At 40.7% G+C, this 259731-nt stretch overlaps 13 protein-coding genes and 4 long non-coding RNA genes across 26 annotated transcripts; 12 read left to right on the top strand and 5 right to left on the bottom strand.

Annotated features, from left to right (window-relative positions):
* Nucleotides 1-13608: 13608 nt before the first annotated feature.
* On the bottom strand, nt 13609-32074 carry LOC134225396 (transmembrane GTPase Marf). Of its 5 annotated transcripts, none has more exons than XM_062705434.1 (10): nt 31932-32074; nt 29976-30724; nt 29121-29410; nt 28823-29053; nt 28653-28760; nt 28527-28541; nt 16201-17124; nt 15995-16141; nt 14716-14912; nt 13609-14653 (listed from the first exon to the last, which is right to left on the bottom strand). In XM_062705434.1, the coding sequence occupies exons 2-10, from the start codon at nt 30235-30237 to the stop codon at nt 14452-14454; spliced, it is 2376 nt and encodes a 791-aa protein (XP_062561418.1). In that variant the 5' UTR covers nt 30238-30724; nt 31932-32074; the 3' UTR covers nt 13609-14451. The 5 variants fall into 5 exon arrangements, with proteins under 5 accessions (XP_062561418.1, XP_062561417.1, XP_062561419.1 ...); XM_062705433.1 differs by having other exon boundaries at nt 31773-32027; XM_062705435.1 differs by having other exon boundaries at nt 29976-30485; nt 31773-32027.
* A 7698-nt stretch (nt 32075-39772) lies between these two features.
* Nucleotides 39773-40630, bottom strand: LOC134225006 (uncharacterized). Its single transcript, XR_009983131.1, has 3 exons — nt 40491-40630; nt 40298-40432; nt 39773-40237 (listed from the first exon to the last, which is right to left on the bottom strand). It is a non-coding gene; the product is annotated as an uncharacterized LOC134225006 (long non-coding RNA).
* A 13922-nt stretch (nt 40631-54552) lies between these two features.
* On the top strand, nt 54553-57371 carry LOC134225348 (DNA-binding protein Ets97D). Of its 2 annotated transcripts, none has more exons than XM_062705342.1 (5): nt 54553-54685; nt 54817-55050; nt 55606-56621; nt 56695-56805; nt 56869-57371. In XM_062705342.1, the coding sequence occupies exons 1-5, from the start codon at nt 54630-54632 to the stop codon at nt 57150-57152; spliced, it is 1701 nt and encodes a 566-aa protein (XP_062561326.1). In that variant the 5' UTR covers nt 54553-54629; the 3' UTR covers nt 57153-57371. The 2 variants fall into 2 exon arrangements, with proteins under 2 accessions (XP_062561326.1, XP_062561327.1); XM_062705343.1 differs by having other exon boundaries at nt 54568-54685; nt 54813-55050.
* Nucleotides 57372-59677: 2306 nt separating this feature from the next.
* Nucleotides 59678-61921, top strand: LOC134221871 (uncharacterized). Its single transcript, XM_062701040.1, has 4 exons — nt 59678-59851; nt 59920-60369; nt 60620-61704; nt 61864-61921. The coding sequence occupies exons 1-4, from the start codon at nt 59849-59851 to the stop codon at nt 61919-61921; spliced, it is 1596 nt and encodes a 531-aa protein (XP_062557024.1). The 5' UTR covers nt 59678-59848.
* A 5403-nt stretch (nt 61922-67324) lies between these two features.
* Nucleotides 67325-68591, top strand: LOC134224465 (uncharacterized). The gene is made up of 3 exons (XR_009982948.1): nt 67325-67464; nt 67523-67657; nt 67718-68591. It is a non-coding gene; the product is annotated as an uncharacterized LOC134224465 (long non-coding RNA).
* Nucleotides 68592-68800: 209 nt separating this feature from the next.
* On the top strand, nt 68801-69416 carry LOC134219216 (uncharacterized). Its single transcript, XR_009981519.1, has 3 exons — nt 68801-69098; nt 69178-69250; nt 69315-69416. It is a non-coding gene; the product is annotated as an uncharacterized LOC134219216 (long non-coding RNA).
* Nucleotides 69417-75636: 6220 nt separating this feature from the next.
* On the bottom strand, nt 75637-78107 carry LOC134219558 (uncharacterized). The gene is made up of 6 exons (XR_009981606.1): nt 77223-78107; nt 76746-77123; nt 76470-76673; nt 76344-76409; nt 76143-76265; nt 75637-76086 (listed from the first exon to the last, which is right to left on the bottom strand). It is a non-coding gene; the product is annotated as an uncharacterized LOC134219558 (long non-coding RNA).
* Nucleotides 78108-86341: 8234 nt separating this feature from the next.
* LOC134219557 (probable ATP-dependent RNA helicase DDX28) lies at nt 86342-88231 on the bottom strand. The gene is made up of 2 exons (XM_062698301.1): nt 86582-88231; nt 86342-86503 (listed from the first exon to the last, which is right to left on the bottom strand). The coding sequence occupies exon 1, from the start codon at nt 88125-88127 to the stop codon at nt 86601-86603; it is 1527 nt and encodes a 508-aa protein (XP_062554285.1). The 5' UTR covers nt 88128-88231; the 3' UTR covers nt 86342-86503; nt 86582-86600.
* Nucleotides 88232-95944: 7713 nt separating this feature from the next.
* LOC134219627 (protein NipSnap) lies at nt 95945-115874 on the top strand. The gene is made up of 5 exons (XM_062698417.1): nt 95945-96229; nt 96316-96501; nt 114861-115026; nt 115087-115354; nt 115415-115874. The coding sequence occupies exons 1-5, from the start codon at nt 96177-96179 to the stop codon at nt 115561-115563; spliced, it is 822 nt and encodes a 273-aa protein (XP_062554401.1). The 5' UTR covers nt 95945-96176; the 3' UTR covers nt 115564-115874.
* LOC134219168 (uncharacterized) lies at nt 99673-107499 on the top strand. Of its 2 annotated transcripts, none has more exons than XM_062697872.1 (2): nt 99673-101205; nt 107060-107499. In XM_062697872.1, exons 1-2 carry the CDS (start codon nt 100020-100022, stop codon nt 107113-107115), a joined length of 1242 nt encoding a protein of 413 aa, XP_062553856.1. In that variant the 5' UTR covers nt 99673-100019; the 3' UTR covers nt 107116-107499. The 2 variants fall into 2 exon arrangements, with proteins under 2 accessions (XP_062553856.1, XP_062553857.1); XM_062697873.1 differs by having other exon boundaries at nt 99673-101096; nt 107060-107498.
* A 1410-nt stretch (nt 115875-117284) lies between the features above and the next one.
* On the top strand, nt 117285-161416 carry LOC134221175 (serine/threonine-protein kinase Tao). Of its 3 annotated transcripts, XM_062700368.1 has the most exons (15): nt 117285-117654; nt 117738-118316; nt 128980-130027; nt 141542-141830; nt 141906-142054; nt 142115-142697; nt 142768-142944; nt 143011-143222; nt 143290-143440; nt 143500-143622; nt 143983-144099; nt 144167-144340; nt 144404-144625; nt 158166-158284; nt 158355-161416. In XM_062700368.1, exons 3-15 carry the CDS (start codon nt 129582-129584, stop codon nt 158476-158478), a joined length of 2886 nt encoding a protein of 961 aa, XP_062556352.1. In that variant the 5' UTR covers nt 117285-117654; nt 117738-118316; nt 128980-129581; the 3' UTR covers nt 158479-161416. The 3 variants fall into 3 exon arrangements, with proteins under 3 accessions (XP_062556352.1, XP_062556351.1, XP_062556353.1); XM_062700367.1 differs by having other exon boundaries at nt 117285-118316; XM_062700369.1 differs by having other exon boundaries at nt 117286-118316; nt 142771-142944.
* A 3583-nt stretch (nt 161417-164999) lies between these two features.
* On the bottom strand, nt 165000-167226 carry LOC134225172 (vacuolar protein sorting-associated protein 33A). The gene is made up of 4 exons (XM_062705029.1): nt 166996-167226; nt 166700-166913; nt 166464-166635; nt 165000-166372 (listed from the first exon to the last, which is right to left on the bottom strand). Exons 1-4 carry the CDS (start codon nt 167095-167097, stop codon nt 165061-165063), a joined length of 1800 nt encoding a protein of 599 aa, XP_062561013.1. The 5' UTR covers nt 167098-167226; the 3' UTR covers nt 165000-165060.
* A 148-nt stretch (nt 167227-167374) lies between these two features.
* LOC134225173 (mitochondrial import inner membrane translocase subunit Tim22) lies at nt 167375-168453 on the top strand. The gene is made up of 4 exons (XM_062705030.1): nt 167375-167643; nt 167759-168077; nt 168142-168214; nt 168279-168453. The coding sequence occupies exons 1-4, from the start codon at nt 167507-167509 to the stop codon at nt 168359-168361; spliced, it is 612 nt and encodes a 203-aa protein (XP_062561014.1). The 5' UTR covers nt 167375-167506; the 3' UTR covers nt 168362-168453.
* An 11339-nt stretch (nt 168454-179792) lies between these two features.
* LOC134219855 (small G protein signaling modulator 2-like) lies at nt 179793-242405 on the top strand. Of its 2 annotated transcripts, none has more exons than XM_062698742.1 (14): nt 179793-180472; nt 217576-217773; nt 218341-218513; nt 218576-218795; nt 218863-219084; nt 219140-219449; nt 228445-228630; nt 228697-228836; nt 228899-229058; nt 229117-230057; nt 230139-230263; nt 240131-240310; nt 240384-240661; nt 240722-242405. In XM_062698742.1, exons 2-14 carry the CDS (start codon nt 217612-217614, stop codon nt 240808-240810), a joined length of 3186 nt encoding a protein of 1061 aa, XP_062554726.1. In that variant the 5' UTR covers nt 179793-180472; nt 217576-217611; the 3' UTR covers nt 240811-242405. The 2 variants fall into 2 exon arrangements, with proteins under 2 accessions (XP_062554726.1, XP_062554725.1); XM_062698741.1 differs by having other exon boundaries at nt 217553-217773.
* Nucleotides 195136-197063, top strand: LOC134227980 (uncharacterized). Its single transcript, XM_062709706.1, has 2 exons — nt 195136-195674; nt 195959-197063. The coding sequence occupies exons 1-2, from the start codon at nt 195136-195138 to the stop codon at nt 197061-197063; spliced, it is 1644 nt and encodes a 547-aa protein (XP_062565690.1).
* Nucleotides 231430-232000, top strand: LOC134220216 (cytochrome c-2). Its single transcript, XM_062699210.1, has one exon. The coding sequence runs from the start codon at nt 231572-231574 to the stop codon at nt 231893-231895; it is 324 nt and encodes a 107-aa protein (XP_062555194.1). The 5' UTR covers nt 231430-231571; the 3' UTR covers nt 231896-232000.
* Nucleotides 242406-248561: 6156 nt separating the features above from the next.
* Nucleotides 248562-249717, top strand: LOC134219992 (elongation of very long chain fatty acids protein AAEL008004-like). Its single transcript, XM_062698913.1, has 4 exons — nt 248562-248742; nt 248804-248994; nt 249064-249201; nt 249264-249717. The coding sequence occupies exons 1-4, from the start codon at nt 248682-248684 to the stop codon at nt 249681-249683; spliced, it is 810 nt and encodes a 269-aa protein (XP_062554897.1). The 5' UTR covers nt 248562-248681; the 3' UTR covers nt 249684-249717.
* Nucleotides 249718-259731: the final 10014 nt, after the last annotated feature.

Below are 259731 nucleotides of genomic sequence, written 5' to 3'. Positions count from 1 at the left end.
GTTTTCTTACAAACATCATCGCAAGACCATAATTAAAATCATTTTCTCTTGATGAGTTGGATGTGGCCATTGGCCATTGTGGTAATTATTAGAAACTATAGTTTCAAATACAATGTACCTTTTGGCATAATGACCATAAGGTGCCCGCCAGAGTAAGGTTCCTGTCAGAGTAGAAGCGCCTACGCGACGTCGCGCGAAAATTGCACGCAAAGAAATAACAATCAATAATAAGGAGCTGTCAAATCGTACGGACGCTTCGTTTCGCATTGCATTTCGCGTCTACTCTGTCTGCACCCTAATGTTCGATGTTCGATGCGACGCGACGCGAATTACGCAAAGAAATAACAATTATTATCAATGAACTGTCAAACTGCAATGTCGCGTCACGTCGCATAGCATGGTCAGGTCTATTCTGGCTTAGCATAGCATATGGTCATGTCTATTCTGACTTCAACCCAAAACAGAAAAAAAAATCTTTTTATTTTGAAGCATGCCTTGATTGAGGAATCAAATAGGACCCACGCATGCGCCCGGAATAAGGCAATTAAGCCAATGATTCCTTCTTTTAAAACGCGCATTTGCTCGGAAAAGGGCAAATGAGTGATACATTCTTATGACTCACACATTTGCCTGAAATACGCCTTCTTTCAAATCACGCGTTTGCACGGAGTGTAGCAAACAAGTGGATGATGCCTTCTTTTGAAATATGAATTTATCTGCACTAATAAAAATTTACAGTTTCATTGAACAAAATTAAAAAAAAAACAAATATTGCTGTTACACGCATAACTGTCCCATGTACATATGAATGCCCGCTTACTATAAACATTTGCCGGAAATAAGGTGAATCATAATTGAACGCTTCTAGAAAAGCACACATTTGAATTTAATAAGGTCATTTTTTTTCAATGACTGATTTAGGCTCACAATAATAATGCTTTCACCGAAATATTACTTTATGTGAATGAATCCTTACAACATGCCGTCGAAACAGGAAGTATTGCGGCGCGCATTGTACACTTTATCAAGTGAACCAAGACCATGGGAAAAGTACGACAAAAGTCGAACATTTTAAGCGTGAAAATGTTGCGAAAACTGTCATAGCATTTTCTGGTCAACTAAGCTCTATTGTATGCAAAGGTAATTGTAACCAGTGCTGCAAAGTGTCACCGTACAAGTCACGTAAAGCGTGACAATAACAAAATCCAGGTCATGTGTCAAGTACTCAATTGTGATGCTCAATGTGGATCTCACATGCTTGGTGTAACGACCACCATGAAAGTGACATTTTAGCAACTAGCGCTTGGTCACTCACCATTTCTTCACTCCTTCTGCCTGTGATCACCAGCATGAATGATAGGAAAACTTTCCTGATGTTGTGGTTGTCATATCCATGTCATCTTGACTATCGTGATGATCACTTGACCTATGCGGTGTTTGGTTCGAAATCAACGCTCGACAGCAATGGAATAATCCACTTAGCGGAATTAATGGATTTTTGCTGTGATAAAAATGCATGAAGCCAAAATAGAATTTTTGGGAACATTTAAGTGTTCTTATTGTTTATATTGACTTAAATTGCAATATTTTAAGAGGCGCTGTTAAAAGAAAAGTACATACATAGTTTGTCCAAATTTGCTGCAGACTATCTTTTGAAAAAGGCCAAATTTTTTTATTGATTTTTCAAATAGATACAATTAAAAAACGACGCATCCTACAAAAAAATGTTGTATGGGTGACTATCGCAAAATCAGTCAAAGTTTCTAATAAAGATATCGGAAACAATTCAAATTGAGCCCTACACTGAAAAAAAATCAGTTTCAACAGTTTCAAAAATTAAAACTCGATTTGCGAAAAAACGCTTTTTTTGATTTGTATGAAATTGTGTCTCAAGATAGGTGATTATGTTCCCTACCAACCGCCCATACATCGCAAGCTTGACACTTTTAAGGGAAAAAAGTTTTTCTAACAAAAAATTTTTCTTGTCGGAATTGATTTTTTTTCTCAGTGTCAAGGAGTGCCAGTGGATTTAACATATATATTTAAATATTCCTGTACAGTCAAGCAGAGTACAATATTTAGGTCGTAACTAATCGCAACGGATAAAAATACACTGAAAATAATTTCGACAAGAAAAAGTTTTTGTTAGAAAAACTTTTTTTCCTTCAAAGTGCCCAGCTTGCGATGTATGGACGGTTGGTAGGAAACATAATCACCTATCTTGAGACACAATTTCATACAAATCAAAAAAAGCGTTTTTTCGCAAATCGAGTTTTAATTTTTGAAACTGTTGAAACTGATTTTTTTCAGTGTAGGGCTCAATTTGAATTGTTTCCGATATCTTTATTAGAAACTTTGACTGATTTTGCGATAGTCACCCATATAATATTTTTTTGTATGATGCGTCGTTTTTTGATTGCATCCATTTGAAAAAATCAATAAAAAAAATTTGGCCTTTTTCAAAAGATAGTCTGGATCAAATTGGTAAAAACTTAGTTAGAGCCATTCACAAATACGGCCCATACAAATTTCAGAACCCTCCCATACAAAATACGTTACGAGATGGTGGGTGGGGCTTTCAGCCCCAGGTCCATTTTAGCGTTATGTAATTTGTGAATGAACCCTTAATTTAACTATTGATTTATCCAATTTATCAATTAAAAACGACGTCAGTCCAATCAAACGACAACAAAATCAATCAATAACGGTGCTCACCTGCACTTTTGACAGCTGACCGACCTGATGCTCTTTATGGCTCTCAGCTTGTGGTTGTCAATCTGGGTGTCACGCTTACCGAAGGTACTCACGTGTCAGCTTCTACATGTCACGATGCGCTTGCAGTGATTGTCAGTAAAGAACATCGTTTAAAAGCGTGGTGGTTTTTGTTTTCATATCTGATCATCTGGTGATGGTCACGACATTTTACAAGACTGATTGTAAGGCCAAAATCACGAAGCAACTCATAAGCAGGATCAGAAGCAGTATTTCGAAATTCGATGTGGCAGAGCCTTCCAGCGGTCATGTCATACCAGCAAAACTAAGCTTTCCCGAGCCATTCTTTTTATTCTAGTTTTTTAGTTGCCAAAATCTTTTTTCTTCATTGCAGGAATCTTTTTAAAGGTATGAAAAAATCTGGGATATGGTGCATTCTGGGGAATGGTTTTCGGGGAAATGTTTCATTCTGGGAAATGGTTTTCTGGGGAATGGTACATTCTGGGGAGTGGTTTTCTGGGGAACGGTTTTCTGGAGAATGGTTTTCTGGGGAATGTTATAGAATCGTATGTACCACTCGTGTCAATCCCTGCTCTTCGTATTACTCCCTCCAAAGCGATGTTGAATAGCAGGCACGAAAGACCATCACCTTGCCGTAACCTCTGCGCGTTTCGAAGGGACTCGATAATGCCCCTGAAACTCGAATTACGAATTACATCACCCGATCCATCGTCGCCTTGATCAGTTCATATCCGGAAATCCGTGTTCGAGCATTAGTTGCCATAGCTGTTCCCGATCGATTGTCTCATATGCGGCTTTGAAGTCGATAAAAAGATGATGTGTGGGCACGTTGTATTCGCGGAATTTCAGCAATACCTGACGCACGGTGAACACCTGGTCCATGGAAGATTGTTAAGTTACAGTGGGGTAAGTGGGTAAATGGGGTAAGTTAAAAAACGCAAATATTTCACTAATGAAGCACAGAATTATTCAATTTCATTTCATAATCATACAAGGCCATTCAAATCATTGTGTTGAATAAGTGAAACATGAAATAATGAACCATTTCAACATGCGAGAGTAAAAGTTTATGAGACTGTCATGTTTTTCTTTCGCACAAGTTGTTTTGCGTGTCAATAAATACGAATATTTTTTATGTTTCATGACACATTGAAAATTAGTGCATTGATAAGTTGGTTTTCTCTTTAGTTTTGAATTCCAGCCACAAAAATTTTGATATGAGCATCAAACATTTTGAAAAAAATATTTTAAGACTTTGCCTGTTTTTACCACGGGTGGGGCAAGTGAAAATTTTCCGACATTGAACGCATTTCTTTTTTTTTTTCAAACAAATAATTTCTATTAAGCGTATATAAACAAATGATACCTACCTATTTGTATTACCGTCCTATTTGTAGATGGGACACACGACACCTTCAATCCACTCCTGCGGCAGAACATCATCTTCCCAAACTTTGATAATTACCCAGTGCAGCGATCTAGCCAATGCCTCGTGTTTACACAGCTGTCCTGGTAGTAGGTTAACCCCAGGGGCTTTGTTGTTTTCCAGCCGGCCGATGTCCTCCTGGATTTCGTGGATATCCGGAGCCCAGTGGCGTAGCCAGAAAATTGGCTCGGTGGCTGGGGGGGGGGGTGGTTTGTTCTGAACATATTTTTTACAAAAAAAAATCTTCTAAAAATTTATGTCCAAAACCACCCTTGTGGCTACGCCACTGCCGGAACCAGAAGACGTATGTTTAATTTTTCGTAGTACTTTCGTGCGTTATTTCGGATTCGGAAGTTTATTCAATGTTTTTTTTTGTGAAAACTCAAATATCAATTTTGTTGCTACCTAGATTCGAACTCCTGGTCTCCTGATTCAATGGCCGCTGCTCTGTCATCACCGTCACTTTGACATATGTAAATAACAAAGAAAATTATGGATGTGCTTCTTCGCATACCCTATAGGTTGTTTTACTAACGCTATTTTCAGCTTCATGCTGTATAAACGTTAGAAAGAGGCCTACATGCTGCTTTCAGCACATAAGCTTAAAAAATATGGTTTCAGCATTATTTCAACCATTATTCAAACATTTATCAGCATGTTCTGTTGGCTAACTTTTATCCATTATCAATCGCTGAAATTGTTTTTGGGCAACATTTTCTCGATCTGTATAGATGCTACTTTGCTGCTAATCGTTTAACAGTAGCCGTCAACAGAAATACCGCTTCTAAATGGCTTGTTTTCTTCCGCTATCTGCTAGCATTAATGACAGCGCTTTGTCAGTTGCTATAAGAGCAGGTGAATACCTTTGTAGCTGCATTACAGAAATCAATAGCTCATACACAGCTCCGGTAACAAAAATCAATTGTAAACATTGCGGTTTTGACGTTCCTGCTGATATGCTATTAAAAGAAGCAGTATAAGGTTTACTTAAACGTTGTGTAATCTTCAAAGATACAGAAGCTGCCTAAAAGCTTCGTTAGTTCATTTATAGCGCCATTACGCTATATTGTTAGTGCTATAACAACAGCAAAAACGTTTTCATTGTGAATGCTACTCACCGTAATACGGGAAGTTGCTAACAAGCAACTCAGTTACATACATGAGCTATTAACCGATAAGCTTGGTTGCTAATTCAGACAGAGCTGTTTTATGACTATATGAAAGCTGCATAAACGATAAAAGATTAAATATATTCGGCACACTGACTAACTGATAGATATTTGGGTAATAGTCGAGTTGAAGTTTAAGGGATTATTTGCAGAGGCTTTTCTTTTATTCAGCATTGGCTGCTTTTATTCAAATATTATACAGCCAAAGGCTAGAAGTTGAAGCTTTTAGCACCAAAATTGTTAGTTGGGTCGATCTCAATCTTCCTGCTGGCGCTTTTTCCGCCGCAAAATAGTGCTTCGTTCGCCCTCATGCGGTTTTGCAGCAATTTCGCCCATGCTGAATTCCTCGCTCCCACTAACTACTTACATTCGCAGTCATACCAGTCGTTTTTCTTTGATCGGGGGCACCGTTGCTTTAGGAACGGTGCCTCCAATGGTGGATCGAATATCTCTCCAGCCATCTTCAAGTGAAGCTGCGCCTAGCTCCTCATCCGTTGGGAATGCCATTTACAGCGGCTGCGCGTAGTCTTGGGCTAGTCTACCGTCTTGTAGCCGCCCAATGTTTAACAGTGGCGAACGACTTCGACGCGTGTAGTACACCGTCGAGAATTTTAAGCATAGGTATACAGCAACGAGGTAGTGGTCGGATTCAATATTCGCATTGCGGTAAGTGCAGATGTTCGTGAAGTCGGAGAAGAATTTAGTGTCGATTAGAACGTGATCGATTTGGTTTTCACAGGCCGCGGGAGGCTGCAAAATTTATGCATCGTTGGCCGTTGTCGATCGATACGGTATGCAGACTATCCGGTCCGATGACCGGTTTATACATTTCCTACCTGCATACCTGAGCGTTTGTCCATGTCGTGCATCCAATGGTCGTTGCATTGTTCGATTGCCATTTATCCGGGTACGTTGGAGAAATACCTCCGAGAAGAACAAGTTGTCAGTCGTCATCAGGCAGCCGTGACGATATGGCGCGTCTTCCAATACGCTACCGCGTGGGCTGTGCATCCGGCGACTGACGAGGGTTTGTTGGAGAGGCTGGGAATCGAACCCATGATCATTCGCTTGTAAGGCGAACGTGTAGCCAACTAAGCTACGGGCCTTCCTAGAAGAAAGTTGTTGTTGCGAAGCGATCTTTTGAAGGCAAAGTCATCATTACTGTATTTACACCGCTCTTGTAAACCACGCGACTCGATGTCATAATAAACTCTACGATCATTTTGCTCTGCCTCGTTCCCTACTCATACTTCTACTGCGGGTATAGTATTGGTTGCCTTTGCCCTACCATTATCTTTGTATATATTTCCATGCTCTTCTCTACTTCCCAATCTGTATTTCACTGAGTTCACACTCTCCTTAGTATGTCATCTCTTTCTTTGCATTACCTTGCACGGAATTTTGACAGTTCAGTACGTACTACTAGCTCCTCAACTGCCTCAAGGGTCATGTTATCCTTCATAGACAATTTATGTTTTAATTCTTCATCGCGCTATACCAAACACTATCCTGTCTTTTATTGCCTCATCCTTATGTGCACCAAAACCACATTGACTAGCCAATAGTTTTGAAGCCAATACGTAGTTTTCAGCAGGCTCATCAACACCTTGAAGGCGCGCGTTAAACTTATGCCTACACAACATATTCGGTTTAACCTAGTCCAATCGTTCTTTCAGCTTCTGAATCAGTTTATCGTAATCAATAGATGCAATTGGCGCTCCCGGGAATATAAGTTAAATTTCATCAAATATAAACGTGATGAACAAATTTTTCTTTTTTTTTTTTGCTAAGTATCTTGGCTGTGCATATGCACAGCATATGTTTCGAAATGGACAAATTGATATGAAATTTGCGAAAAGAATTCACGTGTTTTGGAGGGACTCTTCAACCTCCTACTTTCTAACATCTAGATAGGCGTGATAACTCCTAAACAACAAGATCACTTAAAAGTCACGTTTGGGGAAAAGCCATCAGAATCCGAGTACCAACCTCCACCGCGGTTAGCTCTCTTTTTTGCAAATTGAATATCTTTCTAATTAAACGAGAGGATCGCACTCCATGCCTCCCAACAACAGGCTGGGCGGGCTGGTATAGAATGCGAATCAATCGCACTCTGCTGTGCCAAAGGCTTGCTTGGCTAAAGCATTTGATGAGTTTGATTGCCTTACGTAAGCGGTCGTAAGCGGTTTTTCTTGTTATCATCCGGAATGTTATTTAGGGTCTGTCTCAATTGGATAATTAAACTGAAATTAAACTTAAAAGTGACATTTCAATAATTATCAAATAACCCTGCTCGCAGAGCAAGATTACTTTTGACAGATATCGAATCATTTTCCATCGATGTCCTGTTGGAATTGCTGGGTAGCACCAGCCATTCTTATAACGGGGTGATTTCCTAATTTTCGAACTGTCACTTTTAAGTTTAATTCTCCAAATGAGACAGACCCTTAAAGAGCAGGCTTCTGAGCCTCATGACAGGAAGATTCCGAACCTATTGACAGAAGGATTCTATGTTTTTGGGAAAACCCTGCATGATTCTGAAATTGAGGCTTCCAAACCCTTAGATTCTAAGTTTAAGTCACTCGATGTTTTACCCTTTCAAAATTTTATCCCGCAGTCCTAAACACACTGTGCTAGTTGTAGTGTGCAGGATTCACTGGGCTTTGATCTATTGATTTCCATTCATATTATGTACAACACAAAGTTTTGTTAATAAAATGTATGATGCTTGATTTCAAAACTTTGTATTGTATATAATATGCATATTGATAAATGCAGTTTTAATTGGAATTGTAATCCATCCGCCATTACGCATTTTTGTCTAAGGTACCCTCTGGGTTACTCGAAGGTCACCCCAGGTGTCACCCTTACCCTTACTGCACCTTTATACACTTTTACGAATCCCGACTGCTCTACGCACACCAACTCACCCAACTGGTCAATTTCTTTAACGCTTTTCACAAACTTATAGATACTTTCCGTCTTTTCCTCATTTTCCTCACAAAGAGGCTCACCGTAAACCTACTGCAAACAAAAGAAAGCTATTATTCACCAATTGAAACCCGTCGATTTTCTCAAAATGTTCACTTCCCGCTCACAAAATGGGGTATTGAAATCCACCAAATAGAAGAATAACTAAAATGGATATTGCAATACACCAATTTTTTTTCCAATTTGCGTTTCTCGTAATTTTTTCTCTGCTTTATTCCTTTTTTTACAATCCACGCTACAGTTGCTTCACAAAAAAGTTCACTGTGCGCTGCTAAAAACTGAAAATTTCAGCTTGCACATCCTTGCGTTGATTGGCTCGATGCCCGCCTTTCCAAACTTCCTGTCCTTTTCCTTTCCAGCAGATTTCCTGCAGCGCAACGACGTCAAAGTTGCGGGGACTTGCAGTTCCATGTTCCAAGCTTCCAATCGTGTTCCTTTAATTTATTCGTTGCCTAGTTCTAGAGGTGGGCGTTCGAGCTGTTCGAAAAATTCGATTCCTTACATTGAGCTGATGAACCGTGGATCTTTTTTAAAGAACCCCAGCTCATCTAAAATTGATGACATCATTGTCATAAAGTAAAACATACACCTAAAGAAGTACCGCGCGCGTGCTGAACGTTTATCATTTGTACCTCAAGCCAAGCGACAAGCAAATTTCGAAATCGAATTTTTATTTTTGATGCCAAATGTCTTAGAAATGCATGAAACGTTGAGGATCGGTGTTATCTCGAAAACAAAAAATACTATTTGATTATACAATCAGTCCCGTGGTGAATTTTAAATTCGCCTCATGTTTTTCCACTCCCATCTTCTATAGGTAAAATACGACATAAATACTTTTCGTACAGTGCTAAAGTCGATTGTATAGCATAAGTTAAGCAATTGATTCTACGATTGTATCACCACTAATGAGTCTTATGGTTCTTTTAATCCGTGCTCTTGAAAATCGACTGTAAAAAGCACGTGGTTTCCAAGATGGCTGATTTGTGTCTTTGTTGTATAACCACCTTAAAAGGTATTTTTTCTTTGCTATCTCTTTCCCTCTGCTTTACCCATTTTGGGAGAACAAGTGGATCTATTCATTTAAATAAGTAAATCCACTCGTTAATAAGTAAACGACTTTTAACGGGTAGGGACTTTCTTCGAGGAGATGAAACTTTTGAGCACTACTCGTTTTTGAAATTCAAAAAGTCGATTTTCATTAGCACCCTAATGATCATCGAAAGCACGACTGCACAAAGCAGAATAAAGTATTTCGGATGTTCGCGTGATTGTTATGCGTGCTTCTCTAGAAAACACGATTAAACGTGCACTCTGGCATTGTTCGATAGTATTAGTGAGAAACAAACCGGAGTAACTGACACGGAGCAAAAATACAGACAAAAAAACTGAAAAAGAAAATATATAAGTATTAGATTTTGAGGTCAGACGAGTATAAAAGGCCACAATGCGATTCCCTAAAATACCTCTTACTTCTCTGTAAGGTTATTTACTTCGGGTCACAAGGTTAATCATCATTTGATCTTTGGAGGCATAATTTTCCGTGCAATACCAAATTACGTGATCGATGTAATCACAATCCGCTCCGCACCCACATATATTGCTATCGACCAGATCGATTCTGTTTAGATGTACAATAAGTGAATAATGATTGAACATCACGCGAATGAAGCCTCGATTGAAATCTTTACCTCTAAACCACGCTCGCGCCGAATCTTTAGCCACTATGGAAAATAACCACCGCTCAAGTTCATTGTATGACCAACTCATTTGCGAATTTGAAATAGTACTCTGACTATGATTATTATGCGTTGAATACATATACCGTCAAGTCGCCATTTACCGTGCATTTTAGGCAATTTAGCAAATCTTAGAGCTCTCCAAATAATTTAAATTGAAAATTATTGGCATGACTTTGGCAGGTTTTGTTCTATTATTGGCAGGGGGTTTTTGTCGACCAAATTTTATGAAATTTGGCCACAATATTCTTTGATATGCAAAGAATGTTTAGGCCAAATTTGAGCCTAGTCAACGGGTTTCAATGAACCCCCTGCTAATAATAGAACAAAACCTGCCAAAGCCGTCATTCCCCCTAATTGTTTTAATTCGAATGAAAATCAGAAACTATCTGTTTTTGGCAAGATAGATGGATGTAGATAATTTTTCAGTGATATATTAGGGTATCCATTCGCCGTGTTAGGGCACCATTCACCGTGTGGGTAGGTATTAACAGGGTGACCACTTAACTTCCATTTTTAAATTCCCGCATATTTCCCGATATTTTTTGAAAAATTCCCGATATGATTTTGAAAATTTGAAATAAAAATTTCTATTCCAATCTAAAAAAAATCGTGGATGATTAAATTTATTCTATAAGAGATTGTAATTCACGTTTCCTATCATAAATGTATTTAGTTGGTTGTATGCCATTGCCCAGAATACCAATCCCCAGAATCAGTTCCCCAGAATGGTATTTCCCAGAATTACATTTCCCAGAACGACCAATTCTCCAGAATGATATTTCCCAGAATGCACCATTTCCCGGAAAAGAAATCCCCAGAATGACCCATTCCCCAGAAAAAAAAACCCGAATGACCCATTCCCCAGAAACCAAAAACCCAGAATGACCCGTTCCCCAGAAAAAGGTATCAGTCTAAGAAACTATGTTTTTCGCTGTCATTTCTATAAATTAAAAATACTAGATACTATATTTCTTTGCAAAAATACTTATATTGAAGTACGCATTTGCCCGGAATAAGGCAAAACGACATATGCTGCCTATAGATAGTAGAATCTATAGATGAGCGAAAGCATGACTGAGTCGTTTTTTTTTACCCGTGCACTCGCGCGTATGACGTCACAGCCCTTAACGTTTCCATTGAAATCGTGACGTCATGCTCGTTTGGAGACACGTTTGACAGTTCGTTTGGAGACAGAGGATTTATCTTCGCTCGTCTATATATTCCACTATCTATAATGCTGCCTTATTTTAAAGCACGTATTTGACCGGAATAGAGCCCATTTGATATGTTCGTTAGGGCTTACATATAATACGAAGGAGCATATAATCCATTATACTCGTTATTCATATTGGGGGAAGCCTATATGGCATAATGCCGTCTGGCATAATGACCATTTGGCATAATCGTTGAAAAGAGTATGAAATGCAATGGGTCGTAAGAATATATGATTTCCATTTTTAGAAGTATGTATTTACCTGGAATAAGACAAAAGAGTAGATGACTCCTTATTTAAAAGTATGCGTTTGCCCGGAAAAAGGCAAACGAGTAGATAACTACCCGAGCAAAGCCTGACATCATAATGAGACCAAAAAGAAAACATATTTTGATATCGACATCAAATTGAAATCATAAACATAAACATCATATCATAAACATAAACAACACATCATAAACATAAACTTTGATATTCATGATTGATAACTTATTTAGGTATCAATTTGATGTTGATTTCTGAATAATATGAACTGATATTAAACTGATTACATATTTCGTTATCCAAAACCAATATCAAAATCAGTTTTCGATTTGCTCGCATCGACAGCAGAAATAATTTTCAATTTGATGTCACAGTAAGATTTTTCTGCTATACATTTTGTTATTTTAACCGTTAAAACGACCAAAAGGATATCATGCTGAGTTATCAAAATTAATCGATTTCACAACAACAAAATTAGTTATCGATTTACTCTCCATCTTTGCTCGGGTACTTCTTCAAAAGTATGCATTTGCCCGGAAAAGATAAAAGAGTAAATCACTCATTTTTTTAAAGTACGCATTTGCCCGGGATAATGCAAAAGAGTAGATGACTCCTTCTTTAAAAGTACGCATTTGCCCGGGATAATGGAAAAGAGCAGATGACTTCTTATTTAAAAGTATGCGTTTGCCCGGAAAAAGGCAAACGAGTAGATAACTACTTCTTCAAAAGTACGCATTTGCCAGGAAAAAGGCAGAAGAGTAAATGACTCCTTCTTTAAAAGTACGCATTTGCCCGGGATGAAGCAAAAGAGTAGATGACTCCTTCTTTAAAAGTATGCATTTGCCCGGAATAAGGCAAAAGAGTAGATGACTCCTTCTTTAAAAGTACGCATTTGCCCGGGATGAAGCAATTACGAAGTATTTAGTCTAAGCTAGGAAATGGTGCATTCTGGGGTATGGTATTCTGGGGATAAGGACATTCTGGGGAATGTCTTTCGGGGGATGGAGGCATTCTGGGAAATGTCGTTCGGGGGATAGAAGCATTCTGGGGAATGTCTTTCTGGGGATTGTGGTATTCTGGGGAATGGTTTTCTAGGGAGTAGTGCATTCAGGGGAATTATTTTCTGGGGAATCACTTTCTGGGCAATGGGTTTCTGGGGTATGACATACAATCATTTAGTTCCATTGTCTCAGTCGTTTCTTTACCTAATTTAGGGTCAATTTTTAAAACCTCTATTTTAAAAATCGATACAGCAACCGTTCGCTAACTGGGCTAAAACACCAGCCCAGTTACCGAACGCCGCTTTTTAACTGGGCTGACGAGGGAATTCGCGATGCATTGTTGTGATCGTGTTTTACATGAAGCTTAAAGAATATACCATTCAGAATCCCCTCGTCACCGAGTCTTTGTTGTTTTTTGACGGATAACTGCTTTTTAACTGGGCTTTGGCCCAGTTAGCGAACGCCCAGTTAAAAAACAGTCCAGTTAAAAGGCGCCCAGTTAGCGAACTGTTGCTGTAGTTCTATGTTCTAGACCAACATTTGAAAAAGATGTAACAGCCAAAGTTTATTCTTTCCAGATCTTTGTCTAGACGAGGAACCGGGGAGAATAAATGTTGGCTGTTACGCCCTTTCCAAGTGTTGGTCTAGAGTTAACTTTAAATATATTGAAGAATCCGTTGAGATAAAAATCATTTTTGCGTCTGCCAATATGTTGGCATTTATCTTCTCCAATACCTTCAAACTTCAGAGATGAACCAGCCTAGGGCTGCAAATCCTTTTTGTTTCTTGTACAACAAAGTTGTACCAAAAGGCTATCATTTCACTAAGAAAACGAACTTTTTATAGAACTCTCGGAGACCCATAGTGTTATATACCAATCGACGTTATATACTCGACTGTTATATACCAATCAAACCAAACCCCAAGGTTTTTGCACATGGACCTTCTTAAAAGATCAGTGATCGAGAATGTAGCGTGATGATATACTGAACTTCGCGTCCGACTCGTGAAACAGCTCGACTTGGTCTGGAAATGATGAGAAAGTAATTATCACAACTAAGTGAGTTGGTTTTCAATTTTTTAATTAGCTTTGATCATTTTTTTACACCAATTCTATAGGTTTTTGAAAATATTTTATTCGTGTTGAATCGTGAAACTAAAATTCTGTTATTAATGCCCAACACAGCTTGATCGAAATTAAAAAAAAAAAACATGTTTATGCTGTGTAGTCTAACAGTTAAAAAAAACCATGGATGCGTTCTATTTCTAACATATGTTTCGCGGCCAGCCTAATCTATGTTTTGTCTATAATCCGATTTCAATTTTTTCTGATAGACTACATTTATTTTTACAACTGCTATTAACTACTTTCAACAAAAAACTGCCTCTTATTTCATCTGTAACGGCGGGAGACAGCAAAGACTTTTTTTTACAGAAAATGGTTCACTCCTCCTAGTACAGTCTTAAGATATATTATACACAGTTAGGTTGAAATATATTATGTTAATTGTTCACTAGCGCATTCTCTTAGTAAGTTTCACTCACTTTTTTCAATAATGTTTGCGTTATTACATATTCGGTTGTAGTGTAGATTCTTGCTTTGGGTGACGATAACTATCTATTTAACCAAACTTGTTGGTACACAGCAACTAAAGAAAATAATGGAACTAAAGCAAGTTACATTTAAAAAATATAAATCTAGCAATGACTTAATGTATCGAATCAGGTAAAATGAGTGACAAAGAAACAATAATAGTTCTAAGTAACAAAACTTTTCGTCACATCAATCTACATTGCAAAATTTGTTTGGTTTTGATACCGGTTCGAGTGACAATAAATTGCTTCTACCGACCTGAAAAATACAACAAATCTACGCTTTTCTTTGACCTTCTGCATACAAGTAGGTCCATTATTAATTCTCTTTGATGTAGTTGCTATCGAAGATTTCCAATTCACGCTGGATAAAGTTAGCCTTATTGCTGAGCACCTTGATTTGCTTTTGGTTGGCCTCGATCACGGCCAGGGAGGTTTCGATGTCCTTCAGTTCGGTGTTCATGTCCGTGCTAGCAGTATCGACCACGCGGCACAATCGGGCGAAAGTGCTGGACAGTTCCCTGTGCGAAAAATGGATAACATTGTGTGAATGGATGAGGCTCGGAAAGCGTTGTGTACTCACTGTTGCACCTGGTGGCTGCAGTTGGCCGAGGTTAGGTCAACTATCAGTTTTAGTTTCCGTGTTGCATGCTGCACGTACTGGTTCTTGAAGTTCTTCTCCTTGGCGGCGTTGGTCCAGGATAGACGCTCGTACAAATATACGCTACCATAGAGGATTCCGGCGCCCACAATCACTCGCCAGCCAATTGTTTTAAGCAGCTGCAAGCGAGAATAATTACGTGATTTCTCTCAGAATATACCTCCAAGCGCTGTCCCAAGTCCCCCACAAATTTGATTATCAAGTGCAAATGGCAGATTTTCCTTCTAAGATTAAAATTATGGTATACTTATTCTGTTATTCTGTACATTGTGGCATATTGTTACTAAAAAAAGCCAAGATGAACATCCGAAGAAAAAGCTTAATGACTTCCAAACACGCATGAGAAAACATGTAGGCAAAGAAAATATGGGTCAATATGCGCCCCCTAAGCAAATCTCTTAATTTAATTCGAAAACATGTTTTTTGAAGTGTTTACCAATAATCTAACATATCAGTAATTATGGTCAATGAAATTTCGTGAAAAACCAACAATATTGCCAGAAAACGTCTAAAATGAACGATGGTGGGCAATATGCGCACCCATAAAATGGTAAGGGATCGTTCAACAATGATGTCACAGGTTTTAGGGGGGAGGGGGTCTAAGATTTTGTGACACTACATATATTAGGTATATAGAAAAGCGTGACAAAGGGGGGAAGGGGGTTCTAGAAATCTTAAAAAGTAGTAGACGTCATATTTGAATCGCCCCTAATTGAAATATTCCAATATTTTTCAAACGCTTCTGCACAAGATTAGTGTGTCAGCCCTATCCTTTAAATTAGTCAATACCTCAGACTGATGTAATAAAAAGAAAATATTTTTTGTAACTAAAGAAAAAGCATTGAGGACATAAACGCCGATTACGTCGATTACGCCGATACTTAATATGTACAGAGTTTTTTTTTGCACTATATTTTTTCGTTTGACGGCAAACAAATGTTTTTAGCTTCAGCCGCTGACGATTTTAGACAATATTTAGGTTATAAACCAAGAAAAAGTTATGGCGCATTTTACTCAACCAATTTTTTACATTTATTTCCCCTAGTCCTTTTCTTTTATCTCTCATTTCTGGCCCAAGTAGTGTGAAACGCAGAGCGTAGAGAAACAGGTACTAATATGTACGAGCGTAATACTGCTCATACTAAGATTGCAGGATCGTTAAAAACTTTGCCCATATCTAAAAACATAGATGAATATTTACCACTCCAGCAACTAGCAGTCCGAGTGTACCCTGCGATCCGATCGAAGCTATTGCCACTTTTGATATCACCGACAACTGTTCTTCTGTGATCAATTCGTTTTCGGGCACAAGACACATTGGTGAAGTAGGAGACATAATTTGCGACACCTAAAATATATTTATTAGTTTTTATTGCATTTTTTTCGAGCAGGAAAATACGTTCTTACATTCATATTGCTACTTTGCCTATTGTGTGTGATGGCTTTTTTGTTATTCGCACGCATTTTTCCATTGAACCTTGCAATGAACGCAGTAACTCCCCAGGAAAAACGGAACTCCAAATCTTCTTGAAAATCGGCACACAGGTTCTGACAGTTCAGCGTGTACAACATTTCGAATGGTTGGTTCCGCGCAACGACGTGGTGCGTGTGGGTTATGACCTTGTCCGTTGGTACAAGTGCCGTCATGCGGTCGGTCATTTCCCGTTGTGCCGTTTCAACGTTCATGGCTAAGGCTGTGCTGAGTCGCGCCCTCAGGTTTGAACCCAGGCCACTTTCTACATGGGCATTGATTTCCTTCTTGTAAACATTCAAAACCAATGCATCTGTGTGGAACGGCAGATTGAATTCATCCACCAGCACATTCAGCCGCCAAATTTCTTCGTTCAGTGCTTTTGCTACCTTCTGTTCGACTTCCTCCACCATGTTGTGAATTTTCATTTTCATCTCACGTGTCACTTGCATCAACTGGGTTTCGGTATTGGCAATCCGGTCGGTTAGCTTTTTCTTTTGCTCAAGCTTTTGATTGCGCAAGACGTTCGCCCTGTCATAAATATTGTCCAACATAGTTCGCATCTCAGTGGAAATGCTCTTACCGCGAGAGCTGTGCTGTTCGAATTTGGTTCGAACAGCGCTCTTGGAGATGCATTCCTCAAACTTCCGTTCAAAGTCCTGGAACTCGAAGAACCGGTTTTGGAAACCCTCGGCCAAGGCACCGGCTATTGCTGGTAGTCCTTCGGCTTCCTTCAGACGGGCCTGCAAGGTTTCACGAGCAGATACGAAAAATACACGTTCTTCAGCCTCCTTGGCGGACGCAACCTTCAACTCCTTAACGAGAAAATCCACGCATCGTTCTTGGTGTTGTGCTTTGACCTAGAAGTAAATTAACAAGATAGAGATTTTGGCTTGTATACGTATATATTCTTTCTTTGTGATTTTTGAAGCTAAGGGGTGCCTCCACAGTGAAACATAACACACTTTAGTTCTAAATTATTGTCTAACATACAAACGTACTTTAAATATCTGTAAACATACTATCTCCGGTATTACAAAGTAAGTTTTTGGGTGTCATACTTTCAAAGTAAGTAAAAAGTAAACATTGTTAAATAATTTCATTCTTTTATTTATGATATTCAGAAAAAAATAAAAAAAACATGCGAAATACTGACTTGACTGACTGGTATTTTCGCTTCAAAATTTTCAAAACATAATTTGTTATGAACAATTTTGATTTGGTTTAGGAAGATACAGATTCAGTACATTCAAAGTTAATTGGCTATATGCCGGGTATTAAGCCACCCGGAGTGGAAATTAATTACTATGTCTGAAACTTGATTAAGCATATGTACAACATCGGGCTGCAAAATGATGGGTTGACAACAAGGAAGGAGCGCCCAACAGAGCTCTGGTCCCCACAAGTCCCTATCTCACGCTTCCACGGTTCGTCCGATGACAAAAGACCGCCAGCTAAGGGTTGTGTAATTAGCTGGTAGTGCAGCCTGGGCACTGTTGTCCTTCTGACATCAGCTAGAGTGAGAAAGTACGCCTCTAGCGTCTGTTCACCAGGAGGTGCGGCTCAAACAGCGTCTACCTGGTACCCAGCGGCTGATTAACGAAATGCTGTATCGCGTCAGCTATACCTAAGGTGGCAGCCCCATCATCGCGATGTAGGTAACACGACCCCGGTAAGGTAGCTTACTGAATCCTCTCAAATACCACGAAAAATGGCGATAGAAGAAAAAGAGAACGTTATTTTTGGCAACCGACCCGGCAACGAAATAAGGACTATGATTGAAAACTCGGTACCTGGAATATCAGGACCCTAAATAAACCTGGACGAGTGAGCCTTCTGGCTCGCGAACTGCAGAAGGTTGGAGTGAACGTGGCCGCTATTCAAGAAGTCCGATGGCCCAGATCCGGAGAACGTGAATTCCGAGCCGTGGACCCCACGACCAACACTGCATTCAAGTATAACATCTATCACAGCGGCGGTGAAAAAGCAGAGCATGGAGTTGGTTTCGGAGTGATGGGCAAGCAGATGAAGCGAGTGATGCGGTGGAAACCCATAACCGAACGAATCTGTGTGTTGAGGATACGGGACAAATTCTTCAATTACAGCCTAATCAACGTTTACGCACCGACAAATGATAAATCCGACGACGTGAAGGACACGCTACCAATGACAACGGCCTTCTTCTTCTTCTTTTTGGCATTACATCCCCACACTGGGACAGAGCAACCTCGCAGCTTAGTGTTCATTAAGCACTCCACAGTTATTAACTGCGAGGTTTCTAAGCCAAGTTACCATTTTTGCATTCGTATATCATGAGGGCTAATACGATGATACTTTTATGCCCAGGGAAGTAGAGACAATTTTCAATCCGAAAATTGCCTAGACCGGAACCGGGAATCGAACCCAGCCGCCCTCAGCATGGTCTTGCTTTGTAGCTGCGCGTCTTATCGCACGGCTAAGGAGGGCCCCGGCCTACGGCTAGTAAATTTTGCCTTTGACGGCAGACGTAGATTGCTTGCGAAGACCTCAACCGACGTGCTGCCGTCATACGCATATTTGTCCCATGTTTGCTGGGATTTCCTATGTACATGGGACTGTTATGCGTATAAAGGCAGCGTGGTGCATGTGTGGTGTGCATGGCTTGTACGGGTGGTGCAGTAGGCGATTAATATCGGTTCGATTGTGGTTCGGTCGAAACGCGAGACAATTGTAGTGCGACGGAAAGTGTGCAACGTATCACAACACAGCAACGACTGTGGAAGTGTCGTATGCCGCGGCAGGCACTCAGCTCGTTCAAGATATCCGGGGCCAGAGTGTATGTAATTAAGAGTGGCTCACTCTTCAAAATTGGCAAATGAATTGATCACACAATGAACTTGGACGGTGGCTATTTTCCATAGTTCCAAAAGCTTCTGCGCGAGCGTGGTGCAGAGGTGAGGACTTAAATCGAGGCTTTATTCTCGTGATGTCGCGGCTTATTCACTAAACGCACATCTCTACAGAAAAAACCTTGTCGATAGCAACTTATGTAGGTGTGCAGCCGTTTACGATGACATCGATCACGTTGTTTGGTTCTACTCGGAAAATGACACCTCCAGAGAGCAATTGTTGGATTCCCTTGTGGCCCGAGTCAAAGTCTAATACCCGTGTTTTTCTCTTTCTCAGTTTTTTTCTCTTGTTCGATTCTTTTCCGTGTACCACAAAGCCCTGGCCATCCGGAAGATGCTTGTTTAAGCAGCTGAAATAACCTAAACCCAAATCCCTACCCCGTCCGTCCTGAATTAAGTAATTTATAACCTTGGGTCACCACCAGTATTATGGTCTAAAAATATCTCGGCCGATTATTATTGTATTAGGAGGGCATTTTGGAGTGCCAATCAAATATCGATCACGTACCTACGTTTAGACTGGTGATATTTAACAAGCACTCTACTCAATTCACTGCTGCCCTGTGATTTTGATGTCATCGTATTCACAGAAACATGGCTCTATTCCGATTTCAGCGTGGGGGAGGTGTCCTAATCGCAGTGAGAGCCCAGCTGAATTCGAAAGCCGTATTTCTTGAAGGCAGCGATGATCTTGAGCAAGTTATTGTGAAAGTTATGCTACCACATGAGTCCATCTGTCTGTGTTGCATCTATATTAGACCGCACAGTCCCGCCGATATTTACGCTAAGCATGGTGAATCCCTTATGCGTCTGCTCGAGTTAGCTGACCCTCGTGATACCATGATAGTCATGGGCGATTACAACCTTCCTAATTTGGCCTGGGAATTCGATGATGAAGTACATGGGTTTCTGCCTCTCAACGCCTCGTCGGAACAAGAACTTGCAGTAGTTGAGTCTTTACTAGCCACACCCAAGTAACCACCAAGCATTAATTAATGCATGTAATCAATCACAAATCAGCATATTAAATGCTAATTGCATTAGATCAGTTTTACCGATGTAAAGATGCATTTATTCATCGCCTGTCAAGCAACGATACACTAGTTCAGCGTTACGAATGCAGCGATGCATTACTTATGTTTTATTTCAACATGTCAAAGTAGTGAAGCATTATTTCGGTCGTAAAAGGGCCTTTTTCCACTTTAAGTCAACTTTAATGACTGTATTATTTGCAAGCATATATAGCTCCATGGTTACTTGGGCAGGATTGCAACAAATCAATGATTTGGTTAATGCGAATCCCAACTAACATTTAATGTCAATGTAAATGTTATTTCAACTCGTCTATACGGCTTCAAGCTGAATATGTGTGCTATACATATGATCAATAACTTCTATTCAATGCTTTTACCAGCAAATCTGGCGAATCTATTCAGCTGTTTTTGACGTGCCTGCACAACTACTTTACAGCATGTTACACAATTTTTTCTCAATCCTTATTAAACCATTTAGTAATATAATTCGCTTCAATGGCGCTTATTCAGATTTTTTAAATCTGTTAAATAAGTTTTATACAGCCACTGAATTCATTTTGATTAAATATTATTTGAGAGGAGAGTAAATTTTGGAGTTTATTTAATGTTTTTTTTTTGTGAAAACTCAAATATCAATTTTGTTGTTACCTAGATTCGAACTCCTGATCTCCTGATTCAATGGCCGCTGCTCTGTCATCACCGTCACTTTGACATATGTAAATAACAAAGAAAATTATGGATGTGCTTCTTCGCATACCCTATAGGTTGTTTTACTAACGCAATTTTCAGATTCATGCTGTATAAACGTTAGAAAGAGGCCTACATGCTGCTTTCAGTACATAAGCTATAAAATTATGCTTTCAGCATTATTTCAACCATTATTCAAACATCTGTCAGCATGTTCTGTGGGCTAACTTTTATGCATAATCAATCGCTGAAATTGTTTTTAGGCAACATTTTCTCGATCTGTATAGATGCTACTCTGCTGCTAATCGTTTAACAGTAGCCGTCAACAGCAATATCGCTTCTAAATGGCTTGTTTTATTACACTATCTGCTAGCATTAATGACAGCGCTTTGTCAGTTGCTATAAGAGCAGGTGAATACCTTTGTAGCTGCATTACAGAAATCAATAGCTCATACACAGCTCCGGCAACAAAAATCAAATGTAAACATTGCGGTTTTGACGTTCCATACTGATAAGCTATTAAAAGAAGCAGTATAAGGTTTACTTAAACGTTGTGTAATCTTCAAAGATATCAAAGTTGCCTAAAAGCTTCGTTAGTTCATTTATAGCGCCATTACGCTCTATTGTTAGTGCTATAACAACAGCGAAAACATTTTCATTGTGAATGCTACTCACCGTAATATAGGAAGTTGCTAACAATGAGCTCTTAACCGATAAGCTTTGTTGCTAATTCAGACAGAGCTGTTTTATGACTATATGAAAGCTGCATAAACGATAAAAGATGAAATATATTCGGCACAAACTGACTAGCTGATAGATATTTGGGTAATAGTCGAGTTGAAGTTTAAGGGATTATTTGCGAAGGCTTTTCTTTTATTCAGCATTGGCTGCTTTTATTCAAATATAATACAGCCAAAGGCTAGAAGTTGAAGCTTTTAGCACCAAAATTGTTAGTTGGGATGGTAGGCTTCTTGATTTAGTTTTCGTCAGTGATTCTGATCGAATTGAACTGTTTGAATCACCTGCTGCCATTTTGAAAGTCGATCCTTACCACAAGCCATTTGTTTTGACGCTCGACTTGCAACTCCCGCAGTCGAATTCAGCTGCACGGAACGAATATAACTTCGCACGATGTGACTGTGATGTAATCAACGCTAGATTAACTGCATTGGACTGGACGTGTTTATCAAACCTCGAAACGGTGGATGATGCTGTGACTGTTTTTTATGACAATGTTTACCAAGTAATTCGTGACAATGTCCCGCTGAAAACCCGAAGAATGTTTACATAATGCCAATAACCATGGTGGAACCCGCTGCTGCGCAAACTACGGAACCGTCTACGCAAGGCCCGTAAACGTTATTTTCGTTCCAGGACAACTGAGAATAAGTATGCTGTTCAACTTGCGGAAGCTGAGTATAACAGCGTGCATGTAGTTCGTTTCCGTGAGTACATTGAACAAATGCAACGGAACCTAAAAAAGAACCCTTCATCGTTCTGGTCTTTTGTGAATACTCGCAAAAGGTCAGCTGGCATTCCGAATAACGTCTTCTATGGTAATCATGGTTCTTCCGCCGACAACACTTCTGCAAATCTCTTTGCTGAGTTCTTTCACAGTGTGTTTGAGTCAGATTACCATTCACCGCCACAACAATATTTAGATAAGTTACGAAGCTTCAATATCCATCTACCGCAGCTAAACCTCAGTTTTGACACGGTTTTCAACGCTCTTAATGCAGTTGACGTTTCGAAGGGACCTGATCCAGATCAGATTCCACCGTCGTTCATAAAAAAAATCATAAGGGTTGTGTACAAGACACGACCGCCCGACGTAAACTACGTAAAACCGTTTGGTGAAATGAAGAACCTAGCAAGACCCATAGAGTAGAGTGGGGCAAGAGTACGCACTTAGCTGTCCCAGCCCTGACAATTTTCAACCGATCACTCGCGGATGGCGTGTTCCCTGATGCCTGGAAGCGCGCATCAATTACACCGATCTTCAAATCCGGCAACATACATAGCGTGGAAAATTATCGACCCATTTCGATCCTGAACTGTTTGGCCAAAGTACTCGAAAGACTGTTGCATGACAAGCTTTATCCAGCAGTTAAATCCGTTATATCAGAATTCCAGCATGGATTCATGCAAAAACGTTCGACGATCTCTAATTTGATGAGCTTCAGCAATAGTGTTATTGGATGCATCGAGAAGCGGCAACAAGTAGATGCTGTGTATATTGACTTTTCGAAAGCATTTGATAAAGTTCCGCATGATCTTGCTATTTTGAAACTGAACCGTCTTGGTCTACCGTCGTGGATCGTCAACTGGATTCATTCGTACTTGACTTCAAGAAAAGCCTTCGTCAAGGTTCGTGACGCCACTTCCACAAGGGAGTCTCCTAGGACCTTTAATTTTTGCGCTATTTATCAACGACGTTTGCGATCAGCTACACTCGTGCAAGCTGCTTTTTGCGGATGACCTGAAAATTCACCGAGTCGTGAAGTCAGCTTTAGATTGCTGTGCACTTCAAGCCGACATTGTGCGCTTATCATCGTGGTGTCAGATAAACGGAATGCAAGCGAACGCCACCAAATGCAGAATCATTACTTTTTCCCGTGTTCACTCACCAATCAGATTTGACTATTCGATGGACCAGTTACCGCCTATGAGAGTTAACTCCTTAAAGGATCTTAGGCTTACATTGGACAGTAAGCTTCGGTTCACGTTCAACGAGCACATTGTAACAAATGAGCACATTGTAACAGTGTTGTGAAACGACCTCTGTCGGGAACTGAATGGACATCGGTCGGCCGGCTAAGCAACAATGAACGCCACAAAATTGATTACGTGTACAAGCATGTTTTATTTTCGAATCGCAACATACCTGGGTACTATTTTGCTCCCTACTCTCATATTCTTCATCATCTGCATGCATTCTTCTTTTTTCTTTCCGCTGCTACTCTTCTAATTCTTCTTCGTGGCCTTCGGCCCATGCACAGGGTACTCACGTCCAGCGTACGCTGACCAGAAGATAGCCATCGGTTTCCAGCTGCGCTCGAGCCTACCTGCCTCGAGACGATATTCGAGCGATGCAATCAGCACCCTTGGATGTTGTGTCGACAGCCGTACCCGTTACTCGTCTGATCCACTGTCAGCAGCCCCCAGCGGGTATCAATGCACGCACCTCTTGTAGTCTGCGAAGCACTCCCTTGGGACAGTCCCGATGTTGTCGTCCCAGTCGCGTATCGGGATCGTGGTAGGGATACCGCTCCCCTCGATTGCACCGGGATCTGGAAATCAAAATCAAGTAGAAAAAAAAGCCTTCTTTCCGAAGGCTTTTCTTCTCGGTGCTACCTGTGGTGTAGTGCCAAAGCTGCCTGTTGGTGTGGTGCCAGACGTGAGCTGATCAACCTATCAACGTTTTACGGAATCACGCTAGCGACTAGTGAACCACCGGAGAATCGTCCGTACACCTCTGAACGCTCAACCTCTATGTTGTGGCGAGACAACGCGTGTGGTCACGGAATGATTAGCGAGCAATCTTCGGCGCAGAACCAAGTGGATGAGCGTGCTGGCCGCTGCGGTTCCAAATTCTCGCCAATGAAAGCTCTCCCGGAATCCGTGTTTCGGCGTTCAAGCAAATGTTTGCACGTGTCGTCCCGTTATCCGCACGACGATAAATTTCCCTGCGCCGTTTCTCGTGCAGGTGAAATCTTCAACTGTTTTCCACTGCGAAATTCCAGGTGATTTCCACTTCGGTCACTTCGGAGTGTGGCTAGACCGAACAACTTTTGCCTGTCGACTCACTGTTTGCGGATAAGGTGTGTGTGTTCACCGGATGCAATGTTTCCACTTTTCGCTGAGCTTCCGATGACAGCTGTTTTTCGCTATGTTGTTTTCGATGTGCCCATGCGGTGTTTTTGTTTTGTTTTTTACTTGTTGTACACCAGGTATCTGGCAACCCCAATCCTACCCACTACGTTTGACAATCGCCAACATCTTTGAGTTTCCCATTGTTCTATTGAAATTGGGTTTCCCACTGACAATTCTATTTTGTAAACAAACCACTATTCCGAAGTGATTGTTTCCAAATAGACGTAATTATTTTTCATCATTTTTCAAGAACTTGGGCGAAAGTATGAATGCGAGGTGCTATTTCAACAAGAATATTGATGCCTTTAATAAATTTTCATATTTCAATCGGCACCAAGCGCTCTTCTTCTTCTTCTAATTGGCATTACATCCCCTCACTGGGACAGAGCCGCCTCGCAGCTTAGTGTTCATTAAGCACTTCCACAGTTATTAACTGCGAGGTTTCTAAGCCAAGTTACCATTTTTGCATACGTATATCATGAGGCTAACACGATGATACTTTTATGCCCAGGGAAGTCGAGATAATTTCCAATTCGAAAATTGCCTAGACCGGCACCGGGAATCGAACCCAGTCACCCTCAGCATGGTCTTGCTTTGTAGCCGCGCGTCTTACCGCACGGCCAAGGAGGGCCCCAAGCGCTCTACTTCGCCAAAATATCACGATATTCAAAATACATTTTCAATGGCAGGTTTCAAAGATTATGATTACGCCTTCGTATTAAATTATTCGATGATTTGGATGCTGGCATCAAAAACATGGCCGCTTCGCAGACCCCTGTTGTACACGCTCAAAATTCTTTTTGGGTTTTAGATGATAAGCTTGTACACGTTACTATTCATATGAATTACTGACAAAATTTACTAACGTAACACAACCATACCACAGGCGCAAAGTTTTTTGTGAGCGCTGACAGGCAGCTCACAAAAAACTCTTAGACTCACTTCATCAAGAAGTCGCAGAGAGACAGAGCAGATCAAACGTCTTCGACTTAAGCAGACCTTAAGTCTTAGACAACTACAACATACTAACATACGCAAGCATCTTTGCTTGCCAGATCCAAAAGCTCAAACCTAATCAAAATAAACATAACGGCAGCGAGTCCTGCCAGAGGTGATCTGAACGCTCACTAATGAGCAAAAGTCTCTGCGCTTTTCTTGTCCCATCATCTGTGCTATGCCGGTCCTGTGGCAAAGCACTCAAAACTGATCTACACTAGTTTTAGAAGCTACAATAAAACTAGAGATCTTACATGTAACGAAAATGTACACTAAAGTTGGCTAATAAGAAGAACGAGATCAGTGGATGAATGCTACGTTTGAGAAAAGGAAACATTTCCGAATCCTAAATCACTACGAGCCCAATAGGAGGTTTTACCGCGCCCCCCGGTCGCGTTGCTTCGGTACAGTTTTTCGTAATGACCCCCATGTAGCAGACTACCACTGTGTTCGAGACCCACGCCTGTATCAGTCAATGTCGCTCAGACGGATTTGCACCTTTACCGCTAACATGCCTTCTCGGAAGATTGTTGTTGTGTAGGCAATGCTGCTTGTACGCCGGCTCCAGTCGGCTGAACGCTGATCGATGTTTTTTCGGATGATGTGGTAGTGACCGTGTTTGCAGCTGTATCTGATGTGGTGGTCGACTTGATGGCAAGGACGGCGAGGTTTCGTTTCTTGTCGTTGGTCCTCTAACCTTTTCCGTAGAACGTGTTTTAGTGGCGGTTTCGCTCTTCGTTGACAGCTCCTTGCTTCTGCTGCTGCTTGCATAACTTGCTTGATTGTCAATGGCATTTGAAGCCTCCTTACTAGCTTTCAGGGTCCCAACCTTCCGCGCCGCCTGTCGGCTGTAGCGACTCTGCTTTTTAGGTCGCGCCGACGCTGTTTTTGGTACTTGGGGCCTCCCTATTAACTTTCAGGGTTCCAATCTCCCGCGCCTGCTTTAGGCTTCCTACGAAGCCTTCAATTCTCCCAGTACTGCCAGCTGATATCCCGTTGCGCCTGATAGTGGCCGTAAGCATCAATTCCGCGCTGAACCGATTTTTGGTCGTCAACTCCGGGTCTCCACTCCTCCTATCCAAGACACTAACTGGTGCACTGCAGAGATCCCTAAGTCCTGTTTCCAGAATCGAAGGGTACGATTTCTCCCGTATCGTGAACGGCAAACGGTCCATACCCTTGCGCGATGGGAATGGGCTGTGGACCGCAATTTGCTTTGTTCCTAAATGGCATCTGGAGCCTCTTACTCCAAACTTCAGAGTTCCAGTCTCCCTTGCCTGTGGTAGGCCGATTAGCCTTGGTGTTGTTTGATGTAATGACCGCATAGCGTATGTTGTTTTCCGATGAAGGTTGTGGTTGGCAGCGATTGCTGCGTACATAGCCAGTGTAACAAATTTATGTTATACAAACATAAAGATACTCACTCTACATGTAACAAATAACAAATTAAAATAATGCACGTTCTCTCCTGGTGCCCTGAGAGAGACGGCTAGGTGGTGCCCACACTACGGGAAATGACGAGGTTTCATATGAGATTTTGGTCCATCAGCCAAATCCCGCATGTATATTTTTATTGCGTATTGCGCTTTTTGTCTACAGCAATTGGTTTGCTGTATTCATAGCTGAGCCTTTGTACAGGATTCTTATCCTATTTGGGCACCTCGAATCAATCAATGCCATTTGGCATCAACGATTCGATGTCTGTGTCTGGAACAAACTTGGGACAAATCACAACTAAATATTTTATTGCCTACTTTCAGGCTTTCCTCTTCAGTCCAGACACAGAAACAACAAATAAAACATACACAAAATAGCACAAATGAGACAGACTCGATCGAATATTTACAACTATTCGAACAACATAAAACCAACCGTAACAACATCTCAAAGACAATCTCCAAAGCCAACACTATGCTTGGCTTCCTGCGCCGCAACTCTGCACAATTCGATGATGTTTATGCTTTGAAAACACTATACTGCTCATTGGTCCGTAGCATTCTTAAGTACGGAGTTCAAATATGAGCTCCTTACTATGCGATTCATGCTTCACGCATAGAAAGCATCCAGAAACGTTTCGTCAGATTCGCATTACGACAGCTGCCATGGACCAATCCAGATAACCTGCCACCGCATGAGCACAGATGCGGGCCCATTGGCTTGCAAACACTCTCCAAACGCCGAACGTATTTACAACGACTTTTTATTTTTGACATGATCCGTGATAACATTGACTGCAGTAGCGTGCTCCGGGAAATCAACTTCCACGCACCTAGCCGCCGATTACGCAATACCCAATTGCTTTGGACCCCGGCGCACCGCACTGCTTACGGCTACAACAAACCACTTGACAGATGTTGTAGATTGTTTAACGATGTATTTGATATGTTTGATTATAATGTTAGTAAGCTTGTCTTCAAAAATAGGATTAAGATACTGTAGTCTGTGTGGTTTTGAACCAAAGATGAAATAAATAAATAAAATAAAATAAAACCGATAGCTACTTGATATAGGGGATCTTGACATGAGATGTCTTATGCATTATTTGCAGTGAAAATAAGATATAGTGATATAGCCCGTAGTCTGGAAGGCACATTAATACTGTAAGATTGGAAATAGCACAGTTCTGTTATATTCCCATTTTTATACGAAAACTGCAAATACCGGAGAAAGCATCTTTCCACACTGAAGATTAACAACACACGAAAAAGGTAGAAGCAGTCATTGTCAGATAGGGCAGACATTGGCAGCGGAAGCGAAAGTTATTGATCAAACTTGCTTCTTTACCTTATCCAGGTCCCTCTGGTAAATGATAAAATGAGGTTACGATTAGGAAGAGAAAGAAACAAATCGAAAAAAGATGATATGGCAATCATTTCACTGGGTGGGTAGCTGTTCTTAGATCTCACTTACCGATTCTTGAAACTCCGGCTCCGAAGCAGACGCGTCCCATCGGTTATTCAGCACAAAAATGTTTGGTTTTGACAGCCGAGTTGATACTTCGTGGAAGAAGTGTTTTTCCTAATGAAAGAGTATAGTTTAAGTGTAATAATATTCTAATTTATAAGTTTTAATGCACGTACCGCCAAGGTCATAGTTGATTCTGCGTTCAGCACCAGTACAAAAACGTCGGCATTCAAGCAAAAGTTATCGATCCAATCGTTCAGATTTGGTGAAACATCAACACCGGGAGAATCGACAAACACCACGTCATCTCGGAGGAGGTTGCATCGCTTTCGAGGCCAGAATATCCTAATCATTGAGCTCTCCGAAAGTTTTTCCTGGCATAATGCGTTGGCGAGTTGTTTGATCGACTAAAAATCAGTAATTGAAAACGAATTCGGACCATATTATCAAACAGATGTTGTAGCCATAACATACCGTAACGTTCAGCTTCTCATCGCAACCTTCCTTGACCAGATAAGCCTCATCGCCATCAATGCCCTCAACTTGGCAGAAACAGTGGGTTGTATGACCGATGCCACTCGGTAGAATTTTGTCCCGCAACATAGCGTTGATCACTGAGCTTTTGCCATTGGAGGTGCGCCCAAAGAACGCAACCTTCATGTGATCGCGAGCGAGGACTTCTCGAATGCCGGACACCTTGAACACATAACTCTTGAACTGTTCCGATTCGGCCTTATCGACAATTTCCACCATCGTCGGGAGTGCTAAAAAAACAAAAATTAAAATATTTATGTTGCTATTGGTAGCTTAAAATGGAGTCACAGCTTCAAGTTTCTGCTTTTTCTTATGTTTCGAGAGGGTATTATTCATCTCACAAAATTAAACTGGCAGACTGACATTTAATTTTGGATGATATGTGCAGAATATAACTGTCCCTTGTTACTTTTGATAAAAAAAAACTCAATTTGTCCCATTAATTTTAGAATTGATTGAATCTGAAAATTTTTCCAACATTTTTTGAATGCAACAAACGACAACTTCATTTTTTCAATGGGACAAATTGATTCAACTTCACTCGACGATTGACTTCAATCAAAAGTAAAGCAGCTTCTCAGTGGTATTTTATCACCCGCTTTTTCATCCGCTAGTCCTTGCCTATGCCACTTTGCACTAAATGCCTTGACTTATGACAATAGAAGACCAACACTCGATATCATACTTAAATTATTATTGCGTTTTATTCTGCGATTCAGCCTTATATACAATCATAATAACTATTCGGCTAAAAAACAGAAGCTATTCTCCCGGCCAATAATTTGAAGTACTCACCTTCAATGAATCCGGTTGTTTCCGCCACATAGTCTTCGATTTCGCCAAAAATGTCGTTGATCTTCTTCTTGGCTCGGACGAAAATCTGCAGCGGCGAGACATCGTTGTGTCCGGCACCACCCCCAATGGCCGCCGAGTGCAAACCCCGCGGCGACGACGTGTTCGCATCGATCAGCGCGGCCGTGTCGTAGCCCGACGACGAAGCCGGCCCATTCGTGGAGCCCGTCACCATCGAAAGGGTACGGTTCAGATAGGCGGCCATTCGCAAATGTTTTCAATTTTCACGGATATTTGTATTCGATTGCAGTTTTTGGTTTGTTTGTTTCACCGTTCGAACAAGAAGTTTTTGAAATGTGCGAAACAACGCGACACAATTCGACCGATTTCAAAATATTCAAGTTGCCAAGTTTGTTAAATTTGATCGGCGATGATGACGAGAGGCATAATAGTAGCAAAAAGAAGCTGATTAGAAATAAACTCGTTTGTTTCGGCTTGGTTTCGAATATTTTCCTACAACAACGTACACATATCAGAGAAAAAGAAAAGAAATTGTTGGCTCAAAAACGTTTCTGCTGATTGGGTGCGTCGGATAAATAAAAAACCTATGGTGGGGAAATAAGCTTTTTCTACTAATAATGTTTCAGATCACTAGAAACCAATAGTCAAAATCAGCAGGTGCTAGTAATGCTTCTTCAGTTGAATTATGCCACTTGATCCGATAACTATATTTTGATAACTTAAAGAAACAACTGAAAATAAACAAAAGAGTTATAAAACAAACATTAATCAACCAACATATAGCTATTGTAAAATCATATAAGGAAAACTGTGTGTATGTGCGTTTGAATGATTTGGGTAAGGAAGCATAAAGTTCCAGCATAAAATCAACGATTTGATGTGAACTATTCTGTCTGCATATTTACTGGAAATAAACTACTGGCCTTCCTTAGCCGTGCGGTAAGATGCGCGGCCACAAAGCAAGACCATGCTGAAGGTGGCTGGGTTTGATTCGTCTAAAAAAATTTCATGCTGGAAATTTTCTCGACTTCCCCACACATAAATGTATTATCTTGGCTCAGAAACCCCGTAGGTCATTACCGTAAAAGTGCTGAATGAAAGCAGCGAGAGGGCAATGTCCCAATGAAGGATGTAATCCTAATGTGCAGAAGAAATTATTGTAGATTATTATTTATCTGTTTGAGTTCGAGTCTCCAGTAGTCTTGCAAGCAAAAGCGTAGGATTGCCATTCCGGAGCTCGCCATATCCGATTCTCGGTCCGGTCTAGGATATTTTCGGGTTGGAAACTTTCTCGACATCCTGGGCATAGTGTATCAATTGTACTTGCCACACAACATACAATTATTCATGCAATGGCGGGCATAGAAAAGCTTTCAATTAATAACTGAGGAAATTCTAAATGAACACTAGAAGTTGAAAAGCAGGCCAAGTATTAGTTGGAATGTAGAGCCATTGAAGAATAAGAGTTAAACGTTATTCAAAAACAATAAAATCGACATTATTTTGGTGAAGTTTCGTCGTAGCCTTTACGCTCTCTCGAGAATTTAGGATGCATGTTGGAACAATGAAGCAGCTCTATTAGCTCTGTGAAAATGATTTTTTTAGTTCACACCAAATTCCTTTACCCTGATTTACCAAAAAGGAAAGCGTAAATTATTTTTCGATTCCAAAGATGCTAACAAGCTAGAGGATCTATGTTTGGAAGCTAGGTAGATATTTTTGATGGTAACACAAGCGAGCCAGAAGCAGAGGATTTCCCGGTTCCCAATCAACACAAACCTGCTTCGATTCGGACATAATCGACGGAAGAAATAGCGTAGGTGCAAATTGGTCTTTGTTTAAGTTTCCCCGTGGACTACTTCATTTCGATATATGCACTCAAATGTACGGCAACACCACTAGAACACTTGGTTTACTAAATGGAGTAGAATTTCTTACTTTTTCAAACGCAAATCAAAATCTAAATTGATGCGAAATTTCCACGACGATGCACTTTTTCTCTGACAACATGCGTGATGTAACTTTTCTTCTCACTGACAATCAATGAGCAGTGATGAGTTTGACGAAACGATGACGAATCACCGCCCTCACGGGATAAATGAGAAGTTGATGACAACTTCGAAGCTGATGACGAAAATAGGGATCCTATATAAGCCATTTTATGAGACAGATTCGAACAGCTGATCGAAATTTTGAGTGGACGGCTCGGTCTTTGTTTTGATAAAAGATATTTTAGTTATAGATAAAGATTGTCGCTGTCGTCGCTGTCCGGAACATCTTTTGCTGGCGAGGATAGGCGAGCTAAATGTCAAAGAAGGAAAATCCATACGATTCGACAGATATGTTCATGTACCACACATGTTTCGGACAGCACAACAAAGGGAACCGAAGCGACAATCTTTATCTAGTAACTAAGGCTGTGAACCATTCCACCGATTCGTTTAACTTTTAGTTAAAATTTGACACTACGATGGTTATTTTCCCATCGTTGTTAAAATTTTACTCCGAAGCCGACCCATTTGAGTTCTGACAGATTGATAGTTATTCGGAACGAAATGGATTTGGCGCCAATTTTCTCGCGAACAAAGTTTAACTATCGAACTGTCAAATCTAACCATGCTCCGGAGCAGGGTTATTTTTAACCACGGCCAAATAACCATCGAACTGTCAAATTTTAACTAAAAGTTAAACGAATCGGTGGAATGGTTCACAGCCTAAAATATCTTTTGTTTTGATAAATTTGAATGTAAACCATCATCATTTCGTCATCATCATCATCATTTCATTTCATTTTCGCAAATGTTCCTTGTAAAATGTAAATATTAGTATTTGGTCTCCTGTCATTTGAGCTTTCTATAAAATGGCTATAAAACTCCTTACACTGCTAAAAAAGTTTACACACAAAAGACTTGAAAGTATGCACTTTTGACTATCACGGATAACTTCGTAAACTCATTTATGAGTAAAAATATAACCATTTTTGGATCTTCTATTGAGCTGTCAGAAAATGGGGAAATTTTGACAACTTGAAATGGGGGAAAAAATACCCATTTTGAGAAAGTTGACCAACTTCAAAAACGTTTAATTTGAAACCCATAAATGGGTGAAAAAAGTGTTGTGAGATTTTGTTTGGAAATTTAGTTGCCCAGTTGCGTGCTCCGGCGTTGCTGAAATTTATTGCATTATTGTAATCTGTTTTACGCGGGAATAATAGAAAAACTTAAACGTAAGTATCTGAAATCAATTCAAATTGAATGAAAATAACTTACAGTTAACTTCAATATTAAATAGGATCGGAACCACCGATGGAAGCGCCTCTTCAACAAGACCACGATGAGGGTTTATTTGGATTGTAAAAATATCATTATTCAAGGACTTGTTAAATGTAATGTTGAATGCGTTAAAATGTATTTCAAAAAATAAATAAACGAGCATGAGAATTTTATTTGTTGTACTCTTCTTTAAAGCTGCAATAAATCTCATTTTTATTATTTCCCAATCCAGCTCCATTCTCAAAAATGAGAGTTTTTTACCCATTTTCAACAAAAATCAATTTTTAAGAATGGGTAAAAATGCCACATTTTTTGACACATATTGCGTTTACTCATTTATGAGTAAAATATAGTTTACTCATTTAATGAGTAGATCCACTTATTCTTCAAAGTGATTGTAAATTTACCAAGGGGTGTCTCACACAGAATAAATTGAATTTATTTGCTGGAAATGAACCAAGCAACCGAAGTGACTTTATTTCGATGTAAATCGAATTTATTCCTAGACCTATAGCTGATTTTAGCAACGCGACGAATATACCAAAATATACCACCTGTCAAATCGAACAGTGACAGTGATTGCCGAAGTACCGTATAGAATGAGGAAACGCCTGCAATTGCTATACTTTTTGAAGCTGGAACCGAGAGAAGGCATAGAGCTATCCAAGCAAGGTCATGTTTTTCGTAACGAAATACGTGGATTTTGGCTCTCAACCGTAAAATGGACAGTACCAACCGAGGTACCAACGCTTCCAAATATCTTGGTTTGCTTCCTGCAATTAGTTGTATGGAACTGATTCATGATTTTCTTTAGTATCTTTTTTAAAGCTGATTCTACAAGAAAATTCCTGGAAGCCTACATCTTTTCATATCGGAGTGGTCGTTACTCAATGGAATGATAGAGAGTTGAGAAATCATTTTATTTGGGCTGAAATTGTCTCAATGCCATCTCTCCCCGTGAACTATGAGAAATGTTTGAGTCAATTGTATTATCAACTGACATCCAGAGTCCCAAATTGATGCTTTAAGCTCGGCTTTAAGTGAGTGTTTAAGCGCCAGTGGGTGCTGTAGTCATCTTGAGCAACTTTGTCTCTGAATCCTACATTACTCTCAGACCAAACTGAACTGCTGTCGAAATACCCACGATCGTGGTAATCCGAAAATAAAAAATATATCTTTGTGCAGCGATTTAAAATATGGAAGATAACACCCAAATGTTTCCACAATGGAACAATGTAAGAACATATTTATTCGGAATTTAGAAATTGTATACATATGATTGAGAATCTGATGAAAAAAAATATCATATTTACAGCCGCCGGCAGCTTAACATGTATGCAATATTACACTCAACTAAACTATCTAAGGAACATCATAAGCCTCTTCTTATGAAGCGCGGAAAATTTACCGAATTTCATTTTCATTGAGCCTCTTATGATAATTACTGGCCTGTTAAGAAATTCATTTTTATATCTTATGAAGTTCATCAAGGTTATTTATAGAAAAATTAAAACATAATAATTGTCTTATGATTTTCATCACTACTCTTGATGTGAAAAACTCATAAGACAAATCTTATGAAATGGAAAGTCAACATGGTGGAATATGTTGGACGCAGTTCTCACCGCAGATTTATTTCTACAAGTCGATCACAAACGTATAAGTAAATGTTTTCTATTGTTAATGGTTTCTCTCTGCTATTATATAAAAAAATCATATAATTTATGTTTTACAGAACCTTGAACAATGCAGGAGGACACCACCAGGACAGATGCTTTCAACTTCATCTATGCAATTGGATCAGTGACTTGGTGCGGAGACAAATTGAGGGGTAGAAATCGTTGATCGAAATGGTTCGCGGTGGCGACGCTCGTCAACCGAAGAAAATCGACCGTCAGATTGTGCAGGATACTATGTGGCGCCAATGGAAGCTGGATCGTAACTATATACCAGCAAACATTTCCCACCAGCAGGAGAGGACCGACCGATTAAGCATGCGACTTTCGAGTCTCCCAAATCGAATACATAATCCCAAAGTTATTGATACGAGTAAATGTTTGAGATAAAAATAGTATAGTACATATAACTTTAGGCTAGTTACGGCTACTTAGAAATCTCACAATATAAAAGAACACACGAGAAAAATACAATATTATATTGTATACAATAATTTGTATTATTTTAAATTTTCTTCTTTTTGCCTTTCTCGTACAACAAAGTTGTACCGAAAAGGCTATCATTTCACTCCGAAAACGACCTTTTTATCGAGGACTCGTAGACCCTAGTGTTATATACCAATCGACTCAGCTCGACGAACTGAGCAAATGTCTGTCTGTCCGTGTGTGTGTCCGTGTGTGTGTGTGTGCGTATGTGTGTGCACACTAAAACATTAGCCAAATTTTCTAGTACTAAACCTTAATCGATTTTACCGCAGCAAGTTGCATTCGATGGAGAATGTTTTCTTTTTGTTCACTATTGAATTTCAAAACGGTTGAACTTCGCAAAAAATAGTAAATATTCAAATAGTTATCACATATGATTATTTCGGTATGAAATGCTCTCGGATGACAAGGTTATGTTCTCCCAAGACACAATTCGAAACTGACAGCATTCAGTTTTATAACAAGTTCAGTCTCAGCATCATGATGTCACATGAAAAGGCCTTTTCCATCGTACACCGGAACACTGTTAGATGACTTTACCCATTAATGGGTACTATGTTATTGTTGATATTCCCACCGTGAAAAATTCACCCATTTTCTTTAAAAAGCGCCACTACTCATTAAAATGGGTAGTGGCACTTTTTCAAGAAAATGGGTGAATTTTTCACGGTGGGAATAATATCAACAATAACATAGTACCCATTAATGGGTTAAGTCATCTAACCGTGAAGAAAATGTAGCTACACAGAAAAACATAAACCCATAGACTAACGCAAAATGAACTCCCCCAAGAAATTATGACGTTTGAGCGGGTCGCATAATGAACGCAAAATGAACTTTTGTTCGAGAAGACGACCCGCTCAAATGTCAAAATCCATCGGGTGAGTGAATTCGATGAACCCCTGCATAAGTCTATAATGGGATAAAAAAATACCCATTTTAAGGTTTTATGCACGGTAAAATTGGAATACTAATTTTCGGAGTACTTTTAAATCAATATAAATAATATTGGGGTCTGTTCAAATATTACGTAACGCAATAGGGAGTGGGGGGTTGTTCGATTTTTGTTACGCTTTGTTACGCAAAATATAGTAGTGGGGGTCCTTCGAAATATTGTTACGCGGAAGAAGTTATTGTACGTGGATTTCCCTATTGGACCCGACCGTTCGAAATAGTCGCTCCTTGAACGGTCGTTGAAATCGCCGTTTTCACTTTCACACCCGTCTTCATATATGAAGATTTACTATAGTAAAATCTGTCAAAACTGACAAGTCTGCCACGTGCTTTTTATATTTCCCTCGGACTTCTCTTTCCTCATCCGATGTTTTGACATCTGTTTTGATAGAGAAGGAGCAAAAAACAAGGTAATCTACCAAACATTTATTGAGTTTGACAAATCTTGATGGAAAAGGGAACGTTTGAAATATGCAAGTGAACCGACCTTCGAATCCATTGGTTCACTGACAAAAATCCAATCATATCCATTATGTGTGGGACACATAAATTTTGACTATAGCATTTCCCACATAAGGGCTATGTGAATTCGCATAGCATATATGTGGAAACACACATAACCGTTATTAACTAATAACCTTTATGTGGATTCTCCTATAACGGATAATTGTGTATAAACGCACACATAAAATTTATTTGGAAATTTCTTTAGATTTTTGCCAATAAAAATGTGTGGATTTTATTAGTGTTGAGTAAATCCACAATATTTGCACAGAGAAAAAAAATTTTATTCCAAAAATATTCATTATCTTTAAAAAAGCATGAATCATACAATAGATAATAATTTATTGCATCGTCGACGGAACCTTAACTAACTTGATACAAGATATTTTAGTTACTAAATAAAGATTGTCGCTGTCGTCGCTGTCCAGAACATCTTTTGCTGTCGAAGAAAGGGGATCTAAATGTCAATGAAGAAAAAATACATACGATTTGACAGTTTAGTACCACACATGTTTCGGACAGCAGAACAAAGGGAACCGAAGCGACAATCTTTATCTAGTAACTAAAATAACTTTTAACTTCCCGCATAATTCTAAACCATATTTGAATCATATCTCAGATTGTTTGTGATGATAAATAACATTGACATTACCATTCGAATTATCATATGTAAAAACAATAAACATACCTCAACATAAACGGTATGAACAACATGATATATTGTATTCGTCAAATGTACTATTTGGGTAATGGGCGGTTAAGTATAATTACCATTCAAAAATGGCTATTTCCCGGTACATATTTTTCGGCATACAGCATATGTTATGGTAGTGATACAATCCGTTCTCTCAGATTCTAACAATTAGCAATATAATTAAGATACAGTATGACCATATAGAGAAAAACGCCGTACCATATCCTCTGATGTTTGAAATATTTCATATTTTTGGAATAGTCATGGAAAAATAAAATGAATTTTGGAACAAGAGTAAAGCCCCAAACGCAATACAACGGAACGGCGACGGAAACGGCAAATTTGACAGAAAATATATGGGCTAACTGTCAAATTTTCCGTTTCCGTCGCCGTTCCGTTGTATTGCGTTTGGGGCTTAAATATCATTGCAACTCATATTTTTATTGGCACATTCGATTTGTTAGGTAATCCATCGCCATCGCATGAAAAAAAGTAATTCTATCATTCGCTGTTGCTGGGCGACAATTGCCGCGATCCTATCACTAGATCGCTGCATGTGAGGTTTTTTTAACACGTCCATACCAACGAGACTGCCGCGTCGCATTTGTTTGGAGCGCCCTTAATGCGAGGCAGGACAGCAATCTTGGAGAATCCGGAAGCCGACTGCGATATTTCCCCGATGTTGGTTTTTGTTTTCTGCAATGGATGCATAAGGCCAATACAATTGTAAATATTCATAAAACGCTTAAGATAAACATACCTTGTCGCCAACGATAGAATAAAAGCATGGATTAATCTGATGAAATCTCCGGCCGAGAGAACCTGAAAATTTTCATTCATCAAAGTAAGAATTGTATTAGCCATTTAGACCAGCTATTTCATACTGTTTCGATTTACTTACTTTTTTTTCTTTTGATCCAATATAGTTTAAAATTTCCATTCGAACAGATATTCATAGTATACTGACACGAAAAAACTAAACATAATTAAAGCTATAACTCCAAAATCCTGGCATGGCAGCTGGCTCAGGCAGGTGGTGAAATTGCACATATGACACACACTTAATGCAGAAGTTCAATTCAAATCGTAGTTTTACCTTTCGAAGATACAATTTTTTGATGTATTTGTGGCAGAGCGATGATTTTTTGTTGCGCTGTTCTGCTATCACGCATTACCATACCATAAATAATTCTGTTATGCTCTAGTGAGGTTTAATTATTAGTTTTGTTCTTATTTGGAGTACAAGAAATTATAGAGGGACGTCATGCTATGTGTTAACCGCCTGTAGTATCGGTAATTTACAATCGAGTATAATATTAATTCTCAAGTAATATAATGTCGCAACATAAATGGACAATGACATTAATTGTAACAACATGGGCTATTTCATTTGAATAATATCTACCAATCTGCAGATGGTATTTAGTTATGCGGGTTGATGCTTCGAGTTTGACATTTCACTTCAGCGCCTTCTGGTGACAATGTCATACGAATCATTGTTTCGTGTAACATTCTTGCAAGATGGTGGTAGAGGAGTTGAACGATGGATTTTTCGTCTGTTTGTCTTGTGGCATCATTATCGGTCGCGAGCATTTTAATCACTCGCGCAGCGCTGTCATTTTAGCTTCGTCACTCGTTTCTGTATAGGTCACTATTTTCGGCTATCAATTGGGTTGCTGTATTCCGTATACCGGTGACGTTTGACAGTACATCAAATAGCAGTACCTAAACTCAAATCTAGGTAATCGAACAAGCGAAAAAATCTGGGTAACCCGTACTCAGTGGGGCCGTTCAAAAATTACGTCCAAGGTTTAAGGGGGGGAGGGGGGTCAGAGTTTTGTGACAGTTTGTGACAGGGGGAGGGAGGGGGGTTCGTCTTATGTGACGTCCATCCACAAGAAAAAATACTGAAAGCATTTAAGGAACAACTTGCATTTTAAAAACATATTCAAACTGTTAGTAAGGGACATAACTCATTATGTTATTGTAAAAATAGTGTACGAAAAAGAAAAACCAAAATAATCGCCAAAATAAAAATGACACATGTACGTACAGGGGGAGGGGGGAGTCAATGATTTGTGACAGTTTGTGACAGGAGGGGGGGAGGGGGGTTGAAAATGCCGAAAAACGATGGACGTAATTTTTGAACGATCCCAGTATAGATAGTAGAATCTATACACTGTGCCAGCAAAGTACTCTTTAATGAGTAAAAAAGTACCCAGTATGAAGTTAAATAGTTCAACTTATTAAAAGAGTAAACAGCGTTTACTCATTAATGAGTAAGAAGCCTATACGTCAAATTCAGGGGTACTTTTTACTCATTACCAAGAGAAATATTTTCGCGAAACACATCATGTTATTTTTACTGATTATATAAAGGGAAATAACTGCAACTTGTATTTTCCTCGCCTCTCTGCTTTACCGGATCATATTCCATGGTATTAAGTAACCCGCCGAACGAATGACGGGAAGTAAGTGGACAAAGCAGGGACACAACAGACACAGCAGCTGTTCCTGAAACCGCTCCCGGAATCGACGGCTTTCTAAGTTGATGCCAACCGTCTCTGACTGAGTTTCCGATCGTCAGGAACAGGGACAGGAACACTTATCGAGTACATTCTTCGTAAATACGATATCCTTCCTGGAATGTTTTGGGGCCTGCGGCAAAATAGGTTATTTAGTGGAGGTGGGTTAGATTTTGGAGAGCATCGTAATTACCTTTGCAAAGTCCGACTTCTCTGTGCCTTCGGATGAGTCCAAATGGCTGAAGTGTAGCAGCATACCCTCGCATCCCTTCGTGATGAACTGCATCAATTATTCACCGCAGTCCGAGGCTTCTGATGGCTTTATGTTCTTGAATGGAAGGTGAGACTTTAATGGAAACATTCTGCGTATTTATCATGAATCTTACCATTTTCATGAAGGCTCCTCCAACTCCTGAATCACCCTTACCATTCACGACGGGGAACTGCACGTGTGGAAGTATATTTTGCTTTTCACTCATTAAAGAGACAATATTCATTATGTAAAATAAATAAACATCCATTATTTTGACAGTTCCATACATCGTCAAAAAAGGGGTGATTTTTACTCTTTAAATAGTATTGTCGAGTTTACAGTGTACATTATAGATAGTGGAATATATAGATGAGCGAAGATAAATCCTCTGTCTCCAAACGAACTGTCTAACGTGTCTCCAAACGAGCATGACGTCACGATTTCAATGGAAACGTTAAGGGCTGTGACGTCATATGCGTGTGTGCACGGGCAAAAAAATCGACTCAGCCATGCTTTCGCTCATCTATAGATTCTACTATCTATAGTGGAATATATAGATGAGCGTTTGGCGCTCGCACACTGATGTGCTATTCGGCATGTGTAAATACATGTTTGTTTTCCTTATGCTCATAACCTCAAAAAATATATGGAAATATACTCATTTTAACCCAAGCTTTGCTGAGTTGCACCATCTAAGAGTGTTTGTTTTCCTTTTATCGGCACTCACACATTCGGACGTGAGAATCTCAATAGCTGAGTCGATTTTTTTAGAGCGTGCACGCACGCATATGACGTCGCAGCCCTTAACATTTACATTGGAATCGTGTCGTCATGCTCGTTTGGAGACAAGTTTGACAGTTCGTTTAGAGACAGAGGATTTATCTCCGCTCGTCTATATATTCCACTATCTATTGCGCTTTTGCACTTTATAGGAGTTTTGCGAGATTTTTTTCTCACAGTCATCTTTTCTCACACTCAAAACACTCAAAAAGTTTGATTTCCGGTGAATAATATTTCAAGCTCTATCTGGAATAAGGGCGAATGTCGCAAGAGAGGATTCTCTTCATCGACTTCCCCTCTTTTTAATAAAAGTGACAAGCAGCGGATTTCTTTGTGGTTTATCACCTCAGCACGATGGAAAACAATGCGAACTTGCATTCTGAGGTGATAAACTGCAAAGAAATCCGCTGCTTGTCACTATTTAAATGAGGGAAGTCGACGAAGAGAATTCTGTCTTGCGACATTCGCCCTTTTACCAGATAGAGCTTGATTTGTGCATGAGTGCTCAATCTGAAAACAAATAGACGTCAAATCATGGCGGGAATCGATTTAGTGTACACGCTTGCATGTGACTAACGAGTAATGGGTTATAATTGGGTAAATTTCAGTAACAAAAATCGATCAACCTGAAATGAGAGTGAGTGTGAGAAAAAGAAGCGGGCAAATCACAATCTACACATAAATCTTCAAATTGGTGAAATAGGCAATAAATATATATTATTTATTCTTTAATATTATATTTTGATATTATTAGCGCATAGACCGCTTATTTGATTCACATTGTACTGAAATTTAAATAATGAGACTATATTGCGAATTATTTTGATTTTGCTGTTGCTGCCCTTTTAGCAAACCATTTTAGACATTACTGAAAATACAGCTATGCACCTGTCATTTCAATGATCTATACATGTTTGCTGGAAGAACAGCAAAATGAAATTTCGCTGGATGGATTGCTGGTTTTACAGCTCGGAAAAATCCAGCAAAATTTCGCTGGTTTTTAGCGAAAAAAAATTGGTCCAAGAAAGCTGTTGCTCCATAGTGGGTAAAAATCACTCGTTAATTTGACGTACAAACGGTTTACTCATTTAATGAGTAAACGACGTTTACTCTTTTAATGAGTTGAACTATTTAACTTCATAATGGGTACTTTTTTACCCATTAAAGAGTACTTTGGTGGCACAGTGCAAGACACAAATTCAAAACTGACAGCATAAACAAGTTCAGTCTCAGCATCATGATGTCACATGAAAAGGCCTTTCCCATCGTATAAGAGTTGCTGACGTTTGATCATCATTCGCGAAGTCGAAGCAAATTCTGCTCTTCCCTCCTATGGGAAATCCCATTGCTATCTGTCAGAGTTTGAGTGAAACATGGCCGCCATCTCCTCCTCTCTGTTGCTCTACTGTAAAAACCCATATAGAGCTGTCATTGTTTGTGTGAAGAATAATTGTGTGAAGAATAAATGTGTGAAGAATATTTTGCTTCGACTTCGCGAATTCTCTTTCAAGCGCATATATTAAAAATTAAATTAAATTAAAAAAAAATAAATTAAAATTAAGCGTGTGATTAAGTTGATGCTGCAGTTTGGTTCCAAGGTTGCAAACACATTTTACTCCGAACCTGCTCCGAACGAAAAGAAAGAAATCAGACGGGAAGCTATTTAGCTTCTGAACATTTTACCTCCCCGGAAAGTAAAGTGCCCCGCTTTGTGTTTATCGGTAAGTATCAATTTTCTGCCCAAAAATGACAAAAAAATGTACGACTGACTTTGCTTCTGTTGTTTACAGCTAGATCTGATGTGGTTTTCCGTATCTGATCATAAATAGTGCTGGAAAATCCAATGCCAAACAGGAAATCGGTGCTTATGCTTAGCACCATGAGCTACCCCACATCATCCGCCGTCGAATTATCTTCCACCATCAAGCACAATTATACGACCTGGAAAGATTGTCGCCCAGTGGGCAGTCCTAAAAAGCCCGTCCAGATTGGTCCTGACTTGGTGGCTGGTGGCTTCTACAGACCGTAAAACCTTCACTACAGACATGCTACTTGTTGAGAAGAAAATCTTTAAAATGATGAAAAAGATTTTTTGTGATAAACAGCAACAGGTGGGTATCCCGCAGCCTTCCACCAATTTTCCGACACAAAGTTAACGTAGGAATCGCCCATGAAAAATCATCCAGATCACATAGTACCCAACTGTACCCGCGAATTAATGGCCGTGATAGCAAGTGCAGCATCGTTTTTCTCGCCGGAAGCTGTGAGACCGTACGTCGGTGGAACAATCTGCACATCTTTGGCTTGTCGATGTCAGTTCAGTAGTTCAGTGATCCGTTTCCACGAGAGGTCATTACAGTTTTCAAAGGTGAGTGATCTAGTGCACCTGCCTCTTCCAAAAAATGTAACGTACCTTGATTTGACTGGTTCTACGTAAAACCAAATTTTTAAAAATCTTTTTATTTTTTTGTTGTTGCCTGTTTTCTCGCTTGGCGGGCAGTGGCAACTATATTGCCACCAATTTTTCAATGTTTCTGAACTGTTTATTTGGGGCCCTCCTTAGCCGTGCGGTAAGACGCGCGGCTACAAAGCAAGACCATGCTGAGGGTGGCTGGGTTCGATTCCCGGTGCCGGTCTAGGCAATTTTCGGATTGGAAATTGTCTCGACTTCCCTGGGCATAAAAGTATCATCATGTTAGCCTCATGATATTACGAATGCAAAAACGGTAACCTGGCTAAGAAACCTCGCAGTTAATAACTGTGGAAGTGCTTAATGAACACTAAGCTGCGAGGCGGCTCTGTCCCAGTGTGGGGATGTATTGCAAATAAGAAGAAGAAGAAGAACTGTTTATTGTATAACAAACATACATTTGAGTTTAATACCATGTCAACATTGTGTCCTATTGTTGTTTTTGTTAATTTATTGTTTAGATTCGTCTGCCTTATAAAGGGCTATATGACAGTCAAAAATCATTAATTGCTTTATATTTGTGCAATGTTTAATCCTCTAAAGTACTTTTCTCGATACATTTTATAATGAGCGAGAAAGGCATCATCACCGCTAGGTGGATTAATCTGGGTTTTTGATCTTGTGAAAGAACACAACATATATGATAATCGTGTTGAAAATATTACGTCCCTCATATGTAAGAATTATTGATGTTCATAAGATACCCTTATGAAATTCTTTATGAAGTCTGAACAAACTTAATATTTTCATAAGACAAGCTTATGAAAATCATTCTCGGTCATATAACACGCTGTTTATAAGAAAATCGTATAAAGTTTATAGGATATTCTTATAGCAAATAAACATAAGATATTCGCATGATTATCACTAGTTTTCTTGGCTGAGTGTATATTCAACACTATTCTTGAAGAATACTTTTGTAACAAAAGGCTGAAATAAAGAAACAGTTAATTAATAATTAGTGCAAAAAATAATGGATGAATCAGGAATCATGCCCACTGATTTATTGATGGAAAAATAAACAACGCATTTGATGTCATTGGTAACGTGCAAAATTCATGGTTGCTTAGACAAAAATTACAGTTCAGTGTCGTAGAAGGTGTGTTGCAGTATTGATCAAATAGTACCTTCTGATAAAAATCGACTTTATTTCGATTGAAATTCGCTGCCATCGATGTCTGTGAGACACCCCTTGAAATTTACCCTTTAATGAGTTTTCGAGGTTCTCCGTGAAAGTACATTGAGATGAAATCACCATTATATCACAGTAAAAAGAATTGTAAAATGCTTCGATGTAACGAAAAAACTATGTAAACATTGAAAAAAGATGTAATATAGCGTTTATTTCCATGTATTATTACATCGCTTATAAATTACACAAACGAAAAATCGCCAGTCGAATTTACGTTGCATTTGTGTAATAATTACATATTTCGGAAGAGCATATTAAATAGAAACAGATGCAACCAAGCAATCCTACAAAGATTGTGTATTATTACACAAGTTTGATGTGAAATCACAATCGAAGTTAACGCAATTTTGTATCTAGCAACACTGACTCGGACTTTGTTTTGTTTGGTCATTTCGGTCGTTTCGGTGTCATTTTTTCTTTATCCAGCTTTCCACGCTAGCCATAATGGCGGATGCTATAAATTTTTTGACATTAACTGCTTCCCGACACTGAACTGGAATTTCCATCTTAGCAAACACTGTATGGTTTCCGTAACCAACAACTAATGTGTTGTTTGTTTATCATCAACAAGAAAATTGATGATGAAATTTATTTGGGAACTTCTTTGCAAAATACTTCGTTATTATAGATACTAATGCTTGTTTTATTTCAGATATTAAGATACCCTAATAACGATTTATGATGCCAACCCATTCATGGAGTGGAAATCAGGATGTAATAGCAGACAATTCGAATGAACCTAGGAATGAACATACATGCATATATGGACATACTATGGCAAGATGGACCAATCGTGGTCTTAGCCAGTCAAAAAGACAAATCCAAAGGAAAAAAATGGACATACTATTCCGTGAAATTTGAATGAAGATAATACTTTTTACATGACAAAGCTTATAGTTAGCTATTAAAAAAAGAACAACGACCGATCGCTAGACTCGTCGCACACAATTACACAACTTTCAATAATTTATAATTTTACACTCAAAAGTTTAACAAACATTTTCATTCCCTATTTTTGCACCATCTCTCTATTTTCGCACCAGATCCTCGATACACATCATCATACAAAAGACTATGATGATTTCAAAATTACATTCAAGTTATCATGTAGATCAATCGTGCAGAAAGGAACATTCTTGATTGGCAGGATTGGTTTTGCCCAAGGGAAATGACACAAGTTTTCCTTCCCAAAAAAGACGGCACAACTCGCACAAAATATGCCGTCTTGGCATACAGTCTTTATGGGAACTTTTAAAAACTTATGTCGTTCCCATTGGCTCACCCGAAAGTTTTGGACATGGAAAATCCTTGGCGTGTTTTTTGCGAATTCAACCAAACAAGTATATTTAAAAAATGACAAACGTTTGCAATTGTTAGGTTTCCAATTTCTAAATATATTATTCCTCTTATCCATAGCTTTCCAAAGTAGGTCGGTTGGGAGCTCTTTTCATAAGATTTACGCAAACCAGGAGGTCCTAGGAATCTATGCCTGGTCTATCGGGAAGTGAATAGTGGAATTGCCGACTTGATATTAGCAAGATTTCTGTTAATTGAGTAGAAGACACCGCCTTATGTCCCCCGAAAATCCTTAACAGTATTTAAAATCGCAATTTGAAATATTTGTATCGTCCTTTACTTTAGAGATCAGTATGTAGATGCCATCATTTGAGGCAAGTTTCAATTGAACATCAGAAATTTGCATTAATCAGAATATCCACATAATATCTGAAATAACAAAAAATAAAAGATTAATTAAAATTTATTGAAAATAGGAAGAATGATAAACATGAATATCGTATAGGTTTTTCGTGTTGACAAAAAATAACAAATTTGTGGCTGTCATTGGTGACGATGTGCATAAATGCTTGCTTAGATGAAAATTTCAGTTCAGTGTCGGGAAGCAGTTAATGTCATTTTTTTATAGCATCCGCCATTATGGCGAGCGTGGAAAGCTGGATAGAAGCAGCAGCAGGAGCTCTCATGACCGATAATTATAAAAAATATCAGCGGTTTATGCGAAATACTCAGGTATGGCAAATGATTTATATGCCTAAATACTTTACGCAAAATAACGGAAAACTTTTTCTTTCACAGGAACTGGTTCACATCAAAGGAGATACTTTCGGGATCGCGATGAGAATACTTTTGGGACCAACGGGAAAATTTCCAAAAACGCGACGGAAATCCTTTTGGAATCGACATAGGAATCCTTCCGGGAGCTACTGAAGCGTGACGGGAATCTCTTCTGGATCTAGATGCGACGGCAATCCTTCGAAATCGCGACGGGAATTCTTTCTGCATGGAGCGCCTCGTGGAGTGTAACAAAAATTCTTTCGGGATCTCGGAGCGGGCTGGAATCCAACAAGCATCCGGGATCGCGAGAAGCATCCTTCCGGGAAAGCAACAAATATATTTTATGCGCGTTAATCATATAAAAACCCAAATTAATCCACCTAGCGGTGACGATGCCTTTCTCGATGAAATCAAGATACCGTGGACCCCCGATAATTTGAACGGTATCTCATTCAAATTAACGGGGTTCATTTTTAATATGAACTTCTGGTTACTCTACTTGCATCAGAAAAGCTGATTTCTGGCTGCTCTCTTTGCTGGTTTGTTTTGATTCTGCGCTCCGTTTCACGCTGTTCCATTTTTCTTTTCTCGATTCCACGTGCTAAATGACGTTTGAACCACTTTTAATTTGAACGATGTTCAAACGAACGGGGTTCAAATTAAAAAGTGTTCAGATTAAAAACGGTCATATTACCGGGGGTCCACGGTATACTGAAGGTGGTAACTTCGTTTTTTCCAATTCCTGTCTACCAAAAATGTTGGTAATTTTGTTTTTCTGTAAAATAAGCATAATACATTATGTTATAATCAAGTTATGACGATCGTGAAATTTTCTTTCATCCATTTTTGACAGAGAAAGTATTTCAAGTATTGTTATTTGTAACACATATTGATATAATTGTTATGACTAACTGGTCGGGTTGGTATATAACATCATGGGTCTCCAAGACTTCTATAAATAGTTCGATTTCGGAGTGAAATGTACACGAACAGAGCATTGATGATTAATCATAGATTTAATCATGATTAATGAATAATGGGTTATTTAATCATTATTCATTAATCATAATCATCCAAAAAATATGATTTAATCATTAGTCACTAATCGTCAATCATATAATTTTACATTCAATCATTAATCACTAATCATATTCATAATTGTTTTGAGTTTATTCATTAATCATCAATTTTAATCATTGTATACATTGCTTTTATTCATTAATCTTTTTAGCATTAGCATTAGCATTGTTACGGTGTAATTCGTAGATTGGACACTAGTGATACTCATGTTTTACTTTTGAGATCCTTATCTAGAATGCTATCAGAAATCAAGAAGGGGAGTGGTCCTTGATTCCAGTCTTAAACAAAAATAACAAAAGCATGAGGATCACTACTCCTGGCCACGCCCATCTTCACCGTAACTAGGGAGAGGAAGGAAGTGTTGATGTAGTACTTACTTAACGAGAGGCCACCGACTTAGCGACACCCTCATAAGTACCACGGAGTTGGATAATGAGGAAGGTATTCGTTGGGTCAGGATTTGCCTGTAGCTGACAATGTAACCGTGGTAGATCTTACCCCGTAACACACCACGTAAAGGTGTCTACCCAGCATTACGGGTAATTGCTTTAATTCATTAATCTTTAATCATAATCATATAATTTCATACCTTTCAATAACCCAATTTGAAAGAAAGGTTTCTTGACTATTGATCACTATGCAAATCATTCAATTTGATTATTCATTATCACTATTCATTAATCATATCGATCGTTAATCCTTAATCATACACATATTCTGTCAACATTTGATCACGATCGGTAATCGTTAATCATACTTCAAACGTTTTATTCATTAATCATAATCTTGATTCATTGTCAAAAATGCATAAATCATCAATTATAATCTTTAACAAGGGGTGGGACGCTGAGCACAATGTTCCAAGCACACATTTGAAAGATTTCACTCATACGTGTGGCACCGCGTGGCACACACTGTGGCACACTTTTGACATTTGAATGATCAGAATAAAAAATACTGGCAACATTGCAAAATTTTTGTTTTGACTTATGAAACAAATGTAGCGTGACGTCATCTGACGTGATATGAGGACAATATTTACATTCTTTCAACCGCGTTTAATACGAGTGAATTCACACGGGGGCAATGTTTACATTTCTTTATATGGAGCATGAGAACAAAATAATCAAAGAAAAGGAAGTAAAAAGATAGTGTAGAAATTGTTTTTTTTTTGTGTCTTTATTAAAGAGAATTTCAGCCCGAGGCTGGCTCATCTCCAGTGTAGAAATTGTGTTTCAATGCTCGAGGAGACTGATACTGCAGATAAATATTTGCCTTTGTGTTTCAATGCTTGAGGGCACTGTTCGAAAATCACTAATTTTCTTGAAAGAAAATCGTTTTGTCAAAAGTACTGTGCTTTTTGCTCAACAAAAAATAGACAACATAAAATTGGCGTATTGGTGAAGCTTGAAATGATACCCCCAATTGGGGAACAACGTAACGCTAAAAATGGCAGTTTTCAACCCCCTCCCCCTGTCCCATTTTTTGCATGAATCATCTGAAAATGTTGTATGGATCGTCACACTTCAGGCAAACCCCCTGCCCCTCCTGTCTCCAAGCGTATCGTAATTTATGAATGTTCCTGTGTCATTTTGAGCCTATATTTTTGCCACTGCCAAATCATTGGGATATAGATATTTATTGCTAAAGATGCTAATTCACGAGTTTTGGTAATTTCTTTGGTTGTGTAGCAGCGGTACACCATATTTTCTGTCAAATTTCCGTTACCGTTGCGTTCTATTGCGTGCGAAGCTTAAGGGCCGATGCCCACGTAGCGTTTTTTCAACGCTGCGGGCACGTGGCGTTGAAAAAACGCAGGTGTGCATCGATGCGGCGACGCTGCGTTACCGCTTTTTCCCGATGCACTCATGCGTCCTTTTAACGGTGTCCGTGCCCGGCGTAAAAAGGACGCATGTGTGCATCGGGAAAAAGCGGTAACGCAGCTTCGCCGCATCGATGCACACCCGCGTTTTTTCAACGCCACGTGCACGCAGCGTTGAAAAAACGCGGGTGTGCATCGGCCCTAAGGAAACACCACTTAAATATTCGCTGTTTCCGTTCCAATTCGGCATCTGATATCTGTTGGTTGGGACACTTCAAAATCCCATCGTTAAGCCCACTGCGACCACTACTATTTCAATAATTTTGATTTTTCCCCGGCAATCAGTTCACCAAAAACAATGTTGGGAAGAGTTGTATCGCAGATGACAAACGTTTCATCCTCTTGATATTTACAGTCGCTAGTGTTGCCAGATATTTCTGACTGTCAATATGACAATGTGCCATACTTAAGGTGAGGCACAATTTATGGCACACTGTGGCACCAAGAATTACAAGAAGTGTGATGAACACAAATTAAATTGTGCTCAGCGTCCCACCCCTTGATCTTTAATCATAGAGTTAAATGATTTAATCATTACCAATATAATCATTCATTGGAAGCTTTATTCATTAACGCTCTTGCAGAGATTGTATGATGTAAATCAAAAAATGTATGCAGTTCATTTCGAAAGTTGGTCTGAATAGGTTTGAATGAATGGAACTAAGTATTCATACTTGAGCGTGTGTGCAAAGAGTGAGTACGAATCAAGTCAGTTTTGAAACGGTTGCGTTGACAGACAGACGTGAGATCACGACAGCTCTGACACGAACATTTTGAAAATTAAGCCATTAATTCTCAAGGTCGACTAGAATATGACGTCAAATACATTTAAGATTATTCAACCAACGACACCCCCACCCCACCTCGCCAAGGCCCCGATGTCATTTTTGAACGATTCCTAAATATAAATAGAAGACTAACAAAACCGCATACATAACATAATATGGAAATAAGGAGATGTATAAAACGAAAACTATATTCAAGTTTGCCATTGAAATCACCCAAACTTCTTCATAACCACAGCACCCAAACCAAACAGCATGTTGAAGCATCAATGAAACCCCTCTTTTTCCCCTTCCAATGTTTGACACAAAACAAACGCAAACACCACCATGGCCACGAACGTACGAACCAGCAGTTAATCGTGTCGTTATCGAGTGCAATTTTTGTTGCCAGCGATGAAACTTACAACTGTGTTGGTGCGAATGCTCCGATGAAGTATAATGGCAATAAACATCATCAAGTCGGCTCTAAACTTAAAAGCGCGTACTTTGTTCGTCGATTAGTTTTCGTGTTCAACACGTTCCATTTTGCAAGCTTTGCTCGTTGCGTTAGCGTTATCGATATTGCCGTAGCGAGGATTCTAACCCATCGAGTGAACGTAATTTATATTATAGCATGGTGGCTGCTCAATGCTCGGTTCAATGCTCGTAGTCTCGATTATGTGGGAAAAAAATGGAAAACTGCCTAAACCATTTTCCTTGTCAGCTGCGAACGCATTAATCAATCTTGATGAAATTAAATAGCATGTAATTAGAAGAGTGGCTCTGCGAAATGCAACTTGTTGCGATAAAATCAGTTAAGTCTAAGTACATGAAAATCGTGTGAGTTTTTGAGGTTGAAAAAGTGACCATACAGACACACAAACATACACACACACATACATACACACACACACACACAGACATCACCTCGGTTCATCAAACTGAATCGAATGGTATAAGAAACTTTACTATCAGATGTTCCTGTAAAAAGTTCGTTTTAAGAGTGAAATGATAGCCTTTCGGTACAACTTTGTTGTACGAGAAAGGCAAAAAGATCCGATTGGAATTACCACGACTTTATGTGCTGCATTTGAAATCCATTTATCAACAAGGATATTTAATAACCAACTAAATGCAATATATAGTTGATCTATTTATATGCCACTGGAACTGCCAATGAATTTTATGTGCAATGATCGATAGTTGATAACTATCAATGCCTGCACATAAAACTTAATAGCAAAATATGATAGATATTTTTCTGGTGGAATGTTGATGGCTGGATAAAATTTTCCTCTGGCTACAAATTGTAGGCGAACTCAGTTTAATATCTTCAATATTTACTGATAAGTTTTAATTTTTCAGTGACATTTCGACTTTTGCCGTGCGCGCACCGTGGATTTACACTTTTACCTGCATCAGAGGCGCTATCGCGTTCGGTATCACCTGGGTATCACGAGAAAAATGACGTCCGGAATACGCCTTCTACCCTGGAGAGATCGACTTCGAGGCGGAACGCCGCATCAAAAAGAGAATTCTCGTTGCATCATGCAAACCGGGACATCTAAGGATTCTGGCAATGACAATGACCACCGTAGTTTGTTTGTCCGACTGCTTGGTGTAACTTGTTTTTGCTCACTAAGGTGGAGGAGACTCCGAAGAAGTGCAAGGATATCATAAAGGCTGCACGATCTTTCTGACAGATCAGAAGTATACGCATCCTTTGGAGATGATATCAAGGAAGAAGTTATGACCTTGGAGCGGATACTTTCCCTGCAGTGGCATCCAGGAATTATCATCGTGTCATCAATCTACCTAGCTAGTGAGCTCCGCAGATTCACGGTTTCTGATTGAATCAGGAAGCAGCCTGATTGAAGTGGTGTTCGTGAAGACGAGATAATGACAATTCTGGAGGACGCTGTACGCTGAACCATTTCCAGGCAATCGCCACCTAGGGAATCATCGCCACCGTCAACATTTCATTGGTATCGAGAAAAGACCCGTCCAATGTCAATAATCATCACGGATAATTTCTCTCACGGTGCAACCACCATCCTACAACTTTACGGAACTCCCTCCTTCGAGGCCGATTCGGCCGATCCCTCCCCCTTTGAGCCCAGCAGCGCTGCCCACATTCGCACTCGAACAGTTGGATACTATCCACCGTCCGGACCTACAAGATGCTTTGCTGTATCAAGTTTTTATTTTTCATTTTTTTGTTGGTGGTGGTATCGTTTTTATTTTTCATTTTTTTGTTGGTGGTGCCAATTTATCAGTTTCCATAAATGATTTATTCTTACAGCATAAAATAAAAAAAATGTACATTGTGTTTTTTTGTATTTTTTTTATAATCAAGAATCAACTAAACATTAATGCATTTGGTTTATGAAGCATGACACATGAAAAATATTTACAGCTGCACTTATAATATATTAGAAAAGTTCATTAAATTATATTAGATGTGCACTCATTTTATGTATGCGTTGCACATAAAATCTAAGAGCCACCAATTCAAGTTTTATGTGCACGATTCATAAAAATTATTTGCAAAGCTTGATTGCAAAAATATATGTGCGCTGCACATAAAATTAAGATGGTAATTAAGCTCAGTGTATTTAATCAATTATGACTTCAGAGTACGCTCTTTCGTGGGAGAATGGGACTAATTCGCTTTGACGCAGCCGCGCTGTTGCCATCTAGTGGTGACGGACGTGTACGTGAAATCACTGTTTTTTTTAACATGGTGAAGTATAGGAAGTATATTTTAAAATGTTATTAACAGTGATATGTTGAAAACTTTTAAATGCATAGAGTTAGAATTTTGAAAAACTACATGTTAGGCTCCTTATCTAGACATGTTTTTTTATTCAAAATAATTATTCAACTTTTATGTTACCAATATGAAAGTAAATTAAATTTCTAACTCAAAGAATTGAACTATTTTCGGCTAAGACTGTGAACCATTCCACCGATTCATTTAACTTTTAGTTAAAATTTTACACTTCGATGGTTATTTTCCCATTGTGGTTAAAATTTTACTCCGAAGCCGACCCATTTGAGTTTTGACAGATTGATAGTTATTCGGAACGAAATGGATTTGGTGCCAATTTTCTCACGAAAAGTTTAACTATTGAACTGTCAAATCTAACCATGCTCCGGAGCAGGGTTATTTTTAACCACGGCGAAATAAACATCGAACTGTCAAATTTTAACTAAAAGTTAAACGAATCGGTGGAATGGTTCACAGCTTAAAATACGTTTTAACGCTTTAATAAGCATTTTAAAATTGACGTCCTATGTCCCTTGCCGGGTGACATAAAAAAGCATCACCCGTCCCCCATTTTGTTTTCTCGCTTTCGTCAGGGCCAATTACAGTAGCCGTTCGATAACTGCAAAATGTTTACTTTTCAGTTAACGAATGCCGTTCGATAACTGCAACGCATTCTAGACGTCAAACGGTTGTCAATCGACGTCAGATGCAATAAAAGTGCATCTAAATGTGCAGCGCAATGCAACTGTCATTGCGTTTGACATCAGTTTGAAGTTTAGCGGTCCGATAACTGCAAAACCGTTGCAACTATCGAGTTGCAGTTAAAAAGCATTGCAGTTAAATGATTTGCAGTTATCGAACGTCTACTGTATAGTCAAAAGAGCATACTTAAAAGTCTTTTGTGTGTACACTGTTAGATGACTTTACCCATTAATGGGTACCATGTTATTGTTGATATTATTCCCACCGTGAAAAATTCACCCATTTTCTTTAAAAAGCGCCACTACTCATTAAAATGGGTAGTGGCACTTTTTCAAGAAAATGGGTGAATTTTTCACGGTGGGAATAATATCAACAATAACATAGTACCCATTAATGGGTAAAGTCATCTAACCGTGTAAACTTTTTTAGCAGTGTAGCGTTGCGTATTTTATGATGACCCCGCATTTTTTAATTTTTTCGAGGTGGCACTGATTTAAATGACATCCCTATCGTAAACGTCAAAGAGACACGATTTTCGCGATTTTCATGATTTTCATTCATGATTGCATTGCATGCAAAAAGTGCATTATTTTTCGGATCTTTCGGGTTTACGAAGTGAGTGCGTGGATTTTTATTTATAAACATTTTTAAAAGTTATTTCTTTTGAAAAGAGTTATTTTAGTTGAAAACAATCAATTAGCATAGTGCTGACTAACAACACCTTAATTAATATACTTCATAGCCAGAATTTCAAGCTCAGAAACAATGGACTCGTTGAATATCAAAATGGAGGTACCGGATCTGCCACTTCCGGATCACATCTCGCAACTGGGTGAGGACGGGCTAGGCATGATTGCAAACTCGGAATTCCTAGCCAACAGCAATGGATTGTTTCTGGGCGAAACGGACGATGCGGATGACGATGACGACGATACGATTGTGGTGCATATGGACTTGCGGGAAAATCTTTCAACGCTGAGGTGAGTTCATTTTCATTCGAAGGAAAGGTCAGTGACAGGAAGAATCGGCTTTCTCTTTTGATGCGTTATGCCGTGTTAAAAAAAACTAAGCATTTCTGTTATTTAAAGCCTTAATCGTCGATAGATATATGGCAGGTATTTCCGTGATATGTGTTCCCATAAAAAATTCTTTGATCACATCGTATCAGACGTCGGCTCATAGGTCATGTTCAGATACGGTAGAATTGTTACTTTTTCACAAGTCGACGGGAATCAGATTCCATTAATAATTCAAATTTAGATTTATACCTACGCTTAATAATAATAATTGTACTTACATAACGGAAACGGCAAAAGCCTATTTCCTATCAGCATTGAAAAATACGGGAAATGTAGGTTCTGTTTAAGATGTAGCAAATCACTATTGCTTTATAGTATCGTAAGTATAAAACAGATGTTTGAATGATTTATCTTCAGTAACGCTAAGATATTTAACGTTAAAATTTAGCTATAAATAATTCATACAGTAACTACAATTTAAAACATGAATGTAATGACAGACTTATTCATTTTCAGGGGTCTTGTCGAACAACGAACCGGAGTATCATTGAAGCATTATGAATTTTGGCTACAGGATACTCAAATGTTGGAATCGCACAAGAATTTGGTCGATCAGTGCGTCCAAGGAGAAGGACTGGTTCAGATAAACGTTCAAGTGCAGACGGCCAAACGGAGAATCAATATTGCTGACGTGTTGAAACCAACCGATGAGGTTCTGGAGAGCTACCAACAAGAGCTGGCACTAGCTGCAGCACAGGCGGTCGCGGAAGCCCAAGCAGCTGTTGCAGCCGCCGCAGCTGCTTCCATTTCCAACGCGGAAAATAACTCGTCTCCAGCGCAGCAGCCCACTCCTGCAGTACCATCCCCGGGTACGGCCTCGCCTGCTACTAACAATGCTGCTTCTTTACCCAAAACTCCAATACAGACTGCTAAAGAAGAAATGGAAACAGCTTCGGCCGTTGCTGCTATCATAAATTCTGCTAATGCAGAAGCAAACGCTGAGAAAATAGCAGCACAGGTCGCTACGACGGTGGCCTCGGCACCGGCTGTACCCACAACAGCCGTCGTCACTAATGGCACGTCATCGGTGAAGTTTTCTCCGCCCACGATGGAATCTCCCACAATGATCGATGACGACGACGACGATGACGAAATGGTCGACGGGGGCCAATCGGCGTTGCGTTGGGTTTGCGATACGAACTTCAAGCGTGACCAGCAGCGTTTGAATATCCCGGACGATCCCCTCGAGTGGACCGTGGCTCAGGTCAAACACTGGATCCAATGGGCGGTAAAAATCTTCCAACTGACCAGTATCAAGCTACAGGATTGGAGCATCAGTGGTAAGGAGCTTTGCGATATGGATCACGCCGAATTCAAGCAGAAGGTTCCAAGTGATCCGGGTGATCTATTCTGGACTCATCTGGAGCTGCTCCGGAAATGCAAGTTTGTAGCCGTTGTTCAGAAGCACGGTGACGGGGAGAACTATGACGAAATGGCCATATTGAGGAAGGTTCCCAGGAATAGTTTGGCAAGTAAGTGGTTTGTTCAATTATAATTTCGATTTCAATGTGTATCCATTTTCTGATTTCGGACTTCTATTTACAGATGAAAGTTACTGCGGCAATCGAAGTGGTAACAATGGTCAAATACAATTGTGGCAGTTCCTTCTGGAAATACTCACCGATAAAGAGCACCAAGGGGTCATTCAATGGATTGGTGAGAATTACGGACAATCAGAAAAACAATTTTGTGTTCTTAATTCGAAATTTTATTCCGCAGGCAGGGAAGGCGAATTCAAGCTATGCAATCCGGAACTGGTGGCTCAACTATGGGGCGAACGGAAAAACAAACCGACCATGAACTATGAGAAACTGTCGCGAGCCCTTCGCTACTACTACGACGGGGATATGATCTCCAAGGTGCACGGTAAACGATTCGTGTACAAATTTGTTTGCGATCTGCGTGAGCTGATCGGTTACGATGCATCGGAATTAGCCAGTCTGGTGCAGGAGGGATCGACTTATGTCCACACAAACTCATACGATGGTTACGATCGGGATTAGGTTACGGTTATTGAATTTCATATTTTCCTTAGCACATCCCGCTTCTGAGTATTTCTAAAAATAAAAGGGGATAATGATCCATAATCTTAAGGAAGCTATATTTTGAAGTATATTATTGATGATGTTTACTATAACGTTGAATTGGATTTATTGAAGAGGATTAAGATTAAATTTTTATTATATTGATATTGACATAATAATAAACGATCGTTCAGAGCAGTTTTCTGATACTTTTTTTATGTTTTTGATCTAATTTAGATTTATTTTATTTACCGAAATCAAATTGCAAGTATTTCTCCGCATAATAGTAGCTCTAAATTTAATATCCAACGTCCTTCGATTTCCCAGTGGCTCCAATTATCTAAATGATGCTTTGAATTTTATATTAGGAAAAATCATTACATTTTTCTCTCCGATGGGCTGACAAAAATTCCGAAGGTATTTTTGCGCAGCCCTTCATAGATAATAGTCCTGTCCAATGAGCAGTTCGAAGTTGTTCCCGTCTTTTTTTTATATTTATTATCAGACTAAGGCCGGAGTGGCCTGTGCTGCACATAAAAGTCTTCTCCATTCAGCTCGGTCCATGGCTGCACTTCGCCAACCACGCAGTCTGCGGAGGGTCCGCAAATCGTCCTCCACCTGATCGATCCACCTTGCCCGCTGTGCACCTCGCCTTCTTGTTCCCGTCGGATCGTTGTCGAGAACCATTTTCACCGGATTACTGTCCGACATTCTGGCTACGTGCCCGGCCCACCGCAGTCTTCCGATTTTCGCGGTGTGAACGATGGATGGTTCTCCCAGCAGCTGATGCAACTCGTGGTTCATTCGCCTCCTCCACGTACCGTCCGCCATCTGCACCCCACCATAGATGGTACGCAGCACTTTCCTTTCGAAAACTCCGAGTGCGCGTTGGTCCTCCACGAGCATCGTCCAGGTCTCGTGTCCGTAGAGGACTACCGGTCTATAGAGCGTTTTGTAGATTGTCAGTTTGGTACGGCGGCGAACTATATTCGATCGGAGCGTCTTGCGGAGTCCAAAGTATGCACGATTTCCAGCCACTATACGTCTCCGAATTTCTCTGCTGGTATCGTTATCGGCGGTCACCAGTGAGCCCAAGTACACGAATTCTTCAACCACCTCGATTTCGTCACCACCGATAGAAACTCGTGGTGGGTGGCTTACATTGACTTGTTCCCGTCCTGCTTGTTCTTTTTTGTCAACAAATGGACATGATAGAGATGGGAATAACTTTGAGCTGCTCATTAGACAGCATTAATATGTACATAATGGTAAAAATGGCACCGACGTACATTAAGTAGGGAGAGCATATTATGAGGATCGTATAGCGTCTTTATAACGCTGTGATTTTAAAAAGTACGTGACACTTTTTTTCAATCGTTTATTTATAAGGCTCATTTGTTTAATTAAAAACTCCACGGAGCCGCAAGTCTTAAAATATTATTACATACAATATTCCATTGAAATCAGAAATGTAATTTTCGACGAATTTTCTTCCTAGGACGGGAACTTGAATTGCCCCCAGAAGACGCAAACAGGGCTCTTCGTTGATTAACTTGTGGGTTCCTCATCGTTTGAAAGTCGGCATCTGTCACATTTTCACAATTTTCCGAATCCGGCAGGTAACCGGCTGACGGAACCCGCTTTGTCTCAGTATCTTCTCTTTCTTCCTCTTCACTTCCTTCATCTTCCACATTGCTTTCGTTCTCAAGATCTTCTCTTCTGATCGACTCCAAATATTCTGTAGCTGCGTTATCTATTGGTTCCACAAAGTTATCTTCCTCCAATTGTTCAATGATCTTATCCGCGCATTCGGAGTCACGATCAACTAGAACAACTCCGGACACAACTCAGCATATGAACTCGGATGGGATTGATTTTTAGGCTGATCTTTCCTATGATTTCCGGAGCTTCGTTGTGGGCAAGAATCCTTTTGATGACCCACAGCCCGGCAAAGAAAACACACATCCTGAAGACCGTCGTAATATATTCGTCCTTTACGGCTACCGAAATTAAGCGATGGCGGTATTTCTTCTTTCAGGTCGATATATACACCACGCACACCAGTAAACATATGCCCCAAGCCAGAACCCGCGGGATTTTTTTCTCTTGTTAAACATTCCACTTTACCATATCGTCCGAATGCCAGATTGTATCACTTGTCTCTGGCGGTAAATCGAAGACACGAATGTATCTCATATTCCTACATGCGGTTGACATCCGTACCTCCACCGAATTTCCGCTGGAATAACGAAATTTGTTTGGTTCCATATTCTTTTTAAGCGATTCCTTCATTGCTTCCAGAGAGATGAACTTGATGAAAATCGAACGTTTATGTGACATTCTGTAGGCCGGTTCCATAACCGTCAAATCGGTGTCCAATTGCTTTTAAAAAAATCCAATCTCCGTCCATGTTGGAAGTGGACTACCCGCTGGGAATTGGAACCGAACAGTGTTTACAACGTTTTCGTATTTGCCTTTTCTATTGAAAATGCACAAATCGGCACAATAAAGCATAGAGGTTGCTAGACCCCGTGCTAAAACTATCAAAATCCATTTGATTTTTACTGGGGTTGTTCGAAATGTCAAATTTGTACGATGAAAACAAAGTGTCTGTCAGTCAGTCAGCTCTCAAATCAGCTGTTCTTATTTCCTGATCGTGAATAAATTCAATTGACATGGTAAAGTTGTACAAACAGTTTATCTTCTTAAACCCGTTTATTATTAGTTTAAACATCTCTGTATTTAGTATTCGACTGATGCGAAGCAGCGGTATGCGGATAAAATACAACTATGTGGCTCGATTGATCCCTACAGTCTTACCGTATCCCCCACGGAGGTGCCGATAAATGTCAGCTACGCAGATATTTACCACTTCATGGTGGTCGAGACAAACCCGTTCACCGGTTACCCAAAAGATTGCCGGAAAGGTATGGAAGCAAACTTATGGTTCCAACAAGGTTGGGTCAAGTACGTCGGAGGAAAACAAGTGCATAATGTGTTTGTGGTCCACGGAAGAGTTTTGCACTCATTCAATTTAAGGAAAACACCTCTCAAACCTTGGATAATTGTCGATCGAAGTGGAAAAATACTATCAGCGCACTGCAACTGTACAATTGGTTTGCTGGAAACTTGTTCGCATGTTGGCGCAACGTTATTTGCGCTCGAAGATATTCGTCGAAAAATAGCTGAAAAAAAGGTAAATCAAAATATGTATTTCCTTTTGCTGTTCACTGTAAAGATGATTTGTAAAACGAGATTAAACCAGCCACAAATATTATTCCTAACACCTTCCATTTCCCGTTATGCGCAACTTCTATTTTGGTGTTTCGTTGATGATTTTATTAACATGTAATTCACTCCGTAGTTTAAATGAAGCATAATGTAATTAGTGTATGGCACCTCAACCAATAAGTTTAGTAACTGAAACCATTATTTTTTAATTCTAGATCTCGGTAACAGATCTTCCTGCATATTGGAACAAGCCACCACGAGTCCCCGAACAAAATCTGTACAAAAAGATAAAAGACATATCATTTGGAAGAAAAGTTAGGCGATTCTGGGGAGATGTACCACCCACAAATGATGCCAAATACACTGATTTTTTCAACTCCATTCAAAATGAAGGACTACAGGTATCAGCTATGACTTCGTTCTGTGGCTCGTCGAACTTTCAATGTATGACATGCAAAGAAAACCTTCAAATTGAGGTAGATTTTGAAGAGTATTTTCTTGACAAACTGTTCGATGCATCCCACCGGTCCTTAAAGATAGAAGAAAAAATGAGCCTTGCTGATTTAACATCGATCTCAATGAAGTGTGAACCAGAAAAACTAAACCGTATTGAACAGATTACCGTTTCTCAAAATGATTGTTCAAGCTGGAAAAAATTTCGAATTGGTCGTATCACAGCTTCTGTCTTGAAGGATGTATTACGCACAAATGTCAATAAACCATCAATTTCTTTAATCAAGCGAATTTGCTACGACTATTACAATAACTTTCAAACTGTTTCAACACGATATGGAATACTTAACGAAGCAAAGGCATACGATAAATTATTTCAAAGTGTAGCTCACCTCCATATCAATGCTAGGAAGGTACAGAGTGGTTTCATCATTTCATCTGAAAACCCTTGCCTCGGAGCCTCACCGGACGGCATCATCTATTGCGATTGTCATGGAAAGATTGCAGTAGAAATCAAGTGCCCTTATGTTGTTAGAAATGAAACAGCGGATAATGTTGTTGAAACTTTGTTGAAAATGCGCGATGCATTTTTGCTGCGAAACGATAGGAATGAAATTTTACTCAACATAAATCATAAATACTACTACCAAGCATTAATGCAAGTGCACATTGCGAACGCCAACTTCGGATATTTTTATATTTGGTCTCAATCAAACCATATTATTTTCGAGATAAAACGACACGATGCTTTGTGGGAATCGTGTCGTCAGAAAGCAGTTATGTTCTTCAACCAAGTTATTCTTTTTGAATTATTGTATAAGACTTATTACGGAACCATTGTAATTTGGTGAGTGTAAATAAAAATAAAAGTAATTATTTATCAGTAATTTATTATTTGATTTTATTTTGTAACAACCGAAAAACCTGTTTCTTGTTTATTGCGGAACGATGCTTGGGCAAAGGTTAACAATAGCTGCTCCAATTTTAACTATTTGATCAATTGCAGGCATTCCATTATTCCAACGTTGCAGAGTGGTAATCGGGATCTGATCGGACAACATTAGCACCTTTTGGCGGAGTGACCCAATAAGACGCTCTACGTGAATTCTTAATGCCGATAGGTCCTTAGACGTGCAAGCATCCACTGGCTGCAGTTGTGGATTTGCCTTTTTAAATGCTGGCACACTCATGACATCATTTTTTTCGGGCCAACAAGTCCCCAATTAAAAAACCTCTATCAACCATCACAAAGTCTCCTTCCTTAATATAATCTAGAATTCCAGACATTTCTGTTATTTGTTTGTCAGAAATTCTTCCTCCAAACGCTTCTGATATAAAAGCATAACTACCAGACGGAGTAATACCAGCCAGTATTTTCACTGTTTTATGGTGTTTATAAAAACTATATACGTTAGCGTTCGCCATCATTTCCTCGCTTTTAGGGGACTCAAGGGGTATCTCGAAACAGTCTAGAATAATTGTAACGCGGTCACCATACTTGATTCGGAAGGCTGAAGGCATATGCTTTTTTTAAATTTCACGGGAAGGCCATTTCACTAAACCCGACATAAATGGGTAAATGCAGTGGATCGTGTTGAAAATTTTGTCAGCTACTGTGCTGTGATGCAAATTATAAGTAAGTCCAAGCGTATAGAATGGCTCATTGAGTCGTATTTTTCTCAAAGCGAGTACAAACACCCGTTCTTTTGTGTCGCTTGTATTACTGTCTGGCAAGTCAGCTTTAACTGCCTCATACAGCAAACGCAGTACACGACCTGATGAAATTCCAGTTATGTATTTGCATTTCTTGTTATCAGTCTCGAGATGCATGACTGAGTATCTTGTTGAATCTTCAGCTGCTGACAATTTCCTTCGAAGGTCCTCCACTGAATTTGCGAGCTGACGATTTTCGTTGAGCAGTTTACCATATCTAGTCTCATGCTTAATGGAATCACGTAGCCAGCTGGTCGTCGTTTGCGTACTCACATCTTCCTTGAACGTTTCGCCACAAGTGATATCATCAGCACTAGTATTAATGATGTGACCTTCCACTATTCCACTAAAATGAGCTCTAAAATTATATATTCAGATCTATCATTACTCAAATAGTACCTGTCGTCGTTGAGTATGATTTCCGTTTCCCAGCAATCAGCCAGTCTAAATGCACTGCAAACAGCATTCAAATCTGGTTGAACAGACTGATCGAATTCCTCTGCTGATAAATCGGCTGAGGCCAACGGTATATTTTCATATCCTTCACCATTGGAAGAGACAACTGCATCACAAATTTGATCGAATCCTGGTACCTGCGGTGGCAGCGATATACATTCCACAACGTTGGGATTAATATTCTCTGAGTTGGAAAACGACACTCTCCGTGGTAGATCTCGTGGAAGGCACAGAGTTGGTATCCAATCAATATCACCTGTTTTATCCCAATCCGCCGGGTGGCCTTTTACAAAATGATGTCCACAGATACGATTATTCGCCCTTGGTGGGCATCCACACGCTTTCAACCATTTTGCAGAACGTTTCAAAATAAGCGCTCTGCTTTTTTCCGTAGAGTTTGCTCTTGGTTTGGGGAAGTTAAAAAAACGTTCTTCACTTTTTAAATTGTTGCACTTACAAGATACAACACAGCACACTACCGGTATAATGAACGATTTTTTTTGGTTTAATCCACTTTTATTTCACATTAGTTTAAAGATTCATCCTCTCGTTCGGAAATCATAAACAACTTGTTTATTCGGTTTATTTTGGTTCATCTAATTTAGGTTAGGGTTTTCCCGATGAAAACAAAACAAAAACCCAGATTAATCCACCTAGCGGTGATGATGCCTTTCTCGCTCATTATAAAATGTATCGAGAAAAGTACTTTAGAGGATTAAACATTGCACAAATATAAAGCAATTAATGATTTTTGACTGTCATATAGCCCTTTATAAGGCAGACGAATCTAAACAATAAATTAACAAAAACAACAATAGGACACAATGTTGACATGGTATTAAACTCAAATGTATGTTTGTTATACAATAAACAGTTCTTCTTCTTCTTCTTATTTGCAATACATCCCCACACTGGGACAGAGCCGCCTCGCAGCTTAGTGTTCATTAAGCACTTCCACAGTTATTAACTGCGAGGTTTCTTAGCCAGGTTACCGTTTTTGCATTCGTAATATCATGAGGCTAACATGATGATACTTTTATGCCCAGGGAAGTCGAGACAATTTCCAATCCGAAAATTGCCTAGACCGGCACCGGGAATCGAACCCAGCCACCCTCAGCATGGTCTTGCTTTGTAGCCGCGCGTCTTACCGCACAGCTAAGGAGGGCCCCAAATAAACAGTTCAGAAACATTGAAAAATTGGTGGCAATATAGTTGCCACTGCCCGGCAAGCGAGAAAACAGGCAACAACAAAAATATAAAAAGATTTTTAAAAATTTGGTTTTACGTAGAACCAGTCAAATCAAGGTACGTTACATTTTTTGGTGAAGAGGCAGGTGCACTAGATCACTCACCTTTGAAAACTGTAATGACCTGTCGTGGAAACGGATCACTGAACTGACATCGACAAGCCAAAGATGTGCAGATTGTTCCACCGACGTACGGTCTCACAGCTTCCGGCGAGAAAAACGATGCTGCACTTGCTATCACGGCCATTAATTCGCGGGTACAGTTGAGTACTGTGATCCGGATGATTTTTCATGGGTGATTTCCACGTAAACTTTGTGTCGGGAAATTGCTAACTAGCGCTATACTTGTAGCGCCGGAGGAGGAGGTTGCGGGATACCCATCTGTTGCTGTTGATCACAAAAAATCTTTTTCATCATTTTAAAGATTTACTTCTCAACAACTATCATGTCTGTAGTGAAGGTTTTACGGTCTGTAGAAGCCACCAGCCACCAAGTCAGGACCAATCTGGACGGGCTTTTTACGACTGCCCACTGGGCGACAATCTTTCCAGGTCGTATAATTGTGCTTGATGTTGGAAGATAATTCGACGGCGGATGATGTGGGGTAGCTCATGGTGCTAAGCATAAGCACCGATTTCCTGTTTGGCATTGGATTTTTCAGCACTATTTATGATCATGATACGGAAAACCATATCAGATCTAGCTGTAAACAAAAGAAGCAAAGTCAGGCTAAGTACATTTTTTTTGTCATTTTTGGGCAGTAAATTGATACTTACCGATAAACACAAAGTGTCCCGTTAACTTTCGGGGGATGTAAAATGTTCAAAAGCTAAATAGCTTCCCGTCCGGTTTCTTTCTTTTCGTTTGGAGCTAGGAGGTTTGGAGTGAAATGTGTTTGCAACTTTGGAACCAAACTGCAGCCTCAACTTAATCACACACTTAATTTTAATTAATTTTTTTTTAATTTAATTTAATTTTTAATATATGCGCTTGAAAGAGAATTCGCGAAGTCGAAGCAAAATATTCTTCACACATTTATTCTTCACACAATTATTCTTCACACAAACAATGACAGCTCTATATGGGTTTTTACAGTAGAGCAACAGAGAGGAGGAGATGGCGGCCATGTTTCACTCAAACTCTGACAGATAGCAATGGGATTTCCCATAGGAGGGAAGAGCAGAATTTGCTTCGACTTCGCGAATGATGATCAAACGTCAGCAACTCTTATACGATGGGAAAGGCCTTTTCATGTGACATCATGATGCTGAGACTGAACTTGTTTATGCTGTCAGTTTTGAATTTGTGTCTTGCACTGTGCCACCAAAGTACTCTTTAATGGGTAAAAAAGTACCCATTATGAAGTTAAATAGTTCAACTCATTAAAAGAGTAAACGTCGTTTACTCATTAAATGAAGTAAACCGTTTGTACGTCAAATTAACGGGTGATTTTTACCAACTATGGAGCAACAGCTTTCTTGGACCAATTTTTTTCGCTAAAACCAGCGAAATTTTGCTGGATTTTCCGAGCTGTAAAACCAGCAATCCATCCAGCGAAATTTCATTTTGCTGTTCTTCCAGCAAACATGTATAGATCATTGAAATGACAGGTGCATAGCTGTATTTTCAGTAATGTCTAAAATGGTTTGCTAAAAGGGCAGCAACAGCAAAATCAAAATAATTCGCAATATAGTCTCATTATTTAAATTTCAGTACAATGTGAATCAAATAAGCGGTCTATGCGCTAATAATATCAAAATATAATATTAAAGAATAAATAATATATATTTATTGCCTATTTCACCAATTTGAAGATTTATGTGTAGATTGTGATTTGCCCGCTTCTTTTTCTCACACTCACTCTCATTTCAGGTTGATCGATTTTTGTTACTGAAATTTACCCAATTATAACCCATTACTCGTTAGTCACATGCAAGCGTGTACACTAAATCGATTCCCGCCATGATTTGACGTCTATTTGTTTTCAGATTGAGCACTCATGCACAAATCAAGCTCTATCTGGTAAAAGGGCGAATGTCGCAAGACAGAATTCTCTTCGTCGACTTCCCCTCATTTAAATAAAAGTGACAAGCAGCGGATTTCTTTGCAGTTTATCACCTCAGAATGCAAGTTCGCATTGTTTTCCATCGTGCTGAGGTGATAAACCACAAAGAAATCCGCTGCTTGTCACTTTTATTAAAAAGAGGGGAAGTCGATGAAGAGAATCCTCTCTTGTGACATTCGCCCTTATTCCAGATAGAGCTTGAAATATTATTCACCGGAAATCAAACTTTTTTGAGTGTTTTGAGTGTGAGAAAAAGATGACTGTGAGAAAAAAAATCTCGCAAAACTCCTATAAAGTGCAAAAAGCGCAATAGATAGTGGAATATATAGATGAGCGGAGATAAATCCTCTGTCTCTAAACGAACTGTCAAACTTGTCTCCAAACGAGCATGACGACACGATTCCAATGTAAATGTTAAGGGCTGTGACGTCATATGCGTGCGTGCACGCTCAAAAAAAATCGACTCAGCTATTGAGATTCTCACGTCCGAATGTGTGAGTGGCGATAAAAGGAAAACAAACACTCTTAGATGGTGCAACTCAGCAAAGCTTGGGTTAAAATGAGTATATTTCCATATATTTTTTGACTCCTTTGCAATCATTGTGATGACCCGATCAATTTTGAGGTTATGAGCATAAGGAAAACAAACATGTATTTACACATGCCGAATAGCACATCAGTGTGCGAGCGCCAAACGCTCATCTATATATTCCACTATAGATAGTAGAATCTATAGATGAGCGAAAGCATGGCTGAGTCGATTTTTTTGCCCGTGCACACACGCATATGACGTCACAGCCCTTAACGTTTCCATTGAAATCGTGACGTCATGCTCGTTTGGAGACACGTTTGACAGTTCGTTTGGAGACAGAGGATTTATCTTCGCTCATCTATATATTCCACTATCTATAATGTACACTGTAAACTCGACAATACTATTTAAAGAGTAAAAATCACCCCTTTTTTGACGATGTATGGAACTGTCAAAATAATGGATGTTTATTTATTTTACATAATGAATATTGTCTCTTTAATGAGTGAAAAGCAAAATATACTTCCACACGTGCAGTTCCCCGTCGTGAATGGTAAGGGTGATTCAGGAGTTGGAGGAGCCTTCATGAAAATGGTAAGATTCATGATAAATACGCAGAATGTTTCCATTAAAGTCTCACCTTCCATTCAAGAACATAAAGCCATCAGAAGCCTCGGACTGCGGTGAATAATTGATGCAGTTCATCACGAAGGGATGCGAGGGTATGCTGCTACACTTCAGCCATTTGGACTCATCCGAAGGCACAGAGAAGTCGGACTTTGCAAAGGTAATTACGATGCTCTCCAAAATCTAACCCTCCTCCACTAAATAACCTATTTTGCCGCAGGCCCCAAAACATTCCAGGAAGGATATCGTATTTACGAAGAATGTACTCGATAAGTGTTCCTGTCCCTGTTCCTGACGATCGGAAACTCAGTCAGAGACGGTTGGCATCAACTTAGAAAGCCGTCGATTCCGGGAGCGGTTTCAGGAACAGCTGCTGTGTCTGTTGTGTCCCTGCTTTGTCCACTTACTTCCCTTCATTCGTTCGGCGGGTTACTTAATACCATGGGATGTGATCCGGTAAAGCAGAGAGGCGAGGAAAATACAAGTTGCAGTTATTTCCCTTTATATAATCAGTAAAAATAACATGATGTGTTTCGCGAAAATATTTCTCTTGGTAATGAGTAAAAAGTACCCCTGAATTTGACGTATAGGCTTCTTACTCATTAATGAGTAAACGCTGTTTACTCTTTTAATGAGTTGAACTATTTAACTTCATACTGGGTACTTTTTTACTCATTAAAGAGTACTTTGCTGGCACAGTGTATAGATTCTACTATCTATACTGAGTACGGGTTACCCAGATTTTTTCGCTTGTTCGATTACCTAGATTTGAGTTTAGGTACTGCTATTTGATGTACTGTCAAACGTCACCGGTACGGAATACAGCAACCCAATTGATAGCCGAAAATAGTGACCTATACAGAAACGAGTGACGAAGCTAAAATGACAGCGCTGCGCGAGTGATTAAAATGCTCGCGACCGATAATGATGCCACAAGACAAACAGACGAAAAATCCATCGTTCAACTCCTCTACCACCATCTTGCAAGAATGTTACACGAAACAATGATTCGTATGACATTGTCACCAGAAGGCGCTGAAGTGAAATGTCAAACTCGAAGCATCAACCCGCATAACTAAATACCATCTGCAGATTGGTAGATATTATTCAAATGAAATAGCCCATGTTGTTACAATTAATGTCATTGTCCATTTATGTTTGCGACATTATATTACTTGAGAATTAATATTATACTCGATTGTAAATTACCGATACTACAGGCGGTTAACACATAGCATGACGTCCCTCTATAATTTCTTGTACTCCAAATAAGAACAAAACTAATAATTAAACCTCACTAGAACATAACAGAATTATTTATGGTATGGTAATGCGTGATAGCAGAACAGCGCAACAAAAAATCATCGCTCTGCCACAAATACATCAAAAAATTGTATCTTCAAAAGGTAAAACTACGATTTGAATTGAACTTCTGCATTAAGTGTGTGTCATATGTGCAATTTCACCACCTGCCTGAGCCAGCTGCCATGCCAGGATTTTGGAGTTATAGCTTTAATTATGTTTAGTTTTTTCGTGTCAGTATACTATGAATATCTGTTCGAATGGAAATTTTAAACTATATTGGATCAAAAGAAAAAAAAGTAAGTAAATCGAAACAGTATGAAATAGCTGGTCTAAATGGCTAATACAATTCTTACTTTGATGAATGAAAATTTTCAGGTTCTCTCGGCCGGAGATTTCATCAGATTAACCTCGGAATAATCCATGTTTTTATTCTATCGTTGGCGACAAGGTATGTTTATCTTAAGCGTTTTATGAATATTTACAATTGTATTGACCTTATGCATCCATTGCAGAAAACAAAAACCAACATCGGGGAAATATCGCAGTCGGCTTCCGGATTCTCCAAGATTGCTGTCCTGCCTCGCATTAAGGGCGCTCCAAACAAATGCGACGCGGCAGTCTCGTTGGTATGGACGTGTTAACGACACCTCACATGCAGCGAGCTCGCGATAGGGTCGCGGCCATTGTCGCCCAGCCATAGCGTATGATAGAATTACTTTTTTCATGCGATGGCGATGGATTACCTAACAAATCGAATGTGCCAATAAAAATATGAGTTGCAATGATATTTAAGCCCCAAACGCAATACCACGGAACGGCGACGGAAACGGAAAATTTGACAGTTAGCCCATATATTTTCTGTCAAATTTGCCGTTTCTGTCGCCGTTCCGTTGTATTGCGTTTGAAACTTTACTCTGTTCCAAAATTCATTTTATTTTTCCATGACTATTCCAAAAATATGAAATATTTCAAACATCAGAGGATATGGTACGGCGTTTTTCTCTATATGGTCATACTGTATCTTAATTATATTGCTAATTGTTAGAATCTGAGAGAACGGATTGTATCACTACCATAACATATGCTGTATGCCGAAAAATATGTACCGGGAAATAGCCATTTTTGAATGGTAATTATACTTAACCGCCCATTACCCAAATAGTACATTTGACGAATACAATATATCATGTTGTTCATACCGTTTATGTTGAGGTATGTTTATTGTTTTTACATATGATAATTCGAATGGTAATGTCAATGTTATTTATCATCACAAACAATCTGAGATATGATTCAAATATGGTTTAGAATTATGCGGGAAGTTAAAAGTTATTTTAGTTACTAGATAAAGATTGTCGCTTCGGTTCCCTTTGTTCTGCTGTCCGAAACATGTGGTACTAAACTGTCAAATCGTATGTATTTTTTCTTCATTGACATTTAGATCCCCTTTCTTCGACAGCAAAAGATGTTCTGGACAGCGACGACAGCGACAATCTTTATTTAGTAACTAAAATATCTTGTATCAAGTTAGTTAAGGTTCCGTCGACGATGCAATAAATTATTATCTATTGTATGATTCATGCTTTTTTAAAGATAATGAATATTTTTGGAATAAATTTTTTTTTCTCTGTGCAAATATTGTGGATTTACTCAACACTAATAAAAATCCACACATTTTTATTGGCAAAAATCTAAAGAAATTTCCAAATAAATTTTATGTGTGCGTTAATAACCACCCGCTATAGGAGAATCCACATAAAGGTTATTAGTTAATAACGGTTATGTGTGTTTCCACATATATGCTATGCGAATTCACATAGCCCTTATGTGGGAAATGCTATAGTCAAAATTTATGTGTCCCACACATAATGGATATGATTGGATTTTTGTCAGTGAACCAATGGATTCGAAGGTCGGTTCACTTGCATATTTCAAACGTTCCCTTTTCCATCAAGATTTGTCAAACTCAATAAATGTTTGGTAGATTACCTTGTTTTTTGCTCCTTCTCTATCAAAACAGATGTCAAAACATCGGATGAGGAAAGAGAAGTCCGAGGGAAATATAAAAAAGCACGTGGCAGACTTGTCAGTTTTGACAGATTTTACTATAGTAAATCTTCATATATGAAGACGGGTGTGAAAGTGAAAACGGCGATTTCAACGACCGTTCAAGGAGCGACTATTTCGAACGGTCGGGTCCAATATGGAAATCCACGTACAATAACTTCTTCCGCGTAACAATATTTCGAAGGACCCCCACTACTATATTTTGCGTAACAAAGCGTAACAAAAATCGAACAACCCCCCACTCCCTATTGCGTTACGTAATATTTGAACAGACCCCAATATTATTTATATATTGATTTAAAAGTACTCCGAAAATTAGTATTCCAATTTTACCGTGCATAAAACCTTAAAATGGGTATTTTTTTATCCCATTAAAGACTTATGCAGGGGTTCATCGAATTCACTCACCCGATGGATTTTGACATTTGAGCGGGTCGTCTTCTCGAACAAAAGTTCATTTTGCGTTCATTATGCGACCCGCTCAAACGTCATAATTTCTTGGGGGAGTTCATTTTGCGTTAGTCTATGGGTTTATGTTTTTCTGTGTAGCTACATTTTCTTCACGGTTAGATGACTTAACCCATTAATGGGTACTATGTTATTGTTGATATTATTCCCACCGTGAAAAATTCACCCATTTTCTTGAAAAAGTGCCACTACCCATTTTAATGAGTAGTGGCGCTTTTTAAAGAAAATGGGTGAATTTTTCACGGTGGGAATATCAACAATAACATAGTACCCATTAATGGGTAAAGTCATCTAACAGTGTTCCGGTGTACGATGGAAAAGGCCTTTTCATGTGACATCATGATGCTGAGACTGAACTTCCCAGCAAACAAGGTTACTCTAACTTGACCCTAACATGAGTGTAACCTGTTAGAAAGTTACTCTAATTTTCTCACTAACGTTAGGGTAAAATGAGACTAAAATTAGACAGATCTGCAACACTTTTGTTAGATATGTTTATGTAAGTTGCATAATTTAATCTAACCTGTTAGCCTCACTTTAGTATAACGTTAGCAATGTTTTGCAGTGAGCGGTTAGGGAGTTGTGAGGTTGTTTTGAAAGGGCTTTCATGCTGATTTATTTACATTCAGCTGTCATCCGAGGCAGAATGTATATATATGCCTAGTGAAAATACATAATATACATAACTGCCTCGAGTAACAGATGAATGTAAATAAATTATCAATAAAAATCGTCTTAGAAATTTTCTATATTTACCAAAGTAATTGTTATACATTTAGATTAACAACATTTAGCTGAATTAAGGTAATATATTATGAAATTATAATTTTATCTTTATCCTAACCCGTGTTTTATAATGTATAGACTATAGGAAGGAAGCAGTTTTGCAATTTACACAGCAATTTACAGCCGCCGCCTATTCCGAAGCGGTCTTCTATATTCGAACCGGAACCTGGTCCACCACGAAACTTGCAGCGTAGTAGACGCGAAGCGGTCGCAGCGTAGATGATGTCTTTGAGTACGATGCGGTCCTATTCCGATACGGCCTTTTAATCGGCCGGGAACCGTACTCTCGTCATCTAGACAACTACGAGACGCGGACAAGTTCTCTCGCAGGACAGAAACCAGGACATCCGGATGATCATGAAGATGGTTCTGGATCAAATAGTTGATTTAAGTGGTAGGTAGAATGAATCCGAATCTTCGTAATTGTGTAGTCGTCCAAGGACCGCAAATTATCAGTGAATGAACCACATTAATTATATTACACACTTGTATGAACATCAATATTTAAAGCCCAAAATAAACTTCCGATAGTTGAGCTCAAGAGTACCAATTGTAGTAGCAATCCGAAACCGAAAACGAAGAAACAGAATTATAAATAAATGACATAGTAAATAACTTTATATATTATCAAAGTAATTGTCTTCCTTCGAAAATTCCTCCACAAGTTCTTTCGTAGATTCTACCGCATTTATTTGGAAATTCCTTCAAGAGTACCGGAATACCTCCAGAAGTTGTTTCGGAGATTCCTCCAGAAGTTCCGTTGGAGATTCTAGGAATTCTTACTGAGATGCTCTCAGAAATTATTTCGTAGATTCCTCCAGCAGTTCTTTTAATATTCATTCAGGAGTTCCTGTAAAATTCCTTTCAGGTTCCTTTGAAAAATTCCTCTAGGTATTCTTTCACAAATGTATTCAGCAATTTCTTCATAAATTCCTTCAAGAATGCTTTGGAAGTTCCTTTAGAGATAAATTCAGGGTTTCATTCGTAGATTCCTTCAGAGATCTTTTAAATATTGTTCCAGGAATCCTTTTAACATTCCTCCAGGAATTCTTTTGGGATTGCTCCAAGAATTTCTTCGAAGTATCCTCCAGAAGTTCCTTATGAGATTCCTCCATGAGTTTCTTCGGAGTTTCCTGCAGCAGTTCTTTCAGAGATTCCTCCAGGAATTTTTTCGGAGATTCCTCCTGGAATTTCTTCGGTGATTCCTCAAGACGTTCATTTGGAGATTCCTTCAGGAATTCCTCCAGACATTCCTACTGAGACTCCTGCAGAAGTGCCTTCGAAGCTTCCTGCATGAGTTTCTTCGGAAATTCCTCCGCAAGTTCTTTTGGAGCTTCCTTCAGAAGTATCTTCGAAAAATTCTCCAGAAGTTCCTTTAGAGTTTCCTCTAAGAATACCTTCAGAGTTTCTTTTAGAAATTCCTACTGAGACTACTCCAGGAGTTCCTTTGAAGATTCCTGTAAGTATTATTTCATAAGTTCCTCCACAAGTTCTTTCGCAGAAACTTTTAGGAGAATTCTGCAAGAGTTTCTTCATATATTTCTTGGAAAATAATGCAGAAGTTGTTTCGGAGATCCTCCAGAAGCAGTTCAAGAGTTCTTTCGGAGATTCCTCAAGGAAATCTTTCGTATATTCCTGTAGAGGTTCCTTTGGAAATTCCTCCACATTTGGGGATTCTTCCAAGAGTTTCATCGGAGATTCCTCCAGGAATGCCATGGGACAGATGCATTATTTAATTTTCGAGATGCATTAAATTAAAATTAAATTAAAATTAAATTAAAATTAAATTAAAATTAAATTAAAATTAAATTAAAATTAAATTAAAATTAAATTAAAATTAAATTAAAATTAAATTAAAATTAAATTAAATTAAAATTAAATTAAAATTAAATTAAAATTAAATTAAAATTAAATTAAAATTAAATTAAAATTAAATTAAAATTAAATTAAAATTAAATTAAAATTAAATTAAAATTAAATTAAAATTAAATTAAAATTAAATTAAAATTAAATTAAAATTAAATTAAAATTAAATTAAAATTAAATTAAAATTAAATTAAAATTAAAATTAAATTAAAATTAAATTAAAATTAAATTAAAATTAAATTAAAATTAAATTAAAATTAAATTAAAATTAAATTAAAATTAAATTAAAATTAAATTAAAATTAAATTAAAATTAAAATTAAATTAAAATTAAATTAAAATTAAATTAAAATTAAATTAAAATTAAATTAAAATTAAATTAAAATTAAATTAAAATTAAATTAAAATTAAATTAAAATTAAATTAAAATTAAATTAAAATTAAATTAAAATTAAATTAAAATTAAATTAAAATTAAATTAAAATTAAATTAAAATTAAATTAAAATTAAATTAAAATTAAATTAAAATTAAATTAAAATTAAATTAAAATTAAATTAAAATTAAATTAAAATTAAATTAAAATTAAATTAAAATTAAATTAAAATTAAATTAAAATTAAATTAAAATTAAATTAAAATTAAATTAAAATTAAATTAAAATTAAATTAAAATTAAATTAAAATTAAATTAAAATTAAATTAAAATTAAATTAAAATTAAATTAAAATTAAATTAAAATTAAATTAAAATTAAATTAAAATTAAATTAAAATTAAATTAAAATTAAATTAAAATTAAATTAAAATTAAATTAAAATTAAATTAAAATTAAATTAAAATTAAATTAAAATTAAATTAAAATTAAATTAAAATTAAATTAAAATTAAATTAAAATTAAATTATTAAAAATTAAATTAAAATTAAATTAAAATTAAATTAAAATTAAATTAAAATTAAATTAAAATTAAATTAAAATTAAATTAAAATTAAATTAAAATTAAATTAAAATTAAATTAAAATTAAATTAAAAATTAAATTAAAATTAAATTAAAATTAAATTAAAATTAAATTAAAATTAAATTAAAATTAAATTAAAATTAAAATTAAATTAAAATTAAATTAAAATTAAATTAAAATTAAATTAAAATTAAATTAAAATTAAATTAAAATTAAATTAAAATTAAATTAAAATTAAATTAAAATTAAATTAAAATTAAATTAAAATTAAATTAAAATTAAATTAAAATTAAATTAAAATTAAATTAAAATTAAATTAAAATTAAATTAAAATTAAATTAAAATTAAATTAAAATTAAATTAAAATTAAATTAAAATTAAATTAAAATTAAATTAAAATTAAATTAAAATTAAATTAAAATTAAATTAAAATTAAATTAAAATTAAATTAAAAATTAAATTAAAATTAAATTAAAATTAAATTAAAATTAAATTAAAATTAAATTAAAATTAAATTAAAATTAAATTAAAATTAAATTAAAATTAAATTAAAATTAAAATTAAAAAATATTTGGTAGGCGTAGTAGCGGATACCTTCCTACACAACCAGTACCAAATAGTTTTTTCATGAAAAGTTCCTAATTGTGAGAAAACCCACGTTAGATGTCTTTCGCCATACAAATTTCTGGCGGTTAATTCATGCTAACTATTTGCGCATATACGATAATGCCTGGATGTGGCAGCGACGGGTAGAAAATCAGCCACTGCCAATGATTCATTGACATTGATTATGGGGTGCAAATCCTGAAGACAAAATTAATCCTGATATTCCTTACAGCCGGATGCTATACCGAATTGCTGACAGCTTCTTTTCATCTATTCCGTTGTAGGCGATAGAAACGACATCATGCTTCCGGTGGCTAATACACATATGCGTTTTCTTACAAGGAATTCGCTTCGATACGTTATTCGTCGCTTATTGTTGTTCTGTTACCGGTGTTAAAACGCCGAACAGCCAAACGCTCGAATTTCGACTTCGGTGGTATTATTTTCATTTGATTGTCGTCGATTAGATCATTTAGTCTGCTGGGCACCAGCGTTCTCTTCCGGAATACCGACTAGCAGTGCTTACATGGTGCAAATCCTGGAGACAAAATTCAATATCAACATAATGAATTTACATTTGCAGAGAAAACTTACATGATTAATCCTTAAATATTCCGAATAGCCGGATGCGATATGGTACCAGAATCCTGCCTGGCAATGAAAATAATATTTTGTTTCCGGTGGCTCTGCAGGTGTTATACGCCGATTATTGTTGTTCTGTCCCCGGTGTTGAAACGCAGAAGAGTCAAACATTAGAATTTCAGCTTCGATGGTATTTTTGTTTGATCATTTTACCTACGCTGCAGGGTACCTGCATTCTCTTTCGGGATTCCGGCTGGAATTGCCTACATGGTGCAAATCCTGAAAACACAATTCAATATGAATACATATAAAGAACCCACATGTGCAGAGAATACTCACGTGATTAATCCTTGGATATTCCGATCAGCCGGAAGGAACTCCTCCACTACGACGATACGAAACAAGAGTGTGTTATTCGCCGGTGTTAAAACGCCAAACAGGCAAACGCTCAAATTTCAGCGTCGGTGTTTTTCAGCGTCGATAGGGTAATTTGAACATACGCTGGTTACCTGCATTCGCTTTCGGGATTCTGACTGGCATTGACTGCTTGGTGTAAATCATGGAGACAAAATTCAATATAAACATTATAAATTTACATTTGCAGAGAAAACTTACATGATTAGTCCTTGGATGTTCCGTACAGCCAGATGTGATACGGTACCGTATTGCTGCCAGCTACCTGTAATCTTTTCCCGGTGGGCGATGGAAACAACATTCCGGTTCCAATGGCTCAAACACATATTTGATTTTCAGAGATTTTACTCCGAAGCCAGGGTAATCCAGAGTTCGTCATCCGGATTCATTTGCCGATTGTAGCACGTTATTCACCGATGTTGAAATGCCGCACACCCAAACGATCGAATTTCAGCTTCGGTGGGATTTTCATTTGCTGAAAACCTCAAAACAGCTCAATACCAATTCGAAATGATTCAGTCTCCATTTTTTTCACAACAGCAATCGATGCCGGCCGGCACCGATGTCGAACGAGAAGAACTGTCAAAATGAAAAATAAAATCAACATCAGCATAAAACATGAAAATGGTTATGTTTGCGAAGATTAGCATATCTAACCAATCCCTAACAGAGTCTAACCTCTAACTTTTTGTTACTCTGGGTTGTTATAAAACTGAATGCTGTCAGTTTCGAATTGTGTCTTGGGAGAACATAACCTTGTCATCCGAGAGCATTTCATACCGAAATAATCATATGTGATAACTAGGGATCCTATATTAAGAGATGTGCGAATACTTTTCCAGACGATTTAGCAACGCTGTTACTTTCGTAAACAAACGCTGCCAGCACTTGCCGTGGCGCAAAATGTTGGAGCTCGAACATGACTCTGCATATAATGGCATTTTCAGATTTCTTTATCTAACGTCCAACAGTGCATTATCACTAAAATAAAAGTGCAATACAAATGAACAAAGTACCATGCATAAACTAGACTACTTCATGTTGCCAATGTGAAACAAATTGTTTATTCGACAAAACTTTTCGTAAAATCTTTTTCACTACAATCGCAATACCTTTCAATCCGCAACAATAACAATGTTCATTTGGCTCAGATTCTGACAGCTCTCAATGCTCGATTGGCTCAAGATGGCCGCTTTCGCATATCTCTGAATGTAGGATCCCTAGTGATAACTATTTGAATATTTACTATTTTTTGCGAAGTTCAACCGTTTTGAAATTCAATAGTGAACAAAAAGAAAACATTCTCCATCGAATGCAACTTGCTGCGGTAAAATCGATTAAGGTTTAGTACTAGAAAATTTGGCTAATGTTTTAGTGTGCACACACATACGCACACACACACACACGGACACACACACGGACAGACAGACATTTGCTCAGTTCGTCGAGCTGAGTCGATTGGTATATAACACTAGGGTCTACGAGTCCTCGATAAAAAGGTCGTTTTCGGAGTGAAATGATAGCCTTTTCGGTACAACTTTGTTGTACGAGAAAGGCAAAACATTGTCACAATTTTTATTCGTGTTGGTAAGTGAGCTGTCAGCAACCCTTATTACCGTCGTACGACCGAACAACAAAGCGCACACTTGACTCTATTCATACAGCTTTTTCTGCTGCTGAAAAATAAATCACGAGACGAAAGCAGAAACGAAACTGGTCTGGTTACGATGGCATTATTCAAATTTCTTATTCTATATGCAAATACCAAAGTCAAACATATGTTCAACGGAAGTAAACAGGCGGATGATAATTATTGTACTATACGTAAAAAAATAAGCTTATATCACAGACAAACAGACATAACACTGATAAAATTCCCATCAACCATGAGCTCAACGGTCGTTTTAAGTTCAACTGCTTATTGTCGCACTTATCTTTTTTTAGAGTGCTGCGGCGGTCTTACACTCGCAGGCTCGACTGCGAAGGTATACGTCAAGATAGCCGCCGTGTTAAAAGATAGGTAGAATTTTCCCGCTCAAAACAAAACCACGTGATTTTCGCGAAATGACAGCAGTGCTCGATTGTATTAGTGAGAGGCAACCGGAGTCACTGAGTACATGGAGAGTGTTTATCATGGCAAGTGCATACGGTGGGTAAGATTTTCATTGACTCTGTCATGTTTAGTGACCGTTGCGATTACCTGAGAAGCAACCAGCAGGAAGCCGCAGTATTCTATTTTATCTCGAGATGCATAATACAAGTGTCACATCCAGGGGCGCGCGCATCGCACAAAAATATATTTTAGTTACTAGATAAAGATTGTCGCTTCGGTTCCCTTTGTTCTGCTGTCCGAAACATGTGTGGTACATACCTGTCAAATCGTATGGATTTTTCTTCTTTGACATTTAGCTCCCCTATCCTCGCCAGCAAAAGATGTTTCGGACAGCGACGACAGCGACAATCTTTATCTAGTAACTAAAATATCTTTTATGTGACATCTCACACTAGCGCCTTCTGTTGACATTGTCGTACTAAACTTTATTTCGTGCAACATGCACGTGAGGTGGTGCTAAAGTAACTGGGCGATGGATTTCAAAACAAATTGTTCGAGCTGTTACGTCTGTTTGTCTGTGCTTATATGTTATGGCAAAAAACCATTCGAAAATACTTATACTCTCATTATGCCACCTAATGAATGATCACATATCAAAAAGCTAATAACATTCATAAGTTAATGAAAAGTATAAGTTTTGGAATGTATGTGACTAATGCGATGTATAAGTTTTTTCTTATACATGTCATTAAGCGCCTGCTTTAGCGATAAAGTATTAGAAATCTTAATAATAAATAACATTCAATTTTTTTACGTGTAACTGGCTGGTTAAAACCATAAAGAGTTGTTAGAAATCACAGTAATCGAGTTAATTGTTAACAAGCGTAGCAGCCAATAAGTTGTTGGCATTCCTTCTCTATTCGTTAATTTTTGTCATTCACATTTAAACCCTCAACCAATACGGAAGTCCAATAAATATTAATTAGGCTGTTTTACCCTGCATTAGTATAAATACATCATTAAAGGTTATGGGCGACGCACGTAACGAGGTTGCCGTATACGGCATTCCCCAGTTCAAGGGTACCGGCTACGAAAATTGGAAGTTCCGGGTTGAAAAATATCTGAAGTCCGTTAGTCTGTTGGAAGTCACGCGAAAAGAAGCCCCGGCAGCGCCAGATGAACTAGCAAATGTGGTGAATTAGAAGTACCTATTGACAATTTCTTGACAACGAAGTAAACACGACTATCTGTCGCAAAATTAGTCTGAAGAATGATCGTTGTTCTAAACATTTTGTGTTTTTCAGTAATTCACAGCATACTCTGATTTTTTTTAACTAAATGATGATCGTTTACTTATCATGTTTTTTAAGATTATTTATCATAAAACATTTACATATCAGTTATCGAACATCATATTCTCTACATCTTCTCCCTTCTGTACTCTATTGATGTAACTAAAAAAAAAATCAGTTGATATTTAGAAGCTAATTCAAATTAATAAATCTGAAAACATGAATTTTATTTGTGTATTGTATTTATTTGTGTATCCAAAAACAAAGAGAAGTTTACAATGTTATGAAACTCATATGTATACACAACCTCACTTGATCAGTACAGTTGCTGATGAAGAATGTGTATAGCCGCCAGACATTCTAAATACTCACGCTCCTCTAATGTGGACGTGTACAATACACATGTGGAAGTATTGGCTTGAGAAATGGATTGCGAATGATTTGACTATGCGTCCAATATGGGAATCTCGAGCTCGTTCAGTAGCCGCTAGGTTGCGAAGGCCGACGGAGGTCCTTCGTAGCTTAGTTGGTTAAAGCACCAGTCTAGCGTACTGTAGGGTCATGGGTTCGAGTCCCATCGAAGGGAAAGTGGTTACCTCCAATACATTTTCCAAATCAATATCTCCCACATAACGTACATATCCACATATGAGTTTCATAACATTGTAAATTAACGTCCAAGTCGGGTGGTTTAATCCCCGGAAATAGGCAATTACCTTTGATTGAATTGAAAGAGAAGTTGATACTTTCAAATTGAAATTTAATCCAAATCCCAGCCTAATTAAATCAATCCATGCACACTCCACCTCAAATTCATTTCCACACCAAATGCAATAGAAACACAATTCAAGTTCAATTTTGGGCTTTTTCCATCAAAATTCAATTATATACCAGTTTTTATTCTTTCAACCGGGATAAATGAGAACATTGAATTGTATAATAATTAGGAATACACAAAACTGACTATAGTCCTATATAGTCGAAGAACTATATAGGATAGGCTGCAAAATGGTGGGTTGACACCAAGGAAAAAGCGCACAACAGAGCTCTGGTCCCCACAAGTCCCTATCTCACGCTTCCACGGGTCGTCCGATGACAAAAGACCGCCAGCTAAGGGTTGTGTACTTAGCTGGTAGTGCAGCCTGGGCACAGTTGTCCTTCTGACATCAGCTAGAGTGAGAAGGTACGCCTCGAGCGTCTGTTCACCAGGAGATGCGGCTCAAACAGCGTCTGCCTGGTACCCAGCGGCTGATTAACGAAATGCTGTATCGTGTCAGCTATACCTAAGGTGGCAGCCCCATCATCGCAATGTAGGTAACGCGACCCCGGTAAGGTAGCTTACTGAAGCCTCTCAAATACCACGAAAAATGGAGATAGAAGAAAAAGAGAACGTTATTTTTGGCAACCGACCCGGCAACGAAATAAGGGCTATGATTGGAAACTCGGTACCTGGAATGTCAGGACCCTAAATAAACCTGGACGAGTGAGCCTTCTGGCTCGCGAACTGCAGAAGGTTGGATTGAACGTGGCCGCTATTCAAGAAGTCCGATGGCCCAGATCCGGAGAACGTGAATTCCGAGCCATGGACCCCACGACCAACACTGCATTCAAGTATACCCAACTAACATTTAATGTCAATGTAAATGTTATTTCAACTCGTTTATACGGCTTCAAGCTGAATATGTGTGCTATACATATAATCAATAACTTCTATTCAATTCCTTTACCAGCAAATCTGGCGAATCTATTCAGCTATTTTTGACGTGCCGGCACAACTACTTTACAGCATGTTACACAATTTTTTCTCAATCTTTACTAAACCATTTAGTAATATAATTCGCTTCAATTGCGCTTATTCAGATTTTTTGAATCTGTTAAATAAGTTTTATACAGCCACTGAATTCAATTTGATTAAATATTATTTGAGAGGATAGTAAATTTCGGAGTTTATTTAATGTTTTTTTGTGAAAACTGCAATATCAATTTTGTTGCTAACCTCTAGATTTGAACTCCTGATCTCCTGATTCAATGGCCGCTGCTCTGTCATCACCGTCACTTTGACATATGTAAATAACAAAGAAAATTATGGATGTGCTTCTTCGCATACCGTATAGGTTATTTTGCTAACGCTATTTTTGGATTCATGCTGTATAAACGTTAGAAAGAGGTATACATGCTGCTTTTAGCACATAAGCTTAAAAATTATGCTGTCAGCATTATTTCAACCATTATTCAAACATTTATCAGCATGTTCTTTTGGCTAACTATTATCCATCATCAATCGCTGAAATTGTTTTTAGGCAACATTTTCTCGACCTGTATAGATGCTACTTTGCTGCTAATCGTTTAACAGTAGCCGTCAACAGAAATATCGCTTCTAAATGGCTTGTTTTCTTACGCTATCTGCTAGCATTAATGACAGCGCTTTGTCAGTTGCTATAACAGCAGGTGAATATCTTTGTAGCTGCATTACAGAAATCAATAGCTCATACACAGCTCCGGCAACAAAAATCAAATGTAAACATTGCGGTTTTGACGTTCCATACTGATATGCTATTAAAAGAAGCAGTAATAGCTTTACTTAAACGTTGTGTAATCTTCAAAGGTACAGAAGTTGCCTAAAAGCTTCGTTAGTTCATTTATAGCGCCATTACGCTATATTGTTAGTGCTATAACAACAGCAAAAACGTTTTCATTGTGAATGCTACTCACCGTAATATGGGAAGTTGCTAACAAGCAACTCAGTTACATACATAAGCTCTTAACCGATAAGCTTTGTTGCTAATTCAGACAGAGCTGTTTTATGACTATATGAAAGCTGCATAAACGATAAAAGATTAAATATATTCGGCACACTGACTAGCTGGTAGATATTTGGGTAATAGTCGAGTTGAAGTTTAAGGGATTATTTGCGGAGGCTTTTCTTTTATTCAGCATTGGCTGCTTTTATTCAAATATTACACAGCCAAGGGCTAGAAGTTGAAGCTTTTAGCACCAAAAATGTTAGTTGGGTAACATCTATCACAGCGGTGGTGAAAAAGCAGAGCATGGAACCGTCTAAGACGAATTAAGTACTGTCCATTTAATTCCGCCAGTTAATTTTCGTTATCTTTGCAGATACGTATTTCGACCACAACTGTGTGGTCGAAATACGTATCTGCAAAGATAACGAAAATTAACTAGTGGAATTAAATGGACAGTACTTAATTCGTCTTAGACGGTTTAATACATTCCACTAAACGAGCTTAATATATTTTTCTGAAAACAGAGCATGGAGTTGGTTTCATAGTGATGAGCAAGCAGATGAAGCGAGTGATGCGGTGGAAACCCATTAGTGACCGAATCTGTGTGTTGAGGATACGGGGCAAATTCTTCAATTACAGCCTAATCATAGTTTACGCACCGACAAACGATAAATCCGACAACGTGAAGGACACGTTTTATGAATGCCTTGATAAATCCTATGGAGAGTGCCCAAAGCATGACGTGAAAATAGTTATCGGAGACGCTAACGCTCAGGTCGGTAGAGAGGACTTTTTCCGTCCCATAATCGGTAGGGAGAGCCTTGACTCCGCTACCAATGACAACGGCCTACGGCCAGATAGACCATGTTCTGGTGGATGGGCGCCATTTCTCGGATGTTATCGATGTGCGGACATTCAGAGGTCCGAACATTGACTCTGATCACTACCTCAGTAAAATTCGATCACGGTTGTCAACTGTATCGAACGAAAGATCACAGCGAACGATGCGTTACAATATCCAGCGATTGTCGGCGGAAGGAGTATCGGCTGAGTGCCGCCAGAAGCTCGACGAACGGATAAGTGCAATCAACGTTAGCGACAACATCAACGATCTATGGGAGTCGATCCATGGAGCAGTGAGCACAACAGCACGAGAAGTGGTAGGCACTGCACAGAGGCGACCCAGGACGGGTTGGTTCGTTCGAAGTGGAGTGTCAGAGAGTGACAGACGAAAAGAACGTTGCCAGAAGCCGGATGTTGGTGTCGGGTACCCGATCGAATAGTGATCGGTACAAGGAAGCAAGAGCAGTCGAAAAACGAACCCACCGCAGGAAGGAAAAAGAGTACGAAGAACAAGTTATTAGTGAAGCGCAGGAAAAAATTGATCAGAACCATATGCGGAGGTTTTATGAGTCCGTCAATGGCGTGCGGAGAAAGACAGCGCCATCTCCCGTCATGTGCAACGACCAACAAGGGAATTTGCTGACAGATAAAACGGAAGTGGCTGCCAGGTGGAAGCAACACTTCGAGACTTTGTTAAATGGAGGAAGTGACGGTGCATCGGTGAACAGAATAAATATTAGCGAAGATGGACAAGCTGTGGAGTCACTTACACTAGATGAGGTTAAAAAAGCTGTTAAAGAGCTGAAAAACAATAAGGCTGCGGGGAAGGACCAGCTCCCGACTGAACTTCTCAAACATGGCAGTGTGCAGCTTTATGATGTTCTGCACCATATTATGTCGAAAATATGGGAAGACAAGGAAATGCCTGCTAGCTGGTTGGACGGCCATGAGACATGGGCGTTAAAGGAGGCTGATCGGAGAGCTCTCGGAGTGTTTGAGCATAAGCGAAAGCTGCGGACAATACTCGGCGGTAAACAGGAGAATCAAGAATTGTACCAGGTGTATAAAGGGCTGGATATTATTAAGCTTATACAACACGGCAGACTACGGTGGGCTGGTCACGTTGTTCGTATGCCGGAAGAACGTCAAGCGAAGATAATATTTAGTAGAGAACCCGGAAGAGGCCGCGTACACGATGGCTTTTTGCAGTTGAAGAGGACCTGAGGGCGCTCAATGTTCAGGGCGACTGGAAGCGATTGGCCCAGGATCGAGTCCAGTGGAGAAGGATACTCCATTCGGCGTAGGTTCATCGAAGAGCTGTAGCCCATCAAGTATCAAGTAAGTAGCCCATTAAGTATCAAGTAAGAACAAACAACATTGCTAATGGTTTACCTACAATTTGAATTTAATATAAGTCCAATCTACTTTTATACAAACATTAATCCTTATTCGATCTCAAATATCTCAAATTAAAATGTAATTCAAATTCAATCTAATTCTAAATCCGTCAAATTCACTACATTTCCAAAGCAAATCGGTTCCAAATCCAATATAACAATTTAATTGTTAAATTTCGTTTAGTCTTCAATTTCGTAAACATAAATCAAATCCTAATTATATAATACATAATTCCTAATACTTTTACTCAAAAGCAGATGTGTCAAGAATCTGTAATGTAACTGAGAACATATCATGAATTACATCAGTTATCCTTATTTGGATACCTTGCTTTCTACAAAATTATAGAAATTTAGAATTCATTCCAAATTCAATTAAAGTAAGTGTTTTATCCGAATCAAAACGATAAATAATTATAATAGTTTAATAGCGAACTGCAAACCCAATAATTCGATGTTTTCCTTTACATGACAGCTGTTTCGATCATGTTTATGGAAGTGAAGAAACACGCCATAAATCATATCCATACCAGATGAAAATCCTTCTAAGACTAATATCCACTTGAAAAACACTCTTGCCTTGTCTGTAGTCAATTCCACATTTTTTATGAAATTGGCTTTTGCTTAGTTGAAGAAAACTGTTTGAGCAGTTTTAGGCATTTGCTTTGTTGATATATCCCAAAATTTCACTCCACAGATTCCTTTTGGTTTGGATTTGGTTTCAATTTTCAATCTGTTTAAACCATATCATACTCCAATGTAGATCAACTACATTTTATTTCGTATACGATCCATATACATATCAACTCCATATTCAATATAAGTACAAAACAATCTAGATTAAAATCAAACCAACGAATCCACAGCTGCATCTAAGATTCAAATTTGATTTCATATTGTTTAATTTTTGATACTTTCACTCATGTGCAGATGTGGCAAGCATCTGTCCTACAATAGATAATATGTATCAAAAATTACATCAATACCTAATTTGAACCCTGATTTTTCAATTCTGTGAACATTAAATTCTGCTAGAACTCAAATCAAAACAGATTGTATGTTTTGTACATTATATAAGTATCATTCCGTAGAACATTCTTTCTTTGGAGGTACTGGAGACCTTTCGCTCCGAATTTTACTCCACAGAGACCTCTCGCTCTGGTTCTTTATTTCGGAGACCTATCGCTCCTTCATTTTTTTGTCCCACAGAGTCCTATCGCTCTGGATATTTCTTTTAATATATTCGGTTTAAATTGAATCATCAATTGTAGTTCTCTTTATTCCAAATCGTTCAAATTTTGTTCATCTAGTTTTACTTGTCCGATTCGTAGTAGTAGTCAAGTACGAGACACTGAAGACGACCTTACTGTTGAGGTCTAAATACGTATCTGTCAAGGTACAATTAAGTGGTGGAATTAAATGGGATTGTTCAAACTCGTCTTATGACAAGTGAAGATAATTTAGTAAATCGGGTAACTATTGCAGGAATTTTTATTTTTTCCATTTTTAATTCTACCACTTCAATTTGGATCTAGCTTGTTTTTCGTCTCCGCAACAGTAGCACATGGTGGATTCAATAAGCGGGAATAACTACACAGCCTGAACGTTTCATACAGTTAGCAAGAAATACCTATGTACAAGGAATTCTTCAAGTTGATCTGATTCATGACAAAAGTTTTGCAAGAGAATGTATATTAATCTACCTTACCTATAGCATCTGCACTACTTCAAGAACTTTCCTCCAAGGTTCGCTGAATTCTCCGCCGGATGATGCCCTTCACATTAGCATCCACATTAGCCAGTGGATTGTTGGTCCGAGCGGCATGCTCCACTCGCTGAACTGCCCCAATTTCCGCCTGGCTCGAAACCATATTGGTAACCAGGCAGTCGTTTCGGCTTCCGACACGCCCTATCCGACCGATGCGGTGGATGTAATCTGCGGCGTACAGGGGAAAATCGAAATTGATTACGTGGCCAGCCCGTGTCGTATCCAATCCTCGGCTGGCAACGTCGGTTGTCGACAGGATGTTCACTTCTCCCTGTTGGAATTTTTCAAACTGCCCTAAGCGAAGTTTGAGCAACATGTCGCCGTTCAGATTTACGCAAGGTACTCCGGCTTCGTTCAGATGTATCGAGATGAAGTCGCAAGTGGGAGTCTTGTTGCTGAATATGATTACAGGCCGATTCAGTTTCGCTTCCTTTTTTAACAAATCCAGCAGAATGTTCGGTCGGTCCGATTTATTAACCCGCAAGAACCGCTGTGGAACATGGGAAAGCAGCCGATGCAAATGTGGGCTAACAACTTCTTCGATTGTTTCAACGTTTACTATTCGACTGAGCAATTCGTCCATGTTAGAAGGCATGGTTGCAGCGGCCAAAATGAGCTGGGTCCCTTGAATTTTGTCTCCAATATCTTGAAGGTGATTCTTATGAAATGGAAAGCGTTTCATCAAATGAAGAAGTTTGGCGTTAAAACTATCATCCAGAAGCGTATCGGCTTCGTCCAAAACTACCCATCGGACAGCATCTGTTCTGTATATTCCACTGGACACAAGTTTACTGATCACCCCAAAGCTCGATATCAGGATGTCGATATCCTCGAAATGGGGATTCAGCATTTGTTGTCTGGTTTTGCCGCCCAGTAACACGCGTGATTTTATATCCAAACCTTGTGTACATCCCTCCACGACTCGGCCAATTTGCTGAGCCAACTCCCTTCCAGGGGTTAATATCAGCATTAAGGGCGTATTGAAATCTCTTTCGTTAGAATTAAGTTTCCGTCTCAGCATTTGTTCCAATATAGGAACCAAGTAGGTATACGTCTTTCCACAGCCAGTTTCTGCAGCAAGCAAAGTATGTCCTCCGTCTAAAATCGTCGGAATTCCTTCGGCCTGGTACTTGGTAGGGTAAAGTACTCCCTTTTCGCGCAAATTTTGGACTAACTCATCCCGGATTCCATGGCTTTGAAATGTAACGTTGCTCAGTGCATGCGTTTCAAATGGTTGCTGCACAGGATGAATGATGAAATAATCACCAGCTGATTTTCGGTGCCGCCAACCCGAAGATGTGAGAGGAATATCGCCAAACTTTTTACCACCGGTGCCATCCGTGCGCGGTGGAAGATTTTCGTCGAACAAATTGTGCTGTATGCGCTTACAGGTGATAATTGGTTTCCGAGATGTTGTTGCGGATAAAACCGCTGCAGATGAGAATTTGGTTCGGAACGCGAACAATACTTTTACGGTTTTAAGCATTTCACGTAAATTTATCGAAATGGAATAATAAATAACTTTGACCAGTTTTCGCCATGCGTTCGGCGTTATTCACCGTTTTTAATGTTTTTGTTTTGATTCCTATATTCTTAGAAATGGTGTCAACAAAGTTAGCCCCTGACGAAAGGTCTCAAAGATATTCCGAGAACGTACCCTTACACGGAAAAATAAACTGATGTTGTTCCATCTACCAATGCAAAAGATATTTTATGTCGTTTTCGTTTTTGCGGTGTAGCTACACTCGTGCTACACTTTTGCACCGAAAATGTTCGTTTTTGATTTTCGTGCTACACCAGTGTAGCATTTTTCTTGCACTGGAACAAGCAGTGTAGCACCAGACAAAATCAGAGTGTGCCGTGTAGTGTAGTTTGTTGTCAAGTTTCTCACGTTGTTATTGTTTTCTTTTTATGGTATCCAACAGGTATCCATAACAAACAAACCCAACTGCACTCAAAACGTTCGTTTTTGCCGTGAAAAATGCTGCACTAAACGGTGTCGTTACACTTCAAAAACGAAAACGACATTAGTTATACTACTAGATAAAGATTGTCGCTTATTCGGTTTCCTTTGTTCTGCTGTCCGGAACATGTTGGGTACCAAGCTGTCAAATCGTATGGATTTTCCTTCTTTGACATTTAGCTCTCCTATCCTCGCTAGTAAAAGATGTTCCGGATAGCGACTGTCGTAATCTGCCCATTATACACTTAGGCCTGCTACCGCCTTCTCGCGTCGAAACGTCGGCGCGGCTCCTACACTTCAATTTTACTCGAAGCGGAGCTGATCCTCGAGTTGGCTCCCACGCTTCGATTGCCGGGGGCGGTGCCACCCGCTTACCCGGATCGAAGCGGAGCTGATCCTTGCGTTGGCTCCCACGCTTCGATTGCCGAGGGCGGTGCCACCCGCTTACCCGGATCGAAGCGGAGCTGGTCCACACGTCGGCTCCCACGCTTCGATTGCCGGGGACGGTGCCACCCGCTTACCCGGATCGAAGCGGAGCTGGTCCTTACGTCGGCTCCCACGCTCTACTAAATAGAGCGGAGCGGTAGCTCCTTGTTCCGCGTCCGTCGAAAAAGTGACCAGTTCACTGTTATGCATGCGCTTTTATACTTCAAGAACATGTACCGTTAGTGATGTGGGCGTCGTATGTCATTATCCGTTTGTTTGAGAATCGTATGCAGTTGAACCAAATTTAGCTCAAAAGTTTTAGGTTCGTATGCAGATGAGCAGTTTTATTGATTATTATCGAGATTATTATCTATATTTTCTTTATTTAATTATTTTTATTTATTTTCGAGTTCTTTGTTATCAGTTTTGAACAAATGGAATTTTCATTCAACCTGGTCCATATATATACTACAATACTCCTCTCCTGTACTCTTATTAAAGATTTCATATCTGTTATAAAGTGATCATAAACATTGAAGTCAAATAACTCCAAAGCATGGTAATTTTAAATAACGGTAGTGTTCATATCAAATCAGGCATTAGATCAGCTTCTACAATATCAATCTTGCACCCGAATCCAAAATCACATCCGTAATCTTCTTCGCATATCAAATTTTAGCATTTCTTCTCAGAAAACCCGTCGCAGTTGACTTCGTTAATGCCATCATGGATAGAGCTTATCAAGCTCTACAACATCAATCTTGTATCCGAATCATAAATTGTATCAATAATCAAATTTTAGTGTTTCTTCTCCAAAAACCAGCCCACAGTTGACTTATCAGGCTCTAAAACACCAATCTTGCATTCGAATCAAAAATTGCATCAATAATCTTCTTCGCATATCAAATTTTGGCATTTCTTCTCCAAAAACCAGCCCACAGTTGGCTTCAGTCATGCAGTCATGGCAAGAACTTATCAGGCTCTAGAACATCAATCTTGCAACCGAATCATAAATTGCATCAATAATCTTCTTCGCATATCAAATATTAGAATTTCTTCTCAAAAAAACCAGCCCACAGTTGACTTCGGTCATGCAGTCATGCATAAAAATTATCAGGCTCTAAAATATCAATCTTGCATCCGAATCATAAATTGCATCAATAATCTTCTTCGCATATCAAATATTAGAATTTCTTCTCAAAAAAAAACAGCCCACAGTTGACTTCGGTCATGCAGTCATGCATAAAACTTATCAGGCTCTAAAACATCAATCTTGCATCCGAATCATAAATTGCATCAATAATTTTCTTCGCATATCAAATTTAAGCATTTATTCTCAGAAAACCAGTCTCCAGTTGACTTCGGTCATGAAGTCATGGATAGAACTTATCTTGCTCTACAACATCAATATTACATCCGAATCAGACATTGCATCAATAATCTTCTTCGCATATCCGATTTTAGCTTTTCTTCTCAAAAAATCAGCCCACAGTTGAATTCGGTCATGTAGTCATGGATAGAACTTATCAGGCTCCAAAACATCAATCTTGCATTCGAATCATAAATTGCATCAATAATCTTCTTCACATATCAAATTTTAGCATTTCTTCTCAAAAAACCAAAAAACTGTTGACTTCGGTCATGCAGTCATGGATAGAACCTGGGACGGGACTTGCAAAGAGGAAAAAATGTAACTTCATCTGCAACCAGCAAGCGCTGTCACGAATTGTCAGTTGCAACCAGCACCTTTTTGTGTAAAAGTATTGGTATCCCTCAAAAAGTATTCCGAATGATTTTGTTTTATGAGTACTTTTTCACTTTGAAAAGTATTCTAGAAAAGCCGGACAGCTTAATACCCAAGTAACACCAAGCATTACAATTTTGCACATATATCAATCACAAATCGGCATTCCAAATGCTAATTGCATTAGATCTGTTTTAACAATGTGTTGTTGCATTTATTTATCAACTGTCAGACAACGATACCCTAAATCAGCAGTACGAATGCAGCGATGCATTACTGGTGCTTTATTTCAACATGCCAAAGTAATGAACCATTAATTCGATCTTATAATTGCCCTTTTCCACTTTAAGTCAACTTTTAGGGCTGTGTTTTTTACAAGTATATATAGCTTCATGGTTACTTGGGTATTGAACTGTCATGAATACGTGTTTTATTTCCGATAGGAAAATCTTTATAAAAATAAGTTTACAAATCCGTAAATCACAAACACTTTTATTGTGCTCAGAAGATTCTACCCGGGATTTAGGTGAAACACTCAAGGAAACAGTTGAGAATCGATAATCAACTGTGATGAAAAGAAGAACAAGTGTCAAAACAAGGAAAAAGAAGCCGTCTTTGCAGGTCTCGTCTCAGGATAGAACTTATCAGGCTCTAAAACATCAATCTTGCATCCGAATCATAAATTGCATCAATAATCTTCTTCGCATATCAAATTTTAGCATTTCTTCTCCAAAAACCAGCCCACAGTTGACTTCAGTCATGCAGTCATGCATAAAACTTATCAGGCTCTAAAACATCAATCTTGCATCCGAATCATAAATTGCATCAATAATCTTCTTCGCATATCAAATTTAAGCATTTATTCTCAGAAAACCAGTCTCCAGTTGACTTCGGTCATGAAGTTATGGATAGAACTTATCAAGCTCTACAACATCAATCTTGCATCCGAATCAGACATTGCATCAATACACTTCTTCGCATATCAAATTTTAGCATTTCTTCTCAAAAAACCAGCCCACAGTTGACTTTGGTCATGCAGTCATGCATAAAACTTATCAGGCTCTAAAACATCAATCTTGCATCCGAATCATAAATTGCATCAATAATTTTCTTCGCATATCAAATATTAGAATTTCTTCTCAAAAAAACCAGCCCACAGTTGACTTCGGTCATGCAGTCATGCATTAAACTTATCAGGCTCTAAAACATCAATCTTGCATCCGAATCATAAATTGCATCAATAATTTTCTTCGCATATCAAATTTAAGCATTTATTCTCAGAAAACCAGTCTCCAGTTGACTTCGGTCATGAAGTTATGGATAGAACTTATCTTGCTCTACAACATCAATATTACATCCGAATCAGACATTGCATCAATAATCTTCTTCGCATATCAGATTTTAGCATTTCTTCTCAAAAAAACCAGCCCACAGTTGACTTCGGTCATGCAGTCATGCATAAAACTTATCAGGCTCTAAAACATCAATCTTGCAACCGAATCATAAATTGCATCAATAATCTTCTTCGCATATCAAATATTAGAATTTCTTCTCAAAAAAACCAGCCCACAGTTGACTTCGGTCATGCAGTCATGCATAAAACTTATCAGGCTCTAAAACATCAATCTTGCATCCGAATCATAAATTGCATCAATAATTTTCTTCGCATATCAATTTTAAGCATTTATTCTCAGAAAACCAGTCTCCAGTTGACTTCGGTCATGAAGTCATGGATAGAACTTATTTTGCTCTACAACATCAATATTACATCCGAATCAGACATTGCATCAATAATCTTCTTCGCATATCAGATTTTAACATTTCTTCTCAAAAAACCAGCCCACAGTTGAATTCGGTCATGTAGTCATGGATAGAACTTATCAGGCTCCAAAACATCAATCTTGCATTCGAATCATAAATTGCATCAATAATCTTCTTCACATATCAAATTTTAGCATTTCTTCTCAAAAAACCAGCCCACTGTTGACTTCGGTCATGCAGTCATGGATAGAACTTATCAGGCTCTAAAACATCAATCTTGCATCCGAATCATAAATTGCATCAATAATCTTCTTCGCATATCAAATTTTAGCATTTCTTCTCCAAAAACCAGCCCACAGTTGACTTCAGTCATGCAGTCATGGATAGAACTTATCAGGCTCCAGAACATCAATCTTGCAACCGAATCATAAATTGCATCAATAATCTTCTTCGCATATCAAATTTCAGCATTTATTCCCCAAAAACCAGCCCGCAGTTGACTTCGGTCATGCAGTCATGGATAGAACTTATCAGGCTCCAAAACATCAATCTTGCAACCGAATCATAAATTGCATCAATAATCTTCTTCGCATATCAAATTTTAGAATTTCTTCTCAAAAAACCAGCCCACTGTTGACTTCGGTCATGCAGTCATGGATAGAACTTATCAGGCTCTAAAACATCAATCTTGCATCCGAATCATAAATTGCATCAATAATTTTCTTCGCATATCCAATTTTAGCATTTCTTATCCAAAAACCAGCCCACAGTTGACTTCGGTCCTGCAGTCATGGATAGAACTTATCAGGCTCTAAAACACCAATCTTGCATTCGAATCAAAAATTGTATCAATAATCTTCTTCGCATATCAAATTTTAGCATTTCTTCTTTAAAAACCAGCCCACAGTTGACTTCGGTCATGCAGTCAAGGATAGAACTTATCGGCCTCTAAAACATCAATCTTGCATCCGAATCATAAATTGCATCAACAATCTTCTTCGCATATCAGATTTTAGCATTTATTCTCCAAAAACCAGCCCACAGTTGACTTCGGTCATGCAGTCATGGATAGAACTTATCAGGCTCCAAAACATCAATCTTGCATCCGAATCCGAAATTGCATCAATAATCTTCTTCGCATATCAAATTTTAGCATTTCTTCTCAAACAACCAGCCCACAGTTGATTTCGGTCATGCAGTAATGGATAGAACTTATCAGGCTCTACAACATCAATCTTGCATCCGAATCAGAATTATTCATTGAACTACCTCCTCTCTCCAAAGTGGTGTCAGTGTTCCTCCAGTATTTTCCTTATTCATTGGACCTTGTCCATTTTTTGAAGCGATCTCTGTCCATGCCACCTGAGTTTCAAATATCGAAGCCCCGTTTTTCCATCGAAGTACGATTTTGACCACCGTCTTTTCAATCGGCGTCCCACATTCTATTAACCGTCGCTTTTTCCAATGGTGTCCCTTAATCATTCAGCCTTCTTTTCCTTCGGGGCCTCATACTAATCTGTGACCTCCTCCTTTTCCATTGGGATTCAACTATTGGCCACCGCCTTTTCCAACGGGACCTCATATTCATCTGTGACCACCGCCTTTTCCATCGGGGTCCCACAAACTATTGACCACCGCCTTTTCTATCGGGGTCCTTTATTCATGTAGCCACCGCCTTTTCCATCGGGGCCTCATATTCATCTATGACCACCGCCTTTTCCATCGGGGTCTTTGCGACTTCCGCCTTCTCCATCGGAGTCTACTTAATAAACTTATATTCCACTTTGTCGGAATATATTTTACTTACCGAGTAGATTCTGATTCTACCGTCCACGCCATTGTCGTAATCTGCCCATTATACACTTAGGCCTGCTACCGCCTTCTCGCGTCGAAACGTCGGCGCGGCTCCTACACTTCAATTTTACTCGAAGCGGAGCTGATCCTCGAGTTGGCTCCCACGCTTCGATTGCCGGGGGCGGTGCCACCCGCTTACCCGGATCGAAGCGGAGCTGATCCTTGCGTTGGCTCCCACGCTTCGATTGCCGAGGGCGGTGCCACCCGCTTACCCGGATCGAAGCGGAGCTGGTTCACACGTCGGCTCCCACGCTTCGATTGCCGGGGACGGTGCCACCCGCTTACCCGGATCGAAGCGGAGCTGGTCCTTACGTCGGCTCCCACGCTCTACTAAATAGAGCGGAGCGGTAGCTCCTTGTTCCGCGTCCGTCGAAAAAGTGACCAGTTCACTGTTATGCATGCGCTTTTATACTTCAAGAACATGTACCGTTAGTGATGTGGGCGTCGTATGTCATTATCCGTTTGTTTGAGAATCGTATGCAGTTGAACCAAATTTAGCTCAAAAGTTTTAGGTTCGTATGCAGATGAGCAGTTTTATTGATTATTATCTATATTTTCTTTATTTAATTATTTTTATTTATTTTCGAGTTCTTTGTTATCAGTTTTGAACAAATGGAATTTTCATTCAACCTGGTCCATATATATACTACAGCGACGACAGCGACAATCTTTATCTGGTAACTAAAATATCTTTTACCAATGCAGATGGTGGCTTTATTGTACAATATAAAATGTAATACCTAATAATACCTAATGTAATACAAAGCTATCATCAGTAGACTGTTTGTCATAATTCATTTATTCATTTATTTAACATAAAGAAAACTCTTTGTTAATTAACCCTGATATCCATGTCGACATCCTATAGACAGCTTGGCTTTGATGTTGCATGAAGAAGAAGAAGCAGAAAGATGATAATCGAAAAAATTTCCACGGGAAACCATACGGAGAAGTTTTTAAAACTCTTCTCGAAAATTCTAAAAGCATTTAATTAAAAACGGTAAGCAGTACGGGGTTGGACTTTTCTTATACTGTGTTTTAAGTGTAATATTAGGAAATTAAATTTCGACTAAAATATTGTGTTTATTATACAGTAGAAGAAAAGTCCAACCCCGTACTGCTTACTGTTTTTAATTGCTTTTAGAATTTTTGAGAAGAGTTTTAAAAACTTCTCCGTATGGTTTCCCGTGGAGATTTTTTTTGATTATCATCTTTCTGCTTCTTCTTCTTCATGCAACATCAAAGCGCCAATAGATGTCCGGATAAACTTGACAAAATATTTGTTATTATGTCATACAGTGGACTTACGGGCTAAGAACACATTTGGAGTGGTGGTAACAGCATTTGAAAGAGACCCTTATCAATAATATTAATAAATAGGAGTCCGTATTACAAACCGTTAAAATTGTATGGGAAATTTTGCTATACAAAATTGCTTCCTTGACATAGAAATTTCTTGTAAATTACAGATAACCTGGCAACCCTGGTGATTTTTTTTTAAATGCTGCACCAAAGCAGAATGTCAAAAACCTGTCCCTTATTCAACCTCCTCGGCCTCGGTCGTATTCGTTCGATGATGATGGCTGTTTTTATCAGTCTTCAGTCGTGCCCGAACGTAAAAGTGTAGTGTCCGATCCAGTTGTTTTTATTGCACCTAGTTCATTTTCGGTTGAAGTTGCCATTTTCACTTGAAATATTTACCGCATCGTGTAACTTAGTGCACCGCAACTCCATTCCACAAAAAGTGAAATTTGCTTATTTATTAATTCATCAGTAGCCCTTCAAGAATGACCTTCATTTCGCTCCGGTTGATGGTGAAAGCCTTTCATCAACCGGTTAGGTAATAATCTGCATCCATTATTGTCCTCAAATGGAAACTTGATGCGTAATATAATCATTTGATTCAACATCTTGTGTCTTGTGCAGGGCCCTGTCCACTACGGCGGCGCTCAACCGAGACGGATCGGAGTCCTGGCTCAGCAAGTTGCTGGTCCGTAAAATCGAGCCCACCAAAGAGTCCCACAGCCGGATGCTGAGCGACAAAGAAATTATCTACGAACTGCACACGCACAACATCCGCCCGGACTCGGTTGGATTGTACATGGAGAATTAGTAAGTGGAGTTTGTTTACCTGCATCAAAGGTTATTTTTTTCGGCAATAACAAGAAGGTCGTTATCATTGCGCTTATCACTAATCGTCACCATTCGAAAAGTGGTTTGATAGTGTGAGTTGTAAATAACATACATGGCTGAGAATGCACTGAAGTTTAGGTTTTGAATTTATTTTCAAATAGGGTGGACTTGAAACATATTTTTGCTATTTTTTTTTTTTTTTTCATTTAAACAGATTGTTTTCTTCCTCTGTTGTTAACCGCATTAGAGTAAAGATAACACACTACTTGATCTGACTATTAGAAAAACTAGGAAAACCCGGTCTTTCACAAGCCGGACCCCTAGGACCATCTGTGCATAAACGCTCTACATAATGACTCAGAGCGGTAAGACGCGCGGCTACAAAGCAAGACCATGCTGAGGGTGGCTGGGTTCGATTCCCGGTGCCGGTCTAGGCAATTTTTAGATTGGAAAATATCTCGACTTCCCTGGGCATAAAAGTATCATCGTGTTAGCCTCATGATATACGAATGCAAAATTGGTAACTTGGCTTAGAAACCTCGCAGTTAATAACTGTGGAAGTGCTGCGAGGCGGCTCTGTTCCAGTGTGGAGATGTAATGCCAATAAGAAGAAGAAGAATGACTCAGCAGCCTGGATATTAGGTTCGCCGTAGAGTTGGACAAGCTTGTGATTCATCCTTCGCCGCTAAAGACCGCCAAAGATGATTCTACCTACCTCGAAGCTCCCAAGTGCTTGCCAGTTCTTCTCGAGCATGTTCCGAGTTCCATGTCCGTAGAGGACCACTCTCATGAGCCGTGTGTACATTATACATATGGTACGGGTATGAGATTTTTTTGACCGCACTTCTTCTTGAGTTTACATTAGCCATGACTTCTATAGATGGTGTGTCTTCGTACCTAATTTCACGACTAACAACGTTATTGTCAGCCGTCAGCAAGGCTGACGAATGAATCAATCCCCTCTAAGGGAGCCATGTCCATCATTACACTGCTTCCCAGCCGGTCCCGGATCCGCGCACTATAACATGTACTTCGTATCCAGGTGTACAAATTGTCCATATTTTCAAATGTTCGATCGGTAACGTCCATATCATTCTATTGAGTCTATTGACAATCGTACCCCGGCTGTTCATCACTTAAATAGTCATAATGATTTTAGGGTTATTTGTCATAACGACCATTTGGTCAAATAACCATTTGGCATACAAATTAAATTAATTAAAAAAACATTGAGCCGACGCGTGCTTTACAAGATTCTATCCTACTGTCTTATTCTGGGTATATGCGGGTTTTTAAGGGGTATTTTACTTTGTCGCCTATTATTATTATTTATTCAGACTAAGGCCGAAGTGGCCTGTGCGGTATATAAGAGTCTTCTCCATTCGGCTCGGTCCATGGCTACACGTCGCCAGCCACGCAGTCTACGGAGGGTCCGCAAGTCATCTTCCACCTGATCGATCCACCTTGTCCGCTGCGCACCTCGCCTTCTTGTTCCCGTCGGATCGTTGTCGAGAACCATTTTCACCGGGTTATTGTCCGACATTCTGGCTACGTGCCCGGCCCACCGCAGTCGTCTGATTTTCGCGGTGTGAACGATTGATTGTTTCTCCTAAGAGCTGATGCAACTCGTGGTTCATTCGCCTCCACGTACCGTCCGCCATCTGCACCCCTCCATATATGGTACACAACACTTTCCTTTCGAAAACTCCGAGTGCGCGTTGGTCCTCCACGAGCATCGTCCAGGTCTCGTGTCCGTAGAGGACTACCGGTCTAATGAGCGTTGTGTAGATTGTCAGTTTGGTACGGCGGCGAACTCTATTCGATCGGAGCGTCTTGCGGAGTCCAAAGTATGTACGATTTCCAGCCACTATACGTCTCCGAATTTCTCTGCTGGCATCATTTTCGGCAGTCACCAGTAAGCCCAAGTACACAAATTCTTCTACCACCTCGATTTCGTCACCACGGATGCCAACTCGCGGTGGGTGGCTCACATTGTCTTTTCTTGAACCTCTTCCTATCATGTACTTCGTCTTCGACGTGTTGATGACTAGTCCGATCCGCTTGGCTTCCCTCTTCAGTCTGATGTAAGCTTCCTCCATCTTCTCAAAGTTACGTGCCATAATATCTATGTCGTCGGCGGAGCCAAATAGCTGGACGGACTTATTGAAAATTGTACCACTCGTGTTAATCCCTGCTCTTCGTATTACCCCTTCCAAAGCGATGTTGAATAGCAGACACGATCACCTTGCCGTAACCCTCTGCGGGTTTCGAAGGGACTCGAGAATGCCCCTGAAACTCGAACTACGCACATCACCCGATCCATCGTCGCTTTGATCAACCGTGTCAGTTTATCCGGAAATCCGTTTTCGTGCATTAGCTGCCATAGCTGGTCCCGATCGATTGTATCATATGCGGCTTTGAAGTCGATGAATAGATGATGTGTGGGCACGTTGTATTCGCAGCACTTCTGCAGTACTTGGCGAATGGCGAACACCTGGTCCGTGGTGGAGCGTTCGCCCATAAAACCCGCCTGGTACTGCCCCACGAACTCCCTTGCAATTGGCGCTAGTCGACGGCATAAAATTTGGGAGAGTACCTTGTAGGCGGCGTTCAGCAATGTGATTGCGCGGTAGTTGCTACAATCCAGCTTATCGCTCTTTTGTACACGACACCTTCCATCCACTCCTGCGGCAAAACTTCCTCCTCCCAAATCTTGGTAATGACCCAGTGCAGCGCTCTAGCCAGTGCCTCACCACCGTGTTTAAATAGCTCTCCTGGTAGTTGGTCAACCCCAGGGGCTTTGTTGTTCTTCAGCCGGCCAATCTCCTCCTGGATTTCCTGGAGATCCGGGGCCGGTAGAATTATGTCCTGCGCGCGTTCTCCCGGGTCCATCACCATACCGCCATCTTCGTCTGCCACATCGCCATTTTGGTGCTCTTCGTAGTGCTGCCGCCACGTTTGGATCACCTCACGCTCGTTTGTAAGAACTTTCCATTTCCCGGCCATTTTCGTTGTCAAGGGGTTCGGGATGAACTTGTTCGTATATCCCGGGAAATCCCGGTAACCCGGAATTTTTCAATGTTTCCTTAGAAATCTTATTTTTTGATTTAAAAACGATTTTATTCAATGTTCAGGGGTAAAGTTTGTAGAAGATAAAAAATGAATTGGCTTACCCCTCAACAGTATGTACCTTAGTAGTAGTAGTAGCCCTATCCCTCCAATTTCAGTTCAACCACTATTGCCTTTGCACAGAGTCAACTCTCGCCAGTCGTCACTTCCTGTTAAGCTAGTTTAGAGGAAACAACGTCAAATAAAATGCTATAGAAAATCAGAAGTGGGATTACTCAGTTAGTCCAATTGAAATCGGTCTTCCAACGTAACAGTAATCCGCGGCGGCCGTTCAAAAGTGAATACGGAACAACGATACGGAAGAAACGAACGCGAAACGAAAAAATAACAAGATTACGATTTGGCCGGTGCGCCGCCATTTTGAACGAATGCCGAAAATCAAACGCCGACGAAACGCCACAGACGAGCTGGAAGAAGAAAAAGAAGAAATAAAACTAGAACGCGAGCGCCAGGAGGAGAAAAAAAACATTGAACCAGTGACCGCTCATGGAAACATAATGTCGCTGAACACGGTTTCGCAAGCATCACAGGACGCAAGAGCTGCACGGCCACTGCATCCGGAAGAGGTAAAAGCCCTAATTAGTGAATTCGATGGAACGTACGATGCAGCCATTTGGATTCGAAAGATAGAGCACTATCAGAAGCTATACGGGTGGACGGACAACGCCGCACTACTATACGCAACGACAAGATTGGCGGGACCTGCAAAGCTTTGGTATAGTTCGGTAGAAGAAAAAATATTTGGCTTCACGGGATTCAAAGTAATGCTGTTGACGACTTTCCCGAGTTACCACGATGAAGCGGATGTGCACAGAGAGCTTATGGCGGTGATGAAAACAGCGCAAGAGTCGTACGAAAACTATGTTTTCCGTGTTCAAAATATCGCCAGCAAAGGGAACGTATCGGAAGCATCCATCATAAAGTACATTATCAGCGGTCTTTCTCGGGACAGGTTGTATGAGCAGATTGCTTCAAACGAATACAACACGGTTTACAGCTTGCTAAAAAGGATTAAGTGGTGTGAGTCGAACCTTCGATTGAAAAAGACGGATGCAGGAACATTGGGTGCAACACGCCAACCGATGCGCCAATCTGTACCTGTAGTTAAAGTTGGTGCAATTGTTGCTGCGTCGGAGTTGATCTGCTTCAACTGCAATGCTTCAGGACACAAGTCAATCAACTGCCCGAAACCACAACGACGTCCGCGATGTACTTCGTGTTCCAAGGTGGGGCACACTGTTGAGCAATGCTTCAAGCTTTTGAACAACGGAAAACCGGTGCAACCCATGGTTGCTATGATCACAGCGAAGGAAGAGGAAACGTCTACACAGGATTCAGTACCCAACGAGAGGATCGACACTGATGAGAACGGGATGCTGAAATGTGATGCAATCATCGGACGAAGGCTGAAGCAGCTAAACTTGCTGGTTGATTCTGGCAGTGCGGTGAGTTTAATCAAACGATCTGAACTTTCAATGAATAGATTAGAGTACAAAATAGGGCAAACAAAGATAGATCTATCTGGCATCAATAATTCCAAAGTGAAGGTGGAAGGTTGCATGGACACGAAAATAATCGTAAAGGGTGTTCTGGTGTTTGACGTTTCTTTTTGGGTTGTTGCTGATGATACAATGGGTGTTAGCGCTATTCTGGGTCGGGATTTTTTGAGGCAAAATAACATAACAGTGATTCGTTTTGAAAAACCTGAAGCAACATTATTAAGTCGTAAGTTTGATTTTAATATGATCGATGAAGCCTTCGGTGACTGCTTCCCAGTACTTGACGATAACAATTTACAGTTAGCAGTAGGTGATAGCAACGAAACAACGCGATACGTCGTTCAAGTTAATTCCGATTTCGAAAAATGTTATCGACTAAAACAGCCAGATGCTACCAAAGCCGTTAAATACATGGCATCGATCCGTTTGAAAGAGGATAAGTATTTCAATGTTTCACCTCAAAGATTTGGCAAATACGAAAGGGACGCTGTGAATGAAATCTTGGAAGGTTGGTTAGCTGATGGTACGATACGCGAAAGTGAGTCACCTTATTCGAGTAGGGTTGTTCTTGTTAAGAAGAAAGATGGTCGGTATCGCTTGTGTGTAAATTTCAAGGCGCTTAATAAGTTGGTTGAACGCGATCGATTTCCGCTTCCGGTGATTGAGGATCAAATTGCTAAATTGGAAGGTATGAAGTATTTTTCCACAATGGACATGAAGAATGGGTTCTTTCATGTCCATCTAACCGAAGACTCTAAGAAATATACTTCATTTGTCACTGAAAATGGACAGTACGAGTTTAATAAGCTTCCCTTCGGATACACTAATGCGCCGTCAATTTTTTGTCGTTATGTGGCCAAAGTATTGAGTGAGTTCGTCAAGTCTGAAAAATTAGTTGTTTTTATGGATGATTTCATGTTGTTCTCGAAAACTATTGAAGAACACCTTGACCTCTTGCGAAAAGTCTTCTCAGTCTTGAAAGATAACGGCATAAAGTTGAATTTGGTTACGATATTCGATCAAATCAAATTAGTCCTTGCGATCGACACGTAGAAGCCGTTCGAAATTTGCCTATTCCTCATAACGCTAAAAGTTTGCATCGGTTTTTGGGTCTGCTTAGCTATTTCCGAAAGTTCATTAAAGGATTTTCTAGTATTGCCAGTCCATTGTACGATTTGCTGAAAAAGGAAGCAGAATATAATTTCGGCCCGCAACATCTGGAAGCATTCGAAACATTGAAGTCATTGTTAGTATCTCGGCCTGTTTTAGGCATTTATTCACCATCAGCTGAAACACAGTTACACACCGACGCATCTTCTCATGGATTTGGAGGAATTCTTAAGCAACGACAGCAGTCTGATGGAATGTTTCATCCCGTGATGTTTTTCAGTCGCAGGACTGACCCTGCTGAAAGAAGATTGCACTCATTTGAGTTGGAAACGTTGGCGGTTGTGTATTCTCTCCAGCGTTTCAAACATTATCTCATAGGAATTCGTTTTGAGATTGTGACGGATTGCAAAGCACTGAAAAATACTTTGGAGAAACGCGACACCAACAGCAAGATTGCAGGATGGGCTGATTTTCTATCCGAGTTCGACAAGCAAATAGTGCACCGTGCGGGAAATCGAATGCAACACGTCGATGCGTTATCTAGAGTATATGTGCTTAGGGTGGTTCAAAAAATTGATTTTGCTCCACAGTGCTCATCTAATTCTTTACCATGTTCTGAGTGTCTTCTGAAAATTTGAGCTCATTTGGATTAAAACTGAATTAGCACAAGCCGTTTCAAGTTTGCATGCAAATTAGTATGGGGAAATTTATTTTTTCATTATACTGTTAATGACGTTCCCCCATTAAGCGCAGGTTAAAAGAAAACCTACATAGCTAAAGGGAATACTCATCAGCTTTCACCCAACGAAAATCGCATGTTGATTATTCACCCCAATAATTAGTAATCGATTTTAAGACAGGTTGCGAATCTTTAGTCATGATCGTTAAACTTCTTTGAGGGCATCACTGAAATGTGCAGTGCAACATAGTAGCCTGAATTTGTGTGTGCTATCTTTCGCGCCACGAGCAGCAATGTTGCCTGTTGATGAGTTATGCAATTAGCTCCAGAAAACCACGGTATAGATTAAATTCGATTACTAATTATTGGGGCGATTAATCAACATGCGATTTTCGTTGGGTGAAAGCTGTTGAGTATTCCTTTTAGCTGTGTAGGTTTTCTTTTAGTCTGCGCTTAATGGGGAAGCGTCATTAACAGTATAATGGAAAATTAAATTTCCACATACTAATTTGCATGCAAACTTGAAACGGCTTGTGCTAAATCAGTTTTAATCCAAATGAGCTCAAATTTTCAGAGGACACTCACAACATGGTAAAGAATCAGATGAGCACTGTGGAGCAAAATCGATTTTTTGAACCACCCTATTGTGCATGTTGTGGATGTAGAAGAAAATACAGGCGTGTTCGAAAATTCACTGTATGTTGCCCAGATTAAGGATGACAAGTTGTGTCGCCTCAAAATCTCTGTGGAGGAAGGTGAACTAACTGGTTATGAAGTCCGCGATAACTTGTTGTATAAATCAGAGCATGGTCGTCTTCTTTTGTATATTCCGGAAGAGATGGAAGAATCGGTGATATACAGGTTTCATGATTCCCTTGGTCATTTCGGCAAAGACAAGGTCGTACAGTTAATAAAGCGATCCTTCTGGTTTCCAAAAATGGCAGAAAAAGTGTTGGCGCATACCAAAAGGTGCATTACCTGCATTATGTATAACCCTAAAATTAGAAAGGCAGACGGAGAGCTTCATAATATTGATAAGGGTAACCGACCATTTTGGATGGTTCATGTCGATCACCTGGGACCACTGGAAATCACGCGTGGTAAAAATAAATATGTCTTGGCAGTGGTTGATGGCTTCTCAAAATTTATTAAGCTTTATCCGACTAAAACGACAAACACCTGCGAAGTTATGAAGCATCTAAAGGCTTATTTCATCAATTACAGTACCGTCTACGGGGGTGTCATTGGGCCAAAATGTGGTATGCTCCAAGTAAATGTTACAAAGCTTTAGTAGTTAATATTGGAATCAAGTTGAAATTGGTTAGGTACAAGCTTGAACAATAAATTTACCACTGTGAGGGGAAAAAATAATAAATGAAAGAAATTCTTCAATTCAAAGTTATACACTCTGAAAAATCTTCACGTCATATTTACCTGAAAACAAATGTGGTTCTCATCCACCCTACTTTTAACGTAAGAATGACATGAATGACAAGTAACCTGAACAACATTTAGTTTCCTTTAGTTACGTGATTTATCCGGTGACTCTGACTGGATCTTCCAGTACAAATGACGTGAAGCTTGAAAGAAGTTACGTGTTTGATCAGGTGAACCTGACGTGATTTGTACGTACCGGTTACGTGGAATCTTAGTGAAAGCTACAAGACAGCCGGTAACCACTATATGTTTTGAAATGTATTGCAATATAGTGATTTGGGAAATAATGCAAAAAATGAACAGGGACTGCTCATAAAAGGGAACTCTTTTTCGCGTTGTTGATGCATTGATACAGGGAATGCCGTCATTTTGTGATTGCGCTTTGGAGTTATCGCAGAAACACTGTTGAAGAAAAAACAATGTTATCGGCGGATGTTGAATGAAATCTATCAGATTTGTTGAGAAATGATAAATTTTATCCAACCTCCGTTGCTTTTTTCCAAAGAAGAGAAATGCAGGCACGGAAAATATCCGCCTAGATGCACCTGGAATATCACTTACCTCCGCCCGCGAAGTCTCATTATGTTTAGGTTATGTACCATTCATTCTTGTTTACAATGCAGGTCTTCCGCAAGCTGCAATCACACTAACACAATCTCACTTAAATTGTTTACGTGGATATACAGTCATATTCACCAACATTTTTAGTAAAAGTTACGTGAATTTCTGGTGAGCATTACTAACGTCACGTAACAATCGTCGTTTGTTCAAAACAGATCAGTTACGTGATTTTTCACGTGAATATGACGTGATGATTTTTAAGAGTGTATGTTGTTTAAAATTGGCCCATTCTCACCCCTCACAGGGGGTGACATTGGGCCACATACAATCAAGTTCACCGGTGACGATGCAACGATTCAATCGTTCATTAAAAATAATTGCCTACATTACGGCTGTTACCTACCTACATTACGGCTGTTGTTGGCAAGTCAACCAAAAACATGGCCCAATCTCACCCCTTTTTAGCATGCATTGCTCGTTGCTACGAAAAAAACAAGACCGCTAAATAAATATTCATAAAATTCGATAAAACAACAAACAGATTATCGTAACATGATCACCAGGTATCCATCGATCTAAAATTTAGTTATGTAATAGATTTGTGTGGCATTACTGACACTATTTTAATACGGGTTCATTCGATCAATAGTTTTACATTCAAATTCCAAGTATTATGGTACGAGCACAATTAATCCTTGGAATTTGTTTTGTGATTTCCTAGACGTGAATTTTAATAGGCGAATTCGAGAAGGATCCAGTGGTAGAGTGCGCTGCGAGAGTTTGGGAGATAAGTCATCAGAAGCGATTATTTACATTCAAAATCAAATTTTTTCCATCAAATTTACTTAATTTTTTGGTATATTGTCACATGTTTTCCACTGGCAATGGCTTCTTACAGTCTTTAAGCAGCTGTTGAAGACGAATCCCACCCAAATAAGCCGCGAATTAAAAATCCGGGAGTTCATAACCAAAATAGTGCGGTGGAGGCACTGCAGGAGATGTGCTATTTAATCGGAAAAATCATATGCAAGCACCCACCGGATGGAAGCTCATCCCAAAGAAAACACAATTTTCTTCCGATTTGCGACTATTCCAGCTTTCATAAATGGTTGGATTATCCAGAAAATGCGAAAATCGTACTCCCTCCGTATGCTGCCAATGCACTTTTTTGGCCAACGACACTTTTTTCGTGGTTCTTGTGACGACCACCAGATGTCGAAATGATCGTTGAGCTTTACTCAAATTCGCCTATATAATTTCGAACCATTTGAAGTTTTCATCAAAATTCGTAACAGATTCTGAGGTATTAGAAGTTGAAACATTTTTCGTTTTTGGCCCAATTTTACCCCCTAGGCCCAATGTCACCCCGAACGACGGTACTCCAAGAATATTGGTCACAGATAGGGGGACTTGTTTCATTTCTCAAGCTTTCAAAAGTTTTGTTGAAACGCACGGAGTAGTCCACAATCTTGCGGCGACAGCTTGTCCGCAAGCCAACGGGCAAGTGGAGAGGTATAATCGCACTCTAGTGCCCTTATTGTCGAAGATAGTTGAGTCTTCTGGTTGTTCTTGGGACAGTGCATTAATTGACGCTGAATATTGCCTAAATAACACGCTGAATCGTGGTACAGGGTCGGTTCCGTCGAAGCTTTTGTTTGGTGTTTTGCAGCAGCGCAAGATTAACAATGATGCCGTGCAGTACTTCGAAGACATTCTGGAGTCTCCGGAGCGTGAGGATATAAAGCATTCTCGAGATGAAGCAGCTGAAAATATATGTAAGATTCAGGATTATAACAAGCGGAAACATGACGATGGGTGTTTGAAAACCATTTTCAAGAAAGGTGATCTGGTAGTGATACGTAGTGTCCCGGTTGTCGGTGAAAATAAAAAGTTGAGGCCTCGTTTCAAAGGCCCCTATCAGGTGAATAAAGTATTGGACAACAACCGTTACGTAATTTCCGACATTGAAGGGTATCAGGTTTCTGGGAAACGGTTTGAGGGAATATTCGACCCACAGAATATGCGCCTTTATAAGCGGCAAACACCAGAAGTATCCAATGATGAATCTGAAAGCGAATCTAGTGACCATGATGAGTAAACTTACATTTTCTATTTGTTTTAGGAAAACGACGAGGCATATTAGATATTTTGTATTTCCTACTGTTCAGATCGCAATGATAAATATGTAATGTAATCAGATGTAGGGTCTAGGGACTGGCGAGTGTTTTGTAGGATGGCCGAGCTGTAGAAGATAAAAAATGAATTGGCTTACCCCTCAACAGTATGTACCTTAGTAGTAGTAGTAGCCCTATCCCTCCAATTTCAGTTCAACCACTATTGCCTTTGCACAGAGTCAACTCTCGCCAGTCGTCACTTCCTGTTAAGCTAGTTTAGAGGAAACAACGGCAAATAAAATGCTATAAGTTCATATTTTAGAAAGGCCAGATAATACAATTTCAAATTGGAACTCAATTCAATTCTAATTTGAATCGATTCTTTCGAAAAAAAAACGACTTCAAGAAGCAAATAATATTCACGTTTTTCTGGGAAGGTACAGTAATCTTTTGGAATATATGATCGCCGAGTCCGAGAAGAAGGGTTCGCTGGTGGTTGAAGTCGGCTTGACTGTTTGCATTGTTTTGAATATGCATTTGGTTTAGACAGTTGCTGGGATTGCATGCAATACCCTAGTGACGAAAGATGGAAGATGTGCAGTAGAATCTACTGGGCCCATAACCTATTGGAGATATGGGAACCCCCTCACAAAGAAAACACGATACATACACGGTTCGAGGCCGCATCTCTCCATCCTCGAATACGCCCCCACGCTCGCCAAGTCGTTTTGCACCTGGTCTGCCCATCTCGCTCGCTGCGCTCCACACCGTCTCGTACCTGCCGGATCGGAAGCGAACACCATCTTTGCAGGATTGCTGTCCGGCATTCTTGCAACATGTCCTGCCCATCGTACCCTTCCGGCTTTAGCTACCCTCTGGATACTGGGTTCGCCTTAGAGTTGGGCGAGCTCGTGGTTCATTCTTCGCCGCCACACACCGTCTTCTTGCACACCGCCAAAGATGGTCCTAAGGGTCTGGCTCAATTGGATAATTAAACTGAAATTAAACTTAGAAGTGACATTTCAATAATTATCGAATAACCCTGCTCGCAGAGCAAGATTACTTTTGACTGATATCGAATCATTTTCCATCGATGTCCTATTGGAATTGCTGGGTAGCACCAGCCATTCTTATAACGGGGTGATTTTTTAATTTTCGAACTGTCACTTTTGAGTTTAATTCTCCAAATGAGACAGACCCTAAGCACCCGTCTCTCGAATACTCCGAGTGCTTGCAAGTCCTCCTCGAGCATTGTCCATGTTTCATGTCCGTAGAGGACAACCGGTCTTATTAACGTCTTGTACATGCCACATTTGGTGCGGTGGCGAATCTTTTTTGACCGCTGCACATAGGAGTAAATGAGGTAAATTCCTGGCCACATTTATTTAGTGCTTTCATTGATGTTATTTACACTTATATTATGTTTAACTAATGTTACAAAATGATTCTGATCATTTTTAGCGACATTTGATTTTAAGCTTGATTAATGGTATATGGTACGTATTTTATATTGGCAATCTGTCTAAAGAAACACCAAACATCAACAGTTTTAAGCATAACTGGTTGGATAACATATTTTATCATTAGTATATCATTAACCGTCTACATAATAAAATTAAGGATTACTTGGCGATTCCTATGTGCTACAAACAAATAACACTGAAAATCTAACTTTTTATTCAAACTACTATAACTCTGGAGTTCGGACAAGTTCGGATGAGCTCTTGGCAGCAATAGAAGCGTGGAAAAGCTATCTTTTATTCTGTTATGGTTTCATAATTTGAATCTATTTTATTCACAACTAAAACTTAATTTTAAAATTTGAGAAAAAATATTAGCGTGTCTGAACAAGTGTTTAAAATATGCTTAGAGTGCATATATAACTCAAATAATTTTACATATTATTTTATTATATGATCTAACATATCTCAAACTTGAAAGTCCATGTTGAAAAACTCATCAAAATAGTAAATAACGCGACAAAGAACTCATTTTATGAGCATGTGAGAATGGAGAAAAACGCTATTAATTTTATTTCAAAAACAACAGACTTTCATCGACTATCTTTCAATGTAGACATTCTTGTTTTGCCCTGAAAATCCCGGATGGTTATTCTACAAGCTATATATTATGAAATGGAACTATATTTGTTTGGGTTTATTCAATTTCATAAATTTGGTTTATGGCCAGGTATTGACTATAATTACTCCTTAGTGCGCTGTATACATTCGAGCGTGGAATGCGTGCTTAATATCATCCAATGATACTTTCCAACACACATCCTGCAGCTGCGTCAATATTCTTCTGTTGATTATTCGTAGTTTGTTTTTATAGAGGCTGGTTTGCAGGGCCCGACACTAAACTCCCTGAGTTTCTGGAGTAGCATTCCCTCTAAACTTCTGGAGGAGCATAATGCATGGTTTTGCTTAGAATCCATTGCTGGCGCTATGATGTAGATCTGTCGCCCATAACATGTGGAACAGACACTTTTGAGACAGAGTACAGACGCTCGATCAGCTTTGCACCTCCATAGAGGATCAAACCCACCATCCATGTCAGCATACGACCAAAGTTCTCATATGGGTTGGTTACCAACCTGATCTTTGGCATATGGTTGCTTAATGCTTGTACCCCGGGCGGCACCACGGGGGCGTGGAGATAGGATTTGCTGAGCACGAGGCTAAGAACCAAGTAATGGGTTCTTTTTTTAGGTACACGAAGTGCCAATGGTTTGCCCGCCATTTAACTTTGCTACAAGCGGTCTGATCATGATGTCTACGTTTGTAGACTAGAGAATGTCGTCTGCGAACTATTTCTTGCATATAGGTGATAAATAGGTTAACGAAAGATGTCCCGTGACACTGAGTTGGTAGCGAATCTAAGTAAGCAAATGGGGCCCTCCTTAGCCGTGCGGTAAGACGCGCGGCTACAAAGCAAGACCATGCTGAGGGTGGCTGGGTTCGATTCCCGGTGCCGGTCTAGACAATTTTCGGATTGGAAATTATCTCGACTTCCCTGGGCATAAAAGTATCATCGTATTAGCCCTCATGATATACGAATGCAAAAATGGTAACTTGGCTTAGAAACCTCGCAGTTAATAACTGTGGAGTGCTTAATGAACACTAAGCTGCAAGGCGGCTCTGTCCCAGTGTGGGGATGTAATGCCAATCCAGCTTTTCGCGCACGGTGATGGCGGCTTCTGTGGGTTTCAAAGTGTATCCGTCCCTGTACTTCTTTGACATCTGGCTTGGGTTTGACATTCCGTTTTCCTCCTGTTCCATGATGAGGGGAGAGGTTCATCAAGCTGTCAAACCCAAGCCAGATGTCAAAGAAGTACAGGGACGGAAACACTGAAATCCACAGAAGCCGCCATTACCGTACGCGAAAAGCTGGATAAGAAGAAGAGAAGAAGAAGAAGGCTGTGAACCATTCCATCGATTCGTTTAACTTTTAGTTAAAATTTGACAGTTTGATGGTTACCCGAATAAAAAAGTCCAATAGAATTACAGTAGAAATGTAAAAATACGATAAATTAATTTGTAATTACAATAAACTCCATTGTTGCTCACAATAGAATTACAATTAAGAATATTGTTTTCCACCATAAATCTTAATGTAAGTAGAAGTTTCACAATGGAAAATAGGGGTTGTTAGTTACCGTAACAATAAAAAAATCGTTTATTTCACTAACAAATTTTCGCAATTACAATAGAATTTATTGTAGTTCTATTGTCCACAGTTTTCTGTCAATACACACTTAAAATAAATCACCGAATTCGGTAAAATTTTACCGAAATCTCAACAGCAGAACTATTCGGTAAATAATTTAACTGATTTTCGGTAATTTTGACAGTTGAGCAATGGAAAAATTTACAAAAAATCTGTAAAGTAAATTACCGAACAGTTCTGCTGTTGAGATTTCGGTAAAATTTACCGAATTCGGTGAAATGAGTTAAGTGTGTAGATTTTATTGTACGTTTATTGGAACAACAATAAGGAAAATTAATTGGTACAATAGAAGAACAATAGGATTGATTGTTCATAAATAAAATGTATTGTAATTTTATGATATTTTAATGTAATTCTATTGTATTTTCTATTCGGGTATTTCGCCGTGGTTAAAAATAACCCTCCTCCGGAGCATGGTTAGATTTGACAGTTCGATAGTTAAACTTTGTTCGCGAGAAAATTGGCCCAAATCCATTTCGCTCCAAATAACTTTCAGTCTGTCAAAACTCAATGGGTCGGCTTCGGAGTACAATTTTAACCACGATGGGAAAATAACCATCGAACTGTCAAATTTTAACTAAAAGTTAAACGAATCGGTGGAATGGTTCACAGTCTAAAAGGTTCCGATGAGCTAACGTCTCTTCCGGCAGTTGTGACACGTTTTCGGCAGTTTAAGGTGGGACTTTCAGTGGACATCAAGGAAATGTTTCACCAACTCTTGATTCGTGAGCAAAATCGCCATTCTCAACGCTTTCAGTACCGGACTAACCCATGGAAGCCCTTTGACATTTACCTTATGAACGTGGCAATCATTGGCTTCGGCACAGTAGGTTAAAAACAAGGATGCTGAAGAAATCTCTGATTTATTCCCGAGAGCAGTCGATCATTGAAAACCATTACGTGGACGACTTCCTCGATATTTTCGAGTGTGAAAAAGGTCAGAACGAGTGTCGCAGGAAGTTCGATCGATACACTTAAAAGCAGGATTTCGACTAAGGAATTGGATGTCAAATAGTGTAGGAGTTTTAGGTGGAACGAATCAAGGAAACTCGGGGGTGAGCAAGATTCTATGCTTGAGTGCACCGGATCATAGTGATGGAATGCTGGAAAAGTTATGGTAAACCACTGATGACGCATTATGGTCCCCGATAAAAATGCAGAAATAAATTCAGCCAGTGATAGACAGTGAAGAGTGTCCAACCAAACGACAAATGTTAAGTTGCTTAATTTGTATTTTTTATATGTACTAAGATTTGTGGCGAACTGCGAAGTGGGACGAAAAGGTATCAGCAAAAAAACATCGCTGTGTGAAACGGACCGGTCAATTTCTTAATACCAAAGACTTGTGTATCCAACGATGCTAGTTTAAACCTTTACATCCCTGATGTTTGTTTTTGAAGGACTTTCGAAAATTAAAACTGCTATTAAACCACGTTTCTAAATCGATTCCTTCGCCACAAGTTGCATTCGATCCGGATGGATCCCAATTTTTGATTCATACTGGATTTGGGTCAATTCTCAGTACTCCTTTTATTATTTATTTTTTACTTTTACTCAATAATCCTTTTAGTTTTAGGGTTCCTGGACCACTCGGGTTCAATCCGGCCACATCGGCCATCGGCCTAAATTGAGTCAAAATAAGTCATGTGAAACCTCAAACTTCATGCTCAAAACAATTTCTCAAACAATGGAATATCTTTCTTATCTATTTTGACTCAATTTATTAATTAACCATTCCGGAGGTCTCCCGGATTATGACCGATGTGGATGGATTGAACCCGAGTGGCCCAGGAACCTCTTAAAATATTATTCTTATTATTGTATTGTAAAATTATGAAGTTTGAGGTGTCGCACGACCTATTTTATCTCAATTGAGGAAATGGTCATTCCGCAGGTCCACCGTATTGTATAGCAGATGCGGCCGGATTGAATCCGAGTGGCCCAGAAGTCCTGAAAATATCTTTCCGATCGTTGCGCTTTGTGAAATTATGAAGTTAAAAGTGTCGCACGACCTATTTTGACTCAATTTAGGAAATTGCCATTCCGTAGGTTCACCGGATTGTAGCCGGATTGAATCCGAGTGGCCCAGGAGCAATAAATAAATATTATTCTCATAATTGTTTTATGAAATCATGAAGTTTGACGTCTCACACGACCTGCTTTGACTTAAATTTGTGGATGACCATTTTTCCCGGAGACAACTGACCCTAACGGATTCTGAAATAATTCTGGAACCGTACTGAGGAATGACACAAATCCAGTATGAAATTTTGGGGTCCATCCGGATCGAATGCAACTTGTTGCGAAAGAATCGGTCAAGAAATGTGGTTTTTACAGCAATGTTCATTTTTGAAAGCCCTTGTAAACAGACGTCATGGACGGAAAGGTTAAGAAAGCGAGCAACTTTAGCATCACGTTTTTGTGTGCTAGTGAGTCCGCTTTTTTCGCCATTGCGTACTTCAGAACTCTCAACGAAGATGGCGACGCAGAATACTCAATCGTTGCTGCAACAACGAATGTGGCTCCGCAGAAGCCTCTCCATTCCCCGTTTGAAATTACAAGCAGCAGTTTTGGGTAGTTGTTTGCTGTGCTTTGTGCTTAGAACAGTCATAGTGTTAGAATGCTTAGGAACATCCAGTGTGTTGGTTCCACTTCAACAGTGGACCCTAACTCGATCGATCTTGACGTTGCTGATGACGTAGATGGAACAGCCGGAAGCTCGTGTTGTAGTGTGGACGAAGCACAAGCTTGCTTAGGTGTCCACGAATCCTTCCGCTTAACCATTGGACTGTGTACCGTTGTGTACCCAGCTGAGCAAACGGTCCCCAGAAGATGCTGATGGTCACCGTCGAGGCGTATAGGCGATACAGTTCGTTTGAACAATCTCTGACCACTTTGTAACGTAGTATTCGTCTTTGATCGGGCCAGCGTAATCGATGTGAACTCGCTACACGGAACTGTCGATTTGGGTCACGGCACCGGTGGAGAGTGAGGATACATCGATAGTCGAAGGCGACAGTTGGTGCTCTTCCAAGGAGCGCTGGCCACACCACCTCTTCTGGTTGGCCGATCGAGTTTCACGATTCGGAAACCGAAAGTTTAGCATTCACCTCTGGTTTTAGGTGCCTTTCAGTGATGAACACAACGTCGTTTTTCAATGATGAGCATTATAAAAATGAAGATCGGAACAAGTTTTCCAACCGTGCAGACGGGTAGCGAGCTTCAAGAAGGTATAGGAGCTATTATTTCTTCGGGAAGAACTAACCTAAAGTAGTTTCAACCTTTGTTTGCCGCTGCCAGTCATTTATGTGGTTGCTGCGGTGGATGGACTGGGATCGCTCGATGGGGAGCCTTAATGGCAAGAAAGTTCACTGGGACTTGTGGGGTTTGAGTAAAATGCTTTCAGCGTGTGTTAATAGATTCACACATCAGCGTGTCAATCGGCGAGCAGCAAGCAATGACTTGGCTTCTTTAAGTCAGACTTCCGCGGCGTGCATACGCATCCACGAAGAGTCGCTGTCACAACTTAGTTCCGGCCATTTAGGGTCCCACAGGACTGGGACACAGTTCCTCTTCGACATAGTCCTGGCGTAGGCTTTTTTCAGCTTCCCAGGAACTCTGCTAGTTACAAACAGGCTTTTGTGGTGGCCCAATGTTTGTCGTTACAGTTGGAGCGCTCGGCTCGTTACCTCCATCTTATCACAATATTGTTAGTGAATCGTCGTTCTATAGCAGTGCGGGGTCTGTGGCAATTCCGGGCGCCATGCCTGAAGTTTCAACAGTTTGTACACTACTTGACGTTGTGATGTAGAGATTTTGATGCGTTCATAGCCAGATAACTATTTTTCCAGATATTTCTTAAATTCGCAAAGGCTGCCCTTGCTTTCAGAACTTTTTTTCGAAAACGTCTCCAATATCATAGTGAGAAAAAAAACATCTTTTTTCCTTGAAGAATGTGTGCAATTATGAAACTACACTTTAGGTGCTTTCGCTAATTTGATCCAAGACTTTTACTTCTTATGTGCCGCCGATTTATTTTAGAATAGTCATGAAATAATAAATGTTACATTAAATTCACAGTAAAAAATCAGTGGAAATTGTTTCTTCGAAAAAGAATTTGACCATTGAGCTGATCGGATCGTGGAGCGTTGAAGTCGGTGATCTGGACCAATGTCTGCACTTGTGGCGTTACACCGGAGGTTTCGAGATGGTTGACCAAACCAAAAAAGCGCTGCATGAGGATCCCGTGAGTTAGTTTGTTTCCGAAATATGCTGCCCGAGTCATGATTTTTTTTCTTAATTTTAGGACTACGTTAAGTTGACTCAGGAGCGCGGTACGTATCTACGCTCGCGCCACTTACAGATTCTGCTGGCATTCAGCTATTGGCCACAGTTGGCATTGCGCAAGGATAAGAATATCTACGAGATTCGCTCGTACCGTCTGAAGCCCGGTACCATGATCGAGTGGGGTAACAACTGGGCACGGGCTATCAACTATCGCCAGAACAACGATGAAGCATTCGCCGGATTTTTCTCGCAGATCGGACGACTATACAATGTGCATCATATTTGGTGTATGCATTAGAGACCCAACTATAAACAATCGTAGAAATTTATATCTCAATCACTTCCAGGCTACAAGGATCTTCTGTCGCGTAAGGAAACCCGCGAGTCGGCCTGGAGATCGCCCGGCTGGGATGAATGCGTAGCGTACACCGTGCCACTGATTCGTGAGATGCACTGCCGGATTTTGATTCCAACTGAGTTCTCGCCTACGCAGTGAAACTTTCAGACGCATTTTGAGACATGAAGCATCGATGTTATTTACTGAAGATGGGCCACACGTGCGCTGTTGGTTGCATCTGTTTCGTTTAGTTTCATCTGTTGAATTTGAGCATTTATGGTTGAAATTTGTGACTTCGGCTGTAGAAAAAAGAGTGCATTTATATAATCAATCTCGTGGTTATGATATTTGTCATCCATACTGTTATTGGTTCAAAAAGTGATTGATAATGGATTTTATTTTTTTGTAATTGGCAATTCAAAATTTATTTCCAAATGTGAAAATATATATATTTGTGTAGTAAAAAGATACTAACGTTTGTACTTGTCTCGCATGTTCAATGGATCTAGAAGGGAGGAGTATGATGATCCAAACAAAGTTTTTTTTTGTTTTATATATAGAGGTCTGATGAAAAGTAATAAAAGAGTAAAAATAGCGACGGATCAGATGTTTAGTCCGCGGTTGATCGTTGATTTATACCGCATCAGATTCACATTGAATTCCAAGCAGTGTACTAACGTTTGCATTAAAAATGTACTTTTTTCGGATGGTGAAAAAAGCTAAGACAGATAATTACTTTTGATAAATTTCCCATGAAAGGTTCGCCAGGTACTGTTTGGCCTACAGGTTTGGCCTGTAGCGAAGTAGCCACTTTTCCCTCGGTCTTCCTTTAGAGCTTCTTGTCGCTCAGGGTCGTCGGCCGTCTGGAACCGGGCTTTCTTTCGATGTTCTGATTGTTGTCTAATAGTACCAAAATGTTATAGATGCCGGGAACAGGCATATCCGGCGTCCACAAACTAGTACACATTACAGTTAACTCGATAATTATCGATAAATCAACGAATATTCGATAAATATAACGATAATTCAACGCTCACTTTATCGTCAATGAAGCATCATCGTACAATCGTTATCGTTATCGATTAACAAGCCTGCTCCTAAGTATTGGAACAAACATTCAATATGCATTGTCTATGGAGTTGAAGCTCTTGAATATTTCATCCAGTCATATGGTCTCCCCCCCGCCAGCGCCCAATGCCGGAGTGCCACAATCAGAATAAGGGAAGATCCATTAATTACGTAACGCAAAAATTGGGAATTTTCAACCCCCCTCCCCCGTATGTCACATTTTTGTATGAAGCGTCTGAAATTTGTGTATGGGTTGTGACACTTCACTGGACGCCCCCCCCCCTAAAAATGGATTTTTAATGCCCTTTGAGAAGAAGTGAAGTGCAGTGAGAAACCCATAAACCCACCAAATCGCGAACGGCTATTAAATTGGCACGAAACTGCTGATTTATGGTATTATGATATTATAATTTGAGCCGAAATACATAGGACTCTTTGAAGAAACATGTTCATTATCACGGGAAGTAATAAAATATGCTGTGAACAGGTTAGTAATTTGCATATTAAACTTTTGTTCGATGCATTCGAATGTTGGTGGGAGAGGTGTGGGGGTGGGGTTGATCCGTGGAAAGTCCGGTGCCATATTGACTGCCATCGTGGTACTCTCCAAACTATGTCCTTAAACGTCTTGTGAAAAGGCCTATTCGAAAATGGGTAGATTTTATTTTCGGTGTACCATCTGTCATCATTAGGTCGTCATAATCAAATCATCATGCGTGAGAAGAAGCAGCGATGATTATCTGTTCACGCAGTGGACTGTCATCGAGTTGATCTCGCTATCTGCCTGCTCAGGTTCGCTCACTTCAGAACAGTAGAAATTTTGCAGTCGTCTTCGTCGTCGCGTTCGTTGTCCGTCGAGCGGAAAATGTGGAAAGAAAAGCTTTAACGCTGGTGGTTACGGTAGAAAAATCAAATTCATAGTGTTCGGAAACAGATGTGCCGGAGTTTAGTGCTTAAAAACCGTCGAGAATAACAACGGGGCTTGAGATTTACATCAATGCAAGTTTGGGTGAAAAATCGAGCAACGATAGAAGAAAGAAAAAAATGTCTGGCGATTGATTCATGCGTAGCCCTCCCCAGTTCAGTCGGAGTGCTCTAATCGCGAGGCGAAAGCCAGGGTCTGCTGAGTTTCTTGCTCTGCTGCTGCGACGGGTTTTTGAAGTTTCGAATTTTTGCTCTCGTGTGAGTGTAAATAATAAAAGGCGAAAAATCAAGAGAATGCAGTCATTTCTTATGTTACTGAGTTAGGATTTCGTTAATTTCAGCAATTTTTGGTGCATGAAATTGGAAGAAAAAGTTCGGAGATGGAAAGGATTTATATGGATTTTGAGGAAAAATCTCGGTCCTTTAAGGAGTCCGCAATCACTTTAATCGTGAGCGCAAAATGAGCTACCTTCAGCTCACTTCTTTTGCTGCCCTGTGAACAACACAGAAGTGAAGTGGTGTGTATTCGGTATATATTTTTTGTGTGCAATCGCCATTTTGTGCTCCGACGACGACGGACCGAAGTGAGCCGATCAGAACGAAAGGGAAGAAAGTGTCTAGTGTGGCCCCGTTGTGGCCAGAACTGCCAAGCAGCAGACCCTTCCAACCGCTGCTTCCTGGGAGTGAAAGTACGCCGGATAAATCCTTCCACATGAAGGTGTCCGTTTTGTAGGAGTGTGAAGTTCCTCGTAGAGATCTAGTAATTGTCACGAAACGTCATCTCTCTCTTCGGAAGGCGCTGCCCAAACTATGTAGGAGCCACCAAAAATTTCCTTATCGGATAACAACGACTGCTCATCTAGCCTGCGCTATCGTCACCAAGAGAGGTACCAACGATGGGACCTTCAACAATCTAGCAGGTATTTATGGCCACGAACCAAAAGTGTAATCAATTTACGGGAGGGGCTGATGAAACAAAATTTACTCAGTGACGTTTGATTCAGTGTCCGCATTATTCTCGGAGGAGTTAGCGGAGATCGATAATACGGCAGCAATTTGAGGCAGTTTGGTGTAATGTACGAAGAAAGCACATGAGGGCAAAATGGATAAAACGAAGAAACAGAATGTTTGACGTTTCCTTTCGTGTGAGGAAATAGGAGTGGAGGAAGGTCTAAGTTCGACATTGCCAACGGAAGTGGAGGAGCAGACGGACTTGTTCTTTATTTTAAATGTCGATGCTGTTGGTTGTTCTGCAGTGTCGTGGATGTATGTGCTTATATGATTCCTATATGTTGTTGTTTTGTAGGAATGCCTATTTTTGTTTCATACGAAGAGCAAAAAAGATATATTTCAATTATAGTTAATGTGTTAATTTAAGCAATAATTTAGAATCGCGTTGGTAGTTGATACAAAAATATAAGATAAGCCAAATTCGCTCCTGTTCGTGTGGTTTATATCTCTTTTGTTTCCTTTTTTAATTTCAATTGATTCAATTTAATGAGCCATAATACATGTACTCCTTTGCTTATTCGTCTTACTTACAGCTGCTTTCAATAGAAAATTTCAGAGTTTCTGAGACAGTCTAACTGATAAGGAAAAATATTTTTTTAACTAATAATAACAAAAAGCCTAGAAATCAATTGACCTTTTTTTTACATACTGCATAAATTATCACAGGTTTGTTATTTAGGAGAAATGATTCACGATGTGCGGATTAGTTGATTCTTCACAGGAGCGATGATTGGTCCAGTTTCCGCTAGTTGGTGAAGATCGTGTACTGCCGTCATATGCATATTTGTCCCATGTTTGCTGGGATTTGCTTTGTACATGGGACAATTATGCGTAGAACGGCAGTGTATCGGATCCAAGTCGAAAATCTTCAACAGATTGTTTTGCTTGACTTTCAGACGTCGCAGATGAGATAGAGCACAGTTTGGTTACACGGGACTGTAAGGATTGGTCTGGAACGCATTTGAAGAGCAGCAGATTATTTTTTATTTATTAATCATACATAACCCTGTCAGTTACATCAGGTTAAGGAAGAAACACTTTGGTTGATCAGCGAGTACAAGGAACGCAAAAAAAACTGGGAAACTTGGAATTATCTGAGAATTATTGTTAACCTGCAAAAATCAGGGAAATATATGGAAATTCTCGGATCAATCAGGGTAATCAGCAAGAGAGGAAGTAAACATGTTGTATTCTTTTCGGTTGTTCTAAGTTTGAAATGAGGGGTCAAAAATACATGTCTTAGTGCATGAATAAATAGACAGTTGTACGGTGGCCATGTTAAAATAACAGCAGACGGCCATCACGAATGCCTTTATCGCTACTAGCTAAAGCATCTTGGGTGAAATATGTACTCAGCGGAAGAAAGCAACCTGGCAATCTTCCGAGGAGCGGCTGAGCGGCAAGTCAATTACTCACGGAATTGATCAGTCTCGACGCCCGATCAATCATCAGCACCTCGGCATGAGCCGCCAAAAGTGCATTTTTTTTTATTGCTATTTTTTTATTGTCCATTTTTTTATTGCTAGCGACTGACAGTAGAACGCGGAAAGTTTGTTGCATAGCAACCGGCGCGAATACTTCCTCAAAATCACGCCCAAAACGGTGCGAGTAGCCTTGCGCTACAACTCGGGCCTTAAATCGAACAATTTCGCCATCCGCATTCTCCTTCTTCTTAAAAACCCAGCAACTTCCAACAGGTTTCCAACCTGGTGGTTGGCGAATCAGAGCCCTAGTGTCGTTTACTTCCAACGAACGCATTTCCTCCTTCATCGCTTCTAGCCACTTCTTCTTTTCAGCAGATGATGTCGCCTGTTCGTACGTTATTGGCTCCTCTTCACAATCGTCAAGTCGTCTTGGCATTACTCCTTGTATAGTACGGTGGGATCGCCGTATACCTTCGACAGCTGGGGCAGCAGGAACTTTGTCCAAGGGCTTGACGACCCCTCCCCATGGCCACTGCAAGTTAGACCGGGACCATCGTCCCTAACCCCTAATCCCAAGGCGTCAAGCGACCCGTGCCGAGGGGATGCATGGCCAGGGGGGTGAAATAATAAGCTAGGCCTTTAACGGAGCCTGTGGGGTACCTGGGCACCCTCGTCATTACCGCGTCATGCTGGGTTCTGGCGTGGTGGACCTCTTTTCCCGAGCAACTCGTGGGACCAAAATGGAAAACCAAGTCAATTCTTCAATTAGTGGTAGTAGTGTAGGAGACAACCCCTTCGCAAGAGGTGGGTTGTTCAGGTCTCCGCCTAGGAGGCCAGAGGCAATAGTCGGCAGCTCAGCGCGCAGCGCCAGCGTGGGTCGCTTAACCTTCATCTCGCCGGTAGGGGTTATTGACGGCCCATGGCTTGTGGAGGCGATGAACCGCAAACGCGATGGGCTTTCGGCCTTCGAGGTGGCGACGGAACAGCTGGACGCCATCACCGACTTTGCGTCATCGAAGCATTATATCAGTAAGGACCTCAGACCAGGGAAATAGGGGGGATGACGCCTCCTGGACCCTGGTCAAGAACAAGAGGAAACCGAAGACATCAAGGGCCGAAAAGAAGGCCCAGGTGAATGAGGGTAGCAAGAAGTCTAGGGTAGGCGCCAATCGCGATGAGGAGTGACGTCAAGCTCGGTGAACTCGGCGCCGATGTACGTCGAATAGGACGTACCCGGATGGCCGAGATGATCCTCGAGCTGAAGCAGGGCGTCTCGCAAAAGGGCGCCGCCTACAAGAAGTTGGCGGAGGAAGTCCTAGGCGAGACGGTCAAGGTGAGGGCACTCACGACGGAGGTGAATCTAAGGGTTAAAGACCTGGACGAGATCACCGAAGTCGAAGAGCTCGTCACGGCACTGCAGCGACAGTGTGAAGTGGAGACGCCCACCGCAGCCGTTCGGCTACGGAAAGGTCCGGCAGGGACGCAGGTAGCATTGGTTCGGCTATCTGCAGCGGACGCCTCCAAGGTAGTCAAGTTAGGGAGCGTCAAGGTGGGATGGTCGGTATGCCCTGTGGGCATATACGAGTAACCCGAAGTTTGCCTCAAGTGCCTGGAACCGGGGCACAAGCAATGGGACTGCAAAGGCCCTGACAGAAGCAATCTCTGCCGACACTGCGGATTGGAGGGACATAAGGCACAATGCTTCACGAACCTTCCCAATTGTTTGATTTGTTCCAGCAAAGCTGCGAACAGCAAGCACCCCATGGGGGGTTCGATGTGCCCGGCGTTTAAGCGTGCTACAAAATCACAGTGCAGGTAACGCAGCTAGCTTGCTCGGCCTCGCCCGAGTGTTTGGTGTGCGTAGGTTTGGAGGAAACGGCGGAACACGTGTTGTTCGTGTGCTCACGTTTTCGCGCAATGCGTGACCACATGAGAGAAGCAAGATACTTCCGGCATTAGTTTCGAAAACGACCCGCTTTCCGCAATAAAAGCAAACTTCCTTGGTCAGCTTTCAATCAGTTGAGGCTTTCAACGCCTTGATGTCTCCGGAACTAGATCCTCGCTCGGTGCGTATCAACATTCGGAGAGCATTTGATGCTAATAAAAATTTCGGTAATTCAGGCGACGGCACTAAATTCCGGAGTTACTTCTGAGGAGAACGACTAAAGACTCCGATGCATGAAGTTTCCACTCGCCAGGAGTGTCAGAAGCAGTCTCATAGAAGGTAAATTCTCGCAATTCGAATAAAACAATGAAGCCCTATCCTCACACGGTTCGCAGGTCATACACCGAAAGTTGATCACGTGAAAACGCAGAACCACTACAATCGTCTGAACCCAAACACGAAACGGTCTAAGTAGTCGGTCAGAAACCAGATAGACCAAAAATACCCCATCTAATGGGTAAAGAGCCCCGCACATAGGATACGTTTGCGTTGCGTTTGACACATTTCCCATGGGAAAACTGTCAAACGCAACGCAAACGTATGCTATGTGCGGGGCTCTTAAGTTCAAATGATTCAACCGACGATCAATCGTGATAATGGTGTGGGTGTTCTGAAGGACTGACGTTTGGTTTGGCTGTGATTTCGTTAGACTGTCAGCTTGCATGACCGCTGCTCCACCGGACTACAGTTTCGTCGGAAAGGTTGAGCATATCTACCGGACGGGTAGAAGGATAGGATCACTTTACAGTTTTCGCCGAGTTGCGGATCGTTTTGTCGGGTTATTGCGGAAAACGGTGACCGCTTTCTTCGGACAGTTTGTTCAAACCCACCGGACGATCAGATCGTTGGCTTTGGAAGGAACCGAACCGGAGGCGGAAGCAGAACGAGAACGCTAAGGGTGCGAAAATCTCGACGAGGGAATCAGACGCCTCGGAGAGACCCCATCCAGCAACGCGGTCGCACTGGACGGCCAGGGGGGTTTCCAGCTGAGGACGTTTGTCGGGCGTCGGACGTTCTTCGTTGGCAACATGTTAGCCGTCAGAAAGTTGGTAGGCCAAGGTGCACCCAAGAAGAAAATTCGTGAGTACGCACGATGTTAGATTGTAAGCAGAAAATTTAGAGAAAGGGAACATTAGATGACAGGAGCAGTAGAAGAAACATCAATGAGCTTCGAATATATGTATTGAATAAGCATTTATGGCATTTGTCGAATTTCATTTCATTGTTGAGCATTTGTCCTCCAGTTTGTGTGCATTTTTTCCGCTTTAGCAATTACGCTCTACCGCTACCGGAGATTTCACAACATGTGCTTTCCGCCTTTTCGCAAATTTGGTGCGGATTTACATCACGATTTTGGGGCTTCGCACGGAACAAAATTTACGTTTGAAGTCTATTACTCACATTACTTTTCGGATATTTTCAAGCCCCTTTTCAAGCCATTCTTGAGCATTCTTTAAACACATATTTTAAGGAGAAGGGCGACACTTGCTGTCATTTCAATTTCTGAAACATGACGCATGCAAAATATGACTATTGACATAACACCTATTTTTGCCTTTCTCGTATACTAAGACGTAAAGGCTATGTGATCACTGCAAAACCAAACTTTTAATAGAAGGCTCGAAGACCCGTTCTATATCTATATAATAAAAATGAAATGGTCTGTGTTCGTATCCGCATAAATCGAAAACGGCTGGATGGATTGTCTTCATTCCTTCAGCTGAAACGTTCATTATAGTTTCTGACGGGTTTATATGATATTTCCCTATGCGAAAACCATTAGTAGGGTTGTGTATATCGTGAAAAACTAAAATGAGGATTCGCATGGAAAATTAGCTTCGGCAGTTCACAACAGTAATTTCGCCTACTATGCAGGACAACGTCTGCCGGGTCAACTAGTCTTTCTATATAATAAACCCTGATTAATCCACCTAGCGGTAATGGTGCCTTTCTCGTGCATTATAAAAATAGTATTTTGGCCATTACTCATGAGCCCATAGTCCTATCTGGCCAAGATTCAGTAGGAAACAATGGTCGAGTATCCTGCGTCGAATGCAACTTGTTGCGAGTAAATCGGTTAAGGATATGTGCCTAAAAAATGAGTGACAATTTTTTACTCAATTTTTCTATAAAAAAGTGGTATTTTGGCCATAATTTCCGATCCCATAGTCCGATCTGACCAATTTTCAATAGGAAACAATGGCAGAGTGTCCTGCGTCGAATGCAACTTGTTGCAAGTAAATCGGTTAAGGATAAGTAGCTGAAAAATGAGTGACATTTTTTTTTTGGGTGGGTGCGCACAGACACACACATACACACACACACACACACACACACACACACATACACACAGACATCACCTCAATTCGTCGAGCTGAGTCGATTGGTATATAATACTATGGGTCTCCGGGCCTTCTATAAAAAGTTTGTTTTTGGAGTGATCATATAGCCTTTACGTATACTTAGTATACGAGAAAGGCAAAAATGAAATGGTCTGTGTTCGTATCCGCATAACTCAAAAACGGCTGGATGGATTTTCTTCATTCCTTCAGCAGATATGTTCGTTATCGTTTCCGACGGGTTTATATGATAATTCCTCATGTGAAAATCATGGGCAGGGTTAAGTAAATCATGAAAAACTAAAATTAACATTCGTATGGAAATTTCTCATGAGCAGTTCACAACACACGCATTTCCGCCTACTATGCAGGACAACGTCTGCCGGGTCGACTAGTCTATATAATAAAAATGAAATGGTCTGTGTTCGTATCCGCATAACTCGAAAACGGCTGGATGGATTTTCTTCATTACTCCAGCAAATATGTTCATTATCGTTTCCGACGGGTTTATATGATATTTCCTCATGCGAAAATTTCGAATAAGGTTGAGTAAATCGTGAAATACTAAATTAAAGATTCGTATACACTCAAACCTCCATGAGTCAATGTTGTACGACTCGATATCGACTCATGGAAGCAAATTATGCCATATTAAAACATATTTTCTGGGTTACTGTGATGGTTTGTTCAAACAGCTTTCCAAAGATTTGCTAATCCTCATCTCGATATTTCCATGAGCCGATGGTCCCTTCAATATCGACTCATGGAGGTTTTACTGTAGAAATTTTGCATGGACATTTTCGCCTACTATGCTGGACAACGTCTGCCGGGTCGGCTAGTAGTGTTATATATCTATCGACTCAGCTCGACAAATTGAGGTGAAGTCTGTTATGTGTGTATGTATGTATGTATGTGTGTATGTGTACAAAATTTTGTAGACACACTTTTTGGAACTTAGCAAACCACTCACACATATTTTTTATTATTTTTTTGCACAAGAAAGGCACCAAAACCGCTAGGTGGATTAGTCAGTCAGGGTTTAACTCGCAAAGGGCTGGCGCTGGATGCATTTTCTCCATTCCTTCTGCAGACATGTTCGTTATCAGTAAAGTTGAGTAAATAATGAATAACGCACAACAGTTGTCATTTTTATTATTTCACGCATGCTGCGACGCAGCAAAGTTTCAAAACGCGAGTGAAATTGTTTTGGTCTTAAGGAACAAACAGCAGATATTTAGCGATATTTTCGGATAACTCCGATGGTATCTGCACAGGAATATCAACAACAAATTACGAAGAAATCTCTAAGAGATTTCTACAAGGATTCTATAAGGAATTTCAAATTAATTTCCACAGCCTATAGAGGATTTCTGCAGCATTTAAAAATAGAAAAATTATTCAAAAAAAATTAAAAGAATTTTCGCGGTTATTCTTGGAGCGGTGACCCGAATTACTTTTAAGCTGGGAGCTGCGGACTCGATCGAATCCAATTTTCAAGATATTTTGCTTGAAGCTCGCAAATTTCCTCTCGGTGTTCAATGTGCATGTTACGATTTTCTCACATTGAATTATCATTGTGTTTATCTTTATAGAATTAATTATAAAGATTTCGTCAATTTACTGCATCGCATGAATTAACGTGTCAAATATTAAATTAATTCATACCCTCCACTTATTTTGAATCCGTCTATATATTTAAAATGACGCCAGAAAATTGAAATTTGTTCAAAATGGACTATATTTAGTTTTAGTTGATTTATACGTGTACTCTCTCGGCTGCGCTCAAAATGCACAAAACCTCTCTCGATGCGATGGATACTTTTTGACAGCTTACCTTGGAGATTTTTTGGCACTCGTTTTGACTCTATCCGCAGCTCCCAGCTTTTAAGCAGGAATTCCTGTCAAAACATCTGAAGAAATGTCGCCTTGAATTCAAAACAAAAAAAAATCGCGAGGTTTGTCCGCAGGAATTTACCAAAGAATGTCTGCAGATATTTCCACTGGAATTCATGTAGGAATTACCAATTTTTTGCTGATATTCCCAGAAAAAAATCCGCAATAATTCACGTTGCGATTTCCTCAGAAATTCTGTATCGATGATCACAGGAATTTTTGTTAAAAGTTCCCAAAAATTGCGCCTTGAATCCAACGAAAGATTTTCCGCAGGAAGGCACATATCGATTTTTGCAAGAATTTCCAAAGCAATTTCCGCATGTAGTCTGAAGATTTTCCGCAGAATGTTTTTGAAGAATTTTCTTGTATTTACGACAAAATTCCCGAACGAAATTTCGTATAAATTCCCCGGGGGAACTTTTGCAAGCATACCCGGAGGAATTTTTACAGATGTTCTTGGAAGGTACTCTCCCAAATGTTATGCCGTCGACTAGCAACAATTGCAAGAGAGTTCGTGGGGCAGTACCAGGCGGGTTTTATAGGCGAACCCCCCACCACGGACCAGGTGTTCGCCATTCGCCAAGTACTGAAATGCCGCGAATACAACGTGCCCACTCATCATCTATTCATCGACTTCAAAGCCGCATATGATACAATCGATCGGGACCAGCTATGGCAGCTAATGCACGAACCCGGATTTCCGGATAAACTGACACGGTTGATCAAAGCGACGATGGGTCGTAGTTCGAATTTCAGGGGCATTCTAGAGTCCCTTCGAAACGCGCAGATGGTTACTGCAAGGTGTCTGCTATTAACACAAGTGGTACAATTTTCAATAAGTCCGTCCAGCTTTTTGGCTTCACCGACGACATAGATATTATGGCACGTAACTTTGAGAAGATGGAGGAAGCCTACATCAGACTAAAGAGGGAAGCTAAGCGGATCGAATTAGTCATCAATACGTCGACAACGAAGTACATGAAAGGACGAGGTTCAAGAGAATACAATGTGAGCCACCCACCTCGAGTTTGCATCGCTGGTGACGAAATCGAGGTGGTAGAAGAATTTGTGTACCTGAGCGCTGAAAATGATACTAGCAGAGAAATTCGGAGACGCATAGTGGCTGGAAATCGTACGTACTTTGACTCCGCAAGACGCTCCGATAGAATAGAGTTCGCCGCCGTACTAAACTGATAATCTACAAAACGCTCATTAACCCGTAGTCCTCTACGGACACGAGACCTGGAAGATGCTCGTGGAGGACCAATGCGCACTTGAAATTTTTGAAAGGAAAGTGCTGCGTATCATCTATGGTGGGGTGCAGATGGCGGACAGTACGTGGAGGAGGCGAATGAACGACGAGTTGCATGAGCTGCTGGGAGAACAATCCGTCGTTCACACCGCAGAAATCGGACGACTGCGGCGGGCCGGGCATGTATCCAGAATGTCGGACAGTAACCCGGTGAAAATGGTTCTCGAATAAATAAATAAATATTTCCAACTTGGTTCAAACATGTGTAAAGTTGCAGTTTAAAATAATATTTAAAATAATTAATATTATTATTATAGAACACTAACATGAAGAGAAGACGTTCGTTGGCGCTGATTTGGTTTTGTAGGACGCGGATTCAGGTTGGTTTGGAAGGTTGCGAAGAAGATCCAATGCAACACTAGATACGATGACGTAATCCATTTAAAAAAACTAACAATACAGAAAACATAATAATAAACACAGGAGTACCCCTTTCGATGATCGTATGATTCGCATCGTATCCTTTATTTCTGTCATTTGCTATTCTATTGCGTTACCTGATTTACTTTATCTTATTTCAAGAAGCAGGTATCAATTTCCAGCGAACTCCTCCAAAAAAGTGTCGGCATCAGGGGATTCGTATGACAATACAATTATATATCGTTTTGTTTGCGCTTTAAAACGCCTTCCTTCCATAATTACCCTTTCCAGTTTATAGTATGGAATTCATATGCGAGGTGTTTGTTTTCTCCTGACTTGTTGCGAACTTGTCCACCGTGTATGACAATGGTTCTTGGTGAGCAATTTGTTCAAGGACATTGTGTCGTCTCTAAAAATATGACTGTAGTTGGGGAACATAACTCCTAAGAGGAATTTCCAGTCGATGCTAGAAGACTTGAGAAAGCGATGACAGAACTGTTCGAATTGAATAATAACGACTTTGTGTTTCGTAGCTCAGTCATGATGTGGTAGCAGCCCCATGAATCAGAATATTTAGCACCGTACGAAGATGAATCGGAGCCGTAATGGCTATGCACTTCCTCGCTAAATATAATCGCTGCGCTTTGGCTATATATTTCCTATTATACAAACGCGCATATCTAGCTGTCGAGAGTTGATCTTTCTCAAATGTAACGCTGCTGGGCTGGTAGAATAGCGACAACTGGCTAATTAGTCATTAACGCTCGATATTGTTTATCTCTGCAAACACACTTGGATCATATAGCGTTTCTATTTTCAAATACAGTGATAGGGTATTGCACAAATTGGTCATGAAATCGGGGTTTGCGACGTTATGCTTAAATATGTGGTATCAAACGAAAGTTAGTTATTTTTTTTAAATCTCCATTTATATTTCATATCATACGGTATTCTATGAAGCATTTTATGCTTAACGTCCTTGAAGCATATCATCCATTATAATTAACGCCTTAGATTTAATATAATTTTAAATTAAATGGTAGTATCTACTTATAAGTAGTAGCTCATCGACATTACCATCTTCAAAAAGAATCGAATCCGATTATGTTTTTGCAAATTACGAAACGCTTTCAATGACCTCATTCAACCATTTAATATTTTTCATAGTAATTATTTTTAGGATCATATTTCTTTGATAAATCCCTCCCATCTCAAAGCGCTGTGTAATTTGCGATTGGTCTCCAATTACTTAAAAGTAAAACAACTATTCTAACCGTCAAAATTCTCTGTTACTTCCAGGTTCCAAAAGCTCAACTAGCAACTCGGAGTGAATCAGTTTCTCAGCTTGTGGCGCGGAAGCTGAACCACTCACCCTTAGTGAAAATGTGCAGAAGGTGGTGGTCAGGCTTTGATCAAGTTAGTCAATATAGAAGAGACAATGTGGTGCAGTGTTCAGACGGCGAAGTGGTGTTAGAGCAAAAATAGTCCGGTCGGCGGCACCGAGTGGTCTAATCAATTAGCAAACACATGAGCTAGGTGATCGAAACGTTGCTGTGATGTGTAGAACCGGGGTGGTGCTCAATTCATCATCACCGTCGTATGTTTAATCATCATAGTGAGTGCAAGCACCAGTGCAGTGGGGGAAGAATATAAACAAAGCTGCTGCGGCTTGCGGTACCGCAGGGTACCGAATTCTAATCGGAGGAAGGTGTATAAATCAATCGAAAGTGCGATTCCTAATGCAGTGGAGGAAGTAATAAAAGAAAGCATTTATTAAAACGTGTCGCAAATGTAATAGTCGCCCATATTAGTCTGTGTTAAAGTGTGTCTCGTTTCGGCCTATTCCACAAAGCTGAATCCTCTTGTTAACTCGTTCCCGCAGTACTACTTCCACCAGTAGTATGCCTATAATGAGGCCGGGAAGCCTGAAGGATCCCGAGATAGCCGAGCTGTTCAATAAACATGACCCGGAAAAAATATTCGAAGATCTGCGCGAAATCGGCCATGGATCGTTCGGTGCGGTCTATTACGCAAAATGCAATCTCACGCGCGAGATTGTCGCGATCAAGAAGATGTCCTACATGGGCAAACAGAGCATGGAAAAGTGGCAGGATATCCTGAAGGAAATTCGTTTTCTGCGACAGCTGAATCACCCCAATACAATTGAGTACAAGGGATGTTATCTGCACGAAAACACCGCGTGGCTGGTAATGGAGTACTGTGTGGGGTCCGCTTCCGATATCATCGAGGTGCACAAACGACCCTTAAAGGAGGAAGAAATATCGGCCATCTGCGACGGAGTGCTGCGAGGCTTGAGTTATTTACACAGCCTCGGAAGGATTCATCGGTAAGTGTGACTGTGTTTTTCGTAGAACGATAGATTACTTTTAAATTTTTAGAGTGGACACTTGGACAGCTAACAGTGATGATTCAGTGCACATGAATAAGGGGTTCGTGAATACGCAATAGTTTACACAAAACTTTTGTTTTCTATCGTATTCTTCGCTTTTCAAGAGAACCTATACAAAAGAGTATTTCGATGGGTATGCTTCAGGTGAAATCTTTGCTAAAGTGTTTCGAAAGATTTCGTATAATGCTGCCTACAATTTAATCTTCTTAAGATTTTGATGTCTCGCTTTCCACTCAAGGGTGTGCTGGTAGGCTCTTATCAAAAGTCTGCTGCAAACAGTGATGGTTGATTAGCGAGAAAATCGGCGGTCACTATTGCGTTTTTCGATGTCTGAAACAACGTCATCAAAATTTGTTTTGCTACATTCATCACATGCGACCACTATATAGCCGACATATCGACTTATCTTCTTGTATGTACAAAAAAAATGTTTGTCTGTCTGACCCTTATAAACTCGGAAACTACTGAACTGATTGATACTGAAATTCTGTATACAGGGGTTCTTCGGGCAGGGGAAGTTCTTAAGATGGTCCCATACAAATGAAAAACAAATTTCCACATAACTTGAGAATTAATTAAGCAAATGGAACCACAATTTGGCATGTGGAAAAAACGGAAGTATTGACATTTGCTATACGATTCGGCGGGTCAGCTAATGAAAAAATAGGATCATTCTATCACAAACTTAATCTTTTGCTACGACCAATTTGCTACACCTTGATATCGACGCCTGGCGAGAATCTGATACGGAAGAATCGCCAGCCGATTTTTGCCTTTCTCGGACTATGGGCTTCGGAATTATGGCCAAAATATATTTTTTTATAAGAAAAATTCGCACTCACTTTTAAGGCACTTACTCCTAGCTGATTTACTCGCAACACTACTTATTCGACGTAGAATCTTGTTCAATTGTTTCGTATTGAAAATTGGACAGATCGGACTATGGGTTTCGAAGTTATTGCAAAAATTCTTTTTTTTACATAAGAAACACATACAAAATTCTCACTCATTTTCCAGGCACTTATCTTTAACAGATTTGCTCGCAACAAATTGCATTCAACGCGGAATCCTGTCTTATTGTTTCGTATTGAAAATTGGCGGAATCGGACTATGGGATTCGGAGTTGTGGCCAAAATACATTTTTCAAAATCTCACTGATTTTAGGCACATACCCTCATACCCCGATTTGCTCACAACAAGTTGCATTCGAGGGGCCCTCTTTAGCCGTGCGGTAAGACGCGCGGCTACAAAGCAAGACCATGATGAGGGTGGCTGGGTTCGATTCCCGCTGCCGGTCTAGGCAATTTTCGGATTGGAAATTGTCTCGACTTACCTGGGCATAAAAGTATCATCGTGCTAGCCTCATGATATACGAATGCAAAAATGGTAACCTGGCTTAGAAACCTCGCAGTTAATAACTGTGGAAGTGCTTAATGAACACCAGGGGCGTCTCGTGGACTTTTGCTACACCTGTTCTACCATGCTGATAAAAAAAATTTCATCAAGCTGAGTGGTTTCGAATGAAAGTTGGGCATTTAATCTAATATTACAACCTTTTCTTGCACAACTTAACCAAATTTTAGAAGAAAAACCCCAGATTAATCCACCTAGCGGTGATGGCGCCTTTCTCGCGCAAAAAGGTAATAAATGTAGCCTTTACGCTTACACCTCGATGATGTACAAGGGAGGCAAAACAGTTACACCGTCTAATGTTATGATAGAAAATTTACACTAGTAGACGACAGATAGCGCTGCCAAAAGTTTCTCGAATTTCCTATGTTCGAATTTTGACTTTCGGACAATTTCATAGTACAATGAAACTGAACGAAGAGCATACTTACGCCTAAATGCGTGCAACACGAGCATCTTTATAGTACGATGAAACTCTTAATGGGAACAAGCCACGGATAAACTTTAAAAATATTCATAGATGCAAGGCATTTTTCATAACACATTATTGTTCTATGTGACTATGTCTCATCACTATTTTAATATTATGCATTTTTTGCAAATTGCTATTATTATGAAATTCAATAGTGATCAACAGCGTTTTAGTCTCTGTCGGATGCAACTTGTTGCAAGAAAATCGGTTAAGAGTTTCTATGTGAAAATTTGGCTAATGTTTTTTATGGCATGTTGTGCACACACACACGCACACACATACACACACACACACACGCACACACGGACAGACAGACATTTGTTCAGTTCATCGAACTGAGTCGAATGGTATATAACACTATATGGCTTCGGGACTTCTATCAAAAGTTTGAATTTGGAGTGAAATGATAGCCTTTCGGTACAACTTAGTTAAATAGAAAAGATTTACAAAACAATAAATTACTTATTTTTCTCTTTTGTTACAAAAATGTTTTAAATTTAGATGAACTTTAAATTTTAGACTCGGAAATCGTCTAAAATCTAACTTGGTAACAGTTGGCAATAACTGGATATTGCTCAGAATAGAGATCTTTCAAATCGGCTCATTCCACAATTCGGGGTACACGGGTCCCATCGCCACTAATATTTAAACTCTCACATATTTTGTTGCTATAAAAGAAATGTTATTAACCATTATTAGTATAATAATTATAGTATATAATTAGTATACAATTATTGTTTGATGCGACCCCAGATTGTGACGACCAATTAGTCACATTTAGAAGCTGAAATGTGTTCCAGTTATTTAATTCTTCAAATTTAGTGAAAACTATACCTTTTTCTCTATGTTGATTGATTTTGAGTATTCATAAAAAAGCATTATTTAAAGTCTCTTTTGAAAACGCAAACATTAATTTAATATTGTTCTTGATGTATTGCATATTCATCGCGAGAAAAAAGAAAAACAAACTGTTTCTAATCATCGGCGCGAAAGCGTGCGCGGTGCGCCTTTCGGCAAAGCACAGCCCGACACTACGATCGAGTCTAACCGAAGGTGCGTCACGTCGTTGATTGTTCTCGCAGCGCGTCGAACGGGTTTGACTCCTGCGCGCATAGCAGAACTTGCTATGCGAACGTGCTTGCTTCGCATGCGAAAGAGGATGATGTGAGAAAACGGAGAAAGCTGGCAACGCTCACGCTCGTTCTCTGCGCGCGGAGAACGAGTGAGCATACCAAGGAGGAAATTATTTCAAATCATTTGTCATGGCACAAAACTTTAAATTTGACTTCTGGCAGCGCTGCTGTTGGTTCTTCATTATAGATCGCACGACTCGCAAAAGCTTTCTATGTGATGGGGTGTGGTTTTTCAGAGAAACACACATTTAGCTGCAATTTGACTGTACGCCAAGCATGTGGCGTTAACTTGATCTGCCTACGAAATATTTTGTTTCTTTAGATGTTTAGATGTTAAAATCATTGTAAATTATTTATATATTATAATTAACTGCCAAGACATTAAATTACTTCTTACCTAAAAATGGTTACCTGTTCCATGAACAGGTAGAACGTATGGACGAGTCGCCCCTGATGAACACTAAGCTGCGAGGCGGCTCTGTCCCAGTGTGGGGATGTAATGCCAATAAGAAGAAGAAGAAGAAGAAGAAGTTGCATTCGATGCAGAATCCGGTCCCATTGTTTCCTGTTGAAAATTGGCCGGATCGGACTATGGGCTCAGAAGTTATGGCCAAAATACTTTTTTTTTTCACCAAAAGTGCACAGATAAAAAAATCCACTGAAATTTACGCTAAATAACATGCACATAAATGGAACGCCATTATTAGCGTTATTCCACACAGGATATAGCCTAAATGTACACAATATTTGACGTTAATAATTGTAATGCCAATAAGAAAAAGAAGATTCAATTCCCTTATCAAAGTTAAATATTTTGAGACAGACCTGACATGAAAAAGGGACTTGAATGGACACATCCAATATAAACGATCCATCTTCAAGCGTGTTTCCCATATATTTCGCATATCTGCTTCTAAGCTACATCCCATTTATCGAATTAAACTCAAACTAAGCTTAAAGTGACTGTACGTTAAATTGAAAAACAAACTAATCTGGGGAATCATAATGCTTTTCAATCTATCTTCAATATAATAAAAATGAAATGGTCTGTGTTCGTATCCGCATAACTCGAAAACGGCTGTACGGATTTTCTTCATTCCTTCAGCAGTTAGGTTCGTTATAGTTTCCGACGGGTTTATATATATTTCCTCATGCGAAAATTATTACTTAAATTGAGTAAATCGTGAAAAACTAAAAAAAGTTTGTATGAAAATTTCGTATAGGCAGTAACAACGCGCATTTTCGTCTACTATGCAGGACAAAATCTGCCGGGTCGACTAGTATGACACATAAGACATCTATTCAATGAAACGGTATCTTTTAATTTTAATTCAAGTTATTTCGTAGAATGAGACAAGTCTTAATAGTTATGTGTTCAGAAAATTGAATTATATTAAGAACGATTAGACGGCTAATACACATTTGTCATTTTAGCATGTCATACATATCAGAAAAATGGGGTCTACAATGAAGTTTATAATCTAAACGTTCCTCAATTATTAATTATTCTATTTTAGTTAATTCCTTTGATGAATCTGCCCTAGCTAGGCAAACACTGCTTTATTGTCTTATTTTTAACGCTATTCATGGGTATTTTTACATAATGCAACAGTTGAACAAAATTGCTAGTTGATGCAATTCAAAAATTGTCAAAAATCTCAATCATAATGATAATATTCACAATTCAAAAAAGTGGTGATATTCTTTTGCCGGAAAATTCATAAAGCAAAACGCTTTTTAGCTGGCAGCTCCTAGGGAACAAAGCACCACGCGTCGGCGAATCAGCATTCTGGTATGGATAGTGCGTGGAGACGCAAGTACATTGTAGGTTAGTGCCACTAGGGCGTTTTGTCTCGCCAAAATGTTAGATGTTTCAAAATGTGGTAAATTTCGGTTTTTCCGACCTTCCCATACACTATTTTGGAACTTTTTTCGCCTAACCTGCATAATTTTAGATCTAGTTTTGTTACGGCCATCTTAAGATGAAGGTAGGTTGAGTACCAAAACAAAGCTTTGGAAGTATTGGTACAATAAAAACTGTCATATACTGAAGTAGTATTAGTGTCGTATTTATAAAAAAAAAACAAAGAATATTAGTAGGGTGGTTCAAAAAATGCCCAGCTCCATCACACTCACTCGATTCCGTCCCATGCTCCGAGTGTCCTCCAAAAGCCGATTTGAATAAAAACTGATTGAGCACAAGGTGGTTCAAGTTTGTATGAAAACTAGTATGGGAAACTAAACCTTTTCTTACACTTGCTACAGCGCCTCACTGAACGCACCTTAAGAAAGATCAATTAAAATAAAATTTTATACCCCGCTCACCCCCATGCAGGGATTGAATCCTAAAGAGAAAGAACAAGATATGTAGCATACCGCGAGAGACTTTTTTCGCAAGTTGTCATGATAGAGAACTGATTCGGGAGGCTATACCCCATGATAAATTTCTTTTAGAAAGCTCCAAACGCGGGGAGCACTGGCTCTGATGATGCATTTCAACTTGTTCTACACAGCTGTGCAGTAACCAACACGAAATGAGAGAAAACAAAGCCATAATCATAATTTTTCTTTAAGGGCTGTCTATCTGATTCTGTTTTTTTCGCTCTTATATACAAGTTTGATAAATTTGTGATCAAGGCTTGTTATGATTCGGAACAGTTCTTGCCTCTCTTTTATCGTTGTTCGTTATTTATTGACAGCGGTTTCTGCAAACCCTGCCCCCATGTCACAATTTTTGTATGAAGTATCTGCTCCTGGTGCGATATGTCACAGACAAATTCTGGCTTTCTGACTTTTTTGAATTACACGTTTCACTGATGCTTTCTTAGAAGCCTTAAGTCTCAAACACAATGTCAGCGGAACGGAAACAACAAATATGACAGAAAATATATGGGCTAACTGTCGAATTTGCCTCGCCCATTGACGGAGTGTCACAATCAGAATAATGTTAAATTCAATCTCGCCATATCAACTGCCATACAAACCTGAAACGACTTGTGCACTACACAACTTTTCGTATAGTAATCCATAACCGATTTTCTCGCAACAAGTTTCATTCGACAGGGGACAAAGCCTTGTTGATCACTATTAAATTTGATAACGATCGGTTATTGCGTTTAAAAGTTATGAAGAAAATGGTACATCGGACCATATAAACCCCATATAAGGTTGGTGTATTAACTAAATGCGAGAAAGGCACCACCAACGCTAGGTGGATTAATCTGGGTTTTTCGGACATAAATTACAGTTTATATTAAGTTTTCGATTCAAACAAGTGATTGATTCAAAAAGTGAAGTTTAATTTGCATTCTATCAACATTTCGGGTCAGGCATTGAAAGCGTGAGTGAAGCGGACGAGCATTGATCTAATTCAATCATAGCATTCTATCCCAGTGAGTGAACAGCCTTGCTCAGATGGATACCAAACAACGATTATGAACGATCGTTGCTGCGTAAACAACGAGCAACAGAGTTCGCCAACCCAAACTTGGTATGGTATCCAGGGTAGCTACGACTGGAGCATTTGTGTTGCGTTCGCTCTACTAGAATAAAACTAAAACACATCAGGTGTTCTGCTTTATTCACTCTGCTTTCAAGTTGCTGGGATGGAGGATAGAAAGTATCCAAGTCTTCCATGCAGTGTATCAGAGTTCCATTCTCATAGCGGACTTAATTTTACCAATGTCTGAAAAGTTTTTTCAGCGTGTGGTAACAACACACATTGTTAGGTTACCAAGTGACTTGCCTCGCTCAGTTGTCTCCCATTGGTGAGCGATGAAGATCTTTAAACATTGAATCAACGAACGCCAAATTTCAATGATCTAGAAAGCATCAGTGATTAGGCCGCAGTAGAGCATCAAGTTGGCATGAATTTAGCCGATTTTTACTCATGATCTGATTTTTTTCAATGCCTGTTTGGGGTTGCTTATGTGCGGAGAAGTGTGTAAAAACTTGATTTTTTCAATGCCCTTTGAGAAGAAGTGAAGTGCAGTGATAAACCCACCAAATCGCGAACAGCTGTTAAATTGGCACGAAACTGCTGGTTTATGCAATATTTCGAGTCGAAATACATAGGACTTTTGAAGAAACATGTTAATTATCACGGGAAGTACATAAATATGCAGTGAACAGGTTAGTAATTTGAATATTTAACTTTTGTTCGATGCTATCCGATGTATTCAAATGTTGGTGGGAGAGGAGTGCGGGAGGTGTGGGGTTGACTTGTGGAAGGTCCGTTGCCATATTGACTGCCATCGTGGTACTCTTCCAACTATGTCCTTAATGGCGGTAAATATGAGAGAAAACCACAAAAAGCGTTTTGCCTTGGGGGGACGTTTTGGGGAATCTTCCCCTATGTAGGTACCTACTAACGAGCGTGGATTAAAACAAAGAGACGCAATACTCCTACCTTTAACAACCTTGTGCTCGATTGGAACAACCGATTTGACAGCAAATGCGCTGTTCCAATTTTGACACTTCATCTCTTTGTTATGAGTGCAGCCCCTTTAGTACCTACCCCTACTCGGTAGGCACTAAACCGATGTGCTTTTCTGCATCGCCACCAAACCGTGCACTGCCAACGATGAACGCTTTGGCTACCTATACATCGCCGATTGCGGTTAAAGCAGATGACCTACACATACAAAATAATGCGTGTATGAAGCATGGCAAACCGTTCTCTGCTGAAAGTGCACGTGTTGGACAACATGTGGCGGTGGTGGCGGTGCGTCGTTTCGGTATCGTGGAGTAAAATATAACGCGCCCCCATCGCAGCATTTTGGTTGCCTCATATCACATGTCGCCTATAAAAAATCCGTGCATATTTTACGATTATGTATTCATCTAATCGCAGTGGCGTCGCGTAACCTCACTTTTTACCTGTGCACTGACACAAAAAATGAAAATTTTGATATTTTGACAGCCCAAAGGGAAAATAAAATTATCATAGTCGTTTAAACCAGAGCATTAGTGATTAATCATAGATTTAATCATGATTAATGAATAATGGGTTATTTAATCATTATTCATTATTCATAATCATACAAAAAAATACGATTCAATCATTGATCACTAATCGTTAATCATAGATTTTTACATTTAATCATTAATCACTAATCATATTCATGACTGTTTTGAGTTTATTCATTAATCATCAATTTTAATCATTGAATACAGCGCTGGTATTCATTAATCTTTAATCATAATCACACAATTTTTGTACTTCTAAAAACATAATTTGGTAGAAAGGTTACTTGATTGTTGATTATTATGCAAATCATTTAATTTGATTATTCATAATCATTAATCATTAATCATATTGATCGTTAATCATTAATCATAAACATATTGTGTCGACATTTAATCACGATCGGTAATCGTTAATCATACTCCAAACGTTTTATTCATTGATCATAATCGTTAATCATTGTCAAAAATTAATTTAATCGTTAATCATAATCATTAATCATTGTCAAAAATTAATAAATCATTAATCATAATCTTTAATCATAGAGTTGAATGATTTAATCATAACAAGTTTAATCATTCATTGGAAGCTTTATTCATTAACGCTCTGGTTTAAACTAATCAAAATCTAGTTATTCTATGCATTTCCGCACACTAATTCCTTAAATTTAAGTCCAGTGCACAGGTAGATTGAGGTTAGGGAAACGCCACTGCCTAATCGTTAAATTTGTACTAAACATAATATGACAAATGCACATAATCCAAGTATATATTTGTATAAGAATTGAAATCTATCGAGAGTTTAAATGTTAGGGACAAAATTGCTGCTTGTGCAGTGCACAGGTTGCACATGCGAACGCGACGTCTCTTATTTTAGAATTTTTGAGAGGAGTTTTAAAAACTTGTTGGAAAGCTTTCCGGTGGAGATTTTTTAGATTATAATCTTTCTGCTTCTTCTTCTTCATGCAACATCAAAGCGCCAATCATCGGATCATGAACGAAAGCGTGTGCTTTTCGGCAAATCACAGCCCGACACTCCGACCGAGTCTAACCGAAGGTCCGAAGGTACGTCGCGTCACTCGCAGTACGTCGAACGGGTTGGACTCCTGCGCAACATAAGCAGAACTTGCATCTAAATGTGCCTGCTTCGCATGCGAAAGGGGATGATGTGTGGAAACGGAGAAAGCTGGCAACGCTCACGCATGTTCTTTTGGTACGACGGCGAACTCTATTTGATCAGAGCGTCTTACGGAGTCTTAACTACATACGATTTCCATCCACGATGCGTCTCCGAATTTCTCTGCTAGTATCGTTTTTGGTGGTTCACTGGTGACCTGAATTCTTCAACTATCTCGATTTCGTCATCATCGATACAAACTCATGGTAGGTGGCTTTTACGTTGTTCTCCCTTGAGCATCTTCCTATCATGTACTTCGCCTTCGACATGTTAATGACTAGTCCGTTTCGCTTAGCTCATCTTTTCAGTCTGATATGGGTTTCCTTCAGCTTCTCAAAGTTATCTACGTGCCAAAATATCGATGTAGTTCAGCGCAACCAAATATCTGAACGCTCATTCACAGATACGTGATAGCTGCGGTTTAGTGGGAAGGAACGAATCATTTTTAGGATGTAGAGTAAAAAGTTTCCTAGTTTCATTTTGTGCATCCTGCCACACAGAATCGTATGCCTTTTCGACATCCAAAAGCACCATGCCTGAAGACTTGCCCCACATGAAGTTGTTGCGTATCTCCCTTACAAGACGTACGAGTTGATGGTTGGTGGAGTGCCCTTTCTTAAAGCCGAACTGTTAGTCAAGAATAATGCGGGAGTTTTCCAGGTGTTGTTCGATATACGGTTTAGTAGCACTCGTTATATCAGTTTGCTAGATGTGGAAAACAGACTTATTGGCCTATACACGTTTGTGGGATCCTTGTTTGGCTTCGGTATGGCAGCTACAACAGCGTGTTTCCAATCGTTCGGAAATACCCCAGTTTCGTGGCTAGTAGCTGCACTTTCTCAGTCGAAGAGGCGATAATATTATCACCTTGTCGCAAGGGAGGAATGTACTTAGAGGTTTTCCGCAGCGCCTTAGTAATTCATTGTACAGTGTGCTCGGTTTTCTTTGAACTTGTTGAATATGGCTATATTCTGATAGATGGAGCTAGTCCTGTACCACTGACGTCGACGTTTGTTACGCAAAGCAATCAATCTTCGGGTGTTGTCTGGAATCGTCGCGACTTGGTAGACTCGTTGCTGCGATTCGGGAACCTAAACAGCTTCATCTTCTATTATGGTCGTGGTCAGGTGCTCAATAGCAGCGTCAATCTACATTGTACAGATTTATGGTGGCATGGTCTAACACGTTTAACTTTGATTTGGCCTCGCGTTTCAAACGTAGCCAGTTAGCACGACATTTTTGTACAATCTGTCCGATTGGAGCTGAAAGGCTCTGTTAGCCTTCGGACAGTTCTAATGTCGGTGACGCGTTTTCAGATCACCTATTATGAAAAATGGTTCAGTTCTTCTGGTGAGAGTGGAGTTGTCTTGTTGATACTGTTTCCAGACCGACTGTCGTCTCGATCCGGGAAAATAAGCGGCTATTATGTGTAGATTCCCTTCTACCGAGCTGATCGTGATACCCACGCTTTCGATGACCTTGGTTGAAACGTTGAGCTGTAAAAATTTGATCCCTCTTCGATCCTTCTTTGATCCCTACATCCACATTGTGACGTTCCAAGAAGTCGAAGAATTCAAGTTTCGGAGTGTCCTTTTTAATTACCGAACCGCAAATTGGCTACACTAGACATTGTAGACATATTTGGCTGTACGCTCGAATAGAACAAGAAGTTTTTGCTGACCTGTTGTCGAACTGCTAGGGCGGTCTCGGCGGGCACGTGGTGGTGTTTCAGGTGGGTGTGCAGCGTTTATGCGCTCGGCTTGCATTTGCGCCATTTTTCCAACATAGTCCTTGCGAGTTGGGCAGTGTTTTTCGCCGCAGCCCGCACTTGACGCATAGTGGGCGAAGTTTACAATTCCGCATACCATGCCCGATTCGCTGGCAACGGTGACATTGCACAGCATCTGTAGGTCGACGTTCATATTAGCGCCACTTCACGATGACGTTAAAGACTGATCATACCTTTCGCAGCTCCGATAGTTTTTTAGCTTGCAGATCAATAAATAAAGAATTTATAATGAAAGCAACGTTGTTTTCTTTCTATTTAGACATACATCTCAGAACATAAAACATGCAAAAAATATGGAAATCATTAGGAAAACTTCTAGGATTTACATTACATACTCGTTTTTTCATACATTATAAGATGGCGAGGGATTAAACATACATAATTGGGAAATCAAAGCTACAACGTAATTTGTGATTTATGTCTTACATTGGTGAAGTTTTTATAACATTACTCTCAATAATTAAAATAATAAAATTTTCATTCAATCTGTTTCTTCCATATCCAGCGACATCAAAGCGGGCAACATCCTATTGACGGAGCAAGGTATCGTAAAGTTAGCCGATTTCGGCAGTGCGGCTATCAAATGTCCCGCCAACAGCTTCGTGGGGACACCGTACTGGATGGCACCGGAGGTGATCCTGGCGATGGACGAAGGTCAGTACGACGGCAAGGTGGACGTGTGGTCGCTCGGTATAACCTGCATCGAACTGGCGGAACGCAAACCTCCCTACTTCAATATGAATGCGATGTCTGCGCTGTACCATATTGCGCAAAATGAGGCTCCTTCGCTACAGGTGGGTATACGGGATGGGTTGTGCACGGATGATGCAGGGAAATTTATGACGGGATTGTTTGCTGTATTTTTACAGGCTCCAGACTGGTCCGATATTTTTAGGAGCTTTGTGGATTTTTGCCTTAAGAAATCCCCAAATGAGAGGCCAAATTCCAGTAAATTGTTAACCCATTCTTTCATGACGAGGATACGATCGCCAAATGTACTGATTGATTTAATAGCGAGGTTGGTGTGAAATTAAAATAAATAGGAATATTGGGATTCTCATATTCTCTTCCATTTCAGAACTAAAGCTGCCGTTAGGGAATTGGACAATCTAAATTATAGGAAGATGAAAAAGATCTTGATGGTGGATTCTTGCGAAACCGAAAGTAATGTCGGTGACGCAGAAGACACTCCGGATGAGCAGATTGGTGGTGATAGTAGCAAGAGTAATAGTATAACCTCAGAACATTCGTTACATTCAGTGGATCAGCATGGGGGAGTATTGCGGAATGCATCTAGGCATAGGATTCCTGGTCCAGGGCTACCACCGATGCACAACAACAGCATGAACAATTCGGGTGGCCGCGATGGGCTAATGGTAGGCGACGGTCTGAATCGAATGAGTTTGGGTGTAAGTGGGGGAAGTGGGAGCAGTGGAATGGGCAGTGGGGGACTCGGAGGCAGTGGTTCCATTTCCGGCAGTATGGGTGCTAGTATTGGGTATCAAAATTCGTCATCTAGTCCTGGTGTACCTCATCATCATCCGCATCATAACCACGTGTCGCAGGCGGCAGCGAATGCGGTTGCCGAGCATGGTGCCAACAATTTTGCAACTATTAGGACGACCAGTATTGTGACGAAACAGCAGAAGGAGCACATGCAGGTGAGTTGAATTAATGCATTCAGAATGAACGCTGAAGTTGTGAATGATTACATTATTTCTCCCATCCGAGCAGGAGGAAATGCACGAGCAAATGTCCGGCTACAAGCGGATGCGACGAGAACATCAGGCAGCCTTAGTGAAACTAGAAGAACGGTGCAAGGTAGAAATGGAACAGCACAAAGGAGCACTGGACAAAGAATACGATCTGCTATTACATAGTTTTACTAGGGATTTAGATAAACTTTCGGTAATGATATGATTGATGTGTTTTGGTTTATTCCTTACACATGTTTTTCCAAATGGTTATTTACAGGGGAAGCACCAACAAGAAATTGATCGTAGGATAAAGCAGAACAACGTTGCCGAGAAAAAACTGTACAAGGAGATATCAACACGACAAGAAGGCGATCGCAAAGCGTTCGAGTTGCATAAAAAGAAGGAATACAAAGCAAATAAGGAACGATGGAAGCGAGAGCTTTCGATGGATGATTCGACTCCGAAGCGGCAACGGGATGCCACGCTTCAGTATGTTTAGCCATCGGGTGTTTCTTCTGAGCGATAAATTTAATAGACATGTTGATTTTTTTTGCAGGTCCCAAAAGGATAACTTAAAGCAAGCTGAGGCTCAAGAGGAACAGCGAATGCTTCGAGTACAGAAGAATTACATCGAACTGGAGATGCGAAAGTTTCGAAGGAAAAAGATGGTACTTCTGCACGACCTTGAGAACCAGCTGCTGAGGGATGTAAGTATGACTGAAGTTTAGTTTCTGAATTCGTTATTATATTCATCTTTTTTAAACAGGAATTGAGTAAAAAACAACAGCAGCTGGAACAAGCACATGGCATGCTTATAAAACACCATGAAAAGACTCAGGACTTAGAATATCGACAACAGAAGAGTGTTCACGCTCTTCGAGAAGAGCAGGTACGTTTTATTCCCTGATGCAATGCTCTTAATGTTCAAAAGCAGTCACACGTATTGCCTCCGCATATACTCTAACTTTCATCTACTCAGTGACTGAGTGAAATTGTATTACCGTCTCTTTCTGCCCACGAAAAGTTTACTCAATTTCCGTCAAAAGCAGGACGACTCATAGTTTTGTTTGAGTAGTTCACCTTTTGACGAAAATTGAGTATAATTTTCGTGGGAAGAAAAGAAAGGGCAATACATTTTTACCCAGCCACTGCGTAAGTAAAAATTACCATTGATTTATAATCGACAAGTTAGGGTACTCGATTGCTGTTAGATTGCAACTCCTATTTTATTTGTGTTTTGTTCATCCAGATATCAAAACAACACGAAAGTGAGCTGCGTAACCAAAAGGAGTACATGGATCGGGCAGAGCGGGAGCTGTTGAGGAGGCATGCGCTTGAACTCAAGCAGCAACCGAAAAGTCTGAAGGTAATTGATAGGCAGTGGCCCTCCCAATACCAAACGTAAAGATAACTTTCCATTTCGGTAATTACAGCAAAAAGAACTCCAAATACGCAAACAGTTCCGCGAAACGTGTAAAACCCAGACACGTCAGTACAAGGCACTGAAAGCTCAAATCCTGCAGTCAACGCCTAAGGACGAACAAAAAGCTGTGATAAAGAAACTAAAAGAAGAACAACATCGTAAGTTAACGTTATTGGGTGATCAGGTAAAAGTTTTGTCCACTTATAATGTCTGTGCCATTTCTACAAGAAATCAACTTACATTTTAGTATGAACAAAGTATTGCCGACATGCTGCAGAAGCAGAGTTTGCGGCTAGACGAAAGTCAGGAAGTCGAATGCCATCAGCTGAAGGATCGGTTGCAGTATGAGCTGGAGATCCTGACGGCGTACCAGAGCAAGAATCGGATGCAAGCGCAGGCGCAACGAGACCGTGAGCGAAAGGAACTCGAGGATCGCGTCAGCGTACGGCGAGCTCTGCTGGAAAGTAAGGTGAGTATCGTAGACGGTAGAACTCGGATTTTTTGAAGCGCATCTAAAACTTAAGTGTTCAATGGCTGGCTTTTACTTCTTTTCGCTATCTAAGTTGTCCCGTAATCAAAGTTACATATCGAGCTGTATTATACTTGTTGTATTCAAACAAGAATCATCGGATACAATTTCATACTATGAAATAAACCCGAGATATAACCGTCACTTCTTTATTTTCGACATTTCCATTAAGATTTGAAAACAGATTTTGTTAAATTTATCAAATTGTTCATACGCATGGCTTTGGACCCTGCGTCACGAACGTATTTGTTTTTATTATCCAGAGGAAAAAACGAAAACTAATAATGCGCGTCTATCGGTAGCTGTGCCGCGGTATAGCCACCCGGCAAGCGTTAGGTAACTAGTTTTGAATGATACATTTATGAAGTTAGGTAATTAATCGTGATTGATAAATGTAACTTTCCTTTCCCCAGTTTTCTACACAAACAGTGATTTTGGATTGCGAAGACGCGTTCTAATGTTTTCCCAGAAATTCTTTCAACCCGTCATTAGGGATCTCAAAGCTTTTTTGGTACATTCAAAGTTAATTGCCATATAGGCCATAGCATATAGCCGGGTATTAAGCCACCCGGAGTGGAAATTACCATGTCTGAAACTCGATTATGCATATGCACAACATGTGATAGATTTAGTTCGGAAAATGTATTGGAGGGTAACCGGCCCTTCGGTGGGGTTTGATCTCACGACCCCAGTACGCTAGACAGGTGCTTTCCCTACTAAGCTACGAAGGACCCCCAACGTCCTCCGCAGCTTAGCGGGTACTGATGAAACCAAATTCCCAGCACCGGGCAACAAGCCGAACTCTTGTTTTTTTTTTTGGTTAGCGTAATCCAGTATTCATCGGTGCGGGAAGCCCATATGGCATAATGCCATTTGGCATAACGAGTTGTATGCCTAAAAGCAAATTGGCATAAAGGCCATTTGACCGTTACTTTAAAGCAATTGTGATTGGTTCGAACCGAATCTTTTAATTGAAAGAGTTGCCGAACGTAAATAAACATATTGCTGCATACTCGTTTTTGTTCCTTGAAGCCATTTGGCACAACGGACTTTATCCATAATCGTTGGACAAGCTGCCGAACGTAAATAAATAGCGCGAGTTAAATCATATTATCAGACTCATGGCAGAGAATCGTTTATGATTCAACTGGCGATATGCAACATTGCATTCAACGTGCTCTTTTTGTTTAATGCATTGGACCAACATCCTTTGCTTAAAACAATGGATAACAAACAATATATTAAAAAACAGTCGATTTAGTTTTAACGCCTTTTAGAGCATAATCATTTTGTAGTAAATAAATAAAAAGATACTATTCTGTACAGAATATAAATCGAATTAGATCGATTATGAAGGCTCAATAGTACTCCAGAGGTGAACCAGCCAAGAGCTGAAAGCCTCTTTAATAAAGAAGAAAAAAAGGCTCAATAGTTGAGATTTTGTTGTAGGATTCTATAAACACTGATACTTGATAGTATTTCTTTTTCTTCAATGGCTCTACATTCCAACTGGAGCTTGGCCTGCTTTTCCAGTATTCTATAAGCTTTCCTATGCCCACCACTGCATGAGTATGTATCTTATGTGGCAAGCACACTGGATGTACTATGCCCAGGGTGTCAAGAAAGTGCGTGGCTTCTGTTTTGAATGGGGTGCCCTTGAAAACGCGAGTGCTTTCAGTTTTGGATTCCGTGAAGTTCTTGTGTGTTTGTTTATTTATGGTGTACATCAACAGATTATTTGTAATCCTAATGGTGATTCTAAAACTACAATAATAACTAAATAACAGAATATGATACACATGTGATACAATGTGATACAAAAAATCAAATTACTGTCATGGGACTAAAATAAACCTATTATGCATTTGCGCGTCAGCTACTATGTAACGACGAAAAACATTTACAAAAGTACTGCGAAGCGCATCTTTTGTCAAGTGGTATAGTCGAATACTAATGCCACCACTCTCTGATGCCAACACTTTCTGTATAGCCCGTGTTCAGCGCATTGCTCAAACCAAAAAGCAAAAAGGTCACCTCAAGCATTTTGGACAATTACATGGTTGAAACACCACTAAATCAAACGTTTATCATTTTTTTTTGTTCGGGATGAACCACTGCGTCCATTTTATTGAACTTTTGTAGTATACCCGTGTCATTTGTTTAGTGCATGTCTTTCTGCTCCATTTCTATTGAGAAGAAATGAAGTAGTCGTTTTTTATTCAGATATTTTCTTAGCTTAATGTAAGGCCTCTTTAGATTAAGGTGTACAGTTATTTATACCCTTCCAGAAACGGCTTATACCAACTCTCAAAGGCGCGCCCCTCAATCAGTTTCGGCTCAACAATAAGTGGGATAATACTGATTTTGACCATGCATCGGTACTGCAGTTCAAACATATTTTTGCGTCTTCTTATGAGTTCCGGATTCGTTTTTGCACAGAGATCTGATTTCATTGCGTTTGGCATTTCTGAATCTCACCTTTACACAGAGTTCTAATCAGTCAGAGGGTTCAGCAGATCCACCAAATGCAAATTCGTATCCGCTTCTTTCCTAATTAATCAGCGCTCTGGAGCTTTGAGATTCATGTCATCGGCTTTAAAACCAGCTAAGATTGAGTTATGTTTTTATAATTTACTCCATTGACTCCATCCAAAAGTGGCAAAAGGTGGGTCATCTAAAAGCAGATTGTAGTCGTTCCATACACTTCCGACCATCACTCATAAGTATTAACAAGAATAGTAAGAACTAGAGCACAGTGTGGTAGATCTTTCTCCGTAATGCACCACAAAAAAAGGTGTCTACCCAGCATTATAGGCTCCGTTAACTGCCTGGCTAATTGTTTCACCCCCCAGGCCATTCATCCCCTCGGCACGGTTCGCTTGACACCTTGGGATTCGGGGTTAGGGACGTCATATTGTCAGTTTCAATGTTTAACCGAGCCTGGCGATATGACCGGATTTACACCGTTACGCACTACTTCAGAGTATCCATATCCCAGCGTAACGGGAAACGTTTATCATACGTAAAATGTAATGTAGATTGCTATCAACAAAACTACATCGATGTTGATATGAATTATATGATAAAAGTGGGCAAAATATGAAAAAATGTTTTGATTGTTTTTTTTTTCATTGAAAAAAGGAGCGGGCAAGAAGGTCACCTAGGGGCAAAAAGGACACATATCGAAATGAAGGTGTAATGAAGAACCTACACCGCCACATAATTGAATCCTGCAGCGCGGGCAGCAGACGTTGCCTTAAGAATTCGTGTAACCATTCTTCACTTGCCAGTTGAAACTCGGTTTGAGAACGGATGTTTAATTTTGTTCTTTACCGCCAGCTGGTAAGCCAAGCTCCTGAAGACGCAAATCGGCAGTACAAAGAGTTCCATCTTGAGTACGTACTGAACGAACTCGTTTTCCTGCTGTGGATTAAACACAGGTTCGAAGCGATCAAAGCCACAATCTTTCGATCCGGATGCTTCAACTATTTCTTCAGCGTTCGACGAGCAACACAGACATGCTGGGTGGCGGCTCGCTTCACAGTCATGCCGGACACGTTCACCGCTTTTATTGCCGCGGTCATGCTGAATGATGACCATTGTTTCCGCGACGAAATTCATACCACGTACCATCCTCGACAGGTCCCTACGAAATCACAAGAACAACAGTTTGCCACTTGTGTTCGATGTTATGTTCAATGCAAAGTGCGAAATCAAATAGTGACCCTTTTGCCCCTGATAGTGGTGTCCTTTTTGCCCCGGATTGTCAATAGTGCATTTAGATGCATGTGCCAAAGTCAGTAAGGTAGTGTACTTATTAATAATGTAAACTTGGTTTCAACTACAAATAGGTAACCCAAAATTATTATAAAATGCCCTTCGAAAATCCTTATTTTATGTGATGTCATTATTCAGAGCTTTTAATGCAAAATTTGATTAATATTACATTATAAGACTGCTAAGTTAAGAAGTCATCAATTATGCTTATAATATTACATTTTACAGATAAATCAAAGGGTGTCCTTCTCGTTCCGATGTCCTTTTTGCCCCGGGTTCCCCTAGTTGGTGCGGCGAAAGTGAAGTCTCAACATTATGCTATTCCGCAATGGTCTATGTTGCACGTTAATTTTAATTTGTCGCAAAATGTCTGGACAATCGATCCTGGTCCTTCCTTGCATAAATGTCTTGACAATCGATCCTTCCTTGTATAGTATCAGCGACGGTCAGTGCTCTGCTTACGTCCCCACGGATACGCAACGGAAGAAGATCGATTGGCTGGCAGCGGTCCTCGTAGCTAGGGAGGCGGAATGGGTCTATCCATGGTAGTTTGCGCAATGCGCTCCGATCCGTTGTTGTAGTAATGGCACCCCACCGCCGAGCTGTATTCCAACGTCGATCGAACGAGACAGTAGTAGAGTGCCTTCAAGCTTTAATTTTTTGACACCCTGAACACAAAGCCAAGCGTTCTGGTCGTTTTATCGACAACAAAGGATATGTGCTGGGTAAATGTAATGTAAGTTGCGAATCCAGAAGAACTCCCAAATCATTCACGCAGTGCACTCGGTCGATGGTCGTATCGAGAAGAGAGTAACTAAACCAGATCAGCTCCTTTCGTGAAAAATTAATTACCGAATTACAGTTGGCAAATGCAGTGATCTAGTTTTGGAGGGATTGACAATCGGCTATTGAGCAGATGCGAAGAAATATCTTCACATTATCCGCAAAGGATAACCCTGGTCCAGCGATGGCATGGTGAACATCGTTGAAGTAAAGCAGGAGAGTTAATGGTCCCAAGTGGCTGCCCTGCGGTATACCAGATGAAGCGCTGAAACTATCTGAGCGACAATCGCCCAAAGCAACCACCAGCTGGCGTCCGGTCAGATCGAAACCAATCGAGGAGATTTCCGCCGACTCCAAGACTGTCAAGCTTGACGATTGCAATTTCGTGGTTCAGCTTATTAAATGCTGCGTGTAAACGCACGCAAACGTATCCATTATGCTTGGCCAATTAGTGGTTGTTGAACGGCCAGCTGTAAACCCATGTTGATCGGCGCATAGATATTGTTTGCATTCATTGTGGGCATTCAGCGGGTCCATGACAACCAGCTCAAAAAGCTTCGCTATTGCACTAAGCGATGTGATACCGCATGGTTCACTTCACGCTTGCTCCCCTTTTTGTAGACCTGAAACCTTTCCACTCTTTCAGCAAGATAGGAATGTGCCACTGGATAGAGAGAATTGAAATAACAGGAGAAGGGGTTCAAGCAGACAGGTGATATTCTTTTTGAGAATCATCGATGCAACACCGTCAGAACCAGGCTAAGATGGAGTCTTAAGTTTAGACATCGCTCTTGATATCACCGATATCACAGAGCGATTGATTTGCTGATGGGACGTTGCTGGCAGCGGTGGTCACGACATCCACAGGTAGTTCTTCGAATTCAAACACACTGGCGAATTAATCTGAGAACATGTTGCATATAGGTACTTTGTTGGGTGCTTGCAGTTTCACTATTGAATACCATGAACGATGGAAATCCAGTCTCTTTGCGCTGTTCATTTACGTAGTTCCAGAAGGGGTGAGATCTTAGTAGTCGCTGTATCCCTATTTGGTAGCGTAGGAAATGATACCGACTGATCCGCTTATACTCGTGGTTGATACTGACATAGTGAAATTTGAGTGGCAACGTACGGTGTTTCGTGTAACTTCTGAGTGCAGCTTACTCACATATTTTCAGCGACCGGAAAGCATTCGTCATCCACGGGATCCGAGAGTCAGATCGAACGGATTTTTTTCGGGACATGCCTGTCGATGATGTACATGATGTGAAAAAAAGTTTCTGCAGCAGAATTAATGTCCACTGGATCAAGAATGTGTTCCCAATCCATATATGATAGCACTTCGGTAATACTGCGATGATCCGCCTTATGGAAATCGTACGACACCACGGCTGGGGTGCAAATTGGAACACTATCAGGCAGAGAAGAATTCATTGGCTGAGAGTACTTGCCGACATGATGGCCCTCCTTAGCCGTGCGGTTAGACGCGCGGCTACAAAGAAAGACCATGCTGAGGGTGGCTGGGTTCGATTCCCGGTACCGGTCTAGGCAATTTTCGGATTGGAAATTGTCTCGACTTCCTTTGGCACAAAAGTATCATCGTGCTAGCCTCATGATATACGAATGCAAAAATGGTAACCTGGCTTAGAAACCTCGCAGTTAATAACTGTGGAAGTGCTTAATGAACACTAAGCTGCGAGGCGGATCTGTCCCAGTGTAGGGATGTAATGCCAATAAGAAGAAGAAGAAGAACTTGCCGACATAAGGAGTTCGGAAGATCCCAATTTCTGACCCAAGCACAGGACCGGGACGTCTGCTGGTCGATGGCAGGAATGGCACGATTGGGTCAGGAGGATAAGGGGCTTCCCCAGGGCTTGCGGCATAAGTGCGGCATAAGAGCTGCCGAATAATCAGGTTTTTTGCCGTGCTCAAGTTGTTGAGACCCTCTCAGGTGTTTCGAAAGAATTTCTATAAATTTATTTTTTATTTTTCCGTTAAAAAAATAAAATCCTTCCTCAAAACATTAAATTTGAGCACGAAATTTTGAGGGGTAGGGGGGGGGGGGTTCACAGAAGAAGATGATAAAATTTGTTCCGGCCTAATTATTTTGTGCGATGTTATGTCGAAGTAATTTACTCACCCGCACAAAGTAGAACCAAACACTTATTTGATCGCTTGAACGTCTTGCGTCCAATATAAAACACGAGCCTACCGAAGGCTTTACTTTAAATTTGGTCTCCCGCAGAAAGCGGAATCAAACTTTTCCATGATTGCGCGATCTGCGTTCTGCGTACAATATAAAATACGATGATAATGATGATGGTGGTCCCGCCACATACCCCTACAAAGGTTTGAGCTAGACGATTTATCTTTAAGATAATTATTTGAATTTAATTTTTCAACAATTTAATCAGATTTGCAAAACAAAACAAAAACGATCTGATTACCATCACAGATATAAATTTCATAACTTTCCATTACTATCCAGCAAAGCAAAAATAATAAATGTAAAAAACTGTTTATTTCATCTACAGATTCTCATAAGTATCAGTAGTGATGCTTCGAGTTCATAAAAATGCAAAACTTGTGATACCTCTCGCACAGATTTCAAAAGTTCCACCAAGAATCGCGTTTCATGTTATTACAAGTAACGTTAGCCACTCGAAAGCATCAATAATAATCCAATAAACTATGTCGTTGTCAACAAAATCAAAACTTGTGTTACCGCTCCGTCGATATCAAAAGTTTCGGTATCAACCGCGGAAACCAAACTCTACACTAGATAGCCTATTACTAATCCGCAGAATCATTGAAACAGCTGAAAAAGCGCAAGTCTGTACATAAATTTAAAAATCATTCATATCTGCTTTACGCGCGCGAGACTCAAACTTTTGTAGACTACACAAGAAAAAGGTCAAATTACAATTACGTCAATAAATATAAAATCCATCATCATCATCGAGGCGAACAAATTAGTTTATTAGTGCCTCGATAATTGAAAAACACAATTGTCCAAACAAAATATCCGTAGGTCAAACTTCGTTAAGATACAATAATTAATGATTTTTAAAAAGTCAACTAAGTAGCTGCTTAAAATACAGCTTTTACGTGTGAAACACAAAGTCTCTTGAATTGTGATAATGTCGTTGCACGCACGTTTGATATTTGTAGGCATCGAATTGAAATAATTGATACCTTTAAAAAACAAAGAATTTTGTGAAGCTCCATGCAAAAAGTTGGGTGTTCTTACATCTTCCGCGTTTCTAGTGTTATATCTATGAATGTCACTTCCTCTTTCAATTCGATCATACAAATATCGAGGCAGCAAACCATTTACTACTTTGAAAATGAACACTATTGTTAAATACACAATTCTTTGCTTCACCGAGAGCCACTGCAATGCATCCAACAAAAAAGTTGAGGAAGTGAATCTGTTACATCTTAAAATCAAACGCATAATCTTATTCTGCAAGCGCTGCAATCTCGATATTTGTGTCTGATTTGCTAAAAACAAAATGGAAGGACAAAAGTCCAAGTGAGGAGAGATGATTGATTTGTACAACTGTATTTTACTAGCTGTATTTAATTCGTTTTTCAGTCGAGGATTCCATACTCGATCAAGTGTCTCGTCATCAATTTTCACAGAGACATTATCAATTGAACGATTTCGCGAAATAACCATATACCGTGACCTGCCCTAATTCCGCGCATTGCCTAATACCGTGGATTTTATCCAAATTGATGAATATAGAGGTACTGTCTGTCATATACATCATATTATTTGGTGAAATACACAAATATATATCAGAAAATGTTAGCAAATTATTATTGTGGTTATTTGTGACGTAAATTAGGCGCTAAAAAATAAATGTGAAAATGTATGACTTGACCAGCCAAAATTTGCATCCGCTTAGCAAAACGCTTAAAATTATGGTTATATTTCCAAGTCTTGTAACTTGATTTTTAAATGATATTTACTTCCAATATCGCATTGAGCCCAGTTTTACAGTTATAAAAAATGAGCTGGGTACTGAAATGGTATTTAAATTTCTTGTTTTTGCATTTTTATTGATAAAAACAATTGTCGCGGTATTAGGCCATCTTCTTCGCCAGTAGTGCCTAATACCGTGACTAGGCTATACCGTGAAGTTGATACTCAGAAAAATAAAACGTAACCATCACATTGAATACATAGACCACTAGACAATATCGTATAGGTATTGAAACATTCATATTAAATATCTACGACATTTTATGCGTAGGATTACTAGGGAAGCATCATTCAGATGAATTACATATTGCAATATGTATTATTCCAATACTTCCTCAAAGAAAAACTTCTGTTGGATGACTTGAAGATGGTATACATCTAATGAACATACATACAAATCGTCTTTATTGTGTCGCTCAGCACATACGAATACAATACCTATCATTTATGCGATATTTACCACAGACTATAGACGTAAATATTTTTCCTGTGCAGTTTCCTTTAGAAATGAAGGTAGAGTATTTTTCATCTGAATACAAATCCTCCCATTGTCTTCAAATCTACTTAGACACTCGATTGGAAATCATCTATCTAAAACCTAAAGAAATGTGAAGTAAATTATTAAAATTAATAAACGCTTTTAAATCCCTGTCCATGGATAAGGGGCTTGACGTTGATATTTCAAGTGTCTTAAATAGATTTTTATTTTATTTTTATTTTTGTTGTTTAATAGAGTGCTTTTTTCAAACAAAGGTTAAGTTCAACACTAAATTAAAAAATTAAGATATTTTTCCATTTTTTTATATCTCCTTCACAAGAATATCGTTATTTTAATGGTAATGGTTTGAAAATAAGCTCCGTAGAGAAACTTTTATCACATCTTAAGGTCAACAGTTATACCAAACACTTGAGGTACCATGCCTCCAAGTTAACTAATGGTTAGTGTCGCACGATCTAACAACAACTGTCTATTGGTAAATTTGGAGGTGCCGGCAGGGCTCAGTAGGGGTCTAACTAACATAACTCTAATACTAACAAGACCCTGAAACAAACGCTTATCCAAATAGCATACATCTATTTATACTTGTAGTAGTAGCTAACAATAATTCATTTTGTACTCGTATAGCTGAAGTAGAATTTTAGTAGTGAAAAGTAGAATTTGTAGATTTACTAATTTGGCATTGGAGATAGTGAATGTATCTATTATATCTTCTCGATAATCTTTTTATTTTAGTCTCTCTAGCTGCATGGATCAACGCAAAAAAAACTGTTTCTCCCTTCCTTCTATTAGGTTAGTTAGAAAAATTAGCGGATATATAGGGGACATGACTTAGTGTTTCTCTCATTAAGACAAATTCGCTGACCTTTACCTTATAATAAAATAAATGACCGATAGTAAAATAAATGACTGAAATTTAAAGATATCAAATAAATAATAAAAAACGAAAATAAATACATGACCATCGGTGGACAGAAAGCCAAGAGACAGAGTTCTGTTTAGAATAGTTAATTGAGACCATTGCACTCACAAGATAGAGAATAACTAGTACCACTATTATTGCTACAAGACTAATAACTTGACCACTTACGGAAATGAGGATAGACCATATGATGCGTTCATCCACTATTATATTGAATATTGTATACCCTGAATCTGAATAACTGAATTTTAGACCTCATTATTTTAATAAATAATAAAGGTTTGAATATTAGAAAAGGGAATAGAACTTGACCAAAAAAAAAAGCAATTACGGAACAACTGGACAGAAATTTTGTATAATGATCACTATTAGACTACTGAAACTTTAACATATGACATTACTGTGACTGATAGGATACAATTAACTCGACGACGTATTGACAAACATCCGATACTCAACCGTGTTAAAATAAAGGAAGCTCTTCAATATGTCCATTCATTACAATAGTACTTAAATTAATCTATTTTGAAACTACCCTACCAGAATGATATCATTACATCTTTATTCGAAATTGTTACTAGGAAATGGCAACAGTACCACCCGTTGTCAACATAGACTACTATTAGGTATTGAATGTCGGCTCCAAGTAACTAATAATTAAATTTACATGTTAACTACTTATTCAGAAAACATCTATGTACATGTTGAGCTTCCATTATTTGTTCGGTTTATAATTGACAGACTGTAGATAGAAAGAATAATGTATCGGTATGATCACAATACAAACCCAGGCCGCAGTGACCTAGTGAGCAACATAGCTTGAGTCGTCTGCTAGTATTGTGTATCACATGGAGAGCCCAGCCGAGATACCAGTCTATTAAGACTACAACTGGTCAACTCTCGAAAAAAAAAAAAAATTAATAAACGCTTTTAAATCGTCAATATTGAGAAATTGCTAACTTCCCAAGGAAATGATTCTTTTCCCAGTAGGTATCTGTGTAAAATAGTAAATTTTTATGACGTTTTTTAGTATGTATGACCTAATAATTTAATTGAAATTTGTATATGATTCAATTATTTACACATTTTATTGTAAATGTGCTCTTAAGCTCATCATTTGAGCTTGTTTGATAGGGCACGGTATTAGGCAATTTTCTGCGCGGTATTTGGAATCTTCTTCGGAATGTACGCGGTATTAGGCATATTCATAAGTCAAATGTCGAATACTATTTTCTTAATTTTTTTATGAGTTGAAGTACAAACATATTTTTCCCTTCAAATGTATTTAATATTGTTTAAAGTGACATAGTTTTCAAGGGTGATTGTTACAAATTGAATTTTATATAGCGAATTTATTGTGGACACGTCCTTAACCCCACGGTAATAGGGCATGTCACGGTACTTTGTTTTACTAATATTCAATTTTAACCGTTTGTACTTCAACCATCTACTTAAAGAATGCAAATCTTCATTCAAGTGTTCAATCGCTTCCTCCAGATTTTGAGCTGCAATGAATATTACACTATCATCAGCAAACAAATTAATATCACAATAACGTAAGACCCGTCGCATGTCATTAATGTACATAATGAACAAAAGGGGCCCTAATACACTTCCCTGTGGTACACCAAGGTCATTCTCCACGTTACACGACACATAATCATTGAAAGCAGTCCGTTGGGATCTGTCAGGCTAATAGCTTTCAAACCATTTGTGTGCAGAACCCGAAATTCCAAAGCGCTTAACAGTTTTCAACAATAAGGGCCGAGAAATTGTCTCAAAAGCGCGTTTGAGATCCAAAAACACAGCTAGAATAGTATCTTTACGCTCCATATTTTCCTTCCATTTAGATAATACCAAGTTCAATGCAGTTTCACAGGAATGACCTTCTCTGTAACCTGATTGTTCCGGTATTAACAAGTTATTACCATTTAAATGTGTAATTAGCTGCCCTTTAACTACAAATTCTAAAATTTTCTCTAATGTATGCAACATGTTGATGGGACGAAACTCTTCGGCTTTAATCGTTCCAGCAACTTTTTGTATTGGAATCACTAGTGATTCCTTCCAAACATGCGGCACGTGCCCAGTTTGTAACGATTCATTTATAAGGTCCAGCAAGTTGCGTCCAATGACATGAAAGCAATCTTGAATAACTCTAGCATTAACATTATCAACTCCAGCCGTTTTACCTAAAGAAAAGCAAATGTTTTTAAGTTCTTCAAAAGTAATGGGGTGAAAACAATGAAATCGACAGTTAATATTTATCGGCTGTTTTATTTCATCAGGCTCATCCACTAACTCGATAGATCGGTTAATGGATAAGACACTATTGACGAAATAATCGTTGAATTTAGATGCAATTTCTTGTTCTGACTGTTCTAATGTGCCATTAAATTATCTTTCGAAAAAGCCCAATTCGAAATCGGCCAAACAATAAAAAAGTTATAACAATTTCAATTTGGGGTCAATATCCCTCCCCTCGGATATGTGATCTTGATGCGATGGGTTGGCTTACACCATTAGCACTGAGATGGCAATCAAAGACATATCCTGTCGTAGTGGTATCACATGTTGACTATTTTTGCTTGGTGCCGCGTTACATATCTGGCATTGACGCACTAACAGCGTCTTCTTGGATGAGATGTTTCGTGTACGGCTGGCAAACTGCTTCGAATAGAATTTTGCTACGGTATCATCAAAGGCCTGGTGCAGAGGTTTCTACTTTATTCAGAGTCCCGCCAGTAAACCTCCATAAAAAAAACAATTTCTATTTGGGGTCAATATGACCTCAGAGCACAGACAACGTAAGTTTTTTGATAAAAGTACATTGTTGTGCTTATTTTCAAGATTTTCCAAGCACCATTTGCACATAGGGGACATATCTCCGCGAGCTTTACCAAACTACCAAAAATTATGAGAATCGGTTGAAAACTAAAAAATGGCAGCCTTTCAAAGTGGCCTTGGGTCATATTGACCCCAGAGCACAGACAAAAGGTTAAAAAGATTATTACAACAGGTGTTAAACAGAGGTTTATTAAAATTAATAGATTTTTGATGAGGTACTGAATTGATTCAACTACTATAATTCGGTATTTACTTGGTATCGGATATAAAAGTATCGATTCCAAAAGTACTTGATATCGAATCAAACGTACATATCGAGTATTTACTGGTATTTACTTGTATCGATTCATCCCTTGCAGGATGTACCTCCTGTTGACAGTTTGTAGCCCAGATAGTCCTATGCTATGTAAATCCACACAAAAGAAAATATCGTTGGGAAGCTGGAGACCCACCCATTGTTGCTCGATACATTTCCACAAGTCGTTTTCTACTAATCGTGGTTTATGGTTTTTCATCACTAAGAACTCTACCCGAGTTGATTGTAACACGTCCTGAGGTCACACCTCTTATTTATTCCAAAAGGCCTGGAAAGATAGATTACTAAGCTAGTCACGTCTCTGAACCGGAACCTGCTTCAATAATTTTCTTTTTTTGCCTACAGATGGAAACCGAACTGCAACAGTTCAACCAGGAACGAGCAGAACGGATTCGGTTACTTCGGGAGCGCCACGAGAAGCAGCTGGAGGCGTTCGACGAGGAATCGGCACGGATGGGCTTTAGGTAAGCCTCAAGCTTATAACTTACGATACGCATGTACTCAATATGTGCTTTTCTACTTTCTATTTTATAGTGCACTGGCGTTGGCCGAGGCCTCGAAGGAAACCTACCCGGACGAAGAAGGCAGCTTGTCCGGGTCGATGCTTAGCTTGGCCCATAGTAACAGTTCTACCAGCTTTCCGGCGGGATCGCTATAGCATAAATCGCGCTGTACGCTGCACACGCTGTCGAGTCATAATTCTATGTAGTGGGAGGAACGAAGGCGAATGCAATAGGGAGAAAGACATGGCGAATAACGATAGAGTTGAGTGGTAGAAAGAATACTGCTACTATTACTAGCTGAGTATATGTAATTTTAATTGACCCGCAGGCAGATAAGTTCGGCGAGAAAAGTTACTTGGCGTACCTAGAACGTCAGGAGCGAATGTTTGAGCTAATGTTGTTACATTTCGATTGTGTTGTTTCTCTGAAAACTAAGAATGTTTGTATTTTGTGGTAGGGGAGAATCTGAAGCACTATTTCTTCGTTCTTTTAAGTGTTATTTTAATAAGAATTTCTCAACACAAAAAAACTTAACTTTTCATCCTAGTTCCGTCTAGTGTTTTTATTTCAATTAGCAAAAAGTGGCGCCTGTTTATGCTCAGGTGGCACAGTTGTATACTGATTGAAATATGGCCACTTAACGGTATAACCATCCTTTTCACTGGATTCTAGTCAACTGGTCCTGTTTTCAGCAGAATGTGCGAAATTTAAGCAGCTCAATGTCTATCGGCAAGGGGACGTTGTTAGTTCGATTGTAATTCTTATTGGTCCTTCGATAATACTCATGGTTGAATTCGAATGCTTCCTAGTTGCTAAGGTGTTGTTAGGTTCATTTGAGGAAGTGAAAATCACTTGTAAGCGCTTCAGTTCATCTGTAAATAATCGTAAATACATCTGCTTATAATACCAAACATGTTCTATTATACTGCAAACTGCTTTTTATTAATGTGGACCGAGATTACACGCGAATTTTCTAATGCTATACCTTCTATTCCCGTAGGCCCTGAATTGAATTGTTTATACAATTCTGGTCGAATTACTTTATTAAAACACGTTCACACATTAGCTGTTCTCATTAACAAACGATTCGGGCTAACATTTATCTGTTTCTTTTTGCTATCAGGTATGCTCTCTACTGAACAAAATGATAAAAATAAGAAACACTAGTTTGGCATTTAAATCTTTGTTATGGAGTATGATTGCAAAACAAAACTTTGCTCAATCACTGCTAGCCATTCATATGCTGTTTGTAAGACCAAAAAAAACGTATGTGTAACAAATCCTGCATGCGTTGCTAGATAGATATGTAGTAAACATCTTTAACTGCATATCATTACGCAATCACTCGTAATTCTTGAGTGCATAATGGACTTCTAGCCTATCAATTTTATCATTTTGAATTACATTCATATCATTCTTTTGATGAACATTGTTAAAAAATATTTCTAAATCTACTAGAAATCGCTTTTTGGGGATAGTAATTTTTCGGTCATATCGCTTCTCGTCGAACTTTCGCTGCGATCAGATAGTTGTGAATACCCGTTTGAAGTGAACAGACGAATGTTTCTACACACTTTATTAAAACATACTACTTCGCTTATTCTACATAATAGTAGACCACACCACACATGAGTAAAACCGTACGGATATATAGTTATTTGAGTAAATAATGGAAATGTGCGTGAGAAAAGAAGGAAAATTATTGTTTTGTTTTATAGTTTTCTAGTGTCAATACTGTAAACGCAAGGAACGAATATTAGAGCACCGTGTGTGTCAATAAATTCGCCGTATTAGTAAAAAGTACGGCTGCATGGTAAATAGATCACACGATTATTACTATTATGAAGTACGTAGGCGTAAACTAATATGAGAGAAGGCGAAGTGAACAGAACTAATTTATATTTATATGCCTAGTATTGTATCATTTCCGTGCTCTTCATAACACAGATTCCTTGTGTTTTGTACATTTACTTTAGTTTAATTGTGTATAATTACAACCACAACCATACTCGTTTAATTTGGCACACTCAGAATGTTTAGATACTGGATGAGACGAGAGAAGATTTGTTAATATCATCAGCATCAAAGGTGAGAAAACTGAAATTAGTTATTTAATAATGTTTTAGTTTTTAATGCTGCGGTTTAGAGAGAAAACAGTAATATAATAAACAATAATGCAAAGTAATTCTCCAATTATTAAACAAGTAATGACTAGATAAACTAATTTAATTCAAGCTGAAAATACACACACGAAAAGTATAACACCCGCTGCATTCTGTAAACGAAAAATAAAAATTATTGCTAGAGCTTTTATACCTTTACTGCAACAGTGCATATTGAATAGACATGAAGCAGATAAACAATAAAACAAAATATAACAGAAACTAACTGCAAAAAAATCATCAGGATAGAAATAGTAAAAAAGGGAAAGTGTAGCGATGGATTTGTGCGAGCGCGAGTGAATGAGATTTTTTTAAACAAAGAAATTGAGATAATAGATTCGTTTCGTTACGAAACAGCAAACCATGATTTACTGAAGGAATAATCTTTGGGCCAATTTTATGAGTGTTGTGAGTTAAATATGTTTCCTCACTTGTAGAATACGTCCAAATATTATAAATCGATCACGCTAAAATTAATAAGTAAATATTCACAAAAAACGTTTCCACACATATTATTATAGAAATGTAACACACAAAGTGCATAAACCAAGAAGAACTACCTAGTAAAGAGCAAACATAGATTGCGCAAGAAACACGCAAACACAGAGTTAGGAATACAAAGATTCACACTTGCAAAGTTTTTACTCCCTACAACTGCAAACAGAGAGAAAGATAAAGAACTACTAAAACGCAAATAAAAAGAAACCAATCGAATACTGCTAGAAGAAAAACCAAGCCTGTGTTTAGGAGCAATTTGTATATGTGTAGTGTATGAGCGAGTGATAGCACGAGAAAGGAAGATAGCGAAAACAAAAAAACGAAGGTTAGAAAAAGATGTAAGTATCTAAATAATGCGAATGCGATTGTGTTGCTACTTCGAAATCTTGGAACAGGATAATAAAAAAACTAAACCAATTTAATAATCTAGAAACGATGTTCGATACTGCTGGCATTACTGGCGCTAGTTTTATTTTCTGTTTGTGTGATATCACATCATTCAATTTCTATTATCTATTCAGAGTTAACTCAGATCATATGATGCGGCGACACACATGAGCCGGAAACAGCTTTTATAGTGATTATTTATTGTTTAATACATCAACAGGCGAATTATGTCCTAATGTTGTTTATTCTAATGAATACTAACAAGTCAGGATTTTGCTAAGCAGGCTGCGTCCGTTTGTGGAGATCAAAGATCAAAGCGGGAAAGACGATCAACAATGGACCGGATACTTTTTCTACGACAAATCCTTGAAAAATTCCGGGAATACAACTTGCGGACTAATCATCCGTTTGTGGATTTTAAGGCAGCGTATGACTCAGCGAGACGGAACGAACTGTGGTATATAATGCTAGTACATGGCTTTCCGACGAAGCTTATTAGGCTGATTCGATCGAAGCTGGATGGATCCAAATCGAGCGTCAGAGTATCTGGTGACATAGACAGGACATGTAGGGAGTGAGTGCTGGTATTTTTATTTATTACCAGACTAAGGCCATAGAAGTCTTCTCCATTCAGATCGGTCCATGGCTGCACGTCGCCAACCTCGCAGTCTGCGGAGGCTCCGCAAATCGTCCCCCACCTGATCGATTTACCTTGCTCGCTGTGCACCTCGCCTTCTAGTTCCCGTCGGATCGTTGTCGAGAACCATTCTGACCGGATTTCTGTCCGACATTCGGGCTACGTGCCCGGCCCACCACAGTCTTCCGATTTTCGCGGTGTGAACGATGGATGGTTATCCCAACAGCTGATGCAACTCGTGGTTCATTCCTCCACGTACCGTCCGCCATCTGCACCCCACCATCGATGGTACGCAGCACTTTCCTTTCGAAAACTCCCAGTGCGCGTTGGTCCTCCACGAGCATCGTCCAGGTCTCGTGTCCGTAGAGGACTACCGGTCTAATAAGGGTTTTGTAGATAGTCAGTTTGGTACGGCGATGAACTCTATTCGATCGGAGCGTCTTACGGAGTTCAAAGTACCGACAATTTCCAGCCACTATGCGTCTTCGAATTTCTCTGCTGGTATCGTTATCGGCAGTCACCAGTGAGCCCAAGTACACGAATTTTTCAACCACCTCGATTTCGTCACCACCGATAGAAACTCGTGGTGGGTGGCTTACATTGACCTCTCTTGAGCCTCTTCCTATCATGTACTTCGTCTTCGACGTATTGATGATTAGTCACCCAATCACGCGTTGGCGCATCTTTCCCAGCACTATGAAGCCGGTTCTCAGCTCGTTGGTGGTGCCACAGCTTTGGTAGAAGGTAGCCGCTTTTCCACACTTTCTCTCCTGCAGCGCTACGATGTCGAAATTGCGGGGATGTAATTTATCGTAGATTATCTTGTCGCAACCTGCGAAGCCTAGCGACTTGCAGTTTCATGTTCCAAGCTTCCAATCGTGATCCTTTATTCGTCGGCCAGGTCGGTGTCGATTATATCGAGTCGTGTTCTTCTATGTCGTTTGTAATGGTTGTTTTAAAGGCGGCTTATTGGGCCTGCGCAAACCTCCTGTCTCGTCGGAGGGCCGTCGTGTCAGGGCTGTTTAGCGCCCCCCCTAACACCAGGACTTGGGCTTGTGCGCTTTGAGCGGCACACGGTCGCTTTGGCGACTCCTACTAGCGGATACATGCAGCTTTTTATAGAGGTTTAACAGAGCCCACTGTCAAACCCCACCACATCCTAGGCAGGCACCACAACTCGCAGATTGACAAGCCCTTGGTGAGTGCTAGTAATGGACCCCTTAACGACTAAAATCTACTTCAGTCGTTCCGCTAGAGCGAGCATCTTGACAAATTGTAGTTCTGCTGCACCAGATGACAAGCATTTCTACCAGCATCGTGTTTCGTACATAAAACTAGCCAAAACATTCATTTTTACCAATAAAGAAAGTATTTTAAAATTATGTTGCTAGCATGCATATTATGACTACCCCCGGGTCCATAATGCACAACGTCGAGTTTGTTCATATACGTATTATGCCCCCCCCCTTTGATTTGCATGTTCCATTCCCACATGTTCCTTGTGCCTATAATGGACTCCCCTTTTGCATATTTACATTTACAAATTAGTTAATATAACTAAATTTCTGTTTCTCTGTCCATAATAAATGTATGGAACTGCTGTCCTGTTACATGAAGCAACTTCACGCGACGGAAATTTACAGAAAATAATTGATTCCAGTGTTTAATTCTCGGGTACTTATTCAAATGGACGTATGTGATTTTGTAAACAAAGATTCAAACGTTAATTTGTGCAATCTGATAGCACTCCCATGCAAACCATTATCACAGACAGGTAGGGAAAGCCTTCGGCTACCTGTTGGTGGTGTTAGGTTGCGTGGGAGTGCCATCAGATTGGACAAATCGACGTTTGAATCTTTGTTTACAAAATCACATACGTCATTTTGAATAAGTACCCGAGAATTGGGGATTTTGTTCAGGGGGTCCATTATACGCAAGGGGTCCACTACTAGCACTCACTACCTATTAAAAAATATTGTCGCGCTCTTGTAATACGCTCAGCTCTTCGCGGTGGTAGCAAACAAAACTTGCGCAGCAGCGCGCCCATAAGTTTTTACATAGGGTGCGTGTCTGTGCTGTTAAATTTAATGAGCCGCCGAATGGTGCTGCCATAGCTGAAAAGCCGCCGTGTGTAAAGTAAATGGGCGCTCTCCAGCACGATTCGACGGAAGCTGATTGAGATGATCATGATCTGATTGTTTATCTTGGGATACATAATAATTGCTAACACTGAAAGTCACTTCACGTTTTCACAAATTTCTCGTGAAGGTCGTGAAGCCAGGTTTACTTTCATTCTCTCTACTGGTCTCTATTTAAACATCGTATCTAGCATTCGTTCTTTCGCATTATCCCGAGCGTTTCCGGTCCAAATATTGGGACTTAACACTTAAGTGGTGGAATTCAATGGGATTGTATTAACTCGTCGTATGACAAGTGAAGACATTCCACTAAAAAGCTCAAATTAATTTTCTTATTGGGATAATTGTTAGCAAATGCAAATAGAAGTAATAATTAAAATTAGAGCGTTATATTTTTATATGATCTTCGGGGTAATGGCCTTTCAGGGTAGTGGGGTATTCGGTCTATTGATGGTGATGACACCGCGCTTGTCACCGGCTCGCATAGAAACCATTAAACACGTAATCTGAATAGGCTCTAAGGTTACAAATGATGTCGATTCGTTCGACGTTACACAAATTAGCCGTATTAGTTTTGCTGGAAAACCATGATACAGCAAAATTTGCCATAAATCGTATTGTTTCACTGAATCGTACGCTGCTTTGATATCAATAAACAGATAATGCGTTTGCAAGTTGTACTGCCGGAATTTACCAAGGATTAGTCTCAGGGTAAACATTAAATGTTGATCCAGAAATTACGTATTTGAATGTCAAACTTCCACTTGTATATAAAAATTCATCATGTCACTGCCGTATACTAATAGAACTATCAAATTTATACTTTTACGGTGTATAAGTAATTTATTCAATCATAAATGGAATACATATATTTATTATAGCTTATTTATCATACTTTCTGTCCTTATGATATAATCAGTATTTTTCAATGAAAGCATCCATGAAACTATTCTTGTTGATCAGCTTCGTAGTACACACAAGAAATTCAACATTGTTCTCGTCCTGTTGTGCGAGAAAACGTAACGCAGAAATCTCGGCAAACGTGCACCCTCCGATGAAAAAGACCACTATCACCCGAGGAATATCTGACTGAGATATCTCCGATGTGAACGACCCTCGACGACTGCTGAGGGTCGACGTCGCTTGATAGTCCTCGAATGTAGGTCTGGGTAGAATTTCGGTTAAGATTTGCCAGCCATTCGATTTCAAGTGCTGTTCGACAATCCTAATGGAAAGTGGAGCGTACACGCTGTGGACGTAGGTGATGTCTTTGGGTGATACTTCCTCGGGATGCTCGGCGGTGAGGTTCAGCGTTTTCCTAAGCACGGCGTACGTTCGGACTCCGGTTTGTATTTTTAGCAACCCTGCCTTTTCAAGGTTTCCAATTGTGAGGAGCACTTGCAGCCCGTATACCTGCACAAGTTCTCGCTTGTAGTAGTCCAGCACTTTGGGTTTCAAACCCGAACCTGCTATGGACTGCATGCACATGAGACGGAGAACGTTTCGAAGAGGGGTCTGCTTGGCGATCAGATCTTCGATGAAAGTGTTCGGTTTATCTACGTCGGAGCACATCATGAACTCTTGCTCACAAGCAAGTTCATCTAGGAAATTATCCGACGAAATGACATCCTTAACCAGTTCCGCTATTTTTGTATGGGTGGCTAGGGATTGCTCGTTTGCTTTAATGTGGGGCAAACTTTCGACAAATTTCTTTAACTCTTGAATAGATTTCTCACCGTGATTCTCATTAGTTCTCAAACGAATAGATTTGGCAAGCCTTGAAAGCACGGCCCCTACAGCATTGAAGTGTTTATCTCGTAATTCCGAATATAACTGTTCCTTTGAATTCAATATGAACGGGCTTTTCTCAGTGTTCCGTTCCACGGAAAACCCTTCACCGGAATTGAACTTCTCGGAGGGAAGATTGACTGTCGTGTTATTGATGCTAAATATTTCATCGATTAGTCCCTCGTATGTCAGTTGGGTGGCAAGGACGCTCATCAAATCAACAGAACGATCCAATATTATCATTTGGTCTATCACACCCTTGTCGATACTTGGAATGGCTTGTTCTTCATTTATCATGGTCTTGGTTAGCTCCCAAACTCTTTGGGCACAACTCCCAATGCCGTAGACTTTGGGAATGCGACCATACAGTTTTTGTAAAGCTAATAGAGCGCAAGCAGATTGATGAAGGCAGGACGTGTCGCGATCTAAATACAAGTCTCTGAAAGAGAAGATTTGAGTAATTTGTATATCGAAAAACTATTTTAACAGCAATGAATAAATGACAATAAATGACACAATGAAATAATTACTTGTAAGCATCCTTCAGTTCCATCGATAGCAGATCATTATCGAAAGGGAAGAAGTCACATTTGAATTCTCCGATGTGTGTCAGACTTCCGAGAACGCCTTTCACCTGAAGACGTTTTTCGCAAAGGAATGATTTCTTGGGTACGAAATACAAATAGTATTCCTTTCTGGATACTGAAAAATAGGAAGCCGAACCGTGAAGCTATTTCGAATATTAGGTATTATATTAACTGCATACTTTTCTTCTTGCGTTCCTCCTCATGAATGTTATTGGCAATGTAATCCATCAGGGTTTGATTGGGCCGGGTAATGAAAATGATATTCTTCACATCTATGTCGGACCATGGTTCCGGCCGGAGGGCATACATTTTTGTGACATGATGCTCCTTAAGAAAAGTGTATCGTGCCACCAGGCCGACCGGGCCGCCTAGAGATTCATCCCATACAATAGCCTAAATAGTAGTGCCAAAAGAGTTTGAATACTTTGTTACAACAAAACATTTAATGTTCTTACTCATATATGATAATACCAACCTTAGTTCCTTCACAGCGATCTAGAATTTCCACTAGGTCGCGTACTGCTGCTTCTTGCAATAATTGAACATTGGCTCGTCCGCCTGTTAAGTGGGTGAACATTATTTACAGGTTCTAAAATCAAATTTCCTGTAACTATTCCAAACACAGTTTTATAAATGAAAGCGACGATGATTCACGAGAATATTGATTGTTGTGCTTCTTGATAAGGGTTGTTGTGACAGCACGCCCATCGGTGCAACAGCTGATGGGCTAACATGGCGTGCCACCCAACTATTTCAATTTTTCTTTCTCCCTTTTCTCCTTTTTCATCACATTTTGACCATTTTGACATTCTATAGCATAAAAAAGCATAAATTCGTGAACGTACATTAACTTGTTTTGATTGCGTAAAACATAAGAAGTATCAAGCGTGTAAAATTTGCATTTTCAGCGTTGAGTTTTTTTGGAAGCTTCTAATAATCTTTATAGGGAACAAGACTTAAAATACTCATAATCTTAGCATAAAAGCATGTCAATGTTGCTGCCAAAACCACCGAACCCGGATGACAAACCAAAATCGGATGATGTACCGAAGTCCACCGGGATCTTTTTCCCCAACGCAGACCTCGATGAAATCGCAAAGCACTTCATCGGTAATAATACCAGGTGAGCACACTGACCTATTTGGCAAATTAGAAGAAACTCTTTGGATTTCTAAAAGCATGAGATTCCAGAAAGATTATTATGGTTGTTGACAAAGTTGAAATTACGATACCGGCAGGTTTCGCGAGAACATCATCATACCCAAGATGTACGGTGCGGTCCAGATCAAAACCAACGAGGAGAAGCTAGTGGAGGCGGCATTCGAGAGCTGTGCGTTCAAATCGCTGATGAGCTGCGTGCTGGGGTACGGTTTGGGTGCCGCCATCGGGTTGTTCAGCTCTTCGGTGAATCCGAACATCGCCGATCCGATGGCTGGCGAGAAGCAACAGACGGCACGCGAAATCTTCCGAGATATGCGACAGGCAACGCACTCGTATGGTAAAAATTTTGCGGTCATCGGTGCCGTGTTTGCTGCCGTAGAGTGCGTTATTGAGTCGGTAGGATTTTCGTTGGTTCGATGATTTTATGTGTGTGTCATTTTAATCGCGTTCATTATTACAGAAAAGAGGAGTCTCGGATTGGAAAAATGGTACTTATGCTGGAGCAGTGACTGGAGGTCTGATTGGTTTACGAGGTGCGATGCTTGATTATTAAATCAAAAAGAAAGCCGAAAATGATCATTATTGTTTTATTTTTAGCTGGCGTCAAAGCAGGAATTGTAGGAGCAGCTGGTTTCGCCGCCTTTTCCACAGTTATTGATTATTACATGAGGCATCGATAGTTTTTAAGCATTTAATCATGTCTAGCTTGTATTATAATCTATAGAAACAATTGTCCTGTTGGTAATAAAAGATACTTTGAATCGCAAGCAGATCTCTTTTGGTAAAATTATTTTCAGCTAAAGATATGTGCTTATTCTGCGTCTCGAATGACTCGAAAATTGTCGATTTCGATACGTCTCACGTAAGACGACCGTGTAATTCAAATGGGAGCTATCGACACTTCATTCGAAACGCCTCACCTCATACGAGACGCAGAATAAGCATATTAGATTTTAAAATCAACTTCCAATCACTTCATATCGATATTAAATGAACCATGCGTCTCCATGGTATTGGTGAGTGTCATATAGGAAGAAAGCTTTCCAGACTGAGCTTTTATCGCATGGCAGCACTCACCATTGTTTGGTTTGTTTGGTGGGGGTGGGGTTTGATACCATCGATTGTGATCAGCTAAAGGGGAAAACGTGAACAAGTGATTGCAAATAGAGTCGCATAGGAGAAGTGTCTAAATAACGTTTCCCGGAGGTACAAATCTAGATCCAAAATTACTTTGAAATAATGGCTTTTCTACAAGCTATCGTGCTGTAATTTAGCTGACTTTTGGTTGAACCGATTTTTTGGGCATGAGCATTATGACCGCACAATTCGTAGTTGCTACTCCGTGATTGACTAGAACTTGCAAAATTGCACAGAGAACACAATAAATAGGGCTTGGGACTAGCTACCCATTCCAATACCACGTGTTCTGGAGTCTCTTCAACATTCTCACACTCTGTACATAACGGTGAATTAGTATGTCCAAACCGATGTAAGTACTTACGGAAGCATCCGTGATCCGACAAAAACTGCGTCAGGTGAAAGTTCACCACTTGCAGATGGGTAGCATCCCAGCAATAACGCATACTGCCTCCGACGATACGACTCAAACGGCCATCAGCCGGAACACACTTTTCAGCTTTTCCCGGTTCCGCTTGGTTTGCAGTGCATTGCCCCATCCAGCGCTCGATCATGGCTATCGTCTCTGTCACCAACACCTCTACTTCTTCAAGATTCTCGCCCATCACCGCTAGTGACATGTCGTCCGAAAACCCACGATTTTCACTTCCCTGGGTAGCTGCGAAATAAACACTCCGTCGTACATCCCGTTCCAAAGAGTTGGACCAAGTATGGAGCCCTGGGGAACACCCGCTGTAACGCGCATCGATTTATGTCATTCGTTCGTATCGTACATTAGAACTCTACCCTGAAAATACCCAACTAACAATTTTGGTGCTAAAAGCTTCAACTTCTAGCCTTTGGCTGTATAATATTTGAATAAAAGCAGCCAATGCTGAATAAAAGAAAAGCCTCCGCGAATAATCCCTTGAACTTCAACTCGACTATTACCCAAATATCTATCAGCTAGTCAGTTTGTGCCGAATATATTTCATCTTTTATCGTTTATGCAGCTTTCATATAGTCATAAAACAACACTGTCTGAATTAGCAACAAAGCTTATCGGTTAAGAGCTCATGTAATGTAATTGAGTTGCTTGTTAGCAACTTCCCATATTACGGTGAGTAGCATTCACAATGAAAACGTTTTCGCTGTTGTTACTAACAATATAGCGTAATGGCGCTATAAATGAACTAACGAAGCTTTTAGGCAACTTCTGTACTTTTAAAGATTACACAACGTTTAAGTAAACCTTATAGGGTAGTGAGCTAATTCCCGTCGTAGTAGGTAGTGCTTGGTTTTCAAATCTAATTTATACGCCAGCCCAACTACTTACTCTAACTAAGTTGTATGCAACACGTATTTTAGAGTTCCTAGTTTTCATTGTGTACTATTAGCGCATTGAACAAATCATAGTTTATTGAGAATCGGCAATCAAAAACACCCTTCAAATTTTTCATATTTGTCTTATGAAAATCTGTTTACGTCCATGAGAATTTTCATTCGTCCAGTCTAAAACTCGATGGATTACTGTCAAATAAATCTGTTGGTATTGGTGTGCGATTTCTACAAGTACACCAAATTAGTTTTTTATGCGGTATCATACCGTGTTAAATAAAAATAACATAAATTCAATTAATATTGGCCTGTTCTGAATATGATATGTGTACATTGTGAAACATTGAATAGAATATGTGTACGGAGGATGATCGCGGCTTTCCAAGAAATACCTGAAGTGGAGGTCTTCAGATCTACACGCGTAACCAATGATCTACAGGCCTGTTTTGTTAATGTAATGTACCCATTGTGGTACATATAACAGAATCTGCGTATCGAAGACGTTCGCGGTTTTTTTTTTTTATTCGTATATTTATTTGGTAGGCACTCTGTGTTCTTAACCGCTACTGTGCCGTGATCTACTGTGGTACTCTGTTCTACAGAATCCACACAGAATCTATTTATAGATGTCCATAATTCGTCTTTGTTGTCGTTGCCAGTCCATATCATCGTGTGTCCATTGTGTTCATTTATCCATGTGGTGAATCCAGTAATCGTTGCGCTTTGTTCGGTTGCCATTAATCGAAGTACGTTGGAGGAGTGCCTCCGAGAAGAACAGTTTTGTCAGTCGTCATCAGGCAGCCGTATCGGTGAGGCGCATTCCCCAAACGCCACCGTACGGACTGCGCTGCTGGCGACTGACGAAGGTTTGGTGGAGGGGCTGGGAATCGAACCCATGACCATTCGCTTATAAGGCGAACGTGTAGCCAACTACGCTACGGGACCCCCCACGTTCGCGGTTATCCAAGAAATACCTGAAGTGGAGGTCTTCAGATCTACACGCGTATCCAATGATCTACAGGCCTGTTTTGTAAATGTAATATATCCATTGTGGTACATATGATAGAATCTGCGTATGGAAGATCTTCACGGTTATCCAAGAAATCCCTGAAGTGAAGGCCTTCAGATCTACACGCGTAACCAATGATCTACAGGCCTGTTTTGTAAATGTAATGTACCCATAGTAGTACATATAACAGCATCTGCGTATGGAAGACGTTCGCGGTTAACCAAGAAATACCGGCAGTGAAAGCCTTCAGATCTACACGCGTAACCAATGATCTACAGGCCTATTTTGTTAATGTAATGTACCCATTGTGGTACATATAACAGAATCTGCGTATCGAAGACGTTCGCGGTTATCCAAGAAATACCTGAAGTGGAGGTCTTCAGATCTACACGCGTATCCAATGATCTACAGGCCTGTTTTGTAAATGTAATATACCCATTGTGGTACATATAACAGAATTTGTGTATGGACGATCTTCACGGTTATCCAAGAAATTCCTGAAGTGAAGGCCTTCAGGTCTACACGCGTAACCAATGATCTACAGGCCTGTTTTGTAAATGTAATATATCCATTGTGGTACATATGATAGAATCTGCGTATGGAAGATCTTCACGGTTATCCAAGAAATCCCTGAAGTGAAGGCCTTCAGGTCTACACGCGTAACCAATGATCTACAGGCCTAGTTTGTTAATGAAATGTGCCCATTGTGGTACTTATAACATAATCTGCATATCGAAAACGTTCGCGGTTATCCAAGAAATACCTGAAGTGGAGGTCTTCAGATCTACACGCGTATCCAATGATCTACAGGCCTGTTTTGTAAATGTAATATACCCATTGTGGTACATATAACAGAATCTGCGTATGGACGATCTTCACGGTTATCCAAGAAATTCCTGAAGTGAAGGCCTTCAGGTCTACACGCGTAACCAATGATCTACAGGCCTGTTTTGTAAATGTAATATATCCATTGTGGTACATATGATAGAATCTGCGTATGGAAGATCTTCACGGTTATCCAAGAAATCCCTGAAGTGAAGGTCTTCAGATCTACACGCGTAACCAATGATCTACAGGCCTATTTTGTTAATGTAATGTACCCATTGTGGTACATATAACAGAATCTGCATATCGAAAACGTTCGCGGTTATCCAAGAAATACCTGAAGTGGAGGTCTTCAGATCTACACGCGTACCCAATGATCTACAGGCCTGTTTTGTAAATGTAATATATCCATTGTGGTACATATGATAGAATCTGCGTATGGAAGATCTTCACGGTTAGCCAAGAAATCCCTGAAGTGAAGGCCTTCAGATCTACACGCGTAACCAATGATCTACAGGCCTATTTTGTTAATGTAATGTACCCATTGTGGTACATATAACAGAATCTGCGTATCGAAGACGTTCGCGGTTATCCAAGAAATACCTGAAGTGGAGGTCTTCAGATCTACACGCGTATCCAATGATCTACAGGCCTGTTTTGTAAATGTAATATACCCATTGTGGTACATATAACAGAATCTGCGTATGGACGATCTTCACGGTTATCCAAGAAATTCCTGAAGTGAAGGCCTTCAGGTCTACACGCGTAACCAATGATCTACAGGCCTGTTTTGTAAATGTAATATATCCATTGTGGTACATATGATATAATCTGCGTATCGAAGACGTTCGCGGTTATCCAAGAAATACCTGAAGTGGAGGTCTTCAGATCTACACGCGTAACCAATGATCTACAGGCCTGCTTTGTAAATGTAATGTACCTATTGTGGTACATATAACAAAATCTGCGTATGGAAGACGTTCGCGGTTATCCAAGAAATACCGGAAGTGAAGGCCTTCAGATCTACACGCGTAACCAATGATCTACAGGCTTGTTTTTTAAATGTTATGTACCCATTGTGGTACATATAATAAAATCTGCGTATGGAAGATCTTCACGGTTATCAAGAAAAACCTGAAGTGGAGGCCTTCAGATCTACACGCGTAACCAATGATCTACAGGCCTGTTTTGTAAATGCAATATACCCATTGTGGTACATATAATAAAATATGCGTATGGAAGATCTTCACGGTTATCCACAAAATACCTGAAGTGAAGGCCTTCAGGTCTACACGCGTAACCAATGAGCTACAGGCTTGTTTTTTTAAATGTTATGTACCCATTGTAGTACATATAACAGAATCTGCATATGGAAGACGTTCGCGGTTATCCAAGAAATACCTGGAGTGGAGCCCTTCAGATCTACATGCATAACCAATGACCTACAAGATGGTTTTGTAAATGTAAGGTCCCTTTAATATCGACTCATGGAGGTTTCACAGTAACAGAATCTGCGTATGAAAGCCGTTCGCGGATATCCAAGAAATACCTGAAGTGGATTCAGAAATTTCAGATCGACACGCGTAAATAACGATCTAAAGGCTTGTTTTGAATATATAATGTACCCATTATTTTTGCCTTTCTCGTACCGAAAGTTGTACCGAAAGGCTATCATTTCACTCCAAGAACGAACTTTTTAAAGAAGGCCTGGAGACCCATAGTGTTATATACCAATCTACTCGACTCAACGAACTGTATGCATGTGTGTATGTTTTTTTTTCTCAACAGACATCCTGGGTTGACCAGGAAGTGCTGGGTTAGGGGCCACCTCCAATGAGGGAGGCAGGACTGAATCCCCGACCCGCTAAACCGTTTCCATTGCCGCCAAGCCCATCGTCCCTTCGGTACAACCAGAAAGTAATGCTTCAAAGGGGGGCCAGTGCACAACGCACCCTTGAGGTTAGCTGCGTGTCCTTGCAGCATCGAACATCGTGACTCGCTTTTTTTTGAAGAACACCATGGTATCGTGCCTGCGCATTGCCGGCTTTCCAGGTGGCCTTACCACGCCCTATGTCCTCGGAAGGTGGGAAGGGTCGACTTCGCGCCTGCTTCCCTCTGCACGACTGGTATCAAAAATGATGATGCCGCGTGCACCCCAAATTGACCTCTCTGCGATAGGGCCTATTCGCCAGCACACAGAGGGACTTGCCGATGCGGTGCCTACGCCTAGACGAGGACCCCTTTCCGTCCTCGGGCTCGGAACCCGCCCGGTTGACCGATGCCACGAAAGCAACGATACCATGTTGTTCTTCGCGCGGCCACTTGTTCGTAAAAGGATCGAGTTCGACCACAGGGCACCGGTATGACCCATGAAGACGACTCTGAACCCTTTTTTTCCTGTTCGGGTGTGCCACTGCGACCTGTTATAAAATCTATTGTAGCGTTACCCGTATCCTTAGTGTTTAAGTGCATGTCGAATTACTTCATTACTATTGATGAGCAATGTAGTATCGGTTTCGATACAGTTGTTGTTTTGTTTTCTCAAAAGCACCATGACAAGGTCCCGCTATTTAGACCCTTCACAGAGAGCAATCCCATTGAAGGGGCGCCCCTTATCAATAGGAAATCAATCCTTTCTTGAGAAAACAGAACAGTGATACTGTTTTTGGCCATGCATCGGAGCCCTAGCCACATCCTTCCCAACAAGCATTGGAGGCTGATAAAGAGCTTATTTCGCCATAATTTGACTTGTTCAGCTAAAAAACTAGCTTATTCAACTTAAATTGTTTGTTGGGTTGTCTTGCTTCTAGAATATCATCAGTAAACAATGAAAATCCGGGATTTATCTCTGTCTACAAGACCATTTCAAGCAAGAGAATTTGTTCACTAATAAGAACTTCCGTGTGTTCCTCTCACTACCCTTGTTCACCAGTTCAAGAAGAGTTAGTACGCATTTAAACCCCTAACTCGATTTTTCCAGCAGTCAGTTCAGCCTAGGACCGGGTACTGAGGTTTTTTTTTACTAACTGCTTGAAAAATTGTTTCCGCTGCATACAGTCTAGCCTCAAACAAGAGGAATTCGAGTCTTTCAATTGTCTGCAAGGTAAGATTAATTATGTTTTATTTCTGAGACTGCTGTTGGTAGCAGGGACTAAATACGATGAATCCTTAATTACCACAACTTATTGCTCTAGCTAGAAAAATGGATTAAGCTAGGGCTCTGTTTGGTAGATCTTACACCGCAACACACTACGTCAAAGTGATCTACCGTGTTACGGGAAACCTTTGGACCACCTCTTATTTGCGCCTGAACTAGCCATCCTTGATTCCACGCGCCACCTTCTGTGTAATTCCGAGGTGATTTGGACGATAGCCGATAAAACGGCGTTCCAGCCAACTTCATCTTTACACATCCTCCGAACTAGGTAGGGGTAGGGGTAGGGGTAGGGTCCAGACCACATGTGGCAAGCATGTGGTCACGCATTGCTCGAAAACGTGGGCACACGAACAACACGTGTTCCGCCGTTTCCTCTAAACCTGCGCACAACGGACACTCGGGCGAGGCACCTGCACTGTGATTTTGCAGCACGCTTAAACGCCGGGCACTTCGAACCCCCCATGGGGTGCTTGCTGTTCACAGATTTGCTGGAACAAATCAAACAATTGGGAGGGCTCGTGCAGCATTGTGCCTTATGTCCCTCCAATCCGCAGCGTCGACAGAGCTTGCTTTTGTCAGGGCCTTTGCAGTCCCATTGCTTGTGCCCCGGTTCCAGGCACTTGAAGCAAGGGGGCAGCAGGGACAGCAGGGACAGCATGGACCATGTCCAAGGGCTTGACGACCCCTCTCCAGCTGTCTGCGAGTCAGGGAGAACTGCCTAGGGCGTGGTGGGATTTAGCAGTGGGCTCTGCTAAAATCCCTCCCAAAAAACCACAAGTGCCCGTAATCAGACTCTATCAAAGCGACTGTGTGCCGCTTCAAAAGCACAAGCCCAGGGGTGCCAATTGGCATGGGGTGTCCCTACTCCGGTAGGGTAGCGCGTGAGCTGCTTCGGCAGGGAGTGAGTGATCTGTTTGTGCTGAGGCAGGAGTGTCATAGCGCGTCACCGCTATTGTCACCTCGAAGCGCAGCAGAAGTCTGAGTATGGACTGCACATGCTTAGGTAAGAGTGTCGTAGCGTAGTATCGTTGATTGGTCCCTACATACCGCTATCGACACCTCGAGGCATGGCAGTGGAGTGTTAGAGTGAGTTGGGGAGTGTCCCTACTTCGGTAGGGTAGCGCGTGAGCTGTTTCGGCAGGGAGTGAGTGATCTGGTTGTGCTGAGGCAGGAGTGTCATAGCGTGTCGCCGCTATTGTCACCTCGAAGCGCAGCAGAAGTCTGAGTATGGACTGCCCATGCTGAGGTAGGAGTCGAGGTACCCATCGACACCTCGAGGCATTGCAGTGGAGTGTTAGAGTGAGCACCCGAAAAAGGGTCACATGGTCTTTGGAGAAGCTGCTTCGGCGGCAGGGTAGCAGTGGGTTGTACCCACACACCCACAGTTGTGCACATGTGGTGCATGGGGAGTGTCCCTGCTTCGGCAGGGTAGCGTGTGGTCTGCTTCGGCAGTGGTGTGATTGATCTGCTCGTGCTGAGGCAGGAGTGTCGTAGCGTAATATCTGTAGGCCCAGGCAGTTACCGCTATTGACACCTCGAGGCATGGCAGCGGAGCGCCCGGGAGAGCATCCAAGTAAGACTCAAATGGAGTGAATGGTGTGCGAGCACCCAAGTCAGTCTCGCGTGGGACGAGTGCCTGTGTGAGCGATAATGAGCGAGTACGCTTAGTACTGCCATCCCCCAAGAAGTAGTACTGCGAGGTAGTTCCTGGGGGAAACGATGGTGGAGCCCAAGGGAGTTTAGTCGGTATTACCGGTATGGTCGAGTCCGACACTCCAGTACACTTCCGTGTGGTAGTTTGGCAACTACAATGCACGTGTACTGGGTTAGTGTGTAAATGCATTCTCCCTTGTAAAAAAAAAAAAAAAAAAAGGCACTTGAAGCAAACTTCGGGTTGCTCGTATATACCCACAGGGCACACCGACCATCCCACCTTGACGCTCCCTAACTTGACTACCTTGGAGGCATCCGCTGCAGATAGCCGAATCAATGCTATCTACGTCCCTGCCGGACCTTTGCGTAGCCGAACGGCTGCGGTGGGCGTCTCCACTTCACACTGTCGCCGCTGCGCCGTGACGAGCTCTTCGACTTCGGTGATCTCGTCCAGGTCTTTAACCCTTAGATTCACCTCCGTCGTGAGCGCCCTCACCTTGACCGTCTCGCCTACGACTTCCTCCGCCAACTTCTTATAGGCGGCGCCCTTTTGCGAGACACCCCGCTTCAGCTGGAGGATCATCTCGCCCATCCGAGTACGTCTTATTCGACGTACGTCGGCGCCGAGTTCACCGAGCTTGACGTCACTCCTCATCGCCTTTTCATAACGTCCGAGTACTTAGCCTCGTCGTTCGTGATGACAAGGGCATCGCCCCTGGAGCGATAAGGGAAGGGTTAATGATCATTTTCTCGATTTGCTACTATTTCATATGGCACTGATATGCGATAACAGACAGCATAGTAGAGTTTCCATCCCGGGACGAACAATCCCTGGATTCAGGATAATTCGGGATTTCCCGATTCCCGGGATATTATTTTTGAAATCCCGAAAATCCCGGGACACCCCGGGACAAAAATCTTTTTTTACCTCAGGCTTACTAATAGTGTGTATGCTAAAAATTTTCATTTGTATTAAACGCCCAACGCCACTGGCGGAGCCAGCTATTGTTTTTTGGTGGGGCACCACTAAGCGCAAGAACAATAGCCTTCGAAAACAATGGTGTGATTGCATCGTTCCCCCCCACCTCTGTCTCCGCCAGTGCCCAACGCCATGGGGAACTCCTTCACAAAGAAAACACAAGACTAGAGTTTTCTTTGCCCTATGGCGGCCTATTGACTGATACTTCTGCCAGCAACTGCAGCTCTCTTATACTATGTTCGCACTACAGCCTGAATAATGTTATTCAAATTATCGACAAAAGAAAGCTCACCAAGATAGCCGAATAACATGTTACAAGGTCCTAGTGCGAACATATTATTATATTTAAACAACAAGTATCTACAATATATCGCTAGCTAACAATATTACTTGATCTTACGAAAGAGCAGACACATCTAACTGGTGTATAGTTTCTGCTTATCTTCCATCTACAACGATGAGTCGCACACTATCCGATACATATTTCAGCATTTCTCTACACAGCCTGAAATATTTTGTAAATTTACGTTCATTTTGATGCATATATTTGGAGCATAAAAAAGGACGCAAAAATAAAAGTTTCTAAATTGATTTATTTCATTGATTGATGTGAAAATAGTTTTAATAAATCAAATAAAGTTTACATTTGCTTTTCTATTTTATTTTATTTTGCGATTCTATTTTACGCGTAATTTAATTTATCATTTGTGCACGCCTCGTCAATCTTGTCGGCCCTCCTAACACCGAGCTAGTCATCCTGAGCTCTTCGTCCCATATGTTTATGTTTTGGTCCAAGTTTCTTCAGGACTTCTGCTGACCAGCTTCTGAATGTTTTGAATTAAAGCTCTTCTTAGACTTTTGCTGACCTGCCCCGATAAATTCGGTACGACGCTACTTATGATTAACGCATTCAAATCATGATCCCACGGCGCCACGCGACTTATACAACCGATTCATGAATCCCGTACTGCGATTACGTCAAAGATTAGTTACTTAATTAGTTGGTCTTTGATAAAGTCTTTGGAACTAGCTTATCGACACTAAGTTGTAGATCTGGAACCATTCCTGGGCCTATAGCCTGTTGAGGAATAAGGGGAGCTGTAACTGCTGGTAGAAGTATCAGTCAGTAACCTGCAATGGAGTAAAGGGAACTCTCTTGTGTTTTCGTTGTGACTCGTGAGCTTATGGTCCCAGTACGATTCCACTTCTTCCGTGTATAGCGAGGTGTCTGACACTACCTAGCATTGCCACAGAAAATACGCTGCTTGAATTAAAACTTAGAAATGGTCTAAACCCAATATATAATACAAACTCAAGCCTACTTCGACGGACAGCGAACGCGAAAGATACCCTACTTTCCGATACAAACGCATATAGGGGAAATGTTCCGATCTCAATCTCACAGTACATATATCCATCTCATCGCTAAACAAAGAAATACGGTACCAAATTTGTCGCTTCTTTTTGTCAACCTGCGTGCTCACTGCTGAAAAAAATCACAAAAATAATAATCAAACCAAATTCCTTTCCATTGCTTTGTTTTTGATGGGAAAAAATATGGATAAAAATGGATAAAAACATCATGGCTGATGGGAAATGAGAACTCTACAGCATAGCTTCCCAGTTGAGAAGGCGTCTATTTCTTATAAAAGAGTAACATGCGACTTCGATCAGAGAGTTTTATAGTTTATTTCAGCATTTCTACGAAGATGTTTTAAGATAACAAAGAATGTTAAATTAGGCTTTTTTCCCGACTTTTCTTATGGTATTCTTCACGCGTTAAATACAACCCTGAACGTAACTGATGGGTATAATTTTCACCACAAGAAGAGAAAATTGGTACCACAATGAAAATGAGTGCACACGACATTGACGAGAGAGTCTGCAAGTAAACCCAAACCGGGGTAAAGTTAAAAGCGCCACCCAACAGGACGAGCGTGAGCACCTTCAACCATATTGCATCGGGTGGAAAAGCTCCATCGTTTGGCTGACTATGCTCTCAGACGACTTTATCACTTGCCCATGAGAGCACGGACGAATCGGCTGACGGTGTAAAGTGTGAACAGTTTTTCCAGCCAAACCTAAGAAATTTTCCATTCAAGGTGGATACAAAAATTTAGCTGTGAAAATTCCTATTTTTGGAAAAATAAAATCGGGGAAATGATTGGGTGTGATAAGTACTCGATTCAAGTGATGGGAAAGTATGAATCGATGTGAGATTGCATTGGCTGGAACTAAACATCTGTGAAAAATGGTGGAAGGTGAAAAAGCATGAAAGTTTACTGATTTCGACCATCCCAGTGAAAAGTCGAGTGCCCGCATAGTTACGAAAAAAAGGGAATTGGTTTTCGGTGGTGGTGGCCGAGGGTGGCGGTTCCCTTTTGGCAGTCAGCGTTGAAGGTGAAGTTCAACTTCGGTGAAGCAATACTATCACTTCGATATAGGTGAAGCAGAGAAATATTGGACTTGTGGAATGGAATTTTTGCTTTCGGTCGATTTGGCAGCGGCAGTGTAGGAGAAAATATGCTGGCAGCAGCTGGCTGTTTCGGACGGCTTTGAAGTTTTTGAAACAGAAATTCTTTCATCCTAGTGCTGTACTTTGAAGCTAAGTTGGTATTTGTTGCATTTGGGGGAGTAATCAGTGTGACGCATTCTCGCTCAATTGAGAACTGTGGAAGGATAATTAATAGCCAGCAATATGTCGATCCAAACAGGTAATTTTCGTCGTCTGTCGACCCTGATCCATTTCCGTCCGTCAGTGGTCGTCCTGTTGCACTTACGAGTTTATTTTATGTTCGTATACAGAGATGTGATATTGTTTCCAGTTTCTATTTACTCGTTTCGTTCCTGTGCACTGTTTTTTTAGTTGTAGTTTGGGTTTCTTGTACAAGGCCTCTTATAGTAGCAGCTTTCCCACATGTTGATTATCTATTAATTTTATAACTGCGTGAGTGGGTCGAATAAGGGTTCTCGCGCGTTACCCGTTTTAATTCATTGTAGCATATATCTGGAACAACATGCTTTATAAATGATAAAGACTGCAAAAAACGAAAAAAAAACATCTTGGATTAAAATATATGTCGTAAACAATATGGTGGCCATTACTTCTCCAGTCTCTCATACACTGATAAGCAAAACACCATAGGGCCAGTGCGTATGTATCACAATCAGTCGTAAAATGGGATGATAGTGAAAAACAGACGATTTTTTTCTGTCGTATGTTTGTATAACAAGGAATTCAAGGTTAAATACACAAAAGTATTGAAAAAATTGAGTTCTGGGATAGTAGCTTCTTCTACCTTTACTTTTAGATTTTATATTTAGAAATATTTAGAAATTATAAAAACATTAGTTATGTATATTTTCACAAAATAATTGCCTACAGTCAAATTAATAACACATTTTGTTACAATATTTTTCTGAAATAAACAACTCCCCTTGTTATAATAATTTTATGCGTTATTGATCGGGTTTTGGTAGGTTTTTATACAGAACTGTAAGAAAATCTGACAAAGGATGCTTGACCGCACAGATTTTAGTTTTTCACTAGATCCGGCAAGAATTAGTACATATATAAAGGAATAAAAACGCATTGTAATGTTTTTTTTATAGATGTCCTAAGCCGTCCAAACTGCTCTGGGGTACATATCCTCGAATGTATCAGCAAATATGTCTAGAATTAAAATGCCCCAAAATAAGAAATATGTCTAAGAAAATGTACGTGACCATAAGTCTAATTGAGTTTTAAATCAAAGATAAATTATTTCAGGTTCTCCAAAACGTTCTGAAATTCAGAACATTCATTTTCATTTATTTAGTTAACATCTAAACAGATACCACTGAATCAACAATTTGACGCCACAATGCACGGTTCGAGGCCGCATCTCTCCATCCTCGGATACGCCCCACGCTCGCCAAGTCGTTTTGCACCTGGTCTGCCCATCTCGCTCGCTGCGCTCCACGCCGTCTCGTACCTGCCGGATCGGAAGCGAACACCATCTTTGCAGGGTTGCTGTCCGGCATTCTTGCAACATGTCCTGCCCATCGTACCCTTCCGGCTTTAGCTACCTTCTGGATACTGGGTTCGCCGTAGAGTTGGGCGAGCTCATGGTTCATTCTTCGCCGCCACACACCGTCTTCTTGCACACCGCCAAAGATGGTCCTAAGTACCCGTCTCTCGAATACTCCGAGTGCTTGCAAGTCCTCCTCGAGCATGGTCCATGTTTCATGCCCGTAGAGAACAACCGGTCTTATTAACGTCTTGTACATGACACATTTGGTGCGGTGGCGAATCTTTTTTGACCGTAGTTTCTTCTGGAGCCCGTAGTAGGCCCGACTTCCACAGATGATGCGCCTTCGTATTTCACGACTAACGTTGTTGTCAGCCGTTAGCAAGGATCCGAGGTAGACGAATTCCTCGACCACCTCGAAGGTATCCCCGTCTATCGTAACACTGCTTCCCAGGCGGGTCCTGTCGCGCTCGGCTCCGCCCACAAGCATGTACTTTGTCTTTGACGCATTCACCACCAGTCCAACTTTTGTTGCTTCACGTTTCAGGCGGGTGTACAGTTCTGCCACCTTTGCAAATGTTCGGCCGACAATGTCCATGTCATCCGCGAAGCAAATAAATTGACTGGATCTGTTGAAAATCGTACCCCAGCTGTTACACCCGGCTCTCCGCATGACACCTTCTAGCGCAATGTTGAACAACAGGCACGAAAGTCCATCACCTTGTCTTAGTCCCTGGCGCGATTCGAACGAACTGGAGTGTTCGCCCGAAATCTTCACACAGTTTTGCACACCATCCACCGCTGCTTTGATCAGTCTGGTAAGCTTCCCGGGGAAGCTGTTCTCGTCCATAATTTCCCATAGCTCCGTTGTCGAGCGGCCGTCAACGAAGCCGGTTTGATAACATCTCACGAACTCGTTCACTAATGATGACAGACGACGGAAGATGATCTGGGATATCACTTTGTAGGCGGCATTAAGGATGGTGATCGCTCGAATGTTCTCACACTCCAGTTTGTCGCCTTTCTTGTAGATGGGGCATATAACCCCTTCCTTCCACTCCTCCGGTAGCTGTTCGGTTTCCCAGATTCTGACTATCAGTTGTGCAGGCAAGTGGCCAGCTTTTCCGGGCCCATCTTGATGAGCTCAGCTCCGATACCATCCTTGCCAGCTGCTTTATTGGTCTTTAGCTGTTGAATGGCATCCTTAACTTCCCTCAAGGTGGGGGCTGGTTGGCTTCCATCGTCCGCTGAACTGACGTAGTCATCTCCTCCGCTGCCTTGACTTTCACTGCCTGTACTCTCAGCGCCATTCAGATGTTCCTCGTAGTGCTGCTTCCACCTTTCGATCACCACACGTTCGTCCGTCAAGATGCTCCCATCATTATCCCGGCACATTTCGGCTCGCGGCACGAAGCCTTTGCGGGATGCGTTGAGCTTCTGATAGAACTTGCGTGTATCTTGAGAACGGCACAGCTGTTCCATCTCCTCGCACTCCGCTTCTTCCAGGCGGCGTTTCTTCTCCTGAAAAAGGCGGGTCTGCTGCCTCCGCTTCCGTCTATAACGTTCCACGTTCTGCCGGATATTTTGTTGCAGCACGACCGCCCACGCTGCGTCCTTCTCCTCCAGAATCTGTTTGCACTCTTCGTCGAACCAATCGTTCCGTCGACTTCGACTTCGACGTTAATGGCTGCTTTGACTGTATTCCAGCAGTCCTCAAGAGGGGTCCCATCGAGCTCACCCTTTTCCGGCAAAGCTGCCTCGAGATGCTGCGCGTATGCAGTGGCGACATCAGGTTGCTTCAGTCGCTCTAGGTCGTACCGCGGCGGTCGTCGGTACCGAACATTGTTGATGACGAATAGTTTTGGGCGCAGTTTAACCATCACCAGATAGTGGTCAGAGTCGATGTTAGCGCCACGATATGTCCTGACGTCGATAATGTCGGAGAAGTGCCGTCCATTAATCAGAACGTGGTCGATTTGTGATTCTGTCTGCAGTGGTGATCTCCAGGTGTACCGATACGGGAGGCTGTGTTGGAAGTAGGTGCTGCGAATGGCCATATTCTTGGAGGCGGCGAAATCAATTAGTCGTAGGCCGTTTTCGTTCGTCAGCCGGTGAGCGCTGAACTTTCCAATAGTCGGTCTAAACTCCTCCTCTTGGCCAACCTGAGCGTTCAAATCTCCTATGATGATTTTGACGTCGTGGCTTCGGCAGCTGTCGTACTCACGTTCCAGCTGCGCGTAGAATGCGTCCTTATCATCATCAGTGCTTCCGGAGTGTGGGCTATGGACGTTGATTATGCTGAAGTTGAAGAACCGGCCTTTGATCCTCAACCTGCACATTCTTTCATTGATCGGCCACCACCCGATCACGCGCCTTTGCATATCGCCCATCACTATGAAAGCTGTTCCTAGCTCGTGTGTGTTGCCGCAGCTCTGGTAGATGGTATGATTACCTCTAAACCTTCGCACCATTGATCTCTTCCAACAAACCTCCTGCAGCGCTACGATGCCGAATCCACGGTCCTTGAGCCCATCGGCGAGTATGCGTGTGCTCCCGATGAAGTTGAGAGATTTGCAGTTCCACGAACCGAGTTTCCAATCGCTAGTCCCTTTTCGTCGCAGTGGTCTTCGCCGATGGTTCCGGTCCGTACTCTCTTGTTGATTGTTCGTTGCTTATGATTTTTTAAAGGCTGGCTTGCAGGGCCAGACGCTGTTGTGAACAGACGCTGTTGTGAGCTGATCCTGACATGGAGAACAGACGCTCAATAAGATTTGCACCTCCGGAGAGGAGCAAACCCCCCCTTCCCTGTCAGCATACGACCATAGTTCCCACCGGGGTTGGTTACCCGATCTTCCCTAAGGTTGCTCGTATCCCGGCCAGCACCGCGGGGAGGTAGGGATAGGAGTTGCTGGGTAAGAACCGCGAGATGGGGTCTATTTTATTTCTTCAGGTACGCGAAGTACCAATGGTACGCTTTACCCAGCATTTGCCGTGCCAGAACATGCGATCTACTAGTTCAACTAACTTCTGAATGATATATACGTGTACCGCTAAACATCCCAGTAAATCCATTGAGCAGATAGGATTCTACTCATTACTTTTAAAAATGACTAGAGGCCTTTTTAGTCTTTCAAAACGTCCTGGAGTTCAGAATATACAGTCTACCGGATCAAATATGAATAATTCATTGATAAGAAATTCTATTTTATGGTTCCGGATAGCAAATAAATAGTAGCTGCACATGTGAAAGGCACGATATAATCGAATAAATTAGAAACAGTCTATCTGATTTTCATCTTTTTATATTTACTTTAAACAAGTTACTCCCAGTAAATTTATTTCATATGTTCAACATTAGATACTATTTCAATATTTTTTCCTGCGTAAGCATAATGAAACCGTCAATGTTACTAGGGATGAGATGACATTTATCTTGTTACTTTTTAACTATTTTACAAAAGTTTTATACCTACGACCTGCAAAATTTCCTTTCCGCAAATCTGTCTTGGCTCCGTAGAGTTTAAAAAGATAATCTAAAAAAATCAATCACAAAGTGATCTGAAAGCGTATATGTCACGATACTATTGGAATGGTAAAGCTGAGTAGAATACAAACTTTTTCGCATTTTTAAACATTTATTTTATAACAGAGCAGGAATTGTATTTTTTTTTCAACCATACTGATGAATACTTACACGTGATCTTAGTTTTGAGTTATCAATTGATTAAAACTCGTCAGCGAGTGTGAATTGTTCAAAAATCGTATCTTAATTGGAAGCATTAAATTTGTCTGTGATTAAACGTTACTTTTTGAACTCATTTTCCATGCAAACCGTGTTTAACGCTACCTACTTGTTTGATTTCAAAAGTTGCGAATTTATCGCCGGTAATAACTCGCCTACTGTTCTCACATGAAAAAAACTCAAATGAAAATTGTGATCATTATCGTCTGAAAATGATTAATAGAGGCAACAACAAAATTGAAATGCCAATTTTCTATTCTAAGGCTTGGTTTGTAGCAGGCATTGCAATTTATCCCATCATTCGATCTTCTGAGCAAAGATAATGATGATATGCTGGGATATCGATCTTAGTTATCTATCTGCTCAGTGAACAAAGTGCAATGTTCGCCATGGAGAAAAGTTTTTTCACTGCTTTTATTGTAGCAACGTCCTCGCAACGCGAACAAACCCCGAACCATGCTGGCTATCAGGATCATCATCAGATGCTCAAATGATAATATCTTTCCAGAGTGCTCTTTGATTAGGGATAATATCTTTGCACAAGCAAAGATGATATCATGTGCTCAGATGATATTGCAATGCCTGGTTTGTAGAAAGTATGTATCATTTTGTACTGTGTGGTAAGGGTAAAAATTTGTAATCTGTACCGTACAGAATCTCTACCAAATTTCTTCAAAAACTCTGTACCTTTTCCAGATAAATTTGTACTTAAATGGTAACACCGCTCAGCTGATGGGATTTCACTAATTACATTAACAAGCTACAAACTTAATTTTTTCTCGCCAAACATCTCAGCATTTTTTATTTTTTCCAGAGGTTGGCACTAGAAAGTCCATACCGGGACATCCCGGGACAAAAAATCCTGGGATTTACAAAATTTCGGGATTTTCCGAATCCCGGGAATCATTTTTTACAATCCTGAAAATCCTGGGACAATTTCAAATTTTTATCATCTTACAATGTTCTGTGAAATTGTTCTGTAACATATCAACTGCCCTTTTTGCAATTCTGAGCTCAATAGAGCAATCAGAACCAATTTCCAGATCGAATGAGTGACGGAGGTGTATTTTCCTATATATTTTAGCTGAAATCCCCATACAAACTTCAAATCAAATGCGCCAGCTTATGCAACAAGCGATTGAGATGAAAATTTGAGATATTGATGTTCTCACCAAATGACACAATCCTGGGGGCCTCGTGGAATTCGACAACTTTTTGTTTCCTGGGCCAGTCTAATGAACGTATTTCTGAACAAAGGCTTTTAAAATATAAAGCAAAAAGATGCTACTAAAAATGGATGAAGAGATAAATGAGTTTACTGCTCAATGATCGAATATATTGTAAATTGATTGAATAACACGTAAATTTATAACAATCAAAAATGAAGAATTGGAGCATGCAAATCAACGACGTAAATCAAATCAAGCCAAAATTGCCTTATTCGTTGATGTTATTGAAATAGGAGCTATTTATAATAATGGAGCAGGTACCCTACAAGTCTTGTTGCATTGATTAAAAAGTTGGAACAAATGCCAATTTTATAGAAGGGATGCCTCGGGATGCTGCTGATGCGCTTATAGATTACAAAATTTCAATCACTTTGTTTAACCTTCCTAGTGCATTGGGGTCTATTTTGGCCAAGAGATAATTTAAAAACGTTGCAGCTTTGTAGCCAAATGAGATAGGGTTATGAAATTTTCTGACTTTTACTAACTTTTGGAAACGAAAATTTTTGGGTGATAACCAGCTTTCAGCGACCTCTAGTAACGCCACATCAAAAAAGGTGACACATTGTGCACAAAGTTGCTCAGTATCACTATCACTACAGCGATTTAAGTGATATTGATAGCAGTGTTACAACCAAAGTCATTATTTATCATAGCAATCAGCGCTCAATGCAAACACTATCAAATCAGACTGATATTTGAAGCAATCGGCTGTCACTGACAGAGATCATCAAGTGAAAATATATTTGTTATTATATCCTGATACTTTTGTTAATTTTGAAATAGCAGTGAGGTTCAATCGCCTATAAAAGCAAAACGTGTTGGGTGGGGAAAACGTCCACTTTCCCCCCCTTAAAGTGGTTCAATCAATAGAAAATTCTTTTAATATTTTATCAAACTGTGGAAAATTTTAGTTTTCCATACGGTTGTGGTCTAATTTTCTGACTGAGGTGATGGAGCAATGATAACCGCCAGAATCATAATCAAGCGCATTATTTAAATTTAGTTTAAAATTACAGTGACGAATTTTGTTGAAATAACTACTTTACGAAATAACTTTTTTCTTCAAAACTTTATTATAGTGAATTTTAAAATAAAATCTTATTGCTCCATTAGTTAAGAGGCTAGAGAAGCTCCTCGTATTAGGATGGGGCAATGGAAGCAACTTATTCTAATTTAAACAATATAAGAAAACAAAAAACATTTATGAAATTAGTCATGCCTAGAAATCGCTTTTTGTCAATTTATTTATTACGTAAATTTTGATATATTTCAGTTTATCACTTAAAATTGTGAATCATCCTGAAGGGAATTCCGTCAGGGCACCAAAGCTCTACTTGGAGCAGCTTTAAGGAATAAAGCCAAATGTTATGAAGCTCAAAATAGTGTTGATAGCAGGATGAAATTTCGGGCCTGTTGTCCAGAAGGTAGGGACGAGGTTGACATCCAGTGTTCGAGTTGAGACCCCGACGAGAGGTGAACCGAAACCAAGTTTTGTATTATGGATAGTAACTTGTTGGCTTTTGACTCTGGCTTCCTTATTGTGAACGTCGATAAAGAGGATTGCCCGAGGTGAGCAAGTTTGGATTATTTAAAATTAACGGAAGATCCAACCGTGGCCATGATATTGTTGCTCTGTCTATTAGTGGGTCAAAAATGACCCCAACTTGAATTCGCTCCCAAAAGTTCTTTTTCGAACCGATTCTCATTCCGCGGATGTCGTCCTGTTGCACGATAATTTGGGTATCAGTTGGGTAACAATAACTTTATATAACTCAGAGTACGTTAATGAAAAGCTTTGGAGAAGCCGCGTTTTTCTATGGTGAGTTTCATGAATTGAACATTTCTACGGATGTTCCGGATCTTCTGGAGGACCATCGGTGGCCACCCAGATTTATCAAAATGGGTCACCACAGCGTTCGATAATAAAAATCTTTGGAAAAAACCGCGCTCTTCTAGGATGAGTTCCATGAATTGACCACTTCTACGGATGTTCCGGATCCTCTGGAGGACCTCCGGTGGCCACTCAAGTTCATCACAATGGGTCACCACAATCATTTGTTACTCAGCGTTCGATAATAAAAAGTTTTGGAAAAAACGCGCCTAAATAAGTCACCACAATCATTCGTTACTCACAGTTCGGTAATGTAAAGCTTTGGAAAAAAAACGCACACTTCTAGGATTAGTTCTACTACGGATGTTCCGGACCTCCGGGGGCCAGCCAGGTTTATCAAAATGGGTCACCATAATCATTTGTTACTCAGTGCTCGATAATGAAAAGTTTTGGAAAAAAACCGCTTCTTTCTATGATAAGTTTTATGAATTGACCACTTTTACGGACGTTCCGGGTCTTCCGGAGGGACACCGGACCGTGAAATAACCAGGAATTGTGTTTATCTATGGAAATGGACAATGGCTACATTCTATTGGGATTATTGCTACGCAAAATTATGAACATTTCCGAAAACACCCTTCGAAAGGCAAGAAATCACGCAAAAAATTGGCCTAATGTTCCTTTAAAATCGATTCCTAGTTTTATGAGGTGAACCGGTCAAGGGCCGAAAACCTCATTAATAAAGACAAAAAAAAAAAAAAAAGAAAAAAAAAAGATTCCTAGCATAGCGTAGCATAGCATAGTTACGGTGTACCCATGTTTTTCTTTTGAAATCCTTTTTCAGATTGCTATCAGAAATCAAGGTGGGTGTGGTCCTTGATTTCAATCTAGGATAAAAATCACAAAAGCATGAGGATTACTACTCCTGGCCACGCCCATCTTCACCGTTACTTGGGAGGGGAAGGAAGTGTTGGTGTAGTACTTAACAGGGACAGAAAAAGTCATTTCAACTACACTCAAACAGCTGACATCCAACACACAATCAAGTTGCTAGTCCTTCACGAATTTGAATGTGCGAAGAATAGACCTGTGCAGGAGTTCATCAAATTCACTCACCCGATGGATTTTGACATTTGAGCGGGTCGTCTTCTCGACCAAAAGTTCATTTTGCGTTCATTATGCGACCCGCTCAAACGTCATAATTTCTTGGGGGAGTTCATTTTGCGTTAGTCTATAGGACGGCATGTGCACGAACAGCAGCAAGCGTCGACTCTCGGTGTCAGTGTTGTTTTGTGCGGTGTCAAAATGAATCTTCAGCTTGGCACATTGATATTCAATTTGAAATCTCAAAATTTGAATATCATTTTATTCTGTGGTGCATGGATTCAACATTTTGAAGTCAGATTCCTAAAATATATGCATCTGTTCAATATATAACGAAAAACAATCATCATTTATCGGTACAAATTTACCGCAATTCAAAATATTCATTTCAGCCCCGTTAGATATTCATTTTTTACGCTCGATTATCAATCGGCTATTGAAGATCGGGCGGTAAATTTGGTATGGAAGTTTGACAGCATGCTGCGAGATGTTCGTGCCCGCATCGCCGAGCTTCTGATCAAAACAAACACGAATCAATAACGAAGCTGCCTACTGAACATCGATGCAAGTGATAGTAAAACGAAGATTTCCGTCCTTGGTACTTACTTAATGGGAGTCCCCCGACTCAGCGACACCCTCATAAGTACACCGGAGTTGGATATTGGGGAAGGTATTCGTTGGGTCAGGATTTGCCTGTAGCTGACAATGTAACCGTGGTAGATCTTACACCGTAACACACCACGCAAAGGTGTCTACCCAGCGTTACGGGGAGTTCCTTCAAAATCGATTCCTAGGAACCAGAATGGTCAAATTGCAAAAGGGGGTCCTGTAGCGTAGTTGACAACGATAATGGTAATGGAAATCTAAAAATAGATTCAAGGTGGATTCCGTACAACAGAATACCACATAGATATTGGCACAGTAGCGGCTAAGTAACAAATAAAGAAAGGAATTAAAAAAAAGTATACATCTATTAAAAAAATTTTTTGATCCCATATTCCGAACTGATCAATAGAAAACAATGGGACAGGATTCCCCGTCAAATGCAAACTTGTTGCAAGCAAATCGGTCAACGCTTAGTTCCAAAAAGTGTGTGTACAATAACTAGATAAGCCCAAAAAAACAAAAATATAATAAATTAAACTCATTTTTTCAATCATTTCATTTTCACTTATTTAGCTTACATCTAAACAGATAACACTGAATCAACAATTTGACGCCACAATACACGGTTCGAGGCCGCTTCTCTCCATCCTCGAATGCACCCCACGCTCGCCAAGTTCTGTACCTGGTCAGCCCACTTCGCTCGCTGCGCTCCACGTCGTCTCGTACCTGGCGGATCGGGAGCGAACACCATCTTTGCAGAGTTTTTGTCCGTCATTCTTGCAACATGTCCTGCCCATTGAATCCTTCCGGCTTTAACTACTGGGTTTGCTCGTGGTTCATCCTTCGTCGGCACACACCGTCTTCTTGCACACCACCTCCACACACAAGTCCTCCTCTAGCATGGTCCAAGTTTCATGTCCGTAGAGGACTACCGGTCTTATGAGCGTTTTGTATATAACACATTTGGTGCGGTGGTGAATCTTTTTTGACCGCAAGAGTTAAAAAAAAGTATATAAGAGTAAATGAAATAAAAACTCTGTTATCGAGGTCGTCGATCCTGCTCGGGTAATACATGTTTATACACATTCCTTTTTCTTCTTCTTTATTAATAAATCTACATTCCAACTGGAACTTGGTCGGCTTTTCAACTTAGTGTATTTTATTAGAATTTCCTCAGTAATAAATTAAAAAAAACTTTTATGCCGGCCATTGCATGAATATGAATCTTGTGTGGTGGCAAGTACAATGGATACACTATGCCCAGAGTGTCAAGAAAGTTTTCAACTAGAAAACATTCTAGACCGAACCGAGAATCGAACTCGCCATCTTCGGATTGGCAATCTTACGCCTTTGGTCGCAAGGCTACTGGAGACTTCATTCCTATTTAAACTAATACACATTTCCCTTAGTTTCAAAAGCACACCTCTGTCCATCACCATATACTCCATATTGATATAGTAAATGATCAAACCTTTTCCTACCATTTCCCTCTTGAATGGGACAAAAGGTCAATGTCGTCCAAAAACCCCAGCAGCATATGCGATATGTGCGATGATGGTGCCATTCCTCTGCACGCCAGACCACATACTCGCACCAATGTAAATCAGCAAATTTGAAAAAAGACCACCTTCATTTAAGCTCACAAACGTGGTTGACACATTGTTTGCAGTCCGGATACTCGATTTAGAGCCATTAAGGGTTGTACGCCGGAAAGCTATGCTGAGTCGAGATGATTGGGTTGAATCGTACACTTCGATGAAATTAATCAACAGATGATGAACCCATGGGCTTGAAAGAAGTACTCCTAAACAACGGATCTGCCATTAGTCGGTACGGTATTAAGGTTCTCTCAAACACACGCAAAATAACTTGGTATTCGCCGATGAAGAGGCGGCAATGTCTCAGTGGAGAATATAATGCCAATAAGAAGAAGAAGAAGAAGATTCGCCCATGAAGATCTTAACTCAAGAGGTCTCAGTTTGTTAAACAATATACGACAATATTGTGCACGCAAAAGTTCTGAAGGATATTTATTCTGTAATTAGCAGCATTTTTACCCAGAATTAACATCATTAACGCTAAGAACCGGTGGGTGACCGTCACCCGGCGCAGTGTAGGAGGCTCGACTGTAACTGTTCCGGGTTGCGATGCTTTCCAAGAGGGCGGAACATTTTAAACACAGCTTGACGACCCCCGTCGTTTGTGTACACTCCGTTGTCGCCTGTATGTCTGAAATAAACTTTGATTTAATTAGCACGCCTCTTACTGGCGCTTCTTTTGTTTCACTCGCTGGATGATGCATATCAGCAATGGCGAATGGCAGTGTAACCTATTTTAATGGACATTGACTTGAAACATAGAGGAGCTACATTTCAATCCTGGTTCTAGGATGTGAAGCGGAGCCATGAGCCCCCGTTTGTCCGTTTTAAAGCACTTTTTAATTTGAGCCTCGTTCGTTTGCACAGTGTTCAAATTACACATAATTCAAATGCGCTCAGCACGTGAGATGAGGACAATTAATTGCGAAATGGTTCGCAGCATAATTACAAAACAGCCAAGTAAAGGTCAGACAGAAACTTCTTTATCTGATATAAATCAAGCGTCGTTCACATTACCGGGGATCCTCCCTCAGATTTCAACCTTTGCGGGAAGAATGGCGGTAATTGCAAAATAAAATTCTATTCGGTTTATCAAACTTTTACAATAAAAGTGGTAAGAACTGAGTTTAATAACTTTTGAATTATTTTGTAACAACTAGAATTCTGTATTGCGACTAGCGTTCTTGTTCCAGCAAAACATGATATGACCACATTTGAAGCTTTTTTTTGGGATTGAGCCCGATGATCCTTTTTATTTGTTGATTATTTTTTCTTCCCGTTTTTATTTTGCGTTTCCTCATGAAAAACAGACAACAACTCCCACGCCAGAAATTTTTCTTCTTAGCTAATTCATTTTGCTAACGGCGCCGTGTGGAATCGAACCCAGATAGGATTGAGATGCAGGCACCTTCACCACCCAGCCAGCGGCTCCGTCATTGTCACGTTTCTAAAGGAAATTTGAAAACAATACATTTCATGTATCATTCGTTTCCAAACTTACAAGCCCCTAACCCCGATGTAAATCGCCTTTTGTGTATTCCTTCATATTAACCGTGTTTGAGATGGTTGAAACAAAACTAGACTTAATTACGTAGATTAGGCGAAAAAAGTGTCAAAATAATAGATAGGAAAGTAGGAAAAACCGAATTTTCCCACACATGGATGAAACATCTAAGCTTTTGTTTCGAGGCAAAACGCCCTAGTGGAAATAACTTACAATGTACTACGCGTCTCCACGCACTGTCCATACCAGGATTCTGATTCGCCGACGTGAGCTGCCAGCTAAAATGCGTTTCGCCTCTTGAGTTTTCCAGCAATAAAATATCATCTCTTTTTGAAAGTGTAAATATCATATATTTTCTTCAATTTTAAGACGGCATCAGCTAGCTATATTGTTTAACACAGTTAGTGGTTCCCAGCTTTTTCAGAATCGCAACCCCCTTTACGATTAGCCGAGTGGCGCATGGCCCGCTGAATATGTCATGCTGAAATATACAACATCGCTAGGTGTGCAGTTTGTTTTGTTTCGCAGCGTAATTAATTCGAGCTACTATCCGTATTCGAACGATTTTTTAAAGTGGTGTTTTGTGTGATCGTACATTTAAAGTGTTAATTCATACTCGCGAAGTGGAGTTATCAGCATAATTGCTAGGAAGATTGAGAAAATTACTGCTCTTCACCGATATTGAATTGCGTGTGATGTACCTTCAAGCACTATAGTTTTTCGATACGTTGTGGTCTGATCAAAAACATCGCGAATAGTACTGACGCGTGCTCCCGGTTTTTCGACGTCAAGTTGTCTTGTTTCGCGAAAGGCAAATTTTAGAAATTCAAATTGTGAATGTTGAAAATGTCTCTGATTTGCCACTCTTGTGCCGGTGACGCAAACGAAACCCACGTCAAATGTGGAGGATTTTGTAAAGCGATATTTCACCCTAAATGCACCGGTCTTTCTGCCGACGCGCTTGAGATGGTGAAGGATATCAATCAAGTTTTTTGGTTCTGTCCATCGTGCACCTCGTTGATGAAGGATATGCGTTTCCGGAATACCGTTCAAGCTGCCCAGGAGGCTGGACATGAACAAGCTTCTAATTATCATGGGGATATTTTGGCGCAGCTTAAGTCTGAGATACTGACGGAGCTGAAATCTGAAATCCAGACGAATTTTACCAAATTAATGAATTCTAACTTGCTCACCCCGAAGGCAACGAACAGAGTTATACTGGAACCCCGGTTTACGAAAAAACGGCGCCTTTTCAGTATGACTAACGATTCTGTCCCAGTTACGAAACCTAATCTCTTGCTCGGAACCGGCAGCACTCTTTCGCCCTCATCAGAAATCAAGACAGTCCCTAAGCCCCAGCCTAAATTCTGGCTTTATTTGTCGCGGATTGCACCAGACGTTTCAGCTGATCAAATTGGCGAATTGACAAAAAGCGTCTTGAAACCAATGACGTTCAAGTAGCTCGTTTGGTGCCTAAGGGAGAGACATAAGTTCGCTATCTTTTGTCTCATTCAAAATTGGAATAAATGCCGAATTGAAATCGAGAGCGCTTTTGAGTTCGACATGGCCTAAAGGAATTCTTTACCGAGAATTTTGCGACGACAACTCCAGAGAAAATTTTTGGCGACCAAAACCTCCACCTGCGACCAACGATCCGCTAGGCATTCCGGCGGAAACAGAAATGGTGGTAATCGAGTGATCCTAGCAACTTCCTTCAGCATTTCACCGGGACGCATTTTTTGCCGCTAGTTTCATGGAAGACCCCAATCCCCTCAACACAGTCGAGCCCCTCCTGCCAGCGACCTGCAGCCGTCCCGGTCCTGTGTTTGAGACCGGAGAGGGGGTCCTCCAAAATCGTCCTTCAGGCAAGTACGCTCCTATTCAAAACATTTTGCTTCCTGAAAAAATCCCTGTTTCCAGTCGACTATCAACTGAACAACCGCCTTCAATTCTAACCGTTTCGACAACTGCACGCAAGCGTACTACAAGTTCTATGGGTCAACTGTATCCTTTGGACACCGTATGCAATCATGTAAACCGCGAAATCTCTACGACCGAACCCACTGCTGTGTGCGAATCTATGGAGTCATCTGACAAAAGAAGTTGTCTTGGACAACTGAGCAATCAACAACCGTTATTCTGCTGTACATCGGGATGCACTCTTGCCCCTAGCTACGAGGAAGCCCCTATCTCTCTCATCGCAGTCGAGCCCCACCCGCCAGCGACCATCAGCCATCCCGGTCCTGCGTTTGAGTTGAGAGACGGGGTCTTCCGAACTCCTCCTGCAGGCAAGTACGTCGTTATTACGAACAATTCCTTGCCTGAATCGATTATCGTTTCCAGTGGAACTTCGTCAAGCCGAACCAAGTCTGCTGCTAACGGAACACCGGGACGCTTCAGTGTCACAAGTCCTAAGGAAGCCCCTATTCCTCTCACCGCAGTCGAGCCCTCCTGCCAGCGTCCAGCAGCCGTCCCAGTTCTGCGCATGGGAAGGGAGACAGGGTCTTCAATTCTATTTCCGGCAAGTACGATCAATCAACCACCGCCTCTCTTCCTGATATTATCCCGATTTCCAGAGCAACAGCCCCCCGTCCGAAATCGCACGTTACTATGTACTACCAGAACGTTGGCGGAATGAATGGTCTAGTGGAAGATTATCGACTAGCGGTCATGGATCATTGTTACGATATCGAAGTTCTGACCGAAACTTGGCTAGACTCTCGCACAATTTCAAGCTATATTTCTGGAACTGGGTACGAGGTTTTTCGATGTGATCGAAACTCGAATAACAGCAGGAAATCGACAGGAGGTGGCATCATAATCGCTGTAAGTTCTAGGCTGAAGGCATCAGTAATCGAAGACGATTCGTTCAACACCGTGGAGCAGGTTTGGGTATCTATTCAGCTCGGAGGCCGTAAACTATTTGTTTGTGCGGTGTACATTCCTCCAGACCGAACTCGAGACTTGGAACTCATCGACACGCACTGCCGATCAGTCTTCTTTGCGTCGGAAATAGCGTCTCCCAACGATGAAATCATCGTTCTGGGCGACTTCAACCTTGCAGGAGTCGCGTGGGTTCCAACTCACAACGGTTTCCTACGCCCTGATCAGGAGCATTCCTCGTTTCATCCGGGAGCTCTCAGGTTGCTGGATAATTACAGTACTGCAACGTTATCTCAAGTTAATTGCATCGTGAATGAGAATAATCGCTTGCTGGATCTGTGCTTCGTCGGCGGTCGTTACACCGCTCCATTTATTTCCACTGCACCTGTTCCTTTGGTCAAGGCTTCCCCTCACCATCCATCTCTTGTAATCGGAGTTGAGAATGATGGCGTCCGTGACTATGTTGGTACTTCAACTGCTGTGTCATATGTTTTTCGCAAGGCGAATTATTGCAGTATTGCCGAAGTGCTGTCTAACTTGGATTGGCAGAGTATCCTCGACCCGGCCGATGCAAGTACAGATGCCATAGCGAGAGCAGCCACGCGGCTAAAAACGTCGTACAAATCGGGACCTGACGGTGTTCCGTCGGTTTTCCTAAAAACGAACATTTCCTGCCTTCTGGACCCACTTCATCGAATCTTCCAGCTCTCCCTCTCTAATGGTGTATTTCCGTCCTGCTGGAAGACAGCTGAAATGTTTCCTTGTGTAAAAAAAGGGACGCAAGCGCGATATAAATAATTATCGAGGAATCACGTCGCTATGCGCTGTATCGAAGTTGTTTGAGCTGGTCGTCAAGGATTCTCTAAATGGTCACTGTAAACATTATATCAGTACCGATCAACATGGCTTTATGGAAAAACGTTCTACATGTACGAATCTACTGTGTCTTACATCATACGTTACAGACAGTATGCTTGCTTGTAATCAAACAGATGTAATTTATACGGATCTAACTGCAGCATTTGATAAGTTGAACCACAGCATTGCGATCGCCAAGCTTGACAGATTGGGAATTGGAGGCAGCCTACTTGCATGGTTTGGTTCGTACCTTACTGAGCGCCAGCTGACAGTTGCTCTAGGCGATTGTCGCTCGGAAAGCTTCTTTGCGATGTCTGGCATACCGCAGGGTAGTCATCTGGGACCGTTGATATTCCTTCTCTACTTCAACGACGTGCATCTAGTTCTAAAAGGACCGCGATTATCATTTGCAGATGATCTTAAAATGTTTTTGCGCATATGCTCAATAGCCGATTGTCACTTACTACAAGACCAGATCGATGCTTTCGCTCATTGGTGCGATCTAAATCGACTTGTAGTTAACCCGAAAAAGTGCTCGATCATAACTTTTCTCGGAAGAAACAACCGATTACCTTCAACTACTGCCTGTTCGGAACGACTATTGAAAGAGTGCACTGTGTGAAAGATCTCGGTGTTCTATTGGACTCCAAACTGACATACTCGGATCACATTTCATATGTTGTTGATAGAGCATCCAGGTCTCTTGGATTTGTGATCAAAGTGACAAAGACTTTCACAGACATCTACTGTTTGAAAACACTGTATTGCTCTCTCGTGCGATCTACGTTAGAATACTGCTCTGCGGTCTGGAGTCCAAACTATAATAATGGTGTCGAACGCATCGAATCCGTTCAACGTCGATTTATACGGTACGCACTCCGCAACCTTCCCTGGAGAGATCCGCTACGACTTCCTCGCTACGAGAGCCGTTGTCAGCTGATCAGCTTAGAACCTCTGTGTATCCGAAGGGATGTATGCAGAGCATTAACCGTCGCCAATGTTTTGCAAGGAAGAATAGATTGTGACACTCTTCTGCGGCAAATAAACATCAACGCACAACCCCGACAACTGCGGAGTAACCTAATGCTAAGACTTCCTTTTCGTCGCACAAACTATGGGCTGCGTAGTGCTCTCCATGGTTTGCAGCGTGTCTTCAATAGAGTGGCGTCCGTGTTTGATTTCCACTTGACACGAGATGTCCTCCGCCGGTTCTTCACATCATTTTTTACCGACCAGAACAATTGACGCACATAGACTATAGTTATTTAATGTATTTGTGATTGTATTGTATTTTAATCCTTGACAATGTTTTTAATGTAGTGATGTGATATTGTATTTATATATATATATATTTTAAACCATCATTGGGGCTGTATCAAGTCTGTTGATGTAATAAATATAAAAAAAAAAAAAAAAAAAAAAATCAAAAACAAACATATATTAGTAAGTCATTTTATATCAATATTCAGCAGTAATCCATTCAGTGCGATTTTTTAAACCTTCATTTTTGGCACCAGTTTGGGTATACGCCGCCATTTTTTTACCATTGCTGCGAAGGCGCGTCAATTAATTAAATCAGATCGGTTGCTTGCCCTGTAACTTCAAGTTCATCGAGTTTAGGTCAACAATGTCTGATGGGTGAGCGTGACATCTTCCTTCTTTGAGGTTTGCAAGTAAATTAAACTTACACTATGTTTTTTCAAGAAAATTTTAATTTCATCCCTCAATTCAAAAACGCGTTTGCTGTTTGAAAATCAAGGCACGGTAGAATAGAAAATAAGGACCTCGTAATTTGCATGCATTTTTTGCTGAGTTCTTTGAACAACGTGTGTTAAGAGCTCCAGATTTGATACAGTTCACGATTCTTACAAGTAGGGTTTCTCAAGTGAAGGCATGTGCAGCAAGCTCTTTTATTCTTCTCTGAAATCCTAATTTTAACCCAAGCACTACTGCTGCACCATCAGTACAAACTCACCCATTTTTTCTACTGCAAGCGATTCATACAATGTACGCATGTACTTATTATTGCCATGATGTAGTTGCTTTTGGATGTAGTTTCCAAAAAACAACAGAAAATAAACTTACCAATAACTTGTAAATGGATTTTTATTACACAAAAAAATTTATAGCTAACTATACAAAAAATAGTGTTCATATTAGTAAAACCACGAAAAATGGAAATTTTAAGCAAAGGTTTCATGCCCCCTCTGGTACGGTCTGGAACACTGATTTAATTGTTGCGTGATGCAAAAACACCCGTGAAAATCGTTACAGCTTAGACCAGGGTTTGTTGAAATCGCGTTCAATAGATAATGAACAACGAGAAAAGAAAGGCACACACTGTTCCGAATCAAAAAAAGCCATGATAACAAATTTATCAAACTTGTATACAAGAGCGAAAAAACAGAATTGGATAGGCGGCCCCTACAGAGAAGTAATGATTCTCTAATTGACCGCACAGCTGTGTAGAACAAGTTAAAATGCATCATTAGAACCAGTGCTCCCAGCGTTTGGTGCTTTGTAAAGAATTTTATCATGAGGTATACACCCTTATTCTTGTTTACGTCCGTATCTGATTTCCGATTCGAATGAGTTCGAAAATGGTATTCTTGTTTTCGATCGAATGCGAATTCCCAAAGAAGTTTCTGGAAAAATCCTTAGAGGAATTACGGAAGAAGTATGTTGAAGAATTCCTGGAGGAACTTCAAGAGAAGTTTTTTAAGCAGCTTTATGAAAAGTTCCTGGAGGAAATCCAGGATGAAATGCAGGAGGAAATCCAGGATGAATTTCTGGAGGAATTGCAGGATGAATACCTGGAGGAACTCCAGCATGAATTTTTGGAGGTACTTCAAGATGAATTCCTAGAGGAACTCTAAGAGCAATTCCGGACGAATTCTCGAAGGCATTCCTGAAGGAACTCCTGGATGCATTTCTGGAGAAACTCATGAAAGTATTTCTAGCGGAACTCCAGAAGAAATTCCGGGAGGAGGAGAAACTCCAGTAGGCATTCCTGGAGGAATTCTTGGAGGAACTCCAGGAGAAATTACCGAATGAGTTTCGGGAGGAACTGTCAAAGAAGTTTCTGAAATAATTCCTGGAGGAGTTACCGTTGTTTAGGGAGGAATTCCCGGCAAAGTTTTCGTAGAAATTCCAGAAGTTTCTAGAGGAATTCTAGAAGGACTTTTTGAAGGCATTCCTTAAGGAATTTCTGAAGAAATGTCTAAAAGAATTCCCGAAGAAGTTTCTGGAGGAATTTCTGGGGAAATCATGAAGAAATTACTGAAGGAATTGTGGAGAAATTCCTGGAGCAACTCCAGGAAGAATTAAAGGAACACCTGAAGTAATTCCTTAAAGAGCTCCAGGAAAAATTCATAGAGGAACTCTAGGAGGAATTCCTTGAAGAACTATAGGAGGAAACCAAGATGGGTTTTTTGGAGCAACGCCAAGAGGAATTGATGGAGGAACTCCAAGAGAAACTTCTGGAGGAGTTCTAGGAGGAATTCTTGCAGTAACTACAGCAGGAACTTCAAAATTTTCCCGATAAAATTGCCGGAGGAGTTTTTGGAGTAATTACTGGAGGAGTTTTGGAGGAAATCCCTAAAAAGTTTTCGAAGAAATTCCTGGAGGATCTCTAGTAGGAGGTGTTTATGGAGGAGAAAATTTTAGAGGAATTCCAGGAGGATTTTCTGAAGGAATTCAAGAAAAAATTCATAGAGAAATTGTCAAAAAGTCTCCAGCAGAAATTCTTCAAGGAACTCCCGGATGAGTTTTTAAAGGAATTCGCGGAGGAGTTCTTGGAAAAATTCTCGAATAAGTTTCTGGAGAAATTCCCGACAGAGGAGTTTCTGAAAGAATTTTCTAAGAAAATCACGGAGGATTTTTTTTTTTTTATTGTCTTTATTAATGAGGTTTTCGGCCCTTGACCGGTTCACCTCATACATCACGGAGGATCCCTAGTAGGATTTTTTAGAGAAACTCCATGAGGAACTCCTGAGGAACTTTAAAAGGAATTTGTGAGGGAACTCCAGCGGGAATTTCTGGAGGAACTCCTGCATGCAGAAAAATAGATTGTAAAACAATAAAATGTGGGGTCCAATTTAATAATCTTGTTTGTCATCTCAGGGGTTAATAATCTCTGTCATTGATATCAACAGAGATTATTGTCATTTCAATAATATTTTTTGTTGTTTTAATAATCATGTTTATGAAATCAATCATAGGTATTGTTAAGATGACGTTTCGTTGTTTTGCTTTCAATTTTCCTTACTTTATTTTGAACAAAAACAAATTACAGTCGCCTCTCCACATCTCGATATTGAAGGGACCATCGAGATAGGGAGAGATCGAGGAATGGAAGGAAAGTTGAAATGGGTACTAGATCCAAAAATGCTCGTTGCTATGAAAAACGACAACAAAACAAATGTCGTTTCCTGTTGTTGATTTGTTTGTTATTGTCCAAAGATGGTCTAGTAGCCTAAAAATTTGATCATATCGCCATAAGGAGAGTGAATCAGTGGGAATAGTGTGGGTTCAAGTCCCACCGGCAGACGAATCTTTTTTCGCAATATCTCATAAAACACCTTAAAATGGCAAACTTAACTATGTATATCAAAATTAAACATCTTTTCCAAAAAAAAAGCTGAAGAAAAGTTTTGTGATTTTGTTAAGGTAGTTTATTATAACCATACGCAAAAAATACTTACGATAAATAGATTCATTAGTAACAGTAATCTATTGAAAACACTATATTTATTAAATGATTAAAACTAGTGAAAATCGAGGTGAAAATACCACTTCTATAGAATGCTACACTATGAATTTTATGAACACGTTTCGAAAAATATGCTCACTTTCAACAAAACATTTTGTTAGATCTACTAACAACATGATCCAACAAAATATTATGGCTAATATAACAAACCATGTTTGTTGATTCATATAACACGTTGGTTTGAATTCAACAAACAATTTTGTTCAATCAACCAAACGAGTTTACTATGTGTGTACGAAATAACTTCTAACTAATATGACAAGTAACTTCTAGGCTTTTTGCAAGGTTATTGGTTATTGTACAGGGTGTTCAATAAGTTCGAATACACTTTCAAAAAATGTTTAAAAATTTAGATTAAATTATTTCTTTTCCCGGTTCCATTTCATTGAAAGTATTGTTTATAAGGAACGTTTGTAACATTTCTTTTGGAATGGCCTCTATTTTGTACTTCTTCACGAGTTTCAAACGTTTCTAAAACTCATCGCAAGCGGCACGCACGGTCTGCATGGGCATTTCGATCCAGATTTTAAAAATTACGTCTTGAACTGGTCTAAGTTACTGACATCGTATTCGTACAGCTTTAACATAATGAAGGATCAAACAAGAAAGTTAAGAGGGTGCAAATCCGGGAAGCTGGGAGGTCGCAAAGTTTGTCCAAAAAGTCGATGAAATTGTCCCTATCGCATTTTTCGTGTATAAAGGGTTATCGTCCTATTGAAACACGTAAGGCTGATCTCCGTCTTATCACCGGGCCACTAGGGGCATTAATCGTCCCCAAAACCTCAGTTTTGTAGTACGCCGCAATGATTTTGACCTTCAAAAACGGCTATTTACGATGCCTCAATCCATTTTCAATGCGCGTAATAAACAAACAACAAGAGACAGAATGTCAACACCACACACATCCGTTAGCGTATATATACCGCTAACGCTGACACCAATACTAATACAGAATATATACATTGGGCTTACAAACACAATGTTCAAATATTTGTATTCGAACTTATTGAACACCCTGTAGATGTAGAGGTTTTACTTAGAGAAGTCGAAAAAATTTCCTCGAACGGAATCGAAACCAAACCCGCTTAACAATACAGGGTTAGCTTTCACTCTACAAAGATAAATGAATACATTAAAATACAAATACAATACCGTAACTTAGGCCATCTGTGTCAAGTAACATTTTTAGTTTTATAACGGTCATGAAAACCATTATTTGCTCTACATGACTTCGATTAAATCAGCATAAAACCAAAATGTTACTAGGGAGATCTAACACATGGTACATTTGAATAGATCGCATTGCAAAAATCTTGTCTACCAATCCATTTTGAGGTGCATGGAAAAGTCGTTAAATCGTTGTGAGTAATCGGTTTCATATTTTGTAAATGTTTTATTAATAAATTTTATTAATAAAATGAGTAATCGGTTCGGTATTTGTAAATGTTTTATTAATAGAATAACATTTTATCTATATTGTTAAAAAAATTGCATAATTAAATCGTTTAGTTAACATTTAAAAATTTTCTTGAAAAATACAACTGATTATCATTCCTTTCCCAAAAATTGATTGTAAATTTGATTTAAAAGATGTTAATTTATTTAAATAGAGAGTGTTTTTTTAAGAAAAGAAAAGAATTCTGACTAGAATTCAAATACGATTACCTTTTGCAATTGTTAATGAATGGTTTCACCGCTATTAGACATCAGCTTCCTAGGAAAACGATACTATTGCGTTTCTATTGTTAATTATTAGCCACCAAAACACCCTCCAACCAACCCACATAACAAGCCCCAATCAAAATGAGAAAGCGCCGGTCAGTGGGAAACAACCGTGTTCAAAATAACTCTGCTTATCATCCCACATTCCTACCGTCTGTCCGAATTCCATTCAAGGAATGTAGCATCCCACGGCACCCACTCAAGGTCGGCATCCATTCAAAATTAGTTAGCACCGCCAACGCATTCGCGAGTCAGGAATAAAAATCTACCGACATCGCGGTTCCGGGTTGGAAATGACGGTTGAAGCCTTTTATGTATCTCGTGGCTGTGGCTTCACAGCACAGTGATTCGTTTCCATGTTGGCGGCCAAAACTGCAAACGAGTGAAAAATCAAATCTTTCGAGATTTATTTGTGTTCCTCGTTCTTATCACATAGAGGAAAGTGGGACAAGATCCTTGTACGAAATGAACAATGACTAGTAAAACAAAAGATTCAAAAATTCTATGTGCAAGTCAAGCATGAACGGAGATATTGATATTCTTATCACTTGCTAAACGTTGCAAATGCAAATACGAACTGAACTGAATTCCCTTCAAACCGGGCTTCAGCGCTTGGGAAAAATAACGTAAGAAAATTTCCTTCCGAGTTCCGGTTGCGAGTATGACACACATCGATTTATCTTCCCCACCTTTATGCTACGTGCTACTTACATAAAGAATGTCTACTTATCTTTTGCAATATGTAGCTATTGTTGATTGTTATTAGGGAATTGGCTCCATATTTGTTTAGGTAAGGTTTATAAACCTAGATACCTTTTTGTTTTTGTATTTCAAAAGCTAGCTGATGTTCTAAAAAGCCGAAAAAAATTTCCACTAGGTCTAGGTCTAGCAAGCTGATATCATTTACATCTATTTCGATTTGTACTCACTGCAATTATGAAAAAAATTGTAGTCCGTTAAAATATATTCATGCTCCAAAATTGTGTGTGAGAATAAGCTTAAAATTGCAATTGATTTTAAACTGCGTTGATGAAAACAAATCCATCCTATATTGAAAAATGCTTACCAAAGAACCAAGAAATCATTTAACCAAGAAATATTTTTTCAACAACAGATGTTTTCAATGAATTTCAATTAATAGCTAAATAAAAGACAAATATTTTGGTCAGAGCATTTTCCGACCATTGTGCTCAATGAAAAAGGATACCAGCGCTCAGTCCCACTTCATGAACTAGTGAAATATCAAACCGCTAACATCAATGTTGGTGGCATTTTTTGCGAGGTAAATTTAAGGCTGATTAGACGGTTAAAATGGTTTTGTGAACATTCCCGTTCAATTCACTCGAACTGAAATTGAATTGAATATGCTCAACTTTTGTCTATAGTAGATACATTGAGCTGAGTTGTTTAGCTTGCCGTATCAAAACCAAGCATGGTTTGACCAATGGGTATCAAAGAGAACAAATGTACATTAATGAAGAATGTTGTTCTCCTACTAGATTTGAAGTTAATAAATAATTACAACGTAATGACAAAAAGAATGTTTTCAAATCTGACCTTTATCCATTAACTTGGCCATTCGTGGATTTCGTTTTTTGCGGATCCACCGCTAAATACAAATCAGCATAGATTTCTAAATTCATTTTATCATGACTTAAAAAAATCACAAATTTTATACCTATTTATAAACACAAATTTTGCGAATCAGTCTTCACGAGTTTATTGAGATCTGAATAGGAAGGGCGTCTTGGATGACTGCAACTCTACTTCGCTGAAACGGATTTGCCTGTGAATATGAAAAAATGTGGAGTCCACCCAAGAACTTAAGAGCCCCGCACATAGGATACGTTTGTGTTGCGTTTGACAGTTTTCCCACGAGAAATCAATTTCATAGATTAGGTTAATTATGATCAATGTTATTATAGATCAACTGAAATTTGATTTTATTATTACCCGGAGATTTGCTTCCATATAATGAATTGAAATTCGATAAGGATAGATCGAATAAAACGTTCATACCATATTAAAGAATTTAGACACAAGACTATAGCCCCTTCATCTATCTTCTCTATATTGAGCGCCTTTTTAAAACTTCTTTCTAATTTTACCTCATTAAGTTATCTTTGTGGTAATGTGATAAATACGGTCCAACTACCTAAGGCAATTGTGGATCAATCACACTCATCCATATTCTCTTTTCTCAAGCACGTGCTTTCTGTTGTAGCCCACTTGATAACGTATGGATATTGCATCTAAGTGTAGTAGCGCTTAGAGATGTCGTAACATTCCGATTAACCGATTAGTAGCTGATCAATTACTCTTGATTCTTGTCGATTAATCGTTGGGCACAAAATCGATTCAAAATTATTCGATTATCACATCGATAAATCGAAGTAATCGATTAATTTGCGACATCTCTAGTAGAGCTCGGCTAAGCCCGCACCGCACACTCAAAGGACAATATGTGACGGATCGCCGTCAGGAATTCCGACAGGAATAATCCAGGGAGTCCAAAGGAAATTTTCCATGGATTCCAAATCTTCCCGGGATGTCGACGGGAATCCTCCAGGGATTCCGACGAGAATCCTCCAGAGATTCCGACGGGAATAATCCAAGGACTCCGACGAGAATGTTCCAGAGATTCCGCGAGGATGTTCCCGGGATTCCAATGAGAATCTCTTAGATATTCTCCATCCTCCAGGAATTCCGATGGGAATATTTCATTTGAACGGGAATGTTCCAGGAATTCCGACGGGGGTGTTCCAGGAGTTCCAATGGGAATGTTTTAGAGATTCCGCCGAAAATCCTCCAGGAATTCCAAGGTGAATGTTCTAGGGATTTCATAGACAAAGTTCCAGAAATGTCGAAGCAAATCGTCGAAAAATTCCGAAGTCATCTGTCGAGGAATCCCGAAGCAAATTGTCGAGGGATTCCGAATTAATCCTCCTGGGATTCCGTAAGAATCCTCCAGTGATTCCGAAGGAAATCCTTCAGGGATGTTGAAGCAGGTCAGTGACATCCCTATCTCACACAATACATTGTGCGAGTATATCCCACTAACATTTCTGTATCTTAATTTGAATCAAATGTGATGTTTGTAAACAAAACACATACTATTATGAATTTTACATGTTGGCTGCACGAACATGGCGACTTGCTACCGATCTGTATTGAAGCAAATCATTGAGGGATTCCAAGGCAAAGCGTCGAGAGACTCCGAATTAAATATTCAACGGATCCAGAGAGCAAACCGTTGAAGTACTCTGAAACAAATCGTCAAGAAATTTCGAAGAAAATCTCCGAACGATTCCGAAACAAATATTCGAACGACTCCGGAGGAATTCCGAAGAAAATCAAAGAGAGATTATGAAGCAAACCCTCCATGGATTTTGAAGGGTATCCCCCATACATTCTCAAGGGTATCCCTCAACGATACCGAAAGGAATCCAGAGTGAATTTTTCTGGATTCCGGTTAGAATACTTCGATGGAATTTTTTTTAGAGATTCCAATGAGAATTCTTCTGGGAATCTGGGATGCATGGAGAAACTCAATTTACCCATTAAAGGGTACTTTTATATGCTATCTCTTTATGCCTGCAGAAAAATTTACCGAATTTTTAAAATTTCGGCGGCATAACTTATTAATGGGTTATGCCGCCGAACTTAAAAAAAATGTAAATTTTACTGCAGAGAGAAAGAGATAGCACAAAAAAGTACCCAATAAAGGGTAAAAGAAAATCTCCGTGTGCTGCTAGGCAAGCGGAAATCTGATGATAAACTGTCACTCCAGTCCGTGGTGGTTGACCACGACATACAGAAAACAAGGCAGGCTCAGAACGTATGTAAACATTCAGTTTGAATGACGTAACTACTATCTTCGAACAAGCTGGACCTTACTTTTGAACTCCAACACATGGCGATAAAATATTTTCCCAGATTTGTCGTAGAACAATTGTTCTTTTGTTATACCATAAGCTTTCATTTGAAGGGTGAGCCCCAACATTCCAGACTTTGTCCAATTTTGGGACACCATATTGATCACATGTTTTTGACTGCCTGCGAAGTACCACAATTGCTTTGATTGATATTTGGGTGTCTTTCCGTTGTTGTTCATATCAAGCTTACTTTGAAGCTTTCAAATCAATTAGATATTGACTGACTTTTCCTAATTAACACCAAGTGCAATTTCACTGCCACATAGGAATCATTCTCAGAAACGAGAAACAAGCTCATTTGTCTTCCATTTATTTCATTATGATAGGGTGCATATGAGAGATAACTCATTTGTCTTCACATTTTTTCAGTAATTCCTTATGCTATATGTTGAAAATTGATATCACTGCTAACTAATTTTTCAAATTCTAGGCCAGGGGGGGGGGGTTAATTTTCTTCTAGGGACGACTAAGCCCCTCCTAGACCCCCCTATTTACGCCAATGACTATTTACATATAGTTCGTTTTCAAGTGCAAAAGGTAATAAATCTCTATTTTTGGTACTAGCAGTATAAATTACGGAATATTACATGAACTGAAGAAAATGCGTCATTACACTGGAAACAGAAGCTTGCAGCCCTGAAGTCTAACAAATATGAATACGCTCATTTCTATGGACAATTTGTTCTGAAACCGGAAAAATATGATATTATTTATTCTGATAAATTGTAACCGTAACCGGCCTTCTTCCTTCTTCCTCTATCCTTATTCCTTTTTCCTTCTTTTTATTGTTGCTTCTTCTTTTCTCGTTCCCCATACTTCGTTTTTCAGCTCCCTTCTTCATTATTTTGTCTTCCTTCTTCTTTCTTCATGAAGGAATCTCCCCTTTTTCTTGTTCATTTTTTTCTTCTTCCTGTATCCTTCTTCTTTCATCCTTTTTCCATTTCACTTTTTTATTCTTCCATTTCCCTTCTTTATTTTTCCCTCTTTCTTCTTTCATCTATTTTTATGCTTTCATGTTCTCTCTTCCTTCTTTTTTTTCTTATTCCTTCTGCCTTCCTCTTTCTTTCTTCATCATCCTTTCATAGTGTTTTTTCCTTCCTTCTTTTTTTCTACCTTCTTCTTTCATCTATCTTTCTTTTTTCTTCTTTATTTTTTCTGTTCTCTTCTTTTCTTCTTTCTTTTTCTTTCTCTCTTCTTCCTCCTTTCTTTTATCTTATTCCTTCTTCCTACTATCTGCTTCTTTCTTCCTTCTCCTTTCTATTTGTTTTCTTTTTCCTTCTTCTTGTTTTCTTTTTCCTTTTTCCTTGTTCCTTCTTCTTTCTTTTTTGTTTATTCTTCATTCTCACCACTCGCTTCGTGTTTCTTACTACTCGCTTCTCACTTATTACTTCTCACCTACCACATCTCATTTCTCACCAATCACTTCACACTACTCATTTCTCACTTGTCGAACATCTAACTTCTCACGTTACACACCTAATAAGGAAGAATAATGCAATTTTTCGGCTAAACGGCTTCGGTCAAATGGCGTTCGGCTAAATGGTCCTTTAGCCATATAGGGGAACTGCACCGGTTTTGGCCAACTTAGTGCCTAATTTGGCCAATCCTAGAAAATACATATTTTTCCAAATTAATCGATCAGTTGGAAGCAGCGTTGAACCGTGAGGGAAAATACTAAAAAATAATGTGTCTCCGAATAACACAAAAAAGGCTGTGTAGCGCAAGAAGATTGGAACATTCTCACCGCTTTATTCTGGCCAATGCTGTTTGTAGATCCATTTTTTGTCTGTAGGTATTCGTTTTCTTTGAAGTCCGTAGGTATTCGTTTCACGAATGTTCGCAATTTCAGACAAACGAAGAATTAATCACTCGGATAATCAAATCCTGGATGGGTGGCACTAGTGAAAATGCCAGCGAAAACGTCAACAGAAAAAATCTAATAAAAAAAATCAAAACTGCTTTCGTTCATAATCACGGCCTGGTCTGAACTCAACCGATTTGATACATTAATCATACGCATGAGCTCTATAAACCTGCACGGACATGATGGGTTGATATCGGTTTTGTACCAGGCGTTGTTGACTTGGTAGATCAATTGGTGGAAGCTCCAGAACAATTTTAAAAACCTAGAACATCTGATTTGGACATATTCGTTTCGTACACCTTTCGGAAAAACCACCGGGGGATCCGTAGGCATATAGACCAGGTGCTCGAGGAGATCATCCTCAACAGGTTGTTGATACGTACGGAGGGTGCGGATGGTCTATCGAGTAACAAGTTTGCCTTCCGAAAGGGTAAGTCGACCGTAGACGCTATCTTGTCGGTTACCAAATCCGCGGAGATAGCTATCCAGCGTAAGAGAAGATGAGTTCGCTATTGTGCAGTAGTGACTCTCGACGTGAGGAATGCATTCAATACTGCCAGTTGGGCAGCTATTGCAGATGCGCTCCTGCGTCTTGGAATTCCCGAGTACCTGTACAAGATTCTCGGAAGCTACTTCCAGAATCGAGTACTGGTATACGACACGGAGGCGGGGCGAAAGTGCGTTGACATAACCTCAGGGGTTCCACAAGGTTCCATACTGGGTCCGGTGTTATGGAACGTCATGTACGACGGTGTCTTGAGGTTGAAGTTCCCGGTGGGCGTGGTAATCGTCGGCTTCGGTGACGATATTACGCTGGAGGTCGACGGCGAATCGATCGAAGAGGTGGAGTTGACTGCAGCTCAGCACTCAATCGCAATTGTGGGAGAAGTGGATGAGTTCCCGGAAGTTAGAACTGGCTCACCACAAGACAGAGGTGGTTGTTGTTAACAACCGAAAGTCGGAGCAACAAGCGGTGATAAGGGAAGGCAACTGCGCGGTCACCTCTGAACGCTTCATCAAACTCTTGGGGGTAATGATCGACGATAAGCTCACCTTTGGTAGCCACGGCAATTACGCCTGCAAGCGTGCCTCCACAGCTATGGTGGCATTGTCCCGGATGATGTCCAATAGCTCTGCGGTTTATGCCAGCAAGCGCAAGCTTCTGGCTATTGTCGCTCTGTCCATACTGAGGTATGGGGGGCCAGCTTGGGGCACGGCCCTGCGTATCAACTGCTACACCCGAGCAGCATACATGTTGCACAAAACTTTCTGTGACCCATATACAACCGAATTTAGTTGCATTTGAGTTGCTGCAACCAAATTGGTCTGGATTGTGCTGCTTGGGCAGAACGAAGTTAGAAAGTACGTATAGGCTCATGTGCCTAAGAGTTGCGTTGCGAGCGTGTACCGTACCGTGTCGCACGATGCACTTTGCGTCATCACCGTTATGATGCCTATTGACATCGTTATCGGTGAAGACATAGTGTGTTTCGAAATGCGCGGCACGAGAGGCATCCGTAGGACTGTCAGGTTGGCCTCAAAGGTCAAATGGCAGCGTGCGTGGGACAGTTCCACTAAGGGTAGATGGACACATAGGTTGATACCGGAGATAGGTACGTGGGTCAAGAGGCGCCACGAGGAAATTACTTTCCACCTGACCCAGGCCCTTACAGGCCATGGTTGCTTCAGACAGTATCTACACCGGTTCGGACACTCCTTTGAAGCATTACTTTCTGGTTGTACCGAAGGGACGACGGGCTTGGCGGCAATGGAAACGGTTTAGCGGGTCGGGATGTAGTCCTGTCTCCCTCGTTTGCTGATGGAGGTCCCTAACCCCGCACTTCCTGGACGTCCAACCCAGGATGTCTATTGAGCAGATTCCCCCTCCATTGATTGGGAAAAAAACACACACACATACAGACATCACCTCAATTCCTCTCCATCAGTCGAGATAGGTCCTTGCGAATGCTGGAACAGAAAGGATGGTTAGACACATACCTAAGAAAGGTGCAGAGAACTCTACGACAACATAATCATTTCTAAAAATAATCAGGAATTGAAAAAATCTTTGTGGGTTGAATACTCGCATAATTTGAGAAATTTTCTTCGATTTTCAAAACAAATATTGCTTTTCCAGGATTGCTTATGGATTTCCAGGATGTGTTACATACATCCTAGAATTCTTATGATTATCGAATGAATATTTTTACAAGCTTCCAGCAGACGCCACTGATCACAGAAATGTGTCTAAATCTTCAATGGTATCAGTCAATTATTGCTAACTGCTAGGATTTTTCAATAACTTTCAGAAATGGTTATCTAAAGCGTTCTAAAGCCAACTACCGAGTAATCGTACACAGAAAAAAATAAAGAAAAGTAATCAGCGCGTAAAAAATAAGGACGTGGAAAGTTACACTATTTTGGGCGTACACGGATCTTATCCAACAAGCTCGCCCTAAATGTATGCAATTTACATAGCATTATGACACTTATTCGTATAAAAACTGACATAATGCAATATAAATTGCATACATTCAGGTGATAATATCGTTTAAATTTACGCTCTTTCTGGCATTCCCTTTATGTGCATTACTTTCGTGTAAATTTCAACAACTTTTTTTTATCTGTTTATGACTGTCATGGAATCTTTTGGGAGTTCAGAATCCCTAACGAAACAGATTTCCATCGGACTTAGGGATGTCTGTGGTTCCATAGTTTTCAATATTTTTTTGAGGTTTCTATTATACCTTTTTTCCGTAGACCTCTTATAATTCATTTAAACGTACTATATTTATCATATACTTCAGAAATGATTTATTATTCGCATATACAGATTCCAACCACTTCTTTTTTATCTCTGGTATTATAAAGTACCTGAAGTCCTTAACAATAATCAGAAGAATTTATTTAGGATAAAAAAAAACTCTTTGTCTGATTACACGCTACCGCATGCGTATAGAAAACAATCACACTCATCAAATGCTTTAGCCAAGCACTGCTGTAATCTGAGAAAGTGACGTAAGCGCCAAATTACAACATGCATGTTTTCTATTTTTCTGTTAAAGAGCTTGATGAGTACTACTCGTTAACACCATTTCTGGAAGATGGCTTTTTCAGATAACGACAGAGCAAGGCTTTGGCAAGTGATTGATTCGCACTCTATACAAATCCGCCCAGCCCGTTGCTGGGGGCATAGAGTGTGATGTTTCTCGAATAATAAACAAGATGGGCTCGCTTGTCATCGATAATTGTTTAGACTCCTATTAAATTTGAAATCAGCTTTTCGCCAGCCAATAATTTCATATGTTTTCACCACAATCATGGGTAGGGCAATGCTTTGAATGTCCCACCCAGGAACATTTATGCGTAGGACATGTCCTACTTGTCCCACCCACTCATGGCGTCACTGGTTCATGAACTACCGATTTTTTTTCACTCAAATTTCGGATTTACGTGGTTTATTCAGTTATTTTAATTTACGCGGCCCATATCCTCTGCGTGAAAACCGACTCCAGTGTGTTACAATATGTATGATTATTTACAATTGATAACATGCTAACAGTTTAGCGATCGGTTTCGGTGCATCAGTCAATCTCGTTAGTGCATCGCAAGCTACTTCTTCCATAGCACTACATTCGAAATGGAACTTGGCCTGCTTTTCAACTTAGTAATCTATTAGCATTTCTTTAGTTATTATTTGAAAGCTTTCTATGGCCGCCTTTGCATTAGTACAGCGGCTCTCAACCTGGGGTACATGTACCCCTGGGGTACCTTTGCTGGCCCTAGGGGCTACCTCGAATGAAAATGCATACTGGCGGACATATTACAACTCCAATCGGAGCTTATTGATAATGTTTTGATTGTTGTAATTTTTTTATTTCAAAATTTTGTCTTGTACATAATATGCATGGCGATCAGTAAATCAAAGCTAATTGGACCCTGCTCTCCTCAACTAAAACAGCGTATGAAGGGCTGCGGAACAAAAGATCAAACGGAAAAATGTCGAATGAGCAAATTTAAAAAATCTTCAATGAAATCTACCTGATCTAAACAATATGTTAGAAACATGCTTTTGAACTAAAATCTAGAATCTAAAGGTTTGGAAGCTTTCGTTTGAGAGGCATGTTAGCTTTTATTCGTAACTAGCAGACCCGACGAACTTTGTTTCGCCTAAAATTGATTTATTCTCTGATTAGCCCTCGAGTTAAGCAGAAATGTGTGTACCATTTGTATGGGAGCCCCCCTTTCCAAAAGGGGGAGGGGTCTCAAACCATCTTAAGAACCTTCCCCGACCCCAAAAACCTCTGCATGTAAATTTTCACGCCAATCGGTTCAGTAGTTTCCGAGTCTATAAGGGTCAGACAGACAGAAATTCATTTTTATGTATATAGAAGAGAAGAAGAAGAAGAAGAAGAAGAAGAAGAAGATAGCTCTATTGCTACGTTGCAAGAAGTTTAAAAGCATCTTTCTACGCTTCTCGGAAGCCTTCTTCAGAGCAGCACGAATGCCTCCTTTCAAGATGTTCAGAAGTCTTCTTTCGAAAGGTTCAAAAACTTCCTTTTAAGAGGCCTATGGAAGCCTCCTTTCAAGAGGCTCGGAAGCCTCCTTTCAAGAGGCTCGGAAGCCTCCTTTCAAGAGGCTCGGAAGCCTCCTTTCAAGAGGCTCGGAAGCCTCCTTTCAAGAGGCTCAGAGCCTCCTTTCAAGAGGCTCAGGCCTCCTTTCAAGAGGCTCAGAAGCCTCCTTTCAAGAGGCTCAGAGCCTCCTTTCAAGAGGCTCAGAAGCCTCCTTTCAAGAGGCTCAGAAGCCTCCTTTCAAGGGGCTCAGAAGCCTCCTTTCAAGAGGCTCAGGCCTCCTTTCAAGAGGCTCAGGCCTCCTTTCAAGAGGCTCAGTCTCCTTTCAAGAGGCTCAGAAGCCTTCTTTCAAGAGGCTCAGGCCTCCTTTCAAGAGGCTCAGAAGCCTCCTTTCAAGAGGCTCAGAGCCTCCTTTCAAGAGGCTCAGAGCCTCCTTTCAAGAGGCTCAGAGCCTCCTTTCAAGAGGCTCAGAAGCCTCCTTTCAAGAGGCCCAGAAGCCTCCTTTCAAGAGGCTCAGAAGCCTCCTTTCAAGAGGCCTCAGAAGCCTCCTTTCAAGAGGCTCAGAAGCCTCCTTTCAAGAGGCCTCAAGCCTCCTTTCAAGATGCTCAGGAGCCTTCTTTCAAGAGGCTCAGAAGCCTCCTTTCAAGAGGCTCAGAAGGCTCTTTTCAAGAGGCTCAGAAGCCTCCTTTCAAGAGACTCAGAAGCCTCCTTTCAAGAGGCCTTTCCAGAAACTCGAAAGCCTCCTTTCCAGAGGCTCAGATGCCTCCTTTTCAGAGGCTCAGAAGCTTCCTTTCCAGAGGCTTGGAAGCCTCCTTTCCAGAGGCTCGAATGCCTCCTTTCCAGAGGCTCGGAAGCCTCCTTTCCAGAGGCTCGGAAGCCTCCTTTCCAGAGGCTCGGAAGCCTCCTTTCCAGAGGCTCGGAAGCCTCCTTTCCAGAAGCTCGAATGCCTCCTTTCCAGAAGCTCGAATGCCTCCTTTCCAGAGGCTCGGAAGCTTCCTTTCCAGAGGCTCGGAAGCCTCCTTTCCAGAGGCTCGGAAGCCTCCTTTCCAGAGGCTCGGAAGCCTCCTTTCCAGAGGCTCGAATGCCTCCTTTCCAGAGGCTCGGAAGCCTCCTTTCCAGAGGCTCGGAAGCCTCCTTTCCAGAGGCTCGGAAGCCTCCTTTCCAGAGGCTCGGAAGCCTCCTTTCAAGAGGCTCGGAAGCCTCCTTTTGAGAGGGTAGAAAACTTTTTTTTTTTCAAAAAGCTAGGAAGGAAGCTCGGCTTCTTCCAAGAGGGTTGACAGCATACTTTCAAGAGGTTCAGAAGCATCCTTTAAAGATGCAAAGGAAGCCTCCTTTTAAGTAGCTCAAAAGTCACCATTCAAGATGCTCAAAATCCTCTTATCAATAGTTGCGGAAGCATATGTTTCAGATATTCGGAAGCTGCTTTCAAGAGGCTCAGAAGCCTCCTTTTAAGAGGAACAGAAGTCTTCTTACAAAAAGCTCGGAAGGTTCATTTTAAGTGGCTCGAAAGCCTCCTTTCAAGAGCCTCGGAAGCCTCCCTTCAAGAAGCTCGGAATTCTTATATCAATAAGCTCAGAAGCGTCGTTTCAAGATGCAAAGGGAGCCTTCATCATCCTTTTCAAACGTTGGTCTAAAAATAATATACATCACCAGGGCTCGTAATGCTCACTCAATCTCAGGAGCACAGGATAAGCAACGAAAACAGATTAACCATGGGTTCCTGAGCAGCACAAGTCAGACAAAACTGGTTGCAGCAACTTGATTCTGACTAAATTTGGTCACATATGAGTTGCAGTAACGTATGTGGAATATGTGTGCTGCTAGGGTTTGGAAAACGCTTGCTTTGGTCTCATCGAACAGAAAATTCGAAAACCTGTACATTATATACAGCTACGTAGTTCAACGTCACCTATGCGTACAATTCGATTGGGATACACCTTTGAGTTTTTCTTTCCCGGACCGCGCTTCGAGATGCAACCAAAAATTAGTTGAGGTGTGGGGTCCCTTATGATCGGTAGTGAAGAAATTTTTGGAAAAAATGGAACGCGGCTTTGTAATCCAAAACGAAATCCAAAACGAATTATCCAAAATCTGAAAAATAAACGCGAAGGCGCGAACACCTTCATTCTCATAGTTTGGTAAACCATCTAGACTGCCCAAGTCCACCTTTTTCTTCTGATTGTTCGGATATTTTTTTGCCAATTTTCTAAACCCTTTTTCTCCAGATTTTACAGATTTATTATGCGGGATTCGGGAAGTATTCCGAGATGCCTGGAAATGCAGGACAAGTAGGCTAAATCCGGGACTGTCCCACATAATCCGGGACGTCTGGTCACATTATCTTATGCCAACATTTGTATACCGATGGAAAGTTAGACGAATAACCCTACTACTAGCAAAGAAATTATATTCTTTTCGTCGATTTGGATAATTTTATTGACAATTTCGCCAATTTTACTCGACAAAAAATAAAGAAGGAAGAATGAAAACCACCTAAATTTAAAGAAAAGGAATAATTTATTTTTCTGAGGGCCAGGACGCAATAAAAGTTCAGATCAATCCACCTAGCAGTGATGATGCCTTGTCGTGCATTAGGGAGGATATTGAAAACAACCACATAAGAAAGGTCTAAAATTGCACTTCATGTAAATAAGTTTTTGTTTTTTATTTTTACTTGTTTATTTCCCATTGATTTACGTTTATTGCATTCAATTATATGTATCACAGTAAAAACAACTACAGCGATAGATTTGTCAATAAAATGAGAGTGCCCACAATTGAACCAATAAGAGAGCCCGCAACCGAATTTCGCGGCCTTTTTGAAATGTGAAGAAAAAAAAGTTATCTGTTATCTGTCAAAAGATACGAAGGGTGCCCACAACCCAAACTCTTCCCCTAGCATTATTAAAATATGATCGATTATTCAATTACAAAATAAGCAAAAAACGTATTACTCTTCCAAACAATATTGTTTTTTTTGCAATACCTAGGAATTCGGCGTAGTTGAATGTGATTATTAGTCTCAAGATGTTTAATGTCAGGCAATTTAAAAGTTTTCTGACCAAAATATACGCGTTTGGTTATTAAGCTATAGTTTGTCCTTCTTACTTGGGACAGATTTCACCATTGTGGGAAAAGTCGAAGTAACAGCAGTTCTATTTACATATTAGTTTTTGGAATAGGAATTTCCCATTTGATACAATTTATTAAATAGATCTTGATTAGTAAAACGTGTCTTTTCATCCATTTTCTGTACTTTTTTTTCTTACTATTTTATATTGTACATAATAGACCGTAAGCTTTTGTATTATGTTGCTGCTAGCTGCCGCTAGTTGATGTTTTAGTAAATGTCTGTTCTTGTTTCTTTTCCCATATATACTTTTATTCCACGGTTCACGTGGACCACCCGTGCGTTAATTCACCGGCTTCCGAAATTGATAATATCATGTGTGAACGAAATGCCCTTTGGTACTAACAAATACACGTGTTTTTGAACGCTGCACCCGTTTTCACTTGCACCAATCAACAAACCCGTCCCCCCATTCTATGACCAAACCAAATCTCAGATAATATTGATTTTAAAGAAAAGCTCATAGCAGCTGTCAAGAAAGAGGTGAAGCAGGTGATGGAAGAAGCGGTCACCAAGAAGTACATCCACGAGGAATCCGGCTCGGTGACTTCGCTCTGTGCTGCGGTCGAAGCCTGCCTCAGTCAGGGCTTGCGAAGACGGGCCCTCGGTTTGTTCAAAACTTCCTCGACTACGGCACTGCTGCACAAGGTGGCCAAGGTGAGTTCACTGAGAATGTTCACAGAACAAGACAGCTATATAGAGTTTTTTTTATGCGTGATGAGTGACCTTCCCAGAACTCTACCCACAATATCTGACTTTCCTAGGACTGCTAGCAATCATCCTTAAACCTAGAAAAACAAAGTCCTGTAATGTTCGTTTCGACCCTAGAGATCCTTGTATCATCAAAATTGGAATGTGAGTGATTTTGTGAACCTCCCAGCAGGTACTGTTTTGTGACGTTTTGTTCACCTTGATTAGTGGCATAGGATGTAGAGTTTTCTGTTGAACATAACCTGTGTTTTATTGGCTCTTGTTACTGCAGACGACATAGTTCTGTTTCTGTTTTTGTAGTAGAGCATTTTGGACAACCTTCTCCCAGTTTAATTGTTTTTTATATTAGATGATTATTGTGTTACGACGTAATTATGGGAGAACTTGTATACGCTTTACTAAGTGAACATCAACTGTAGAATTTGTACATAGCTACACAAATTTTGTAGAAAGATTCAACTAAATTGATGACCACGAATAACTTTTCGAATCTTTATTACATTTGCCTTACAGCACTGTACTGAAGCCGCTGCAATCAGTAAGAAAGTTCAGGAAATTGAGAACAACGATCCAAACAAGAGATCTTCTTCAAGCAGTGATAGCACAATTAAACCACCGATTTTAAAGAAAGGCAGCAGTCATTCGGTATCGACAACGACATCACCAACGGCACCACCTGTTGTCAAGTGAGTAATTGAAATATTTCTAAAAGATTTGTTTAAGTCCTATCTGGCACTGCGCTTCATAGGTATCTCTGGATCCGGTTAGCACTGTACGAAAAGAAGCTATCCCGTATAATCGATCATTTGGTGTCGAACGCCACGCGATACTACGAGCGGGATTCTCTCGTTGCCGATCCAGACTACGGCTCCATATTGAGTTCCCTGTTGGTGGGACCTTGTGCTCTAGACTACTCTCGTGCTAAAACTGCAGACCACTTCTGGACAGATCCACCGGCAGACGAGCTGGTTAGTTATAATGTTACTATTGCATCTGATTTATTTGGCTGACATTTTGTGTATCTCAAACCAACAGGTCCAACGTCATCGAATAAGTTCAGGGAACCCGGCGTCACCGGCAATCCGCAGACCAATGTTGAATTTCAAACGCAGCCTCCATACCAGCTCCGAGGAGGGCAGTATGGCTTCGTTCAAGTCCAACTCGCTGGTGTCCGCTTCTAAGGACTACGTGGAGTCATTGCACCAAAACTCCCGCGCAACTCTGCTGTACGGAAAGAACAACGTACTCGTACTGCCGGTAAGATATCTCCAAATCATCCTATTGATCGATCACTCAATTTGAAAAATTACAGAAAGACGTCAGTGAGCCGATGCCCGGGTACCTTAGCCTGCACCAGACGATTCAATCGTTGACCATCAAATGGACACCGAATCAGCTAATGAACGGCTACACCGAGTCGGAGAACATCGACAAGAGCTCATACTGGGCGTACGCGTTGAACGTCAACGTGGACGAAATTGTGTACGTTCACTGCCATCAGGCTCGGGGTGGCGATACGGGTGGAACGATTATTCTCGTTGGGCAGGACGGTGTTCAACGTCCACCGATCCATTTTCCCGAAGGAGGACACATGGCGGCTTTTCTGAGCTGCTTGGAGACAGGTGAGTGTCGTGCTTCGAATGTTCATTGAATTTAGGAATATTTCTCGGTTTAGAGTACCTATGTAATAACATGTTTTAAATTTCAATTATTATGCTCTGTAGTAGGGATTCTCGAACATGCCAAGGCTTACTATCAAAAGTCCATAGTTCTAGATACCTATATTAGCATTATCTTTTACCATTTTTTGCTGCAATATTGCGTGTGATAGGCATAAACAGAAAATATCCTAGATCGGATCTTAGGCATGAAATCCTCCGGAAGTTCCTCCAGGAATTCCTCCGGAAGTTCTTCCATGAAATCCTCCGGAAGTTCCTCCGGAAGTTCTTCCATGAAATTCTACGGAAGTTCCTCCAGGAATTGCTCCGGAAGTTCCACCAGGAATTCCTTCGGAAGTTCCTTCAGGAATTCTTCGGAAGTTCCTCCAGGAATTCCTCCGAAAGTTCATCCAGGAATTCCTACGGAAGTTCCTCCATGAAATCCTCCGGAAGTTCCTCCAGGAATTCCTCCGGAAGTTCCTCCAGGAATTCCTCCGGAAGTTCCTCCAGGAATTCCTCCGGAAGTTCCTCCAGGAATTCCTCCGGAAGTTCCTCCAGGAATTCCTCCGGAAGTTCCTCCAGGAATTCCTCCGGAAGTTCCTCCAGGAATTCCTCCGGAAGTTCCTCCAGGAATTCCTCCGGAAGTTCCTCCAGAAATTCCTCCGGAAGTTCCTCCAGGAATTCCTCCGAAAGTTCCTCCAGGAATTCCTCCGGAAGTTCCTCCAGGAATTCCTCCGGAAGTTCCTCCAGGAATTCCTCCGGAAGTTCCTCCAGGAATTCCTCCGGAAGTTCCTCCAGGAATTCCTCCGGAAGTTCCTCCAGGAATTCCTCCGGAAGTTCCTCCAGGAATTCCTCCGGAAGTTCCTCCAGGAATTCCTCCGGAAGTTCCTTCAAGAATTCCTCCGGAAGTTCCTCCAGGAATTCCTCCGGAAGTTTCTCCAGGAATTCCTCCGGAAGTTCCTCCAGAAAACCTCCGGTAGTTTCTCCAGAAAACTTCCGGAAGTTCCTCCAGGAATTCCTCCGGAAGTTCCTCCAGGAATTCCTCCGGAAGTTCCTCCAGGAATTCCTCCGGAAGTTCCTCCAGGAATTCCTCCAGGAATTCCTCCGGAAGTTCCTCCAGGAATTCCTCCGGAAGTTCCTCCAGGAATTCCTCCGGAAGTTCCTCCAGGAATTCCTCCGGAAGTTCCTCCAGGAATTCCTCCGGAAGTTCCTCCAGGAATTCCTCCGGAAGTTCCTCCAGGAATTCCTCCGGAAGTTCCTCCAGGAATTCCTCCGGAAGTTCCTCCAGGAATTCCTCCGGAAGTTCCTCCAGGAATTCCTCCGAAGTTCCTCCAGGAATTCCTCCGGAAGTTCCTCCAGGAATTCCTCCGGAAGTTCCTCCAGGAATTCCTCCGAAAGTTCCTCCAGGAATTAATCCGGAAGTTCCTTTAGGAATTCCCCCGGAAGTTCCTCCAAAAATTCCTCCGGAAGTTCCTTCAGGAATTCCTCCGGAAGTTCCTCCAGGAATTCCTCCGGAAGTTCCTCCAGGAATTCCTCCGGAAGTTCCTCCAGGAATTCCTCCGGAAGTTCCTCCAGGAATTCCTCCGGAAGTTCCTCCAGGAATTCCTCCGGAAGTTCCTCCAGGAATTCCTCCGGAAGTTCCTCCAGGAATTCCTTCGGAAGTTCCTCCAGGAATTCCTTCGGAAGTTCCTCCAGGAATTCCTTCGGAAGTTCCTCCAGGAATTCCTCCGGAAGTTCGTCCAGGAATTCCTCCGGAAGTTCGTCCAGGAATTCCTCCGGAAGTTCGTCCAGGAATTCCTCCGGAAGTTCGTCCAGGAATTCCTCCGGAAGTTCCTCCAGGAATTCCTCCGGAAGTTCCTCCAGGAATTCCTCCGGAAGTTCCTCCAGGAATTCCTCCGGAAGTTCCTCCAGGAATTCCTCCGGAAGTTCCTCCAGGAATTCCTCGGAATGTTCCTCCAGGAATTCCTCCGGAAGTTCCTCCAGGAATTCCTCCGGAAGTTCCTCCAGGAATTCCTCCGGAAGTTCCTCCAGGAATTCCTCCGGAAGTTCCTCCAGGAATTCCTCCGGAAGTTCGTCCAGGAATTCCTCCGGAAGTTCCTCCAGGAATTCCTCCGGAAGTTCCTCCAGGAATTCCTCCGGAAGTTCCTCCAGGAATTCCTTCCGAAGTTCCTCCAGGAATTCCTCCGGAAGTTCCTCCAGGAATTCCTCCGGAAGTTCCTCCAGGAATTCCTCCGGAAGTTCCTCCAGGAATTCCTCCGGAAGTTCCTCCAGGAATTCCTCCGGAAGTTCCTCCAGGAATTCCTCCGGAAGTTCCTCCAGGAATTCCTCCGGAAGTTCCTCCAGGAATTCCTCCGGAAGTTCCTCCAGGAATTCCTCCGGAAGTTCCTCCAGGAATTCCTCCGGAAGTTCCTCCAGGAATTCCTCTAGAAGTTCCTTCAGGAATTCCTCCGGAAGTTCCTCCAGGAATTCCTCCGGAAGTTCCTCCAGGAATTCCTCCGGAAGTTCCTCCAGGAATTCCTCCGGAAGTTCCTCCAGGAATTCCTCCGGAAGTTCCTCCAGGAATTCCTCCGGAAGTTCCTCCAGGAATTCCTCCGGAAGTTCCTCCAGGAATTCCTCCGGAAGTTCCTCCAGGAATTCTCCGGAAGTTCCTCCAGGAATTCCTCCGGAAGTTCGTCTAGGAATTCCTCCGGAAGTTCCTCCAGGAATTCCTCCGGAAGTTCCTCCAGGAATTCCTCCGGAAGTTCCTCCAGGAATTCCTCCGGAAGTTCCTCCAGGAATTCCTCCGGAAGTTCCTCCAGGAATTCCTCCGGAAGTTCCTCCAGGAATTCCTCCGGAAGTTCCTCCAGGAATTCCTCCGGAAGTTCCTCCAGGAATTCCTCCGGAAGTTCCTCCAGGAATTCCTCCGGAAGTTCCTCCAGGAATTCCTCCGGAAGTTCCTCCAGGAATTTCTCCGGAAGTTCCTCCAGGAATTCCTTCGGAAGTTCCTCCAGGAATTCCTTCGGAAGTTCCTCCAGGAATTCCTCCGGAAGTTCCTCCAGGAATTCCTCCGGAAGTTCCTCCAGGAATTCCTCCGGAAGTTCCTCCAGGAATTCCTCCGGAAGTTCCTCCAGGAATTCCTCCGGAAGTTCCTCCAGGAATTCCTCCGGAAGTTCCTCCAGGAATTCCTTCGGAAGTTCCTCCAGGAATTCCTCCGGAAGTTCCTCCAGGAATTCCTCCGGAAGTTCCTCCAGGAATTCCTCCGGAAGTTCCTCCAGGAATTCCTCCGGAAGTTCCTCCAGGAATTCCTCCGACAGTTCCCCCAGGAATTCCTCCGGAAGTTCCTCCAGGAATTCCTCCGGAAGTTCCTCCAGGAATTCCTCTAGAAGTTCCTTCAGGAATTCCTCCGGAAGTTCCTCCAGGAATTCCTCCGGAAGTTCCTCCAGGAATTCCTCCGGAAGTTCCTCCAGGAATTCCTCCGGAAGTTCCTCCAGGAATTCCTCCGGAAGTTCCTCCAGGAATTCCTCCGGAAGTTCCTCCAGGAATTCCTCCGGAAGTTCCTCCAGGAATTCCAGGAAGTTCCTCCAGGAATTCCTCCGGAAGTTCCTCCAGGAATTCCTCCGGAAGTTCCTCCAGGAATTCCTCCGGAAGTTCCTCCAGGAATTCCTCCGGAAGTTCCTCCAGGAATTCCTCCGGAAGTTCCTCCAGGAATTCTCGGAAGTTCCTCCAGGAATTCCTCCGGAAGTTCGTCTGGAATTCCTCCGGAAGTTCCTCCAGGAATTCCTCCGGAAGTTCCTCCAGGAATTCCTCCGGAAGTTCCTCCAGGAATTCCTCCGGAAGTTCCTCCAGGAATTCCTCCGGAAGTTCCTCCAGGAATTCCTCCGGAAGTTCCTCCAGGAATTCCTCCGGAAGTTCCTCCAGGAATTCCTCCGGAAGTTCCTCCAGGAATTCCTCCGGAAGTTCCTCCAGGAATTTCTCCGGAAGTTCCTCCAGGAATTCCTTCGGAAGTTCCTCCAGGAATTCCTCCGGAAGTTCCTCCAGGAATTCCTCCGGAAGTTCCTCCAGGAATTCCTCTGGAAGTTCCTCCAGGAATTCCTCCGGAAGTTCCTCCAGGAATTCCTCCGGAAGTTCCTCCAGGAATTCCTCCGGAAGTTCCTCCAGGAATTCCTCCGGAAGTTCCTCCAGGAATTCCTCCGGAAGTTCCTCCAGGAATTCCTCCGGAAGTTCCTCCAGGAATTCCTCCGGAAGTTCCTCCAGGAATTCCTCCGGAAGTTCCTCCAGGAATTCCTCCGGAAGTTCCTCCAGGAATTCCTCCGGAAGTTCCTCCAGAAATTCCTCCGTTCCTCCAGGAATTCCTCCGGAAGTTCCTCCAGGAATTCCTCCGGAAGTTCCTCCAGGAATTCCTCCGGAAGTTCCTCCAGGAATTCCTCCGGAAGTTCCTCCAGGAATTCCTCCGGAAGTTCCTCCAGGAATTCCTCCGGAAGTTCCTCCAGGAATTCCTCCGGAAGTTCTCCAGGAATCCCTTCGGAAGTTCCTCCAGGAATTCCTTCGGAAGTTCCTCCAGGAATTCCTCCGGAAGTTCCTCCAGGAATTCCTCCGGAAGTTCCTCCAGGAATTCCTCCGGAAGTTCCTCCAGAAATACCTCCGGAAGTTCCTCCAGGAATTCCTCCGGAAGTTCCTCCAGAAAATCCTCCGGAAGTTCCTCCAGGAAATCTTCCGGAAGTTCCTTCAGGAAATCTTCCGGAAGTTCCTCCAGGAATTCCTCCGGAAGTTCCTCCATGAATTCCTCCGGAAGCTCCTCCAGGAATTCCTACGGAAGTTCCTCCAGGAATTCCTCCGGAAGTTCCTCCAGGAATTTTTCCGGAAGTTCCTCCAGAAATTCATCCAAAAGTTCCTCCAGGAATTCCTCCGGAAGTTCCTCCAGGAATTCCTCCGGAAGTTCCTCCAGGAATTCCTCCGGAAGTTCCTCCAGGAATTCCTCGTGATGTTGCTGCAGGAATTCCTCCGGAAGTTCCTCCAGGAATTCCTCCGGAAGTTCCTCCAGGAATTCCTCCGGAAGTTCCTCCAGGAATTCCTCCGGAAGTTCCTCCAGGAATTCCTCCGGAAGTTCCTCCAGGAATTCCTCCGGAAGTTCCTCCAGGAATTCCTCCGGAAGTTCCTCCAGGAATTCCTCCGGAAGTTCCTCCAGGAATTCCTCCGGAAGTTCCTCCAGGAATTCCTCCGGAAGTTCCTCCAGGAATTCTTCCGGAAATTCCTCCGGAAGTTCCTCCAGGAATTCCTCCGGAAGTTCCTCCAGGAATTCTCCGGAAGTTCCTCCAGGAATTCCTCCGGAAGTTCGTCTAGGAATTCCTCCGGAAGTTCCTCCAGGAATTCCTCCGGAAGTTCCTCCAGGAATTCCTCCGGAAGTTCCTCCAGGAATTCCTCCGGAAGTTCCTCCAGGAATTTCTCCGGAAGTTCCTCCAGGAATTTCTCCGGAAGTTCCTCCAGGAATTCCTTCGGAAGTTCCTCCAGGAATTCCTCCGGAAGTTCCTCCAGGAATTCCTCCGGAAGTTCCTCCAGGAATTCCTCCGGAAGTTCCTCCAGGAATTCCTCCGCAAGTTCCTCCAGGAATTCCTTCGGAAGTTCCTCCAGGAATTCCTCCGGAAGTTCCTCCAGGAATTCCTTCGGAAGTTCCTCCAGGAATTCCTCCGGAAGTTCCTCCAGGAATTCCTCCGGAAGTTCCTCCAGGAATTCCTCCGGAAGTTCCTCCAGGAATTCCTCCGGAAGTTCCTCCAGGAATTCCTCCGGAAGTTCCTCAGGAATTCCTCCGGAAGTTCCTCCAGGAATTCCTCCAGAAGTTCCTCCAGGAATTCCTCCGGAAGTTCCTCCAGGAATTCCTCCGGAAGTTCCTCCAGGAATTCCTCCGGAAGTTCCTCCAGGAATTCCTCCGGAAGTTCCTCCAGGAATTCCTCCGAAGTTCCTCCAGGAATTCCTCCGGAAGTTCCTCCAGGAATTCCTCCGGAAGTTCCTCCAGGAATTCCTCCGGAAGTTCCTCCAGGAATTCCTCCGGAAGTTCCTCCAGGAATTCCTCCGGAAGTTCCTCCAGGAATTCCTCCGGAAGTTCCTCCAGGAATTCCTCCGGAAGTTCCTCCAGGAATTCCTCCGGAAGTTCCTCCAGGAATTCCTCCGGAAGTTCCTCCAGGAATTCCTCCGGAAGTTCCTCCAGAAATTTCTCCGGAAGTTCCTCCAGAAATTTCTCCGGAAGTTCCTCCGGAAATTCCTCCGGAAGTTCCTCCAGAAATACCTCCGGAAGTTCCTCCAGGAATTCCTCCGGAAGTTCCTCCAGAAAATCCTCCGGAAGTTCCTCCAGGAAATCCTCCGGAAGTTCCTTCAGGAAATCTTCCGGAAGTTCCTCCAGGAATTCCTCCGGAAGTTCCTCCAGGAATTCCTCCGGAAGTTCCTCCATGAATCCCTCCGGAAGTTCCTCCAGGAATTCCTACGGAAGTTCCTCCAGGAATTCCTCCGGAAGTTCCTCCAGGAATTCCTCCGGAAGTTCCTCCAGGAATTCCTCCGGAAGTTCCTCCAGGAATTCCTCCGGAAGTTCCTCCAGGAATTCCTCCGGAAGTTCCTCCAGGAATTCCTCCGGAAGTTCCTCCAGGAATTCCTCCGGAAGTTCCTCCAGGAATTCCTCCGGAAGTTCCTCCAGGAATTCCTCCGGAAGTTCCTCCAGGAATTCCTCCGGAAGTTCGTCCAGGAATTCCTCCGGAAGTTCGTCCAGGAATTCCTCCGGAAGTTCCTCCAGAAATTCCTCCGGAAGTTCCTCCAGGAATTCCTCCGGAAGTTCCTCCAGGAATTCCTCCGGAAGTTCCTCCAGGAATTCCTCCGGAAGTTCCTCCAGGAATTCCTCCGGAAGTTCCTCCAGGAATTCCTCCGGAAGTTCCTCCAGGAATTCCTCCGGAAGTTCCTCCAGGAATTCCTCCGGAAGTTCCTCCAGGAATTCCTCCGGAAGTTCCTCCAGGAATTCCTCCGGAAGTTCCTCCAGGAATTCCTCCGGAAGTTCCTCCAGGAATTCCTCCGGAAGTTCCTCCAGGAATTCCTCCGGAAGTTCCTCCAGGAATTCCTACGGAAGTTCCTCCGGAAGTTCCTCCAGGAATTCCTCCGGAAGTTCCTCCAGGAATTCCTCCGGAAGTTCCTCCAGGAATTCCTCCGGAAGTTCCTCCAGGAATTCCTCCGGAAGTTCCTCCAGGAATTCCTCCGGAAGTTCCTCCAGGAATTCCTCCGGAAGTTCCTCCAGGAATTCCTCCGGAAGTTCCTCCAGGAATTCCTCCGGAAGTTCCTCCAGGAATTCCTCCGGAAGTTCCTCCAGGAATTCCTCCGGAAGTTCCTCCAGGAATTCCTCCGGAAGTTCCTCCAGGAATTCCTTCGGAAGTTCCTCCAGGAATTCCTCCGAAGTTCCTCCAGGAATTCCTCCGGAAGTTCCTCCAGGAATTCCTCCGAAGTTCCTCCAGGAATTCCTCCGGAAGTTCCTCCAGGAATTCCTCCGGAAGTTCCTCCAGGAATTCCTCCGGAAGTTCCTCCAGGAATTCCTCCGGAAGTTCCTCCAGGAATTCCTCCGGAAGTTCCTCCAGGAATTCCTCCGGAAGTTCCTCCAGGAATTCCTCCGGAAGTTCCTCCAGGAATTCCTCCGGAAGTTCCTCCAGGAATTCCTCCGGAAGTTCCTCCAGGAATTCCTCCGGAAGTTCCTCCAGGAATTCCTCCGGAAGTTCCTCCAGGAATTCCTCCGGAAGTTCCTCCAGGAAATCGTCCAGAAATTTTTCTTGAAATTTCTTCATAAGTTCCTTCAATAACTCTCCCGGAAATTCATCTAGAAATTTATCCGGGAATTCCTCCTGAAATTCCACCGGGATTTCCTCCAGAATTTCCTCCGAGAGTTGCTCCGAGTGTTCCTCAAAGAAATCTAGCTTAACTTTTCAAAAGGACCTAAGTAACATTTTTTTCATGAATTAGTTTGAATATTGTAATCCACAGACCAATTTGAAAGCTTTTGATTGCAGTACTCAAATTAATTAATTTAAAAAATATTAATTAGGTCTTTTTGAAAAGTTAAGCGAGAAATTCCTCCAGACGGTTCTCGAAGAAATTTCTTCCGGAAGTTGCTCGAAGGAATTCCTCCGGAAGCTCCTCAAAGGAATTCCTCCTGAAGTTCTACAAAGGAATTCCTCCGGAAGTTCCTTAAAGGGAATTCCGCCAGAAGTTTCTCAAAGAAATTCCTCTGGAAGATCCTCAAAGGAATTCTTCCGGCAGGGGGTCCCGTAGCGTAGCTGGCTTCACGTTCGCCTTATAAGCGAATGAACATGGGCTCGATTCCCATCCCTTCCACCAAACCCTCGTCAGTCACCGGCAGCGCAGTCCTTACGGCGGCGTTTGGGGTCACGCCTCATGGACACGTCTGCCTGACAACAACTGATAAAACTGATCTCGAAGGCATTCCTCCAACGTTCTTTGATAAATGGCAACCGAACAAAGCAACGATCATTGGATTCACCATATGGACAAATGGACACAAGGACTCACGATGACATCGGCAACGACAACAATATCGAACTACGGGTATCCATAGATTCTGTAAAGCAGAATACTACAGTAGATCACGGTTCAGTAGCGTTTAAGAACACGGGGTGCCTACTAAATAAATATATGAATAAAAAAATCCTCCTGCAGTTCCTCAAAGGAATTTCTATTTGTGCGAATTGCTCAATGCTATGCTATGCTATCTTGAACTGTCTTTCGTTGTTTGCTGCGTTTGTCATGCAGAGAGGATTATCTACTTATAATCAATTGAGTTATTTTATATGGAAATTCAGTGCTGTGGAAAACAAGGCTGTTGCTCAAGACTTTCAATACACGTTGTCTTTGATAGAATATCATGTACATATCAACTATGTACTACAAGAAATTTAGTTTCCATTTCCGCTTATGATCAAATGTTGTTTCTCTTGAACAGGACTGCTACCGCATGGACAGCTGGATCCACCGCTTTGGTCGCAACGTGGCATTGGGAGAATCTTTCCTTGGCCGCACAAATCTCGCCGTAGACCTCTTCCATCACTTCTGGAAGCGGCCACTAGCGAAGAACTGCCGATCGATTACGTGTTCCGCGTGGTCAACAAAGGCAACACTGATGAATTCTGTACGATAATCCTAATAAGTGTGTTTGTTATGTGTTATATTGATTTTTTCCATAAATTTATTGCAGTGGCAAACCATGCGATTCTGGAATTAGGACGAACCAGCCCACGATATCGGGCGCAACTTAGCAGCTGTTCGACCAACGAAAGCAGTGACTGCTCCAGTAAAAGTCTCTCAATCGACGCGATGTCCATCGACAGTCCAAACGTGAGTTTTGATTTCGGGTTCTCTACAAGTCTACATATAAATCATTTGTTTTCACATTTTAGCCGGCCACAAACCAATCCACAAGCATTGCCCTCGTTTGCTCAACGATGAAGAGACAGATCATATCTCGCGCTTTTTACGGTTGGCTGGCTTACTGTCGGCATCTGTCCACAGTTCGTACTCATCTATCAGGCTTGGTGAATGGAAGGATTACCCCGGATGGTAAGTTTGTTTCCAGTTTTGTATTTGAACCTCTGCGGTATAGTGACATTTTTTACAGTTGGTGCCGAAGAAGGGCTCACCAAAGCCCGTTGGGATGATTTACACGACGACAAAGGTGTGGTGGCGGATGATCAGGAAGTCTACCGTCTGGTTTACTACGGTGGGGTTGAGCACGACATCCGAAAAGAGGTTTGGCCGTACTTGTTGGGGCACTACACGTTCGGGACAACACCGGAAGAACGTGCAGAGTTGGATGAAACCACAAAACATTACTACGAGACGACGATGAGCGAATGGCTGGCGGTTGAAGCGATCGTTCGCCAGAGGGATAAAGAGAGAACGGCGGTGGCTGTTGCCAAGCTGAGTTCGGGCAGTGGCAGCATGGAGAACAAAAGCAAGGATGCCGAAGAGGAGGAGATGGAGAATGAGGTATTCGAGGAAAATGGCTTCTCGGATATGTCAGAACCGGAGATGGACGATGACGAGGAAACGTCTAAGTCAAAATTACCTGAGAAGTCCAAAGAGGAAGCTAAGGAAGAACCTGAGAAGGCAGATCTGGAAGATGTAGAAAAACTCGGTTCTCCAGATAGATTAGAGCTTCCTCTCTCGGAGCACAGCCGAGATATAGACAGTAACAAGAGTTCTCCATCGGATTCGTCATACGCTACGGTGGGTAACGATTTTGTGGACGTGGCAGATATGCTGCCAGTAACGAGCAACGAAAATGTACTGCCGAATGACGAGGAGGAGGAAGAAGAGATGAAAGACCCTGAGGTCGATGAGGACGAGTTTCCGATGCCGATGTCACCGGGGCATCCACGAGCTGTTATTGTCACTGATGCATCCATAGATGTGACGATGATAAACGATACCAAGGAGCAGAACAACAATACGCTGGAGGCTCTCCCCGAGGAGGGAACAATCGGTCAGTTAGATGCATTGCAGGAACCCAAGTCAGCGTGTGTGTCGCCAGCTAGCTCCAATGGAGGAATTTATAGTGTAAGTTATATGTCCGTTTTGTGACAGGAGAAAGTTGAAAATAATTGGCAACTGTAATGATATTTTCTTTGTATTTTGTAGAGCGAACTACTGGAATCATTTGGACTGAATCTTCATCGCATTGAGAAAGATGTTCAACGGTGCGATAGAAATTATTGGTATTTTGCCAACGAAAATTTGGACAAACTACGGAACGTCATTTGCACGTAAGTTTCTAAATAACAGTTTTGACTGCATTGACAACGGCCAACAGAGTATCAAAATAGCTGTACATTCAACTATCGACTGCTGTTTGAAATGTTGAAGCAGCACTCCGATTTGTTTTCTATTGCCTCAAATGCGGGCTTTTGTATTTTTTTGCTTTAGCCCTACTTAATTATGTTAATAACTGTAATAATCATCAGACGGACGCACGATACATTTTTACATAGCCCGGCTATTGATACGTCGTCGTAGAACTGGCTGTTGTCCGTATCACAACTTGACATGGAGTGATATGCGCTTACCATTTTTAGGCACAACAATCTGTATATAGGGTTCTGTTTTTTAAGGTTGGTCCTGGAACTCTCATGCAGGCTCGCTCGTGCTGTGTACCGCGAGCGATGTTTTTCTTCAGTGTTGTACAAAATACAACAGCGCGCGTGTTCGAGTGTTAAAACTCTTAACCGCTGAACTGTTGTACTTCATTCACGATAGCGACCTGATCACCGCTACCGCTTTATTGCGTACACAATCGACATTGTTCACGAAATCAAGCTTGTCGGCTTGTCGAGCTCTAGTATGCTGATCCCATACGAAAGGATAAGATGAATCCATGGTCCTCATTGCGCATCTCCTTTCGACAGCTCTTTCGTATGACAGTTTGTATGGTTTGCTCGTTTCGAGTCGAGGTGCGCAATGCCATACCAGTTATACCTCTTCGATGGCTTCGCCAGTTGACTCGTAGCTCAGAAACAGAATTTCGATCATCCTTGACAACATTTAAGGAGACCATTCTAGGGGTGTTGAAGAGTGCAGCCTGGCAGTCACCATTCTTTTTGTTGCGCTCCAGGGATCTTTATTTGCCAGCCTCCATAATAAATCATCAAAACAGGTGTGTAAGACTATGGTAGCCAAGGTGCGATCTCTCGCATTGGTAGCGGGGTAAATTTTGCCCAGCCGATCGAGTTTCCTCCACTCATCGGAACAATTTGCTTTCATTTTCAGCGGAAGCGAAAATGTCGCACTAAGCAAGAGTAATTCAAGCAGATGTATTTTGAATAATTTCTTTACTTTGAACACGCTTGAACCCAAATTCTACAAGTTTTTTGATATCCGTGTGGAAGAAATCAATGTTGTGCGGGATATCTGACCCTAGATCTGACCGTACAAAATATCATAGTAGGTCGATTTTCTTCAAATTTTAATTTGGTGGGACAAGTGTCAAATCCAAGCAAACTCCAGTGTTGTCAGGTTGGCTCCACTACTCACATAGAAGCATCTGAGTTTTTAAAAATTCCCGTTTTTCCTTCAATATGGGCATTCCGGCTGGAGACGTCGAGAAGGGCAAAAAACTATTTGTCCAACGCTGTGCGCAATGTCACACCGTCGAGGCCGGCGGTAAGCACAAGGTTGGACCCAATCTGCACGGGATTTTCGGACGTAAAACCGGTAAGGCCGCTGGATTCTCCTACACCGATGCCAACAAGAACAAAGGGGTCACATGGAACGAGGACACACTTTTCGAGTATCTGGAAAACCCGAAGAAGTACATCCCTGGCACGAAGATGATCTTCGCGGGCATAAAGAAGCCGAACGAGCGGGCGGATCTGATTGCGTACTTGAAGGCGTCAACTTAGAAGAAATTTTTAATTTGCTGTAATTTTGTTGTGATTTGTTGATATATTAAATGAACATAATATTGACGATGTATAAAAAAGTTGTTAACCATACAAAAATAAGAATGTTTATCACATTATGTTGGATGCACATAATTTGACACGATTATATCTATCCATTGTCCATTGTAGCGCTCTTCTGATTCTCGTCAACAGGCGTTCGAAGAGATCGACTAGATGTAAACACAAACAAAATCTTTGGAGTAGAGCAACTGGTAGACCAGTTATTAAAATGCGAAGATAAGATACTGGTCCAGAGATGAGCCAGCCGAGGGCTGCAAATCTCTATATCGAAGATAAAAAAGGTACTGGCAAACAGAAATGTTCGAAGACGAACGATTTCGGTGAAGAAATACCGTAAATTTAGGTTTCATACGGAAGCTTGGCAGACGGAAGGCCGTGAGATTTACACTGCCTGTAACCGCATTGTGCTTGCATCTTAGCTGGGTTTCTTATTCATATGGGAAAGTTATGCGATTACAGGCAGTACAGGGGTTAGACAAAAGGGGGGAGGGGGTGTATTTGTTGGACTTGTTGGAGATTGTCCGGGCACGGAGAACGATCCTCCGATTACTGCGAGCGATCCCAGTTAGAGTTACTGTTGCGTAGTGGATTCGGGTAACAATCGGATGCTGGTTTGTTCCAGCCGAGAGATAATGATTAACCCCGAGCAGGATTCCCGCTCGATGGTAAACTAAAGCAACCGGGTGCAAGCCGCGTATGACGAAAGGACACTGCTGTTGGTAGAACGCCGTGAAAACATTCATGTGTTCTTATAGCGGTCTGACGATTTGAACCGGATTCCTAGTCAGATGATAATCTGATACCCGACAAGTACGGCGGAGCTCGCAGAAGAGGTTATGGTTACCTGATTTGGTGACTAAGGTGCTCTGAGATCACAGATCACAGATAGTCAAACGGCACTCGGCATTGAGTAGCTTTAAATGTGCATCAAAACTTGTCTGGGACTGCATTCTTTCATTGCGAAAAGTGTGCCAAGAGAACTCTGTGAATCTGTACTGGGTTCCACGACACTGTGGCATTGAAGGTAATGAAAAGGCAGACGAGCTTGCAAAACGAGGTTCAAACACACAGTTTATTGGCCCAGAACCTTTCTGCGGTTTATCATACTGTACTATAAAAATGGAATTGAAATCCTGGGAAGCACAAAGGTTGATGACCAACTGGTTGGTTGCCGAAAAGTGTGCTCAAAAAGATTTATAATTCCCAATGTTAAAGTAACCGAAAAGCTCTTGGAGCTCAGCAAGAAAGCTTTTTGCACATTCACTGGCCTAATAACCGGACACTGCCCGAGCAGATATCACTTGAAAAATATTGGCCAGATTCAGAATGATATCTGTCGTTTCTGTAACATGGAACGTGAAACCTCGGAGCATCTGCTTTGCAGTTGTGATGCATTGTACAAGGGTAGATCTAAATTTCTAAATAGTGGCTTTATGCAACCAGGAGATATTTGGAATGCAAATCCTGGAAAGGTAGTGGGTTTTATTAACTCAATTATACCGGACTGGGAAAAGACGCGTCTTAGGTTGTTTACTTGACAAATGGTGATCAACAATTGTTACATGAAAGGAGAGCAAGCGAGAATTCAATCATCGAAAAGGGCCGATCCATATCATCCCTGTCAGCAAAAGCATTACGTGACACTTGCTTCACCGGCACCGAATCCGGACAAACTTTCTTCGCAAAATCGAGTATCCACCGCGATGAGCTTTTACGATCTTCGTTTACGGACGACGCGTTGCGCATTCTTCTCCCGACGGTCCACAGAATTTTCATTGAGGTCTCGCGCGATAAACCTTCAACAAAAGTGCGCCAATATCCACGTTTCTTCACTTTGACCAGCTTTTTGAACTGGATCTCGAGCGCGATGTACCGTTTGTGAAGAACGATCGATCCGTGTTTCCGAAATTCCTTTAACGCGTTAGATTTCTCACGATACAGCTGTTTCCACTCGGTGTCCCACCACGGACTATGTGGTTTCCTACGAACCGAAGCTCCTGGCACCGGCCGGCGTTGTGCATGGAGAGCGCTGTCAATAACCAACTGAGATAGAAACTATCGACTGTATGCCATCAATGATGGCCTCCCCATATTTCCCCCAATCGATGTGCTTTGTGAGGTCATATGAGAGGTCGATAGAAGCGGATTGATTATGCCCATTGGTCCATTAAAACTTCGATCGGCAAATGATCACTACCATGGGGATCTTGGTCCACCAGCATGGTTACTATTGAGGGCCACATTGCAATTTCGAATATATTCGCAATATTTGTTTTTTTATTTCAAGTTGAATTTTAGTAGGTACAACATGATTTTTAAAAATGAAATGAATTTAAAAAAATATGTTATTTCCGTTAATCTTTTTCGAATAACATATTTGAAAGGACATTCAATTCTGCAGGTTTTATCGCCGTAGCTGACTGTCCGTTTCTGCTCTTTCAGACTTGATATACGAGAAAATTCTTTTGCAACACCATCTTTTCGGTTCAGTAAGCAGAACATATTCTGAGCTGTTTGTTTCCAAATAATCAAAAGACCTTATGTATTTATTTTTAAGGATATATTATTCACAATAAAAGTAAAAATAAAAATTCCCCCTAAAAATAGAAATTTTCCATAAAAAAATATAATTGCCAAAAAAGAAATCAGGGTATAAGCAATAAAAGGTGATCATGCCAGCATTGTGAATAGAAATCGAATAAATCTGCATTCCGGACCGGTCCTTGCTTCCGTGCTTTTCTATCAAATGAATTTTCTGAAACTTTTTCTTCAACAATATCGGAGATTGAAAAAAAAATTAAAAGAAATTCTATATTTTCCGTAGCTTTAAAGTACGTTGGTGGAACAAGTGATAGTCAGCGTGTTGTCTGGAGTTAATAATCCAGTAATTTTCCAGTTGATTTTTTTCCGAACCCTAACTTATTTTTAAGAGTAAAAGCAGTGTATAGCAACATTAATCTTACATGACGCGAAGAAAAAAACAAAAAAAACACACATTTGTTATTTTTATAGCCCGTGGCAATAACAATCCAGCATATTTGCTGTCGGGCTTGGCCTACATAATATTGATGTAGTGATCAATTTTATTAATCATGATGATAACACGATTCATGCTTCATATATCAACAATAGTGCAATCTTGACAGAATACCCGAATGCAACGAAAAAAATTGGACAATGAAAAGCTTTTCTTGTCATATAACGACTAACAATGGGCCACATGTAGTGTGTTCTCTAAAATCCTTCGCGGGCCGCAGGAAAAGGCTTAGAGGGCCGCACTTTGGGGATTACTGATCTAGACGGCTATCTCTTGCTGGTGGAGCCACTCGTGTAACTTCTCCTGTATTCAAAATTGACATATTGAAGTCGTCGCAGAGGTCGTATATCATTGTTGAACGGTTGTCGTCGTACAGTTCCCCCCAGCCTGTTCCGTGGGAGTTAAAATCTCCCAAGAGCAACCGTGGCTCGGGCATAACCGAGCAGATGCGCGAGAGATCTCTGGAGGAAGACATATCGAGGCGATACTGAGGTCTTTTCCTCGAATAGTCACCTGACATGCGACAACTTCGGTGCCTGACATCGGAGCAAAATCGACCCTATAGAAGGAGTGCTGTTTTTTGATCCCTAAAAGCACCCCTCCATATGGATTTGCCCGTTCGCGGCGAATGATGTTAAAATCGGGAAAATGAAGGTTTACATCTGATGTTAGCCATGTTTCACATAAAGTAAAAACATCGCATTGTAATTTGTTAGCTAAAAATTTGAAAATATCTAATTTTGAAAGAATACTTCGACAGTTCCACTGGAGAATCGAAATGATATGAGCCTTATCGACGAAATTAGTCATCGAAGGATACGAATGACTCGAGGAGGGGCATTTTTGAAGCCAGCTGCTTCAGGAGAGGAGTCAGAATAGGAAGAACAGTTTTGACCATGTTCTTCACGGGGTCGGAAGCATCGAAGAAGTTGAGGATGAGCTCCACGATGCCAGAAAGTGTGAACATTGGAGCGCTCGGAGGTTGTTGTGCTCGCTCTCTATGCTCTCTTTCTGGCTGAGAAATCGCAAAAATTGGGGCATCTGGGATTTTAGATGTCCCCGCACAATGGTCGGATTCGTCAAATTCACGTCATAAATCGATAACTCGAAAACTATCGGTGCTAGAGTTTTGACGTCTTCAGAAGAAATGATCTACAAGAAAAGATCTATTTTTGATGTAAGTTTCCATTAGGGTGGCCCTTTTGTGATTTTTTTTTGGAAATCATTTTATTCAACCTTCTGAGTTAGGAGATCATATTATTCTACAAAGTTATAGAGAATTTAATTCTAAGCATTTTTGCTTAATAAACATTCATTTTATCTCCTATAGGTAATGTTTTATGACAAAATTACTAAATTTAGATAGGGTGACTCCCAAAAAATAGTTTTTAGCTTCCACTTTCACCAATTCAAAATATGTTCAAAATCTGTGCAAGCATCACTTCACGGTCTTTAGAAAGCGGATCTTTCGGTTACAGAAGATGGTTGATAGCTTCATTTTCAAGCATATTTTAAGTATTTTTTCAAGAAAAAGTGATATTTTTCTGAGCATTCTACTGTAGCTAGCAGCAAATATTAGCAAACATTTCAATCGTATTCTGAAAGTATACATTAGAGTGGGGTGTCATGGTCATTTTTTCAAATCAATGGTTTTTCGAAGCCATTCTGGGTCCTGAACAACTATGCAGAATTTGGGACTGATTGGTTGCTTCCTCGCTTTCCGCATCGCGTTTGAAGTTTGTATGGAAATTAGTATGGGAGAACGTGTATTTTTGCATTTCTACTACTACAGGTTTCAGTTCATCGTAAACCAAGTAGCACATTGCGTTAAAGTATAACCCAAAGGATGCCGAAAAACTTTGCTGAAGAAGGTACGTTGCTGGAACGTCCACGAAAAAAGTTATAACGCTTCGAACATTGAGTGTTCAAACCATATGCAAAAAATCGTTTATTCTGCCAGCACTGCCGTACTACGTAGACCAATAATTTAACTGAGTGTTATTTCAAAATAATTGATCCTATAGGGCTATTGAGCTAATGGCAGCTATTCGGAATTATTTCACGAATAAAAAAATCCGACCAGATGGAAGATGCGTATTGCCCTTCGATAACCATAGATTGTCCAGTAGTGCTGGCAGAAACATTGATTTCTTGCATATGGTTTGAACAATCAATTTTCGAAACGTAATAACATTTTTTGTAGACCTTCCAGCTACGTACCTTCTTTGGCAAAGTCTTTCAGCATCTTCCAGACTATATGCTAACGTATTGAGTCACGTGATTGATGATAAATTGAAGCCGCTAATAGCAAAAATGTAAAAAAGTACGTTTTCCCATACTAATCTCCATGTAAATTTAAAACGCGATGCGGCATGCGAGGCATGCGAGTCATGCATGTATACTTTCAGAATACGATTGAAATATTTGCTAATATTTGCTACTAGCTGCAGTAGAATGCTCAGAAAAATATCACTTTTTCTAGAAATAATGCTTATAATATGCTTGAAAATGAAGCTATCAACCATCTTCTGTAACCAAAAGATCCGCTTTCCAAAGACCGTGAAGCGATGCTTGGACAGATTTTGAAAATATTTTGAATTGGTGAAAGAGGAAGCTAAAAACTATTTTTTTCGGAGCCACCCTATCTAAATTTAGTAATTTTGTCATAAAACATTACCTATATGAGATAAAATAAATGTTTATTAAGCAAAAATGCTTAGAATTAAATTCTCTATAACTTTGTAGAATAATATGATCTCCAAACTCAAAAGGTTAAAAAAATAGATTTAAAAAAAAATCACAAAAGGGCCACCCTAATGGCACCTAACACCAAAAATAGATCTTTTCTTGTAGATCATTTCTTCTGAAGACGTCAAAACTCTAGCACTGATAGTTTTCGAGTAATCGATTTATGTCGTGAAATTTGACGAATCCGACCATTGTGCCGGAAGCGGCGGAAATTCTCGTTCATCCTGATGTGAAACCACAAAAGTCGAACGTTTTTGAGTTCCACCTGCGTTTGATTTCGCCATGTTGGAATGGGGCTCTCTTTGAGTCTGTTTCCTAGGCTTTTTCGAGGGACGCTGGCTTTGTTTTACTCGTTTCCTCGTTGAGCCTTTGAAAACAAAGGCCCCATTTCCAACTTCAGAGTCAGACCTACCTTGATCGTCCAAAGAAAGAGACGAGTAGATGGTGTCAGATACAACTGGTGAAGCGGCCTTCCTCAGCATTTCGGCGTAGCTACGTCGAGAACGCTGCTGAAGAGAACGCTTCTGGTGGATTCGGCGCTGTATGTAGGTTGGGCAAGCTTCAAGAGCATGTGGAAGGCCTTCGTTGCAATTTGCAATAGACACATTTCGGTGGCGTTTTGTACGCGCCATCCACATGCTTCTCTCCGCACGATGCACAGCGAGGTTTATTGCAGCAGTACTGAGCGGTGTGGCCCAGCTGCTTGCAATTAACACCATTCATCACCTTCGGTACATACAGCCGAACAGGTAGACGAAGTTTTCCAATCACTACGTAGTCAGGCAGTGCGGACCCGGAGAAGGTGACGCAGACGCAGAAAGAATCAGACGGCGAATAAATCCGCTTTTCTCCCTCCTGCGACACCGAATACATTTGCTTGCAATCCAGTATCGCAACAGGAGGCAAAGAAGCGTTCTTGAAACGACCGAAACCTTGTTTCAAATCGTCGCATGTCATACTTCCCTCCGTCAACATCCCCGCGATCTCACAAACTGCTGACGATAAATAGACCTTATATTCGAGAGTGAAAAGCTCACAGGTGGCAATCTCGTTGGCCTGTTTGCGATCAGTGACCGTGACGCGAAGCTTACTGGACCCAACCAGGTCAATGGTCGTGACAGACGAGAATCGCTTTTACAGATCTTTGCTGATCTGACTTATATTCAACCGCTTGCCTTTGGGTCGGAAGAAAACAACATACGGCCCACTAGAATCGGGAGGGTAGTCCTTGTGGCGGGGGATCGTGGGGGAAACATTGGTGTTGCTAGTGTCCATTTTATTTTGACGCAGAGCATCGGAAGCCAACAAGGCATTATTTGACGAGGAATACGATGTACCCCCGCTATCATCGCCTTCGCGCATTGCAGACTTTAAATGTCTCGCAGCAGCGAGGCACACACAATTAAGCACTTATCACAGGGGAAAAAAATAACACAAAACTGATTAACAAACACACAGGGAAAACGGATTATCAATGACAGACGTGGTTCAAATTATCAAAAGAGGGGAAAAGAGGGGAAGAAAGGGATTACAACGAGAGAGAGGGAGATCAAAAATATACTTAGCTTAGCCTTCACACTACAATGTCACCGGCTGGGACTTGCAGCAGCACACACCGAACAGACGGCCTCTCGCCCGTGCCGCGATCGAGGCTACAGCTGCGGGTGTCGGGACAACACCGCCTGTGTTGGTGGATGCGCACGATCAGTGATGATGGTGGTGGGACTGTCGGCTTTGGGCGATGATGACTTCGCCTGCGTGACGATGGACGCCGATGAGTTTGCAAAAAAAGTCTGTTTTTGCGAAAAACGATGGTGACTTTTCAAATGTTTGCTTCAAATAAGCACACTTTCACTCTAGCACTCAGCTGGCTTCGAGGAAAAAAACCGGAAGAATATTCGACCGTACGCGGACTATGGACTGTCTCGCACGGATGCTCGACGTGGAATGAGATGTTCTAGGTTCTTCAAATTGTTCTGGATTTTAGATAAATTGATCTACCTGGTATTAAACCAAAATCAACCCAGCATGTCCATACATGTCACTAGAGTCCTTGCGTATAATAAGTTTGATGCAGATGTTCTAGGCCCTCCAAATTGTCAAGGAATTCAGATCAATTGGTCTTCAAGTTTAACTACGCCTGGTATTCAATTGAAATCAAACCAGCATAGTCCACAGAGCCCTTGCATATTATGTGCTGTCCAGATTAAAACATTAAAAGTGGTGTCAATGGCAAGGTGCGGAAATCCAGTAAAGCGGAAATTTAAACCTAACCATAATCTTGTAGTTTATGTCATGAAAGTTTGAAGAAAATCCGAATTAAAATTAACTCAGTGCTTCCGATAGGAAATAATCATGCATTTTGTTGTTTTTTTTTCAACACGCAGCTACGTGTGGGAGCACCTGGACGTTGGATACATGCAGGGTATGTGCGATCTGGTGGCTCCGTTGCTGGTGATCTTCGACGATGAATCCCTCAGCTATGGTTGCTTCTGCCGGTTCATGGAACGCATGATCGAAAATTTCCCGAACGGTGGAGCGATGGATATGCATTTCGCCAATATGAGGTAAATTAGTGAAATGTCGTATCACAATGTGATTCGTTTACCGGATTTCGTCCTTGTCCCATTTTGTTTCCAGATCGCTCATCCAAATTTTGGACTCGGAAATGTACGACCTGATGCATGCTCACGGAGATTACACTCACTTTTACTTCTGCTACCGGTGGTTCCTGTTGGATTTCAAGCGTGAACTGATCTACGCGGACATATTCTCGGTCTGGGAGGTGATTTGGGCGGCGAAGCACGTGGCGTCGGCTCATTTCGTGCTGTTTCTGGCGCTCGCCTTGCTGGAAACCTATCGTGATATCATTTTATCGAACAGTATGGACTTTACCGATATCATTAAGTTTTTCAACGGTAGTTTGGTTACTTTGTATGTTCGTCTGTACTTGTATTAATGGGCTATCTTTTTTTTAGAAATGGCTGAGCGACACAACACTCCTGCAGTATTGAAGCTTGCGAGAAATTTGGTTCTACAACTGCAAACAATAATCGAAAATAAATAAAATGGAATTGGGTAATCCATTATTTGGTTTAGGCTGTTGTGTAAAAACAAAATTATATTCTAGTGTCGTAAGCAGTCATAAATATAAAAACTGTGGATCAGTTTAGTTGGACTGGAATCCAAGCATGAAAGAATGTTGAAGATTACTGAAACATTGGTGGGAATCCTCCTTTGTTTACATTGCAGAGGCAACAACACTGCACATATTCGTCTATCCGGCAGATTATGGACCCGTTATTCAATAATCCAGCAGTAAATAGTGTAGAAGTCAATGTACTGTCACATGTATGTCACTGTTACCTTCTAGTATACAAAAACATCGATACTGTTTCTCCTGTTATCAATTTTCATTTCATCCAAGAGTCATTTTGAAGATGGATGAAATCTATATAGTTTGAGAAATTCCTCTTTTTAGGTAAACCAACGAAAGTTATTTTATGTGCGTGTATAAATCAAAACCTACTAGTCATGTATACTACTGTGTCTGTGAAATGTTTGAGCTATTAATATCATTATAAAACTTTTATAAGTGTCCAATTATAACCAGTTATTTACCCACAGTTCATTGTTTTATACCATAATCGAAAGTTTTAATAATTGTTTTAGAAGGAGCAACACAGTTTCCAAAATGCTATTTTATAGTTTGAAAGGAAATATTTACTGAACAAAATGTTTTATTATCGGGTGATGAAAACTATTTTTATACTGTTACAAACTGTCAAAGCAACAAAAACAACTTTCCCCAGCACAAAACTTATCGCGCTCCAAGAGCACACCCAAACAAATTTATTTTTGAGAAAATATTTATTTAACTGCTTTCCCAATTAGGAAATATGTTGCAAACAAAATCAGTGTCAAATCACAATACAACAAAATATCTTGAGAAATGAATCTTATGAATCATTACAAAATATATTTATTAAGATTATAGAGGCTCGTCCATGCTCACCCTCGTCGTCCCTGCGTGGGTATCGAACCCGAGCTGCGCGGTTTGCAAACTGTGAGCGAACAACCTATCGGACGAGCGAGGATAGTGTTATCAATTCATCACATCTTCCAATAGTAGTGGGTAAAATCCGGTACATAAAGGAATACAATTTTCGAGTACGGGCAGTGCATTATGCTGCCTGGTAAATATTTGCCTATATAGATGATACATACTGTTTATAGAATGAATATAAGACTATATATTGTATTACAAATACACAATAACACACACAGCAACAACGTGAGACTAAAGGCGCGATTTGGGTTTTGACTGCGAATCACCGATGGATGATTAACGAAGAAGAACTGAATCTTATTACAGCATTTTGTTTTACTCTATAGTGACCGCGTGTTTTAGTTTGTTGTTTTGTCAAACACATATAAATTTCAAATAATTATGATAAATAATTTTACTCCATTTTTTTCCAACTTTGTATCCCACCTGAAAAATGTAACTTCTCCTTATTTAAACCAGGGTTCTTAATTTCACTCAAACTGTAACAGTTCTTCTCTGCAGAAGAAAATAAATATTATATAGACGAGAGTGGTGCAGTATTTGATTGAGCAAGTACAATGCAACATTTGAAGGTACATTAAAATATAACATAGTACAGGTATTCGTTTATTATACTTCCAAGATATCACTACCTGAGACGCGAGATTAGTAGCAGTAGTAAAATTAATTTTTATATCGAAAACTAAAAGCCCAAGTCCTGGTGTCAGGTGGGACACAAAACAGACCTGACACGACGGCCCTCCGACGAGACAGGAGGTTTGCGCAGGCCCAATAAGCCGCCTATAAAATCAATAATGACGAGCAGTATAAGAGATAATAGGACTCGATATAATCGGTAAAGACCTTACTTACTTACTTACTTATGGATCCTGTACACCTCCGGTGGTGCAACTTGAAAAATCTCCATCCTGAGCGTTGCCCGGCTATCGCTTTAACCTGTTGCCAGGTTAGATTTCGGTCGACTTCTTTTATTTCTTTATTGAGGCTTCGCCGCCATGAGCCTCTGGGTCTGCCTCGGCTACGATGTCCCGCTGGGTTCCAGTCCAATGCTTGTTTACAGATTTCGTTTCCGCCCCTACGTAGAGTGTGGCCGACCCAGCCCCACTTCCGATCCCGAATTTCTGTTGCTATCGGCCTCTGGTGACAACGACGATGGAGCTCGTTGCTTGGGATCCAGTTGTGAGGCCACCAGGCCCGAATTATATACCGCAGGCATCTGTTAATGAACACCTGCAGCCGTTGAGTGTTCTCCACTGATACACATCATGTTTCGCTAGCGTATAACAGCAAAGATTTCACGTTAGAGTTGAAAATTCGTATTTTGGTGCGTTCACTTATCTGCCTGTTTTTCCAGATATTTCTTAAACTCGCAAAGGCAGCCCTTGCTTTCTTGATCCGTGCGCTTATGTCGATCTTGGTACCGCCGTCTGACGCCATTTGGCTACCAAGATATTGGAAGTTTTCAACATTCTCCACTGGTTGCCCGGCTACTGTGAAACTGGAAGGAGTCACCGTGTTTACATCCAACGATTTGGTTTTGTTGACGTTGATGACTAAACCTGCCGAGGAGGAGCGCTCGGCAAGGTCGTTGAGCTTACTCTGCATATCAGAACGCCGTTGTGCGAGGAGTGCAACGTCATCCGCCAATTCGAAGTCGTTTAGGTGCTCCATGGTTATAGGCTGCCATAACAGCCCGCGGTTTGGTTCACGGTCAATCGCATCTACCAGAATTTCATCGATTACGATGAGGAACAGTAATGGTGATAGAATACATCCTTGCCTCACACCAGCTACGACCCGGATAGGGTCGGACAGGACCCCATTGTGCAGCGCTCTACACAAAAAGGCCTCGTACTGTGCTTCGATGAGGCCGATGATTTTCTCAGGAACCCCCTTGCGTCTTAGGGCGCCCCACATATTCTCGTGATTGAGACGGTCGAAAGCTTTTTCGTAGTCAATGAATACCAAGTAAAGGGACTCTTGGAATTCGTTGACCTGCTCCAGAATTATGCGAAGCGTGACAATATGGTCCACACAGGATCTTCCGGCACGGAATCCGGCTTGCTGCCGCCGGAGAGTCGCATCGATCTTCTCCTGAATCCGGGCTAGGATAATTTTGCACAGAACTTTGAGAACGGTACACAGCAATATAATGCCTCGCCAGTTATCGCATACAGTCAGGTCACCCTTTTTGGGCACCTTCGCTAAGATACCTTGCATCCAGTCGACCGGGAAAGTTGGGGTGTCCCAGATATTACGAAATAAACGATGCAGTAGTTGGGCGGATGTCATGGGGTCAGATTTGAGCATCTCGGCTGATATGCGGTCGACCCCTGGGGCTTTATTCGATTTCATGCTTTGGATGGCTGTTTGAATCTCTAGCAGTGATGGAGCATCGGTAATGACGCGTGTTACACGTCGGATCCTAAGCAGATCATGCCGAGGTGGTGATGGCCTGGCTGGCACTTGAAAAAGTTGTTCGAAGTGCTCAAACCAGCGTTTCAGCTGGTCAGTTGGGTCGGTCAATAACTGATCATTCGCGTCTTTCACAGGCATCGTTGCATTCATCTTCGCCCCGCTTAAGCGTCGTGAGATATCGTAGAGGAGGCGAATGTCCCTGGTTGCGGCGGCTCTCTCTCCTTCGTCGGCCAGAGAGTCTGCCCAAGCTCGCTTGTCCCGTCTGGTTTTCGATCGCTCTATCGCGGCTTTGGCTTCTCTTCGCTCCTCTATCTTCCTCCAGGTCTCATCGGTGATCCATTGTCTTCTCTGGGTGCGCAGTTCGCCCAGATTGTTCTCGCTGGTGGCGATGAAGGCATTCTTGATGGCGGTCCATTGGTCTTCCACGCTGCCACCTTCCGGAATATCTGCAGCACGCGTCTGCAGTTCTTCAACGAAGGACCGTTTCACCGTGCCATCTTCCAGTCGGTGTGTGTTGAATCGTCGTCCAACTCTTTCCTCCTGCCGACGAATCCGCGCAATGCGCAGGCGTATTTCGCCGATGAGGAAATGATGATCAGACGCGATATCGGCACTACGTTTATTCCGTACATCAAGAAGGCTCCGTTTCCATTTTCGGCTGATGCAGATGTGGTCGATTTGATTTTCTGTGAAGCCGACATGGGAGACCCACGTGACCTCGTGAACCGGTTGATGAGAGAAAAGCGATCCCCCGATCACCATGTCGTTATTACCACAAAGTTCTGCGAACAGCTCTCCGTTTTCGCTCAATTCTTCGAGACCATGGCGTCCCATAGTGCGCTTATGGTTCGAGTTGTCGGATCCGATCTTCGCATTGAAGTCGCCCAAACAGATCTTGATATCACCCTTCGGAATTTTATCTACGACGGCATTGAGTTGACTGTAGAAGTTCTCTTTGTCTTGCAAATCGGCAGCATCGGTTGGCGCATAACATTGGATTATAGTAAGGTTTCGGACCCGTGTTCTAAATCTGGCAACGATTATCCTTTCACTTATAGGTTCCCACTTCATAAGCGCAGGGTGTGCCTGAGCGCTTAGTAGGAAGCCAACTCCGCGATGACGGGGAGCGTGTTCACCTCGTAAACCAGAGTATAACAGAACTTGTCCCGACGGCGTTCTGTGTTCTCCTAGGCCTAAAGACCTAGGCGACGAATAAAGGATCACGATTGACAGCTTGGAACATGGAACTGCAAGTAGCTAGGTTTCGCAGGATGCGACAGGATGATTTACGATGAATAACATCCCCGCAACTTTGACGTCGTTGCGCTGCAGGAGATTTGCTTGACAGGGCAGAAAGTGTGGAAAAGCGGGCATCGAGCAGCTACCTTCTACCAAAGCTGTGGCGCCACCAACGAGCTGGGAACCGGTTTCTTAGTGCTGGGAAAGATGCGCCAACGCGTAGTTGGGTGGCAGCCAATCAACGCAGGGATGTGCAAGCTGAGGATAAAAGGCCGTTTCTTCAACTGTTGCATCATCAACGTGCACTGTGAAGGGAGACCCGACGACGATAAAGAAGAGTTATACGCACAGCTGGAGCAGACTTACGATGGATGCTCACATTCTTCTCCGAAATAACGAACGTCCGCACGTACCGCAGTGCGAATATTGAATCTGACCACTACCTCGTTGCAGTATGCTTGCGCTCAAAACTCTCGACGGTGTACAACACTTCCCAACGGAAGAGCAGCTAGGCGCAGCGTCTTTTGAAGATGGATGGAGAGATATTCGATCCGTCATTGGTAGCACCGCAACCGCTGCACTTGGCACGGTGCTCCCGGATCAAAGAAACGACTGGTATGACGACGAATGTGAGTAGTTAGTGGAAAAGAAGAATGCAGCATGGGCGAGATTGCTGCAACACCGCACGAGGGCGATCGAGGCACGATATAAACGGACGCGGAACAGACAAAACTCGATTTTCCGGAGAAAAAAGCGCCAGCAGGAAGATCGAGAAGAGAAGAGGCGGAGCAATTGTACCACGCTAAAACACAGCCTGATATGTGTAAGGACATAAACGGGAACCTTCTTACGAACGAGCGTGAGGTGATCCAAAGGTGGCGGCAACACTACGAAGAACACCTGAATGGCGATGTGCCAGACGAAGATGGCGGTATGGTGATGGACCTGGGAGAACGCGTGTAGGACATAATTTTACCGGCTCCGGATCTCCAGGAAATCCAGAAGGAGATAGGCCAGCTGAAGAACAACAAAGCCCCTGGGGTTGACCAACTACCAGGAGAGCTATTTAAACACGGTGGTGAGGCACTGGCTAGAGCGCTGCACTGGGTCATTACCAAGATTTGGGAGGAGGAAGTTTTGCCCCATGAGTGGATGGAAGGTGTCGTGTGTCCCGTCTACAAAAAGGACGATAAGCTGGATTGTAGAAACTACCGCGCAATCACATTGCTGAACGCCGTGTCTGCTATTCAACATCGCTTTGGAAGGGGTAATACGAAGAGCAGGGATTTACACGAGTGGTACAATTTTCAATAAGTCCGTCCAGCTATTTGGCTTCGCCGACGACATAGATACGTGCCATACGTAACTTTGAGAAGATGGAGGAAGCCTACATCAGACTGAAGAGGGAAGTCAAGCGGATCGGACTAGTCATCAACACGTTGAAGACGAAATACATGATAGGAAGAGGTTCAAGAGAAGACAATGTGAGCCATCCACCGCGAGTTTGCATCAGTGGTGACGAAATCGAGGTAGTAGAAGAATTTGTGTACTTTGACTCACTGGTGACTGTCGAAAATGATACCAGCAGAGAAATTCGGAGACGCATAGTTGCTGGAAATCGTACGTACTTTGGACTCCATAAGACCCTCCGATCGAATAGAGTTCGCCGCAGTACCAAACTGACAATCTACAAAACGCTTATTAGACCGGTAGTCATCTACGGACACGAGACTTGGACGATGCTCGTAGAGGACTTCAGAGATTCAGTTCATTTGAATCGCGCTGGGGACTAAGATAAAGTGATGGACTTCCGTGCCTGTTGTTCAATATTGCGTTAGAAGGTGACATGCGGAGAGTCGGGTGTAATAGCGGGAGTACGATTTTCAACAGATACAGTCAATTTATTTGTTTCGCGGATTTCATGGATATTGTCGGCCGAACATTTGCAAAGGTGGCAGAACTGTACACCCGCCTGAAACGTGAAGCAACAAAAGTTGGACTGGTGGTAAATGCATCGAAGACAAAGTACATGTTTGTGGGCGGAGCCGACCGCGACAGGGGCCACCTGGGAAGCAGTGTTACGATGGACGGGGATTCCGTCGAGGTGGTCGATGGATTCGTCTATCTTGGATCCTTGCTAATGGCTGATAATAATTATAATAGTCGTGAAATACGAAGGCGCATCTTCTGTGGAACCGGCTCCAGAAGAAACTGGGGTCAAAAAAGATTCACACCCGCACCAAATGTGGCATGTACAAAACGCTCATAAGACCGGTAGTCCTCTACGGACATGAAACTTGGACCATGCTTGAGGGGGACTTACAAGCACTCTGAGTATTCGATAGATGGGTGCTAAGGACCATCTTGGGCGGTGTGCAAGAAGACGGTGTGTGGCGGCCAAGGATGAACCACGAGCCTGCCCAGCTCTGTGGGGAACCCAGTATCCAGAAGGTAGCTAAACCCGGAAGGGTACGATGGGCAGGGCATGTTGCAAGAATACCGGACAGCAACCCTGCGAAGATGGTGTTCGCTTCCGATCCGGCAGGTACGAGACGGCGTGGAGGTGGGAATAACCCGTTTCGTTGGAACGCTGAGAGTTTCGGGAAAAGTTTACAATATAGTAGACACTTCAAAGGATTTTAAGGCATTTTTTACTTGCAGAGTGTACTGCGTCGCCAACATGAATCCTGTGGGTTATCATCGCTGATCAACGCCAACAAATCCAATTCGCTTGACTCCTTATAGCTTTACAGTAGCTGAAAAAAACATTGGAGAATGTTGAATCTTTCCAATTTATCAGCAGTAAAATGGCGTTAGATGATACCAAGATTGATATGGGCAACTGGGCGAGTTCAAGAAAGGAGGCGGAATTAATCGAATATTTATTCATATAGACTCGGATCAATTAATAAGTAGCCCCAACGTTTGTGTTGTCTCTCGTCCTATTTATTGTGTCATTCCCTGTTAACAGCGCCAGCGATGTCGCGCGAACTAATTTACAAACTCTCGAGGTCATAGTGCCCGTAGCCGACAACGTCCGGTAAGTAGCGAGCAGAAATTAGCACATTGCATTATTAAGCGTCATGCAACCTTCTGCACTAGTTTCCATGTTTCAATTGCGCTGGATAGTGTGTTACCGTATGTGAAATTGATAGCACCATTAACAGAAGGAATTGCTTTTTCGTGACAAATTGATTAAGACGAATATTAAGATGGCTTTCGTTATAAGATCCCTATATAATTACTACCAAGAAGCTTTTTATGATGCGCAAGGTTATAAGTTCAAACTCATATTAAATCGGAAAAAAGATGAAATGAAAAATCTTTGTTTCAGATCCTCGAACTATCGGATTTCTACTGATGGATCCACCGTGGTTATCGTTTGCTATTTGTGCAGTATATCTGTACTTTGTGTTGAATTTAGGGCCTAAGCTGATGGCTAATCGCAAACCGTTGGATCTTCGAAAACCCCTAATGGTGTATAACATCCTGCAAGTTATTGCAAATATCTATTTGGCGTACTTTGTAAGTGCTGTTTCCTAAGATATATGAAACGCATGTTTCCAATATAACACAATCTTTATATCTCCACAGGGTACCAAGGTAATGATAGAGATAAACTTAACTTTTGATTGTCGACCCGTTGATCGATCTACCAGTCAAGTCGCACTGAGGGAAGTTCAATTGGTTCATCGGTATTACCTACTGAAACTGGCCGATCTTGTGGACACGGTCTGTCTGAGTCTGATCCTCGAACTCGGGAGTTCATGTAACTTTCAAATTTATTGTTGCAGGTATTCTTCATTCTCCGTAAGAAGCACAACCAGGTATCATTTTTGCACGTGTACCACCACGCCATGATGGTAATGGCTCCGTTTTTCTATGCTCGAAACTATCCTGGAGGACATGGTTCGCTTCTAGGGCTTGCTAACACCTACGTTCATGCGGTCATGTATTTCTACTTCTTCCTGTCGGTGTGGCGTCCGAACTGGACCAAAGATCTACGCTGGAAGAAATGTGTTACCATCTTCCAGATGATACAGTTTGTGGCGATGGCGTTTTGGTTTGGCCGACCCGCTTTGCTTGAGTATGATTGCGGTATACCACGATATTGGTTCTGGGCCGGTACCATTCAGAGTATTTTCATGTTTGCAATGTTTGCTGATTTCTACATCAAGGCTTATGGAGTTAAGAAGGTCAATAAAAAAGAGTGATCGGGAAAGCTAATGCTAGCTGTGCAGCATTCAATCATTGGTTTGATTAGTCCGAAAGTTCCAAGCTTCGATAACATATGACAAGCTCCAAAAATAGGGTTTAATGTCTCCTCAATGGTTTAAACGTTTGTTTTGTTTATCATAGCACAAATGGTCAATCAAAATTGATAAAAAATATGGTTGGAATGTGGCTTAATAGTAAACTTTGGGATGGAGGGGAAATGCTGTCCAAATGAATCTTGTCCCTTATCCCTATGTCAAAATGTTTGTATTTTTATTTCAGAAGCAAAACTTTTGATGTTTTTTCGAGAGCATCAAAAACTTCATACGCGTATTTACTTTTTCAGCTGGTTGGATATACATACTAGCTGAATGTACCCGGTCTTGCCCGGAATTGCCAGTTTGATTTAGTTTCTGATGCATTAGTTCCGGTGCATGAACTTTCACTAATACTAAATTGTTCGTTTCTTAGAGAATACCCTCCTCTCCATTTTCCTTGATGACCCTTCCAACCCTCTATAAGAGTCTCCTTAAATAAAAGAACATATATTTCAAATTGATTAAAATCTATTCATGCAATTAAAAGTTATAATGAATTGATTGTTTCGCATCGGCTTCCTCCTTTTCCAATGACCCTCCAACCCCAAGTAATCGCCTCCTCAAGATAAGAAAAATTTGTGTATCAGGTTTGATAGAAATCGACCCAAGTTATAATGAATTGTTCGATTTCTATCAAATACACCTCCCGCCACATCCTCCCCCTTTTTCCTTTCCTCATGATAAATATATGTAAAGGACTTAAAACTAAATTTGATAAACTCATTGGGTACAAGCGTCCTAATAGATGCCTGTTCGGAGTGTAAGCAACGAACCCTGAACCTCTCCCTGCACTCATCAAAGCGTTCATGTAATGTTTTCATCCTGGTCAGACGATGGACCTCAGATGTTCTTGTACTGAGAGGGGTGTTCATAATTTGCTTTGGAATTTATTTTGAACCTGTTACAGTTTTACATGGTAGGATTTGGCGCATCTCTCTCAGACCAGCATGCCGTATTCGATCACGGGGAGGATGATTTGCTTGTAGACGGCATGCTTATTTTCCAGGAACAATGACGGCTGATGGCTGATAAAAAGGAGACAATAGTTTCAACAAAGCGTTAAACATTGTCACTGTTTTGTCAATCTGTTGCCTAAAAATAAGGCAACACCACTGTCGATGGTCAAGGTACCCTAGAAGCACATATGTTCCATCTAGATTTCTGCAACTCATATGTGACCAGATTCAGTCACAATCAAGCTGTTGCAACTATTTTTGTCTGACTTGTGCTGCTGCATTGAGGGTGATTTTACAATCCTCAGGCGGAACATGGTTAGAGGATTTGAAGTGAGGAAGATGATGACCTGGGTTTTCGCCGTGTCAATGCAGATTTTCCAGCTGGCGAGGTACTCTGCCAGGTAGATCTGTGCGCCGAAGTATTTGTGAACGGCGGCGGCGTAAGACCATTTTTACACCGTCGGCGGCATCACGCCGTAAGCCATGTTCGGCGGCGGCGGCGGCGGCGTGAATCGGCGTGAAGAATTTTGAGCTGAGAAATCATGCTTATCTATCATGCTTTTTTTTTTTTAATTTTAGTGTTTTTTGTACAATTGCTAGCTACAGTCAGACTGGGGGTGAACATCCTAATAGCTATAGCTGGTATCTCCACAGCAAAAGTTTACACTACATCCTCCACTAGGAGATTGCCGCATCACAGCCACAAGTGCATTGACAAGTGCTTCGGATATAAATCCAGAAAATCGTTTAGAAATTTCTCAAGATATTCCGCAGAAAATTCGAAAAAGGAAATCTAAGAATAAATTCAGAGTTTGAAATGAAATCCTTTAGAACTTCTTCCCAAAATTCCCTTGAAAATTTATTTGGCTATTCCTTCAGAAATTCTTTCTGAAATTTCTCTAAAAGTTCCTTCACGAATTTCCTTGGATATCATTTTTGGGATTGCTTCGGAAATTCCTTTACGAAGTCTTTGGGATTTCTTCAGAAATTCATTTGAAAACTTCTTTGAGAATTCTTGTGTAAATTCCTTTAAGAATTCCTTAGAAAATACCCATAAAAAAATCTTCAAGAATTTCTATAGGAATACCTACGGACACTGTTTTAGGAATACATTCGGAAATCCCTTTAGGAGAAATCCTTCGGAATTTGATTGAGGATTTTTTTTTTTGAAACTCTTTCAGGAATTTGTTTTAGGAATTTCTAATATAAATTCTCCCAATAATTGCTTAAAGAATTTATTCGAAAACTATATAAGATATTTTTGGTATTCTTTCGAAATTTATTAAATCGAAATTTTTATTTAGTACTTTCTCCTTCGGGCATTCCTTCGGAAATTTCTGTAGATCTTCGAAAATTTCTTTTCAAATTCTTTTAAGAATTCTTTCTCTTCAAAAGTTCTTTTGGGAATTTTTCGGAAATTTTTTTTGTAAATTCCTTCATTTTTTTAAAACCTTTGTTCAAGTTTTTTTTAATTGAAAATAAGTTCAATACTCAAATACCTTTGGAATTTTTTCGAAAATTCCATTAGAAATTCCTCCAAATTAGAATTATTTCCGGAGTTATTCTCGCAGTAATTTTGTATGGTTTACTGAAGGAATTTCCTAAGGCACTTCAGGAGGAAGTTCAAAAGAAATTTCCGAAACAAATTAAAAAGGCCTTTCCAGAGGGTTTTCTGCAGGAATCTCTGGATTAATGTTCAAATTATTTCCTGGTGGTTTTTCTTAAGAGATTTTCGAAGAAATTCCTAGAGGAATTTCCGACTAAATTCTTGAAGGAATAAAAGAAAAAACCTGAAAATTTTCAAACAAAATTTTTAAGTGATTTTTCAAACAAATAGCTATTGGAATTTACATAGAAATTCCTATATTTCTCCAGGAATTTCTTCGAAAGTTCGGACAGTAGTAAAACAAACTCAGTTTTGACTCTAGATTCAAGACTACATGCCAAGAAAAACTCCCAAAATATCGAGATTGCGGATATTCGGATATTCTCAAGAATTTCTTGGGAATCTACTTCAAAAGTTTTTTCAAAAAATTCTTCAGATTTTTTTCGTAAATACCTTAAATAATTTCATAAGAAATGCATTCTGGAATTAATTCGGTAAGCCATCAAGAAACTCATTCTTGTATACCTTCAAAAGTTCCGTCAGGATCGGGAATTTCTCCAGGTATTCATTCAAAAAAGCTCCACAAATGAAAACAGGTTTTTTATTTGAAATTTCCTTCAGGAATTGGTTCAGAACTTCTTAGAACCCTAAGAAATTTCTTTTGCAATTCTTCTGGAAAGTCCTTCAAAATTATTCTAAGATCAATTCTGACAATGCCATAAGGAATTCCTTCAAAAAATCTTTTTAAAATACTGGATATCATGCGCCCTTCCTCAAAGAAGCCAGCCCTCAAAATGCTAAAAAAGGATTGTGAATCTATTTATTGGTCTGTTAGATTACACTGTTGAAATAGGGAGTGAGGGGTTGTTTCATTTTTGTTACGATTTGTCACAGAAAATATGGGGGGTGGGGTCCTTCAAAATATTGTTACGCGTAACAAAGTAAATGCATAAAGAAAAATATTGAAATTTCAAAAAATTGTTTATATTCTTTGAAATAGCATTACATATACATAACATAAATATAATATTTTTTTGTAGCGTGCTTCCAATTCTACTAAAATTAAGATTTTTTTTTTCAAAAAAACAGCTTTTGTTACGCGTTACGCATAGGGGTGGGGGTAGTTCTGAAAAGTGTTATATATTGTTACGAGGGAGTGGGGGGTTCTTAAAAATAACGTTTTTCGCGTTATGTTATATTCGAACAGACCCCTATCTCGCGGGCTCCACGTAAGTGTATCTGCTTACGGGTCCTCCACCTCCGTTTTTTGCCCTTCACACAGCAGTGCATTGAAAGCAGAATAATTGTAATTAAATTCGACTGTACTGTTGAGTGGAGCTTAGGGTGGTTCAAAAAATCGATTTTGCTCCACAGTGCTTCTCTGATTCTTTAGCATGATCTGAGTGTCCTCCTGAAATTTGAGCTCATTTGGATTAAAACTGATTTAGCACAAGCCGTTTCAAGTTTGCATGCAAATTAGTATGGGGAAATTTATTTTTTCATTATACTGTTATTGACGTTTCCCCATTAAGCCCAGGTTAATAGAAAACCTACATAGAACATGGTAAAGAACCAGATGAGCACTGTGGAGCAAAATCGATTTTTTTAAACCACCCTAGTGGAGCTGTATGCAGACCAAGACTCAAGCTAGGATGGTGGATAACTTCATAACATACTTTTAAAAATTTCTACAAAATTTGTTCGAAAATTATTTTAACAATTCCACTGGAATTTTCCCATGTGTCCATAAGACATTCCATTCCCTCGGAAATTCATCTAGTAATTTCTTCGGAGTTACCTCCGCCATTTCCTTCCAAAATTCCAGGACGAATATTTATATATCTTGGTACGATTTCCTAGAGCAATTTCCAAAGAAACCCCTAAAGGAATTACCGACATTCTTAAATTTCTTAAAGAATTGCTTAGGACATTCCTCCGATATTTTCTTCGGAATTTTCTCCAGGGTTTTCTTCAGAAAATCCTCTAGAAATTACTACGGAGATAAATCCAGAAATTCCTCAAGACTCTCAGAAATTTCTTCATGTATTCCTTCAGAACTTCCTCCAGGACTTCTTTCGGAAATTATTTCAGGGAAACCAAGAAATTTCTTCTGGAATTGTTTAGCAAAATAAATCGAAACCTGGCAGCCAAAGTACCGGTACTACAAGTGTCAAACCGATGTTTCTAGTGAAATGCACTACAACATGATGTATAAATTATGACCAATTGTTGCTTGTTGAAGCATAATTTGGCAAAATAATTTAAATGACTACAACGCCACTAGTGTTCTACTACTTAGGGGCAAGCCAGAGTAAACGCGTCGTGTCGCATCGCTCGTCGCGTTTACTCTGGCTTGCCGCTTATGCTTCTACTGATTGGAAGTTCATCGCTACGCTCGTTGATTTGTAGGTCTGTAGCCAAGAAGCTCTTGGATGACCTAACATTTAACACGACAATGCGGGTAAGAGTGACAGAGATAAAAGCAAACAAATCTGACGCCTGCGATGGTGTCGTGTGCATTGGAACTCGCTCCGCTGATTGAGACCCGGAATGTTCTTGCCGACAGACAGCTGTTGATGATTTTCACCAGGTAGCTGGGGACGATTGTAGCGTTGTAGTTTGTACACTCGGACGATTGCCTTCTCGAAATCGAGCAAGGCTATGATTGATGTTTCAGAGATAGACTTGATATTGATGGCTGCATTGGAATTCAAACTGTTCCTCTAGCAAGATGCTACGATTTTCGGCAGACTCAAGTAGCCAGCGATGAATCGCTTTCCCAAGTAGTTTGGATAATCCTAAAAGGAAGCTGAAGGGACGATAACTTTTGGGATAGAAAAGATGGAGATGACTTTGACTGACTTCCAGGACGATGAAGAAGTAGCTGAGACGTAGATCAGCGAAATGTGCTCGAAAATCGGAGCACTCATGTGCTTAGCTCGAGATTTAGTATGTTGTTGTAGTCTGGGGCCTACATGTTTTTCGATGTTTTGATATAGGCCTTCAATTTGTCTAACTCTTCCGAGAAGTCGTTTGGAGTAAGATGGATGTTGTTCGCATGGGTTAGGGACAAAAGGTCGAAGTGACGAATGGTCGAGAATGCCAAAACGTCGAGAGGGACAAAAGGCCGAAAGGTGCTTCTTCCCTTTTTCCTTATATCTTCTTAATTCTTGCTTCTACATTCTTCCTTCCTCTCTTTTCCTTCACTCTTCCACATAATTCCTTTTTGCCTTTCTCGTATACTAAGTATACGGTAAAGGCTATATGATCGCTCCAAAAACAAACTTTTTATAGAAGGCCCGGAGACCCATAGTATTATATACCAATCGACTCAGTTCGACGAATTGAGGTGATGTCTGTGTGTGTGTGTGTGTGTGTGTGTGTGTGTGTGTGTATGTGTGTGTGTGTGTGTGTGCGCGCACAACACCACGCAAAAAATGTCACTCATTTTCGGGCACTTATCCTCAACCGATTTGCTTGCAACAAATTGCATTCGACGCAGAATCCTTTCCCATTGTTTCCTATTGAAAATTGGTCAGGTCGGACTATGGGATCGGAAGTTATGGCCAAAATACAAATTTATACGTAAAAACTGCGTAAAAAATGTCACTCATTTTTCGGGCACTTATCCTCAACCGATTTGCTTGCAACAAATTGCATTCGACGCAAAATCCTTTCCCAATGTTTCCTATTGAAAATTGGCCAGGTCGGACTATGGGATCGGAAGTTATGGCCAAAATACAAATTTATACGTAAAAACCGCGTAAAAAATGTCACTCATTTTTCGGGCACTTATCCTCAACCGATTTGCTCGCAACAAATTACATTCGACGCAGAATCCTTTCCCATTGTTTCCTATTGAGAATTGGCCAGGTCGGACTATGGGATCGGAAGTTATGGCCAAAATACAAATTTATACGTAAAAATCGCGTAAAAAATGTCACTCATATTTCGAGCACTTATCCTCAACCGATTTGCTCGCAACAAATTGCATTCGACGCAGAATCCTTTCCCATTGTTTCCTATTGAAAATTGGCCAGGTCGGACTATGGGTTCGGAAATTATGGCCAAAATACAAATTTATACGTAAAAACCGCGTAAAAAATGTCATTCATTTTTCGGGCACTTATCCTCAACCGATTTGCTCGCAACAAATTACATTCGACGCAGAATCCTTTCACATTGTTTCCTATTGAAAATTGGCCAGGTCGGACTATGGGATCGGAAATTATGGCCAAAATACAAATTTATACGTAAAAATCGCGTAAAAAATGTCACTCATTTTTCGGGCACTTATCCTCAACCGATTTGCTCGCAACAAATTACATTCAACGCAGAATCCTTTCCCATTGTTTCCTATTGAAAATTGGCCAGGTCGGACTATGGGATCGGAAGTTATGGCCAAAATACAAATTTATACGTAAAAACCGCGTAAAAAATGTCACTCATTTTTCGGGCACTTATCCTCAACCGATTTGCTCGCAACAAGTTATATACCAATCGACTCAGTTCGACGAATTGAGGTGATGTCTGTGTGTGTGTGTATGTGTGTGTGTGTGTGCGCACAAAACGACGCAAAAAATGTCACTCATTTTTCGGGCACTTATCCTCAACCGATTTGCTTGCAACAAATTGCATTCGACGCAGAATCCTTTCCCATTGTTTCTTATTGAAAATTGGTCAGGTCGGACTATGGGATCGGAAGTTATGGCCAAAATACAAATTTATACGTAAAAACTGCGTAAAAAATGTCACTCATTTTTCGGGCACTTATCCTCAACCGATTTGCTTGCAACAAATTGCATTCGACGCAAAATCCTTTTCCCAATGTTTCCTATTGAAAATTGGCCAGGTCGGACTATGGGATCGGAAGTTATGGCCAAAATACAAATTTATACGTAAAACCGCGTAAAAATGTCACTCATTTTTCGGGCACTTATCCTCAACCGATTTGCTCGCAACAAATTGCATTCGACGCAGAATCCTTTCCCATTGATTCCTATTGAGAATTGGCCAAGTCGGACTATGTGGTCAAAAGTTATGGCCAAAATACAAATTCATATAAAAAAATCGCGTAACAAATGTCACTCATTTTTCGAGCACTTATCCTCAACCGATTTGCTCGCAACAAATTGCATTCGACGCAGAATCCTTTCCCATTGTTTCCTATTGAAAATTGGCCAGGTCGGACTATGGGATCGGAAATTATGGCCAAAATACAAATTTATACGTAAAAATCGCGTAAAAAATGTCACTCATTTTTCGGGCACTTATCCTCAACCGATTTGCTCGCAACAAATTACATTCAACGCAGAATCCTTTCCCATTGTTTCCTATTGAAAATTGGCCAGGTCGGACTATGGGATCGGAAGTTATGGCCAAAATACAAATTTATACGTAAAAACCGCGTAAAAAATGTCACTCATTTTTCGGGCACTTATCCTCAACCGATTTGCTCGCAACAAGTTGCATTCGACGCAGAATCCTTTCCCATTGTTTCCTATTGAAAATTGACCAGGTCGGACTATGGGATCGGAAGTTATGGCCAAACTACCTTTTTTTAATAGAAAAATCACAAAAAAAATGTCACCTATTTTTCGGACACCTAACCTTGATCGATTTACACGCAACAAGTTGCATTCGACGCAGATTCCTGTCCCATTGTTTCCTATTGAAAATTGTCCAGTTATGGCTAAAATGCAAAATTTTAAGAAAAAATCGCGTAAAGAATGTCACTCATTTTTCGGCATTTATCTTCAGATTATTTGCTCGCAACAAGTTGGATTCGGCGCATAATCCTGTCCCAATGTGGCCTATTGAACATTGGCCAGATCGAAATATGGGATCGGAAGTTATGGCCAAAACACCATTTTTGCCTTTTGTCTACAAAGTATACGAAAAGGCTATATGTTCGCTCCAAAACCAAACTTTTACAGAAGGCCTGGAGACCCATAGTGTTATATACCAATCGACTCAGCTCGATGAACTGAGATGATGTCTCTGTGTGTGTATGCATGTGTGTGCGGTGCGCGCACCAAAAGTGCGAAAAGTTTAGCTCACTTTTTTGGGACTTATCCTCAACCGATTTACTTGCAACAAATTCCATTCGACGCGGGATCCTGTCGTATTGTTTTCTATTGAAAATTTGGAAGATCGGACTATGGGCACAAAAATTATGGCCAAAATGCTTTATGTTATAAAAAGCGCGTAAAAAGTCTAGATCATGTTTAATGCACTTACTCTCAATCGATTGATGGACGCGGAATCCTATTCTATTATTTTCTATAGAAAATTGGCCAGCTTGGACTATTACCTTAGAAATTATGGCCAAAATACTTTTTGCCTTTCTTGTGCTACAAAGTTGTACAGAAAGGCTATAATTTCTCTCCGAAAACGAACTATCGGATGATTCCACACTGATACACTTCCCTCTTCATACGGGAGATTGGCAGAAGGACGGTCATGAGATTTATATCATAACAAATATTGCCCTCCGCTCGCTTGATGGGAATGACATTTTCGTTTTCTTTTTGTATAGTCAGAGCTTCAGTTTAACAAACATCCAAACATCCTTAAAATATATAACTGGGTAACATAAAACAGATTGGAAAAAAGATTGGAAAAGGAAAAAAAATGTAGAAATTCTTATTAGCATATTGTAGATCAAGTTGAAAATCGAACCGAGATCTCGCGTTTTCAACTGGATCTACAATATCTTTGCTTAAAATAATCCGATTTTCGTAGATCGGACAAAGAAGTTTTTCTTTTTTACTCCTAGCTACTAGCTCATCTACTTTCAAGCAAACACATTTTACGAAGGTCGAGAAAGGCACCATCACCGCTAGGTGGATTAATCTGGGTTTTTTATCTTACTTCTACCTTTTTCATTCTTCAATTTTATTCCTTCTTCCTTCTTATTTCTACCTTCTTCGTTCATCCTTTTTTCCTTATTCCCCTCCCTTCTTCCTCTTTCCCTCTTCACTCTTCAACCTTTTGCCCTTTCGACCTTTTGTCAGGAGTTATCGAGCGCTCCGTGGGACCGAGGCTTGAATTTTAAAATTTTGGATTGAATTTAATAATCAATATCCAGAACGGCTTAGGCCGGTCGCAATGCTGTTGGGTTTTGTATGGCGTGTTTCTAGATCAAACTGAAACTGAAACTACCAGTTCGCACCGCAGAGTTGTAGTTTTATTTTTCGAGCACTTTTTGAAACTGATTTGCAACTGCTCGACTGTTTGTTGTAAATATGACCTGATTTGAAACTGGAATGGAACTGAGTTTTTAATTTATTTAATAGTGTTTGTGTGTCTCAGGCGATAGACAAACTCATTGTTGTTTGTTTGCGAGAGAAAAACTACCGCGGAAAATGTTAGTTTGTTATGTTTT

This window comes from Armigeres subalbatus, chromosome 3 (assembly GCF_024139115.2).
Source record: "Armigeres subalbatus isolate Guangzhou_Male chromosome 3, GZ_Asu_2, whole genome shotgun sequence".
In the NCBI taxonomy this organism is placed as follows: Eukaryota; Metazoa; Arthropoda; class Insecta; order Diptera; family Culicidae; genus Armigeres; species Armigeres subalbatus.
Note: the sequence above shows the minus strand (reverse complement) of the source record. Positions and strands in the feature narration are given on the sequence as shown.

Coding starts and splice junctions, on each gene's coding strand:
- LOC134225396 (XM_062705434.1), bottom strand. CDS start 30,237: ATGGCCGCCTATCTGAACCGTACCCTTTCGATGGTGACGGGCTCCACG. Junction 29,054..29,120: donor ATGAGAAGCTGAACGTTACG/GTATGTTATGGC, acceptor ACTGATTTTTAG/TCGATCAAACAACTCGCCAA. Junction 14,913..15,994: donor GACTGCTAGTTGCTGGAGTG/GTAAATATTCAT, acceptor TCTCGCTTGCAG/CTGCTTAAAACAATTGGCTG.
- LOC134225348 (XM_062705342.1), top strand. CDS start 54,630: ATGATTGCATTGCATGCAAAAAGTGCATTATTTTTCGGATCTTTCGGG. Junction 55,051..55,605: donor GAAAATCTTTCAACGCTGAG/GTGAGTTCATTT, acceptor ATTCATTTTCAG/GGGTCTTGTCGAACAACGAA. Junction 56,806..56,868: donor AGGGGTCATTCAATGGATTG/GTGAGAATTACG, acceptor TTTATTCCGCAG/GCAGGGAAGGCGAATTCAAG.
- LOC134221871 (XM_062701040.1), top strand. Junction 60,370..60,619: donor GAAAAATAGCTGAAAAAAAG/GTAAATCAAAAT, acceptor TTTTAATTCTAG/ATCTCGGTAACAGATCTTCC. Junction 61,705..61,863: donor TACGGAACCATTGTAATTTG/GTGAGTGTAAAT, acceptor GATCAATTGCAG/GCATTCCATTATTCCAACGT.
- LOC134219557 (XM_062698301.1), bottom strand. CDS start 88,127: ATGCTTAAAACCGTAAAAGTATTGTTCGCGTTCCGAACCAAATTCTCA.
- LOC134219627 (XM_062698417.1), top strand. CDS start 96,177: ATGACCTTCATTTCGCTCCGGTTGATGGTGAAAGCCTTTCATCAACCG. Junction 96,230..96,315: donor GCCTTTCATCAACCGGTTAG/GTAATAATCTGC, acceptor TGTCTTGTGCAG/GGCCCTGTCCACTACGGCGG. Junction 115,355..115,414: donor CAATGTGCATCATATTTGGT/GTATGCATTAGA, acceptor AATCACTTCCAG/GCTACAAGGATCTTCTGTCG.
- LOC134219168 (XM_062697872.1), top strand. CDS start 100,020: ATGCCGAAAATCAAACGCCGACGAAACGCCACAGACGAGCTGGAAGAA. Junction 101,206..107,059: donor TTCCAAAGTGAAGGTGGAAG/GTTGCATGGACA, acceptor TATTTGTTTTAG/GAAAACGACGAGGCATATTA.
- LOC134221175 (XM_062700368.1), top strand. CDS start 129,582: ATGCCTATAATGAGGCCGGGAAGCCTGAAGGATCCCGAGATAGCCGAG. Junction 143,623..143,982: donor ACGCTCTTCGAGAAGAGCAG/GTACGTTTTATT, acceptor TTGTTCATCCAG/ATATCAAAACAACACGAAAG. Junction 158,285..158,354: donor TCGGCACGGATGGGCTTTAG/GTAAGCCTCAAG, acceptor TCTATTTTATAG/TGCACTGGCGTTGGCCGAGG.
- LOC134225172 (XM_062705029.1), bottom strand. CDS start 167,097: ATGTTCACCCACTTAACAGGCGGACGAGCCAATGTTCAATTATTGCAA. Junction 166,914..166,995: donor ATCGCTGTGAAGGAACTAAG/GTTGGTATTATC, acceptor ACTACTATTTAG/GCTATTGTATGGGATGAATC. Junction 166,636..166,699: donor GGAGGAACGCAAGAAGAAAA/GTATGCAGTTAA, acceptor CCTATTTTTCAG/TATCCAGAAAGGAATACTAT.
- LOC134225173 (XM_062705030.1), top strand. CDS start 167,507: ATGTCAATGTTGCTGCCAAAACCACCGAACCCGGATGACAAACCAAAA. Junction 167,644..167,758: donor TTCATCGGTAATAATACCAG/GTGAGCACACTG, acceptor CGATACCGGCAG/GTTTCGCGAGAACATCATCA. Junction 168,215..168,278: donor AGGTCTGATTGGTTTACGAG/GTGCGATGCTTG, acceptor TTTTATTTTTAG/CTGGCGTCAAAGCAGGAATT.
- LOC134219855 (XM_062698741.1), top strand. Junction 228,631..228,696: donor AGGCAACACTGATGAATTCT/GTACGATAATCC, acceptor AATTTATTGCAG/TGGCAAACCATGCGATTCTG. Junction 240,662..240,721: donor TATCATTAAGTTTTTCAACG/GTAGTTTGGTTA, acceptor TCTTTTTTTTAG/AAATGGCTGAGCGACACAAC.
- LOC134227980 (XM_062709706.1), top strand. CDS start 195,136: ATGGAAGACCCCAATCCCCTCAACACAGTCGAGCCCCTCCTGCCAGCG. Junction 195,675..195,958: donor CGAACTCCTCCTGCAGGCAA/GTACGTCGTTAT, acceptor CCCGATTTCCAG/AGCAACAGCCCCCCGTCCGA.
- LOC134220216 (XM_062699210.1), top strand. CDS start 231,572: ATGGGCATTCCGGCTGGAGACGTCGAGAAGGGCAAAAAACTATTTGTC.
- LOC134219992 (XM_062698913.1), top strand. CDS start 248,682: ATGGCTTTCGTTATAAGATCCCTATATAATTACTACCAAGAAGCTTTT. Junction 248,995..249,063: donor ATATCTATTTGGCGTACTTT/GTAAGTGCTGTT, acceptor ATATCTCCACAG/GGTACCAAGGTAATGATAGA. Junction 249,202..249,263: donor TGGCCGATCTTGTGGACACG/GTCTGTCTGAGT, acceptor TTATTGTTGCAG/GTATTCTTCATTCTCCGTAA.